Here is a 288358-nt window from a genome sequence, read left to right as displayed (position 1 = left end):
TACAACAGAGAGCTTTCACCAAGCAAATGAGTGCTCCAGCCAGTGTTTGTTGTGTGCTGGAACGATTTAAAAAGTTTTGAAATGACCTTACTATTGTAAAATATGTCTTGCCTTTGCCTCACAAACTTCTAATATAGCACTTTTTACTCCATGCAGTGCATTGGCTGACAGAGTTGTTTTGACTTTACTCTGCAGTTTGAACAGTGATGTAACAGGTCCTGACACTACATTAGTCATGATGCTGGAAACAAGGCACTGGCCAAGATGGGATGTGGGAAGAAAGAACCAAAGATTCTTCATCTGTCACTTCGCTTCACTATTAAACTCCATGCAACAACCAATGCCTAAGCACAACTGGAGTTTCCACCTCCTCTCCCCAGCACCAAGGTCTCCTATGAAGGACACAACGTGCTTCCCCAAGGTGATATATAGGCTGGTTTGATGTCCAGACCCTGCTGTGTAGGATGCTAATGGAGTAAACCCATGACTTGTGCATAATAACACATCACTTCCATGGTTCCTGAAACTCTATTGGTCAGATGATATAAAGGGCCAAATTCTGCTCTGTGACACCTGTGTCAATCAAAAATAATCCTATTAACTTCCCTGGAGTTACTCCAGATTTACACTGGTGTTACTGTAATTCTTTTCCTGAAAGCTGCAAACAGCTTCTCGTCATCCCTGGGAGGGAAGAAAGAGGGGAGAAATACTGCTAAAAAATCGGCCTCTGAAGGGCTTCAGAATACCAGGCTCCTTCCCTCTAAATGAGAGACAATCCCATAATATCCTTTAATTCCTTGCACCGTAAAATAAACTCCGACGAAGCAATGGAATCATAGGGCTTCTGTTTTGCTTTTTCTCTATCAGATCATTTGCTGAACTCAGGCATGCATGGAGAGCAGGGAGTTAGCCGGAGTCTTGGAGCCTACCAAGTCTGGGTGTTGTTTTCCCCTTCGTGGGCTTTTTTGAACTGTAAAAAGAACAGCAGCCCAAACCTATTAATGCAAATATTTAACATCTCCCATCCAGTAACAAATGACTGGGAGAACCAACCGCCTGGTCACCATTAACAAAGCAGGCCAGGGCAGAAAATAAATAGCAACAACTCCATAGGCTTTGTAGTCGGTTTCACTGAGGAACAAACGCTGAGTCGAGAGAGCAAACAACACCTGCTCAGAAGGAACTAAAAGCAAAGCGGCTGGCTAAACAAAGAGAGCGAAGCATGGCGGGCAGAGATTGTTTGTGCAGACATTAATCGGTGGGACGGGTCACCTGGGAGAGGCAGGAGGGAGCTGGCATTCATGTTTTCAAAAACCAGTGTGAATGTTGTGCTCCTGAAAGGGGCCAGGCTGAGACCCGTGGAGTCTAGTACGGGTGCAGCAGAGATGTGCTTGTGATTAAGGCACTGGAGTGGGACCCGGGAAATGTGGGTTCACGTACCGTCTCTGCGTGATCTTGGCCAAGGTGTCTGATCGCTCCATGCCCCGTTCATAAACTAGGGATAACAATCTTTCCTTCCACTGCCTTGTCTATTTAGATCATAAGTTCTCTGGAGCAGGGGCTGGTTCTCACTTTGTGCTATGCCTAGAAGAGTGCAGCCCTGATCTTGGTTGGGGCCGCTCGATTATACAGAGTACAAATCATATAATAGCAGCACGGGCGGCAGCAGGCCAAGCTCCCTTCACTCTGCCCTGACAATGGGCCTCAATCCCTGAGAGTGAGGTTACCCTAGACCATTTACAGGGTACCTCTACAGTGTGGGAGGTATTTCATTCGGTCCCACCTTTATTCTCAGTAAATCACTGAGGAACAAAAAAACCCTGTAAACTTATGGAAGAGGTGAATTCCTTCCATTGTAATCAGTGCCCCCTCCAGCCTGGCGCAGCAGAGAACTGCACCGCTTGTAGGAAAACAAACCTACTGCCCTGTATCCTAATGCTGCTGCCTTTCACAGGACCTGGGGGTGAGATTCTCGGGCAATGTACACTGAGAAAGAAGGGCAGAAGCATTCCCTGCAGAGAAAGAAGATGAGAGAGAGAGAGAGAGCACACAGAAAAGCAGTGGAGCATTCAGGCTCTGTGGGAGTGGATGGCTTAGTGATCGCCTTCCTTCACTGACATCTGCACTCCCCCTTGAGAAGTTGCTGCATGGTGATATGAGGCTGATTCCCCTACAAGTGGCTGAACAATACAGTTCCCACAGTATCCTCAGCCCCAGCAGGCTTGGGGAGCTGGAGGGCAGGTCTGAGAACCATGTGGTTCATGTGGTGTTGCAAACCACTAAACCACAAGGTCATTAGACTGGCCCCAGAGAAGGTTCAAGCATGACTAGTTTTAGGGACATTGTAGACTATCCGGAGGACCTCACAGCTGTGGGTGCCAATGAGGAAACAAGAGTCATGCTCTTTGAACTAGAAAGTAAGGGAAATGGTAACATATTTTAGCTGTTACAGCTAGACATATATGCGCATGCCAACGCACCCGTGGCCTGAGTTATCTGCTTTGGGTGGGTTTAGGGTTTTTTTTACTGATTCTTCAGAAAACAAAAGTCAGATTCACCAGGTGAAAATTATCCCACACCTTAAAGACAGCCACTTCTCTGTGAAATTGAAGATCTGGAGTCAGACAGAATCACCAGAGAATTTCACTTAATAAAAAAGGTAAGTTTCTAGTAGAGAAAAACTTGACAATGTGACTCTTAAAGCTAAAAACAGAAGGCAAATACCAGCACCCAACACAGGAGCATGGGAACTAGGGAGCTGGGGGTGTGGCAGCAACCCCTGGCTTGAGGTAATAATAGATACCGAATGCATAGTTTCCATCCTATACAGTGTTCTCAGTTTTGTTCCTTGGCCTTCAGCACCCCCACTATGCAAATTGTTCCAGCCCCCTGGCCCCATGTTTATTATATTTAAAATCTTGTACTTTTAAAGTCAACCTCATGATCTTGGGGGGACCCAGCGTTATCTTTCAAAGCTTGAAGTGGGCAAGGCTGATACATACAGTCAGGATAGTCGTAGTAACTTTGGGTTTGTATTATAGGGAACACAATTGGAATTTTATTTGTACTACTGCCAGGGAAGAATAAAGAAGCAACCCCCAGTAATTAATTACCAATATACCCAAGTCTCTCATCTCTTTCTCTGAGTAGGAACTCTTTCTACTACCTCTCTGTTTCTGTGTCTCTCTTGTAAATTCTTTACACAGTCAGAAACCTCCCTTCAGTGAGTGGAATATCATATCATTATTGCAAAGCAAGGAGTAACTTGGCACCTCTTCAAAGGAAGCTTTTATCAACTGCTTAGTGTTATGTGACAAACTGGGGAAGTAAGCCATTACTCTGATCCTTCCAGATCCTCCCAGCTCTACCTTGAGTCAACTTGTAAGAGAGAATTCTTGCCAGTATGATCAAAATGTGCCAGTATGCACCTTGTTTACAGTTGTACTGTATGTTGTGTGTTTTCCTGTACGTGATGGTAACAATGCACTCCCAGTGTATGTCAATAACGAAGTCCCATCTCAGATGGTGAGTGGCATATACCTGCCTTCTTAACCACTGACAATGTGAAAGGTGAACTCTAGCCTGTAAGAATAATCTCATTGGAGACACTGATGTGCTTAAAGTTAAACATGTACCTATAAAACCTGCTCCTATGTCAATAAAAATACTCTCATTGACTTCAGTGGGCTTTGGATCAGGCCATTAAATTATACACCCGTTAGGGCAGGGACCATATTCTCGCTATGTGTATATCAGTGTGGCAGCAATGGGATGCCAATCTCAGTTAGGGCCTCTAGCCACTGCTAGAGTACAACTAATAAATAGTAATCGAGAGAGAATCAGGAAAGTGAAAATTAGAACCAGGTGAAATTTGCGTTCTGTTTTTTGCCATTGCAGTTCATCTGATCTTTCCCCATCCCCCATATTCCCAATATGAACAAAATTCATCTTTTTGTATCTAGAAGTTGTGAAAAAGTGAGTTTTCACATATTCACAGTGACAATGATTTCTAGCTGAAATATAGGTGCCCTTCACTTTATTTTACTTGGGATTAACTGCATTTTTTTGTTCCAAAACAGATCTAGTTTCACGAGCAATAATATCTATTTTCGCTAAAATAGAGAAATGCACATACATATGTTGGTGAAATTTCCTGTGAAAATGGGCCTGGTTTTAAGTTGATCGGGAAATGGGAAATCTCTGAATTTCAAGTATAGTAGCTTTGCAATTTGTTGTTCATATTTTGCACAACTCCAGCAAAATCTGTAGAAGGAAGACAGTTTCTTTCCCCAACCATTTCCTGTCCCCTCCAGTACAGTCAGCCCTGTAATTCTCTGCCCATTGAACCACATATCCCCAGCTCCACATGCCTTTTCATCTTCTTTTTGCTGTTCCATTTTTTCCTGCGTTTTATTTGCACACGAGACGCTAAAAGAATCTAATTCACTCATGGAGAAAATCAAAATTATGATGTCAACTGAGCTGACTCATTCTTTGTGCATGATTTGTCTGTTATCTCTGAAGTCATTCACAGTGCTGAAGGTAACTGTAGGCCACAGACAAGCAGCTTGACTCTGAGCCATGACACCAAATGAGATGCAGCATTGCAGATGATTATACACAATCATTTGTCTATATGAGCATTTGCCAGGGGTGGCCAAACTTACTGGCCCTCTGAGCTGTATATTACAATCTTCAGAAGTTCAAGAGCCGGGGCACATCTGCCGGGGCTCGGGGCTTCAGTCCTGCGGCGGAATGGTGGGGCTAGGGGCTTCTGCCCTGCGGGGTCGGGGGTCTCGGGGCATCAGCCCCACAGGGCATGCCTGCCGGGGCTTAGGGCTTCAGTCCTGCTCCTGCCCTGACCCCCACCAGGTGCCTTCTGTAGGGCTAAAGCCCTGAGACCCCCCCCCCCCTTCCTGCTGGGCAGAAGCCCCAAGCCCCCCCAAACAGTCTGGTAGGTAGAAAATGGGAGGGGCATGGTGGGCTCCGAGAGCCACACTTTAACTCATGAGCTGCAGTTTGGCCACCCCTGGCCTATACTCATAAACAGCATGAGGCTGACGTGTACAGTCACTGTGATACACAGGAAATAGGGCTGCAAGAATATACATAGAAATAGGTTTTTCCGGGCCAGATCTTAGATACTACATTGAGGCAGATCCAGGTTAAATTCTTGTTTTGTTTTGCTCACCTTTTGGGTTGATGAAGCTCTTAGACTAAAGCCAGGCCTAATCTAGATGGAAGCTTTCTGAGAGACGAACTGGTTGCAGGTTTGTACATACCCTGGTTTCTGATAGCTTTGGTTGTGGGCCAGATGAAAGCAGGGACACAACAAAATGTGCATTGTATGAAGAGGTTCCTATTGAGGGATAACTCTGCCAGCGATGTCCCACTTGACTGAGCTATGTAAGCTTCTGAAGGCTCTTGCATAAGCTGTTCCCTAGCTTGTTCATCATGGAAGCCAGATAACATGAGGCATCCCCACCTGCTCCCAGCCAGAGCCATACACGCTGTGCTGGAGCATCCGCCTGTCTTGGTGCCTTAGCCTGATTGTTCGGGCTGTGGTGGACAACAATTTTTAATCCCTCTTTTCACACTGCTCAGTACAGCAGGAGGCGGAACATATGGTTTGTGTCCCCCCCCTCCCCCAGGACTCACAAACTGCTCTGTCCTCGCAGCTGCTCAGGGTTACTCTCCTATGCATCCAGGTCAGAGCGGTATGTGGGGATGATAGCTATAGTACGGTACAAAGGGGAGGGCCACATGGTGCCTGTCCCTCATGTGGGAATGCAGAGGGGAGGGGACAAAAACCCTCGCACCCCACAGAAGAGCCACAGGCAGTTATAAACTGAGAGCTCACAAACTCTTCTGCGCACTGCTCCAGTGAGTGTGGCAAGGAGTCCCCCCAGACACCAGCCTCTCTCAAGCACAACCTCTCCCTGAGTTCCCCTAGGGCAGTGCAGCTCCACACCAGGGGTCCTACAGGATGTGGCTAACTGGCACAATCTAGCTCATAATAATAGGCTGTAAACTCCTCTGGGCAGAGACTGTGGGGAGCAGCCCATCTATTCCCAGCACAGTGTGCAAGGTGCGGTAGGCAGATCTTTGGTCCACCAGGCACAGCTCAGCTGCAATTGACGATTGAGCCCAGGGTCTCACATGTCTGAACAATGCTTGACGGAAGCAATAAGGTCCCTTTGTACTTTTTGCAGCTACTCATCATCATAACATTCTCTCCTGGGACACTCGATGTCTTCCTGTTCCATTAAATCTCCATCGCATTGTCTGTTGATTGTCCTACAATGCTCCTTTCTCTGGGCCTGATCCTGCCCCTACTGAAATCAACAGGAGGTGTGCCACTGACTTCAGTGGGAGCAGGACCCCATTCTCGCACCTTCTTTCCTTCCACGCTACTTCCCCCCATCTCTTACAATAGCCGCCACTCTAATGCTGGACACCATCTGCTGAGTTTCACTTTGTCTCATCTCACCAACTGTCACTCCTCTTGATCCTGGGCATAATGCACTAACATTTTACATCAAAGGCCCCTAAAACATTAGCATTTGTAGACTAGCTGGGCTGGAGGAAAGGAGCCAAACAGTTGGCACTTAGTAAGCAACGAGCATTAATAAAAGCATTCGAGTGAGTTTAGTGCCTCATTAAAGTAATACTAACGAACTGCCTGTCTTCCAGAAGCATGAACTTTTAATTTGATGTAAGGGTTAATCTTTCCAATGAGGCAATATTAAGTTTTCTGGGCAATTTCATTGCGTGTAGGACCAATTCTGCAGTGGAGTTACTCTGGAATACACTGGTGTTACTGAGAGTAAAATGTGGCTTACAGCTTGCAATACCATAATACAAATGGCGCAGAAAATATCTACAGCCATATGTCATTATAACGGTAACGCGTTCAGCGCACTGTTTTCTAAACACCGGGCCCAGTTCGGATCTCACAACAAAGTAAAAGTGGCATCTTGAATAGTGTCTATTGTTAACTTCAGAACAGTCAGTCCTGATTTACACAGATTTAAATGAGAGCAAGATCAGATCCAACATTTTTAGATCCGCTACCAGTGTATTTATGATGGGTTGAACCCCGACTCTGGACCCAAGTGTCCTTAAATCCGGAGTGTTCAAACTCCAGCTCTTAATCCAGTTATCTCCAGCTAGCACATGGCCCCTGCCAGAGCCAGCCAGCATCAACTAGTGCAGCATCTAGGATGTTCTAACTGGGGCCAGGGCTACCATAGATCTGACCCCAGGATCAGCAAGCTTCTACCAGCTCCATTCATTGCAGTTCCCTTTTCAGCTGTGCCGGAAGGAGGTGCAGCCGGGAATCTGGGCCTGGAGTTTAATTGTAAAGATAGGCTGAAATAAAAGAAACTAAATCTCATGTTTCGCTGCTTAGGCTCATCACCTATAAGTTCAGGAAGGAAGAATTCCGATGTTCCTTTTGTGCTTGATCCAAAGCCCATTTCAATCAATGGACTCTCGTTGATGTCAGTCGTCTTAGGATCATGTGGCATGGATAGTATTTAAGCATCGTCCAGGTGCATGATGGGTTGGTTTAGGTGCTATTTATTTATAGGTGTTTGCCTTCCTTTCAAACATAAGGCTGAGGTAATGCTGGAGGCAGGACACCTGATCCCAGGGACCTCTGCTTTAATTTGGTACTTCAGTTCAACAGGAAATTTATAATCAGCTAGGCCCAATCCTGCAGGGTGCAGAGGACTCTCAATGTGAGAGTACACAGTAGGCCTGGGTCCTGCAATACAGATTAATCTGCAGCTACACAACAGGTAGATGTAACCGTTTAAACGGTCATCAGTTAAATTGCTCAATTTCTATTAAAAAAATGTCTTGACTCTGTTCCTGGGCAAATATGCAGCGTGGTTCCTCATTGTCACCAGTATTACCTTTGTTTATCGAATGTAAATGTCAAACGCATAACAGACAAGGTGCACAAAGAGAAAATCTCTTTATAGCGATGACTTATGGTTGGGCAAGCAGGCTGGGGCATGTCCATGAAGAGTGGGCTAGTGCTCTGTGTGTATTTGTTAATGCAGGGGAAATAAATGTGCCTGTCTGTTTAGAAAGAGCCAGAGTGTACTTAAAAACAAATAAATAAAAGGAACCAAACTTGATTGCAACATTCAGGAATGACATATTCTTGGCATGGAAACACAAAGCAACTGCCTCCCAGGTTTCGCTCTGACCTGCTTCACTCACATGTCATTTTACACCAGGGTACCTCTATTGACGCTGACGGAGCTACCCTGAGTCACACCTGTGCAAGGTCCCGATATTGCAAACCTTTATGCACGTGCTTCGCTTTACTACCAGAAGTCCCATTGTTGTCACAGTAGCAAAGCAAGGCATGTGTGTTTGCAGGGCTGAGACCTAAATGAGGCAAGTGGGGCTCCTAGTGCTCACAATGAAGGAAACATTTCACAAGGTGGGGACAGTTCGTAAATGGACCTGGACAAAATTTTTCAAAGGAAATATTTTTCATCAAAAAAGGCCTTTATTTAAAATCAGCGTTTTTACATTTTTTCAACAAAACTGGAAAATGAAAACATTTAGGGGTTGGGGAGGTTTTTTTGGAAGGGTATTTATCATTTTTTCCTCTCCCCCCCCCCCTTCTTTCCTCCCTCCCACCTCTTCTTCAGTGGCAAAATGGAAAAAGGCATCAAAAGGAAAACTGAAACACCAAAAACTGTGGGGGGGGGGGGGGGGGGGGGAGGGGGGGGGTTTTGCAACTGAAAATTATCTATACACAATTTCCTGACAAAAATTGAATAAATACAAATTTGATACTTTTTAAAATTTGTGGAACAAAATTGACTTTGAAAGTTTTCATGGACAACATTCTCCATTCTTGACCAGTTCTGTTTCTCATTCACTTCACTAAAATGGCTGGATGCCGACATCAGAAACAGGACCTTACCTTGTTCAGCCGGGGGATAAGAGACTTGAGTCTGAACCCAGCTGCCCTATTTGCTAGTGGAGTCTCCTGCTGCCCTTTCCTGGTGCTTGAAAGATAGTCACCACCCTTTGTGTGAAAACAATCAGCCCAAATGTTCAGTTTCCTCTGCAGAGAGCGCCTCCTCCGAGGAGAAGTCAGGGACGCGAAGGAGAACCAGGAGCTTGCCTGGGTGCCCCTCAGTGCTGGCTAGCCTCAGTTTTGTGCAGAGCTGATGCTGGTTTCTGTGTGAGTCCCATTCTTCCCCACAGGTGCTGGTTTGTAAATGATTCTGGCTTTGAATTTTGGGAGGGGGACAATTTAACCCCAGACTTTGAATGACACTTCAGCTGTGAAAGGTTCTTATGAAGCCCATGCAGGCCCTGCACAGCTCTTGTTGTCTTTCAGCATGATTTACAGAAGGTAAAAATTTTAGTATGGCATAAACTGGAAAAGGCTCTGAACCGAAACCCCAAACCCAGCACTATCACCCCCCCCCCCCCCCTCCACACACACACACACAAACTTCTGGTTCAAAGCCTGAATAGGAATTTTGCAGCTGGCCCTCACCTCTGTCCCAGGGCAGAACAAAATGCCCCAGGACTTTGGGGAGCTCTGGATCTGAATTGTGCAGCTCTGTCTAACTCAAGGACAAATGAGCCTGTGTAATGAGAGCAAGTAAACTTCCCTAGGCTGTGGTCTTATGGTGACCTCAGATGCTGCCATTACAAAAAACCAAACAAAACCAAACAAAAAAAAAACCACCCAGAAAAACCCCAGTGACTTGCCTGAGTGTAGTTCCGTTTCAACCCTCCAAGCTTTAGGAAACAGCAGGGGGACATCCTTAGTGTAAGTCTGCAGCTGCTTTGGGCTCCATCTGATTCAGACAGTTGCTGCAACAAGTCAAAAATAAGACAGAAGCACGACACTGAGGCCATTATGACAACATGAGCTCCCCAGGGCAGAGCAGTGAAACAAGCTTCTAAATATAGGGGGAAACGAGTTTTTTTTCAGTTAAAGGAAGTGGTGTCTATTATTAAAACATTGGACTCACTTCAGACCCTTCTTAAAACAATCCCCATCTTGCAAGGGGGCATCCTAAAAAGAGCTAAGCTGCCAGATGCAGATAGCAGCAGCAAAGACAGTTTGGCTTTTCAGACTGTGGACCGGATAGAAATCAGGTGCTAATGGCAGAATCCTGTTTGATTAGGGATGGGCCGGGCCTGGGCTCTGGATCTAAACGTCCCCCATTGCTGGGCTGTGATTGGACCTGGCATTTTGGACCATGTCTAGTGTCAATGCTACGTACAGAGGTCCTGATTTTCCAAAGGCTGGGGCCAGGCACAAAAATGTGAGAGCGAGCAAGGTAAAATGATAGCAGCTATTGAGCGAGGAGAGTTTCTGGTGTGGAGTCTGATCGCACCCCACTGTAATTCACAAGTAATTCCCCTATCATCAATGGGATTACATTGGTGTCAAACCAGCACTAGAGGAGAATCAGGTTCCTGGGCATGGATCCTGGCCCATGCTAGGGCCACTTTGCACCACCTTCTGCAAAAGAGCCTTGCCCAAGCTCTAAACATGCAGCGGAGTATTCCCCTCATAGGGGGGAATGGCTGGCTGGCATACAGCCAGCTCTGTGTCACCCCCCTCTGGCAAAGGAGGTCTGACAGGGCAGGTGAAGGCAAACCCCAGCCAGCATAATTACCCCTCCCTCAGAGGTTATTATGTTCTCCTAAGCTCTGGAGCAGCTGAGGATTGGGGCTTCTAGGTCCAAATGATATAGCTTTTGACGCCTCTGTAAAGAAGACACAGATATACCACAGTGGTGGCTCTCGTATTTGCCCACCCACGGATCAAAACTGTGCTCTCTCCGACTGACTTCAAACATGGTTGCTGCTAGCAGGGCTCTCTCGCTGTTGCCCTGTCTATAGGGATTGTTTACTCTGCGTACAATGTGAGCCAGACTTTGCGGCAGAATCTACCCCTCCTTAGGCTTTATACCATTGTTATAAGGTGGTTCTTGAGGGGGGGGAGAAACTAGAAAATTCTCCGGAGTGAGTCCTAGAACCCAGCTATCAACACCTGTGTCTGAACACACTTGGAGATAATAGAATGGTGGCTGCGGGGTGATGGCTGGAATGCTGGTACCATATGAAGCTAACCTATCTACACTGTTTGGGTTAATCCATCGCTACAAGGGAGCTATCTCGGAGGAGGATTAGAAGCCACGATGGCTAACGCTGGGATTTTCAGTGAGACTTGGGCACCTAATGCCCCTAGGCTACTTTGGAACTCTCAGTAAACTAAAGCACCCAGGGCTGTGATGTATTGTTTACACTAACACCCCTGATTGAAACCAGCAGTACAATGGTGGGAAATAGGAATGAAACTAGTGTAGACCTAGGGCAACATTTTCACAAGTGGCTGCATGCCTTAGGCACCTAACTCTTATTGAATGTCAATGGGATTTAGGTTCCGAAGTTCCTTTTGAAAATGGAACTTAGGCTCCTAAATCACTCTGGCACTTGTGAAAATTTTACCCCCAGCCTAATTTGTTGTGCTAGAGCGTCCCATGTAATGGCTATTTCTTTGCATTTCCTTCTTGATCTTGTTCTTTGAAACAGGAGCAAAATCCAGCAGAGTTAACAAACTTTGCAGTGTCCTTCCCATGGCACATCCCCTGTTGTTTAAAACTAACCTCCACTTCAAATCTTGGGAAGGTGTAAGCGGGGAGGTACATGCTGTAGAAAATATAGATGACTGACAAGAACACTGGCTCCAGTGCTGGAACTGCGGGGCTGTTTAAAAGAGAGTATTTCAATAAACCACAAAAATGAAGAAGTGACAAGGGGAAACGATGCATGACTTACAAACGGAAAACAATGGAGCGCTTACCGGAGGGACCTTCCTGCAGTTATTTAACATTTATGTTTGTTATTTATAGATGTAGCTATCAAATGCGGTTCTCAAACTGTGGGTCGGGACACCAGAGTGGGGCGCAACCTCATTTTAATGGGGTCGCCAGCGCTGGCGTTAGACTTGCTGGGGCTCAGGGCCGAAGGCCAAGCCCCACTACCCAGGTCCAAGGGCTTCAGCCCTGGGTGGTGGGGCGCAGGTTACAGGCCACCCCCCACTCCCCTCCCCTACATGGGGAGGTGGGGCTTTGCCACCCCATCCCCCCTCCCCCGCGTGGGGAGGTGGGGCTTAGGCAGGCTCAGCTTTCAGTCCCCCCTCCTGGGGTCGTGCAGTAATTTTCATTGTCAGAAGTGGGTTGAAGTGCGATGAAGTTTAAGAACCCCAATAAGCTGTAGAGCCACAATTCTGTGGGTTGACGCTGCACTGGAGGATAGCATGTCTGCTCCTGCAGCTGCATTGCATGCAGAACTTGCCTCAGGAAGAACTCCAAGGTGTGCTCAGAGCAGCTCCAAGGTGGCCCCCAAAGTTCTGCAGATGCCAGTGCAGAGCTGGCTGGAGGAGGACAATTCTCTTTTGCAGCAACTTTCAAGTTTTTGAGAGTTGTTTTCCTTCCATACTGGAACAAAAACAGATCATTTGGAACATTTTTATCCACATAGAATTGTGTCAAAATGTCTGTTTTCGGGTCAAAACCTGAGCTTTTTGATTCAGGAAGTGTGTGTGCTGGAGCCTAGGAGACCCAGGTTGTCTTTGCTGTGCGATTTGGAATGAAAAGTTCAGCTCCGAATCAGGTGGAGCAGGGATTTGAATGTGGGTCTCCCAAATCCCAGGCTAGCGCCCTATCCACCAGGCTCCAGAGAGTGAAAGGCTTGCTCAAAAACCATGCAGATGAAAATGTCATCAAAATCGGTACCTCTCCATGAAACAGCGTCAAAAATGGTCCAGCCAGCTCTAGTCCAGTATTTAAACCAGTGCCATGGTTGAAAATATTGGCCTTCTAGGTTGCGTGAGAAACTCAGCATTGCCCCGCCGCTCATAATTTCAGAGGTTCAATTCTACCTCTGGTCTTGGACCTGGATCTTACAGGGCTGACACTGCTGTGCAGTTGTAAAGTAGGAAGAAATCGGAGGTGATGAGTTACACAATTCTGTTCTGCCTTTCCAGGCAAATCCTAGAGCCCAGCTCAAAAAGAGCAGCTGATACCTCGAATGTCTTGGCCCGCAGTCCCAATAGAACACATTCAAAATGTGCAGAAATTTGGCTCCCCCCTCCAGTGGCTGACCAGAGTAACGGAGCCAATATGGTACTACCTGCAATGAAGGCAAACGTGCCCTGTGCTGAAAAATCCGGGACTTGCTATTTAAGCAGAGTCTATTTAGTAACGAAAGCAAAATGGTTTTTCCTTTTTACTGGGAAAAAATATATACATTCAAAGTAATAAAGGTGTTTAGCTGGCTTGAGGAAAAGCAACAGTCCTCTCTGTAAATCTATTAGGGGCTTGATTAGCTTTATTATTGAGCACCAGTCATAGCCCAGGATGCCATTGTGCTAGGAACCACAGTAAAAAGAGCTGTGCGGCTATGACTATGTGGGCAATCGGAGGGGCTAGCTGCCCTGTGTATGTACCTTCAGACAGGATTGTACTCAGGGTAGCTAGCCCATCCCACAGCACATGCAGTCATCACAACATTGCTATTTTTAGCACATAAGAATGGCCATACTGGGTCAGATCAATGCCAGTATCCTCTCTCGCGACAGTGGCCAATGCCAGGTGCTTCAGAGAGAATGACTAGAACAGGCAATCATGGAGTGATCCATCCCCTGTCGTCCAGTCCCAGAGCATGGAGTTGCATCCATGACCCTCTTGGCTAACAGCCATTGATGGACCTATTTTCCATGAATTTATCTAATTCTTTTGTGAACTCCATTATAGTTTTGGAGTCCCCAAGCAATGAGTTCCACAGGTTGACTGTGCGTTGTGTGAAGAAGTACTTCCTTACGTTTGTTTTAAACCTTCTGCCTATTTATTTCATTGTGTGACCCTTGGTTCTTGTGTTGTGTGAAGGAGTTAATAACACTTGCTTATTGACCTTCTCCACACCATTCATAATTTTATTGGCCTCTATCATATCTCCCTTCAGTTGTCTCTTTTCCAAACTGAACAGACCTAGTCTTTTTAATCTCTCTTCATATGGAGGCTGTTCTATACCCTTAATCATTTTTGTTATCCTCCTCTGTACCTTTTTTAATTCTAATATATCATTTTTTAGATGGGGCAACCAGAACTGCATGCAGTAGTCAAGTTGTGGGTGTATCATGGTTTTATATAGAAGGATTATGATATTAGGATATTAGGATATTTTCTGTTTTATCTATCCCTTTCTTAATCAGAGCTAGCACAGGTATGTCTACATGAGCTGGAAATTACATCTTCTGGCTACAATGTAGACATACCCACAGAACAAAACAAAAGCTTTCACCCTCTCCTGCTACCATCAATTAACAATAGAGCTAGTCCATATTTTTTTAATAATCGTTTGCATCAGCACTAGGGGGGAGGGGTTTAAATAAAAAAGAATTCATCAGTTTTTCCCCCACAAAATATTTGCAACCATTTTTATCAGAAATGAAAGAGTTGTTACAATTTTTAGTTCATCCCAAACTGGATTTTTTCATAAATGAACATTTTAATATCATTCTTAATAAAAACGTAGAGTACATAAAGTATGAAAAAAATGTAACCCACTCCCCTCCCCCCCAAAAATGTAAAATGCTGTGAAAGTTCAAACCCCACAAAAAACTTTTCCAGTCAGGTCTAGTTATCAATGAGCTGGCAGCCAGGATGGGAGAGAAGTCTGTACGTGACATGTTGGGATTGGATACAGAGCTGTAGCAGGAGCTGCAACAGTCAGTTAAGTAGGCCTGCTGTACCCTGCTAAAAAGTGAGGAAGGCTCATTTGTTATGCAAATGTCTACTTGCGCCTGGCATGTGCAGTGGAAAGCTCTTTGAATTATTTTAAGCAAAGGACAAAAGTTCTTTCCCCTCCCCTATCATCTTGGATCCTTGAACAAACAAAATAATAATAAAAAAAGAAAGCTCGAGCTGTGTGAACCATCTGAAAATGAAAAGCCCTCTGCTTTCCTGGCAAGAGTCTGTACAGCCAGAGATACACAAGCAGTTGAAAAATAGAACAATTAAAAAAATGTATTGGAGGTGGTCTGGGTTTCTTTTTTATAATGGCAGCACAAACTAATCATCCTTAGCTTTATCTCCAGGATTGTGCTGGGGCAGATCGGTGCTACTTTAAAGGGCTGTTCCAGTGCTAACAGGAAGACAGTCACTTCCTGACTGCACATGCACTGCATACCCACCTGAATGTTTCCCAGTTTGCTTCTTGTTTGAAATGAGGCTCTCAGGGCGATGGGGAGAGGTTAGTTTGGACGAATGAAAAGCACTGGACTAAATGTTCCAGCCTTGCAGCCTCACAGCTGCCAACTATCCACGTTTGCATGTTGCACCCACAAAGGGCCCATTTGCAAACATGCAGGACAGAAATTTGAGTGCCTGAGTTCCGTTCTTTTGTCCAGAAGCTCCCTTCTGCCCCAGTAAACTCCTGGTTTGAACATGCAGATGAGTGGTTTATGGGTGCCATGGTTGTACGTTGTTACTGCTATTCATATAGTGTGATGACGGTGCATGGCGGCTAAAACTGACGTCTTTCCCTTTTGGAACAGCTTACAAGGTGTGGGCCTGATCCCGCTCCCAATTAGACTCAAGAGCAGAGCTACAGCTGATTACAAAAGGACTCAAATAAATGAGGCAAAGTCATCATCGGAGGCTGCAGGTCAGTGGTAAGAACTCATCATTTCATCAGTGATGGTTTATATGACAAATGCCATAGCATGTTTACCAAGCAACCCGTTCCTCAAGCTGTATCCACACTAGCCCTTTCATCCACTGGGATGTCTAGACTTGGTTTGAGCAGTATTTCAGGGCATGGTGGTTAGAACAGCAGAAACGGCCCTGGATGGTCCAGTGTTCCCACCACTGAACCCATAAATTGCTGCAACGGTGGAGAACTAAGAAAATAAAGACCAACGTAGACACAGCCTGAGTGCTCTAGAGTCAATCCTAACTAGGGTGACCAGATGTCCCAATTTTATAGGGACAGTCCCGATTTTGGGGGCTTTTTCTTATATAGGCACCTATTATCCCCCATCCCCTGTCCCGATTTTTCACACTTGCTATCTGGTCACCCTAATCCTAACCCATTCTGCTGTTCCTCATGGCACATGTATGCAGCTCAGTTTATGTCTGTGTAATAGCCCCTCAGAAAGTCCTGTTCTCCTTCGAGAGGCGCTCTGCACATTCACACTCTTGGGACGCTGATGGTAGAGAGTATTTCAAAGACCTCTGGTTTCAAGCGAATAACCTTCATTCGGTTATCGGGGGGCATAGGAGGGAAAGATGGAAGAGCCTAGAATTCCCCTCAGGCTCAGCAAGGGTCCATAGGCTTTGAGTGACCTGTTTGATTTAAATATTACATGGTGTTTTCTGGTTTTCTCATCATCACCCAGCTTCCAACTGGGCTGCACCCGTTTTATTTGTACTTTGCACTTTGCTGCCTCGGCGTTGGCTGTGAAGTTTAGGACTGGATGAACTGGTTTGGAGGAAGTAGAGAAGGACGGTCTTATGATTCAGTCAGAGAACTCCAGGGCTCTGTTCTCAGTTCTGCTGCTGACTCGGGCAAGTTAGGGGTCAGCAGTAATGCCGTTCTTCATCTTCCACATCTTCACTTCCACATCTGCAAAACAGGAATAACAATATCCCCCTTGGAGATTCATTACAGCTAGACTCTGGTCACTCTTGCCTGGGTGAGCAAGGTGTGGGGAAGGGGCAGGATACAAAGAGACATAGCCACCCCTTAGAGCATGTCTTCATTGCAGAGTTAGCCCAGGCTCTTACCTGGGTGTTGTCCCTGTCCCCCTCCCGTCCATGCACAAATCTCTGTCACACAAGTTCAGTGGTGCTTTCAATCCAGGCCACCTGGCACTGCTGGGAGGTTGGGTTAAAGCCCGGGTGCTGCTTTCACTCAGGTGGGTAACCCACCCATTCACTTTGCAGTGAGGATGCAGGCTCAGTCACTCAAATGCTGATAGTCCTCCAGTGCCTTCCCACAATTCCCCCTGCATGCCCAGAAGGACAGATAAATTATCCCACCATTCACGGGGAAATACTCATCGAGCAGCTCAGCCTACTGCAGCACAAAGGACCACAGGATATGTCCCCAGACGTCCTAGTAGCACACGTGGAGGAGTGCAGCACCAGGGAGCACACGGTATCACGGGTAGGGCTTTGCTGTGTGGCTGCTCATGTCCAGGCTAGGCTCCCACCCGGGTGCTGAGCATCTGAGTTAACTCAGCAGTGAAGACATACCCTGCTCCTCCACCTGGCACGCTCAGCCCAGAGCCGGCTCTCAGGCTAGTTCAAGGTGTGGCAGTGGTAAAGGGTACAGCAATGGCTGCTCTCATGTGTGTTCTCCCCGGCATTCTGCCTACCTTTGCCCTTCCTTGGCCTAGGGGAGAGAGGCTGTCAGTCCTCAGCGTACTTCTGGCCTGACTGGAAGCCCGAAAGTCTACAATTCTCATGAGAGAGCATATTCCCTTGAGATTTCCTGCCCTATGCACTCCAGGGCATTTCAGAGTGGGGGCGGGGCTAAGCAGCTGTCCTTTTGGCCTGTTCTCCCAGCAGAGCTTGTGGAGTAATAATAAAATGGGGGGGAAATAATCTTTTAAATAGATATCTGCAATGGGGGACCAGGACTCCTTTTCCCTGTATTAACACTGTCCGAAGGCTCATTAATGAATTCAGCTTCACAACCCTCTGGGTGGTTGGTAAGAATTATTATTTCCATGTGCAAATGGAGGAAACAGAGGTACAGAGCTCCTGCTGTGAGTTGTGGCAAAAATCCCTGGGACAGATTCTTATCTCAATTACGCCAGCAGAACAGAGATCAGGATTTGGTTGCTGGGATGGTGTGAGGCTTAATTAATTAATGTTTGAGACCCTTGGCTGCAAGGTGCTTAGAAGTGCAAAGAACTATTCATTACTATTATTTAGATCACTATCTGGAGATGAGGTGGGAAATCAATCTCTCCTATCTTGGTGGTTAAGTGCAAAAACACCTTCCCAGCTTGTAGGCCACCAGGTAGGTAAAGTTAAGGCAAAAATGAGATTTTTCCCTGCCCATCCATTTAAGCCTCTTTTGTAGAAAGTGTTTCCCCTTCGTCAGATAAGCATCTTGTTTTTACAGCCACGCACCAAATGTGGATGTAGCAGGAATGGTCTTTATTAATGTCTTTGGCTGCACTCCCAAGTTAAATTTATGCTGTCATGAGCCAGCATCTCGCTAAATTCCCTTTGTACAGAGTTGCAGGCTAAAAGGGGAAAGCCTCACTTTTTCTATATGACGGGTGTTATACGCGTAGCCCTTTCTGGAAATTCCTGTGCCTCGTTTTCTCACAGTCCAGTCATGCCTCTCGGCGCTTGCACTGCATGTGCAGAACTACATAGGCAGCCCATTGAATCTCTGTGGGACAGCCACTGCCCAGCAGAATTCCACAGCTTTGCACAGTGGGGAGGAACATTAGGGGCTCTGCTTATTTTATTACAGATGTCCAATGGTGTAAATAAGGCCAGTCAGTCGGTGGAAACTATCCATGCCAGCCTCCCAGCCTTGATTAACAACCAAATTTGAACTGTGGTTTCTGCTCAACCAATTTATAACAAAGTGGCCTGTTTTACACTGTAAAATTGTACCGGGTCTGAAAGCTTATGTTAGTTGGCATGATGCTGAATTTAGTTTCTGCTGACCACAAACTTGTGCTCAACATCCATAATAATAATAATAACAATAATAATAAATTATTGATTATTACAGTAGTGCTGAACAGCCCCAATCATGGACCAGGACCCCACTGTGCTAGATGCTGTACAAACACATAACAAAAAGACCCCCCGCCCCAATGAGCTTACCATATGCCGACAGGGTAACATTTTGTGCTGCACACCAGGCCTGATTGCTGGTAGCAGCCTGCATGGATGGGCCAAACCTTGTCAAGATTAGAGCTGGTTGACATTTGCAAAAATTTCATCAACCTAGTTTATTTCTTGGATGGGGGAGGAGTTTCGGGTTTTTTAAATCACAACTTAAAAAAATTTCTCTTTTTTTAGTTTTTTGTCACCCTTTCAAAATTCCGAGAACTGAACCAGCTTTCGCCAAGCCCCGTTTTTAAAAGCATGTTCTAGTGTAGGCTAGAGCACCAGCTGGCCAAACCACCCTACAGCATGGCTCCGTGGGGAACATTTAAACACACTTCTTAAATGTGCCTGTGAGACAGGAATAGATGGAGCCTAAAACTCCCTTCAGAAGTAAAGAACTGGTAGTGTCAGCGCTGGCTGGATGGCTAGAACCGACTTGTCACTAAAACATCGGCCTAGGATGCACTGGCTGGTGTGAGGTACTGGCCATGTCTTTTGAAGCTGTTTCTAAATCACTAGTCCCAAAGCCAAGACCTAGAATAATGGAACTTTCAGGAACTTCACAGCACCAAAATTAGGGACTTTTCACTGTCCGGGCACAGCTGGAAATAAAGCAACAGCTTTGTCCATGTCTTTGCCAGAAACAATTCCTGAGTGTTCAGAGAGACCGAGGCTCAGATTCTCAACAGTATTTTAGGCTCCTCACTCCCATTGCTTAAAATATCTTCGAGGATCTAGGCCTGAGAGTCCCTTCCCTCCCATCCATCCATCCAGTGGAGTAACTGACTCTCGTTTGTTTGGTGAAAGCGATGGTCTCATGTCATGGCCCAGGAGAAGGACACCCTTGTCACATCCTACAGGCTCTGTATCTCAGGTCTCTTTAGAACAGATACAGCCTTTGGCTCACGGTTTAGATGAATTTCAGTGTCAGTGGGCTCCATCTCCATGCCACCCTGGGAGTGTAGACAGTGGGAAGAGGGGGTTCCAGCCCATGTTTCATGGGGAGGATGTGTCTATGGGCTGCAATTTCCCCCCCCCCCCCGAAAATATGCAACAGAGTGATTAGACAGAACAACTGGGCAAACCCATTGTGCTTACCTTAGGGGAGTTCCTTAGTAGTGAAATTCACCCGCTGGGTGCGGGACCCCTGCGAGGGGGAGTATCACAGGGTAGCTATGAGTAGACTAGGCCCAGCACTCCTGTGTCAGAGCAGGTTGGCCCAATTAAAGGGGGCCAGGCTACACCTGGGGTTAGCAAGGGCTGTCAGAGGGCAGGAGGCAGCGTTATCAGTACAGGCTGTGCCTGGGGAGTGGAGCCACGAAGGAGTGGCGCTAACACCTGTGTGTGTGTGGGGGGGGGGGCTGTAGCAAGAGGCCAGGTACCCAAGACCTGCTCTTCCAGAAGCATAACAGAACCAGCGGAGAGCAGAACTGGCTGACTAAGGGTGAGCTGTGTTTGTTTTGCTGATGTTTGGACAGAAAGCCCATTTAAAGGTGGCTTTGCGGGGGGGGGGACACAGAGTATGCCTGGAAGCTGGGCAGAAGCCCTGCCCCATGACACTGAGCGCTGCAGTATTTCTCACCATGATGAGGGCATGAGCAGCAGCCACCCAGAAGGGCCTACTAACGTCCTGTGTGCTAGGGAGTAGCACTTCATGCCAGCTCTGAATAGGAATGCATGTGGAGAGTGCCGGGGAGAGCACGGGGCTAGTGGTGGAGCTGCTGCCGCCTCTGCTGTGAAATGGGAAATGCTGCTACTTGCAGGGACAACGAGTAGCAAATAAGGAAGGGCACTGAGGGACTGGACTGCAGCCCCAGGGGTTACCTGTGAGTTGTTGCATGGATTTCATTTCCACAACCCCCTGGCAGGAGACCCACAGAAAGTCCAGCTATCTGGGCCTTGTACAGAATTGCAGAATATCTCCTTAGGACTCTTAAATGGGAGGTGGTATAATAACAACACAAGCTAGTTCTTATATGGTGCTTTTCATTGACAGATCACAACAGCAGTCAATCTCGTTATCCCCATTTTATGGAGGGGGGAAACTGAGGCACACAGAGGGTGATGCTCATAGGCAAACCACAAAGAGAGAGGTGTAGAACGCAGGTATACTGAGTTCCAGTCCAGTGCACTCTCAAGCTAGGCCACGGCGCCGCACATAATACGTAGCTCTTTGTGTTCAAGGATCACACACTTTTTGTTAACTAAAGAGGCAGAGAAGTATTATTATATGGCTGTTTTTATTTGATTATCTGACTATGACATATGAAGAAGCTGAGGGAATAACTGACCAGCCCAAGATCCCTCAACAAGTCAGTGGCAGAGTGGGGTCTAGCACCCCAGGATTTCTAATTCCCAGTTGTATGCTGTAACCACTAGACACATTCCCTGGCCTTTTGCATAATCGCTCAGCAGTGTTGTTTGTGTATGCTTTAAGAAGAGTCAGGACCAGCCCTAGGCACCAGCAAACCAAGCACGTGCTTGGGGCGGCACAATTCCAGGGGCGGCATTCCGGGCGCGCTCGGAGGTTGGTTTTTTTTTGTTGGTTTTTTCGCTTGGGGCGGCAAAAAGCCTAGAGCCGGCCCTGGGAAGAGTCTTAGAAAAGATCCTGCATAATAATACTTAAGGCAAATAAGAATGAAAAGACTCATTGCAGCTAATGTGAGATAATGGAAACAATGTGAAAATATTTTTCATTTTTATTAAAATAAATTCAAGAGATTGCTCTAATAACTGACAGAACAGTAAGCTCTTTCAGCCCATTGCAGCCAATGTGTCTGGTGTGATGCTACTGTGTACTGGGTGATGTTACCATTCACCACTATAATTCCCCCTCATTATTAATGCCTCCTATGGTACAGGTATGAAGCTGTAAGGCTGGTGTAATAAGCGAGTCCCAGTACATCAGTTTCAAAAATATGGAGTGCATTGTGTTAGTAATATACCAAGGTGCTGGGTGTAGCTTCCTCTGTTACAGGTAGAAGTTTGTCTACATCAGTGGTCACCAACTGGTCGATCCTAGAGGAACTCCCAGTCGATCGGGATCTCCAGCGGCACAGAGGGGCTGCCGCTAAGACAGGCTCCCTGGCTGCCCTGGCCCCATGCCACTCCTGGAAGCAGCCAGCGTGGCCCTGGAGATGAGGGAGCCAGGGGTCTCCCCCTGCGCACTGCTTCTGCCTGCAAGCACAGTCCCCGCAGCTCCCATTGGCTGGTAATGGGGAGCTGTGGCCAATGGGAGCTGCGGGGGTGGTGCTTGCAGAGAGGGCAGCGCGCGGAGCTATGTGCTGCCCACCCCACCCCAGAGGCCGCAGGGGCGTGTTGGCGCCTTCCGGGAGGGGTGTGGGGCAGGGGTTGGCAGGGAGCCTGCCTTAGCGGCAGCCACGCTACACCACCAACCGGGAGCCACTGGAGGTAAGTGCTGCCTGGCGGGAGGCCACACCCAATCCCCAGCCCTGAGCCCCCTCCCGGAGCCAGCACCCCAAACCCCCTCCTGCACTCCGAGCCCCAGCCTTGAGCCCCCTCCCAGAGCCAGCACCCCAAACCAGCTCTGAGCCCCCTCCCGGAGCCAACACCCCAAACCTCCTCCTGCACCCCAAACTCCAGTGCTGACCCCCTCCCAGAGCCAGCACCCCCTATCCCCTCCTGCACCCCAACACTCTGCCCCAGACCGGAGCCCCCTCCTGCACCCAAACTCCCTCCCAGAACTTGCACCCCTTACCCCTCCTCACCCCAACCCCCTGCCCCAGGCTCAGCCCAGAGCCCCTTCCCACACTGCAAACCCCTCGGCTCCAGCCCAGATTCCGCACCCCCTCCCGAACCCCAGCCCCCGCCCGGGGAAAGTGAGTGAGGGTGGGGGAGAGCGAGTGACGGAGAGAAGGGGGGATGGAGTGAGTGGGGTGGTGCTTTGGGGAAGGGGTTGGGTAGATCCGGCGTTGCCCTTAAACAGGGCCGGCGCTTCCATTTAGGCGACCTAGGTGTTCGCCTAGGGCACTAGGATTTGCGGGGGCGGCAATTCGGCGGCGGGGGGCTCCTCCCGCGCTCCGGGTCTTCGGCGGCAATTCTGCGGCGGGTCCTTCACTCGCTCCGGGACCCGCCGCCGAAGTGCCCCGAAGACCGGGAGCGCAGAAGGACCCCCCCGCCGCAGAATTGCCGACGACGACCGGGAGCGCGGAAGGACCCCTGCCTAGGGCGCCAAAAACCCTGGTGCCACTCCTGCCCTTAAATTCAAAAAGTAATCTTGGGCATAAAAAGGTTGGAGGCCACTGGTCTACATATTGCAATATAGAAGCTTTAAAGCCAGAATTTTCATAAGAGCCCATCACCTAGCTGAGAAACCCATGGAAGGATCCGATTTACAACAGGACTCATTGTGACTTATTCCCAGATTTTCAAAGCAGCTAATACCCAAAATGCTGAGTTCTTCAGAAGAAGATCTGCCCTCACTTGTGGGTGCTGAGGACTAGCCACACCTTTCTAGTTATTCTCAGGCTTTGCCCTCTCTGGGTTCAATTACAGTTGCTGTTTATATAGCAACATAAGCATAGCTGATGCTTCACAAATAGCTCTTCTGCCCTGAGTCGCTCACACAGTCTGTCCAGGCTCTGGTGGTTCCCGAGAAGTCTCTGGGAAATTATTTGTGTATATCCAGGGCTAGCTAAGCCAGCCCATGGCTATTTGTATCTTTACTTAAATGTGTTTTTCAGGATGTATAGTGCTAAAAATGACTGTCAGGAGACTGGCATGGGTCAGAAGCTCTATGTGCAGCTCTTGAAATACATTCTAATGATCACAGCAATGCTCCCTCACATTCAGAGAGGTGCAATCCTGTTGAAGTATCATTTGACACTGCCTGTAGTTATCAAAAGAGACACACACATTGATCTCTTCCCCCGTGTTCCCTCCCACAAGTCTGTCTCTCTGTTTCTGTCTCACATCATATAAATAGTGCAGCTAATGGTGGAGATTAAAGATAAAGTTTGTAGGGTGAGAATGGACTCCCAGACATTCATGAACATGAGTGACAGCACGTATCACATGGCAGACAAGTGGCTTTGGTATTTCATCCAAAGCCCACTGAGTCAAAGGGAGTCTGTCCACTGATTTCAATGGGCTTTAGAGCTGGCCCTTAGACGCAGAGCCCTTTGGGGACGGGATAACTTCAAACTAATTCCCAGACAAAGGCAGAAATATACATGGCCAGAAGTGGACCTGGGACCGACCCCTTGAGCTAGAGGTTTTATTCCCGAACACAGAAAAGCATGTCCTTGCTTGAGCTCACAGGCTATGTTAAAACATGACATGGTGTTCTGGCAGCCATGACATGGAATTAAACCCTTGTAAACCCTCTAGAGAAAGGACAAAGAAATGGCAATCATCAGCGAGGAGACTTAGGCCTTAAATTATTTACAGTCAAACTAAATCTAACTCTTTTGGATTTATGGTTCACATCCACATTAAGTACCAGGGGGTAGCTGTGTTAGTCTGTATCTGCAAAAACAACAAGGAGTCTGGTGGCACCTTAAAGACTAACAGATTTATTTGGGCATAAGCTTTCGTGGGTAAGCTACCCACGGCCCACGGAAGTGAGGTTTTTACCCACGACATCCACATTAGCAATCCCAGCAGCTAATGGAATGCAACCAGTATGAGCCACCGTTTCCCATTCACATGTTTCAGGCACAGAAGACTCATCTGGACACCAGCGCTGAAGTGCTTACTTGACATGAAGGCTTCAACCTAATCCAGCAAAGACTGAGTGAGTGATTTCTAAAGCCCCATGAAGGCTACAGGTGGGGAGAGCAGCAGTGTTCCAGGTACTAAACTGTCTCGACCAGTTTCTTAGCCATGTTCTTCACAGAGTTCTGCAGTGTCTACCAGACCCACAGACAATGCATTTGAAGTACATTACCACTCTGAAAAGTGACGGTGGAAAAAATGGCACCACCTTACTCGGCAGATCTGTTCCATTTGCTTCTTCAGGGTCACAGCCGCTGAAGCTAGTGCTGGCTAAGTCTCACACCTGCTAGCCCTGCAGAGCCAGCACAGATAAAACGCAGGATTCTATTCCATCTCATGCACCGTCAACACAAATGTTTGCCAAGTTCCAATCATCCAGACCTGTGTAAACCCAGCAAAGGCAACGGGACTGCACAGATATCACGAGACATCCTTTGAGGACAATGGGGGTGCACAGTTTGAACCTTTGGCATGGGTGATGGTGTGTGGGATGAAAGAAACCAGCCTGACTTTCAAAGAAACATTTTCTTACTTTAAACTGAGCACAATTGAAATAATAGAATATCAGGGTTGGAAGGGACCTCAGGAAGTCATGTAGTCCAACCCCCTGCTCAAAGCAGAACCAATCCCCAGACAAATTTTTACCCCAGTTCCCTAAGGACTGAACTTACAACCACCCTAGAGTTAGCAGGCCAATGCTCAAACCACTGAGCTATCCCTCTCCCAAGGAAGGACAGTGAGACATAGTGAGCATGGAGCATTTTTGCAAAGTCACCTTTCAGAGCGGCACTAGGCTTTATGCAAAACCAGAGTGCAAACACAGCGCTTCATTTGTACGCTCCTGGTTCAGTGACTAGCCTTATTATAGATATGAGCTGGCCGCTTCCAGTCGTCATTGGCGATATTTAAATGTCATAAATTCTGCTCGGGGCAAACCCCATCTGGAGTGCCCCACTCACTTCAGAGCACTGTCCCATCTTGTGAGTCAGTGGGGAGAGAGCAGTTTCAAAAGCCATTGCTTGAAACGAAGACCAGTTCAGTTAGAACCCCCTTTCTGAAGTTCACTGGAAAAAAGAATCTGATTCTGACCTCACGTTGTACTGGGGAAAATGAGGAGTAAATCTGCACAATACATCTGGTGAGAGACGAGGATCTGACCCTCTCCAATTGAAAATCTATTGTGTATTAGTTTATAACCCACCATAGGTAATATGAGTGTATGATTTTAATTACATCCTGGTGCCCGGTGCACCATCAAACCTGGTGCCCAATAATAGGACAGGGATTATTTGCTATGGGGCAGTGAGATGATATGAAGGCTAAAAGGAACTGCTTCCTGAAGCTGCCTTTATTTCTGGAAGGTGGCCACAGTGTTCAGGCTGTATCAGGCTGCTGTAAGTCCCCTACTCGCTAACGTGGAGAACAGAACTCAGGGTGCAGTCACAGCTGACGGTTCATCTGCATGCATTTTAAGCATGTAGTGTGAAAATGTCTTCGAGTACGTCTCCATGGCAGCCCTAGGTTTGAGCTGCAGTTTGTGTAGACGTACTCACACTAGCTGTACTGTAGCTCGCTCACTAAAAATAGCAGTGAGGGCGTCGTGCCTTGGGCTGCACCAGCAAGTACAGGCCTGGGGGCGGGGGAGGGGTAGATGGGGTTGTGCAACGCGCACTGAAGCCTGTGCTGCTATTTTTTATTGAGCAAGTCAGATTAAAGCTGGCGCTGGTACGTCTACATCAGCTGCCATTCATGCCCCCAGCCGCCGTATAGATGCACCATTGGTAGAAGGCAAAAGAGCTAGTGTCAAATGAGGAGTCAATTCATTTGAGGGGCTAGACAGATGAGAGGATCAATAAGGGGCCCAGAGCTCTAGATCATGAGATAATCATTAGCACCCACCTTAGCTTTATTCTATCAGTCACTAACCTCCCTCTGGAGGGACTTCCACACGTTATAGGATGAGCCCACTGGAGGGGCTGCATTGGGGAAACTTGCTGTGTGGTTAAGCAAAAGCTCCAGTGTTCAATGCTGATGATCTGGCTTTCTTTTTTGAATGCTAAACTCACTTTAATAAAGAGACATAATTCATGTTCACCATGACCCATACTTCCTGCGTCTTGCCCTGGCTGCAAGTAGTCATACAGAGGTTAATGCTGATGGCTTGGTCTCTGTTCTATTATGTTGGATAGAAATGTATTGTCTATAGATATGCATGGACAAGATTTTTTTTTAAAGCAACTAATGATTGTGGGTGCCTAAATATTTGGATGCCGAACTTTAGATACCATACAGGGACCAAATTTTCAGCCTGCGTCAAGCACTCACCCACTGGAAATCAAGCCGTTTTGCAATGTCTTAGGTCAGGCATCCCAAAAATTGAGGCACCTGATATATTGGCCACTGGACTGAATATCCTTGCTGCCAACAGGTGCAGACAGGTGGGAAAAGGAGGGCACCACTCCCCCACTCCTACTTCCCCCTCCAAAAAGCACATATGAAATGCTCAGTAGTTCTTCTTCTTTTGATGGCTAGTCAGGCCAGATTAGTGCGATTGGAAATGGAATACCAAGCCTTCCACCTGCAGCTCACCGATTGGAACAGGGGGCCTGGGGCAAAGCGGGGGAGCTGCAGCGCTTGTACTCACCCGGCGGCGGTCCGGGTCTTCGGCGGCATTTCGGTGGTGGGGGGCCCTTCAGTTGCTCCACATCCTCGGCAGCACTGAAGGACCTGCCGCCGCTGAAAAATGCCGAAGACCCGGACCACCCCTGGGCCAGGGCTCACGGGGCCCCTGTGGGGCCCGGGGCCTGGGGCAAATTGCCCCCACTTGTCCCCCCCCCGGGCGGCCATGGATTGGAATCCAGCCTGGGTTGGTAGTAACTGAATGTTGTCACAATCTGGTGGCAATACAGTGCCCCAGGCAGAACTGGTTTGGTGGCTTCACAATGGCTATCACCATGGTTTGTACTATTTGGCAGTGTCAGCAGAGAGGCCAAAGACTGAATGGGAACAGAGTCTGAACTACCTTCCTCATGTCTAGAGGTTGCCTCTGAAGGCTGAGGGAGAGGTGCCATGGAGAACAAGATGAAGTTTGTACTGGGTGCTGTACCCACTAGGTACTCTCACTTATTGTTTTTAAGCACTGGCAATATACTTGGAGCTTACGTGGCACAAAATGAAGGTCGCTCCTGCCCCAGAATGTGCACAGTCTCAAATTTACAAACCGAGAAGATGGACATTGGGAAGACCAGCGGCAGGAGGAACTTGGAGTGATGGATTCTGTGATTTGTTTCCATGTCTTTTGGGCATCAAGGCAGAAGTGAGTCCATAGACAGTGGCCTTGACGCTCCAGGGGTGCTAATGCAGCACTTTTCACCAACACTCAATATTAAAATCATTATTAGGTATCCATGAATCAGCAGGAAGTAACAACGAAGGAGCGCAATGGAAGGGTATCAAAACATACCAGACTTTGGGGGGTTAATTCAGTATGTCCACTTCTAATTATAGGAAGGAAATAAAGTCCAACGATTTTCATTCATTATGTGGAAGAGCTAAGCCCAGTTTAATCAGCCCCAGGTCTGTTCCATTGTCCTTTTCTGGGGTTGTTTCATCAAGCAGGTTTGGGTATAATGAAGATGTGACACACAGGAGTGCTGGCAAGGGAGACTGGTTGCATTTGCTTTTGGCTGGGGCCAGGAAGTAATGTCATGTGGCAGGGGTCAAGACTCCACTGACTCCAATGCTTTCTGTTACAGGGAGCTAAATGGTAGAATAAAAAGCGTCCCATCTTTTTTCCCTGATGCTCAGAACTTTGCTCAGCTGGCCTGGTCTTTAGGAAAATTTCTGCAGGTATGCAAACGAACCAGATGGCTCCACGGGCTCAGAATAGGCTCCGGCTGTCTTGTTGTTCGCATTCGAATGAAATGATTCTCTCTTGCACTGGAGGATTCAGACCGCAGATCCCAGTTTGCAGGTGCAGGGCGCGATTTTGCTGACTCAGCCTGGTTTCCAGACAGCGTGAGTATCCTCATCTCAATTCAGGACCATGAAAGGCTGGGAGGTTCTCTGAGGTAAGACAGAGCCAAAGGAAAGATCAGTATGGCCTGCAGGGAGAATTCCTCATCTACATACACAAGGGTACAAGGCATATGTGTGAAAGTCCTGTCTTGCCCCTGGAAGTGGAGGAGTGTTTGGGCACCTACATTGTGTTGGGTGTTGTGTCAGGAGTGGGGTGGGGTTGGGGGGGGTGTCCGGGTCTCACCTGCAGTTAGCATGTGAGAACTAAATCATTGTAACAGACTTCCCAGAATCAGCATCTCCACCCCTCTAGCATAAGGCAGTGCTCTGGGAATGACAGCACTGTGTGGGGAGAGGTACGCCGTGTGTAGGTACTGGCAGTCTCACAGCTGGAAAACAATCCAGCCTCCACTAACTAGATTTTGTGGGTGGTATCTGTGCCCTCTCACAGAAGGAGCCAAGCCCCCGGATATTAGTGAGCACCTGCCTGGCAGGTAACTTGCCGCTCTCTGCAGATAATGCTGAGAATTATTGTTTAATTGCAGGTTTGTGACCTTCGGTAAATACATGACAAAGTAAATGGAGCATCCCATACATGATAGCACCACCACTAGTAAGTGGGTCGGACTCCTATCTCATTGTTGACATGGTATAATTCTATTGTGACTAATGGAGTTAGTCCAGATTTGCACCAGAGTCTGGGCCAAGGAGTGCATTGACCTCAATGGAAGTACAATTGCAAAATAAAGACACTTTGAATGAAGGGCAATTCAAATTCTGGTATTACAAAAATCACGCTTTGACCAAAGTTCATCAAAATATGAGCTCTTTCCTCTTGAGTGGAAAGAAGGAAGAATCCCAGAGCCGATGAACTGTTTCACATGAACTGTGTGGAATGATACAGCTAAGGAACCTCAAGGAATATTCCACAGAGCTCCTCCTAAGGAGAATGTTTAGCATTTATATAGCATTCTGCTTTAACAAACAATAATTAGTGATCATAATGCTCTCATTTTTACACAGGGGAAACTGAGTCAGAAAGGTTGCCAAGAACATACCAAGAACATACAGCTGAAGTCATTAGGAGCTGTGGGAGCTCAGAACCTCTGAAAATCAGGCCCTAAGTATCTTACCTAAAACCACATCATGTAGATCCAGAATTAGCATTTGAGGCTTCCTGGCTCCCTGCTGCCGCCTAGAATTTTACATGACCTGGTGAGTTAGTTCTGTGTAACACACTGCAAAAGAGTGTCTGTGACACTTTCCAGAACCCAGGGCATGTGCTGACCGACCCTCCTCACAGCATTCCATGAGCTGAGGTTTTCCTTTACACCTATGTCCACATGCCGTACCCAACGGCCTGGCCTAATCTCTTGTCACACGTAGTTTTGCACAGCTGTTATATGATACCTCAGCGGTGGCTGCTCTAAGTAGCAAACGGACAGGGATTTTAAAGTCCAATTTAACTTTTGCTCTTTAGACTGTTTACTTGTGCCATTTCTTTCATGTTGGTCAATGACACTTAATGAGATCAGTTACATTTTTGTAACAGTAACTTTCAGGTTCTTAATGCTGCAATAATTGGGTTGCAGATTCTTCTGGCAAATATTTAGTTGTTTAAGAACAGTTGTTTCCATGGGCTTTTTGTTGTTGTTGTTGTTTTTTATTTTTTAATCATTAAAACATTTCTATGAGACCTAAGTTTTTAAAGTGGTCCCCCTCTTCTTTTCAAATACTGGGCCAAATTTGACACTTTTCCTTTAAATACAACTTATATGATTGTCAGAAAACTGTGGATGATTAGTTGTTTGGCTAATACAGGGCTTTGAGATACAAATTGCCAAGCTCTGCTAATTATTGTGATCACTTACAACTTCTGATTTTAAAAAAGCAAAAAACTAATAATTTGTTCAGTTGGCAGCAAAGGGGTTAAAAATATGCTGCTAATTCCAAGCAGCGAGGAGCTGGCCTTTCAAAGAGGGATGCTGGCTTCTTTCGTCCACATTCTTCTCAGCTGGCATCCAGCATCTGCAATGTAACTGATGGGACCAGCAAATCAGGCACCATTCACGCTAACATAAAGAAACTCCACCACTAAGAAAGGGCATGTGTGTGTTTGTGGAGGGCCGTGATTTTAACTTTTATGTAATGTAGCTTTTTACCATTGCTGAAAAGCTCTTTAAACAACAGGCCCTCTCCTTCCCTCCCCCGGCCCCCACGGCTCCCTGCCATTGGCTCGCTCTCATCTGGTATTCTCTGCTTTTGTTCTGTTTCAGTGGAATTGGCCAAATGACATTATGCAGTAGCCAAAACAGACACGGAAAACAGAATCCAGTGTTCTCTTTGGCACATGCCCACTCTGCAGTGCCTGAGGCTCCCAGGTACAAACACATTCTGTGTTCTGCCGTCTTCAGCAGCATGATAACACCCCTTTGGCCAAGTCTGGAGGAGGTAGGGGGGGAATGTGTGGTGTAGGGTAGGTAGTGTGTGGAGAAGTGGGGGAATGTGGGGGGGAAAAACAACCCACCAAACAGAGGCAGGGTTTTTGTCTTCAGAAGCTGCAGACGCAGGCATCATTCAGTGCTGTGCTGCTCGGCATACGTGACGCGCTGTGACATACCTGGCTCGGCACACTAATAATACTTTTTTTTTTTAATTGTAAAAATAAAATGTGGTCCCGCTAGGATGAGCCTTGTTATGCCCAAAGTTGTGCTGGGAGGGTGGCAGCATGTGGAAAATGTAACAACAGGGACACGAGCAAACACCACTAGCAGTAAGTTATTTTATGACTTATCTCACTACACTGGAAAGAAGCCACACTTCAGATCAGACCCTTTGAAGTCCATTGAGGTTTATCCATGGAAGTCTGGTGATGGGAGAGGTGGATTTTGTAACCATGGCTTTTTATCTCTGAGCTGCTGGGGGCTAGGAAGACACTTCTCCTTTGGGTACGCTAGTCCATAATTATAATTCTTCAGGGTAGGGAGGTTATACCTTCCTCTGAAGCATCTGCTACTGGCCACTGCTGGAGTCTGGATTCTAGGCTAAATAAACCATTATGGCCATCGCAACATATTGGCGTAAGCCAAGTCTCACAAGTAGTAGGTGAAACCACATGTCTCAGTCAAAATCACAGCTGAAGTTTTCCCGTGGGACTGACTGACCTGGGGACTGAGTCCCAACCAGAGCCTTGCGGTCCTTCAATTCTCCAAAAATCCAGATTCAGCTCAGCGATTTACTGACTGCGTGTCCTTGAGAAATGAGTTTCAACCTAGCGGGTGGATGTCCACATCACAACAAAACACAAAGCCGTTTTGTACTAACTGGCCTCCTAACTGGTAGTTTCAACAGAGAAGCCAAAGACCGTGTGGCAATTCTCTTGTTTATGGTGTCTGTCCCAGGTCGTAAAAAAAAATTCTGCTAATTTAAAGAGCTGTCTACTTCTTTAGATAATTCTTATGGTGTACACACATGCACTATGGGAGAGTAATGCATATAGATTACTAAATCATGAAGACATCTTGATTATACATGGGTATATTTCTTGTCTTACACTGAAAACGTATGTCATTTTACTCACTTCAACACCTGTTCTTTGCTTCTTCCCACCCGCTTGTCTGTATTTTCCACTGTTCTTGACTTCCTCTCTTTTTACTCATATTTGTGCATGATTTAGTTTTTCACATTTGCTGAATACTATCTCTCTTTTTGCATTGTACATACCGTTCATGGGGGTATGTCTACACTGCAAAAAAAAAAAAAAAAAGTGTGTTCTTGCCTCGGATTAGATCATTCAGCTTAAAATAGTAGTGATGACACAGCAGCTTGACTTTTAACTCAGGTTAGTGGCTTGACTGAAAGGCTGTTGGGCAGCTGCTAACCCAAGTTAAAAGCAGAAATGCTGTGTCTTCACTGGCATTTTAACATGAGTTTGCTAGCACAGGTTAGCACCCAAGTTAAGAACATACCTTTTATTTGCAGTGTAAATATACACTGGGGTATGATTGTAGTCACTAAAATGTATATTTTCTCTTTTAGAAAAATTAATACAACTTTTTTTTAATGGCCAAATATTCCCTTCACCCCATCTCCATCCCGTTGTACTACTTCCATTTAATCTTCACCCACTCGACTGCATGGTACATCAGAACATAAATGACAAACTCAGCTGAGATCTAGTGGATTGAGCAGGAGACAGGATATCCCTGAGCTATATCAGTGGTTTGCTGCATGACCTTCACCTCTCTGGATTGCTGCAAGTCACGTTTCCTCTCTGTGCTTCAGCTGCCCTACCTGTACAATGCTTGTAAAGCACTTTGTTAACCAGAGAAGAGCCTCACCACCACATAGGAAAACATTCATAGTACTAATTTCTGGCACATTCCTGCCCGTAGATCTCAAACTCCTCCTTTGCTCAGATTGCATGGAAGAGACAAGCCAACTAGAAGAAAAGTCCTCAACCCCTAAAGCGTGGCTCATTCCTCATTTCAGCAAAAGGAAAGCCCTGGTGTGATATTTTTCCAGGAGCTCTAACCAACCATTCAGCCTTCAACTATCTGAAGGGGGGTTTCAAAGAGGATGGAGATAGGCTGTTCTCAGTGGTGGCAGATGACAGAACAAGGAGCAATGGTCTCAAGTTGCAGTGGGGGAGGTCTAGGTTGGATATTAGGAAACACTATTTCACTAGGAGGGTGGTGAAGCACTGGAATGGGTTACCTAGGGAGGTGGTGGAATCTCCATCGTTAGAGGTTTTTAAGGCTGGGTTTGACAAAGCCCTGGCTGGGATGATTTAGTTGGGATTGGTCCTGCTTTGAGCAGAGGGTTGGACTAGATGACCTCCTGAGGTCTCTTCCAACCCTAATCTTGTATGATTCTGTGATTTCATATTCCCTTGCAAGGTTCCTCCTCCAGCAGAACTTGCTTAAATCCACTTGATCATTCTCATGGGGGCTTCTAGGGATTATCAATATCTGATCATGGAGGTAGGGAATGCTCTTGGTCTCTGCCCGACACTACTGGAGCCTTTTCTAATGTAACATGTTTAGGAAGCTGCAGTTTGGTGCATTTTAACACCGCAGTTTAATGATATAAAATAAAGATTTCCTCATTCGTAGCATTCACAATCTGCAGACCACAACACATTATGCTTTGCAGTGTCTCTGAGAGGCCCAAGTCACCTGGGAAGTCACTGATAGCAGAAAGGAATCCAGGAGTCCTGACGTCCAGCACTTGGAACCACCCAGCTCGCAAGCCCCACTAATATTGTATACATGCTGCTTAGGTTTCTCACCTATGAATTGTGTGTTCTGCTCCTGCAATGTCATCAAGGCTATGGTGACAGATGGGGTGGCTGAGTCCTTAGCAGTGTCACCCCGTGGAAACCCCTAATCCCTTTGTCCCACCCTTGAGGTTCAGCATTGCTCCAGCATATGGTTGATAGGAGATTTGGGGGAAGTACGATCACTACTGCCATGGCTTTATTTCCCAATCCATTAATCTGGTTTCATACTCTGTCTTGTTTTGTGGTTCCCTAGTTCCACCCACGCCCTAGAAACTGGAGCCTGACTCCACCTCACTGCCCTTGATCCCGGTATATACTGGGACACATGAGATCCAGGGGCTTTTAGCTTTCCTGGCTTTCATATCCCCGACCGTCTGCCCCTCCCTACCCCCAGCCCTCCCCGTAGCCCATTCTGCCATTGTTGACTCAGAGGGAAAAGCATGGAACCCACTTAAGGTCTTTTCTGGGATCATTCTCAGGGCTGTCCTAAGAATTGATCTGTAAGGATATGCAACCCATCCAACTCCCCCTGACTTTCCAAAGCCCTCCTATGTCACCTCTAATATGGCCAGGTAGGCACCACTGCTCTGCCCAATATTACTAAAGTCACCCCTTTCCTGAAGGGTTGGACTGCTTACAGCCAGCTAGCTGTATTGTGCTCCCACCTCGGTTCCACTGAGACTTTTCCCCCCACTTCTCCTGCCTAAGACTCCTGCTGCCGTGAGAGCAAGTTTACAAACAGGCCAGTCTGAAAGTATCTAAAAACATGCCATCCCCCTATGGCAGTAGAGGGTAATGTTTATTATCCGTGTCATCCTGTCAGCTGCTGGAGTCGAGATTAGGAAGCTGGTTCTTATCATCCTGGCAGCTCTACAACCCAGACCCAGCAGCCTTTCACTTTGCAGTTGGAAGAGCCTACGAGCGAGTAGGTTTGTGGTCTTTAAAGTTGCACCATGAGTAAATGGCAGTAGGGTGCTGTAGCTCACTTTTCCTCACTGCAGAAATGAGTAAGTGTCAGTTCTCTTTTTGTGACCAGATGGTGACTGAAGCACGTTTCATTTTTTAAAAATCAGCTTAGCATGCAACCCTTACCATGTACCAAGCCAGGACTCTGCCCTGTAACGACGCATGGCAGTCGATGCAGGAGCGAGGCAGCATGAAAGCATTTCTCTCTGGCATTTCATCTATTACACATCCCTACTGATAGCAGTTATGGTTGGAAGGAGGATGCTGTCCGTGTGACTCTGGAGTCCGAATTTTCAACAGTCTGCGGGGAGCTGCAGTGACTTAAACAAAGAAATTGTAAACCCTTAAAACTCTATGTTCATAGGCTGCAAATTACAAAACAAATCGTTTGCTGTTGTTTATTATTTGTCTTAGGCAGGGCTGGCTCCAGGTTTTTTGCCGCCCCAAGCCAAAAAAAAAAAAAAAAAACCCCTCCGAGAGTGCAACTGCCGAAGCACAAAAAAACAAAACAAAAAAACCCTTCCGGTTTTGTGCCGCCCCAGCATGTGCTTGGTGTACTGGTGCCTAGAGCCAGTCCTGGTCTTAGGGTACCACCAGAAGGTCTCCAACCATTGAGCTGGGTGCTGTCTGACCACATAATAAGAAACAGTCCCTGTCACAGAGAGCTAAACAAATGAGGTGCAAGAGGAAACTCAGGTGCTGCAGCCTGCCCAGGGTCACACAGCTACTCTGTGGCAGAACCCAGAATACACTCCAAGGTCCCTGAGTTCCAGTCCTCTCGACTCCGCTGCCAGTATTTTTATTGTATTATAATATTAAGTCCAGCCAGAACTTGGTCCTTTTTTTTTTTTTGCTTTAATTCAAAGCACTTTGCAAAATATACTTAACCCCCAAACTAACGTTGTGAATTATGGACTGTTTATAGTCCACCTTATCGATAGACCCATTCAACAGGTGAAAAAATTGAGGTCTTCAAAGAGCTGGAAGTGCATTGCCTATGTTCATATAGTGAGTCAGTGGCAAAGCGAGGCTGAGAACCCAGGAACTGTGACGCCCAAGAGTCAGCCCTGACTCCTCCTCACCGAGCATAGTGTGGTGGGACTCCAACCCTCCTGCATTTGTTGTGCAAAGTTATCTAAAACAAAGAAGCGAGCAGACAACACCTTTTGTCCTGAGCTGCTGTGCTTCGGCCAGCTTGGTTGACTCTTGGAAACCAGGATGCTATAGAAAGCCTCAGGGAGACTGTAGGCTGCTTGTACCCACAGCTACATTGGTAAAAGTCACTTTTTACAGCAGTGCAGCACGTCATTGCTAGCAGTTGTGCAAGAGCAGCTCTATCAGTGTAACTACCCTGGGTGCAAAAAAACCTCCAAAGTAGGCAGAGCCTGTCAGGGAGTTTGCAGTTTCTTTTATTTCAGAGCAGACAGGGGCCTCCTGGCAGCACGGACAGTGGCTGTTAATTATTTGGGCCCTAGTGGAACAATGCCGTCCATGTTCGTGCTGTAGTTCTTTCTAGGCAGGCGTTGCTGGACTCCTGCTTATTTGCAGAAGGCTTTGAAAAAGCAACCTGCTCACTCACCTGCTGCTCCTTCCATTCTTCCACAAAACCTGGGCTTAGCGCCTTGCTTTTTCCTCTGTGTCGCCCACAGAAATGCTGACTCCGGAAACAGAGCGCATAGGAAGCGTTACAGAAACGTGTAGTCATCACATCACTTTAAAGTCACATAATCAGTCTCTGGCCATTTGAAAGCCAGTGAGATCAACACATTTGTTCAGTCGGAATTTGGCATTTATTAGCTCATCAGTTATCATAAAAGCTATGGCTAGAATTTTCAGCAGGTCTAGGAACCTGCACCAACGGTGGGTACTGAGCACTTGAAAAATCTGGCTGTGCGCTTTTGAAAAATCTGGCTCTATGGCTCTCTATGGCAGTATATTGCAGCTGTTGTTAGTCACCCATTACTGATAACTTCTGGTTTGACCACAAGTGGCTTCACTATTCAGCAAGCATCTACCTCTTGGCCAAGTCCGGCAAACCTAAATGCACCAACATGATTTATATAGGTGGCTTCTCTCCTTCAAAATACTCTGCAAATGCAGCCACCGTATTTAAACAATTTTCATATGGGCTTTTTCCACGTGTGCTAACACTGTGCCTGTACAGAGTTCTCAGCAGGATTGGCACCTTCAGGCACGTTGCAGATAGCTGTTTATTGACAGGCCAGAGTATATGTTTCATGGGACCCAGCAAGATACATAGCCAAAGAACTGCCTACATATATATTATACCAATAGACCAAACTGAGTCCTTAGAGCAACTTTAGAAACTACCCTGGGTTTCTCACATCCAGAATGGTGACCTTTAGTGGCAAATCAGAGGTGACCAGTTTACTTCACTGAGAATTAACTGCCCTATAGGCTATGGGGAAAATGTTTAAATGTGCCTAAGCTTCATTTACAAAAGTGCTTTACAGTCAAATCTCACTGATGCGCTGAAGTGCCAAAGTCACTTTTGAAGACGGAATTCAGACGCTTGAAATTTTTATCCTCCTTTTTTTAAAATAGTTGTTATTTTTTTCATCAAGTGGTGTCCTACTTTTACACACACACGCTACCCTTTTTCCTCCCAACAATTGTGCTGTACTATGGGCTGTCACAGAACACCTTGCTGTTGAGGTTAGAAAGTTGGAAGCATTATGTAAAAAAACCTCCTGGAAGTATGTGGGTCTTAAACTGTTATTTAGTCTTGCAATGCGTGTTCATCCTTTGCTGTGTGCCACACCAGAGTGGCTGCATTTCAGGGCTGCTGGGACGGCGCTGTTTCATCATAGGTGTATGCAGTGCCTGGCACAGTGGAACTCTAATCCCTGATTGGGGCCTCTAGGTTTTACCCTCTCCTCCATAGCAATATTAAATAATAATAGTGAAGTGATGCTGTCCAATATATTGTATAGTGCTTAGGCTGAAAGGCATTATTATAAACATAAGCCACTGCATCATTACCATGGCAAGGCCAAATCTTCTTTAATACAGCTAGTCTGCCATGCCCATTTCAGTACGGTCAGCACTGTATAACACTATTATAGTGCTGCAAAGCCTTTGTAAGCACCGTTTGCTGCTTTTACTGTGGGCTAAGCACGAGAACAGAACTTGCTTCCATTTTGCCAAAAAAGGAACCTTCCAGGCTTGACCGTTTTCAACCTGCATGACTGAAACTATTCCCATGCTGACTACAGAGTATGGGCGCTCTACTCTTTGCTGTCTAGCGATGGCTGAATCCCTGCAAATCCAGCCCATCTGTATAATATTGTGAGCCTTCCTACACTTAATCTAACATACATATATAACCAAGCCCTGGCAGTACCTGAAGCCTGTTTACAACAGTGGCTAGAGCATGTGACGTTGATGAGCAACAGAAACTGAAATTACGGCATCACATGACGCTGTGGGAAATAAAAAGCAGCATAAATGATGAACGCTAAACTGGATTGTTGAGGGGGTGGATTTTAACACACTTGCGCATGTTTAAAACACGGGGTGCTACTCAAAAGTTCAGGCCTGACCTCAGCATTAATAAGGGTGGTTGGCTCTAGTTCATTTTTATGTGTGGTTTTAGTTTTCCCAATCTAAAATCACCTTTAAATAGTTTTGTGTTATTAGTGACTCAAGAATGGGAAAAAAAAATCTACCTAGCCCAGTAGCAAGTGATATCTATAAATATAGAGGTAAGGTTAAAATTTTGAAGTGGCGAAGGGCCAGCTTTTTTTTTTTAAAATATGTATGTTGATGCTATTGACCTCACTGGGAGTTAAGTGCCTATGGGCTTTGGAAAAATCCCTCTAAGCACCTATTACAATTTTAGTTGTCTAAGTATCATTAAAAATCTGTTCCTAGGCACTTAAGGGTTTCTTAAGATGAACAGTTAGTATGCAGCAGGATGGGTGTAAATCTACCTTGCATTAACTGTCCATATCGCCCCTGCTTAGGGTGACCATATTTTCCCAAAGGGAAAACGGGACACCCACAGGGCACCGCCTGAGCACACCCCCCCCTCCCATGTGGGGCTGGCCCAAGACCTCCCTGACTCCGGTTGGCACAAGGCTGGGCTGAGGTTCCCCCTCCCCCTGGACTGACCTCAGTCCCCTCCTCCCTTCCTCCCCACATGCGAGGTCGCCCAAGCCCGCCTGCCTACAAAGGGCCAGCCTGAGGTCCCCCTTCCCACTGGCGCCCAGGGACGGCCAAGCCCTGCTATGCCACACTAAAAGTGTCCTAATGCTAGCAACACCCACTAGGGCAGTTTTAGCATGCAGCAGTATGGTCTATATGAGGCGTTAGTGCACAGGTAGATTTCCATCCCAGCTTGTTGAGCACTAGTTGTTCATACGGTAAAGCACTGTCATACTGAAAGGCACCTGTGCCATTTAGGGGTTGGGGAAAATTTGACCTAAGTCTCTTTAACTTATTATTGAAATGTTAAGTTAAAGGTGTGTGTAAAAGAGCTTGAAAGCAGAGGCCAAACAGTAGTTTGTAAATGGCTGCTCATGATGGTTTAAGCGTGTCATTTTTATAAGGAATATTATTCTCCTATATCGATTGCAAAAACCGCAAAGAATTTTCACAGCAAAGCACAACTCCAAACCACCCTCCAACTGCTGGAAGCGACTGGCTCTTTTGCACTGGGTATTGAAGAATTGCCAGACTGCATTCTGCAGCACGTTATGGAAGGCAGGTTTTAATGTGGCACCAGCACAAACCAGAGCATTAGGCAAGACAGCGATCCCTCACTGAGGCCCAGGCTGACATCCACAGGCTACCAGGGCATAGCCCAAGAATGGGCGGCTGCCTCTTGTGAATATGTAGCTGATGTTCTTTAGTGTGAGGTGTGGCGCGTCAGGGTTAATGCAGAGCTGGTTTCTATATGTGGTTTGTATTGTTGGCTGTAGTTAGGACCCGGGTGACAAGCAGACCAAATGCCTGTGCCATGTGTCAGCAAAACGAGAGTGCACGTGAAACCTCAACACTGCGAGTCTCATTTATTCGGGGCTCAATGCCTTTTTGTTACCACTGATTTGTTTGTGACTCTGCCCTAAGTTTGGTTTCAGCCTGCAAGGCACAGAATGAATTGGACTATGCTTACTGTTTGCCAGTCGCCTGGACTGCCCCCCACCCCCACTGCACACACCAGCACTGTCCCTCTGCGCTCTGCAGTTTCAGACAAGCTTTTGCTCTCAGGGCCGTAGGAAGTGAGAAGGATGTTTGACACGGCTTGCTTAGCGCCTTTGTCCGAGAAATGATTACTTGCGCCCCATGCCTTGAGACTGTCTTCTGCATTTGAACTGGCATCGTTCTGCATCTGAATAGCAAAAGGAGTGGAGCAAAGAGGGTGAGGGGGAGTGCAGAATGAGAGACGTGCGCCTGGAAAGTCCCTGCATTCATTAAATCTTTGGCTGAAGGTATAATACTAATCTCTTTGAACCAACCCCTCTGCTTTGGCTTTTTCTTTTATCCATCCTGTGAATTGGTTGCAGCAATTTAAAGGCAAGTTACTTTTCAGGGGAATAGTGGCGAGAAAACTAATTGGGCTACATCCTGGGAGCCTTGCTCAGTCTACATTTCTATTGACTGCAGTGGGCGTTTAGGTTAAGAAGGGCCTGCTGTGGCTTTATTGCCCCGTTGCACATTCTAGTTTCATATTTATTTTAATCATCACTGGGTTGTCAAAAACCTTTCCTGTGCAGCAATGCAAAGAGAGCGCCACATACACTTCATATAAACCACATCCGGGACTCCATTGTGACGTGTAAGGGCTCCCCATAGAAACTGGGATGTGGAGGTTTTCCTTCACTCTGCTGCCATGAGAAACCACAACTCAACCAACCATTCACAGCTAAATAAGCCGCTCCATTGTTCACAGCTGGCTCCTACATAGCTCTGGCCTAACCTGGACTTTTCTTCTGAAAATTCCATCTGTGCATTATCGCAGGTGCGACTCCCAATGAGAACAATGGCAGGAGCTCTAGTGAACACAGGATTTTAACCATCCAACTGGTCAGGCTCCTGCATTTACAGCTGTGTGCACAATCATCATAACTGTGAGTGCAGGTTTGCGTGAAAATTAGGCACACAATTGGATGCACATTTCTAACAAGTGTGGGCCTCAATCTCCTTCCCACACTCTTTCTCCTTATCTGAGACAGACGCTTCCCTTTGCCAGAGCTACCCCTGCTCTAGTTCCTTTGAGTGCATAGATCTATTTTGATATTATTATTGGAGGTGGTGTTGTTACCAATAGACTCAAGCGCCAAATTCAGATCTTGAGCCAGATGCAAATGTCAAACACCCCCAGTTTGGGATCGGCTGTGTGGATTCAGCTCTCTGTAATAAAAGAAGGGTCGTTTGTGAAATTCAGATTTCCAATTCCTCCCCTCCTCCATGCTCCCTCTCCCCAAGGCCAATTACATCATTTGCGCCCATCCTCGTTGATTAGTATTGTAACCACTGGAAGAAAGGCTGAAAAGTTCCATGTCAATAAATAAAAAATAAAAGGTGGGTGAAGCTGGCATGAGAAGAGAGGTGTAATCCTCGCCTGCAGTGTTTCCCAGATAGGAGGGCTCAGCCCTTCAGCTCTGTTTTCAATAACAAGGCAGGCTTCCCCCGCCCCCCCCCCCCCGCCCCCTACCAAGTAATGCTCATATCATCATTCTAAACGTGTGTACTACAAGGATTTGAAAACTTGCACAGCCTAGATTACCATTTATAGTTGTTTATTATTCAGGTCACAGGAAGAACCAATTTCTATTGTATCACAGGAGGATTTTTTTTTTTTTTTTTAAGTTTAGGAAATTTTCCACCACCGCCGTAGCTGGCGAGCAGACACAGCACATCCATTTAAGTGCAAGTGCAGAGATAACAGCAGCCAGCCATTCTATCAGGCTGAACAGAAACTTTTCCAGGAACCATCTAGTAAAACACATGACTTCCCCCCCTCTACCCCCCCTTGACTATATCCTGATATATGGCAGCCATTCACTGGGCACCATGCAACAGAGTCAGTTGACTTTGTTATTCAACCTATTTTAGGGATGGTTTTTAATCCGGGCTTTTTTTTTATTTAAACAAGGGAATCTCTACGTTGGCAGGATTGAGGGAGGCACAAAGGACGGGAAAGCTAGTTCCAGCCAGAAAATGAAACAGATGGTGTTAGCATTCTTTGTATGTGTCATGGGGGTGAAAACATTACCATGCACTCAAGCCTAACGGGTAAACTGCAGCAAAAGCCCAGTTATCTCAGTTAATGTGCAAATAAATGCTCATCCTTTTCCCCTCTAGGCCTCACCCCTTTGGGCACTGGTCTCATAAGCTAAGCAAGGTTGGCTGTTCTCTGTGCTTGCCTGGGAGACGTCTGAGGAAGATTCATGGCGCTGTGGAAAATGAGATGAAGCTGCAGTAGGGGGGCACTCCTCTTCCCATGGAATCAATCTTGGACCCTGGTTCCAGTCAGATGAAAACAGGCACCATCTTGTGTTTTTCAATGAAATTGATAACCCAGGTCCTTGGCTCTTTGCACTCATCAAGGATCCCATGGTACTTAAGCTAGCATCCCACCCCCATTCATTCCATCTGGCCCTGATACTCTGATTCACTTCCTGCCCTAAACTATGTAAAGTTAAAATGCTATGGTGTTACACTTCTCAGCAGGCTCTGGTTGATCTGTGGGCAAAGCATTTTAGATAAAGACCAAACCTTCCACCTGCTTGTGCAAATATGGGTGGCTGCAGGCAAAAGGGATGCCTCCTTTTTCTGACGTAAGTGGTGGTATACCTCATCTACGGAGAAGTTAACGGGGTCCCAGAAAGGTTATGTGAACTCAAGAGACCTGACTCCCAGTTGCTTGTTCTAGTGGTAAGATTATAAACCACCTTACCCCAGCTGCTATTCCACATCTCTTCAGTCCCTTTGTCTAGGCTCTGGTCTTATGAAAGAAATTGCATCTATTTCTCTTGGGGTGACACCATGGGAGTCAAGGGCACTTAGCAGCTCCAGGACCTACTCAGTACCTCGCCCGATCAAGCCCCTAGCAACTAGAACACTGTGGGCAAATGGAACAAATTGGCTGATGTGGCTGCTGACTGATTTCACATTTAACTAACCACCACCATTGCTGACACTTCTCCACAGCACATCAGGGCTTCTCCCAAACCTCAGCCTGGTTTTCTTGGTCTCCCGAGTTCACAAGAGACCAGGGAATGGGTTAATGTGACTCTGCCCCTTTCTCTAGGGATTGCTAATACACCAGGGAGTGAGGAAAGCTATTCATTTAGTTGCAGCAGTCCTCTAAATGTTGCTAGGCTGATATGCAAACCCCAGGCCTCCAGCAGGAAACATTCAGTCTCCACAAGTGTCTGAACCCGATAAAACACGCTGGCCGGTGACTGTAGTGACTTCAGGCCACTGCCTTCACCAGGCAGTTTATCAAGAGCAGCAAATGTTTTAAAATGAGACTTAATGGCAGTAAACGGGTTGTTGGGTCAGCCCCCTTTGACCTCACATGTTAAATCGGGAGAGGTGCATCTTTCTTTAGTAAAGGAGAAACTCCAGTGGGATTTGAGTCTTGAGGGGGATGCCAGCCTACCGCTGGGAGAAATCTCATGAGAACAACTGAGCTCCCACAGTATGCAGCAGCTGGGACCGAAATATCATGAGACAAGCAGTGAGAGTTTGGTGCTGTTCAACCCAAAGCTTCGAACTGGCCTGGCCTCTAGGCCCCTGATCTGCTGCAAATACTGCACTGTTAGTCCTCCTCTCATACACACAGTGCACGTTACCACAGTCCACGAGCATGGTCTTATTTGAACTCCTGGATCGTTTTGTTGAATCCTAGGTTCAAAGAGTTTTTATGACTGAAAATTCCATCAGGTAATCCTGCCCCTCTCCCGCTCCCCTTAAAAGTCAGAGCTACAGCCATTTGTACCCACACGGCTCAAAGCTCACCCCTCTGAAGTCGCTAGTTCCTAGCCGTTTACACCAGGGATCTTTCATGTAAATTCTCAGGCATGTGACATTCTGACCTTGATCCTGGTGAGAAAGGAGAACTGCTAGGGGTCAAAGTGGGGAGGGAGCACAGAAAAAAAGGGTGCAGGAGGCCCTCCCTCTAACAGAGGGATCTAAGGGGCTTTTGGGGTCTAGCCTGTCACTGGGTGAGGGGAATGTTTTGTTCTCTTGATAAAGGCAAATACGCGGAAAAAAATCTTAGTGCAACCATCAAGTGTACTTTAATTCTCAGCATCCAGCAGCACTTGTCAACCCTGAGCATAAAGTAGGGCTCGTAAACTTCCCCAAGCAGCCTTGACCAAGTGGGGTAGCCCCTTAGCTCCACTTGAAAGTAGCCTCCACTGCAGCTTCTTCCTAGCATTGTCTTCTCCATGCACCCTCCACCCCTGCAGTCTTGTGGGCCCTCCCCATCCCCCATTTTAAAACTCCTATAGTACTTAGTGGTATGCCTCCAATTCCCATTAGTAAGCCAGCGTGCAAATACACACCTAGGATATTGCATCAGACTCCTCTCAGCGCTTTACAATGTCAAACAGCAGTTCAGTACCTGGTAAACAGATACACCCCCTGTCAGTCCTGCACACATTGCTCCTAGCTACTCTTGGATATGCTAGATGCCCTTGTTCATCTACAGCTGGAGCAGGCGAGCTTTAGTTGAACAGGCTACACAAAGTACAACTTGCCTCAGAGAGAGGAAGCTACTGTCCAGTTTCAGCCCTTAGTCATGAGCCCATTCAGATACATTGGTTCTAGGTTTCATCCCAAAGGACAGGGGAAGAGGGACAGTCATTCTTTTGGTGTGAAGCTTCCAAATGAGAGTTACATTAGAGACTGGGAATGTTCCAGGAGCTTGGCAGGTGTGTAGACTTTTCCTGTGCAGGACCCTGTAACAATCCAGAGGCTGAAACCTCTTATTCCTACATCAGCATTAGCAGATTGCCTTTTGAACCAGCCCCTCCAACGGAGGGATGGATCTAAGGGGGCTTTTGGGGTTCTAGCCTGGCACTGGATGAGGGAAATGTTTTATTGTCTTGATAAAGGCTAAACATTTCACTTTCCATTGTGTGGGTCACTACTCCGTTTCCACCTGGAAAGCTCTACAGGGTGGTTCATTGTTATTCCACCAAGCCACCGCTGGGTTTTCACAAACAGGGAGCTGGCAGCGTAGACAATTGTTTTGATGTGGCTTTTTCTAGAAATAAGCCTGGGGCAAAACTGATCTGGATCCAGCAATCTATTTCTATAATGGGCTGAATATTTATTGAAAGGGAGACATCTGGGTCAGTTTGCCCTTGTAACTATTGCTTCCTGTTTTGGGCACCTGTTAGGAAGTTGGAGGTAATGGGAAAAATCTCTTTTATTAAGCAAAAGGTACACTGTAGTACAGCTTTTTCATTCACAAATTAGTCTTCCTATTGGCTTCAGGGGGAGCTAGGTGAAGATCCTGGGGGAAGACAGACTACATTTAGCACTCCGCATACTGAATTCAAAGGAGCTTGGCTTTAGTGAAGAACAAGGAATGCTGACAAGAGGTGCAGGGAGAAAAAGAGGCACTTACACATCAACAGATTTGGGTTTTGTGACCACCAAAACCCTTGAACAAAAAAGGCTTGAGGGAGAAAAATATTGCTAAATAATCTGTTGCCCTTCTAGTATTTCTAAACTAGTGACTTCTCAGACCATGATCCTCCCCCCAGCGTAGAATCATATTGAGACAGTATTCATTGGGGTGCTGCGCTGTCACTACCACATAAAAGTCCTGGGGCAGCCAAGAACCTAATTACTTACACAAAAAAAGTTCTAATTTTATGCTTCTCTCCCCTGCCCCCTACCCTGAGTGAGCTGGAGCAATGCTGTATGAAATTTATCTGCAGCCTGAAACAACAGCAGTGACTAGAGTAAATCAATGTCTACTAGTCTAAAGGGGGTGTTTAGTCTGAAGCATAATAATAACAACCCTATAAATGTCAATATTGTTACCTATTTTACTGCTGAAAAGGTGTAGCAAAAACCATCCAGCTAGTCTAGGATAATGGGTGGGAGCTGGGATTGTGGGTAGAGTATCACCACTTCTTTTGCCCCTAACCTGACACTCCCACTAATGATTTTATGCATCAGAATCTTCTTAGCAGCAGCATGTGGTAGTGCTAAAACACAAGGATGGCTTAAGTCTTACTTTTTCAGTGACCAGCAATAGAAGAAAAAGTCAAGATAAGAAAAAAAAAAAAAAGTTCTTTGTAGATGTTTATAGAGGTGAAATAAAAGGAAAATTAAAACATGTTTAAATAGATTCATTTTATTTACTTTAAAAACAGTTTTTTTGAGGGTCAAAAGTTGAAAACCAAATTACTAAAGGAAATTCAAGGGGAAGATAAAATGGAACCATGTGGCCAACCTGAGGAAGGCTCAGGGCCCTAGAGCCACCTTGCCTGAGGGCACATACCAATCCCAGCGTGTCTGATTGAAGAGGCCCTCAGAAACCCAGCCCTTACACGAGACAGAATTTTGGATGGAATCAATTGTGCAAACTTCCATTAGAAGAAGTATGTGGTTTCTTTGCGATACCATGCAAACCCCCTCAGGACAATACTGATACTGCACTCCTTGTGAGTCTCCATTGCCTAGCACCTTGGTCATCATTTACATCAGCGTATTGTCGGCGAAAATGCTACCAGCTTAGAAAGGGAGCACTAAAGACCCACTTGACACTGGACTCAATGGACAACACAACCTACAGGGCAACTAAGGGCCAGGTGCCTTCCAGGCATGTGACTCCAATGGGAGTTGCTGGAAACTGTAGTTTGAATACAGAGAGGGGTCCAGGAGACTTGAAGGTGGCTCAGAACCGCTCAGGATCAAGTCCACAACAGCTGCAGGGTAAGGCCCAGTGTATCCAATTCAAGTCAATTTCATCTGTGTCTTTAATACCATATTTATTTGGCTGGAGCATACAACATAGTATTGAGTGTTTTTAAAAAAAAAAAAAAAAAGTTTATTGCTCCTCCTTGTAAAAATGCACTTATCCTATGTGGTCTGTTGTCTCTTTATTTGGCTGTTGTACCATAGGCATAAAAAGGTTACATTTACTCATTTGTTCAAATATGTAAAAAAAGATTTTAATCCATTCCTGACATTCTCCTAAACTTTGCCAGCCAACAGCCTGAAAACTCTGTCTAACTTTGACATAAATACTGTCCATTTCTCCATAAGTTGCAGCATTATAACAAAAGATCTATCATAGTAGACAATAGGTTCAGTATTCGAGGTGGGGGGGCTTTGTTTGATTTTTTTTGCATTTTAAAAATATACCTAAGTCTGAGATAATCTTAAGAGTAAGAATTACAATAAGAAAATATTACAGTGCGTTGACTAAAGGAATATTCTGCTTTCCTTAAAGCCAATATTCCCTTTTGCATGTTGAAGTGATTCAGCAATTACTTAGGAACTTTTACCTACGTACAATAATTTAGTAAAATGAGAATTAAACAAGGCAGATACTTACTACTATTCTTCTGTCTGCAATTCACAGCTCATGCGCATAAAATCGCAATAAATATTAAAAAATAGTTTTCTTCTTTTTTCTGTAAGGCATCTCTGAGTATTACAAAGTTTTTGTACAACCAAAAAATACGATTGCTTTTTATCCATGTTCTCCGAGTACCTTGTATACCTCAACAGTAAATGAGAGGATTGCAGATCTGATTTCGGGAGGGGAAGGGGAGTAGGAAACAACTGATGGATGGGGCAAGGGAGAAGGAGGGGGAGTGAGAAGATGACAGGTAATGGAAGCAGATCACTAAGTGTGCAAGAAATTGTAGTTTTCCTTTTAACATTTCAGTCAATTTAAGTCCATCTTCAAGACAATATTTGCCCTGATTGAAAGAAAACTTACCGGAAGTCCTTTTCCATGAGCGTAGTCAGACAGCAAGGGTTTAGGTTCGTCCTTAACACTATAAATAGCTTAGGTATTCGTATGCACCTAGTAAGGTTGGGTGGTTTTGTTTTCTGCTTTTTTCGTTTGTATCCTTCCACTGTAAAAAGATTGTCCTACATGGCGAACGCATGGGCAGGGCCCTTACTGCATTCGGTCAGGCTGCAGCTGTTGGGGCTGATACTGAACAAAAGCCGTGGTGTGCGCTGCCGGATTGCTAGCTGTGATGGGCTGCTGAACTGCGCTCGTGTAGCCGTATCCCACAAACCCAGCAGCAGGAGAGGCGGCGTAGGGGTACTGGTCGTAGGCAGCGGTGGTGTACTGGGAGTAGGCTTGGCTCGCAGAGGTGTAGTCTATGTAGGGAGATGTGATAGACTGCACGGGGGTGGGGATGACCACGCTAGGCTGAACGATAGCTTGAGGGTAAATATAGTGAGGGGTGAGCCTGTGGAGTCAAACAGATAGAAAGTCAGTCAGGTTCCCCCCACCAAAAATAAACTAAGTGCACTGATAACAGAAGTGCTGCCTGCCAACACCATCCAGGTGCTGGGGTGCCAGCGTAATTAAAAGGTGAGCACAATTAAAGAAAGGCAAATCCTGAAGGTTAGAAGTAGCACAAGGTGAAGCTTATACTGTGGGTACTTAGCTGATCCTTATCCTCCCTTATCTCTGCTCCTCTAATCTTGACTCATGCCCCTTCCGCTACAGTATCCTCCACTGAATCTTAATGACAGGGGGAAGAAACTGGGCTTGGAGTTCTCTAGGGAGAAAATCCCTCCTCTTCACTTAAATAGTTCTCGCCGGCTTCTCCCTGAAAAGGTCTTGGGACCTCTCTAATGTTTTCCGTCTGCCCCATCACCTTGCTTTCTCTCACTTCTCTGAACTTCCCCTCCACTGTGTTGCTGTCTCCTTCAGCAGCTCCTCCCCCTGGTGTCCTTAGAGCCATATTCTTGGTCACCACCTCCTCTCCCAGGGTGATCTCATCTACTCTCCTGGCCTCTACCCTCTCCTCTATGCTGGTGACTCACAAACCTTCTCCACCCAGTGAGTGCATCCGACTCCAGGATGGCATGCTGGCTTGTTGCCAACTCAAGTTAAAAACCACAGCCCAGCTTCAGCCTTCTGACTTCCTAATCCCTCTGCGCTTTCCCCACCACTGCACTTCCCAAGACACCATTAAAATGGCATGATCTCCTCTTCCTGGGGAATTCCTCTATAAACGGGGATGTGAGGCTATTCACCCCTAAGCCCCTATCAGGATGGTTTTATTACGCAAGGACTGATATCTCCAGGATATAATCAGAGTAAAGGGCTTCCAGGTTTAACATGCCAGCTTATCGTTTACAATATATTTACACTGGTGTTTCCACAATGCCAGGCTGCTTGGGCGAACAGCTACGTGGTGATTATTGTAAAACATGAAACGTAATTCTGTTTGCTTTCCTTTGAGTAATACTTCCCAGCAGTTACCATGTCAACAACCTGCTGCCCCCCCAAAAACAAGCTGGGACTTGCGTTATTTTCAGTATTTGTGACCTTTCTGCTGCTTCTCTTTCTGCTAATGGTGTACCTAACTGGATCGTCAAACAAAAGAGCACAGATGACAAAGAGGAGCTGCCTAGCTTTACACAGTGCTAACCTCCCTTGGAAAAACAGACTCCCTGCTGCGGGGAAAACCATTCCCTGGACTGGACTTAAGGCTCCATTTCATGATCAGTGCTGGGCCCCACTTACATAAGACAGCTAAGGTCTTCTACTGTGAATGGGAATCCAAACTTCAGAGTGAACCTCGTATCACCATCTAGCTGCCTACTCAACCAGCTCAGTCCCTATGTATTCACTCTGCACTTTCAATTGGATACTGTATTCTTCACTTCCTGTCCTAAATTGTGGTGCTGCTGTATACTGTTAAACAGCTGATCTGTCACATCCTGGACGTGGCTGTATTGCTAAGCAGAATTTAGTGATGCTCTCCTAAGACCCTTTGGGATGAAAATAATCTGAGATTATTCATACAGGAGCTCCTATTGGTGAGCTAAAAGCTGCTGACTACAAAGAAGCCAAAAAAAAAAAAAAAGCGGAAAATGCTGGGTCTCAAACTGTGGGCAAGACTGCGCAAACCTGAAAAGATATCTGAACATGCAAACTGAACTGGCCCACACAAGGGATGTAAGATGTCCAAGAATCTGCAGGTACAAGTGACGTTGGTCTAGACCAGTGGTCTCCCAAGTGCACAAGAGGACCCCAGGGGGTGCGCAAGAGGACCGGCTTTTTTTTTTTTTGGTTGCTTAGTCAGTTCAGGCAGGAGTCCGAGTGGCTTTTTTTGTTTGTTTTTGGTAGAGCTGGCGCGGCAGGGGGTGCATACTCAAAATATTTTACTGATAGGGGTGTGCGGTCAAAAAAGTTTGGAGACCACGGGTCTAGACAATTCCTGATTTTGCATGTAAAAACACTTCAGTGCACAAGATGGCTGCAGTTTCAGAGGCTGCTTGAGAAATTGTTGGCCCAGTGTATTTCTCTGCATGCCCAAAACTGTCTGCAGAAAAGATGACCCTTGAAAAAAAATAAAAGCCAAGATGAGTTTTTGTTACACCAAAAAACTGGCATTACACTAAACTTGTTACATGGAAATACCCTCTTCTGTTGCACCGACATATTTAAATAAGCCAATAAGGAGAACAAAAAAAACCCCACTAAGTCATTCAAAAAAAATGCAGTGTTTAAATTCTGCCAGAGAGATCTGGGGTAAAAATGTTCAGAAGTGCTTAAATGACTTAGGAGCATAAGTCCTATTTTCCAAAGTCTCCCATTGATCCAATTAAACTTAGGAGCCCAAGTACCTAAACCACTTTTAAAAATGGGACGGTCAAAAATGTTACCCTTGGCCAATAAGTCACTGAATCATCACAGTTAGAGGTGGAAAAGACCCATCAAACAATCTAACCCATTCTGCTGCGAGGACAGGACACAGTCCCCTGCAAGAAGATGTTTCATCAGGATTTGTGAACAACAATTCATTGGTTTGTGTCAGTTCCTCTGATCTTGCTTGTACTGGGCACTCTTCAGTACCCACTACACAGTTCTGTAACACCACTATACTGGAATCTATATAGAACAACTGGGATTGCTGTAAACTCTCCTCCTATCTAATTATTCAGTGCATGCTCCTGTTGGTCATTCTGACCATTAGAACATGGCAGAGCCTTTTCCATACCTGAGGCCCAGTTCAGGAATCTCCTGTAAGCAAGGGCTCATCTAAGCAGGGTTCTCAGGCTAACACTTCATTGTTTCCGAGCTAGATCCCTGGCTCAGAATGTGAACGGCTCATACCACCATTGCAGAGGCCCCCCAGCAACAGCTGCCTCAGGCGCTATAGTTATCAGCAAAGCAATTCAGAAACAGCACTACCCCTTGAAGAGAGCGGAGAGGCAGACTCGAGACTATTACCTCAAATCTCTGCAGGGCTAGGGACAGTCACAAATCCAGCGGTCAACCCACTCCTAGATCTACTGCATGAAGCAATAACCTCATGGCCTTTACGTCCATGAATGTCTTTATCCATATGGTGTCTCTAGAGGTCAGCACTCATCTAACCAAATAGAATAAAAGAAGAACTTGCTAGAAATTTCCTGTGGCCTTGGCTACACTGGCAATTCACAGCGCTGCACTTGCTGCGCTCGGGGTGTGAACTCCCCCCCCCCCCCCCCCCCCCCGAGTGCAGCGCTGTAAAGCGCCAGTGTAATCAGCGCCTGCAGCGCTGCACGCTCGCTCGCAGCACTGCAAGCTATTCCCTCGGAGAGGTGGAGTACTTGCAGCGCTGCGAGAGAGCTCTCACAGCGCTGGTGGCGCGACTACACTCGCGCTTCACAGCGCTGCCGCGGCAGTGCTGTGAATCCGCGAGTGCAGCCAGGGCCTGTGTCTTTTTGTTGGTTTTAATTCGGATCTGAATTAGGGTTAGGATGGAGTTTCAGGCTAAATCAGGGCTAAAGGCAAATCCACATACAATGGTGTTGAAATCTCACAAGCTCTTGCAAGGTTTCAGCTGTACCCAGCTCAGAACCAGGAACAAGGCCTTTTCTAGATCTGAACCTAATCTAGAACCATAAAGGTGGGTTCAGACTGGAAGATTTGAATCTAACCCAGAGGCAGGGTTCTGGTGCTGGCCCATCTCTGGGTTCAAAAAGTACTTTTTTAAATAGCTCTTTATATCAATATTAATCTTCCCCAAACCCCGTAAAGAATTAAACAGTTGCTCTCCCCTTTACTAGCCTGACAAAGTTAAAGAAGAGAGGGTCAGATCATCTCCCTAAATCTAACATTCTTCTATTGAGGAGTCCTCTTTAAAAAGTTTGCTTTCGAAGACGTGCTCCTTCCAGACGAGAGGGTGACCTGTAACCAACCCTCTTCCCTACCCATCCAAGTTATGGTCCATCTAATAAAATATTCCCAGTGTCTCTAGGGAAAGGGCTTGGTATGATTTTTTTTTTTTAATAAAGTGAATGCCTGTAAGTAATTGAATAATCCTAACTGTTACAAGTGCAACGAACAGTCCACACCAAACCCAACTCCCCCCACCCCCCAACAGGCCTTGTGTTTGCACTCACAATTCTGTGCACAGTCTTACCCACACATGCAAATTTACAAGTGCGCACCTAGAGGCTGTGGGTTGAGGCCCTTTTGAGCATTTGGCCATAAATATTCTCTTGTTAAAAACAGCTCTCCCAGGCACCTAGTAACTCACATGCAGAACTCTCGGCCAAGCTTCTGACATCTCCCACTGAGACCTAACTGTCCCCATTCCAACATATAAGCTCACTGAAAAGCATAAAGACGCGGAGTGGGATAGAAACCTTTGAAATGCCTTATGGATGTCTATGGGTGACATTTGTCCCCAGACATCAATTCTCTTTGCTGCATTCAGAACTAAACAGAGGTGCAGGAGAACAATCTTTCATACTGCAGAATTGCATGCTGTGTGTGTGTGCGCGCGTGTGTGTGCGCGCGCACACAACCTCCACATCTATTTCCTGGCCATTTGGCTGGATACACGTGCACTTTCCTAAGAGAAAGGGACCCAATCCTGCAAGGCATTGAGCCCACAACTCCCAATAACTTTGGTGGGAGCTGAAGGTGTTCAATATCTGGCAGGACTGGACTTAAAAACGCCCCACAAACCTCAAACAGCTTTATTTTCTCTGATCACTTAGCTACAGAACACTACAAACTTTTTTTTTAAAGTGTATTTCTTTAATTGTAGTTGACAAGATAAACTGGTCAATAAACAGATCGATGACACTAACTTTTGGATTATTTTCTTCCTCTTAGTATTTGCTTCTCTCAAATAGGACACTGTAGAACAAACAGTATTAAGACCCGAGTAGCATGTACTTCTGCACTTCATTTCCAAAGCCAAGCCCCAGCCCAGCACATGTACTAATGCATGCTAAACACCTTCTTTTATTATGTTCAAAAATCACACACAGCAACTCCAGGATCCAGTTCTATTTAAAGGGACCACTGGCAGTTTTTAATTGCAGCTAGACATTTCAATCAGGGTTATGCCAATTGGACTTTAATTGGCTGAGCAGACAGCAACTCATTTATTGATTAAAAACCACTTACAAACCCAGGTTAGGTCAGCTTTGATTACTAGCAACTACAAAGAAAACACAACAAAATCAAGTGCAACGTGATGAAGTTATCTGCTGGCTGGGCTTACTAGTCACAAGTGGTCTCAAGCTATATTTCCAGATTTTTAAGGAAGACTGTTCATAAGCCTTTTAAAGCTTTGCTGAACGCAATTTGCATTTGACGTCCATCTTTTCTGTAAGTAGCAACCATCCATGATCCTGGTAAAAATGGAACAAAAACTGTGTAGTTCATCAAAAGCCTTTTTGGATAATTTAATTACATTTTGAAGTGGTATTTTAAGATTCTTATTCTCCTGCTGTGGAATTCTGTCATCTGGGTATGTCAATTTAGTTTTGAAAAATATAGGTCAATCAGACTCTAGGGCCTCCCCAGAAGTTCTGAAAGCCAGAAGAGAACTTATCCAGAATACACCGTGTGATTACAAAATGTCAAGTGATCAGCAATTGTCATCACACATCAAAGTCATCCTGTGAATAGCAACAATACGAGATGCTTCAGAGTATTATGATTAATCATTGGTAGAGGCCACAAACACTTGGAGAACACAATGAACAACATGGTCAAACCTAAAATTAGAATCATTGGTGCCTGCTGGAGAGACTCAAGGGCTTTGCTTTGTGCCTTTGGCCAAAGGCAGCGTGAGATGGCTGGCGATCAGAATCAAGGCGCTAACCCAACGTTCCTAACTATGTGGCACGACGCCACACCTGCCCCAATAGCCAAAATTAAAAGACAATAAGAGAAACGGTTCTAGAGCCATCGGAGGAGGACACAGACTTAGCTTTTGATATTATATTTTGCAGAATAAAAATAACAGGATGAATATAGCTTGTTTGCAATTCAGTTCATGCTAGAAACACTTTATATATTTGAACATTTTAAGGCTGGCTTAAATGTAAGATACATTTGATTGGAAGCTGCATCTTTACTCTGTTCAATACATTCAAAACAGGCTTTAAAAACAAAAAACAACCCTATAGAGAATGTGCTGACTGGGTCATTTGGCCTTTATGAGGCTTACCTTTAAGAACTCCAGTTGCTGGATTCTCCCTGAGAGCACTTATAGTCACACCCACACACCCTGTTAGCATCGCTACTGTAGGATGCAGTGCTCAGAATACTGTAGGTTGGGTTTGTGTTAGGCAGCTAGCTGGTGGCGGCATTCTGAGGGTCATCCAGGAAGGAGGCAAGACAGCTAGGTGACTAGCCGCTCATGCTGCTAGGGAAGAGTGCCGACTACGTTGTGTGCTGCCCAGGACTCTCTCCCTTCCCAACAGCTCTCCACAACAGCAAGCAGGCAGGACTCTTCTAAACCCTCGCAGTCCCACTGCCACCAGCCACGCAGCAGGATTGCTACAGGGCCATTCGGTGTGCTGCACAGATTTAAGAGTAGAGGAGATGGGCTTAGGGGGAAGCAGCGAGGAAGATGGGTGGCTCTTTTGCTCCCACATCCTGCTCAGCTCTAGCTCCCAAAGAAGCCATGAAGTTGGCTTTGCTTGGTTGCTTTAGGAAGAGGGTAGCCCGACTGCTGTTTTTCACCATCCTCGCCCTTCTCGAGGAACAGCCTTGCCACACAGCCCTTTGTACACAGACCAGAAATACAAAGGTAGGCCATACAGTGGGCCTCCTGTTCGACCTTGACAACATCCCTATAAATAAGACAAATCCCTCATCCTGTGGGGGGGACAACAGTGCTGCCGAAGCATTGAAAGAATCAGCAGTATGTGCGAAGATCACGTCAGAGGCATGAGCCTGCTTTGGAGGTTTAGCACAAGTTGCCAAGTTGCCTATTGCTTGAGTACACCACGTACAGGGCACCTGGCAGCAAGATCAGCACATGAGTGATACTGGCCAAACAGCCTCCTTATTTCTTGAAGAAAAAGGAAAAACAAGGCCCTTGGTGTTTGCCAACAAGTGCAAGCGTAAGACATCTGACCACTGGAACTGGGTCTCTATTTTCATTCCGGCTGCTCAGCAGCTAAGAGACATGTTTAAAGGATAAAGCCCTTTGGGTTCAGTGCGTTGAAAGGTGCTAGTCTGAGCACCCTGCAGACTGAAGTCATTGTTCTAAACAGTACTGAAGGCTTCCCTGCCATCCCATACCCGTGCCATCTCCTGGCTCTGGGATGCCAATAGGCCTCATACTTTTAGTAGCAATAGATACCTCCACTGAGATCACCACACTGCACTAGGTGCTGTACGAATACCTAGCAAAGGACAGTCCCTGCTTTAAAAGTTTACAGCTTTTAAAGACTGTATAATTCCTATTGTACAAATGGAAGACCGAAATATAGGCCCTGGACCATCAAGCACTCATGTAAATGGGACTACTCCCAGGGTTAAAGTAAAGCATGTGTGCAAACATTTGCAGGATGGGGGCCTATGTGCCTCACTCAAGGCCACACAGGAAGACTGTTGGAGCTAGGAATTGAACTCACATATCAGGAGTCCTAGTTCAGTGGGACAAAATTGTCCCTCCTCTCCGACGTGGAGCTGGGAAAAAAACCCCACCATCTTCAGGGTGAAGCACAGTTCAGATATACTTTAGTCTCTGGTTTCTCTGTTGTGACGGCCAAGGATTTCCAACTTCAGTGGAGATTTTGTAGGCATCTGTCCACCAGGAATTCGACATTGACCAGCAACCTCATTCCACATAGGCCACCAGAACAATCTTCAGATGGTAACAACCAATTCGTCTCTACTGTCGTGGGTTGGATTGGAATCGGTGACCTGACACCACACTTCTGAACCCTCTAGTCTCCTACATAAAGCTTGTTAAAGTTAGCACTGAGAAAGGAAGTCTAGGACCGCTCTCTTACTTCAACGTCTTCTGTGCCACTAACTGGTTATTTTTGCCCTTTCCAAGTGAGATCCAAACAGAGATAGATATTCTACAAATGCTTCAACAATAATTCTCTCCTTACATGTATATGATTTGCCTTAGGTACCCTCTAGGCGGCCTTAAAGATTAGCAGGTGTTTCATTGCAACTCATTTGCCTTTAACAAAATCAAGGCGCATCTTAGGAAAACTCCCTTTGGTCTCCTCTTCTGTCTTACGCTCTTCCTCTTAGGTTCAGCAAGAAGATTTACACAGCAATCAAAGCAAGCTCAGCATGTCAGTAACTGTGTTTACTGCTTCCTTGTTGGGATTATGCTGTCAACACTCTGGGAGAAAACCAGGAAACATAAGAAAGGCTGTACTGGGTCAGACCAAAGGGCCATCTAGCCCAGTATCCTGTCTACCGACAATGGCCAATGCCAGGTGCCCCAGAGGGAGTGAACCTAACAGGCAATGATCAAGTGATCTCTCTCCTGCCATCCATCTCCATCCTCTGACAGACAGAGGCTAGGGACACCATTCCTTACCCGTCCTGGCTAATAGCCATTAATGGACTTAACCACCATGAATTTATCCAGTTCTCTTTTAAACTCTATTATAGTCCTCGCCTTCACAACCTTCTCAGGTAAGGAGTTCCACAAGTTGACTGTGCACTGCGTGAAGAAGAACTTCCTTTTATTTGTTTTAAATCTGCTGCCTATTAATTTCATTTGATGACCCCTAGTTCTTGTATTATGGGAATAAGTAAATAACTTTTCCTTATCCACTTTCTCCACATCACTCATGATTTTATATACCTCTATCGTATCCCCCCCCTTAGTCTCCTCTTTTCCAAGCTGAAGAGTCCTAGCCTCTTTAATCTCTCCTCATATGGGACCCGTTCCAAACCCTTAATCATTTTAGTTGCCCTTTTCTGAACCTTTTCTAGTGCCAGTATACCTTTTTTGAGATGAGGAGGCCACATCTGTACGCAGTATTCGAGATGAGGGCGTACCATCGATTTATATAAGGGCAATAATATATTCTCAGTCTTATTCTCTATCCCCTTTTTAATGATTCCTAGCATCCTGTTTGCTTTTTTGACTGCCTCTGCACACTGCATGGACATTTTCAGAGAACTATCCATGATGACTCCAAGATCTTTTTCCTGACTTCTTGTAGCTAAATTAGCCCCCATCATATTGTATGTATAGTCAGGGTTATTTTTTCCAATGTGCATTACTTTACATTTATCCACATTAAATTTTATTTGCCATTTTGTTGCCCAATCACTTAGTTTTGTGAGATCTTTTTGAAGTTCTTCACAGTCTGCTTTGGACTTAACTATCTTTAGCCGTTTAGTAAGGGCTACATGCCAGCATCACTGACTGGGATGGGGAGAGGAGTGGAAAACATGTACACAATAGGACCTGAGGCTATTACTACTAGCCACAGAAGTGGCACAAAAGGCTACCAAAACCACTGGAGAGAATGAGAAGTGGTTAAATCAAAGAGATCAATGATTTCCCACTTAACCTCATTTTGAAAGGCTAGGCAATTTAGGGGTGGGGGAACATTAAACCCATATGGCTCAGCAATATGTCATTACTTTATGAGGCTGACAAGATAACCAAGCTGTTGCATCTTGATGTTATGATGATGCAAAAAAACCACAACACCCGCTAGAAAATGGATTGTAGTAGAGGAGAAAAAACCCTCAGTAAGATCCAGGAAAACAGATCCCACAGAATGCAACAGGTGGAAAAAGAGACAGGAGACGCCACCCACACCTGCTCCCAGGATGTACAGCTAGTGCAGAGGTATGAAAGAGGTGACAAACACGTGGTGAGCACATCCCCTAACAAAGATCTAATCCTCCTCTCTCAGCTCAACCCACAATGTGAGATCAAAACCCAGTTGTGCCAGGCTGAACATGACCACAGCCTTATCCTCTACATCTTGCTTCCTCCACACCCAAGAAAACCCCCCAAAGAGACGCTCTAAAGGACAAGAAATAGTTCTGGACAAGCAGGCTTAAAAATACTCAAGCAACAGAGCTGAAGGAAACATCTCGACAAAACAAGAATCACATCACAGTGAAGACAAAGAAAAACTCTCAGACTTGGAAGTCTCACCATGAGATCTCAGGTATACAGCAATCTCTTGTCTTCCAATGTAACACAGATACAACAGAATATACTGATGGTAAAGAAATAATGTACTACTTTGTATATCTATATACCAAAGGAGTGCGAGTGCTAGAAACATTAAGTCTTAGAACACCCCATGAGGTAAATATTATCTTCAAATTACAGATAGGAAAACAGAAGCATAAAGAAGTCCACTTTCGGGTTCACAAGAATGCTGCCTTTTGCTGAATACTTCCAACCCTCCACTGCAACTGAAAGAAGGCCAGAGCCTGAAGAAGTCTCTTTAAATCCTCCTAAGACCCCCAGGTAGCGCTGGTTGGGGGGAAAAAGTTGCAAAATATTTAGAAGTATTGTTTCAGACGGGATCAAAATTGACCTTTTTAAATTTTGCATGTTTCCACCTTTAATCAAAAAGTCATCATTAACTTTTTTTTTAAATCAAAATCTTTAATTTACCAAAATGTTTTTGGTAAATTAAAGATTTTGATAAAACACTGTTTGAGTGGTTAGATTTTGGGAGGGAAGGCTGGGGATAAAAGGTTGTTGTTTTTTTTTGGTCCCAACAAAAGAGAGATGAAACTTCTCAAAAAAGTTAAATTACCCTTTTCCTCAAAATGTTTCAGAGAAAAAAAAAAAAGTTTACATTCAAAAGATTTTGGTCAGTTCTACTTCCAAACCTCCTTGACCTCAACTATCCAAGACAGTTCTTTCTTCCTGCTTCCAAAACCTATTGTGAAGGACCAGGTGGTGGAATGCCTCCCTTTGCACCATGTTTCCACCTATTCCAAAGCTCCCTGTCTGCATCTGTGCGTATAGTGAGTCTTGCGCAACTTGCATGCAAACACTGCCAAAGACGTAGAACAGGTGGAGGCTCAGTACATTTGTGTTTCAGGAGTGCTGGAACGTGTAAAGGCAGCTCCAGAGGGCTCGCTAGGGTCATCCAGGATCCAGCTGTCAGATTTGAGGGAGTGCGGAATGGATGGCTCAGGGGTTAACCATGCAGTCCTGAGCCTTTCATCTCTAGTTTAACAGATTAAATCCAGCCCAACTATGTAGTGATCAAAAAAGTCATTGCCAAGTCTGACGGCCTCTGGAAAAAACAAGTTCTTGATCTGAGTATAATTCAGGAGTGAAGAGCTGTCCTTGCTGCAAAAATCACTACCAGGGCTGCTAATTAGATAGCCCTATTGGTATCCTCAGCATGAATTTATTAGGGCTGCATTCATCACACTTTCAGTACCTGCTTTGAGCAAGTTTTCAGGGCACAATACTGAAGACACCCTGTGTGCCTTGCACCCAGTGTAAATACTACATCAGAATGGTTGCATCTTGCACCCACTTAGCCCAGGTGTAAGCCTCTACACAAGGTGGGAGGGCTCAGTTCTCCACTGCTAAAGACTGCCCTCACGCTGGCGAGAATCAAGAGTAATTCCACTGAAGCCATTACGTCAGTATGAGAGGAGACCAGCCCCTACTCTCACATTTAAGAGTGGGGGCAGAATTTATATTCTAGATTAGACTGACTCTTACAGTGACTTAGTGGAGTAGCTCAGAGTGTAGTGGAATAAAGAATTTGGCTCATGAAACAGGCCAGACACTGCCTTGTGCTTTGAGCAGTCATCTACCCCCGTGCAAAATAAGCACAAGATGCTATCAGATGAGAAGGGCAGTGTTTACGCATTCACTTTGCACTAGTGAAAGCAACCACACAAGATGCCGGGTAATGATGAATTGGGCCCAACAGAACGGAATGGTGCTCGAGTGCACTCTGAATCTTTGTTCCTTTCATACACAGGTCTCAGACAAAGTGGTAAAGCAGTACAGTGTAGGTGTGTATTTACAGGCATTCAGTTCAAGAGGAGCCTTTCTGACTGGCAGTTGTTTGGCCTGTGCGTCAGCCATGCTTGGGAATTAACAGCTGAAGCCACTTGGATTTGACTATTTCTTTGGAAATCTCCCAAAAAGCTTTCATGTTACTGGCACAGACAGACAACAGGTGCTGCGAGAGCCACCCCACAGGAGCCGCTTGTGACTGACAGAGCAGCCTGGGGTCTTGCAGCAGGGTGTTTTTTGATGAGTCGTACAACAGGAAGCCAGAGCATGGGGAGGCACCACAGTAAGGAATGTGTGTGACTTTTAAAACAGCAAAACCACAGAGAAGAGAAGAAAATTTCTTTTTATTTGCACCCCAATTGAACGGCATTAAGGATAACAACTACCAAGGGACTTTCTTCACTTCCTGGTTGTAGCAGCAGATTGTGAAAGAAACCGAAAAGATTTAACTCTTTCAAGGCAAAAGTGACAGCGGCCACACGCTGACCTGGAGCAAGCAGGCCCAACACAACTGGATGCGGTGTACTTTTTCCATTCACCTCTACCTTGTGTAGTCACTTACGGGAGTGCAAGCCAATCTGGTTTGGTAACATTTTACATCCACTTTGCATTGATATAAGCGACTTACACAAGGTGCAGGGCAATGGAGAATCAGGCTCAATAGCTGGCACCAGACCCACTTCGGACAGGTATTTTACTCAGTAGGCCACATCCTGCTGCATTAAACCACCTTTGTAATATTCCAACAGTGCAGAAAGCAGCCCTAAAGCCAGCTTACTCAGCCAAATAAAGATTCCCCCCCCCCCCACATAGAGGGCTCCATAGGTGGGGTAGAACATCTGTAGCAGTGCCTATGCCACACACTGCTGCTGACCAGAGCATGAGGCATGGCTAGGGATAGAGGATGTAGCCAGGGATTCCCTAGGCCCTGTTCTAGTTTATGCCAAATGATAGGCTGATGCACAGCAGCCCCTAGATCAGAGGGCCACAAAGGAGGACTTAAAGCCAGCTTTGCATACACCACACTGCAGCTGCCCCAAAGGTTTCTTGTCAAACAATCTACACAGTTGCCCCTCATTGCTTTTTATAAAGTCTCAGATGTTCTTGGGGAAAATTTTAAAGGGACACTATAGCAACAAAAACAGCTCCGATTGTTGCCTCACCACATGTTCTGATCATCTGGGTGCAATTTTATGTCTTCAAGTAATCATGCCCACAGATAACTGCAGACACAAATTCATGGAACTCAGACATCTAGCTTCCCGACTTTCCACAAACAAGATAGCCAATTGTGTCAATTCTATAAACTAAGCCTGTTAGTTGCAGGAACAATCGGTGGGTGCAAAATTGTGCCCATAAATTTAGAGTGCCTCTCAAAAATTAGGAAAATACTACTGTGCTTGTGTTATTGAAATCTTAGATTAGAATTTGGAGATTCAAAAAAAAAAAAAATCTAAGTTTGCTTTTCCCCTTTGTGTTGTTTATTTATTGATTAGCTTCGCTGCTTCAACAGAGTGAAGAGCACAGAAGCTGATTTAGTTTCACTTTCTGTTTTGTATGCACTAGCCTAATGCTGCAGCTGCATTTAGGTCCCCACCAGTGCCGGGAAAGGTTTAAATTTAAAGCTACCAAAAAGAATACCTTTCACGGTTATTTAGGGTTTTTAACCTGCATGAAAACACCTATTCATTTTAAGTTCAATAAGCTCCTGCCTCCCCCATCAGTCTGCATTTTGGGCCTTCGCTACTCAGCATGCTCTTCAGCAGGATTCTGAAGTTAGTTTTTTTTTTTTTTTTAAACTAGTTCATTGTGTAGCATTTAATAAATTATTCATTAACCACTTCATTGCTGTGTTCTGCGGCAGCATCTGAGATGCAGAGGACCGTAGCAGCAGTCTCTAAATCCCAGCATTCCATTATTGGAACATTAACACTTTAATAGGGATGTTTGTGAGTGGCACAGCATTGGAAGTGTGTTTTGCCCCTGTACCAAGTATGTAGGTAGCTTAGAAGCAGGTTACTTATTTAGGTAATATTTGTAAGTCACTGAATAGTAGACAAGCCAATTACCAAAGAGGGTGGGAGATGACTAAATTAAACTTAAAGTGAAAAACTGCGGCCTGATTCTATAAGCGTAATAGATCCAAAAATCCCACTGGCGTCAGATGAAGTTTTGGATGATCAAGAAATGCAGGATTGGACCCTAGACTGGCTTTTACTTTGCTGATTGCTTTGAAAGGACAAAATCAGAACGGACAGACTTTGTTGCTCAAATGAACACCTGACTTTGGAAACATAGTACAATTCATGGCACCAAGGTAAACTGTATGACTTTTTTGCCAATGCACGTTTCCTGTGATTAAATTATTGCCAGAATGCAGTGAAATTCTTGTTTACGGATGCTTGCAAATGAGATCTATAATCCCCTCCCTCTTCCTCCATCTCTTGGCAACTGATAAATAATTTGTAGTGCTCATTGTCATATGTACTAAATGTATCCCCGTTGGTTTTAATGATGAAACTGAGGCCTAAGAAATGGAACACTAACTGTAGATCACAATGAACACATTCAGTCTCACACTTCTTAATACGTGAAGCTAAAAGGAAGTTATAAAAACCTCTGCAAAAAAGAGCCTTTTGTTTGCCCCGCCTATATGGCTGAAATGGCTGTGCAGGGTGTCAGGGACAGAAATGACAAGAGAATGTTTGCATGAGTTAGGGCCTGATCCAAAGCCGACTGAAGTCAGTGGGAGCTTAGTTTGTTTCACTGCATTATTCTTCTCTTTACACTTCACATGGGGAGAGTCTTGTTGAGGGCAGTTTTTAAGATCCACATTAATTATGTGCTTGTGCACCCTTTAGAAAAGCCTCTAGCGTGCATGTGCCAGAAATACCAAGGTTACTAGTTGTCTCATCAGCTGAGAAAGCTGTTGTATTTCACATGCAAACAAAGCTTTAAAAAGACAAGACCAAAAAATACTGTCTACCTGAAACATTTCTGCTCTTCGCACCTCAGACGAAAGACTTCTTTTCACAACAGATGTTACTCCAGTCCTTCCAGCACAGACTTAACTATTTATGAAACCTAGCATGTTTTAACAATACACACTCAGCATATGGTGTGAGTACTATTATGGCAACACCGCCTCTTACATCCATACACTCGCTGGAAAGAGAATACCAAGGCAGTTGTGGGCCTATAGGTGTGAGGGGACAGGAATGAAAGAAGGAGACTATGAATTAAGGACAGGGAAGGAATGAAATATTGTTTAAATAAAAACGAGGTATATTGTCATATAAAGTTACAAAATGGCAGTGCTCAAGAACTTTAAGAAAATGGGTGCACTTTTTTGATGCTCTAAACAAAAACCCACTATCAAGATTCACTTTCTGAAATGATGTGAAAAAGAACGGCATCAATCATTAAACAGTTAAATGAAGGCAGTATGACAGTAGCTATTGTTCTCCTGAAGCACACTTGTATTTTCCAGAGCAGCTGCCAGATCCTATTAGATGTATAAAAAGGAGGACTTCTCGGACTGAGTCGGGATGGTATAAGCTATTGAAAACAGCAGACAAAAGCCCACTTTTACAGACTATTCAAGCCGTGTATAACATCTGTCCAGAATCAATTTTTGACCTAATGTTACTTTCATTAAGTATTAGACTTTGTTTCCAGTTCAGTTTGTCTCCCTGACTAAAATGGTACCCCAAATGTGATTCCATGGGAAACAAGATGGAGAGAGTAGATCTTGTGCAAAAAGCATGCTATGGAACATGTTATTTTCTTGACTGTTTTGACACCTTAAATAATATTATGACAAGAAAAATACATGCCACTTATTTGGATTCTTCTGCATTCTTTGAATTGCCAAAGAAGCAAGAAAACAGATTACAAAACAAACCTCTCGTGATTTATGAAGACTGATTTGCTGATGCTGAAAAGAGGATCTTTAGGAGTCATATGAAAACTGAAAATTAAAAAAAAAATAAAATGCTACACAAAACTTTTCCAATGCTTGCCTAAAAGAAAAAGTACTATGAAGTTGAATTACTGCTGCTGAAGCTGTATTCCTCTTTATGACTTAGAGTTCTCACACATTTTAAAAATGAGGAAGTTGATTCAAGCATTTGACTTCAAACTGACTGAAGTTAACTACATAAAAAAAAAAAAAAAAATACTTCCACTTACCCATATGGTCGCTGAATAAAGGCTGGATGTAGCTGCTGCACACCTATAGTAAAACCTGAAAAAGTATGGGGAAAGCATTAGTATTAAATAAAAGCATTCACTACAGTGTGTAGATATTATAATGCATACATGCACAACTACAAGTGTGTGTGTGAGTGAGAGAACATTTTAAACTCCCTAACAGAATATATTTAAAATAATTGTACCTCTAAAAAGTACTCATGTAACATGCACACAGATCAGACTGGAATTCTGAACACAGAAAACTCACTCATACAAAGAGACAAGCACTCATTTTCTACAACATGCAATCAACCCAAAGGTGGAGTGGTAGAAACAATTATACTATAGCAGTTGTAAGAAAAAGAATATAAATGCACTAGCTTCCAGGGACAATATCCTTATCCCAACTATGTGAGGCTGGGTGTATATACAGATACACACACGTAATTTTGGCATAGAAAGTTCAAGTAAGGAAACGAGGAGCAGAGAAAGCTGAATTACATAGTGCACTAAAGAGGCAAAACTGAGGGGCCAGTGTGGCTTTTCAGATCAATTACCAACACATTTCCCATTTTGCAAGGAAGGCTTCTTCGAACAGAGAGAGCTGAGAACTCACCAGTTTGAATACTCCTTGGTTTTGCTCCCAGATATGCCAGGTTCACATTTGCTTTTCTGCCATCAATGATGGGGTTGGGATCTTTGCACGCTCTCTCAGCTGCAGCTCTGTCTGCCATGGTCACCTGGAGTTAAGCACAACCTGTTTTGTAGCAATGGTTCTCCACAAAACCTACACTGAGTGGGGCTTGATGAAGTTGGCTTATTTTGGGTGAGGAGTTAAATTTGCTTTCTTGAAATCTCAGTTTGTGGGGGAGGGAGAAGACTCAGAGGGACAAGAATGGGTCCTGTGCACTCGGGTGAAAACAGAAAGCACCAACAAGTTTCTCTCCTGGGGATCTGCCAGCAATTTTTTTTCCACTCTAGCACACACAAGTTGGTAGAGTAACTTAACCCCTCCCACCCAACACTCCCTAAAGCAGAGGCTGCTCAAGGAAACTTGAAGCAAAGGACACACTCATGAATCATACAGAAGATGCAGAAATTGAGGCTGTACAGAATGTGCTTCACTGAAGCGCTCTAAAGAAACAAGCCAGCAACGCGTGGGGGAAGGGGTGTTGAAATGAACTACAGAACAGCCAGCACCGGAGGTTCTTATCCCAATGCTCTCAATCAAGGGCCTTTGTCTTGGGGGTGGGGGAGTTACTCTCTGCCTCACCCCCACACCCGAGCTCTCCTGTGTTCAGCAGTCTGTCCTGGAGGAAGAAAAACAGATCTGAGCGATGAAGAAGGGGAAACAACTTTCTAGCAGAGGGTGGCTCTGCACAGAAGAGACCTCCAAACCACCCAGCCCTGTGTAACCCCCACGCTAGCTAGTGCAAGAGCAGAGCAATGAAGGGGGAGGTCTTGCCCATGGAGAGCGTGGGGGGCATACAGAGAGATTCTCCCCTGCGTTAGAGAGAATCCAGGGGAAGAAAGGCCCGCAAGGAACCACCCTTGACAACTAGAGGAGGCTAATGGGATACAGTGGGGAGGGGAGGACGGTGTTTCCCTGGGGTAGGGGCTCTCTTCCCTGGGAGAGGGGGGAATCCCAGGCTCACACGCTCTTTACCCGACACAAAAGAAGTTACTATCACAACTCCCCCAGCTTCAGAGACCGGGCTCCTCTGGGACATGCCTGAGCCAGGCTACTAGGACCAACACGAGGAAGCGACCAGGGCACCAGCCCCGGCTAACGCCCGCCTTTCACTCCGCGCCCATCACCGCGGCACCTGCCTGGACTGGGGGGGGGGGGGGGGCGCACTTACAAAACCATATCCCCGGGATTTGCCCGTCTGCCGGTCGGTGATCACCACCGCTTCCTCGATGTCCCCGAACACCTCGAAGTACTTCCTCAGGGAGGAGTCGGTGGTGTGGTAGGGCAGCCCCCCGACGAAGATCTTGGTGAAGGTAGTGTCCTTCTGCACGGTGTGCATGGCGCTGCGGGCGCGGGGCGGCGGCCGCTGCAAAAAGCATCCAAAATGCCACGGGCGGCCGGGAGCAAACGGCTCAGGGGCTCAGAAGAGGCGTGAGACACCCTGGGCCGGGGTCGTCATCCTCCTCCTCACCACACGCAGCTGGGGGCAGAGGTAGGCGGGGCCGCCCCCACGCAGCAGCAGGCAGCGGTAGCAGCAGCTGTCGCTTTGTCCCCCATGCACCGGGAACCGCTGCCTGCGAAGAGCCCTGGCTCCAGCCCCTCTTGTGCAATGACCTCCCGCAGGGCGCCGGGGAACAGAAGCGGCCGCTGCCTGCCAGCCGCCGCGCCGGGCTTTGTACCATCCTCTCCCTCCGCCCCACAGCCGGGCTCCGGCCCCGCCTCCCCACGGGAGACAAACCCCGGAGGCGCAAAGGCCCCCGGGGCTTGTAGTTCCCACCCGCGGCGGGGAGGGTCGATTGGGGGCGGGGCGGGGAGCAGGGGCTGCCATGAAGCGGCCGCCGCTGAAATAACAACGCGAGGCAGGAGCGAAAGGGAACTGAGCGGGCTGCAAACCGCGCCGCGGCTGACATTAACCAAGGCCACCGAGCGTGTCAGCTGGAGAGAGGGACACATCTGTCTCCAGCCCGGTGGCCAGATAGCAAGTGTGAAAAATCGGGACAAGGGATGGGGGTAATGCCCAGATCAGACAAAGCCCCAAATATAGGGGGTGTCCCGATAAAATCGGGACATCTGGTCACCTCGCAGCTACTCCATTTTAGACACGCGTTCGGATGATGCATCATTTTGTCTCAACGTGTTTTGCCAAAGCGAGCTACTAATTGATTGCCTAGAGCTGTAACTGTAGCTAGAAAGAGACGGGGAGAAACTGGGAAATACTTATTTTTCCACGTCTTTGGATTTCGGCTAAATTTGGTTGTTTAGCTGAGACTGTGTGTGTGTGTGTGTGTGTGTGTGTGTGTGTGTGTGTGTGTGTGTGTGTGTGTGTGTGATGAGAGAGAGACTTTGTGTGTGTGTGTGTGACACATCCAAAAAAGCAAATAGAAAAGGGTAACCCTGTAATGGTTATTGTTAGTATATATATTATGGTGGTACCCAAATGCCCCATTTGGGCTTGAGGCCCCACTGTGCTAGGTGCTGTACAAATACAGAAAGGAAACAATCCCTGCTTCGAAGGGTTTACAGTCTAACCAGACAACGGATAGGGGATGGGATACAACATAAAAGAAAATAAACCCTTTCTGGCTTGCCAATTGCTAAATCTAGCTTCTTTCCTGGTTAATGCCATGCACTGGCTCAAAATCTCACAATATCTCTGTAGCTAGGGCTGTCTCCACTCCTCCAGCTAGAACTGCCTATGTAAGTGCAAGGGGAATATATATTTTCATGCACTGAAAAGGCCAAATAAATGGGCAGTGCTCTGCATCTCTTAATTTTTCTAATCTACTTCTAGATTGAGGTTTCCCCGGGAATCTAATGCACACATGGTTAGGGGCCTAGTACTCTTTGTATGTACCTTGGTACTTGAGTCTGGAGGCGCCTCCTGGAAGAGTCTTTAAAATTCCCACGAAAATCTCCCAAACGCCTGCTTCTTTTTGATGTAGACTACAAGTCCCAGCAGCCTCAGCGGGAGCCTTCTGCTGGGTGAAAGCTGCATGCAAATCAGCAGCAGGAGAGAGGCAAGCTGAATAGGGTGGAGTGAGAGGGCGAGGGGAGCAGGCAGCACTGAATTTGAGTAGGAAACATATGTTTGCAAAGCAAATGTTTGTGCCCAGGAGCCCGCCAGTAAAAGCCGCTTAAAACGAGGTGGTTTTTTTTTTTAAACTTTGCAGCAATCATGACTGCAAATGTTTAATCACTGGCACATTTTCAGGCACTCCGATAAATTAATCAAAGGGCTTGCGTGCCTTGCCTGGCTGGCTCACTTTGTGCTTTGGGGCTGCACTAGACCACAAAGGGGTGCTAGAAGGAGAAGGCTGGGACAACTTGTTCTCTTTTATCACCTAGTACAAGGGGCAGGCCTAAGGTTTTAGCTCAAGCGCTGGAAAAAACAAATATAAAGATGAGGAGCTGAGTGCCTTTATCAACCCCATTTCTAAACTGGCCCTTCTACATTGCACCTGTACAATTGGTGCATGTATGAACAGATGTTTGCATGTGCAAAGCAGGCATTTGAGGATGCAAACACAGAGCGTGCACATTAGGCACATGCACGTGTTTTTTGGGTACAGTTTAGGCACCCTGTATCTGAGTCTGAATGCTTCCTGTACCATCAGCTGTCACCTAGGGCACAAATGAGGCTCCACCATCCCTGTCTATCCTGGGTGGTTCTTTGCCTGTCTCCTATGTTCTTAAATCCCATAGGTTTTCCCGCTCTGAGTACTGTATGACAAAGGGATTCTTTTGGTTGGCCCATTTTTTGTGTGCCCTATAACTAAGGACAATTTGGGCAACACCACAAAGGAGACTGTGAGAGCCCACTCCTCTGGTGAGATTCAAGGCCTATCCAGAGATGGATTAGATGGTGAGGAAATCTGTTCTGCCTCCCTACTCAGGGATGCACTAAATGAGCCACTAGCAGTTCCTCCTCAGCTCACACACTTCTGGTTATGCCCTCAATCTTTTGTTTTTCAGATAAGCGATTTGACGTGTCTCTTTTAATGTATTGCTATTTTGTAAGGAGCACCTTCAATGTACATGAACGCAGAGGAATACATGGGTGCTACACTGCCCCAAGGACTGTGGTTACACTGCCATTTTTCTTAAAATCTCCCACAGCTGTAATTCCCCCTGTGCAGCACTGCAGATGACACAGCAGTTAAAACACTGGCAGCTGATCTACACTAGCACTTCCACCTCTGCTACCACAAATGGAGCTGCAAAGGTGGGAGATTTTAAAAGAAAAGCCAGAGCAGACAAGGTCAGGTGTGTAGAGTCTGAATTAGACAAACAGTACACAGTCTACATTAGGGCTCTTTCTCAAAGCGGGACAGACAGACAATGTTCTTTCGTTGGTGAGTTATTGTTAAAAGGCTTTGTCGGAAAAGTGTGTTTTAAGCGGGGGTTGACTTGAAGGGAAAATGATACTAGTCCTACTCTTCCATGTTCCGCCCACAAAATAAACTCCACCCACATAAGTTGCCAAAATGAGAGTGTTCACGGTAGATTGTGCAGATGTTTAAAATATGATAATATGAGTTCTCTGAGCTCCATTGGACTCCTTGAGATTGACTCTCCTTGGGTGAGACATTGGATATGCCCCTGGGCTTTGCTAGGCTCCTTTAGCTTGCTCCTTCATGATGGCAGAAAAGTAAGTGATGGCAGCTTCCAAACACAAGCCACTTGTGGCACCAAAAGGAGACATGACTCAGTGAATTATACGGTGCTGTGAATCTCCTTCTGCTTTCTTACATCAGCAGTGAAATAGTTAACAGTATTTACATTATCATCACTAGGCATCAGAGTTGACACTTCACATAGATCAGTGGCTCAAACTTTTTTTACTGGTGAGCCCTTTCACATAGCAACCCCCCCTATAAATTAAAAACACTTTTAAATATATTTAACACCATTATAAATGCTGGAGCAAAATGGGATTTGGGATGGAGGTCGACACCCTCCCTGTAATAACCTCGTGACCTCCTGAGGGGTCCCGACCCCCAATTTGAGAACCCCTGACATAGATGAATGGGGCAGTTCAAACCTCTCAGAGATAATGTTCCAGGCTCTCTGCAGACTCCCATAGGGTATGTCTACCCAGCAAATAAGATGTGTAATTCCCCATACACCAGCTAATTCTGCTCAGGCTAGCAGCTAAAAATAGCAGTGTGGCCTGACAGCTCTGCCTAGCTGCCCTGCCCAACCCCACAGGTATGTCCTTGGGTGGCATATATGTCTGCCTGTGTGGGACTTTACACCTCCCCGCTGCTGTGTAGACATACCCATAGCCATCTCTGCATCTCTTAGACCCGATTCACAGTTCTGAAGTTATCATCACAACCATGACAAACCAGAGACTTTGTTATTGTTGTTGTTGCTGCTCTTCTGAAATGAAAACTGACTGTGTGGAAAACAAAACCAGAATTTCAGCGCGCTGTCAGTATGCCATACTATTGCATACCAGCTGAACCCCAGCCCTGCTTTTAACAAAGAATTGAAAGAACAGAAAAGTGGGCATTAAACATAGCTATTGTTGCTAATCTGTAATACTGTTTCATCAATTAGATTCTTTTCCAAAATGTTACTTTCCTCCAGTGCACATAGAAGAGTAACTGGTCTCATTCTACATAGTACTTAAAAGTTAATTTGACAAGAAAAATCTATATCTGATTTTTTCCTATTATCATGGTGAAACATAAGAAAGTTGAAGAACTGGCAACACAGGACAAGTCATGTGGCCATTTTACTTTGATTTAGTGTTTTATACCCACATCTTCCCAAACATGTTCTTGACTCTGGTATGATAGTTCTTCAGCCATCCTCTTTTAGGAATCTGTCCTGCTGCTTACTTGATCATATTGCTTGTGGAAGTAAATGAAGCAAACAGAATTTACCTTTTGTGTGTATGGCTGGGAAGGAGAGGGTTCTGTACCAGGGCCCATTACAAGAGGTAGAAGTCTGTCCACAATAAAAAAAAACCTTCTTGGTCTGTCTTGCCTTTGTAGGATGAACACTTGGGAAAAACAGATTTGGACTAGAGTTTTCTAAAGATATTTTTCTTTTATAAAAGCCCCCAAACAAAAAGCCAGTTGTTTTAAGGCAATTTTTTTTTTGAAATCTGAACTCCACAGTTGTCCATTTATATGTTTGGTTGCATTGATTCTATTGCTCCACACATTATAGACTTCGTGAATGATTAAGGAGGAAGCAGTCCACCTTCCTGTTTCTCAAAGTGTCATATTCCCCTTCAAGGCCACATTGACTACAATGAGGCAGGATCAGGCCCCATCTTAATAGTGCTGGCTGAGTATCTCCCAGCATAACTGCATGAATGAGAAGCTCATGCCACTTTGCAATAAAGAGAGTCAATGTTTGAAAAATTGCATGCCTGATGTAATCTTGTGCTTTGTTTTGTGACATACATGTGTTGGTGGAGTCACAAGCCATTGCCTACCTTCCACAATGTATAGTGCAGACAGCCTGTGGTTGGTCACACATTTTCCCTGCTATATGACCAATTCTTAGTATTCCTAGGCCTAGAGTCTTCATGATCATTGATTCATACCACTGACACCTACCTTATTTCTGCCATTAGAGATGTGTGGGCTCCTTCTTGGATTACTAACGGCTAATTACAAAACTCATTGATTTCACTTACCCTCTTTCCCTAGTTCTTCATACTGCTCCAATTGATGGCAATAGCAAATCTCCACTTCATCTAAGTGGTGCAGGATCAGGCTCATAACAGATTCCCTGCTCCTGCACAAGAACAGATGGCTAATACGTCTACCCTCTTTTGAGAGCTAAACAAATGCTTACCCACGTCAGCCAGCAGGAAATGTGTGTAGAGAACAATATCACCTGCTTTCTCCACTGAGCACAAACACAGCAGCTCTATGACATGTCTGAACTCCAGTTCCTCTTTCTCCTTGCAGCCAGGCAGGCAGCACCAGTAGAGTACGTCCAGAACGGGAGAAAAAATATGGTGAACCTCTGTTTACTTTGACTTCCCAGTTACCTCGCAGAAGCGGTCTCAGCTGCTGGTGTGACCTGGCTGAGCCACGTCCCAGAACACAGGACTGTAGTAAGAGAACTGCGTTGCCCCATCATGTAGGTGTTACGACCCCAGCCAAAAGAGTCCTGACTACCAGTGATCATACCAGAGGGAACGAGTAAATATGGTGAAAATAAAGTGGGCGAGGCTACCGGTATGGGAGTTGAGAATGAGGGAGACAGACTAGTCAGAGCCCATTAGGGTGACTGGACTTCCTCCCAGTTCTAGGGCTGCTGAGGAAGGACCCCCCTGTGAGCTTTTCCAAGCAATTCCCCATCTCTCTCTGGTTTCTCCTTGGGAGAGGACTGTGAAGCATGTGCATACCATGAGTCTGATCCAACGGCCATTGAATGCCCTCCTTTCAGGGGGCTTTGGATCAGGCCCCATCACAAGGAACTGATTATTACTATTTTTAAAACTGAGCAGAGCTACTGTGGAGCGTTGACCTATTTCAGTTAATGCTGCTGCTTTCTGCCAGGCTCGAAGGGCTTTGCACTTGGATTTGCTATGGAGACCTTGCTTGTTGGTTACTGCAGCAACCTTGAATGGGACATCCCTTTTGGACGCTCTGTGGTTAAGTTAGTTATCCAAAGAATAAGAAATATACTGTGGGAATTGTTCAGCTTGTTAGTTTTACTAATGCTTAATCTGGATGCTGGCTACTGTCCAGGCTGAGAGTGGCAGGAGGGTTGAGACATCCTGGGGGGAAGTTGCACTGAATCACATTTGGTTTGCTTTGTAGGAGGAAATACATTCTCCAGCCCTTTCTCTTTCTCTTAGTTTTGGTGGCCTGAATGCATGGTGACCTTTGCTCATCTCTGTGCAGCTGCTACAACAGACCTGCTTTTATAATCCTTTGTGGGTCACTGTTAATGGAACATTCAAACAGAGGACCTCTCCCTTGCCCACGTGTGTTGCTTCAGTTGGAGTCTTTTGATGGGAACAGCTTAATCTTCTGAGTTATTTCAGAATTGGGAATTCCCAACAGACATTGCACAGTGCTTTGAAAATAGGTATTAGGCCAGATTCTGTATTCTCCAACACTCTCACATCTCCACGAAGCTAATTTGTTACAGCTTACTTTTACCTTCCACAGAATGTCGGTTGGCAGCAGAATGTGACTCTTAGGCCATTGATAACACTAGGAAAAGAGGTCATGGTTGATGCTGTTAGGTAAGCTCCCCACTAGAGTCTGTCATGACTAGCTATTTATTTATTTATTTATTTAAATTATTAATTATTATTATTTCCACTGTGCTAACAGGTAGGACCCCCAGTCATAGATTCCAGAGCCAGCAGGGACCATTCTGATACAGGTCAGACTAGATGATAACACAGGCCAGGGAACTTCCCCAAAATAATTCCTAGCGCAGCTTATCTTTTAGAAAACATCCCATCTTGATTTTAAAATGGTTAGTGATGGAGAATCCACCACGATCCTTGGTAAGTTGTTCCGATGGTTAATTAATGTCCTGGGTCATGTTCTAGGTGCTGGACAAACACAGAACAATGAGCATATAGTTTAATAGCTGTCTACACTACAGGCAAAGTCTTGGTAGTCGATGTGCTAGGCAGCATGGGGCCAATCACAATCTCTTGTCCTACCGTAGTTAAGGCCTCGCAGGGTATGTCTACACTGCTACTGGAAGCGTGCCTCCCAGCTTGGGTAGACAGACATGAGCTAGCTCCGCTCCAGCTAGCGCACTAATAATAGCAGTGTGGATGGGTCATAGTGGAGGTCATAGAGGACCACAAGCTAAAGATGAGTCAATAGTGTAACACTGTTGCAAAAAAAGCAAACATCATTCTGGGATGTATTCACAGGAGTGTTGTAAGCAGGACATGAGAAGTAATTCTTCTGCTCTACTCTGCGCTGATTAGGCCTTAACTGGAGTATTGTGTCCCGTTCTGGGCACCACATTCCAGGAAAGATGTGGACAAATTGGAGAATGTCCAGAGAAGAGCAACAAAAATGATTAAAAGTCGAAAACATGACCTATGAGGGAAGATTGAAAAAATTGTGTTTGTTTAGTCTGGAAAAGAGAAGACTGAGAGAGGCCTTTACAGTTTTCAAGTACATAAAAGGTTGTTACAAGAAGAAGTTAAAAAAATTGTTCTCCTTAACCTCTGATGATAGGAGAAGAAGAAATGGACTTAAATTGCAGCAAGAAGGTTTAGGCTGGACATTAATAAAAACTTCCTATCTGTCAGAGTGGTTAAGCAGTGGAATAAATTGCCTAGGGAGGTTGTGGAATCTCCATCATTGGAGGTTTTTAAAAGCAGGTTAGACAAACACCTGTCAGGGATGGTCTAGATCAGGGGCGGGCAAACTTTTTGGTCTGAGAGCCACATCAGGTTTCTTAAATTGTATGGAGGGCCGGTTAGGGGAGGGGGTCGTGGCCGGGCCCCCACCTCCTATCTGCCCCACCCCCGGGGACTCCTGCCCCATCCAACCCCCCCCCCCTGTTTCCTGATGGCCTCTCTGGGACCCCTGCCCCATCCACACACTCCGACTCCCTGTCCCCTGACTGCCCCCGGATCCCCGCCACCCCATCCAACCCCTCCTCTCATTCCTGACGGGCCCCCACAAGATCTCTGCCCCTTGCTGCCCCATCCAACCTCCCTCCTTCCTGACTGCCCCGAGACCTCTCCTGCCCCCATTCAACCCCGTTTCCCCCCCGACCACCATCCACCCCCCCGCTCCCGACCACCATCCCGAACTCCCCTGCCCTCTATCCACCCCCCTCCCTTGCTCCCTGCCCCCTTACCGTGCTGCCTGGAGCACCGGTGGCCGGCGGCACTACAGCTGCACCGCCCAGCTGGAGCCAGGCCATGCTGCCGCCGCCGCCGCCACCACCACCACCATGCAGCGCAGAGACCGGGTCAGGCTGGGCTCTGCAGCTGTGCTGCCCCAGGAGCTCGCAGCCCCACCGCCCAGAGCATTGCGCCAGCGGCGGAGCGAGCGAGCTGAGGCTGCAGGGGCAGGGGGACAGCAGGCCAGGGGCTAGCCTCCCAGGCCAGGAGCTTGGGGGCTGGGCAGGACGGTCCCATGGGCCAGATGTTGCCCGCAGGCCGTAGTTTGCCCACCCCTGGTCTAGATAATGCTTAGTCCTGCCGTGAGTGCTGGGGACTGGACTAGATGACCTCTCAAGGTCCCTTCCAGTTCTATAATTCTATGCTGAGGCATGGGCTATCAACCCGAGTACAGACCCAGGGGTTCAGGTGGGCTTGTACTCGGACGGCTACCCTGTGATGCCACTGGTGCTGCAACATCCCCACAGCTATTTTTAGCATGCTAGCTGAAGCAGAGCGAGTGCGTATCTGGCTACCTGGGCTGGGAGGCATGCCCTCTGTTGCAAACTCATTAAGATGTGCCAAGCCCAGCTCTTGTGACCACTTGTTAGACTACAGCAGTACTCTGCTTGCAGACCATTTAGAGCAGGTATTGCAAAGGATCCCCTGAGTTCAAACTGCAATGGCAGGTCATACAAAATGCTTCCACAGCAAGCCAGGCTCCTCTCACCAAAGCTCTCAGCCTGCCAAGGCCCAAATATTGGATGCAATGGATAATAAAGACCTTCAAAGAGGGGCACAAAAATTATACATACATAAAACTTAAAATGCTGCAGGATCAATGTAGTGTAAACAGCTTTTCATCTGAGTTCCATGATTGCTTATTTTTAATGATGTAAATAATTTTCATCAATAAAAAGTAAGGGGACATGAAATTTGTGTGGAATGTAGGTAACTTTGGGACTGACAGGAGTGACGTCCCTAGATAGGAAGGGCACACGGGAGGCATGCTTCTCAAACTGATACCCCATGAGCATGCCTGCATCAGTTTCCCAGGATGGTATGGGATGGGGGTGAGAACTGGAGTCTTCATCAGAATGGCTATTTCCCTTCTTGACCCCAAGATGGTCTGCAGAAAGTTTCTCATTTGTGCCAAGACCAGAGACACATTTTATTACACCTACTGACAATTATGTGCCCCAAATTAATACCCGTTTAGAGGAGAAATCACGGAGCTCATATTCACTTGAGCATTCCTGCCACAGAGACTGAATTGCAATGCATAGCTAGGAAACCTGGGTGGGGTCAAAATGTACAAGTGAAGTGCTGCTTCTTATATGAAGAAGCCATGCCACCTGGGCTCTTCCCACACCCCCAGCTGTCACTACAGAGAATCTGCATAACTAGGAGCTTTGTGCTTTGCTATTTATTGAACCCAGCACGTCCTGACAGCACCACAAAATAGCAGAGAATGCCATTTGTACTATTCCCACCCACCTAGTTCAGATCCCCCAGGGTTCATCAGACATCGGAATCTCATCCATGCCAGGAATTGAAGTCAGCTGAGTGGTAAATCCAGTTGTATGGTACCTTCAATTGCTAATGTTGGGTGGTGCTGTTTCAGAAGCTCCTCTTGTCGTGTCTGCCAGGAGAGATGGGTTGTGGATCAGGTTGGCACCATCACTGCTTCCTGCCAGCTTCTCATAGTCTGGGCTAAACTGCAGAGTGCTAGCTTGGTGCTTTCTCTCCCATATGCTCTTGCGTTGTGTGTGGGTGTCACAGATAATCTGCCCTGTGGGGCCTTGGTTGGAACTTTCCCAGGTGTGGCCAACAGATACCCGGTTTGCCAATGTGTCCTTGACCAAGATGGTGCGAGATGCTGAAAAGGGGCGGGTGGACTGTTCAGCGGTGTGCTCTGGGCTGGAAGGCGATGGGTTGACAAGATAGATGTAGACTTCGGCTCGCTGGACCAGTGGCAAGCTCTGGTGAAATTCAGTCCCAGGATGGTGCTCAGGACTTCTCTGATGATATGCCTGGGACACTGAGTGGTGGTAATCATTGTTGAGACAGGTTCTGGATTCTGGGGCGGGAGCCAGGACAGAGTACACTACCCGCTTAGGGCCTGGGAAGATTGGGCTGGGTATGAAGTGTGCCTCATTGACTTGGGGGTGAACGTGCACAGCAGAGCACTCTGAATGGAGGCCGATGGGTTCCTCTGTGTTTGGAACAGCAGATTGATGCAGGAAACTCTGCCGTTGCAGAGTTTCTCCTGCACTGTCAAGGCCGAGCTCTTTATCTCCAGTGACCCTCTGTGGGTTGTGTATGTAAATGCCCCAGTCAGCCAAGCTGCCTCTGGCCTTGACAACCTGCTTTGGGGAGCTGGTGCGAAAACGCACTGATGACACAGTGGATCCGGCCGGGCACACTGGCTGAGGACTGTCACTGTCTGAGTGACGGGAGCTGGACTGGCTCGCCCAGTCACGGTAACGTTGACCTAGGTTAGGCCGGTTGTTCGCCTGACGGTGTTGCTGCTGGTGCCCATACCAACTGGCTTTCTCATCATCAGTGTCTTGATGGGTTGGCCAAGAACCATGGTAACCTTTGCCCTTCTTGTGACCCTGGGGACAATGGCTTTTCAGCCCATTTAGGTTGTTCATGTTCACGGTTAACTTCAGAGGATCCAGAGTGCAGTGGAAGCGCAACACGGAGATATTTCTCTGGCCTTTGGTCAGCACCAGCTCCTTCCAACCGCTGGATTTCTTGCTGCAGGAAATGGCTGTTAGTGCCTTGATCCATCCGTATGCTTGAGAGGAATGAAGAGGAAGAATAAAAAATGAAGAAATGAATTAACAGAAGTACAGTGTCCATGTGGTGGCTAACCTATTATAGTAAATTCATGTAATCCCTGGCCAGACAATGTCTGGTTCCTTTCTTTCATCTTCCCCAGACCTGCCTGCACATTGACAATGGAAGAGACAGAGAGGGAAGGTAAAGGACAGAAACAGAAAGAGAGAAAGGAAAGGGGAGTGAAAGAGACACAGACAGGCTACATCTACACTAAAGGTTTTGTTCTCAAATTTCCCAGTGCTGCTAATCCTGGTGCAGCTCTGCTGGTGGTAGCAATGGTGAGTGGGAGCCCTAGTGTAGACAGGGTTCCTGTAGACACTAGCATTTAGAGCACTGTATCATCTAATAAGAACTGGCCAAAACCAGTTTAGAACAAACAAAATTGAACGTTTCCTCATCTTCCCCAATTTACCTTTGGTGGTGAAATAGTGGAAGATTCTCTTCAGAAACTGACACAGGTAAATCCAGATCTGAAAGAAGGGAAGAAGGAGAGAAAACCATGAGAATTTTCAAGATTTTGCAGCATTTCCCCATTTTGAACTGGGACAAAAAGTCAATCTCAAATTTTTTCACAAACCAAAAATCTGAAGAAAAAAAATTTGGTTCGGGTCAATCAAAACTTTTCATTTTGGTTTTGGCTTTTTTAAACTATAATTAAACTTATATTTTGAAATAAAAATAGAACTTTCCATTTAAAAACTGTCAGTTCATTGTAATCAACCCTTTCCTACAAACAGCTTCAGTTCCAATGAATTGGCATTTTTTGATGAAAAAACATTAGTTAAAAAATTCTTGACCTAGTTGTACCTGAACCACAAGTGTAAGAGCCTTCAAAAAATTTAGTATCCACTGAGCAAACTTGTAATGTAATCACACCTGAAATTGCAGGGCAAACTAGCTAGGAATTGCCCACCCATTCTTGTTGCAAAACAAAAAAACAAAACCCTCACAATCTTCAAGCTGCCTTGGCCCTAGTATCACATGGGGGATATTTGGGCAGTCATACCTCTGTGGACATTATTAACAGCAATAGAACAGAACTGTATTCCGAATAGGAATATATTAATATAATATATTATATGTGGAGATATACCTATCTCATAGAGCTGGAAGGGACCTTGAAAGGTCATCAAGTCCAGACCCCTGCCTTCACTAGCAGGACCAAGTACTGATTTTGCCCCAGATCCCTAAGTGGCCCCCTCAAGGATTGAACTCATAACCGAGATGTAATAGTGGATCAGACACCCATATCTATCCTGTATCCCACACCACTGCTCCACTCAATTCGATATTTCCTTCTCCCCCAACCTGCTATATTAAATCAGGCCACAGGTCCAAGTGGTCTAGAATCCCAGTTCCTGACATATCAGATCAGATCACTAGTCCAGCTAATTTGATCTCTCTCATCCAGAGTGACCAATGCCTTTAGAAGAAAGTGTTAAAATTCCTAATACAGCTAGCCAACCGTGGAATGCCATTCAGGGGGAGGAAATGCCCTTTAGCTCCCTGCTGCAGGAGATCAGCATAACAGCTCATTACCCTTCTCTCAGAGGGCATAACTACAAATGTTATTAGCCATAAAGTTATCTAGCCTCCTTTTTCAATACAACAAATGAACAGGGATCATTCACTGCAGAGGGGCAGTCAGCTGTGGGGTGGATTGTGGCAGCTGACCAGGGATGACCACTTTAGGATAGGAAATAAAGACTATATGCAATTGGGACTGAGAGAGGAGAGAATCAGCAGTCACTGAGACTGGAATTTGAGCAAGACACGATTAAACTCTTGTGTTTTACATAAATTGCCATATGATCTTAAAGGATCATAAGTGCTCAGAAGACCTTTTCTGTCTTATCCAGAAGGTTCAATCAGCACAGCACCACCTAGTGCCATATCAGGGCAGTAGATTAGTTGTGACCCAGGGAAGAATGCTCACACTGAGTCACCCACAGCAATCCATGCAGCACAGCTCCCCCTAGCACCAAGCTATCACTACGGAATGGCAAAAATGCCCAGTGAATCACCCACTGCAATACAGTGCCCCCTAACCTCACAATGTGGCAGTGGCATCAATACTGACTCAGAGGAGAGAATGCTCCCTAATTAGTAACCCACGCCACTCCCTCCAACACAGATCTGCTTACCACTCTGTTTTTAAGCCATGAGATAAGTACCCAGAGCATGGGATGAACCCCTAAAAATATTTTTCTTAATTCCAGTAGATAAATAAAATGCTTGGACATGGGTCAGTAATGATTCAGGAGAGGAGCACCTAGCTAGGGCCCTGTGGTTAGTAATGACTCAAAGAGAAATGTCATGGGCCTAATAGAAGAAGCAACCCTCCCCATCCACAACATTGCTTGCTTACCAGGAGTGCATTTTTGATGGCATTATCCAGTAAGGCAAGGAGCCCCAACAAGAGTAGGATGGTAGCTAGTACATTCTGGTAGGACTCACTGATGGAAAGGCAGCTATTGGGAATCTTCTCTCCTAGCAGAATCATAGTTAGAAAAAGAGTTGGCAGGGGTTAGTACACCATCTTTACTCTTGTCTTCCCAATGGTGCTGGTCATGGCAACAGCAGCACCAAAGAAAGGTGCCCAGGTAGTGAGGTGGATAAGCTAGACCAGACCATTGTGATGATGGACCTATGTCAGTCTTGGTTGTGACTCAGACTGTCATATGGACCAAGTATCTTAATAGCCTCTCAAGGACCCCAGGCCAACCAGGACTTAGTAGAAGGCTCCAATGAAACAGATTTTCTTAAGCAATTCTCTCTATTGATCCCTATATGTAATCGTTGTCTTTCTTATCTGCCATCTCTCCTTCATTTCTTTTATATTTCAAGAATTAGATATACAGAGATGTACATTATATTATGAAGCACTGTGCATATATAATTCGTGTATATCAAGTCCCTCTTTTGAATGAGCTAAACTGCTTTAGCTGCCCCAAGAAAGATCTGTATTTGTAGGTCTGGTTCAGATTTTGGGGTCTGAATTCTATCTTAACGTTCTGGAATTTATGTTGGAATGAAAAGATAATGGTTTGGTTCAAGTTTTGGTATGACAATTAGGGGATCTTATGCTTACACAGAAAGTTGCAGGTAGCTTTGTTGTCAGTGATGGTTTGTCAAATTTTGCGGCCAGAAGCTTAAGGATTTGAAAATAAGTTTGGGATGGAGAGTTGAGGGGGTTAACTGGCATTTGAGGGTTCAGATTTAGGGTCAAATTCTCTGGTAGTGTAATTCCACTGACTTCTCTGCAGATGTAACTGGTCAATTTAGCTCTCTGAGCCACATCTTATTTTACCCAAACTGCCTTGCTCTGCTCCCTAGCAGCTTTCCTAGTTTTCCTATTTTATATTAAAAGGAGGCTGTAAACTAACAGCCAAACATTTAGATTTTGTAACCCAAACTTTTATAAAACACTGAAAATAACATAAATGTTTCCACCTTAAAAAAAAACCCCAAGCCCAAAATAAAATCAACCCCAACACAAACAAACAAAAAAACAGTGGAAACAGTTACTTGAAGACAAGTTAACATTTCCATCCAGTGCTAGAAATTCTACCTCCACTGATTTTCATTATGTGAGCTGCGAAATATGCAGAATAAAGAAAGACAGAAATAATTGAGACATATTTTAGATTTTAAAAGCTCATGTTTAATAATTATTACATAACAGGTAAATAAATGCTTGTTTCCACCACATAATTTTTCTACTTATGTAGGCTTTGAAACTGTGCCCATAGTGATATCCAAGATGACAGAATGTCATCTTTGTACACACCAACTGTGAGAGAGGTTAGCAGAGTGGAGTGTATCCCTCTGTCCTACTGCAGATCAAAAGAGGAGCTGAAAAAGCATGGCGTCTCATTTCTAGATAAGCCCCATTTGTGCATAATCCAATCCAGGGCAATGCTATTGCTGTTTGCTCCAGCAAAGGGGAACTTAGCAGCCATTACAATAATGGAAGCTGCTACTGCACTTCCCCTGCCAAGATCAAAAAAATGAAGGAAGGTCAGTTGGTTGTAATGGTTTTGACTATCAGTTGCTAATAGCCTCCTGACATTAATGTGGGTCACCTTCCATATATGGATAAGCAAAGCAAAGGTTCTAAGCTCCTGGGGAATGAAGCCAAGGCACTTGGGAAACAGGATCAGTATAAAATAGCCACATTTAGAGTTAAACATTGCAGCACATCATGCACGTTATCGAATATATGGCTACAAGCATTACAGGTTATAGTGCACCGAAGCAGCTGCACTGACAGAGTAGGCCCAGCTCCAATAGGCAGTGGAGACCAATAATTAGAGCAGTGATACTCAGACCTTAGTGGTTCAGGAGCCAAATTAGCAACTAGAGTTACCCAAGAGCTACAGTAGTGTGAATTCATAGTAAATAAAACAATAGCACTATTCATATTTAAACAGTATGATGGGAAATATTTAGTTTTTATATATACATATTAGTTTCACAGCAAATAAGTTCATAACTTAGCCCAAGTTGATAACTGAATTGGTAATAACATAGTAAAAGCATCCTGACTGGTTACTAACTTTAATATAACATGCTGAAAAGAGCCAGAGGAGACACATTAAAGAGCTATTCACGGCTCCCGAGCCTCAGTCTGAGTATCACTGAATTAGAGCATAAAACTGGAAGACAGGATGCTACTTCCAACTTCATCACTGACTCCCAGCACCTTCAAGCAAGCCCCGATTTCTGTGCTTCAGTTTGCCCATGTGTAAATTGGAGATAATGCTATCTACCTATGGTAAATTACCCGGGGGTGTGGACTTGCTTGTAAAGCCCTATGAGTGCTAAGTATGATAAATACAATCATATTCAAAATAAGCCTAGAATATTTCCTAGCTGATGGCCACAGTAACGCCAAATGTTTACTCTGTATTGGTTGTATAAACAGATTTCTTTAAAACAGAAAAGAGATGCAATATTCATCAGTGTCAGCTTTCTAAAGGGAAAGGTGCTCCCCTCCTGACTAATTACTCCATGTATACATTCAGCTACAAGAGACACTTCAATAATTTAGTAGGAGTGGGCAGGTAACCTAGGAGCTTTTGTCTGGTTGACAGTCTCTCAAATCAGGTGAAACTTAATCTCTGGTTTGTATATGCAAGGAAGTGCTTTGGTGTAGTCCTGCATCAAACACCACGTAAGAACAGATAAAAGATAGAGGTAACTCTAGCTATAAGTAGGGAGAGATTACAGCTGCTTTGTATACATAAAGTACATATGAGTAAAGGTCCAGGATTCTGCTAGTTATAGTAATAGGAAAACGCTGAAGGTTGCCTGCAGAGGAAGAAATAATTGGGTTGGGGGATTTTTTGAGCTTCTCTTTTTACATCTTTATGATGTAAAAAGCCTGGCAAGTGTGCGTGTTTTGTTTTGTTTTACACATTGGAAATTCCTTCTTAAATTCTGCCTTTTTGGGGAGGGGTGGAGGGAGGGGAGAGAGAGAGACATTAGATTTTTATTTGGAAGAGAGTGATTGAGAGGGGAAATGGTGGGACCGTGACATCAGAGATGCCATATAAGTGAAACCTGATTAATAAAGAGTGGTTTCATGAATATTTTAAATTTGTATTTAACACAACCAGTTGAGAAACATGTGGGAGAAAACCAGCTTTGTTCAAAATTCAAACACCCTTCACCTTTAACTGAACATCCATTTTCTGGTAGTGCTGGAGGATGCTCTCATCTAGTCCAGTGTTTGTCAAACTCCTTAAAGGCCGGGGATCATTTTTCCCCTCCGAGCTTTGTGAGCCCTTTAGTATATGCTAAGTAATTGCAGTCACAGTTTTGCTCCCTCTATATAGGGGTTCAGGCTCTAATGGCCTTTTTTGGACAGCCATGAAGTGGCCTAAGTAAGCTCATTCCACTCCAAGATACTGACTAATTTGCAACAGGGGAAAATAAATCTTTTGGATAGAAAATAGAAGGCATCCTCCTCTGGGCATTTAAAACAAAAATACGTTCTCCTTTGGTGCAACCTAGTGCACTCCGAAGGCATAAAAATTAAATTACACTCCAGAAACGTCTTCAGGATCAAGAGCTAAAAGCCAACCCTGACAGGAATGATTTAACAGTATTTGGAGACAGGGATAGAACCCAAAAGATGCAGGAAAGTCACATACAAAGCCCAACTGTGGGAATATATAGGAAGTGCCACAGACTTGATCTTGAGAATCCTTTTTACTGGGATTGTTCCTTACTGTATATTATTCTCCAGTGCTTTGTCCTGGCCACTTTTATGATGCAAGTGACCCTCCGGAGGCTATTCACTACCACAGCCCCCTGAATAACACTTTCCCCCCTGATATTAATTCCATATATACCAGCAAGAGGTTTGGCACTTTAAAAAGAGCATGGGTTATCAATGTACTCTCAAAGCACCATTTAGATCAGGGGTTGGCAACCTGTGGCATGCAGCTCGCCAGGGTAAGCACCATGGAGATCCAGGCCAGTTTGTTTACCTGCCGTGTCCGCAGGTTCGGCCGATCGCGGCTCCCACTGGCTGCGGTTCGCTGTCCCAGGCCAATAGGGGCGGCGGGAAGCCGCAGCCAACACATCTCTCGCCCGCGCCGCTTCCCGCCGCCCCCATTAGCCTGGGACGGCGAACCACGGCCAGTGGGAGCAGTGATCGGCCGAACCTGCCGACGTGGCAGGTAAACAAACTGGCCTGGCCTGCCAGGGTGCTTACCCTGGTGAGCTGCATGCCAGAGGTTGCCGACCCCTGCACTACATAAAAGCCTGGGATAGGCAATAAATACTGAAACCAATTAAAACAGCAGCAAGAATGTAGTTACTCAAATTGAAATCTGGGCAAGACTGCAGGACTAAGGCCCCCCATCCTCTTCCTGCTTCCAGATTTGAATGAACAAAACATAAGCTTTATATTTCATTGGAAAGGAAAGCACCCTGTCCCATCCCACTATGCTGCAGGTCTGATTCTGTTTGGACTAAAAAGGATGTGTTATCACTTGGTGATTCACATTCACCACTTGCTGCAGGAGTCTGGTTTAAGAACATTTTCAGGACCATCATCCAGGCCCCCAAGTTATCTTGCACACCTAGCAAAGCCGACTTTTCCTTCTTCTGCTTAAATGTGTTCGTTCACAGCCTAAAGTGGTATAGCAACAGACTGTAATTAGTTGTTTATGAATTAATATATCTGCTTTTATGGAATGTAGCATATAAGTTTGTAAAGACCAAGCATGATCTTTATCTATTAAGAGTTGTCAAACTTTTATAGTGTTAGTATATAGCACTTAGAAGCATATTGCCTTGGCTGCTACAGCTCCTTACACGCAATAAAAATCCTGAAGGCCTCAAGTGCAGTTCTGGCTACTACATATTGTATAGAGTTGATCAGACAAAAAAAAAAAACCCTATTACTTTATTTACAAGAGAAAAAACAGGACTCTTCAAAGGCCTCAGCTTCATCCACTTCTGCATTAGAAATATAGCAGATACATATTTACACTTGTAATTTCCTACAGAAGCTTTAAGGTACAGTGGGGGTTTGTATATGACAGTCATCCATTACTCTATTTAAAGATTGCCTGGAAGACACCATCAATGGTGCCACCTTCTGGTATAAACAGAGATTTACAACAGCAAGTTTAAATTGAAGGAACTCTTCAGTTGAAGTACAGAACATTTATTCATCATAACATAACCAGTCAGAATTGGCAAAATATGTGCTCATCTCCATGGGGTAAATACTTTATGATGCAGCATTAACAATGGGGGTTCCCAAATGGATAGAAAGATTAGCTAGCTTCCTGGTTAAACACCAAAACAGTTCACTCTAAAATAAAGAAGAAGAAAGGATTTGTAATTTGTAAATTTTGAGAAAGTACATCTTATGAGACAAGTGAAATTTCAGCCATGGATTAAGTAAACAAAGCCATTGGTTCCCTCATCCTCAGCCATCACAAGCACCTTCCATCCCAACGGTTATATATCCAAAGGAAGTATCAATTATGTTGCGTTTGAGTAATCTGGAAGTAGGACTAATACAACAGACAATTAGAATAATAAATTGCCTTAGAAGAAAGAACAAGCAGATTTGTTATCTTCGTCTGGTTACATCCTTTTAGTCCATGAATTCAAAATAACTCAATCTGAGGCCCGGGTTCAGGAGAGCACATGATTCACTTTAAAAACATGTGCTTAAGTCTCACTGAAGTTGATGAGACTAATGCACATGCTTAAAGTGTTCTTCCTGAATTGAGATGGTTTCCTGAATCAGAGCCTAAAGTACTACATTTGTGATACAAAAAAATCAGTGCAAAACAATCATTTTTACTGGGACTTTAATATAAATCCAGGTCAAGATTAGTGTCAATCCTAGCACATTTGGAAAGAAGATTAGACAGAAAAACAGAGCATCATCTTAATGATAATCACATAATTAATCATATAATTAACAAGGTATGTTTGTTATAAAAAAAAATTCATGTTTGCCCCTTATAATAGAAAAAGCTGGGGAACCGGATGGTTGGAGATGGACTTTGTATCCCTTTACCATTTACATCTAGAGTTCTACTTCACATCCAGCAGCAAAAAAAGGACTTGTCTATCCCTCTCGTCTATTTTCCCTAAGATTTCTTATCGTTAGCACTAATTCAGCTCTACCAACAATACCAATACTGGGACAACAAAAATACACGAGGTGCAAATAGTTGTGGTCATTTTAAGCACCATGCAGTGTAGACTTTTTGAGCAGGAGTTGACAAAGAGCCTTAAAAAAAAGACAATGACTACCTGGGGCATTGTCTACACTCGCCTTCTTCCCATCACTGCCACTGCTGAATCTGAACCAATGCTAGTAATGGGGGAAATTTCAGCAAGAGCGTGTCTTATAGTAACAACTTTTTAAAAGAACTCTGCATAAGAAATGGCAGGTTTGGGACCCAAGATCGCTCAGTCCTAGTAATTTTTCCTTGTCAGGCAACTCTATGCAAAGTAGAGCTAGTCAGTTTTGTTTTCAAAACAGTAACAAATTTTTAAGATTTTTTTTTTCTTGTTAGAAGTGTTTGGGTCTCAGTGAAGTTTTCCTTTTTTGATTTAAAGACCAGAAATTCTCATGAGAAATTTAATTAGCATTTTTAGACCAGCTCTAATGCAAAGCTAAGAGGCACTGTTTCAGTTACTGTTCCTGGTAGTGAGTCATCATGCAGTGCAATCATAAACCCAAATGAGAATCAGATAAATATATCAGTCTGCATGTTTGATACCATTAACTTTGCCTCTGTATGACATACAGGAATATTTCTTCTGTTGTTCCACTCTAACAAGTCCTGCCATTCTAATCCCATGATTAGATAGGGGCACGCTGTATTACAGGACTATAAAAGCAAGATTAGACCCAATAATTACACAGGAGTGTCAATACTGGAAGTCTAATCTTTAAGGATGGCTCATGATGTCCTTTAAAATATCAAGACTATTACAAGTGGATTGGCTACATGCCACCCCCACCAAAATCAAACTTTATAAGATTTTTTTAAAAATACACTTTTGGCACACAACTGCACATGAAAAATACATGGACTAATTTGGACACAGATGCTATGATTTCACATTTAAATATATGTAGCTTCTCAGCTTCCATGTGCCTAATTACCACATTTGTGTGCACAAACATAGCCATTGCATATGGTAATTAGGCACAAATAAACACACAAAAGAGTAAGCAAATCTGGTCATGTTCTTATGCCAACTGTTTTAGTTTTCTAAACCTACTTTATTAATTAACATCCTTGAATGGCAAAAGTTCAATTCCCTAGCCTAGATAGTTGATCTGGTCGTTTTTGTAAAGGTTTTTCTCCACACACTCATATCACTTCCTTGGCTTGCTGATTAACAGAGTTGGTGTATGTTCCTAGATATATTTCTTCTGCTCTCCTTAGAATTTGAGCAATATAGTCATAAAAGTGAACTTAGAAATTTAAACTAGGTATGGATCTATAAAATTAATATACAACATATTTTATATATAAAAATACATATATGTTTAACTTTAGATACACCCCACTTACCTTATATATATATTTGCCAGAAATAAATGCCATAGTATGCGGTGAATGGCTAAGTTTCCATATGTAACACTGAGTTGTATGTGAATACCGTCTTCCTACATGTGTGAACTTGGATGGAATATGGATTCAGCTGATGATCCCACAGCACCTCAAGCCATAGTAACATATTGCCAAGGCATTTTTCTAGCCTTGGTAAACGGAAAGGTCAAGTTTGGATCCTGACTTTGTCCTCATAGTTGGATATATCCAGTATACCAAAGTGCACAGGAAAGCGATTGAAAATATTTCTTTCTAAACTTAACCTGAACAACCGTAAATGTGATAGCTTTAGTTCAAAAATATGTTTGAACCTTTGCTGATGGGCAGAAGACATGAATTCCTACAGGAATCAGTTTAACACATTAACATGCAGCTAAACTGCGAAGCAAAGGGAGTATCACTGTTGGTTCCACACACCATAATGAAAATATAACTTGGCCAAATTCAGCACTCACATAAGCAGTCACAATTCCATTTAAGCTAGTGGAGTTGCACCTGCTTAGCCAGTGACAAATTAATTTATTAAAATGTGGATATTTGAACAAGGAATCAGATTTTTAAACTTTTAACTAAAGACAGTACATTCAGCTTTCCCCCTCCCCCCAATGGTGCCAGTGGGAGTTGCACACACAGGTCAGAATAAAATTTTTTGCCATCAACTGTTACACTTAACCTTCATCCACATTCATGGGGTAATAATGTATCCCACAAGCACATATATTGCAATAACTCATGAACAAGTTGCCCTCCAACTATGCTGTTTTAGGAGACTCACCTACACACATGTACACAATTGAGCAAAAAAATTAATTTAGCATAAAAACATTTTTTCTATATTAAAAATATGTGGGGTACAAATGTACTCCAAATGTGTTGCATGGTTATCCTGTCTTTTTAGTAGTTTTATGTACATGTTTGCTTCAAGTGAGACTATCTTGTAGTGTAATAGTTAGCATTTGCTAACTGACAATGCATTGCACTAACAGCGGTGCTGCATATAGTTATCCTAAAGTAGAAGGTACTCCAGGGAGGTTTGTCCTTTCAAATCCTGGCTTGTTGGGTATCCCCAACACAAAGCAGAATGATGCTGGCTCTTTGCCTAACATTCTTGTGGGGAGTTTTTAATCTAGGTATCGTGGCCCTTCAAATACTGCAGACTCAGAGATTCTTGAGGGGACTTGGGTGTGTTGCACTATTCAAGACGGCAAATGAAGAGCACATATTCTGACCATATAAAAATGATCTGCAACTCTGAACGCAAGTTGTCATGAGATGACCACATATTAGGTGATAGTGCCTTTGTGCCAGATTGTGTTGACAGTTACTCTGAGAAGGAAGACCATATTTCCGTTGATTGTTTATCAAGTTAGTCTTCAGCCAATGAGGATCTTGTGTTCAGCCCTGGTACAAGATCGGATGAAATGTAGGGGGGGGGGAATACCTTCTTCACCAGTATTCAAGCTTACTGAAGATCTACTTAACAAAAATTTGACCTATGCTGGAACAATCCGATGAAACAAGATAGATATACCCAATGAGATGCATCCATATAGCAACAGAGAAAAATTGTCATCAGTGTTCGGGTTTGCTGGGCTACTCACCCTGGTTTCCTACGCTCCAAAGAAGGACAAGTCAGTAATGATGTATCAAGACAAGACTGTGGGAGGAGACAAAAAGAAACCCCACCTAATTCTCCACTACAATGACACTAAAAGTGGTGTTGATAATGTGGATCACCTTGCAAGAATGTACTCCTGCAGGTGCAAGATAAATAGGTGGCCAATGGTTCTTTTCTTCAACATGCTTGATATTGCTGGCATTGCAAGTTTCATCATTTGGGTCAGCAAGAGTCCTGCTTGGCAACACGCTTACCCAAGACAAAGAAGGTGCTTGTTCTTGTCAATCTAGAACAACTTGTAGATATGCATATAAAGAGAAGAATCCTTGATACCTGTCATCTCACCATGCCCATCAAAGCAACACTCTCATCCCTTGCCTCCTATAAAAAACCAGCTACCATGGGAGCACCTAGAAAACTCGACAATGGACACTGCCATATTTGTCCAAGGTCAGCTGACTAGAAGAGCCACAAGCAATGTGGGGAATGAATTTGTATGTGCTGACCACTCCACATCGATGCTGATATGTGAAAACTGCATATAGGCTTACACTTAATAAGACTCCTGCTAGTTCTTTCAATTTGCTAGCTAACTTTTTTTTTTTGGTTGCCTAAAACAATAAAGAATTGTTGTTAGTTTCTGAATGCATTTGGGGGACAAAGTCCCCCACAACACAGTTAATGTAATTTTTTTCTCAACATTGGATTAAGTTGACCTTTAGCCTGCTCAGTGCTTGTTGGCATTCATAATATTAATTCAACTGTAGAAACTGGAAATATGCTTAGCACAAAAGATTGCAATATTGTTTTTCTTTCAGAAAACATATGCAAATTTCAAAAATGACATTCAGCAAAATAAAAACTGCTCAAGCAAACAACCAGTCACTGCTAAAACAGTTGGAAATTCTCATCTCTATTACAAAAAGAATGAGAAACTACTCCATTCTCTGCATTTGAAAACTAAAACCAGACAAACATAGCAGTACAGGGTAGAAACCTATCTTGGGTAATTAAACATAATAAAGAGCACCTCTGAGAAATAGTGGCATATTGCATGATTATTCCTCAAACATGTAACTAACAGCTGTTAAATCAACACTGCAAACAGAGGAGCACCATAGAGCAAGAGATTTTGATGATAGCTTGTTTTTGGTACAAATGAATCATGCTGTCAGGTGGCTGGCTGTTGAGATATCAAGGAACTTGATTAATTCCATTAAACAAAAGACCTTTATATTTAATGAACTAAGAGGAGTAGCGTTGAGACAAAAACCACAGGAATGATTTATAATGAAATGACAAGTGGCAAATGAAGTAGATTTCCAACTCAGGACATTTTTTGTGCAACTGCATTTAGCTGTTGCGTTAGTTTTAGAAGAAAAACCTGAAATTGCAATGAAAGGCCAAGAAGCCACATTTGGAAATGTAGCACAAACATGCTGGCCTGATGCGTTCTGTCCATATTATTAAAGGAGCTTTAGAACTACTGAATACTCAAAAGCATTTAGTAAAAATTTTATTTTAAATGTAGCTATGAATCAGTAATCACAAGTATTACAATTATATTTTTACAGAGATTTTTACAATAAGACACATCTTTGTTTACATGCGGGCCCCATTTTTTTCCACAAATAATAATCAAAAGGAATAAGCAGTCAGCACAAGAAAGAAAACTTTGGCATGTGTACAACATTTAGTTAACAAAAATAAACGGTAGCAGATTTGAGTCAGAAAAAACTCACATAATTTTTGCTTAACTTCACAGCACTGTTTAGTCAGGGATGAAACCCACCTGCACTATAAACTATCCAGTATTAAAGTGATCAAACTTATTTCAGCCTGACAAAAATGTACTGGGGAAATTGGTGGCACACTGAGTTAAAAGAACAGCCTTTCAATTCTGGAGACATCTGGGTGATCAAACAGTTTAGGCCACAAGTGAAAATCAGTTTGGTGGTCACATCTTAACCATTAGCTGTCTGTCAATGCTACTGAACTATACCACTTGATGCAACTGGTGGTCTCTACTTAGGACTGGGATAAGGAAAGGCACTGCAAGTTAGGACTGAAGTGCACTGTTGGAGTACATGGAAAGAGAAAAGGGAAGTTTGCACAAGGCCTCTCTGTTCTACGTTGGGTCTTCGTCACATACATAAATACCAAATTAATCCAAACCCTGAGGAAAACCAAATTTGCAAAGCTTTCTTTCTGCTATAGACGCTAACGCTTCTATATTAAAATCAGAATGACCAGCCCCCTTTGAGACAAGTTATTCATAATTCCCCAAATAGTTAAAAGAAACAGTATCTGTACAATTTTTCCACAACTATTGTAAATGCACATATTTTATTGCAGTAACGGTAAAATATTGGCATAGACATATTTGCATTTCTAAACAGTAAAGTAATACCAGTCTTGAATTTAGAGATTTTACAGCAGTTACTGCAGAGGAATAGGTGTATGGTAAGTCATCCTGCAAATATCAGACACTCAAGTACACATCAGAATACATAATTTGAATGATGTTCTCCAGCAAGTCAGAATACACTTTGGTATTATTTATAGGGTTTCCTGCTAAATGTTAGCGATCCAAAATTGACAACTGCAAGGGAGTCCAGTGGCAGAAAAGTACTGCTGTAACACCAGTCAGAATTATACTCACTACTTCTTATTCCTGGGCTTTAACTCTTCTGCTGCATTACGCAGAAAAATGTAGTTTTTCTTTTGTGGATTATAAAATTCATGACCCTGAAAAAGAGAAAAAGTTAGCTATATTTATCTCATTCAAAGTATCAAACTAATCTTGAAATACAAGAAGCTGAACATTCCGTCAATTCGATTTAGTGAGACTTTACAATTTAAAAATATGGACTTTTAAAGATCAGACTTACTATGCAACCCAAGGGAAATATTGGTGGGTGTGCACTATAATTAGAAACAATTCACTATGCAAGGCAACTTTCAAAACAGGTCTTTTTTAAGCTTAGAGTGAGTGAACATTCCTTAAACTTTTGCTTTACATGCAAAATTCAAGTAGTTTGAGAGTTAAGGGAAGTAAAAAGATTGTTCTAGACAGGGAGAAGAATGAAGAGGGGACGTTATAAAGCAGGGGTGGCCAACCTGTGGCTCCAGAGCCACATGCGACTCCTTGTATAGGCACTGACTCCGGGGCTGGTGTCACAGGTACCAACTTTCCAATGTGCCGGAGGGTGCTCACTGCTCAACCCCTGGCTCTGCCCCCACTCCACCCCTTCCCCTGAGCCTGCTATGCCCTCACTCCTCCACCCCAAAGCCTCCTGCATGCCACAAAACAGTTGATCAGGAGATGTGGGGGGGAGGGGGGAGGCGCTGATTGGCGGGGCTGCCGGTGGGCGGGAGGCGCTAGGAGCGGGGGGAGCTAATCCGGGGGCTGTGGCTCTTTGGCAATGTACATTGGTAAATTCTGCCTCCTTCTCAGGCTCAGGTTGGCCACTCCTGTTATAAAGGTATTACAGCCTTATTGTACATAATGTCTTTTGAGCCAAACGAAAGAAGGACAAATTTTCATATAGTGAAGTGCAGGGTCCACACACAATTATACAATTATTTTTGTTCATCAATTGTGAATATAAATCTAGTATTCTGCGTGTGAAAATGAATAACTGTCAATACTTATTTGCATATACAAGTGCCCAGTGCGCACACCCATTGCAATAACATCATGAATAATTCATGTGTTAAAAGGCACATAAGACCTTAGGTCTCTGAAAATCTAGTTCTCTTTTTTGGCATCTGAATTTCCTTGGTTTTCTTTATTCAGACACTGTCATTAAAATTATGCATTGGGTTGTAATAGTTAAGTTATGGACTTCCATTCACTTGATAGAAAAATGGAATCTAGAAAGGAGACTTATTGCCTACCAACTCAAGTTTCACTACTAAATATCGGTTCATAATCTACAGATCTGAAAGACCAGTTAGTTCATATAAGCCATGTCCCATTCATGAAAGTAAAAGGCTTATATCTTGGACTGTAACAATAAAAGTAAAATTATAGTGTTTCCCATCCAGCAGGACCATAAAGCACATTAGTAAATTTAACTACATATAGAGATCACTTTATCTACAAATGAACTCCCGAGATGTGACATGCCACTGTTCAAGAATGAACAGCAAATCTCCAACAGTTTACAACAGGAAATGAAAGATACTTCATCAAATTTAAAGATATAATAGAAAAAATAATGCTACTGTAAACAACCTAGATTGGTTAGATTTCAACCTTCCTTTTTCAAACTACTAATTGTATTATCTCATGCTGCGATTCTATCAGGTCTCAATATCTTAGCACTGAGTGCACACTGGGAAGAAAGACCTTAAACCATCACAAAGGAGCTGCAGAAAGTGGTATTGGAAATTAAATACATGGCACTCACCTACTTGTTTAATAAAAGTAACCGTGTCCCAGCAAGCTTTTTAGCAGTGCTCTAGGTGTGCTCTTTGGAAGAGATGCAATATCAATTTTACTTATGGTATGATCCCAGGGTACTCTTCCCAGGAGTAGGTGTGTTTAGCATTCACATTTGGAACAATTTTCAAAAATCAGATAACTATGTTCAGCCTATATTCAGTTGGGTAAGATATTCTCTGTTTCTTGGCCTAAACAATTATGGACTTATTCTGCGCTATGTTTCATCTGAAAGGTGGCTAACGTGATCCCTAATCAACCTTTTCCCAATCTCCCAGGTGTATTTGGAAGACTTTATTAATACCTGTAAAGAACTTTGAGACTCTCAGATGAAAAGGACTATTGAAATATTGTCATCTTAATTCACAACCATTGATATGAAATTTAAATGTTAATCCTTCTTACCTTGGACCAGTCGTAACTGGAAGCATATGCAAAAATATTCCCATTGTGGTTAAAACAACAGGCAGATATTGGCTGGTCAAGCTGTTCTGATGTTTTTAGCTTTGTTCGTGCATCTTTATCCCAAAAGCTGAATCTACCATCAGATCCTACAGTTGCAAGGGTGCCATGGGCAGGATGAAATGCTATCCCATTTACCTGCAGTTATACAAACCATCACATAAAACAACCAACAATATAGACAAGATGGAGTTTCACAATGCATACACTGTACTCAGTGAGTGTAAATATATTATGTGCAGATTTACCTAATTTAAATTAAGACTAGTTGCATTTTAGTCTTGACAAAGAATTTTTTGCCAAAAATCATTTGTTCTTCCTGACCAGCTATAATTTAAATACAAGTTCCCATTAGAGAACACAGTAATTCCCTCGGTGTTGAACAGATTCTTAAGCAGAGGCTTAATGAGCAGTATGTTTTTCCATAAACAAAAGCATGGGTATAGAATTGTCCTAATAAGTCTTAATAGAAAGTCAGCCAAGTTGTGGGTCTTTTGGTTGTTTATAATGAAGAAGAGCAGAATACTTTGCATGCTCCTATTTTAATATTTGCATATGATAATTTTTCCTCTAAGCATAAGCAAAAGAACTCTTTAGGCATAAGAAAAGGTCAGAGAACAGAGAATTAATGGTAGATTTCATACAAAATTTTATATTATGTGTATGTAGCTTCTAATTGCACTACAAAAATGATGTAATGGTATGTGCTGAATACTTACAGCATAGATATCCTGAGGTGCTGATGTGTTCGTTCCATTGGAGCGATGACATTTAAAAGTGAAGTTATCTTTGGCTCTGAAAAAAAAAAAAAAAAAAAAAAAAAAAAGATATTCCTTCACATTTTCTTAATTTCAAAATGAATAAGATAATGCAGAGTGTTTTAAAAATCACACTTACGGATTTGGTGGGTTGATATAGTGAATTGCTACCCTTCCTTCAATACTTCCAAGGGCAAATCCAGTAGGTTTGTTCACTTTGTCTTTAAAAATAGCAACACAGCGATGCTAAATTTGAGAAAGATATAGAGCATTTTAGACAGCAGCTTAAGGGCCAGATTTTCTAAACATTGCCTCTCTATGGGGGCACAACTCACTGCATGTACTAACACTGCACAGAGAAAAGTACATACAGCATTAGAAAATGGGTCAAAGCCCCTGTGAAAATTTGGACCTGAATATCTACATTTCTGAATTCACTTGGGAATCAGCAGCAGACATTTCCTCAAAATGAACACAACAGTTTTCTTCCTTCACCAAGGAATTAAACATTCAAAAATCTTTTGCATATTAGGTGACATGACTGAATTTGAAAGATTTCTCAAAATTCCGTGTCCCAAAGTGTACATTAATATAGTGAGGAAAAATTACTAGATTCTAGCAAAATACCATCAATCCTGCCTCTCTGGAAGAATTACCCATTATACAATACAGCACTGTATTGCAGTCTTGTTAAGAACAAACAGGAAGAAGGGAGACTGACATTTTGGACCAAAATTAAAAACAATAAAAAAATTGAACTGTGAGCCTACTCCTGCAAGTCGTCCCCTCCATAGGTGCCAAAATGTGCATGCAGGATCTGTCCCATTAAGCTGAACTGTAAAGTTTTTAGTATGTAACTAAAATAGTTGTAAATATTCAGATATATTTCATTAAAATATTGTAATGCATAGTCTTTCACTGTTCCTTATTCCTATAAAGAAAGCCAGCCAAATTACTTCATGTGAAGTAAATCTTAATAAATTTCTTAATACCACATGTTTTCAAGAAACCTTTTTCAACTGAAGTCATCCACTTGGAAGGAGATATGTACAACAGAGTTGCAGAATATGCACCACATTGAAAGTCTAAGTGTACTCAGGGGCAGAAACTATACCGAGTGAAGAGAATGTAGTTTTAAAATATTTTTTTGATAAAGAATCTGAACTACCATTTTATGTGCTACATTAATAAACTTGTAATAAATAATAATTAATTATTTACCTGGTGTTTCAGTGGAGAGTCTATTCTTCTAAATTCAGAAGGCTGATTCTCTAACTGGTATACTATCAAACCCCTTTCTGCAGTGGCGACAACTGCCATGGGATGCACCTGAATGAGGATGAGAGGGACAGGTTGGAAGAGACTAGGCTATGTTAATTTCACAACAGAGAATTCTAACTCCTTCAAGTTACTTATTTCACCAAAACCCCTCAAAAAGTCAACTCAAAGGAGCAAGAGTGTTCGTTCTGGTAGAAGGTGACCCATAGACTGAAAATTTTATCTGCAGAATAGGTACAGCAAGGGCAATAGTAGCACAGGCTTCTTCCAACATGAAGCATAAATTCTGATATGGGCAAGGAAGTGAGGGCAGTTCAGTTTCAGTGTCAATTCTATTTTTGGCCCCTCTCCTCTTAATGCCAACAAGGCTACTAATAGTGCTTCATAGGAAGCGAATGTCTATCCACCAGGAAGTAGACTGAGACCAAACAGCCATCAAAGAGTAACTTTCATTTAATAGTAACCTGGGCTGGTTTCAGATGACCATGGGCTGTGAATCCATTAATCCTCTGAGTCATCTAATTCCCACAAATTTCATTTTTATGAAACAGGAGTTTATTGGCTTACCACATCAGCACAGTAGCATCTTTCAGGCAGTTGTAATGTCATCATAGGAGTTGGTGATCGTGTATCCCAGAACTAACGAAAAAAGAAAATCAATGGATTTAAAAGACTTGAAGAATTTCTTTTGCCATCAAATATACCATATAAGTACTAGGAAATATTGCAACTGATTACTTTAGCACAAATGAGCCTGGCCACATTTTCATTTCAAGTTGTTTAACCCCTGGGATAAAACACTCACTTTCTTAGGGCTAGAAATGATCACCAAAAAAAATGACCTCTGAATTTTAAATTAGTATATTTCAGCAATTTATAGCAAACATTTGCAGTTTTACATATATTAGCGTAGTATAAACCCATTTATCAGGTACAATTTTCATACCTTCAAAGTTTTATCCCAACTTCCTGTCATCACACAGCTATAGTTTGGTGCTTTAATCCAATGGACAGTCTTAACAGGGGCTTCATGCTGAAGGAAAACAACCAAGAACAATGCATATACATTTTTTTAAATAACAGCCTGTATCACTTTTTGGTTGTGTATAGCAAAAGAATGGTACAAAGGCAGGATATAAATGTTTATTAAATCATCACTACAACCAAAATTTGTATGCTTCACCACAACTAAACTATAAGAAAAGAGTGAACATTTTCACATATTTAATTTCACATATCGTAGAAACTTTACATTAAGCAACAGAAATAAGTGTTTCATATTAGAGTAAAAATGTGCATTGAAGTGGACTGTAGATAGAGTCTATTAACAGTCCACTTATGAAGTCAATACCCTCACGAAAAAGAACTCAACAATTACATGTAGGAAAACAGAGTTTACAATCTTAGTACTCATCCAAAAATCTATGTAAAAAAGATTGGAGAGTGGAACAAACTATCAGTGAATCAGAGCAAGAAAGCAGCACAAAGGACTGGGTAACTGAAACAAAGAAGGCAAAGTGGAGCCAAAATGGGGTGGAGAAGCAACACTGGGTAATGGAAGGAGGAATCAGTCTGCAGCTGGGTGCTACAGTAAGGCCATAAGGGAAGGGAAATCTCTTGGGGGGGCACTCAGGGCTTTTGCCTAAGATTTGCATTATCTAAGTCCCAGTAATCATCAGTTACCTCCACCTTAAAATTTAGCTAGCAATTTGACAGGCACTTTCCTCACACTATTCTTCATATAACAGCATCTAATTGGAAAATGTTGAGTGTTATTTTAAATTGGCTAGTAAAGATTCCTTTTTTTTCTTGAGGGAAAGAACTTGGGAGTTACTTACCTGTGCAATTTGTATGGCCTGGTTACTGTTGAGATCCCACATTTTGGCAGTTTTATCACAAGAGGCAGTAAATACTTTACTCCCGTCCTAAAAATGAGAGAAAAATCATTTAGTTTCATAATTTTAAAAGATGAAATATTAACTGCACCACAGTACATGTAATTTTATGTCTGTAATATCCAGTATCCATTAAAGAATTTCTGGGCCTGATTCTTCACTGCCTAGTACTTGTGCAGTCATTTAATAAAATAGGTATGTAAAATAATACTATTCTGAGAGTATTTGCATAGGAGTAAGTGACTATATTTGGTGCAATGTAACCTACTCCTGGGGGAATTCATGTCCCCCGCAGAAAAATGACTTTCTGACATGGAAGCAAAGGGAAGAAGCAAGAGCAGTCATGCACCACTCCCTAGCTGCACACAGGTACATTGTTTCAGGCACCTGGAGCAGCCAGTGGGAGAGGTAAATCACTGCAGGGCTGGGAACACCCCAGCCAGTGGCTCAGGACACCCCAGCCAGTGGCTCCTGCTCTGAGTTAGGATCAGCTGCTAGTCCCGGTTGGGCTGGAGGCAGGAGAGGACAGGACTTCCTCTTTCCCTGAATGGAGTGGCTGGGGCCGTGTCAGACCCACCCCCAGAAACCTCCCCAGCTGCAGGAAACTCAGCATCCTCCCCTGCTTCCTGCCCCCATCGCTCCTCAGCTGTGGGGGGAGCGGTGACCATACAGGGAGCTGCTCCCCATCTGCCCAAAACCCATGCATCCGGACCTCCCATACCCAGACACCCCCAAGTCTCACCCTGTACACCCAGAACCCTCTTAGCTCTCCATAACTGAACCGTTCCCCATTGAACCTCAACCCCTGCATCTGGAGCCCCCTGCACCCAGACCACCCCTCACTGAACTCCCTACACTCAAACTCCCACCCTGGTGAGCCCCACCCCTCTGCACCACCCTGAGGCCCCACATCGAGACCCACCCTCCTGCACCACCCTGAGCACCCACACCATTGATCCTGAACTAGCTGCACCCAGACCCCCACCCCACCATGCCCCACTCCCCCAGAACCCAGACCCCCCTGCTGAGACTCCCACACCCAGACCTCTCCGCTGAGCCCCAACCACTTTTACCTGGAAGGCCCTGCAGAATCCCATTGCCCCTGCACCTACAACCCCACCCCTCAATGAGCCTCTGTGCATCCAGATCCCCCCGACACCAAGACCCCCTACTGAGCTGCCTGCACCCAGATTGTCCCACACAGAATTCTCTCACCCCACACCTGGATCCCACCCATGCTGAGCCCAGCCACACTTGGCTCCTGCCTGGTTAAACCTGCCTACCCCACACCCGGTGTACCTGGCACAGAGGGACAGGGCCCCAGGGCATTTCTGGGGCAGGCCCAGGCCTTGTGCTGTGTAAGGGTTGGGTACAGCATCACCAATGAATCTGTGTCCCAGAGGTGGGGGGGCTGCATGTTGATCTCTCACATTCGTGCAGCCTGTGGCCTGTGCTCCCCACTGCAATGCTGGAGACTCTGCATTTATTTATTGACAAATAAAACTTGCAGAATACTGCAGAATTTTAAAATATTGTGCGCAGAATTTTGAATTTTTTGGCGCGGAATGCCCTCAGGAGTAAGTGTAATGGAGAATCAGGCCAATTGCCCACAAAACAATCATACAAAACAGCATTTTGCCTAATGTTAATTATCTGAATCACTATCTCAACTGTTATGTACTGTATATCACTACATTTATCTGAACTAACAAACACATTGGGACTGCTATCCAGCTGAGTAGAACATGTATTGCCCTGTTCTATTGCTTAACTGCAGTCCAAAATTCTACTTCAAACCTTTCTCCTAATTGTTTTCTACAGTCTTATAAATATGCAATGCTTCTTCTAATCAAACAGTGCACACACAAGAGAAGATGTCCCAAAAAACTGAGAAGCATCTTAGATCTCAAAAGAATGGCATTTTTTTATAAAAACAGATGATAGCGAACAATATGCCAATATTCCACTGTTTTCCTTTTTCCAATATTTACAAAATATTGTACAGAGGAATGTACTGATACTGGTATTTACTAACTTATGACAAGTGTTTTGATTGGTCAAATCATAACCATGTAGTTTCAAACTGCCACAATAGTCTACTCTTGTCTAAGGAAGTCTCACATATTAATTTAAACAAAACCCTAAAAGTAATTTTAAATTAAAATAGTACAAAATTTAAACTATGAATGGTAATGAAACAAAACAAATTTTGCAATTATGCTTAAAATTGTAATATTCTAGGGTGAAATTCACTCCAGTACACAAGACTTATGCAAGGCTTTTTGTACTATCACAAATTAATGAAAACTGACTAGCTATTAACAGCTTAAAACAACCTCCCGCCATTGCATCTGCACACCCAAGTAGTAGTCTAGTTTATTAAAACAAACCAACCATGGATTTAGATGACAAAAGTCTATGCTACAATCATAGGATGTATCTACATTTTAAGTCTGTGTGTGTTTTGAAACTAGAAATAAGGATATTTATTTTCTGGATAAAATCTATTTCCTTGAAAATACTTTTTGAAACAAAGGAACATACATCACTCCAACACACATCTAGCACAGGCCCTGTGTGCATCTGCTGAGCTTTCGGAATAGTTTGTCCATTATCTTGAACTTCCCAACACCGAACCTATGAGAAAAGATGCACATATCAATTTAGTAATATATTACTATTGTTTGAATACCAAGGAATGTGCTAGGTGTCTCTCAGAAACAAGGCACTGCCTCTGCCTTGAAGAACTTATCCTTACTTAACACACTGAATTTAGATGGAGGGGAAGAAGGGAAGAGGAAAGACAATAGTTACAATCATACAATTGCCACTCATAACCCTTTGCCTTTGATGTCAGCAACACGGAGCATTCCCTATATTTAGGGGTGTACATTTAACTATGGATATCTTATTATCCACGTAAGTGGATCATCCTTTTTCAAATTCTACCAAGCTTTTAGCTTAAACGATGTCTTGTGGCAACGAGTTTCCCAGATTAAGCCCTATGTAAAGGAATGTTTCCTATCAGTTTCTTTTACCTTTACAATTTCACTGAATATCCCATTGCTTTTGTATTATGAGAAAGGAAGGATAAATAGGAGCACCTATTAAGAATCCAAATGCTATAGAGATTCATGATTTTTTTTAATTACTGACAATGTTCTGGAAAATCATTAATTCCCTTCGCTCAATACTTGTTGTTTAATCTAAATTAACCTGGGAACTGCAAGATCTTTGATATTGGACTGAACTTTGTCTAGTCCAGGAGACCCCAATCTTTTAATAGTGTGAACTACATCTTAACAGGGAGATTGACTTGTAGACCATGTGGCCTCCCATTCATAATTGCACAGACCACCTCTCCTCCTACTGGAAATCAAATAGCACCCATACATAAACTACACCAACTTTTCACTTTGAAAATGAATATTAGGGAAGTATTTAGGCTGAGAGCCAGCACTGAGACTAACTCACTGTGGACCATTGGCTGTCCACATACCACAGTTTGGGAAACTGTGCATCTGCTGAAATTCCAACCTCTTACAACAATACTCTGAATCATAACCTATATCTGCATATCATACAACAACTGTATGAGGAACGGATATGGAGAGGAGGGGATTCTTTTTCTTCTGTATAGTGAAAGTAGCAGACAAATGTAACAAATACATGTGTTAGTCCTCTCTACAGATATACAAATTGGACTAGCTGTTATAAAGCACAGAATCAAGTAGTAAAAGTCATTTCCTTGAGCTGAAGTTTAAATGATATTGTCAGCTTGAAATGCTGTCAATTTCAACAAATTTATTAAAAGTAATTTTGGGTACTATGCCTGCTGCTTGCTGATTTTTATGTTTACAGAACCATATTTCTGGTTTTTAAAAGTTATTTTCTGTGCCCTAGAGCTATACAAAGACACAAAGAAAATAAGGAGAAAAAAACTGACTTTTCAGATGAAACAACAAAACTTGTTTTAGGCAAACTTCTGTCAATTAAATAAAGTAAGGAAAGGGGGAAAAGTGGCTCTTTTCCTCCAATCTTTAAACTACAGCAATCTTAGGCATAACTTGTAACAAGAGTAGGTAAGTATGTATCAAGCTAAAGAGATTTAAACTGTCCTTTTTACAGAGCATGCTCATTAAATACTTACATCATTTGCCCAGGATCCTGCAATAAGGAAGTTACCCGGCAATGCTAGTGGACTGAAAGCTAAACAACCAATGCTGTCATCAGGTGGAGATGTAACTTCAATATCCTGTAAAGACCAAAAAAATTACAAATATTCATACGTCATAGAACTTAATAATGTGTCTTCTAGTCATAGAGTAAATTAACAAAGTTCTGAGTTTTGCAAAATAGATAGTACGTGAAAAAATATTTAAAAGGCAACAATAATGAATCACAAGTGGTACTTTATTTATTTTGACAAATGTTGTTTAAATTATAATTTATAATAAACTAATAAGTTTACTGCTGATATAATAAGTAGGGAAGAAATCATTTGCATGTAGAATAGCGAGACTGTTATAGTACAATTTATTTCTTTTGTAGTTCACCATTATTCTTTGCCTTTAACTTCAAGGTCCTGTGGATCTAAGTTTGGCAAGTTTCCAAAAGACTGTACCTTTATAACACCTATAATCATCAGAATTATACACACAATCAAGGTAACTGTACACAAAACTGTACCAAACTTGTTCGAAAATCAGGCCCACTAAGTTCATTGAAATAACATGCTGTTCTATTAGATTGCTAGAATCCTCTAACCAGTCTAACGAACACAGAAATGCAATGGCAAAACCATTGCTTGATCCATGCTAGAAGTGTGCTTGTGAACTATTTTTCAATACTGCCATTGATAGCAGTTTCCTGACAGCGTACAGGGTATTATCACCATTCCTCATTGTAAGGCGTGTTAGCCAAGACTGTTATACAGACTATGCCCCTGCCTCATATAGTCCATAGCACCGTTTCTGGGTCAAATTCAATTGCAAACCATGTTAGGTTGTAACCATGTTTGACAACCGTCTCAAACAGTTACAAACCACAGTGTGGTTCGGGCCTAAATCTTCTTCCTTGGGAAATAAGAAGAGGGATATTCATAACTGCATTTGGTAACAAACCCTGAAACTTCTCAATACTTAGGAAGAATGAATTTGGGGAAAGAGAGAGAAAGTAAATAAATACATGCTCATGTTCACTCCTGATTCCTGGAAAGGAGATTGCCTGATACCCACTGTTTACATATAGGTTAATACAAGTACCTTCATGGGGTTGTGATTATCTGTTGCTGTATTTCCAAACATGCTGGTACCACCAGCTCCAAACCCTGAAGTTGATCCAAACAAACTCATCTTGGCCCTGCAAATGACAAGAATGCCCATTAAAAGCAACAGACCTTTACTTGGGGACATAGGAAGTGTTGTACTAGATCAGAGTGGTCCATCTAGTTCAGTATCCTTTCTCTAACAGCCAGTACCAGATGGTCTAGAGGAAGGTGGGGGGGAGAACAAACAACATAGTGGACAATTATAAAATAACCTGCTCACAAAATAAGTTTCTTCTTACCCCTGTCAGAGATTTAACTTTGTGTGTGTGTTTGTGTGCGCGCAAGTTTCTGCAATGTTTATTCAACGCAAGTGTTGGCCTTGGCCTCAGCCTCATTTTCCCCAGAAAATCTGATTTTGGAGGGTCAACAATTCCTTCAATGAGCAATAACCACAGTTCACCTTAATCTCATTGGGCTTGTGCAGAGACATAGCCAGAGAGCTTTGGAAAACATTGCTGCCTTTGTCTTTCTTATTATTTAATAACAGTATTTTTGCTCAACAGTAGTTGTGCTATGCAACACTCCAAACACCCTTTGGAAACAAAGAAGAAACTTCATAAATAAAAGCTATTACACTGGGGAAGGGTACACAGAGAGAGGGAAAAGGATACTTTCTAATCAGGTAGGACCATTTGGTGGGGGAGGGAGAAACTGTATAATAAACATTGACAGGTCAGCGGATGAGGGGTGTAAAATTAATTGTTTCAATGAGTTTACATGTCTGGGGAGCAGTTTACACTGAAGCAGGGAGCATTAGGAGGGGAAATAGGGGCTGTAGGGTGGGGAGGAAGGAGCAGTTGCTGACTGACAGGAGAGAGCTGGGGCAGTTGCTGGGGGATGGGGGCAGTGGCTACCTGACAGGAGAGAGCTCAGCTGGGGCAGTTGCTAGGGGACAGGAGAGAGCTGGGGCAGTTGCTGAGGGACAGGGCCCATTGCTGGGGGACAGAAGACACCTGGGGCAGTTGCTGGGGGGACAGGAAACACCTGGGGCAGTTGCTGGGGGATGGGGCCAGTTGCTGGGGGATGGAAGGGGGGCAGGTGACAGGAGAGAGCTGGGCCAGTTGCTGGGGGACAGGAGACACCTGGGCCAGTTGCTGGAGGATAGAGGCAGCGGCTGGCTGACAGGACAGAGCTGGGCCAGTTGCGTTGGAGGCAGGGGGCCAGGAAACACCTGGGGCAGTTGCGGGGGGACAGGAGAGAGCTGGGGCAGTTGCTGAGGGACAGGGCCCGTTGCTGGGGGACAGAAGACACCTGGGGCAGTTGCTGGGGGGAGGGGGGGGACAGGAGACACCTGGGCCGGTTGTTGGAGGATGGAGGCAGCGGCTGGCTGACAGGACAGAGCTGGGCCAGTTGCGGGGGGGGGGGGGGGGGGGGACAGGAGACACTTGGGCCAGTTGCGGGGGGAGGGGGGGGACAGGAGACACCTGGGCCGGTTGTTGGAGGATGGAGGCAGCGGCTGGCTGACAGGACAGAGCTGGGCCAGTTGCGGGGCGGGGGGGGGGGGGGGGACAGGAGACACTTGGGCCAGTTGCGGGGGGGGGACAGGAGACACCTGGGCCAGTTGCGGGGGGCAGCAGGGAGATGGGGCGCGGCCGCCGGGTGCCCATCGGGAGCTCTCCAGCGGAGAGCGGGCCAGGGGCGGACCCGGAGGGAAGGAAGGGGTGCTACTGCCAGGGAGGGAGGCGCTGAGAGGACACGGGAGCGGGAGTCTCCGGGGAGATGTTGGGCGCAGACACTGGACTCGGCCTGCCCCGGTGAGGGACACTCCGCACTTACCCAAGAGCCGGGCTACGAGCCTGCTTCTAAGGGAGCGTGAGGCGAGGAGGGCGGGACAGCACCACCGGCTCACACACGGCCGAGCCGGAACAGGCCGCTTTCCACTGCGCATGCGCTACCAGGGGCTGAGCTCACAGAGGGAAAAGGGGCGGGGCTGACTCGGAGCGCGGGAGTGCTGCCGGACGGGGGATAATGGGGCAGGAACGGGGTCATGTGACCAGGGCATTGCACACTTGTGCACGCGCCGGCCTATGGTGTTGCGGGTGGCAGAGCTGTGTTAGCAAGGCCCAGGGTGCATATTGCTTAGGGCCCGTGGGCAACTCTGCTATTTTTCCCCATCAAGAAGGAAAACTGTTATCCTGTAGTTAATTATTCATAACAACTTGAGGCAGGAGGCCCAAAGACAATAGGGTGGCACCAGAGAAAAAGGTGCATCTGATCACTTAAATTCTTTTGCCAAAAGGCTAAACAAACCTTTAAAGATTACATGGAAACATACTTAATGAGAACGTACTTACATAATTAACACCTTCTTAAGAAGAATAGACATGTAACCTTATACTATGTTGGGATGGTGGAATAGGACCAACCAAGTTGTGATGGTTATATCAAGCAATATAGGACAGGAAATGTCCCACATCAGTTACCAGCCGAGAAAAGTGGAATTTTAATGATCGTAAGAATTTATTACAGCTACTGATTAAACAAGACACCAGTGCATTAATTTTCCGGTCTAGGCTATTTTTGTAGCTAGACACTTGAAGTGATGCAAATGACAGAGTGCCACAGTGCAGCAGAACTAGGGTACTGTACAGTAGGTAGAAAAAAAAAGTGATTCTCTTTTAAATAAAAGAACAAGTGATATAGTCTACAGACTTTTTTCCTTGTCAGGTACTAATTTGATGTACTGTAGCTTAAATTGCAGTTCTATGAAAAGTAACTGTAGAAACAGCACGTTCTTATTCATAAATTCATGGATTCCAAGGCCAGAAGGGACCACTGTGATCCTTTAACCTGACCGCCTGTATAACATGGACCATAGAACTTCCACCTAAAAATTCCTAGATCATATCTTTTAGAAAAGCATCCAGTAGAGACAATCTCTCTGCATTCAGTTGTATATAATTACTTAACTTATTTTTTGTCACTTTTTATTCCTGTCAGCATTTTAGCACCAACAAAACTACCGTATATACTTGATCATAAGCCAGTTCGTTTATAAGCTGACCCCCCCAAGATGGATAAGTAAAAATGGAAAAAATTTATAACCCGTTCATAAACCGACTATAATTCAGGGGTCAGTAAACTTTGGCTCCCGGGCCATCAGGATAAGCCGCTGGTGGGCCAAGGTGGTTTGTTTACTCGCACGTCTGCAGGCACAGAGGTAAACCTAAGTAAACAAAGAGTCCTGGCGCACCAGCTGCTTACCCTGACGGGCCAGGACAGCAACTGGTGGGGAAATTTTTTTGGGGGGAGAAGCTGGGAGTCAGGGAAGTAACCCCTGTGACCAACCCCCACATGACCCCACCTCTAGCTGGGACCCCCACACTCTCCCTATCCCATCCCTTCCCATCTTATCTGGGGAGGGCCAGGGGAGGATGTCTCTGGCCTGGCTGGAGCTATTCCAGCAGGCTGGGCAGCACAGCCGCAGCCTGCTCCGGTGGTCCAGACCGGGTGGTGCAGCCGCAGCATGTTCCAGCGGGCTGGGCCGGGCAGCACGGCCGCAGCGTGCTCTGGTGGCGCGGTCACAGCCTGGTCTGGGGGGCGGGGCCAAGCGGCACGTCTGCAGCCGGCCAGCCCCGGAGCTGCAGCTGCTTCAGGGGCTGGGGGGAGAGCAGCGTGGCCAGAAGTGGAGAGACTCAGCCCCGCCTCTTCCCTTCTGGTTCTGCTGGTTGTGCTGCCTCTCCTTGCTCCCTCTGTTGGGGGGAGGGGCTGTCTGTGTCCCACCTCTCCCTCTGTATACCCGTTCAGAAGCCGACCCCCTTCTCTGGTGCTTCCCTCTTTTGCTAAAAAAATTCGGCTTATGAGCGAGTATATACGGTAAGTGGTCTATGGATTCTATTGTCCTATACATCATTAACAGAATTGTTTACTAAATTCTAATCAGTAAAAAAATGCTTGCTCACTTGTGGATTGCAATGGGGGTGTAGTAACTGAGGCATAATTTGGCCTGCAGAACCTTATTACTGTTGCGCAAGAATGAAAGAACCCATCTTGACTTTCTGATCTCAGCTTGGGTTTATGGAGTTAGCAGTTAGAATAGTCATCTCTTTTATCTGCAAGCTAAGCACATTTGTTATGGATTCATTTATGAGGAACATGAAATGCCATGTTTATAGTAACTTTTCAGAAGATTGTACCTTAAAAATATTACAGTAATTTAAATTACTTCCCTGTCTTCAAAAGTAAAACATATCAGAAGACACAGATTTAGTTTGATTGTGCTTTAAAGTAGACTGTGAATTAACTGACACAAATTTAAACAAATATAACTTTTTAATTTCTCCCCTCAAAATACATTTCAATATCTTTTTAAGGAGAATACTTTTACAGTTGGAATTATTGCTACAGTTATGTACAATAGCCACAAAATGGAAAGAAAAAATGGTATTTAAAATATGTTCATGTCCTTAAGGTACACTAGGGAAAAACAATCAAAATTGTAAAGAAATGAAACTATTGACATAATTAAAAAAAATGTAATAAGGAGCTGAGGCAAACCTCTACATCTCTTCACTGAATATGTAGAACAATTGCCAGAAATAATGCAATGTTATGCAATTTTTGTAAATAGTGGCTTATATTATAATAGCTCCAAAACAAATCCACATCAGGAAACAGTTGATCTACAAACAAATATTCAGATCCATCCACCAAATTGCAATTTGCTTGGTAGATACACCCTGGAAAGGTAATCTGATGAAAGAGAAGTCAAAGCTTGAATTTCAGCCTTCATTTTAGATGCTGCCATAATTTCCATCTGAAAAAGAAAAAATTGCAAATTAATGTACTGTTGAGAATGGCCTGACCCATAGGGTGATGTAATTAAATGTTTAAATTACATTAGATTTGCTTAATATTTATCATAAAGAGATGTGCTCTCTATTGTGCAGCACATAGCAAAATCATAGCAATTCATACAACAGGGCAGTGTAAACAGATGGGGAAAGCAAACAATATGTTTTCCCACTATGTAACCACTATATATTATATCTGCATGAACTGTGCTTTGTATTCTGAATTATGCAGACCAAGCCAGAGGTGGAGGTTAAGTAATTGTTCCACATGGCATGTTCCCTCTCTTCAAGAGATGTAATTTATTCTGTGATATTTAGAACTGTAGTAAACCCCCTCTAAAACATATGATCATCAGATGGCCAATGGGAGCAAAGCCTATCATGCTGCTAGTTCTTTGTTGGGGATGGAACTATGAGGCACATTGGTACAGAGACAGCCTGCATGGCTCTCAATCCTGACCACTCCAGGTGGAGTGCAGCAAAACCTTATTGGTTCTGCTATGTTCAGAGCTCACAATAGCCAGGAGGGATGGCATTGGGGTAGATAGGATTTGTTCTTTAGGGATTAAGAAACAGAAAACAATATAATTTCTTCATACTTCTTTTTTCCACATTGGTTGGCAAGCCACATAAGGTCTCTTCTGCATACTGGCGAGTTTATTTTGATCTTGTTTAGTAAGTGGAATCAATGCATCTTTGCGTATATTTAATCTGAAAAAATGGATAAAAGTTTTAGCCTAATTAATATTTTTTTTAAACTACATATCGTTTCCAACTTAAATTACGATTTCCAATCATCAAAATGCTCTATAAAAAAAACTATAAGTTTATTGAGAGCAGAATCAACAGTTAATTGTCTTTTCTTTTGTGGATTTAAATCAGACTTAATGTTACATATACTTTTTGTGATAGAATAGAGGGATAATTAGATTTCTTCTAGAAAATAACTAACCTTTCAATATCAGATGGAAGGAGACCAAGCCATCTTATAGCTGGAACTGTGAGATGATGGGCTTCAAAAGACATTGACTACAATATGAAATGTCATATATTATGTTCAGTGTCCCTTTAATTTGAATTATTTATGTTAATCTTTGAGAAAATATTTATGCTTTTTTTAGGACGGGGTCAAGTTTTGTAAAAATGAAGCTAACTCTGTTCACAAGCAGAACTCTTTATGAAACTCAGGCTTGTAGAAATTGGGACAATTGGCTGAAGTAGGTAAACCAAAACACAGGGAGTGAAAGGGGGGAAATTAAAATCCAGCTGGGGCCCCAGGGGGCCTGCACCCACTCCCAGAGAACTGTGCAGAGGACAGTCTGCCCCCCTTAGCCATGAGAGCTCGAGTAGAGCCAGTCAGAAACTCAAGTCAGCTGGAGCAGAGACAAGCAGCTATAGCATATATTTGGACAGGTGACCTGATAGTTTTTACTGTGGACATTTTCTCCCCTCTGCGGATTTTCTGTCCAATTCACTTCCCCCTCTCCGTCAGCGTGTCTTTGCCTAATTCTACTTGCCCTCCATACTTTTCCTCTCTCTCTTTCCTTCTTACCCCCACTCCTTGCAGTATAATGTACCCTCTCCTTTCTTTTCTCTCTGTGTTAGGTAACCCCTTCCCAACAAAACCTCTCAAAATTAATAAATAATAGTAAATATTAATAATAATAAATAATAAAAAATCTGGGAACATAACATGCTGTTTGCAAACTATCACATTGTTCACTCTGCTTATGTTATATCTCCTCCCTTCATTCTATATCGGTCTTGTCTATATAGACTGTAAGCTCTCTTTAGGGCAAGGACTGTGACTTACTATATGGACTACATTGCCTAGAACAGTGCAGCACAGATCTCACTTGGGGCCCCCTGACCACTACTGTACCACAAATAATACATAATAATAATATGGACAATTTTGTATAGCAGGCAAAACTTCACATTTTGTTAGATTTTAAAAAAATGAAAAATCTGCCATTTTCACACAATTTATTTTTGTTATGGCAAAAGCCAACTTTTTGCGACTGAAAAAAACTTGTTTAAAAAAAAAAGCACCCTCGGACCCAACGTTGTTTCTTAGTGTTAAAAAAAAAAGAAAACACCCATCCGAACTACACTTTAACAGTTTTCACATTCCAGCTCCAAGGCCGGATGATAAAATAATTAAGTAAACCTGAAGTGGAAAACAACTGTACTCACCACAGATCCATACTTGTAGATGCACATTATTTCTATACCTAATTTACAGAATACCAAATGTCACATATCTATTTGTCTACATTTTGGGCGTGATTCACCATTGTGTTAGTTTCATGCTTATGTAAGCCCATTTGAGTTACATTGGTGTAAAACTGGACTGATGAATCAGGCCCTTTATGTTTTACAATTAGCTTTACAGCATATTGTCATATACAATCAACATTTTTGATAATGTGACACTTACCTCAATATATTTAATATTTCATACCTGTTATGCTTAGGCATCATACAAAAGTAATGGACACCTGAATCTTGTTTTTTTACATATTATACCATGTCTGTCACAAAAAACCAGCATCTCTTACTTTGTCCTACGGCAACTTAATAGAATTCAACATTGATGGTTTAATCAATTATTCTAAATTTTCATACTTTTCATTTGACAGTCTTAATATTTTAATTATTTTATGTGCTAATTGTTCAGATAATTTATTAGCATTTTTCCTTTCACCGTCTGATAAAGGAACATTATCAGTGTTTTCAGATCTACAGTTTTACCTCTTAGGTCTGGTCTATGCTATCGGCCTCTATCGGTATAACTATGTCGCTCAGGAGTGTGAAAAATCCACACCCTTGAGCGACACAGTTATCCCAATCTAAACCCCTGGTGTAAACAGTGCTATGCCGGCAGAAGAGCTTCTCCCATCGACGTAGCTACTGCATCAGTGTAGAGCGTCTTCATTAAAGCACTACAGCGGCACAGCAGTGCAGCTGTGCTGATGCAGCATTTTAAGAGTAGACCTGCCCTTACTGTCCCCTTAAGAAACAACATTTTGATAACTGCCTCTCAGATAATATATTCCATTGTTGTTTGCAATGTTGTATCCATATTGGACCCAGAATCTGAGAGAGACAAGGTGGGTGAAGTAATATCTTTTATTGGATCAATTTCTGTTGGTGGAAGGGACAAGCTTTTAAGCTCTTCTTTAGGTCTGGAATACATAACCAGAGTCTCATAGCTCAATACAAGGTGGGACAGGTTGTTAACCATAAGGTGTTAACACATATTGCAAGAAGCCACTTAGGCCTGGTCTACACTGGGGGGATCGATCTAAGATACGCAACTTCAGCTACGAGAATAGCCTATCTTGGATCAAATTAAAATTACTTACTTTGCGTCCTCACGGCACGCTGCGGCTCCCCCCGACTTTGCTTCTGCCTCTCGCCGAGCTGGAGTTCAGCAGTCGACGGGAGAGCGATCGGGGATCAATTTATTGCGTCTACAGTACACGTGATAAATCGATCCCCGATAGATCGATCGCTACCCGATCCGGCGGGTAGTGTAGACGTACCCTTAGAGTGAAGTGGGCAATTAACACCTCTACAATCGTAGGACAAAAGAGGGTTAGTAGGTTACAGGGATCACCACAGATCCAATACTATCCCAGACACACCAAGAAATCCATTATCTACAGCCAGGCACTCAAATACCACAGAATATGCTCTGGGAAGAACATGTGGGATATACACCTTAACACACTTAAGATCACCTTCATCAAACAAGGACACTCCATCAGAGAAGTAGATCACATCATTGAATGGGCCACCCAAATACCCTGAGAGAACCTGCTTCAATACAGGAAAAGAACCTGCACCAACCACACACCCTTTGCTGTCACTTCCATCCCACACTGGAACCCATACAGGGTATCGTGAAACAATTACAACCCATACTTGATGTGGACCCCATCCTGAAAGAAATCTTTCCTGGACCCCAACTTCTATCCTTCAAACAACCCCCCAACCTTGCCAAGCTCATCATCAGAAGTAAACTCCCCACAGACCAGGAGACAACAACTCAAATTGGCACCACACCCTCCAGAACAAAAGATGCAAAACCTGCAGACGTATCTCCACCACTATAATGATCAATACCTGCCACAATACATCTTTCAAGATCTATGGGTTTTACACATGCCTATCACAACTTGTGGTGTACCTCATCCAGTGCATCAAATGCTCAGAAAACCATGATATGTGTGAAACCAGACAATCACTATGCTCTTGAATGAAAAATGATAAAAGACCAAAACAAAAACAAACCCATCACCCATGGGCAAATACTTTTCACAAAGCAATCACTCTATAGCTTACCTATCAGTCCTCATCCTCAAAGGCAACCTGCATAACACCTTCCAAAGGCAAGCATGGGAACTTAAATTTGTAACTCTGCTAGACACTAAAAATCATGGTCTCAACAGAGAATGGTTTTCCGGCTCATTACAACTATTTGTAACTACTAATCTGCCTTTGTCCTATAACTGTAGAGGTGTTAATAGATTTCTTACGTGTGTTAACTCTTAGGATATGTCTACACTGGAAACTTCAAAGCGCTGCCGTGGGAATGCTCCCGTGGCAGCGCTTTGAAGTGCGAATGTGGTCTCTCCCAGCGCTCCTGGTAATCCACCTCCATGAGGGGTTTAGCTCCGAGTGCTGGGAGCGTGGCTCCCAGCGCTTGGAGCCTGTCTACACTAGCGCTTCAAAGTGCTCAGACTTGCTGCACTCAGGGGGGTGATTTTTCACACCCCTGTGCCAGCAAGTTAGAGCGCTATAAAATGTAAGTGTAGACAAGCCCTTAGGCTTGGCAATCTGTTCCACCATATATTTATTTGTGAGACTCTGGTTATGATTTCCAGTCTTTAGGAAGAGTTCTGTGAAGCTCACAAGCTTATCTTTTCCACCAATAGAACTTAGTCCAATAAAAGATACAGTACTACTTCACCCACCTTGTCTTCCTCAGACAATAGTAAGAACCAACCAGCTCTCAAAAAGAAAGATATAACAGTTCAAATGAGCATCTCCTATTTTACAGTCAATGGATGAAATCCTGATGCCATTAAAGTCAATTGCAAATATGCCACTGAGTTCAGCAGGGCAAAGATTTCACCCATTGTCTGTGGGAATACATGAAAACTGTTCTATGTTCTTCCAAAACAGAATTATACAGCTATGCAGTCAGGCTATGTTAAAATACGATATATAGATGGCTAAGAAAAACTTTTTCTTACTAAATCATATTTTAAATTTAGATCATTCTCTAAACAGTCAACTGTCAGTCTCAAGCATGCTTAATATATTTGGTTCTTTATTGTCCTAAGGAATATTTACTGAATTTCCTTCACTACAGAATAAAACACTACTGTTCTAGTGTTTATTTTCTGTTATTTAACTAATGGCAGTCAGAACATTTTTAGTGAAATGAAATCCTGCCCATCTGATTTCCTTTCTGATTCAGTAAATCAGGTTTCAAGCTAAACTGGGTTGTTTAGAGTTCAGCATTTTTTGTTTTTCATCATAAACTAAGTTGCTCTGCTAATCATAACATTAATATATGACATTAAACACTGGCAAAATATTATTTAAATTATTCGATATTACTAAACATTTTAATGTCATGTTTTAATCAAATGTCTTTTTCACTGAAAGCACCGCTGAGAGAAAATTGACCTTAATTTACATTCCATCTTGTTTTTGGTTCAAGTTCCAGTTAATTATATTGTATTATTAATTGGTAATGGAGACTACTACTTAATTAAAATGCATATTAACAGCTACTAATTTATAGATTTTTAAAAATGGGATTCCATAACCACACCTAGTTCTGAGCAAAAGCCCAGTCAACATGGAGGGTGTCAAGCTCTTCTTCAATGTCTCAGTTTTTACCCGTCTTTCCATTGTACCTCATTTTAAGTTTTAACGATCAGCATTCTAACTATCCTTAGTCATAAATTCGTTAAACAAAGCTATACATTAGTTTAGAAAAAGTCACATTTCAAAGAGTAATTACAAAACTACACATCAAGAAGCATGTTCTGTAGTTGAATCATCAGCTTCTTAAAGCTTGCTTCCCACTCCAGCAACGAGTTACCTTCCACCAGCTCTCAGCTTCATTGCTTTTCCCCACATCATTGTCACAGAAATATGGAGACAGCAAAGATTCTGTCATCCATTAGGTCTGACTCTCCTGCCTCCCACATAATGGTGGGAGAAAGACTGTAGCGCCTATGATGGCAACTGGAATAATTCCTCATGCTCCATCCCCAATATTCTTTGCAAAACTGAAGAGGCAAAATGTCATTGTCCATGATGTCTCTATCAAAGTATAGTGAAAATTTAAAAGAGAAACAACAAAAACCATACACTTTCACCAGGAAAAAGTTATAAACTTGTGAATAAATCTATATTCAGGATTCAAATTTTAGCTGTAGAACACAGTAATATGCATTTTTATTTTACTTAAAACACATCATACTACTTTCTTAGGGCTAAATCCAGTACGCCTTAATTTGACAAAACTCCCATTAGAGTCAATGGGAATTTTGCATGAGTTGCGACTGGAGGATTGGACCTGCAGTACATAACTGTTTGTCTATTAGAAGAAAACAAAACTGTGACATTTTAAAATATTTCCTGTTTTTGCTTTTTCCAATGGGACAATATCCAAAGCACCATTATGAGATGAGTCATCATACTGGTAGCTCTAAGTGATCCTGCATTAAAAGGCACGCCCCTAATTTTAGACTAAAATTGGCTCTAACCAACATCAAGTTTGTAGTATTTAGCTTTCAGAATGGTAATTTACTGACATTACAAGTGTTGGATTATGAGGGTGGAGCTATAAAGAATGTTGGTTACCCTAAATCAAATTAAAAAAAAAAATCACGTTGAAATCATCTTGTACTATTTTTTTCATGTCTATTATTTTGCATTTGCCTCACATTTGGGCCTTGGCTGAGAAGTGTATGCATCACAGTATATATAAAGTTCTGCTGAGAGTATGTGGCTAGCTTTCCTCTAGTCCCAAATTGGGAAAAGGATGCAAAAAGCCCTATTCCATCCTCCCATACACCTGCCAAGGAGCAGCTATAGTCTAAGGGTGGACTATTCAAAAATGCCTAATGGCCAGATTTTCAAAGGTACTTAGGTGCTTAAAGACGCAGATAGGCACCTAATGGGCTTTTTAATAGCCCCAAGGCACTTAAGTTCCTTTGATATAAATGAGTTAGGCGCCTAGGCACTCTTGAAAATCCCACGAGGTGCCTATTTGCAACTTTAGGTGCACAAGTACCTTTAAAAATCTGATCCTAAGTGACTTTGACTCACAAGTTCTATGGAAAGTCCTTTCACTCCTTAGGCACAAGGTCCAGGATTGCCTAGAGCCAACAGCTGTGTTTGTCACCCCAGAGGGTGAGGAATGCCCCAGTTCTGCATTAAACAGTGGAGGAAGGCCAGCATAGATGTCACAGTACTCCTCAGTACTCCTGCAGGCATTCTGGTTGAGTTTAGAAATTTCTGCTTTGATGGGAACCTCCATTCACATACCCATAACATGAGCTCGGGTCTTAAAAGTCAAATAAATAAGGTTCTATTCTGCTGTTAGCATGCAATTACCATGTGGATCTGCATCCATGAGGGTGAAAATAGGAATATGACATGTATCCCACAACTTTCTGACTAGAAGTCTTGTGTTCAGATCTGGTACTCCTTTTCCCTAAGGGAAAATAAAATAAAATCATATGTTTTGGAATTAACTAAAACAAAGTCTGACTAGACACGTGCTTAGATATGTCATAAAAAACAGTAGGAACATTTGTCCTGCAGTTATTGTGTAGGGAGAAGATGGTTGCCCCTATTGTAGCTCCAAGAAAAGTTACAAAGCAGCATGGCACATGTCCTGTATGGGTACGTCTTCACTTACCGGAGGGTCCGGCGGCAGGCAATCGATGTTCTGGGATCGATTTATCGCGTCTGGTTAAGACGCGATAAATCGATCCTGGATCGATCTCGGAAGTGCTCGCCGTCGACGCCGGTACTCCAGCTCGCCGAGAGGAGTACACGGCATCGACGGGGGAGCCTGCCTGCCGCGTCTGGACCCGCGGTAAGTTCGGACTAAGGTACTTCGAATTCAGCTACGTTATTAACGTAGCTGAATTTGCGTACCTTAGTCCGAAGTGGGGGCTTAGTGGGGACCAGGCCTATGATAGGCACCCTGGGTATAGGAGAGGGAAGAACGGCGTAACAGGTATGCACACAGGCATAATCAGATGTCTGTATCAAGCCATGCTCACTATAAAAAAAACCTGTGCTTTTTTTCATATTAATGGCACAAAAAGAATATGTAAGGTGGCTGTAAATATGGGTGGACTTCACCTGGATTTGGGCACACATATATATATACTTCAAAAGTAGTATTGTGTGTGTTTCTGAGGGATGGGTGAGGTAAGCTACTTTCCTTACAGTAGCCAGAATTTTCCCCTTTGTTCTTTCATTACAAATCAAAAGAAACAAACAAAAAAACCCCTCAACAACAACCACTACGATCTGTTCCATTCGTGCTCCTCTACATTTAGGAAATCTTCACAATAATTTGATTTCAGGAGCTATTCTCTTTACTTGATTTGTGCAATCTCAAAAAACCCCTTAATCCATGGATTATTAATTTAACCAATTGTAATACCGTTTTTAAACACAGTATATCATGTCATATGTTGTTTACATGTTTTTTAAAAAATACTAAGTTACATATTCCACATTTCATTCTATTATATGGCAGAATTAAGAGTACTAATTACAACCTTATTTGAAACGTTTTTGGAAAAGAAGATTATAAAATGTGTATTTGTAAATATGTATAAGAACAGAAAATACCTTTCTGCCTTAAATATAATTCAGTTTTTCTCCATTTTTATGGTATTATTTTAATAAAAATGGAGGAAAATGTTGGAGTTAAACATTTCTTATTTTAATTTTAATATATTTGAAGCTATTTTTGGAAATCACCATACTGTTACTATATTATTAAAACTCTTAATTCTAGAGGTGGAATGTGAAATGTCAGATGCATACCGTAATCATTATGCATGGAGACAATTTATTGCAGAAGTCATCATCCAGGAGCCTCTGAAAAGTTGCATCTTTTTCTACAATCAGTATAAATTTTGCATCTGTGATCACATCTTTGATATTAAGGCTAGCTACATATAAAATGAAATCTGTGGCATTGTATTATATTAATCAACTACAAAATGAATGCTCTAATATACTTGTTTTCAAGCCAAAGGCAGTGCTCATAACTCAGTTTCAGAGCCAAGAAGTAGAGAAAAAAAATCATAAAAAACATTATTTAACTTGGAGTATTCTTTGTTTATACTTTTTTTTTAGTCTACAATTAGACTTCTTCCTTAAAGGATACTTCTAATTCCTTGAACATTAGATGGCACAACTGCCTAAAACAACAAAAATGAAATTAATAATTTTAAATAGAGAAAATGATGTATTTTAAAACAACGACATAAGGTAATGAAGGTCAAAATTACATCCTGAAACGACCATTCATCTTTTTATATACAGCATTGCTCTTGACACCGTCACTGCTTTATAGGCATATTCTATCCTATAAAGCCTGCTGTGAAGCAAGGATGTATAGGGATCCTACTACTACCATAAGGCATCTTTCAAAAATATATGATGCTACTTGCACGCAGGATCACCCATCACATGATCACTACATGGTGATGCAGCTCCCCATTTTCCTTTGCGTTTTAGCCAGGAAAAAACCACTGGGTGTGAGACTGCAAGTTTAAAGCAAGTTTAAAAATGTAATTGGATGCTTGTTAAAGATCTTTACAAAAGACCTTTAAACTCCAGCTTTTGATAACCTCTATTTGGAGTTTGTTTTATATTTCTAACTGTTTTGTAACAGATAATTTGAGATGGTAATGCTTACTTCACATCTCAGATTAGGATTTGGCTCAGTCTGGCAAACATATGGATGAAATAGCAGGAAATGAAAGAAGATCTTGGCAAAATAGTCTGTATATATTGACATGTGTGGTCTGTTTTAATTTCTTACTGCTGTATCATCTCAGGTGCCAATGTGGACCAACTCCATAAATAGAAATGTGAGGCCCTGTAGAGGAGCATGGATAATGGAGATCTTTAAAGTTCTGATTTAGATTAAAAACAAAGTACAGATAGATAAGGTTTTCTTTCCATTTTTAAATCATTCACTTGTGCTTAGAATAGAAACATTGTCCAGGGAATGATAGCGGAAGTCAGAAAATCAGTTTTATTTCCTGCTTTCTACTCACTAGCAGCATGACATTGGGCAAATCTGTCAGGCTTAGACTTTCAAAAGAACTCAGCTCCCATTTAAGGCAGTGCATCGATTTTCAAAATCTCAGCCCAACTATTGGTGTTGAGCATTTGAAAATCTGACTCTTAACTTCTCTTTACCTCAGTTTTCTCATCTGTATGAGGTTGATGACAGAACTCTTTCTGATGTCTGTAAGTGGGATGATTATAAATAGCTCTTTCTAATATGTGAGACCCTATTGTTATAAGCCATAATGTGGCGCAATACTTGGATACGAATGAGTTGAAGTCTTTTACTTACACTGATGGAAGTCACGAGTGCCTCCACTGAACTCAGTGGGTTTTTATTGGTGTAAAACTTGTGTAAGTGAGAAGAGAATCAGGTCCATGAATAAATTCCTGGCTCTGAATATATGGCTTTATTCACTGTATGTACTTTTACTAACACAGATCCTAGTGGCATGCCCATTGCAGTGAAAGGTGCACCCAGAGGACAGGGTCAGAGTACTGCAAAGGGATTGTTCTCCAACTCTGCCAGAAACGCACATGGTCAAAAATTGTGTGTGTTCATGTGCCCGGGACACTCAAATTCAGAGCATAACATAGACAGATCAATGTCATAGAGAGCCTCAACCACAAATTAAATGTCTTCCTCTGCAGAACTTCCAATATGGAAGGTAATCAGGACCAGCTCTAGGCACCAGCAAAGCAAGCACGTGGCAATTCCAGGGACGGCATTCCGGCCATTTTTCTTTCTTTTTTTTTTTTTGCCTGGACAGTTCTCGGAATTTGGGGCGGCAAATTTTTTGCTTGGGGAGGCAAAAAACCTAGTGCCGACCCTGAAGGTAATGTAAACATAGTTTGCTCTTCCCAAGAGGTAAGTGCTTCTGTTGATTCTATAGCTGACCCCCAAATTTACAATACATAAAGCGCACAGAAATTACATTCAAAAGTATATGGAGGCTTTGATCTTACAGTCCTTTCTCATGCAAAATTTTTGCTGCATTCCTTAAGAATTTTGAACGTATAACATTTGTAGGAAGTGGGCATTAGTAGTGAGAGTTTAAGTAATGTCTAAGTTTGCCACAGGCACAAATGTACATACATTAATAAATTAGGTCACAACAAATATAGGAAATCACACAATATAGGAAATCACACAAACTTGGACATAAAAATGTTAATATTAGTAATACATACTGTTGCACTGCATGTACAATTCACTTTCGTACCATCTTCCTCAGTATAACTTAAGTTACCAGCAATGCAACCTTTAGTTGTAGACAGCTGGGGGGAAAAAATAGCAGTAACTCAAGTTTTGTATAGTAAATTTTGTACATTGGATAGGAAAAGTTGAGTCAGCTACAAAAGACTTCTGACCAGAAATAAGCTGTTACTGATCATTATTATCATCATGAAGTACAGAGTTTTTTTTAGTTTATTCATCCTACATAACTTAACATATGCTATTAATTGTGTTTACAGAGAAAAAATGTTACAAATGTCAAGGCATGAAACAAATATAAAATCTGAAAGGATGCCATGTTCCTCTGTTAGATATGTTAAACCCTCATTTAGACCCCAAATCAGCAAACCACTCAAGCACAAATTACTGAATCAAGGCCTTAGATTGTAAGGCTGAAATCCTGGTTTAATTGAAGTCAATGGTAAAACTCCCATCAGCTTCAAAAGAGCCAGCATTTTACCTCAAGCGCTAGTACATCTGTGAGCGTTATAAAAATAATAAATAAAGAATGTATTTTATTTAACAAAATTACAATTTTTAATTTTTGCTACATACATACTTCCTACCAATCATTTTCTTACTTTTTCAGTTGTTCATATAATGCAATATATATGATTTAATAAATAATAATAATAATAACCATAAGCAACTACTTACTATATGTAGACTTCTCCTAGGTATCTTAAGCATGCAGGAAATGTCATTGACTATATTGTCCACAACACTCTGGCTACCAAATAGTAGTGTATCACTGTAATATATATCTCTATCAAGATAAAATATTGTATTTGTAAAAATAAACTAATTTTAATACAATACTGATTGAATCATAGGATTCTGAGATTGTAAAAGAACATTTTAATGACAGCATGAATAATTAAATCAGTTTCAAACATTTTACGTATAAAAATGTGTTATGATATTTGACAAGCTTAATAGCTAGGTTCTTTCTTTATCTATATAAAATTCTTAAAATATATTTTCGATTTGCAGTTAGAGAAATGCAGTCTATTACCTTTTGGTTGCATATGTATTGTTTTGCACCATCTTGTAGATCACAGATAATATTTTAAGAATTAGAGCTGGAAAATAAAATCATATTTTAAACTTAGCCAGTATAAAGCTATAGAATAAATAAACTAAATTATATTATACATGAAAACAATGGCATAGGAGCTTAGTTATTTTTTGCAAAGTAACCCGTTTATTTTTAACAATTTAACAGTTCTATCCCACATTTTCAAAACTGTGTTTGCAGAAATGTGTGTGCAACAGGGATTTCCCTACACCCTCCCCTGCCCCCCGCCCCGGGAGTGTGTGTACATCCCTCCTGGATTTCCCCAACACACAATCCCCCTGTGGTCAATTAGTTACATGCAGTGTTGCAAATGTAGTCATTGGTTGGAAATTTGAATTGAAATCGAAACAAAAATGCATGCTTTAAAAGCATATACAGTATATAATAAAATACTTGTACCTGAAAAAGCATAATAGGTTTGAAAAGTATGAACAAAGACTAGCTTCCTCACACGATTGTTGTTGTTTTTTCCGTTTTGGTGATGTTGGCCAACCTTATAATTTCAAATTATGATTTGTAAGCAAGGTCTGAATGAGCTCTCCTCCAGCCTAGGTGCTGCTTCAAGGAGAGAGAGCTGGGGGCGAGCCCTCTCTCCCCACTGTAGCCCTGGGGAGCCCCACTGCACCCCAAACCCCTCATCCCTAGCCCCACCCCAGAGCCCACACCCCCAGCCAGAGTCCTCACCCCTCCACATCCCAACCCTCTGCCCCAGCCCTGAGCCCCCTCCCACACTCCAAACCCCTCGGCCCACATCACCTCCATATTGGTGCACATAACAAAATTCATTCCATACATGGGTGGGAAAAAATTAGAGGGAACACTGTTCAGGACCAGACTGTATTTACATGCACACACCTACTCTGCCTAGGTATCCAGCAGATAGAGCTGTGTTGTCCAAGTGATCAATTTTGGCTGGTGTTGGGTTACTAATCACTTTAGTATTGAATGCGGGGATAATTAAATATTGTTATTGTATGAGGAAAGGGCAGCAGAACTGTGCTTAGCTTGTCCTGATGAGGGGGTCACCCTCAGTGCTTAATTTGTGCCAGGGCTTGCCCAGGCTGAGCCCTGGCACCTCTAGGCTTGGCAGTTAATAGCCCCGGTGCCTGTTGGCTTGTCACATCAGCAATGAATATAAAAAACTTACTTGAGCCCCAGAATCTTTTTCATTGCAAATTAAGCACTGGTCACCCTGAACTGACCTTGTTAAGCAGGGGTTAAGCAGGGGTTTGGATGCCAGATCCCAGTATGGGGAGAGAGAGAGAGAGTGGGAGACAGGTGTTTTGCTTCGTGGTGCAGCCACAGAAACTAATTTCTACTGTATCAATCAGAAAGGTTCTATATTAATTATTAACTATTTCCATGGCAATTAACGTTATAATTTAACAGAGATGGGAAAGACTGGGTTAGGACTGGGGCTTAGAAGATAGATCTGAGTTTTGTTTTATTTATATACTTCTAATGACACAAAGTATGTTTTATTTCTTCTACCGAATACTGCAGTATGATAAACAAACCTAAAACAAAAGACAAAACTAATAGAGAACTCTGTTGCTATATTTTTAGCTTACCAAATTTTGGTGCTGATTTGGGACAGTCACTTTTTATTTTTCTTGTGGTATAATGAGAGATCATCTGTAGACCTACAGAATCTTTAAACCTGACATTTTGTGAACAAATAAAATAAAAAAGCTGATGAAGGGAAAGTACAATTAGTTATTCTGTGCCAGGTAGTTCACACTAAGCCTGTATTCCTGCAGTGAGAACTGCTAGTGCAGTTTCCAAGACCCAGGCAGAACCCCATTAACGTCAGTGGGGTGGCTGAACCCATCTGGAAAGCCAGTGTTACTAGCTACCTGGGGATCCACTATGCTGTTTCTATACTATACCACCTCCTGGAACAATAAGGTGTTTATATTTCCATCCAAGTACTCCATATTACCAAAATACTAACAATATTTATTTTAGATGCCCTTGACAATTTTAGCAAAGTGCCTCAACTCCGTCTCTAACACTTTGTGGATCAAACATCTTATGTTCCCTATTGCCTCAAAAATGGATTCATCAAAATTTCTTTTCGTCAATTTCACAGTTGCAGGATTAACAGTCACAAGATTATTGAAAGGTACAACCAGAACAAAATTTTTCCTAGTGCCATTTCTTATTAGGTAAGAATGATTTCTATAATTATTATTGTTGTTATAGATAATTTTTGTTCTAAAGCACAATGTTCCCACAAGAGTTCTGCATGTATTTATCCTGTTTTTAATAACTGATCTTTTTAAAAGTATCAATATTAAAATTACAATAATAGTTTTTAATACACTAACATAACACTTCTCTATTTCTTTACTTGTCACATGTATTGCCTCATGCATCCTTTAGGTGGCAGAACACACCACACAGCCTGAGAATGTGCAGGGTGTCACAATGGACAAGCACACCTAAATAAATAAGAGAAAAACTGCATATCTGAAGAGATATTAGAGCAACAAGGTTTTTGTTCATTGTTATTTTGTAATATCAAAGCTAAATTGGAGTATTTTGACAAATGTTACAAGCATCATCTTCAAATCTGATGCAACATAGAATGATGACACTTTTCAAAACTATCAGACTTAGGGCGATGGTAGTAATAATTATTTTATTGAGTATAATAGCACCATAACTGTATATGGTGTTTTATAGACAATATGTATGAGAAAAACGAACAGCAATTAAAATCTTCTCTCAAATCCATTTTATTTGGCTTTTTATTTTGGAATGACTTTTTGCTCTTGGACTGCAACACTGCAGAGAGGCGTTCCTGCTTTTCAGTTGGATGCACCCTATAGTGTACCTACCCATTGTAAAATTCATGAAAAGGGAACAGAGGGCCCAAGACACTCTGTTAGGCTGACTTCATGCTGTATGTGAGAAGTGTTCCCTTTAGGGAGCAGTATGCTGAGCTCTGCAGGGAAATACTGAGAATAAGCTGTAAACACAGGCTTCAGAGTAGCAGCCGTGTATCCGCAAAAAGAACAGGAGTACTTGTGGCACCTTAGAGACTAACACTGTGGCTCTCAGAGACACTTGGGGTAAAGGAAGCTCCAACCTTGCATTATGTGAGAGCTCAAGCAGTGCTACCTGCTCTAGCAAAAGAATTCCCTATTGATTCTCCTCTCCGTGATTTTGCAATACTTTCCTTTTTGAAGGAGGTATAATTGGATAGTGGAAACTAATGGTACTACCATAGGGACCAGTACTACTTATTTTCAGACAGATATCCAACTGGATACCTACCGGTGTTTATAAGGCACATACTATGTATGGAGCTGTTCCCTAGTTCCACCCCTTCCTGCTCTGCAGAGCTCCAGCCCTGCAGGTTTGAAATGGAAAGGCTCCTAGGGAAAAGGGGAATATGCCCCACTGACTTTACTGCCACCCCACACATAGTGCCTTTGAAGCATTCTGCTCCTACTTATTTTTATTTGCTCTCTTCTAGGTTTCAGGGCAAAGTGGAATATAGGTGCCTTACTTAGGAACAACATCTCTGAGATTGGAATTTGGCCCATCATAAATAAGGATGTAATTATTTTTATTTAATTGCTAACACCTTATTTTAACACTATGGTATTCACTTTTTTTATTTGAACACTTTTTTTTCTTCCTATGTGATCTGATGGCATACAATATCTCATATTTGTTCTCTTAGCCTGGAATGTCAGAGCCCCTAACATTGCCAAAGATTGTTATACTATTTTAATTTTATTGCCATATAAGAAAAACATTTTTTGAAACTATCAGGATGTAAACCATTAAATCCACTGGACCATACAAAGCCCTTTGGTTAACTGAATATCTTTTGAGAGAAGTTTCTTATTCTCATTATATAAGAATTCCTTATATAATAATTTCCCCGCAAGTGCACTCAGAATAGAGCAACAAAGAAACAGTATGCAGGGGAGGAAAGACACTAAAATAAGAGGACAGAAAGGAGAGAGAATAGCAAAAAGGGTAGAAGCGTAAACATCACAAAGTAGATGAAAGAAGCAGAGCTTGAGATGAAGAGATAACATGAGGGAGAACAGAGAGAAGAAATTGAGAAAACAGAGAGAATGAATTGGAGAAATAGATCCAGCCTGAACCAGGTTTCTCAATCATATGCAACCCATTATCTGTTTTCTCTTCCCACCAGAAAAGGATAGTCTAATATCCTCTGTATGACCTTCTCCACTTTCTTCTCCTTTTACAGTGGTGTCACTCTCCCCTCCACATTGTGTTCCTCTGTTGTGGCCTCTAATGACTCTTTGTGCATAATGATTATTAAAGGTCACTTTTTAAAAAAAATAGCTTCTAAGGTTGGTTGCTTTTTGTTTTTTAACAAATAAAGTTATAGTCATAGGGTTTAAGATCAGAAGGGACCTCCTGAACATCACAGGCCCTAGCACTCAGCAAGCCACCCATGTTCCATGCTGCAGAGGAAAGTGAACTCCATCTCCCAAAGGTCACTGTCAATCTGACCTGAGTGAAAATTCTTCCCTGGCCCCACATATGGGTGGTGATCAATAAGATCTTGAGATGTGGGCAAGACCAGGAGCCAAGCACCTGTGAATTTCAGAACCACCTCACAGCATTGGTCTACATTAAGCAGTGTCCCAACTCCAGCTGTGGCAATTGCTGGTGCTTCAGAGGAAGAAGACAAACCAACACCCCAAAACCCAGAATACATTGAGGAAAAAATGTCATTCCTGACTCCTAGAGTTGATTGGCTGAAGCCATGAAGCATGAAGTCATTTATTGATTCTGTTGTACATGGGATTTCATAAGGTGGACTCATTTGAAAATATTTAATGAAGACAAATAACATCCATTTGTGGTATTTATAATAATCAAACACACATACTAGTAATACCTACTGTATATTTCCCCAATCTGATCTGTTAACCAAGGTGAGAACAGGTGCTTTGTTTCTGGCTAGACTTGTAACTATATCTTGTATAACATTTTCTATTGCTCCAAGGATCTCAGAACTGAAACAATGAATATTAATTAAAGTTTTGTATGATTAACCATAATTCACTGTCAATTCTTACCATTGATTCCCACCCCTAAAATCTACAACAAATATTTAAAATCTTACTTGTTACAATTTATGTATTGATTTTAAAGATGGATAACACCACATTCTCCCACTACTACTTTCCTGAACTTTGTCTTGCTTAGTTTCCCTAGAATCCTTGATTTGCCATTCCACATGCATGACTGAGTTGCACAAGTTAAAAATACATTTCCAACCACTCCTCATACCATCAGATTTTCAACCAGCTGAACTTTCAGACCAACTGGTTGGTTTGAGACAGATGATTAATGTTTTAGTTTAAATGATGTAATATTGGTTTTGGCTGTGATTTGGGTTAACTTGTTTTTAAATGCTGTAAATTGCAAAAATATTCAAGAGTACAAATAATTCCTGTTGTATCATATCACATTAACCTTTTGATCTGCTGCCCTGAACGAACTGTTGAGGTTTTAATTATATGAAGGATTTGGCTGAAAAGATGCACAGTGAAAAGGACAAAATCTATGTTTTTCACCTAAGCAGACAAACTAACCATGCAGCAAATCCCTTATAGCAAAATAAGAGGTTGGTCCAAGTGTTGTGACAGATGCCTTTTATTTTCATAAGCAATCTGATTCCAACCTCTGAACTGTCCTTAAAGTTACAAGTGCACAGTGTGCCAGTATAAAGCTTGGTAAGAACTAGAAAATGTATTAAATATATTTTAGCCCAATGTTCTACCTGCAACCCAATTTTGTCGCTGACTAAGGTCAAATAGCAACATAGTTGCAAAGTCAATAAAAATAAAAAGGCTTGATCATACAGCCCCTGCATAAGTTCACTTGCCATTATGAAGCAGCTGCATAATTGAGTCCCCTATCTCTTAACCTTCAGACATATACTCTACTACATAAAACTTAATGACTTCTAAAAAAGATTCTAATGAGTGCAGAGAAAATGGGCAAAAGGTGAAACACTGTAAAGTGTAGAGAAGGGGTAGAGTAAAATAGGAAAGCAAAGCTGAATAGGGCTATTATGCAAGTAAGATGTATACTCAAATACTATGGTGATGCGGGACATATAAATACTTAGGATAGAATGGTAGATAGATAGATAGATCATCCAAATTTTGGCATTGACATGTCTCTTATATTTACTTTTATCATTAGGCTCTTCTGACTCTATTTCTTTAGATACCATAGTTATCTTTTATGTTTCATATGCATCTCAAAGTTTGCCTCAGATCTGCACAACTCAAACTGTTTTGCCAGGTATCTTCCCATTTCTGTAATAAAATGCATGATCTGCTCTACACTGTCAAATGGAAGGTCCAAGCTTCATTTCCTGTCCTGATTTCTTGCTTTCTGGGCCATCAGAAGCTGGGAGGGCTGCAAAGTTCTACCAACTTACATATATTCTTTCCTCTGTTCCATCTCCTTTTCAAGAGATGAACTCAGTTTTAGTAAGCACACAGTGCTGGCCGACTATGCCTATTTAAAATGCACTTTGGGTTAATAATAATGAAATCTGGGCTAAGCCGTGCTAGGCACTATAGATCTTACATCAGGATACAGCCTGTTAGCTCATTTCTAACAGGTCACACATGAACATTTAGTAGTTTGGCATAGTACATGGAATGCACTTAAATAATTATGTCATAAAAGAAAAAACTGTTAAAGAATTAATCTTATAGCACTTTTAGCAAACAATGATATGTAGACAAGAGTAAAACTATTCTAAATGCAAATCTGCAGTTTATGAGACTAATAATTTTATAACTAACTTTTAATCTGAGTTTGTAGTTTAAACTGGGAATGAAGATAAATAAAAATATTTCATTTTATTTATCTTCATTCTCAATTTAAGCAATAGATTACAAATTATGGTTTTGAAAAAATTGCTATTAATCTCAATTATTTAGAGTAGGTATGTGGTTGCATATGTGAAACCTGATGTTGTGTGTGTGCTGTGACATTTCTGACAATGGGGGACTTTAGGTCACATCCTCCATACGGGGCTGGTATGGTTCCATCAGTACACTATATCTGTATAGTGGCACAGATACCTATTTTGCTCAAGCCAATGGGGTATTTTGGGGGGCATCAGCCTTTCACATTAGCATGAGTTATCAGGGCACTGTGTGCAATGGTGCAGGGACCTGTTTTTGCCTATGCTAATAGGCTTTGGGGAGGATTGTTATTTTCCACACTGGCATGAGTGAATTATAGCACCATGTATGTGCAGTGTCACAGCTACCCTTTTTGTCTGTGTCAATAGCATATTTTTAGAGGGGAACTTGTGTCTTGCCTTGACATGGAAGAACTGAGACGCTGTTTGTGTGTGCAATGGTGCAGGGACCTGCTACACCCACACCAGTGGAAGATTGTGTGAGCACCCTTTGAGACTTCACCCTGTCAAGATTTACCTAGTGATTTGGCAAATGTTATTGGAGGGGCCAGTTTCCGCAATTCTGGTCTCTTCTCTGGCTGCCTCCTTGATGGAACGAAGCAGGGAAATCCTGTGGTGATCCAATAAGGTGAATGCAGACCAGTCTGTCTCCCCAGGGAGGGACAAAGACATTCTGTAGAAGAGGTGAAACCCTCAGCAAAGGGATTAAAATGGGCTATTATGAGCATCAAACATCAACTTCCTACCCTCCCCAACCCAATAATAGGGGCAGCAAAGGGCCAGTCAGTGAGGAGGAGTAGGAGACTCCTGAAGAAGCAGCAGTGTGAGACCAATGGCTTTTGCCGCCCTTTTTGACTGACACCTTTTTTCCCGCCCTTTCTGGCTGACCAACGGCTTTTCCCGCCCTTTCTGACTGACCAATGACTTTTCCTGCCCTTACTGACTGGCACCTCTTTTCCCGCCCTTTCTGGCTGACCAACGGCTTTTCCCGCCCTTTCTGGCTGACCAATGACTTTTCCCACCCTCTCTGACTGACACCTCTGTTCCCGCCCTTTCTGGCTGACCAACGGCTTTTCCCGCCCTTTCAGACTGACACCACTTTCCCCGCCCTTTCTGACAGACCAATGGCTTTTCACACACCCTTAATGACTAATGACTTTCCCGAAAGCATGCACTGACTGAGCCTTGATTGCTCAATCTCGATCCCTACTAGCACAGTCAGGTGGCTAACAAGAGGCGAGGTGGACTTTTTAAACAGCATGATAATAGCTGCCATGTAGGAAGAGCACCACATGTGGAGGGAATAAGTGGCTCCTAGGCAGGGACAAAGGGTTGTATAGTGGCCCAGGTGTGCGCCTGCAAGCAAGGAGTGGGAGTGAAAGGTGTTCTAGGCTGAGGAAAAGAGTGAGGGGCTGCAGGGGCGCAAGGCTGGCAAAGGTGTTGAGAAGCCGAGAGGAAAGTTTAGGGGCAGGTACCCAGGTCTGTGCCAGGCAGCCTAAGTCTGTGTCTGACCAACGAAAGCTACCCAGAGGTATTAGAAGTACAAGGCAATGAAGAGTATCCATACCCTGTTTCCCAGACAGAGTACAACAAGCAGGAGAAGGGAAGGGGCTAGGAGAGGTCTTCAGATGGCTGGGTTATTAGAGAAGAGAAAAGGGGAAGTGCAAAGTACGGGGGACAAAGAGAGGATACTGAAAACTGCAGTGCAATATTTTACCAACCCCAAGTATTCAAAAAATCATGAGTCCCTCCCCCCCACCACTTAAAATGATTGGATTTTGAAAAATAATAAATGTTTTGTCTTTTTATTTGTCTTCTGTTTGAGACTTCAGTGTACACCCGAGTCATGTTTTCAAGTTTCTCTCTACAAACAGGAGGGCTAGAAACTTACTTTTTAAAAAACTGAAAACTGAGGTTCTGGATCACTGGATTCCACTGGAGAGCTTGGGCTTTTTGAAAAAAAAAAACACTAATTATTGCATGATAAAATCATGGGAGTTGGTGTGGGATATCCTTAGCCAGAGAGCATCTTGCAGTGTCACTCCAACTGGGATGCCAGGGTGCTGGAAGTGGGGAACTCTGTGCACTTGCAGGAATAAATACAATAGATTTAAGTTTTTATCATATTCAAGTGTTCCATACACTGTTTCTTCCTGTTAGTAAGACTTTTAGTTCTCTCTCTCTTTAAAAAACAAACAGCCTTTCTTTTCATGCCACCTTTAAAAAGAGATGTCCTGGCTTAAGAAGAACTTCTGAAAACCTAGGGTCTGCAACACTGCAAGTGCCAATTTCTGCTTTCACACTAGTGCAATCTGATCACAGTTCCCATTGAGCCCTATTGGTGTTGCATGAGTATGTTAGTAGCAATCTGTCCTCTGTTTCGTTAATAGTGGTTGTTGTGGCAAGATTATTCCTTTCTTTTGGGGAGGAGCCCAACTGCAGAAGAAAAAGCAAAGTTGGAGAATTTATTTTATGCTGTCTTCACCTTTACAGTTTTTGATATACCAAAGATTTTTGTATTGTCAACTCATAACAGCATCATAATAATTGTCAGGCTGAAAGTGGTGGTTTAGACACTTGGTTAGGGGGTAAGTTGGGGAATATGCATGTTGAAGATGTCTACATTTTTGGAAAAAATTTCCACTGTTACTAACACCAGTTTTGCTGCACTGTAGTTAGCAATGTTGTGGGCTGCCTAACATCTAACAGTGTTGTTTAGACTTGTCCTAGGAGGACTTGATGTCATGGTGCTTAAAAAGTTGGTAACCACTAGAAGCTGGTCTTCAGTGGCGTTCCCAGTGTTGCTACCATCAATGAACCCTTGCTCCCTATACTTGTTGGAGTAAGCAGCCCAAATCCAGCCTGGGTTGGTAGTAACAAATCCACAAACGTATTCATTCAAGGAAAACCTCAGGCTATGATAACATGAAAACAAAGTGCTGCAATTATCAGAGGCATACAAAAGAAGAGGGAATTAATAAATCCTTGAAATTCTCAGATCTTTAATCTTGACTCTTTGGCCTTTAGGTATCTTCAGATCACTCAGGAAATATTTATGCAAAACCCCCGTAGCTCTTTTCAGTAACTCCACGTCAAAATCAACAGTCGCAGAGTTTTGTTTGATATAGAACTGACAAAATTATACAATGCCCTTAGCAACAGATTTCAAATAAAACTGCATATGTGAACTTGCAGGGAGGTATTTTAATGACTTATTTCTTCCAGCAAAGCAGTAAACCTCCATTTAAAAAAGCATGACCAAATACTGAATGCCTCGTCCAGTGTTAGCTAAGTGTAAGCAGGAATTGAGAGCAATAAACAACAATAATAAAATAATAATGATAAATAATAAAAACCCTCTATGTCTCAATCTTTATTCAAAACAAACAAAAAGCCCACATAAAACTAGCATCCAGAAAATTATCAGTTAATCTACAAACACTGGGCTATTTCCTGAGGTCCTAATTCATTTTTTACTTGGCAAACTCTGCTAGATCTCAATAAAAAATGAGTTAGAGCCCCAAGTATTGACTCAATGTTTTCCACGTATATGAGATGAAAAAATGACTGAAAGAACAAATAACGATCCATTATATTAGCTGCTGAAATGGAAAGAGAAAGAGGGAGCAAAAGAGGCATACGTGACGCCATTGCCTTAACATTCGCTGTGTGTCTGTAAGCACATGAGCAGTAGAGGACACCACAGATGGCAGCATAAGAAAAACTAATTGCTTCAGGTTTTAACCTATAGCTGCACTAGTCCTTGACAAAACTGCACAAGGTAGATAATGAGATACATTTGTATTTGTCAGCACAATTAAAAAAATATCCTTGTGCCCAAAAGTTCCAAACATTAAGTTTTGTCTGTTTTTACAAATGTATGCTTTAGTTAAGGATATTTTTTAAAGGTCATTATACTGTAACATGGTCTATCAAATTTTAAAATCATTTCTGTAAATGACTGAAGAGACTTTTCTGGTTGGATTTGTGGGTCCAGTCAAAAGTCAAAAGTATTACATTAAATTAAAGTGCATATTTAGCTGAATGCCACATTTTTAACTGACCCCAGACCTACAAGTTATTCCTATATTAACAGCTGTATCAAGCAAAGTACTCCATAGACTAATATATCAAAGTATGTGGGCTTTACTTGCTTTTTTTCTGTTCATGGCATATTTTATCTGAAGACGATATTTTTTTTTTTTTGTATGATCAGTCTCTTTCCTACAGTGATTTTTCCATGATTGTGATGATACTCCTCACTCACTAACGAGGCCATAATTAATTACTTTAATGGACCAGTAGCCATAGTAGTGGCATTGAGAAATCAAGTCAGTTATTTTCAAACTGTGTGTGAAAATCAATTCTAAGTAATCAATCCTAGACAGAGGGAGAGGTCTATAAAATGTCATGCAGCAACGTACAAGCAAAACTGCTTGGCTTAGTTCTGCCATCCTTATATTCCCATGTACACTTATCACATTGGGAAACATATTGCCCTTGATCTCATAGAAGGGAGAACTCTTTTCGTCTGTGACAGCATGAAACCAGGTACAATGATAAATATGTGGGCCAGTTAGGAATGCTTAGTAGGTTGGTGGAAGCTGGCATACCAGTTGTTTCTGCTTAGTGATACTTTAAAAAACAACAACAACAAAACCAGAAAATTTCCACAGAAGTCATGTAAGAGCTTCCTGGGAGTGCAGCTAGTAAGTTTCCTTCTCTTTTCAGCTTCCTAAAATTATGATTTGGACAAAACTTGGAACATAGACCTTCTGCGTGAACTAGCAGATTTTACTGTGAACAAGTTAATGGAGGAGGGGAGCCAAATCCCTCACCTACCATTTACATGAACAAAGCCCAGGGAAATAGGAGATGAAAAGTCACGCATCGCTAACAGTTTACAAATGGTATATCCCTTTCTATTTGACATGATTTGATAAAAAAGAAAATCTAATACATGTTTTTATCTTACCTAACATCTGAGTGACAAACACCTGCAAGTCATTTAGTATCCAGTTAGCCAAGTCTATAATAGGAGGATTTTAGTTTCTGACCCTTTTCTTTGTCTTGAATCATTTAGCTATATATAAATTCTGACAGGTCTTGTCTTTTGTGGAAGGGAAGCTTGCATCTAATCTCTGTCACAGTGATTTTCAGAACTAACATTTCCTAATGCCTTTAGAGATGTTAATACTGTTTTTAGGGGGTGAGGGGAGGGAGGGCAAGAAGGGTAATGGAGAAAAAGCAAGACTGACAAAGTAGTATCAACAAAATGTTCCTTATCTCTTACAGTATGAATGTTGTGTACACTTTGTTTTGTTCACAATAAGTGAGCAGCAGGCAGGCAGAGAAGTAGGGAAAAGATCTTTATTGAGCATGCATAGAAGCACATATTATATGCTGAGAAATCAGTGCTCGCCCAGTATCACCCTTGCCACCAACTCCCATTCCTGAGCTCCAGGTGTCACAGCAAAATAGGGTACTCCTGAAACCTGACTCTTTCTTCAGGCCCACTCATCGTGCCACATACTTACATGTGTCACAGTTTTAAGGCAGAAAATTGTATTTGATCTATTTAGTATTCAGACTGTAGTGGCATTATTTCAACATGGGTGTATTGATATGTTAAAATACGTTAAAAGAACATTATTAAGGTTGCACAGTCAAGCATTCAAAAGATAGCCTTAATTCTGGTATTTCCTGTCTGAGAAACCTTAATTTGTCCCTTGGTGCATATGCATTATGATGCAGTCATTCACACCAACAAACACCCGCCTTCCACCACTCCGCCACCACCACCAAAAAGCAAACTGGAAAAAAAAAAATTCCATCATGTCACATCATATTGACACCCACATGGGTCACCACAAGGGTGGAACCTTTACATCCACCACACAGGTATCTGCTTCTTGAGCTAATGGAGAAACTGCCGGCAATAGTAGGCTGTCATCCTCTAAGTGGACCAGCTCTAGAGGGGGATGGAACACTTTGCCAGTGGGTTTCACAGATATTTGCTGACAGCAGAGGAAGGTGAGACTCAGGGTCTGGAGATGTTCCATTGCAGGCTCTAGATGGGAGTGTTTCCTAGTGGGCACAGATTCTTTTGCCCATTTCCCCATGTTACCCTGTCCCCCCTAACCTATTCCTGTCCCATCCCTCTCCCTTCTTTGCTCCTCATCTTCAGGGCCGGCTCCAGGCACCAGCCGACCAAACACATGCTTGGGGTGGCATCTTGTAAGGGGCAGCCAATCTTGGGGTGGCGGGGCGGCGCTCAGGGGGTTTTTGTTTGTTTGTTTTGTTTCGGCAGGACGGCGTTCGGGGTTTTTTTGGGGGGGGCGGGGCGGCACTTGGGGTTGGGGGTTTTTTTTGGTTCGGCGTGGCGGCACTCGGGAGGGGGGTTTGTTACGGTGGGGCGGCGCCCTTTTTTTTTGCTTGGGGCGGCAAAAAGTTAAAGCCAGCCCTGCTCATCTTGGTCACTTTCTCCTCAACTAGTCAGTCCCATTTCCACTCCACGGACTTCTCATCCCAGTTCCAGTTTGTTTACCTAGGCTGTCCTACTTTTACCCATCTGGACTCATCCTTCCAGTCCAAGTCTGCCCCAGCTCCCAGTGTCCTTGCCTAGCTACTGGGGCTAGCAGAGTGGGGTGGAGCATAGGAGAGAGAGGCTCCCTGCTTTCAGTTCTGGTGCCTAGAGCTGGCCCAACAGTGAAAGTCCTACTCAGCCCTGTGGTGGAGCATGCCCAGTGCAGATGGAATCCTTTGGAAATTTAGTTCCAAAACTCTCTACTGAGCATGTGCAAAGTATGATTTTTCAAAGGTTTTATAACCTGGACAAATGTAGGCAAATTTTCATGGAGATGGCACATCCCTGACACAAGGGCCACCCCCTGCCAAACTTCAAGTCTCTGATGCTAAGAATGGGGTGCTTCTCAAAGAAAACGTTGCAAGAATTTGTTAACATAGGCAAATGAATATTTTTCCTTTACCTCATTCTTGGAAATGGTGAACTATTTTAACTGAAAATTTCCTCAAAAAATCAGCCTGAAGCAGACATCTGGTATGAAAAATTTCTTCCCAAATGGTTAAAATTTGGCAAAGTTGTAAGCAACAAGGTCTTATAATGGGAAATGTTGGGTAACCTTAATAATAGGCAGTGCTATCAGCCTCAGCTATAATTACTACTTTTTTTTTAAAGACTATATTGTTGTGAGGGTTTAAAGAATACCAATAGAGTCAGCACTTCTAATAAATACTTCAAGTCTCCACGTCAGGGCTGGTGCACCCCATTAGGCGACCTAGGCGGTCACCTAGGGCACTACAATTTGGGGGGCGGCGACCGCGGCGGTATTTCAGCGGCGGGACCTTCCGCCGCCTCTGTGGGGGGTGGCATTTTGGGGCGGAACCTTCCACCGCCTAGGGCGGCAGAAAAGCTGGCGGCGCTCCTGCTCCACATTATGATGAAAGCACAGCAAAGAGTCTGTTTTGCAGTTGAACTGACATTTTTCTGACATGTAAATATGAAAAATGATCCAGATATCCTCTGGACAAGACACTAAATTGTGTCTTCTCCTACCTGTATGCTGGTTGCATTGATAAGCGTTAAAAAGCATATAACACTTGGATAATCCAAATGATGTGGCTAATGTTCATTCTCGCAGGTGCTGTTCAATAAATACCTGTATATTAGTTTAATAAATAATAAAATGGGCTCTGGCATCAAAGGGATTATGGATGAATTACAGGCAAGCAATCTCCCCCCCTCCTCACTAAATGGCTTCTACAGTTGTCTGCACAGTAAAGGCTGGATCCAAACCCCTTTAAATCAACAGTGGAAGTTTTTCAATAGCCTTTGAATCAGGCATTAAATGCTGTAAAAATATTCAGAATGTCTTTTATACCTTGTTCATGTCACAACTTGAATCTAATGATCAGTGATTGAGCCTATCCCCAACAACAGCTGCATCATTTTAGTCTGACTTCAAAACGTCTAAAATATTTTGCTCCTTTGCTATTCCTTATGTTGGCCAAATCCTAAAAAACATGCCAGCTCAAGTGTGATTTTTCTCTTTGAACCCACAGTGCCAGGTGCTGTGTATTATAGATTCTTTGGGCCAAAATCTGCTCTCAATTATGCTCATGCCACCCCACTGAAGTCATGGGTGTGACCCAATTGACAGTAACAGGTATAACTCAGGATGGAATTTAGATCCTGGTTATTAGTCACCTAATAATGCCTAGGGGAAGTGAAGTAAAAGGATGATGTAGCAGCCTACACTGACATTGGGCACTATGAGTCTTACAAATAATGAGCTAGGTGGGGCAGTTGATTAATAGACTAGCCTTTCATCCCTGGAAATCTAGACTCAAATCACTTTTATTCACCATTTAAAATGCATTTGGCAATTTTAGCCTAGTTTCTAATGTCAATTAGTCCACACTACAAAACCACACTACAAAACTGCTTTTGGACAAATGGCAAGCTTTGCTTAAAGAGTCCTAGGGCTGAAATAAAAGTGATGTAAAATAAAATATTAGGAGAGAGAGAGGGTGTGGGTGTGGGTTAGGGGAGGAGAGAAAACAACTTCATTCACATTTAAGAAGGAATTCATCCCAAAGCATGGTTAACCAATTTGTTTTGTAAATGTTCTGGTTCTAGTGAGTTGGTTAACATTAACAAGCTTTTAAAATTAATCTCTGATGGGTTTTCTACATTTCCCTGCTATGATGAATTCTAAGTTCCTTGAAACTTTTTCATAGACCTCTTGTGTGTGTGTAGGTCATTCTTCTTTGTGGGCTCAGAACAAACCCAGATGAGTCAGATGGATGTACTGTTGTGAGCCATCTTCCATATTTGAGCATGGAGGAAGATATAACTTTTACTTTTCATTTGGCAATGTGGACTGCTAATTAACTTGATTCGTGGCTCCGTGGATCTGTTTCCAAACAACTTTTTGGCTCCTGGATCTGGACTGGGCTCTGAAAGGTATCAAGCCAGAGAAGCCCAGAGGGCACCCTGCAGCCAAAAAGAGCATACAGCTCATAGCTATGGGAAGGTGTTAAATAAATATTCTGTAAATTAAATTACAGTACCAGGGCAGATAAAGGCAAATTACTAGTATATAGAACTCTCTTTAGCTGACCTCAGGTACCATCAGTCATCCAGAAGAGAGCTCAGCCCCATGTTAGGGCTTCAAAGGTTTGAATAAAATGTACTTACTATTCTCTCTAAGGACAAAGCGCTTTGGTCCAAGTTTGGAAGACTGTGGACTAAGTACTTGTCTACACAGGGAAATTGATGGGAATAGCTATTGTGGAATAAGGAATTCCACAATATTGTGGAATAAGGTATTCCACAATAATTCTCTATGTGTCTCCCTGTAAACACTCTAGTCTGGAATAAAAATAATTTTATTCAGGAATAATTTGTTTACGCACAAAGCACATTAATTGTTCCAGAATAAAGTGACTTTTATTCCATAACAGAGTGTCCATATGGGGAGCTGTTCTGGAATAGCTGTTGTGAAATAGCTTATTCTAATAGGTATTCAGTTTCCCATGTAGACAAGTGCATAGGGGCCATGTCTACACTAGGAAAAATATTTGTTTTTACAATGAAATAACTAACAGATGATAGCTAATACATTATAAAATCCTAGAGTAGGCAGGGAGGTAGTAGTCTTACCTTGACGTGTAGCTGGTCAAGGCCCTTTATTGAATTTACTAAAACAAGCTATAACAGTATAATGTACTGAAAGCAATTATATTGGTGCAAAGACCTTTATACTGGTGTGAACACCTTTATACCAGTATAGGTGTATTCACATTAGGAGGTTACATCAATTTAACTAAATATTTTTTCTAATGATTTAGTTAAATCAGTGCAAAAGCTGTGTGTTGACAATCCAGTAAAGAGAATAAGATTTGTAATGCAGCCTCTGACTGAAGGATCTCACATCTCAGCAGCCAGTCTCAGGATTACTTCACACAAGCTGTTAGGAATATGGTGTCAAATAAATACACGTTAATGCCATGTTGCTGCAAAAGCCTAACTTCTTCTGTGTTTGGTTGTTTAAAAGAGACACAAGATTTAACTGAATATGGTGTAACCTATGTTAAGACAAACCACATGGTCTAAGTAGTACTGTGTTGTATACAGTCTATAGTTATTTTGGAATAACTATCAACAGTTAACAGTTTGTAAACAGACAGATGCTTGGAAAATCAGGCAGAGTCAGTCAGTTCTTTGTAGCCTTACAGAAAATGAACCAGAAGCTGGCAACAAAAATGTGTTGTAATAAATTGATATATGCCATCAAAAATACCTCTTCCAGTATAAGAATATTCATTTGTGCCATAGGCAAAGTCGATAAGCAGTAGGTGGTTCTAGTGCCCACATCATGAATGCTTTCTTAAGAATCTGATAGCACACGTTAATTTATTATAAGTCATTCCCTTTGTTTTCTGCAGACATTCTTCTGTGTATCTTTAAAGCTTCCCTCATTTGTTTGTGCTGGAATGTTTCCAAATCTGGATCATTCCTTCACTGAAAGTTCTGAGTGTGCTTGGAATGCCAGACTGGGACCCTGGGATGGCAAAGAGAAGTCAGAAATAATTGGGGCAGTGATGGGATTGGTGAAAATGCTATATAATGCCACTATGTGCATTAGTTCTTAGATAATCATATATTCAGCACCCTCTCCAACTAATCAGACTGCAGCTTTTCTTCAAGTCACTTAATAAAGTTTGATTTCCCACCAAAAGGATAACAAACATCCCCATCAGCCAATCCAGATTCCCCTCTGTGGAGAGCTGGATGAGATGAGATCATGGTCTCAGCAAAATTATAGAACTCTCAGAAGTGAAGCAGGGAAGCGAATTCCTAACCCTCTCATTTTAACTTCAGGTTGCCTCATGTTAGTGATGTAACAAAAACAAATAATAGCCGTTGCCTACCAGTCATTATTACACTACATAAGTTGTTCCGTTTTATGAGACTGGAACAGGAAGGAATAGTTCATTTAAATTTAAATACAGTTTATTTTCTAGATTTCTGTTGCAGTCATACTATTAGTTTGTTGTTCTTCAAACTAGGTTTCTAAAAGCTTCTCCATAATTGAGTTAATAGGTCTTCATTCTCATTAAACAATATAGGTGGGAAACAAATTATGATTCTACAGCTCATTGCTGAAAGTGTTCAGTAGGCACTTCTGATTCCAACACATTACAAATTTAAAGCAGAGTGCTCTAGAAGATTGGTGAATTTTGAATGATGGTTTAATAATGGTGTAATAATTTATATAATTTATTTATATTCAAAATGTATGTAAATACTATTTGTATAGTATTTTTATCTGAATATCTTTAAGCACGCTGTAACAGTGAGGCACAGAGAAGCTAAGTGACTTGTGCTAAGAGCTGCACACAGGAAGCCATTTGAAGTACATAAAAACAACTCTCATAACAACTTTTCCAAAGTCACTCAGTGAGCCAATTTCAGAGCTAGAATAGAATCCAGCTCTCAACTCCCTTGTTCAGTGCTCTGTCCACTAGATCTTGATGCTTTCCATAATTCTTACTAAAAAAAGTATGATGAAGGGCCTAAATTGGAATCCAGCTCACAGTGGCTTGCTGCAGTATCTCTGTGTGCCTTTCTGAAGTTGAAACCCCTGATGTTCTACAACACATTAGCACCAGTTTCCACATTAAGGCTGCAAACACTTGTACATGGTTAACTTTATTACTGTGAATAGCCCCATTGACTTTAATGGGTCAATGTGGATGCAGTTATACCACTATAAAGGTGTCTAATACTGGTATACTTTATGGGAAAATTCTATACTGGTATTAACACCTTTAAACTGGCATAACCATCTCTACATTAGGGTGATAACACTATAACTATTTCAAAAAAATAGTTTAAAAAATAGTGTAAAAAAATCACACTCCTAACCAACATAGTTATACTGGTACCAAAACTATGTGCAGGCCATGCCTAAATGTCTGCATGATTAGCAACCAAGGTAAGAACATTTTTAATAGAGCTGCTCAGAAACTGGAATTTCCATTCTGGGAAAAATTATGACATTTTGAAAGTTGTTTTTGTCCCAAATCAGGATGAAAAATCAAAATCTTGAAATATTTCGTGGAATGGAAATTCCAAAATATTTGTATTTGGAAACACTGAAACACCTTTACCAAAACAAATGGTTTCATTTCAATAATGATGATATATTTCATTTAGATGTCAAAATCTTATAATACAGACAAAAGAAGGCGAGCTAATACCTTTTATTGGACCAACTTCTGTTGGTAGTAGGGGCAAGTTTTGAGCTTCACAGAGCTCTTCCTCAAAAAATATTATAATGTATGTCCAAATGAAATAAAACAAAGCAAGAAAGTCAAATCAAAATATTCTATTTTGATTTTGAATAATTTAGAAACTTTTCCTGTGAAAATTTTCTTGAAATTGACACATTCCCATATTCTTGTTTTTTTACAGTTTCATACATATGAAATTGCTGCATATGCACAAAGTTTATTTCTTCCTTCCAGGCAGAGATAATATTCCAGTATATCCCCTGTCTTTCAAAACTGCCTGCATTTCTTTTAAAAAACCTCTTTGGTGTAAAAAGAACAGGAGTACTTGTGGCACCTTAGAGACTAACATTCTCACACTTCTTATCAACCTGTCTGTACTGGGCTAGCTTGATTATCACTTCAAAAGTTTTTTTTCTCTTACTTAATTGGCCTCTCAGAGTTGGTAAGACAACTCCCACCTGTTCATGCTCTCTGTATGTGTGTATATATATCTCCTCAATATATGTTCCATTCTATATGCATCCGAAGAAGTGGGCTGTAGTCCACGAAAGCTTATGCTCTAATAAATTTGTTAGTCTCTAAGGTGCCACAAGTACTCCTGTTCTTTTTGCGGATACAGACTAACACGGCTGCTACTCTGAAACCTCTCTTTGGTGTAGGCTCCCTCTCTGAAACAAATATGCCTGCCTCCCCAAACTGCAGTGCTCTTATATATATATATATATATATATATATATATATATATATATATATATATATATATATATACACTGTATTTGATGAACTTTGTAAGAAGGCTGTGTCCTGCATGTTGACACAAATCATTATCCATGCTCTTCTCTGATCTCCTGCCATGGATCAAAATGGCAATATGTTCAGCACACCAACTTCTTTGTCTTTACATAATTTGTTTGCACCCAACTTCGGAACTTAATGAGTATCCTTCTCTCAAGATCCAATACCCATTCCTCTCCAGAACACCTGAAGGAAGGATTAGACTTGGTTAGGAAGACCTCCCAAAAGTATCAGTATTGAGTTACAGGTATGTACAGGAAAGCTGGAAGATAGATTAATCATACCCCTCCCCACCCCCCCCAAAAGCAAGCATGGCTAAGAATGTTATAAAGACTTGCAGAAAGACAAGGTGGGTGAGGTAATATATTTTATTAGCAACTTCATTACCTCATCCACCTTGTCTCTCTAATATCCTGGGAACAACATGGCTACAACTACACTACATAAAGACCTGCACATTGTGATGTGCTCAGAGGATTTTGGGTGCTAAACAGTGAAATAAAAAGAAAATATACATATAAATGAAAATAAATTAGTAACTAAGAGAGAGAGAGGGAGAAAGAGCATTTTACATGGTTTTTAAAAGCATTTTGAAACACTGAAAGCAATGTTATTAGTTACTATAAAAAAGTAAATGTTAGATTTACACATACACATAATAAAATAAAATGATAATTAGAATAATTCTGAGTAGTAAGAAAATTATACCACATCTTTTATCTGGAAGGTTTTTGAAGTGTTTTATAAACTTGGATCACTCATGCATCACTGAAATGCGGCCACCTCTGGCATGAAATGTGAAAGTAATTCCGCTCCAGTAACACTACACAACTGTTTCTTCGAAAAGGCAGTAAAGAACTATTCTGCGGGCATTAGAGCTTATAGAATCATGGGGCCAGATTGCCCCCTCCCATGGATAAAACTAATGGTTGCAGGGGCTAAGGGAGAGGAAAACTCTGAGGATCTCCTCACGGAGAGAAACTCTGTGGGAGAAATGGTGGGGCAAGGAGTACTGAGAGAGGAGGAGGGGCTTCACATATGCACAGTCACTTACAGGATTGGTGCCTAAGTCCTTTCATGTCACTGCTAGGCTGGAGGGAATCAGAAGAGGGTGAGGAGCAAAGGGGAAGGTGAAAAAATGAAGCAGGAGAAAAACCAAAGTAGGAGGACAAAGTCTAGAGATTGGCAGACAGAGAAGACGGGAAGCCTGAAATAAGGGAAGTGTTGAAATGTGTGAGAGGGACAATGAGCAATGAGTGTCCTATGCTGGACAGAGTAAAGTACTGTAGAGGACAGAGTATGGGGGGAAATGGTGATGTGCCTTTGTGTATGTGTGTTTTAAACTAGCCACTTTAGGCTGAGGACACAACCTTAAAATTCTTTGCATCTGAAGAAGTGAGGTTCTTACCCACGAAAGCTTATGCTCCCAATACTTCTGTTAGTCTCAAAGGTGCCACAGGACCCTCTGTTGCAACCTTAAAAATGTCACTCTCCTTTCCCCTCTATGCCTTTCTTCTCCTCCCTTCCCATTTTTTACTTTTTGTTTTCTTTTTTCTGTTCTTGCCTTATTTTTGGAAAGAAAGAACACGAGCAAGCAAGAAAGAAAATCAGTGGAGTCCATGTCTCAAAGATTCCAGGGCTTTCAAATTGCTTTCCAAGTCCTCCTTTTATTCTAGGAACATGTCTTTCTTGGGAGACCCTTGCCACATCTGCACTTCACTTAATTCCATGGGGTGGAGGGAATTAATACTGTTCCTACCAGCGTTGGCCAGAGAACGGAGGCCATAAGATGGTTTCGGTCACTGATTTTGTGTAATTTGAAAAAAAAATCAAGTATTTGAATGATGCCCAAAGTCAATATTTATGGGGGGGATGAAATTGGCAGGAGAGTTGAGCCTTTATTGCCATGTGAAAGAAAACTTCACATTTCATAAATTAAGTAGTGCTTGTCTCAGTAAAAGAGGAGCTTGCAGAACATATGTTCTGATTCTCCTTCCTTTCCTATTCATCTGACAGGGAAATTAAATACAAAATTCTATTTTTTCCCCCTACTTTGCAGCTCATGCAGTGTCATGTTGAAACCAATATTTAAACAAAGGGGAATCTTTGAGTTCTTTGAAAATAGGTGTTTGTTTAAATGTGATACCTGATATCTTTGTAATAAATATATTCAGCAATACATTGAAGTCATGCATGTTAGCCACCGGTAAAATAAATATGCTAAACTCATCAGAAGGAAAATATATTTGCATTCATTTCTCATTTACCTGAAGGCTTCAAAATATTAAAAAAAAATAAATCTAAAAATAATATTGCATCAAATATTATTTAACTTTTCTGGTAATGAATATAGAATCCAACCCTGCAAACATTATTTGGACCAAAACACCCATTGCTTTCAATCAGGCCCCAAACCCTTAAAGCCAGGTTGAGGATAATTGGCTGGAAATAAAATTGCCTAAAATCACAATGAAAATTGGACACAGATTTGGACTAGGAAGGACAGAGCTCATCTTGCTCTGCTCTAATCATTAGACATGCTGTCTTCTACATGCAGTATGTGATAGTCATCGTAAAAGGACTGTTTTGTGATATATGTATATTGATCTATGTTTTATGACATCATCCTAATGTTTGAACATTTATTTTCCTGGTATGGCATTCCTGGGAGTTCATCTCCAGATACTAAGGTAATCAGTTTCAGTCTGACCTAATGAAATACCTCTGTACTTTGTTGGAACATTAAAAGGACTAATATAACATTTCACAATCTGATGGCATGATTGAACATTTTAATCAAACCCCAAAAGGCCAGTTAACTAAATTGATATGCCATCATGGTCGTGCATAAAGTATCTACATTCCCCAGACAGAGATGATATAGAATTTAACAACACATTTGCTGTGTTTGCCTACCTCTCGTTTCTTTGTGTTCTTTGGTATCATTTCTAATTTAGGGCTAGATTGTAAATACAGTCTGGTGTGTAAAAGGGGAGGCATGTACCTGCACTGTCCCAGGCAGACCAGGGAGAGAATGATGACTCTTGGTTTGTGAATCTGGATCTATGTACTTATTCCATTGCTATTAGATTCAGGGACAACAAAGGAGGCTGGATTCCTCCAAAAAATTAAATGCACTGGAAAATGGCACTCTGTATGGGTCGAGCCCTGCAAAACCATACTTTCTGTCTCTGATTTTTTGTACCTGGGCCAGTCCCCCAGCTGAGTTGGGAACATCAGAACATAGGTATAGCCCTATTGGGTCAGTACTGAGGTCCATGTAATCCAATGTCCTGTCTCCAACGCTGGCCAGTACTAGATGTTTCAGAGTAAAGAATAAGAGCTCTGCAATGGGCAGTCATGGGATAATCTACCCCTCCCCCCCACCCACACATTAAGTCTCACCCTGAACTCTAATAGTAGGTCCTAAAGCACAAGGTTTAATGAGATGAGTTTCCTGTGCCTTTCTTAGAAGAGAGGAGTTTATGTATTAACTGTTCAGGGCAGCAAGGCAATGGGACTCAGAAACATGTTTCTGTTGAGACGGAGGAATAAGAGAAAAAATATAACTTTTATCCCTACAGTTTGCCCTCTGGCCACCTGGGGCTTCGTAGTCTTTTGTTCTCCTTTTCCCCCCCTCTTATTGCTCTCCATGCCAATTGCTATCCCAGAACAGTGAACAAGAAAGGAGGCACACAGAGAGATAGACAGGAGCAGGGGCACGACCGCTTAAGGGCCTAGGGCAAGGGAGAAGAGGATCTGTTGCCTGGGATCCATGGAAGATTGTTCTTTGAGGTAACGGGTAAGGCCTGGTCTACACCACAGGGTTATGTCAATGTAAGCTGCCTTGAGTTGACCTAGCTATGGAAGTTTCTTCACTTAAATCTGGCTCCCACTGACATAAATGCCTCTCTCCTCCGGTTTGGTAACACCACCTTCCTGAGCAATGTAGAGTCACAATCGATGTAATTAGGTTGATGCCGTGTCAGCGTAGACACAGCATTGCTTACATCGACTGTGACTGGCTTTCAGGAGCTGTCCCACAATGCCGCACACTAACAATACAATCGCTCCTGATGAGGTTGCACACTGCCAACACAAGGAGCCAAGTGTGCATGCACACAAGCAATTTTATAACTGGGATGGCTGTATGTCGACATAACTTAGGTTGACATAATAGTATAAGAGTGGATAGAGGGCTGGGAATGAAGTCCATATGAGGAAAAGAAGAGGTTGCTGTGCGGAGGGAACTAAGTCTTTCCCCCATCCACACACAGTTCAGCTCTGCCTCTGTACCAAGACTGGAAATCAGATTCTTAAATTCATTAAAATATGGACAGATATGGCCAAATTTTACCTTCATTTACTTCCTGTGCAATGCCATTAACTTCAGTGCATGGGATCTGAGGTGAGAATTTGGCCCCTAGGATGTTCAAACAAAGTAGAGAAATAAATAAGTAGATGTCTCATCATTTCACTTACACTGTCGGAGGGAACCTTTTTGCCCCAGCTTGAAAAATAGCTTGGGTATTATTAAGATGAAACAGATCATAGAGAATTTGAGCTATATGTAAATTTCTCTGGATATTTAATCACAGGGGAAGCAATGGAACAGATTTGCACAGCCTACTGGTTGATGACCTGCTCTGATAAAACTTGGCTGGATTGTAGAAGCCATTCAGAACCCATTCTTCTGGAATGTCTCATGGGCAGCTACTTGGAGGAGAGATGCAGTGACTTTATTAGAATTTAGTCCTCCACCTCATGAAGGATATAGCATTGGTACACAAGAAAATAATCTGAAATGGCCATTGAAACTTTATCTATTTATTTCAAACCTTGATTATTAAATTGGAACCAATCTCCAAAATATATCAGATTGGGATGGGGAAAATCTGTGGGAAATCCTGCCTAGGAATCCTACTATGTTCACAGACATGAAGTTTGGCTGTCCATCTTGTATAAGATAAAATGTTGGTTGGCACAGTGCTTGCTGTAAAAAAGCTTGAAGCCTGGGGCTTTGTGCCAGGCAATGACAAATTTAATTTATGGGATGGGTCTCTAGGGAATGCAGAAACCTCTTCTCCTAGAAACTGTTGCAGCAAAAACTCACTCATGCAGGCAATAATTTCTGCGGAAGTACTGTACTTTTATTTCTTATCTTATTATATTTGCTTTGGTGTCTTGTACTGTTTCACTCAAGCAAACTTATTTCCACATTTTTTGGTTATGAATCATTACAGGATAGAAACTGGCAGATGAATGTGTAATTGTAATTGAAATGGATATTTAAAATGCTAATGCTGTTTTTGTCCTGGGTCAGCATAGAAAGTGAGATGATACATCTTCATACATTTACCTGGCAAAAGAATTTTAAATCAATAAGATCTTAAAATCTTAATGAAAAAATAAAAGAGCTGCCCTTGCACAAGAGCTTTTAAGTGGGAAGACTGGGGATTTTTTTCCCATGTAAATTTTTTATTTGTTCTTTTTTTTAACAAGAGTAAATAAGAAGATGACTTGGGCACATACTAGGAAAATAATGCAAAAGATCCCCACATACAAATACAAAAAGGAGAGGAAAGTGCATTCTAGAAGTTTGTGCACAGAACTAGAAAACAAACACTCTTGAGGTATACCTATGGCTCAGATACTAAGGCTTTGTCTACACTGGAACCTGAACAACAAAACTTTTGCCGTTCAGAGGACGGGTGTGAAAAAACACCCACCTCGCCGAACAACAAAAGTTTTGCCGATGAAAAGCGTCGGTGTGAACAGTGCTTTGTCTGCAGGAGAGCCGCTCGTTGGGGGTGGAAGTTTTTTGTCGGTGGGAGAGCTCTCTCCCACAGACGAACAGCGGCTACACTACATGCCTTTTAGCAGCACGGCTGTAGCAGCACAGCTGTGTTGCTAAAAGGTGTGAAGTGTAGACCAGTGGTTCTCAAACTAGGGTCACCGCTTGTTCAGGGAAGGCCGCTGGCAGGCCGGGCCAGTTTGTTTACCTGCCGCGTCCACAGGTTCAGCCGATCACGGCTGCCACTGGCCGCGGTTCGCTGCTCCAGACCAATGGGGGCTTGCAGGAAGCGGCGCGGGCCGAGGGATGTGCTGGCCGCCCTTCCTGCAGCCCCCATTGGCCTGGAGCGGCGAACCGCGGCCAGTGGGAGCCACGATCGGCCGAACCTGCAGACACGGCAAGTAAACAAACCGGCCTGGCCTGCCAGGGGCTTTCCCTGAACAAGCGGCGGCCCTAGTTTGAGAACCACTGGTGTAGACATAGCCTTAGTCTCTGTGTTCAAACCTCTACATCTATAAAATGGAGATATTAATACTTTTATTAATCTTTATCTGGGAGGGCTGTTCTGAGCTTTAATTACTGAATATTTGCAAAACATATAGAAGATTATAAGTGCACTGCTAGTATTATCAATACTGCTGCGCCAAAAACCAACCAACTATTCAACCAGACAGTAAATTGTTGGTCCAGAAAAAAAGATCTGATTTCATAGATGGAAATAAATGTATTAACGTGAGCCATTTTTCTCACAAGTAGCATTTACCGGTTGAAGAAACGGGGAGCAACAATTATTAAATAAAATAAACATTACTAAAGAAAAAAGAAGCTACAATCTTGCCACTTTGCCATGGGTCGAAAAAGCAACTTCCAGGTACATCAAATACACAAATGTTTCACCTTTGTACAATGTCGAACCTCAGCTTACACCAGACATAAGTTCAGTTACGGAAATTTTGTTTAATAGGACTACAGAACTGGTTCTACAGAAGAATTATACTGTATGAGCCTATGAACTCCCTGCCTTTCCCAGAAGCTCTTGGTGCTTGGCTGATTCTTGAAGTGTGAAAAGAGTTCACAGAGAGGCAACGGGATTAGCCTTCCCTTCCCCCGCTTTGTTGAGGGAAAATAAAAGGGTTTGCCCATGACAAGCTCTGCTTAGAACACTTCAGGTTGAAACACAAAACAGACAAGCATAGACACACACACACACACACAAAGTTCACTAAGCTGCCATCTTATCAATTTAGGGGCCAGAAACTTCAAAACTGCTATATGCAACTATATCAAGTTCATTTAGGGCTTGATTGCACTGCCATTTAAATGAGTAGAAAGATTCCCTGTGACTTCAATGGGAGATGGATTGGGCCCTTAGTCCTTTCTGATTTTTAGTTTCCTGTGAAAAACTGACAGAGCAGTCATCATGACACCCCCACCCTCTCACCCCTGACACCATTGCCAGTTCCAGGTCACGCAAATTAACTTTTCACATAAACACACTTTTTCTTATTTGAAATGTCAAAGCCTCCTTAGTGGAAGGTTAAAGTCTGTCTAATGACAGAATCCCTTAGAGTGTTAATTAAACAGGACAATAATAATCCACCAATGATTTATAGTTAGATGGATTACTAGCCTATAGTGGTTGGTCTGATAGGCATTTATTGCCTACTTAACCATTTAAGTATAACAAAAAAAAATCATTATGGTACAAAAGGTGATGAATGTTTCTGCTAAAACAGTCCATTAAGATGATTCATTAACATTACAAAGAGGTCTGAGGCCTGTGTGCCACTTGGTGCCTGTAAAAGTCTGGGAAAGTGAGAGGCATTACCATAGGAAATGTTTTATGCTAAATGTGTGCTGATATAATCTAACACCCACTTTCTGTAGATAAGATCATCGCTTTTTACATTTTACATAACAAGGTCTATGGATGCTTTGTACTTTTCATTTTTTCAGCTAAAGCGCTTATCTTTCCAACAGAGAAACATTGAAGGAAAGGTATAATAAAATTTAAAATACTTAGGAATCCGTTTGCGTCTTGCAGCCTACTCTTTGAACTGGTGTCATCGGAATGTCAGATTGCTGGTTCCACCATTGAAGAATGAGAATGACAGTCATGAATTATGGTTAAGAAGGCCACAACTTTATTAAACACACATAAAATAAAGGTATCATAAACAGTCTTTTCAGGTCAAATAACAGCACAGAGTCTCAGGGCATAACAGTGAGGAAGAATACCATCTAGTCAGCTGAAATGATAGTGGGAGTTTAAGGATGCAAAATATTAGAATTTAAGTTGAAATTTGCCCAGGATTCCAGAGCTATGATATGTATACTTACAAAAAAAGCATTATGGGATATTTAATGGCCATGAGTGATCAGAACCTTGGTTTTATATTTCATCTAAAATACAGAACCACAAAGGGCACAACACCTCCTAACGCTATTAGTTAAAGAGTGACTTACAAGTGAAAACATCATAGATCACTGTAAATACACTTGGCATGGAACTCAGTATCACATTCAGCATCAATGGGAGCTGCAGGGGCGGCGCCTGCGGACAGGGCAGCACGCAGAACCACCTGGCCGCACCTCTGTGTAGGAGCTAGAGGGGGGACATGCCGCTGTTTCTGGGAGCTGCTTGAGGTAAGTGCTGCCCAGAGCCTGACCCCCTGACCCCCTCCCATGCCCCAATGCCCTGCTCCAGCCCTGATCCCCCTCCCACCCTCTGAACCCCTTGATCCCCGAGAGGAGTACCCTCCTGCACCCCCAACCCCTCATCCCCAGACCCACCCCAGAGCCCGCACCACCAGCCAGAGCCCTCCCACCCCCCAATTTTGTGAGCATTCATGGCCCGCCATACAATTTCCATACCCAGATGTGGCCCTAGGGCCAAAAAGTTTGCCCATCCCTGCTGTATAGTGTGTCTGTTTAAGAACTCCCTAGTTTAAGGGATTAAAATTAATACATGGCTTGCACCACACAAAATATACACAGGAAAACTAGAAAAATCACACATTTAGAAAGTATTTGATAAAAGAAAAGATGTTGAAAAAACCAAACAGTATAGTCAGTTATATTTTCATGTGGCCTCTAAACATGATCAAATAATTAAATTAAATATATTTTAGCTGACATTAAATACAGTTACAAAAGCATCTGTTCATTGTGTTCTGGATAAATTAATTCCCCCAAGCTGCTGTAGGTGGGTTCAGAGAGTAAGGTGTTTTAGCAATTTATCTGTCTGGAATTCCCAAGCAGAAACTCTTTGAAGTTGTAGCCAGCAAATTGCAGGCAGTTGTTGTCAACCATTTATCAGAAAACTTCACTGCAAACAGTACACTTTGAGTTCAGACTTTTGAAGAAACAGAGACAACGTGACATAATTTAATAGTATACAGTAGTATTAATACAATGCATAATTAGCATATTTCATCCTGAAACCCAGACCCCTCAGGAGCCATATAGACTGTGCGCGCGTGCACGCACACACACACACACACACACACATGTAAAACATGAAATTAATGGAACACAACAGTATTTAGCATATATCACAATAGTGAAAAACAGCAGTTTGCAACAAAGGCCCAATCAGTTCGATGATGTTCTATTTCAAAATTATCCCTTACATGAAAGTACTCTAGTATTCTTCAGTCATGGTCCAAAAATGCAGTTTACAATAGTTAGGTGCAAACAGGACTTTGCAACCAATTGGCTTTCCTGATTCCCATACTACTCCCCTATAATATTCCAAAATATAGCACGTAATAATATTTTCCATTGCCTGTCAGTTCTACTACAGCATTAACTGCTTTAAATCCCTGCAGTGGCTCTCCCTTGCTCACCATATCAAGTTCAATTTCTTGATTTTGCCTTCAAGGGCCTGCACAACTCAGCCCAACCCACATATCAGAGCTCATTTCATATTGTGTCCACATTGATCCCCTTAGCTTTGCTAACAATACCAGATTTACAGCCACTTTTACATCCTTTCACCACTAGTGTCTTTATGTCTTCTTCCACATTGCCCCCTCCAAGTGGAAAAAACTCCCAAACCCAGTATACCAGGCCTTCATCCTCCCCTCATTCAAATCCCTCCTAAAGACTCATCTCTTCCACAAAACATACACACACAAACCTTCCATTCTAACATTATATAAGAGGAGGTGTGGCCAGTGGATCCATGACTACTCAATCATTGCACTGTCAATCCTCTGACAACCCAATCATGTGAGCTTCCAAGGACTTCCTACCAGCTTCTGAGCACGCTCAGCTCTCACTAACCACAGTGGGAATTGAAGGTGGTCCACATCTTGTGGGAGGGATTAGTTCCTGGAGTTGAAATTATTTAGTTCCTGTCTCAGATATATATATATATAATGGCCAGGCCTATTGCTATTTCCTCTTTCATAGTCTCTTACTAGTTGTTTCCAGGAATACTTAATGTATGTACATACCCATGTTTTATTTATATAAGTTAGCAGTTACCCTAGTAAATCAGATGATAGAGTACACAAAACTCCAGACTCTTTCAGAAAAGCTTGGCAGCTCTACTGGCAAATTTAATCAGTGTCAGTCCAAAATCATCCAAATTATGGGCTTGTACTGTCTGACCTATCATCGCCTCCTAATTACATACAACCCGAGAAGCTCTGTAAATAGGTTTTTGTTTCAACGGCAGATCTTCTGTTCTATTGTTCAGACATATGCAGGACTTCGAAATAGAGAAGTGACCCGTCACAAAGTGATTTATAACCTCCATAACCCTTGTTTGAAAGCACACTGATTATGGAATTGACATCCATATGGAACATCCTACAAGAATATGTGTTTAGCCTTTTGTGGTTACATTCATCATCAGGTCTTGAATTTCTTCAGTTGTTAAATAGCAGAAACCTGGGAGCTCTGTTGCAAAATTTCCCCCAGCTCATTGGACTGTGAACATTATGCCCCAAGGGAGATTTTTATTCCAAAAGGAAAAGTGAGGATCTTTCTGAGTCTCCAAAATCTTCGCTCCCTTGGCACTAACACTTGCATCAACATGGCAGGTGGACTGCATACAGCTCCCCCATTGCTTATTTAGAATTTATACAGAATCTATTTTACAGTCCATCAGTTTAAACTAGATAAACAAACAAACATCTTGACATACCAAACATTTAGAACTCTTTACAGGATACTGTTTGAGGAAATTCATGTTTTTATATGTTTTTGGAGTACCTTAAACAATAAACAAAAACAACAGATTCTCTCTTGTGGTCAAACCACCAAAGCAGAGTGAAGTGCACTGACTCTCTGAGAGTTTCAGCCCCATGTTCTGCTCTGCTTGTCCTTTTGAAAGGGGTCTCAATGAGGTGCCTTGTTGAAACCTCCGCTGGTGCCACTGTTTATAGAGGGAATCATTAGGAACAGTTTAGTCAGAACAAAAGGGGGTTTGTTTCCATTGTTCTCCTTGCAGTTTGACATCTTAACTGAAAAATTATCTTAATTGTCTAACAATATATATTTGCCTATGGGGTTCAGACAATTGTAAAAGAGATTCTGGATGACTGCTGAAAAGAGATAATTTACAGTGCAAACCGAGTGCATGCTGAACACCATTTAGCTATCACAAATGTTTCCTACGAAAAAATCTGCAGGAAAATCCCCACCAGTAACTATAGCTTTGATCTCATGACTGTACGTGATTATTTTTCTGCATTTATGATTGCAGCATCCCCTAAAAGGCACACACTTTGTAAGATATTACTCTAATAGTAAGATAGTCTGCTTCTGTATTTTGATAAGTAGATAGCTTAGGTTAGATCCTCAGCTGGTATAAATCAGTGTAACTCGTTTACTTGAATGGAAATATGCCGATTTACATCAGTGGTAGATCTGGCCCCTTAACTTTACTTTAAAAGCCTCCAGCATAAGCCTGGTTGTTAATGGTTTTCTGCTGCTGAAACTCTAGGAGATTGCTTGATGCAGGCACTTGCGATGTGGCAAACCCCCTTCCTCAATCAGACAGGGAGCTGGAACGTTCCTTAAACCATGGAGAATTGGTCCCAAAGTGTAATTGTTTGTGTAATTCTGGAGGGGATTTTTGTGGCCAGAGCTTTGGCAAGTCAAATGAATTCTCAGCTTCAATCTCCTTCCACATCAGTTCACAGACTTTTATAGAAATCATTATATATAGGAAGAGAGTTTTTTAGAGACAGGATCAGAGTCAAAAATGCACATTACACCTCTTTAGCTCTCTAACCCCACACTGCACAAAAAGTTGGCAGCTCAGAATGTGTTGCCAATTAGAGTAGTTTTAATATGTATTCAAAATAAACTGTTAAAATAATTGTTTCTATAGAAATGAAACATAAATAAAACAGCAACAGAGGGTCCTGTGGCACCTTTAAGACTAACAGAAGAAGTCTTCCATTAGTCTTAAAGGTGCCACAGGACCCTCTGTTGCTTTTTACAGATTCAGACTAACACGGCTATCCCTCTGATACATAAATAAAACAGAAATTAATACTGAATTAAGATAACATTGCGGCCAAATTCTGGCTTTTGCTTACTCATATGCATGAGCAAGATAAGCCTCAATTAGAAGAGAAACTTTAGAGTACAACTGTTGCACCTAATCTCGCCTCCCCACAAACCCTCAAAGTCCACAACCTCCACAGTTCCCTAGCTCTAGTAACAGAGGGTTGTACAGTTCGGGGGCATGATCCATATGGTTTTGCTTACATACCCCAATTTTCCAGGCAACCTCCCCGCTCGGGTTACTAATGCTTGTGGCACAAGTAGTTTGTGCAGCAGCTGTGCAGGGGTTATGCAAGTACCAGTCAGAATAAAGGCACAAAATAATGGTTCTTTTGAGGTATTGTTTTGCACCAGCCTAAAGAGCAAAAGCGAAGGCATTCAATATTTGGCTGGTTGTATGTTGCATGTTAAAGTCAGTTATTGCTGTAAACTCCTGAGAACAAAGGTCAGATTTCAAAGGAAACCTGCACATAACTGACTGTAAAAATATGATAATTACTACATTTGCAGTAATTACAAAGTGTAAATGACTAAAAAGAATTTTTTTAAAAAATATAAAATGACTTCACTATAACTAAAAAGAGTAATTAACAATCAAACAGGAATCTTGACAGCCTGATGATGAAGAGTTAGGATGAAATGATTGCAGTTTATTATAGAAATGCATGATAAAGCAAGAGACTTTCAGAGTCAAATTGTCAAAGGGAGCACAACACAGACTAAAAGACTGCACTTACAATATGGCATATAACAGTGTTGCCTACACATTTTTTTCACAAGTGTGAACCTAAGGTTTTAGATGCACAGAGCATATTTTTGCCCATAAGGAAAATTTCCTGCATTATGCCAAAAAATTACCTCCAAAACAGTGTTCACACAATAATCTGAGAGTGCAAAATTAGAGAATAAATTGTAGACGCTTCTTTGGAAAATCTGGACCTCGAAGTGGTTGTATGGTAAATTGTGTTTAAAAATATATTATTGTGGTTAACTTATAAGAACCACAATAATATATTTTACTACGTGGGCTTGATCCTAAAATGGTCTATATCTAGTGTCTGGTGTAAATCAACAGTAACTCCAGGGAAGTCTATGGAGATTTAGACCAACTTTATAAATTGAGGGCTAAAATTTAGTTGCCTTATTCAAGCACTCGGCACTTCTCAGGATTCAGTCCCATGATACCATTTAAATTTTAGAATTCAAAGGTCCCTACTGTTCCAAAATTATTTCTTTTTAAAAATTATTACAAGGCTTTCCCACAGGAGTAACAGTCCCCTTCAAACCTGTGTGCACCGCTTCCATCACTGTATCTTCTCTGATCAGTAGAGCTCAGGGCAACGAGAACTATGGCTTAATTAATATAACGTGATTAGCTCAGTCCAGAACCAGATTAGTTCAAATTCTTAGAACAGTGCTAACGTGTGGCTTATCCATAATGTGATTACTTTCATGTTGAGGAATACATTTGCGATAATGGTGTTAAGGGGAATGAATAGAAACTTTGATAAGTATAATCCAATGTGGCGTAATGCAGTATTCAAGATGTTTATGTAATCTTATAAAAACAATACTGTTTTTTTTATTGTTAGAATCTGAATCACATGTATGGAGGGACCAGGAAAGGGAAACAGAGGATGTACAGAGTATCCTGCTGATACTATCAGCCAAGATTCCCAAAAGACATTTATTTTAGTAGACGCATTTGGAGGAAGAAAGAAAAGATGCTCAGTGTTTAGGAAGAGGAATTTGTTCCGGGCATAAGAGATGGAAAGGTGCAAAGCTTTCAGAATGGGGAAATGGGTAGGAAATAGAAATGGTTAGGAGGAGGGCATTGAGCTGTAAGGATGTAGAGCTTGAACTTGATTTAAAAAAATAGGAGGAAGGAAAATAATATATTTTGGGCCTGATCTTTAAACAAGTTAGGTGTGAAAATGTTTGCCTAATCTGAGTGTACAGTTACTTTATTTAGGGGAACTTTTCATGAAAATGACCAGAATGAGCCATTGGCAGGCATTTGCCCCATTTGCATTTATGATCATGGCAATAGTGCCAGGGCCGGCTCTAGGTTTTTTGCCGCCCTAAGCAAAGACATTTTTTGCTGCCCCCTACCCCAGCCTTGGGCTCCCTGCCCCACCCACACCCCCTGCCGCCCCAACCCTGGGTTCTCCCCCCGACCCCAGCCACACTCCCTGATGCCCCAGCCATGGGCTTCCCCCCACCAGTGCTGACTCCACCCGCTCCCCCCTCACCTGCAGCTGGTCCCCCCTCACCTCCAGCCGGTCTGGCGCTGGCACGGTTGGGGTAAGCAGCAGGACTCCCAGGACCTGGGAGGGCAGAGGGCAGAGCCGGGGGACTGCCTGGCAGAGGGCTGAGGAGCTGGGGCAGGGCAGCCCCAGAGGGAGCGGAGCCCCGGAGAGCGGGATGTAGATCCTGCATGGCAGCGCCCCAGGCACCGGTCCCCACTATGGCCCCGCTGCTGCTGCTGCTCCTGGCCGCCCTGCCGCAGTCCCTGGGTGGCTCAGGCTGCTTTGCCCAGCCCCGGCTGCGGCGCTGGGGGGCGGCCACCCTGCGGCACCCGCAGGCAGCTCTGTGTGCCCCGCGGGGTGGCCCCCAGCCTGAGTGTCCCACGCTCTGAGCCCGCCCGGCGATAAGGTGCGGGTGCTGCTCCCCGACGTGAACCACAGCGGCCCCAGGGCACCCCCCGTGCAGGATGCGCTGCTGCTGTCAAGGCCGGCTCTAGGCTTTTGCCACCTCAAGCACAAAGAAGGGGGGAAAAAAAAAAAAAGGCTGTCTGGAATGCCGCCCCTGAAAATGTGCCACCCCAAGCACGTGCTTGGTTTGCTGGTGCCTAGAGCCGGCCCTGAATAGTGCATGCAAACTAGGCACATGCAATTGCACGTGCATTTTGGGTGCTTAATTTTTTTTAAAATAGGGCCCTTTATTTCTAAAGTTGTCTCTTCCACCCATCAAGAGTGTGCAGTTGCCCGCACAAACAAAAAGAGCAGTAGCTAATACACGAAACAGATAAAAACGTTCAATTCATGATGAGACCAAAAAGTAGCTAATCTGGTAACATATGTAACCCTCAAGAAAGAGGCAATCGGTTGGAATTTTTTTATCTAAAGAAATGATCTGAAACAACAACTGCCAACATGCAGGTATTGCTTCATCATGAGCATTCAGCTCTCCCTCTCTAAGGAGGAGGAGGAGGAGAAAGGGAGAAGAGAGCCGTAAGAGGAAAAACTGGTTTCTTAATTGACCTGGGAAGAAGGAGGAGAAAGAGGATGATGATATGGACTGCCAATATTTCCAGCAATATGCCTACAGAGCTTGGGAGCTAGCTTGCAGGGAGCAGATGAAATGAGTTTAAACAGTATGCAATGTATGATGGGTGAAAAAGATGGAATCCATAATAATGATGGTACAGACTATAATCTATATAGATTGGTGAGTGTTTGGAACCCAAAACTGGATCCTAATATTGACGTTTGAGCCCATTTCAGTCTGTACAGAATTATCCTTTATTGAACATACTGGGACAAATTCTGCTCTTGTTTACAACCCATAACCCCACTGATGTCAATGAGGGATTAGGCATGTGATGTGAGAAGAATTCTCTAATAGATTCCCTTTCTTAACCCACACACATAAAGAATCCCCCTAGCATCATGTGCTACAGGTAAAGAAGCAGTGGCATGTGGACTATTAAATATATCTGTCATACATCTATTGTATTGTACTTACTAGTTTACAATCACAAATCAGACATTTTGGGAGGGTGTGCGGGGGAGAGGGTAGAGTGTGGAGGCACTACCCACAGCTGCTTCAAAGAAAGAGTTTGGTTCACTGATTCTTATAATAATCCCCTCTCATAAAAGCCCAATTGCTTGTCCACAACGTCATCTCACTACTTCATTCTTAATCTCTGCTATACCATGTACCTTGCTTTGCAATTTAGACAGGAAATGAAGAATAGGACCATAGAAGAAAGCAATACAATTATATAATTTAATTAATAAACTCATTAAATCATCTGATTTGTTCCCATGCAAGTGTAGCAGCATATACTTCCAATGTTCCCCACTCCTCAAGAAAGGACATATCCAATATTAAACTGATACACTTGCTTAGTCAAAAATAGGGAACCTAAACAGCTGAATATATAGGAAAAACAAAGAGAAATAAATGACCTCTTAGGCAACCCTAAAAACTCACCAAGTTTTAAAATTCATCTCCCATAAAAATGATAAACTAAGTCTCAGCAACCAGTTTCCTGGCAAAACACCTTCCAACTCCCAATATACAACTACTTTTCTTTCCTTCCCCAAAAAGAAAAAGTTAAAGGGACACTGTCAACTTGAAAAGTAGTCAGTTTCAAAAAGTGAGTTACAAGTAGTTTTAGATACTACACCCATTCTTGAGTCCCCTTTGACAATTTTGATGGTTTGACTATCATGTTTTCCTATTTTTAAGATGTTTTTCTTCCCCCTGTTGCTGAGTGAAAGATCCACACACAAACAAGATGGGAACCAACTGGCTATATAAGACAGTGGAAGTGACATGGTGCCGTCAAATGCACATAGGAAACAAAATAAAAAAAAACAAAAAAACACTTTGTCAAATCTATTTCAGTTATACACTTGGCAAGCATTTTCACACAGAAAGGGCCTGATTCTCAGAGGTGTTGTAGGTACTCAGCACTTCTTGGGATCAAGCCCAAGATTTGTATAAAAGTTGTTACACAAAATAAAATTGTGTATAGTATTGCAGGCAGTTGAAATCACAGAGCTAAGCCAAAGTGAAGGGACTCTGGAAGATCAGAAGCAAGAGACAAACTTGATGTAAATTACCTACTCCTTCCCACTGCTTGACAGCTGGTTGGTAGTGCTTCTCAGGGAGTGTAAAAGATTTTGAGAGCTCATTCTTGTTGCCTCCATTGGGGACCCAAAACTTTCATTGATTTAGGAGCTTTGAGAAGCAATATGGTCCAGAGGAAGGAGCACAGGGCTGGGAGCTAGGAATCTTAATTCTGGTTCTATCACTTACTCACTAGGTGGCCTTAGGGTGATTTACTTCAATTATATGCCTTAAGTTTCCTCTTCGATTCAGGCTATCCTCTTTTCATAGGCCTCTTATGAAAAATCGCTAGTTACTGCTTATATGATGCTTTAAATACACAGACCTATAGAAGTGTTTGTAGGTGAAGAAGGTGTTCAGGATCAAGTATTGAGACTTTCGAGTATGGTAGAATCATCAGGAAACATCAAAGGCATATGCTGTCAAAATTAGTGTGACTGACCCACTTTCTTCATTCCCCCTTCCTTCCCAAGACTGAATTTGAAAGTCAGCATATACTGTCAATTATTTTCACTCCTCTCTTTTCAAGTAACTGTTGGGAAGCAGTAGTTAAAGTTGGTGACTAACTCTTATTAATTTTTTTTATATCACAGTAGATCCCAAAGGGCCCAATCTTGGGCCCCAATGTGCTAGAGGCTGTACAGACAGGTAGTAAAAGACAGTTGCGACTCCCTGCTTTTAACACTTGATAATCCAGTTCAAGCCAAGATTCAACAAGAGAGTGTCACAAACAGTAGAATGGGAAGAGGTGACGTGAGAGTAGTAAGATAATATAGTGACATAACCTAGCAACATGCAGAAGCTGATGGTTCAAAATCTTTTAAATATTATTAATTGTTAGTATTTTAAAGTTTCTCTATCATCCCATAGTCCCCCAGTCTTCCTTGACACTTCCTTACTAACACCCCCCCCCCCCAGCTCCCCATCTACCTGTGGAAAAATTGACCCTGGTCTCTCTGCCTATTATATTTACATCATTAAATTTTAAATGTATGCATTTATTGTTTTCCCACTTCTGGACAGTGTTATTATATATATACAAATTCTCTCAAAATATCCCCCCCCCTTCCCTGTACATAAACCACCCCTTCCCCCTTGGGTGCTTTCTCTTTAATCATGCTTACATTAATTTAACTACTTAGAAATGGCTCACCCTTTCTTCTAATCCAGCAGCTTCCATAAACATCCTGAAAAGCAACCTGATCAGATGTTTCTGCTCTAGGCAGTAACATGGATTTTCTTTTCTAAGCAGTTTGGAGAGAGAGGGAGGGACAGGGGGAGAGAGAGAGAGTGTGTGTTGAGTTTTGCTGCCTGCTCCTCCCACAAGATACAACCTCCTGCTGCCTGTGCTGTCTGCAAAGCAGCATTTCAAACGTACTTAGACTTAGCCTGTGAGAAGTGAAGAGAAAGAGATCAGACCCTAAAGGAAGAGGGTGGAAAGTAACACTCAGGATTTATCTTTTCCATTTATCTCTTTCCTATCATATGGATTTTACAAACTACACAACCTCCCCCAGAGCCAGACTTTGATCATGAGAGCGCTGAAGCTGGATCTCCCCTGTCTACCCAAGTGATCAGAACTTTGAGGGGCAGGCACCAGCTGTCTTTAATGGTAAAGTATTTATTCCTGCTCCCCAGCCCACTGGATCTCTTTATCTCCCCTCCACAGGGAGCTGCGTGAAGGAGGAGAGGAGAGAGATGCATGTGGTGTGGCTCAGGCAGCCTGCCTCCTGGCTGCTGGTCCTGTGGGCTGCTGCTCCCTTCTGCATCCTGGCTGATTTCACCTTGGACAATGAGGTGCACTCGAGTTTCATCCACAGGAGGCTGCGAAGCCAGGAGCGCCGGGAGATTCAGCGGGAGATCCTCTCCATCCTGGGTTTGCCCCACCGGCCCCGGCCCCATCTGCACGGCAAGCAGAACTCTGCCCCCATGTTCATGCTGGATCTCTACAATGCCATGTCGGTGGAGGAGGAGACGGCAGGAGCCGCAGGGGAGGAGGGAGAGGGATTCTCCTACCCTTACAAGCCCATCTTCAGCACCCAAGGGCCACCCCTGGCCAGCCTACAGGACAGCAACTTCCTCACCGAGGCAGACATGGTTATGAGCTTCGTGAATCTGGGTGAGTCTCTAACCCCCGTCCCGGGGAGCTCTGGGATGAGACTTTTTTTTTTTTGCGGGGGAGGGTGTGCCTGAGATTGGGATTAGTGCCTGGGGGCGAGATGGGGCAGATCTCTCCTGTGGGCCAAGGGAGGACAAGAATCGGAGGGCACAAGTGTCTCTGATAGGGCCAAGTGTCTCTGATGGTGGGCACAGGTGGCAGGTGGCTCCGGTGGCAGGGCAGGGAAAATAAATAGCCCGAGGAAAAACTACTTTTTTATGTGATACGTAAATGGCAGTACTATTGAAATTCAGCTGGGCAGGGCTCAGGCCCTAGTTCACATCATTAGGATTTTTACAAGCTCATGTATTGTGTTGAATCAGCTCTCACCCCGCGTGCCGAATTCTTCCTCCTACCCCTGCCACTGGTTATTTTGCCTGTCCCAGAGGTGGGGTTCTCCGGTGCGGGTCTTTACAAGAATCACGAGCGGCTCTGGCCTGCATATTGAACCTCCAAGGAAGATGGGAAACCAGCACAAGACCACGAGCTGCCGCGTAGTTCAAAGCCCTGGGTTTAGAGTCATGTAAACGATCACAATGGCACTCGAGCGGCTGTAAATGGATGGAGTCCAGTGGAGCAGGGAAGACAGCATTAACTAAACAGAAAGGGCCAAGCTGCTGAGAGTCTGTTTTCTCCATTGGCTGAGAGGGATTCCGTGGTAAATCCTTCTTTACTCCTGCGGCTCCTTCTATTGACCGCAGTTCTAGGCAGCTAATTTGCCTTCTTTCACAAGCACATGTCTGTGGATGGGTTTATGCAAATGACGTGAAAGTTGTCACCTTTGAATGCAGCTCGCTAGGCCCCTAATTGGATGCCATGGTCCAAGCTGAGTTCTCTTTGTCTGCTGTAGAGTGTAGGGCCTTTTGGACTAACTGGTCAGGATTTGAGTAAAAGGCTGTCATGGCCAGCATTCTATTTTAAATATATAATTATAGGTCGGAGTTTGCTGTATCCAGTTTTAGCACTCATTACGTGTGGCTCTGAAACCACCAAATGTACAGATTGGGTGCCTACAATTTCAAGACCAAATCTGAACCGTAGTTTCAAAACAGGATCAACTCAAACGTTGCCTTAATGAGATGCAAGAGGGATACACCTGATGCATAAAAATAATAAACTGGTACAGATTGCAAGCACCCTTATCTTTAATACTGTAAAAAATCCATCATTGTCTAGGACTTAAGGGTTGGCACTATGGTTCACACCATCGCCACCTAGAACTTCCTGGTGGCAACAGAAACTGAACCATAATCCTTCTTCTGGCACTTAACCTAAAGGAGATTCACTAGTAGCAGTATAAGCTCTATGCCACACAGTTGAATAGTTATGATTATATACAGTTACCATTCCATTGCAATCTTGGTGATACCTGAAGATGGAGTATTCTATGCTAGACTTCCAGTTTCCATGAGTCACACATCCATATTAAATACCATGAGCCTCACAGGAGGGCTCTATGAGCTACATTTGGCCAGGGTCTACACTTTTCTGAAAGTGATAATAGGTTCCATTTAGAATTATAATGCTTGTCTAATCTCTTTCAGATATTTAAACCAATCATCAATAATACCTTCTAAAATCCAAAATTACAGTTGGTGGTTAAATATTAGAGTTTAAAGATAAGAGATCACGTTAACACTGTGCTTGCTGGTACCTTAGTTTTAAGTATAAAGTACAGTCTAAGGCTGAGAATGCCGGGACACTCAATAAGCTCTAACAGAAAACAAAAGATGCTGAAATAATGAAACTAAAATTCACACTTTTCTTTTTATATTGTAAAAGGAGGATTTTGTGAAAGGGATAAATAATTAATATGAGTCAACTCCAGATAAAGAAACATTTATCTCCAGGGGAATAATCATATCCTTTATAAAAAGCAAAGTTATTTCCAATGTAGCTTTCATAAGTACAGCTCTAGGAACCCAGTCTCATACTCATTATGTAAGGAAAGATCATCTTTGAAGTCCATGGCAGTTTTGTATAAAACATATTAAGGTTCAGGCCCTAAAGTAGATTATATTGCACACAAACATTTTAGCCCAAAGTGTGATTATAGTGAAATTAGTCAACATATTATACAATATAGAACAATTTTTGGATAGCTCTTGTTCTATAGGAGTATCACGGAACACAGAGTGATTGCATATATGTAAACAGAAGTTACAAAATGTAACCCTAAGATTATTATGCACTCCATCACAATTCTTGGCTTTTGTAGTTAGTTTAGAAAGCATTCAAGTATTCTTCAAGCAAAATGATCCATTATAGTTTTATTTAATTGCTGTCAGGATGGCCAGTCATTAGTCAGAAGGTAGGCAATAGTCAATGGTTTTATATAGACAGGTGGAATTATTACCAACAAGGCACTTTTGAGAGGTTTATCTGTACTGTTTTGTTCCCCTGTCAACAGTGCATGCCAGGACAAGTTTAAAAAGGACATAGATCTGCAATAGCTTTCTTCATCACTGTGCACACCTTTCATCCCATTATAGTCATCGTTCTTTCATCTGTATCGGACAAAGCCTGGCTTGTTTATGGACTTTTTAATGAATCAGACTAGCTCCTAACTCACATTTATAGTCAAACACAACACCTGCTCTAGTATGAACAGTTTTCTATGGCATACAGTGAAAATTAGATCTATTGTAGACTGGTTTTCTTTTTAAGCTTTCTACAATGATTCCATTTAAATCAGAGCTGAATTGCTAAATGCAGTCAGTATTAAACTGTGTCCTAGTTTTGTAAGAGATACTCTGTGGGCATTGTATTTCACAGGTAGGTTTTTATTACATTCGAAAGCCAGCACAATGAGGAAGTGTCACAGCATAATAAAATGTGCATCTTAGTAATGAGGGAAGTGAGAGTAAGTAGAGAAGTCATTACTAAATCTAAGCTTCAGTAAACAAGCTATGTTATTGCAGATCTGTGTGACTTCCAGAAGGTTAGTCTACTGATATACTTTCTCTCTTTGAACATGTTTCTTCATCCATCTAGAAAGACAGTTTTTGTTGGGCTTAAAAGGCTTTACATATGATAATAAATTACAAGATATGAAAGAGGAGATAAATTTATTGACTTCTGTGGAGTTAAATCAGGGCTGAATTTGCTCAAAGAGTTTACATTTGACCTTAGTGGTTAGGAATCAGAATACAGGTGCTTTATTTCAAGGGTAGCTTGAAACAAACTAAGTTTATATTGAGCAAGTAGCATTATTATAATAGCTTGCTAATTAACTAGATATAGCACTAGATCCAGTTAACTCATGGGCCAGTTTCTGTTCTCAGTTACACCAGTACTGAGATGGATGAGGAATGGGGCTGTGTCAGGAATAGGCTTGGATGTAAACAAAAGCAGAATTAGGCCACATAGGTCTGAATACCTAATTCAAATAAATAATGACCAGGCTTATAAGGGTATTACTATAAATTTTATTCCTCTGGATTTCATTTAAAAGAAAAAGTGTTCTCTTGCACAACCTTAATTTTAAAATTCATAAACAGCAACTAACGAGAAAACATCTAGGTTGCAGAGAGCTTTTTTTCTAAAAAATAATTGGATTGTCTTTATGTTAATAGGCTTGACTTGGTAAATAGTTCTTCCTTGACTTTTTTTTTTTTTTTAAAGACCCAGCATGAGTGATGTGCAATCAGTTAATTTGTCTCATAGCTGATTATAAAATGGATAAAATTGTTTAATCCTTGAAAAAATGAGTTTAAAAAAAACCAGAAAATTAGTCATTCTTGGAAGAAGCGTGTGAAAGTGGCTTTTGTTAATGTAAATCAAGAAGCTGAAGAGCCCCTAAGTTTCATTTTATTTCATACCATCTGGCTATCCTTTTTGTTGACAAGTGTTTGGCATAGAGAACCATCTCTTTGCCCTTTAATAACAGGCTTTAACACTGTAGGGTATTAGAAAAAGATTCTAGAACAGTTAAAAAATTTCCTCTGGGGAATACTTTATAAAGTGAGCACGGGCTGCAGGCATTTGCAGCTGTAACCTGGCTTGTGTTAAAATTTGGAAGGGGCTGCCTTGCATTCCAGCTCACTACAGGCCTTCACTGGTGTACAGCCAAAGGTTAATATAGATGTCACACGGTTTTGCTTTAGAGAGTCTTAGATATAAGAGTACGTGTACAGCTGTGTTTTTAGTAACCCTTTCATAATCACTTCTTTTAAACCTCATTTTCCTGCTTATATAAATCAAAGATTTTCAAGGATATTTGACCTGGATTTGAACTTTTGATCTTCACGTATCTCCCACTTGAAACAAAGCAGATTATATCTTGGCCCTGAATGTCTGCTCATGATCAGATGATTTGGCCCATATATTAGGCCAAACCATCAGATTCCCCCTTCCCCTCCACCACTGCCCTCTAGTCCTGTTACAGTTCTCAAGCCTGAACAGATATGACCTGTGATAGTTTCAGACAGTATGGATCCACCAATGCTTAGGTGGCGTGGAATTAGCTTATGGGGAAAAGTTTGTAGCAAACGACAAAAATAATGAAATATTGTGTCTATGTAGCAAGGAGCTATCCAGTATTCTTGGAATGTACAGACCAATCCTACAGGAAAACACTGAATTTCATTCTCGCTTCCTTATCTGTAAAATGGGAAATGAGACTAGGAGTTAGTTACCTGCCTCACACAGGAGTTGCGCAGACTGGCTCATTATTTAGGGTACAGACTGTAGCTGACCCTGTGAAGGGGGTAGGAAAGGGAACATGAAGGCCTCTCATTCCCTTGTACTTCTGTGCAGGACATAGTCCCAGTCCCAATCCTTCCTCTTCCAATGGCTACATTGGCAAGCAGGCCTGGATAGGACTGGAGGGCTGGTCCATTCTGTCTGCTTCTTGTCAAAGGATGTAACTTTGGCCACAGCGGCATACTCTCTTCATTGCTCCCAGGCATATTATCCCTGGAAGCTGAAGCCCTTAACAGGACCTGTAGTTTAAAACAGTTTAAAACAGCCACAATGTAAGGTAAGGTAATTTGAAGAAAACAAGCCCTTAGGACCAGATCTTGCAATCCCACAGTGAGAGGTGTTTCCCCCCCACCCCACCCCCAAGTAACGACTACAGTGCCTCACTTTATAGAAGTGGTAAACACTGTATTATTAACCATTGGTTTAGGACAGGGGTCGGCAACTTTTCAGAAGTGGTGTGCGGAGTCTTCATTTATTCACTCTAATTTAAGGTTTCGCGTGCCAGTCGTACATTTTAACATTTTTAGAAGGTCTCTTTCTATAAGTCTATAATATATAACTAAACTATTGTATGTAAAGTAAATAAGGTTTTTAAAATGTTTAAGAAGCTTCATTTAAAATTAAATTAAAATGCAGAGCTCCCCGGACCGGTGGCCAGGACCCAGGCAGTGTGAGTGCCACTGAAAATCAGCTTGCGTGCCGCCGTTGGCACGCGTGCCATAGGTTGCCTACCCCTGGTTTAGGATATGCTACCCCTCTCTTAAAACCCTCCCTTTTGCTTGTGTGAGAATTGTCTCTACCATTGTCTCTTCAGACTAAGTTTAACAGCCTGTTGGCATACATCATGAAAATCAATCTTTAAGTTTTCTTTTGTCAGTAAGTTTGTGTACAGTTTGGAACACTTTTGTGGGTGGGGAAGGTTGCACGAGTGGTTGGAAACATTAATTAAAAAAAAAAAAAGATTAACTATTAAAGCCTAGTCAGGGCTGTCGACAGGCTTCTTTTAAATAGGACATTGCTATGCTTTAGTTTAATACATTCTGGCAGTGTCACTGGGGTTAAGGCTAATACAAGGATGTGTGGATCCTGTCATGTTATTGTCAGGAGGAATGTGGGGATTAGGTTTAAAAGTGGCAGAGGGTGAGCGGTGCAGCTGTGTACACTTATTATAAAAGATTTAAGTCCCACTGGTAAAATCAATATATTAAATTGCAAGAGCCTCTGTTTTTAGTTAAGTTAAATCAAATATGTTGGTAGTGCTAATATGGTTTCTATCCTTGGACCAAGTGAAGAAATGCTAATATTTGTGTAGAAACTGCTAATATGTGGTTAAAATGTAACACATTTAGTTTTACATATCTAAGTTATTCTAAGTTGATGAATACCAGAGAAACACTGAGATGATGGATGAAGTCATCTGAGTGACTGACTAAGTTAAGGAAATATTAATAGTGGCCAGATAGAGAGGTTACCTGATGATATACAGCACTAGGAGGACATAGTATTTTTAATTCCCTTCCAAATACAGTCAACTTCTTCCAAGCCAGAGTCAAAATATTCAGTTAGATAAATATATATATTTTAAGTTATGAATTGTAAAAAGTATCACCTTTTAAAAGAAATTAGTGGCCTGTATGTTTAAAAGTTAGTTTCAGAACTAAGATTCTGATCTTGTAAACATCTGAAGTCAGTGGGACTACTCAATAGGACAACTCACATGGATAAAGTTAATGACAAGCATAAATGTTTATATGATTGGGGCCTAGGAGCAGATTTTTGGCTAGATCTTCAGCCATGTAAATTGGCGTAGCTCCATTGGATCTGCCCCCCTTACTTTAGATTTACATTGGTGTAAATGAGTGTAACTACATTAAACTCACTCCAGATTTACACCAGGATAACTGAATTCTGAATCTGGTCAAGTGTCCCTATACAGAAATAATCAGCAAGCAGTATTTTATTTTCGGGCTTCAAATAGTTTTCTTTCCTAATCTTAGAAAGTAGTTGTTTAGAGAAAAGGTTTCCCTTACTGCAAATAATCAAAACACGAACCAGATCCTATTAGTCACTGCTTATCATGATTATTTGAATCCAGGTTGTTGAACTACCATTGAATTCCTGTCTTTGTAACAAGCAGAATTTAACAAATATTTTGTTTGACAAAAATGTGATATATCTTAATACAAGACATGTTTCATATGGAGAACCCTCAGTGATGAAAGATTACTGGTATCAAAATATCTGAACCTCAGCACAAATAAACAATATGGTTTAAAGATTGTAGAGCCAAATTATCTGTTGGCATAACTCCATTGAAGTCAATAGAGTTATGCCATCCGATTATCTGCCACCTAGATTTTTTTTGTATAAATATAAAAACAAGAGGCTTTATGATTTTGTCAATATCTTTCAAAAATAATACATATCATGACATATTTATGAAAATTCAGGTGCTTATTTTTGAAGTCCATACTCTCATGAATAGAGCTTCAGGACTGTATTCAGGATGTGATGCTGATCTGACTTACATTGGTGTAAAAATCAGTGAAACTCCATTAATTTAAGTAGAGTTACTCCAGATTTGCACTGAAATCAGAATCAGGTCTGTTGGCTTCTACAAGAATTCCTGTGAGTAAGAATACAGAATTGGGCCCCAGAGTAACATTCTCATTCTTTTAAACATTTGTGTTAGCTACATGTTGAGTGCAGTGAAAATCCGTTAGAGATCCAGATTGAGTGGATTGAATTAATGGCAACTCTGAGACTACAAGTTTTAGTGTAATTGCTTTATTGTTTTGCAACCAAGATGCTTACAATCTAGTTCCTGTGCAAACATATTTAACGTGTGTTAATATGTCTCAAAACCAGACCCTCTCCGCAAAATTCTGCTTTTCATTAATTGACATCAGTAGCATGGTACAGTATTTCAAAGTGCTGGCCAAATATAAACTGTGTTTCTAATTTCCTTACTTTCCTGTGTTTGGAATGCCAATGTTAATTTGTTCCCATGGAAGAGTGAGAGCTGCCAACCACAGTTTTATATAAATGGCTTTACAGTGCAGAGCTGCCAAAATTAAATGATACTTAGGAATTTTCATGACATTTTGTACTGTGTGTGTGTGTGTGTGTGTGTGTGTGTGTGCGCGCGCGTGCGTGAGAGAGAGATGTATGGGTTGTTGAACAATAGCAACCGATCATTGGGAGAAATGTTTGAAGTGATTTATATTTTGTTTAGCTATCAGTTAACGTTCCTTCTCACTTAGGATCCAGTTTTTCTTTCTGTCAAATGTTATACAGCATATTACTTGTGCGCCAAAGATAACCCTTACATAGTGAATTTCGCTGATAGCTATCAAGAGTGATTTTGTGGATGCAATTATTCCCAGCATGCTTTTATTTATTGGCAGCTTAAAACTGACATTTTTGTTATCTGATCATTATGATACAGATTCTGTCACCTGTACTTGCAATAATAATACCTTACTCCTTGAGTAGCCCCATTTATTTCTCTGAGACTAGCCAGTGAGGTACTGCTCAGCATGAATAAGGATGACAGAATTTGGCTGTATATTTATATTGTCAATTTGATTTAAAATACCAAGAAATATAGGAGTACATAAACCAAATTATTTTCTTAAAAATAAATTAAATCAGAGGTACTCATATTTACTTTAACAACATGTGTTGTCTCTTACACAAAAGAGAGACATAATTTTGATTTAATGCATCTATTTTATTTTAAATTTAACATGATAAAAACAGAGGGGTTTTTTTTTTCTTTCCAGGAAGGTATTCAAGAAGTACAAACTGTCCATGTTTCAGTACACTTCTGTTAATGAGTGCTATGTTTTTGAATCTCACAAATTTCCCATTTTATTGGAACAGGTGCAGTGTTTTACCATCTGTGCCAGTGTTGCATTATACCAACAAACAAAGTGTTGTTTTGGTTCAGTGGATTTAAAAGTCTCCTGAGAATAAAGAAATGAAAGAGAAAGAATTTAGAAAGTGCCTAGTGAAAGAAAGGCACTTCAAGTAATGTGCTTTGTCACTCAAGTCTTCTCATAAATTACCTTCAACTATTTCCAAACTGTCTGAAAAATTTATCCATAGAGTATTAAGTTTCTGTTGCATCTCTGAGGTCACATGTTATTCTTTACCATCTTTATCTTCCTGGAACTGCTTCCAAGTTAGATTCTTTTGTTGTCACGTTGAATTAAATTTTATGCTGAGTAAAAACTCTGCCTTGTTTTGAAAATAGAAGAGCTGTGAATTTTCAATGTTCAGATTTTGAGTTTTGCTGATTCTGCCCTTTTAAAGATGATACAAATATTCCTCAAAGTTTGTAAAAGCTCATTTTGCAATTAGATCAACAAGCTCATACTTAGCTTATGGCTAAAACAACAACCACCACCACCCTTTTCTAGGTTCATCTTGAAAGTGTTTAGTCAGTGTGTCTGGAAAGGCTTACAGTTAAAGTGCCTGAAGGGTGGGGATGAGATATTTCAGCATGCAGCCAGTACTATCAGGTCCACCTGGCCTGGGAAACTATGCAGGCTTTGTAGTAGAGAAAATCCTTTTACTTATATCTTCATGGGAAGCTCTTAAAAACCATACACTGCCATCCTCTGTTTTTAAAATTAGCATGATCCTCATTTGACTATGTTCCTAATGAGGGAACAACTTCACATAGACCAAGCCAATTATCATTCCAGGGGTTGTTTTAAAAAAAAAAACAAAGTTGTCTGCCCATGCATGATTGCTTTCAAGTAGGAAAAAAGTTTCCTTTCTTTAGCCTTGGTCTTAACAGATTTTTAAATCAGATTCTGCTCTGAATTACACCTCCATGCAACCCTGTCAATGTAATCAGGCCAAGATCCTCAGTTCAACTGGAATAGCTCCATTGAAGGCAATGGAGTCAAAACAGTTGACAACAGCTGAGTATCTGGCACAGCACCTTCATCATGTTTGATGGGGTTGTAAGTCAGGGCATGATTTAACTCCATGAATGCAGCCATTGGGCTAAATTCTGCCTCCAGTTATCGCATCTTCTTGGAGTCAGTGGGATTGTGCACATCCTAACATTTTACCAACTTGTGGTCTCTACAGCTCAGTGGCAGTGAAGTAAATAAATAAAGGACCTAGAAGAAGTACCAAAAATACTTGTAAAATAACACAGCATCAATATTTGTGAGTAGTAATTTAAGTTAAGAGGTAAATTTATTTTACTTGGGGCCTAATTCATGCCTGAAACTCCAATTGACAATGGGAGCTTTGCTTCCGAGTAGGGATGCAAGATCTGGTCTATCATTTTAATAGCACTATATAAGAGCTAAAAATTATAAATAATTCATTCTGTTTCTTACAACTTATTAGGATTTGAATGATTATTTTAACATGTTTTTTTTTCTTAGCATATGTCTATTATCTATACAATCCCAAATGGCAAATATTCATAACTAGCACGAATTGATCACCCGTAACCATTATGCTGGCATGCAGGAAGCTAACAAAACAAAACAAAAAAAACCCCAACCAGTTTTCAAGAAGTTTAAAACTAATTGCTGGTACCATTCAAAAGACTCTGAACATTTCAGTCTTGCTACTTTTATTTATTTATTTATTACTATGCAATAATTATAACTCTATGGGGACTCTCTAGAGATTAATAAAGAATACTGTCCATCACTTTTCCTGAACCTTGTGTGGTGCTATAAACATTCTGCTGGGTTTAAGTTCCCCTTTCTGAACATAGACTTAAAAATTCAGCAATTGTTAAGAGAACGGAGGGTTTTTGTTGTTGTTTTAAGAAAAAATGTAACGTTAGCCTCACAGTCTGTTAGCTACATGAAGCAATAAATGTTTATTTGAAACCGGGAAAATCCAGGGCTGCTGGTGGTTGGTTGTTTCCTTCTAGAGGAAACAATAAACGTGCCCACTTGTATTTTAACTGCTTTACCACTAGGCCCCCTAATGACACAAATATACTTGCACTAAGCTTCAGTAAGGAATAGCTGAAAATAATCACTATTGATCTCACCATCCTTGACAGTGGAAAGAGAAGCTTTTGACTAAACAGCCATTTAATTCTAGGACAGGGTCACTAGAAGATCAAGATTTTTCCATACTTGGGCCCAAGTGGAATCTCTTATCCTACATGGTGAAACAGTCTGCCTACTGAGACAGGTGAAAAAGGGATGCTAATCACACATACGGTCAGATCCTGTTCCCATTTAAGTGAAGGGGATTTTGGTAACTGACTACAATAACTCTTTCAACACAGTAGCATGCATTATAATAAAAACTGCAAGAATTTTAGACTACATGACCCACAGAAGCCAGTCAATGATTGTGCCACATTAAGGCCAACCCAAGGAATGAAGAATCAGGCATGTATTAAAGAATCCAGAATCAAAAATACTCCAGCAGGCCCAAATCTCTTTTAGGTATCAGTAGCCTTTGTTTTGCTGATAAATCCATTTCACTATAAATGACGTAGTATACATGACTGCATTATTTAAGTCAGTGTGTCCAAAGTTTTTGTGATTCCCCTCCCCCCCCCCCTTCTGTAGTGATAATTGGCAGTTAAAGTCCTAAGGCAAAGTAGTACAGCACTTGAATGTGACATGTTGGCAATAGACCAAACTGGTGGAGAATGCTTTGTGTTCTGGTCCTATGAGGGACACTTAACTCCCCTTGTGCGTAAATCCCATGGCCTTATTCGTGCACTGTTTTGAATAATGCAACACAATAGAGTGTGAATTATGTTGCATTCATACATTCATTTCATTCATTCATTCACTCATATCAAATTGACTTGGGGAAACTAGAGTACTACAGCAGCTAATCTCATACAAAAGTACTGCAATCAAAAAAAAATTATTTGAAAAAAATTGCTATTTGTTAAGGATTGACTCCAGGAGACCACTTTGGTCTAATGTTAGTGAGAGCCTCTATCTCCTATATTATGTTAAACTGCTAGCAAATATGTCTCTCCCTATTCCCAGATGACCTTAGTAATGGAGAGTAGGCCAAAAAAAATCTGAACTCTAAAGGACACATGGCCTAAAAGTATTTCTGAAGTAAAACCCCCAAAATGGCCCTGAGCGTGGGAAACCACCATCATTCCATACACAATGCCCCAGAAGACTTATGCATATGTTTGTATTCTTAATTCACCCATCTCAAAATTCCTGAGCGCATATACTAAATAGCACATAATTCATTGCTCTTTGTCAATGAAAATAATTAATCTTTATTTTAGCTTCCCCTCCCACAAAGGAATAAGCTGTATGAATATGCCCAGGTACCATCTCAGGCAAAAGTCTGAGAGAATACATGGGTCTTAGACTGAATAGTGAAGATCTGCTGACTCTTCAGCTCCCAAACTTTCAAATCCAGAAAGCTGTGAGCAGGAGCAGCCCAGTTGATCTGAATTGGCTTGGTGGCACACAAGAAGAGTGGGGTCTCAAAATAAAATGTGAAATGGGTCACTGAGCACTACTTGCAGTAGTGAAAGAGGCTGACCCCTCTGGCTGGAATAACTAAGATGAAATTCTGCTCTCAAAACAGCATTTTTAAGATCTTTTGTGCATAATGCATCACGGTATCCAGTATTCTACATTTGATCCCAACAGAGAAATCGCAGAGAAATATGCAGTAGAACTCCACAGTATGGGTCCAAAAGAAGATCTTTACTCTTACTGAGCTTTCACCTCCAGGGTAGCTATACCTTTCCCCTGAATAGTTTGCAATCCCCCTGGCACAGCAAGGACTGTAATCTTCCAGAGACTGCTTGACCTAGAAAGGTGCAGATATTTGTTGCTGCACAGAGAGGCTCAAAAGGTCTAATCTATTACTGTATCATAGCATAACTCAGAATGTATACATTCCAAGCTGTAAATTCTATTGATTACAATCAAGGGCTGAGATTCGCATCAGTCACATATCTGATCTCTCCTGCTTATTTTGTAATGTCACAGGAACTACATTCTCAACAACACAGGAATTTGGGATCCAAGCTAGGAAACCTGTATGATTTAAAACCTGGCAAACTGATTCTTGGATTTTTTTTTTGTATAACCATAACCCATCAAAAGGTACCAATCCTGCAAATCCTCAGTGCTTGGATGCCCTCTGTGCTCGCATGCCCTCTGTGCTCCTCCCAAAAGGTTTGTGGGGTTGGGCCCAAGATTTAGTATAATGTTGGGTATACTCCAATTGCAATGACAATAAAACATTTAAGGAGGAATTAGATCTGTGTTATTTATCTGGGCAGGTGTTCGGAAGATGAAAGGAAAACATACGAAAATGAAATTAAACATTTCAACATAAAGAGGTCTATTTCCACACAATTCTCCAATACAGTACTTAGTCAATATCAGTGCAGAAATGGGCATATTCCATTGACAGAAATGAGGCATATGAAGGTTCCATCAACTCTCTTTTAAGGCTTGCCAATAGATATACAAAATATATATGTGTGCTTTTAAAAGACTTTTATTTTGAACTCATGATGTGAATCTATGGTATTAAAGAAAGCAGAACAATCCTTTATTTAGCTGCACCTGCACCTTAATGCCTAATGAGTTTAGTCTGATGGAATCCAGACCTCAGGAAGGATTATAAATTCTCATTTGATTTCATTTACTTCTAAAATACCTTAAACCAGCTGTACCAGTCCAGAATCCAGTCCTCCTTTCTATACCAGTTTTGCAAATGTTTTTGCTTGCTGTACTAGGTAACTTTATGCTATATAATAATATACACATAGTAATAAGGAACAGAAGGCTGTTTGAAAAAAAATAATCTACTTCTAGTGGAAAGATAATTAGAGGTATATGAGCTTGAAAACCACTACCTTGTGAGTAAAGTTTTTTTTTTTTAAATTTCTTCATGCTCAGCAAGAAGAATGGAAAAGAAATTAAAAAATCATAGGTCTGAAAACAATGTTCTCTCCGGTTGGTCCAATAGTAAAATACAGAAGGGAGAGATGGTCCCAAGGCATAGTGTTCTTTCAAGTGTAATGATCCCAAGTTGCCATGAGTTTATGTTTTAGTATTTGTCAGTAGCAAAATATCTAATAGTTGCAAACTTTAGTGGCTAGAAGCTTTATACGCTCTAATGGAGAATGACCACTTTCCTTACGTGGCAAATGGTACATTCAAACAGGTCATTCTCTTTTGTATACTGTAAACACAGCAGTAAACTTGAGCAGCACCTTCGCAAAGACTGCTAGGTCAGGCTAGTTAGCTTGAACAATATCTAACCATCCAATGAATTTGCAACTTTTGGACTTTGTCCCAACTTAGCTATTACAACAGGGCAACGCAGCTTAATGACATTCCATCAGACAGGCAATGAACACATTGCAGAGAACCGTGATCGCATTGCAATGCTTGGGTTTCTGACGGTATAGCAAGGGGAGTGGTCTCAGCGATCCCTCAGTTCCTTCCAGCTACTGAAGGTGAGTGGTTGAAAAGTACACTTGCCCTCCTGAAAATTTTGGAAGCTTGTGACACAGGCATCTTGACTCCACACGTGTGAATGGGCAGAAGCTCCTCTTGAAGGATTCCAGTTAGTAACCTTCATTTTCATGGGACTTGATTTCAGGATTTCATAAACCTTCCAGAAATTTCAATGCCATATTTTCATAATTCCTACTGTCTCCCTGGTTTGTTAAAGGGGGAACAATTTAATGAATTAGCATACACTCAGAAGCAGAGGTGCTTCATATATAAGTTGAAGATCTTGAGTTCAGTCCCCAGCTTGAGGCATTCTTCAACTGTACAAACTCCTACACCATTTTCTTTCCTCTGCCATCCTAATGTTAATGTTCAAAAACTCCTGGGTAACATGTGGGATGACAGGATGTGGTGGTTTCCAGTATCATCTGATCTCATCACTTCCTGTTGCCGCAGCAGTTCTAGGAAGCCAGGTGGTTCAACACCATTCTTATGAAATCAGACAGGTAAGACTAGGTTTGCCATTTCAAGCCTAATGGGTGAATATGAGAAAGGGCACAAACGCTTTGTTTTAATATCAGTCTCCAGTCTATGCATCCTTGTTTGCTGGAGTTCAACTCCATTTGGGAAGAATTTGCTGCTGCTCTAGACATAATTAAACCCATCTTCCCTCAGCCCTCCCTTTTCGTACATGTACAATGACACCATTGTTCAGAGTCCTGCAGCACATATGCTGACATTAAAGTGTTTAATCTTGTAGTACAGTATTCCATTATTTCTTGGACATCTGTACATAATAGAAATAGTCTGTTTTAAGGGATTTGTTGACAAAGAAATGGCTAATGCTGATGCATGTGCAGACTGAAAACATCTTTCCCAATTCCATCCGGCAGTAGGGAGGTTGCTTCTTTCCAGTCCTGAAGCCTAGTACAGATGTGATATGCACCATTGCCATTAGCAATCTTGAATTTATAACAAGGAGTCAGTGTTTTGGAAGACTTTTGGAAGCTCCCTGCTTGGTTGTCAGCTAGGTGATGTTATTGGCAACACTATTTTTATGATGAAAAGTTGAAAAAATGAAGTTATGGTTAAGGGCAAAACATTAACTCCAGAGGTTTGTTTCCCTGTAGCACAAATACTGAACTTCATGAGTTCACAGCAATAAGTGCTAAGTACTTCTCAACCTCCTGTTTCTAAATGGTGACTCTTGGGGCTGGAAATCAGGACTTGGGGGAAAGGGTCTGTTTGTTCCAATCTTATTTTATGCTATTGAGTTACACCAGTAAGTGAGAGCTGAATCAGGCCCCTGGTTTCTATGCTCATCTGTGCCACTGATTTACTGTACGATTTCAGATAAGTCACTTACCCTCTCTGTACCTCACTTTATCCATCTGTATAATGGATGTAACAATAACGACTTTCCTCAAAGGGGTATTATGATGCTTAATTGTTGCAATACATTTTGAGATTCTAAGATGAGAGCACAAATTATTAGTCTTAAAATGGTTCCATTCCATAGAGTAATTGGGTACTGGCAAATGATGAGCTCAGCACACACCCTTCTGCAAAGGGCAGTATTGCACTGTCCCGGAGGGAGCATCAGGAGAGAACATGCCTCAGGAGTCACAATCACTTTCTGTGACTAGTCAGTTTGCACAGGGGTTGTTCTCTTCATTAAGACGGTGCTCTGCTGTAGTGCTGGCCACCCTAGCCCAGGGGTTAATGCAGAAGGGGCACATGACAGCACTCCTCCTACTTCTTTTTAGGTGCTATGCTCTCCCAGAAGGTGCGGGCACTACTGTTATGATCTGCCCTGTGCATGCTGCTCAAGGAGGAAGGGAGGCTCCTTGTGGAAACCCTCTCTCCTTGCTCACTCATGCAAGGGCAAATCAGAGCCAGGCCATGGAAAAAGGAGCTGAGGACTGATTTGACAGCATCCTCCAAATATTGTATTAGCACGGTTATAAAAAAGAAAGACATTTCACATCAATTATTCACAATCTAGGGCATTTTGTCTACTCAGTTTCCAGAATTCCCAATGTAGGGTATTTCTTTAACTGCTGTTCCAGCTCCCTAATCTCAGTATGTTAATCTTTTAGCCAAGAGGACTGAATGAATTAAAACCAATCACAGATCCAAATTCTTGCCACTGTAAATTTACCACAACAGCCCTGTAATTCTTGCTGTAAAGCTCCGTGTAGAGGGAACCATGTGCCTTTAGTAGACTGTGGCTTGGAATATGATGATTGCAATCCCCTTTATACTCTCTCTTCTGCTTAGATGAATATAGGGACTGATTCAGCACTCCTTGCTCAGCCAAGATTCCCATTGGCTTCATTGGAAGTTTTGGGTATGCAAAGAATAACGAATCTGGCCCACAGTTTGCTTTCTTCAACCTTAGATCTCACTAACTTAAAGAGAAGGGGCCAACATTTTTAAAAGTGACTAGTGATTTTGGGTGCCCAGGTTGAGATACTTTAAAAGGATTCTGATTTCCAGAAAGAACACCCAACTTCTAAAAATCAGGCCCCGTGAAGGTCTCAAGTTGAGCATTCGGAAACTGAGGCACCCAAACCAATCACTTTTGAAAATGCAAGCCTCTGATCTTTTTTTAAAATGAACTTAATGCAAGAAAGATTCTGCTAAGTTCACAGTATTTTGTTGATTAGATTTTTTTGATATTAAAATTTTGGAAGTGTGCAAAAAATTGTGCATGCAAAAATCAAATAGATGTATTGATGTATGCAAAATTATCTGATTGCATGTGCAGTTAGCTAGTTTGTGCCCTCAGTCACCCTAAATGCTTGCACAGATAAGGCAGGCAAATATGTACCAAAATGGTCTGAAAATCTTAGCTATAGTGATCACCTAAGAAACAATTTCTATTTCTCATAGATCTAAAAGAAAAAATTTCTCCTTCCCATTTCAATCTATACTACTTCTGTCCGCGGAGTCAACGGCCATAGGCATACATGGTATATGAAAAGATATTAAGCAAGATGTTTGATGCCAAGATGTGGCAGATTTTTTCATTGGCCTTTGTCTGAATCCCTGGTGGGTTTCACAGGCAACTGGGTTGACGACTTTGGAGCTGAGACTATTACATGTCTTATAAGCTGCTGGTGGGGTGGTGGTGTCTTTTGGAATCTATTTTCCTTTGACTTATCTTTCAGCCTCAGGAATTCAGGACCTTTAATCTATTTGAGATTAAAGTCCTTCACAAATCCCTCATGGCCTTTTTTGGGATAAAAGAAGTTACAGGCATTCTACTGCACATTCCTTTTGCCACTTTGTTTTTTTTTTTTTAAACTTTGTGAATTGGAAACAAGCAACACTCTAATTTTTCCATATAATAGAAAGTCATCATTATATTTAGAGATCAGTAAGAGTTTAGAGACTTTAATAAAATGCCTTATACAAAAATAATAAACAAATTTTCTAGCGATAATTTTGTCATGTATGTTTAAATATTCAAAATATTTTCCAAATGCACCATGAAAACATTCCAGGAAGATTAAAGTATGGATTTACCAACCCATGCAAAAAATCTGCTCACCCATTCTTTACCACTACTACTACTAATAATTATAATAATACCTAGCTCTGACATAACACTTTACATTGATGATTATGATAAACTCATACATTTTACTTGTGCATAAAAATTACTTTCCTTAGGTGAGCAGAATTTAGCAGTGCTGAATTAGGGTCTGATTCAAAGCTATGGAAGTTAATGGAAAGACTCCAGTCGGCTCCAATGGGCTTGGAATCAGACCCTTAATGCCTTTGAATGCCTTTTTTTTTTTTTTTTTTAAGTTCATATGAATTGTTGCAAAATTATTCCTCTGATTCATGGTACCTTTAACTTACATATTGAACTTGTCAACACTACAGTTGAAATAGTGCTATCCTGTTTGTCCTAGCAGGGTTTTAGCACAGTTTCCTTCTGCTAAATAACTTATATGCTATGGCTGTGTCCACACTTAAAACTCTGGCCTACTTGACATCAGGTATCAAGCATGGATCCCCATCGTCCGTATAATCAAACAAGTTGTCCTGCTGATGGCAGAGTCAACAGAGTTCAGTTTCCATTGTAACAAAGCATGATTGGGTATAACAGGGTGACCGTGCTTTGTGACAACTAGTTTTGAGCATGGTTGGCTCTGTCTAGATGAGTGGGACAGTCATTTTTCACATGGGTGAATGCGGTCAAAGGGAGCAGTGTTTTGAAACATGAAGTCAAACACGGCAGATTTTTAAGTGTTCATACCACGTAGAAGGATGGAATCTATAGCACCGTTGTAAGAAAAAAAAAAAATCTCTCTACACACTAATCAAGAAAACTGTGTTCAATCTCTGCTAACATGTTTGTTAATGCTGAGGTGAAGAAAGGAGTGAAGTCTGCTATTTTCTCCTCTTAACTTAGGCCATGATCCTGCAAACATGTATCAGACTTGCTCTTTTCTTCTCCTCATGTAATTGGGCCATTGTATGTCCTCTTGAACACAGAAAAAAAATGGCTTCCAATGAGAGAGAGCAGTGCATGAGCTAAATAGCTTCTCTGACCTTGTTGAGAGACAGAGCTATAGAGGAAGTACAACTTTGAAAGTTTTATATAGATAATTAATAAAACAAATGTTGATGTCTTGTTTATCCCTTCCCTGCCTTCAATTCTGACATTATTATAGCTGATGATGTTCTTGTGAGCTGCTTGAGTTACAGCATAGGCTCTAGTTCTAATGATTTTCAAGACAGTAAACACTAAAATCGGATCAGAATCAAAATAGAGGGAAAAAAAGATATAATGGTAATTACAATGGTGTGATTTTTAACTGTGATTTCAAAGGAGCCTAAAAGAGTTAGGCACTCAGTTCCTTTGGAATTCAGTGGGAATTGGTATGCTTAATCCCAGCCTTAATGTCCTATAGCTAGAAAACCTCTAGGCCTGGAAACAAGTTAAGATTCCTAGCTTTCCAATGAGGTACATTTTATCCTAGACACTGGGAGATATCAGACATTAAAATGTGGCCATTGGTTTCTCAGTCTAGACCTGCTTATTTAGCTTGAGGTGTAACACCTAGAGTTCTGAATGTTTGATCAGGGTTATTTTCAAGCTCTGTTAAAATGAATGTATTTTGGTGTTACGAGTGTTATGTCTAAAGCGGGGTTGGGCAAACTATGTCGCGGGGGCCGCATCCGGCCCTTCAGAGGTTTTAATGCGGCCCTCGAGCTCCTGCCGGGGAGCAGGGTCTGGGGCTTGCCCTGCTCTGGCGCTCCAGCCAATGAGCAGAGTTGGGGGCTTGCCCCGCTCCATGCATGCCATGGCTCCCGGAAGCAGCAGCATGTCCCCCTTCCAGCTCCTATGTGGAGGGGCAGCCAGGGGCTCCCCACGCCGCCCCCGCAGCTCCCATTGGCTGCTGCTTCTAGGAGCTGCTTGAGGTAAGCGCCACCTGAAGTCTGCACCCCAGGCCCCCTCCCACGCCCCAAACCCCTGCCCTAGCCCTGATCCTTGTCCTGCCCTCCGAACCCCTCGGTCCCAGCCCAGAGCACCCTCCTGCACCCCAGAGCCCGCATCCCCAGCTGGAGCCCACACCCCAACCCTCTTCCGCACCCTGAATTCCTCATTTATGGCCCCACCCTAAAAGAGCTCGCACCCCCAGCCGGAGCCCTCATCCCTCCCGCAATTGCCATGGATTCTTTAGTATTCCTATCTTCAGTATTCCCATACATTTGGATCAGGTGCTCAGTCACCATTACGACTGAACAGAACTATCCAGTGTGTTTTCTTTTAACTGTTCACTATCATTTCATGTTATGCCACATTGCCTCACCTTGCATCACTGCAATGCAGCAACATAGCAGGTCTGAAGGAACATAAATCATCAAGACTTCACAGAGAACACAGGCCCTTTCTATACTGGCTAGTCAGACAAGCTTTTATTCAAATTGTTGATAGAAAATGAGGCCAGATTTTCAAACAAACTAGATTTACTTCTGTGTTTCCAACCAAGGCCCGACTAGGAGCATCATTTGCTATGGGACAAGGGGGGGAGGGGGGAGAGTTTCTGGCCACCCCCCAACTTTTCATATGCTCCACTTTTTATCCCCAGACATTGCAGAATAGAACATAATCACAATAACGATTGATATGCGGAGACAACTTTGCCACTCCCCGTCACCCTCAATTTTTTCTGAAATTATGCCCCTGGGACCCCCATATTTACCTGCTACTATGACAACTCGGCCTGCTGCTCTGTTCTGCTCCCCCCCGCCCCAAACACTTAAAAACTTGTGTCCTGCTCCTTCTGTCATGACCCACTGCTCATTGCTGCTAGGATTTCATCTGTTCCTCAGCATCTCCTTTCCCACTCCGACAAAGGCACATGTCAAAGGAGTAAAGAATTGCTAGAAGCTCATCACCTAATGTTGCTGCCATGAACTTGCAACATGTGTATTCTTGAAGTAATTACAAGACAGGCACATGGGGTTCTTATTAGCCCACCCGTTCAACTGACTGTGGATGAGTGGATTTTGAGCCCTACATTTAACCAACTCTCTCACTTGCACACACATTTTACATAAACTGAGTATACGCACATGCAAATGGAGAGAGAGTTGCATTTGTATATGCAGTTACCTGAATGTAATGAATAATTTTGTGCACAATTTTGCCAAGCTTACTGTGCACTTAACTTGTTTTAAAATCTGGTCCCAAATGTATGTAATGGCAAGTCATACTGGATGGTTTTCTTTTTTAAAGGCAGATAGTTACTAGGGTACATTCTCACATTTACTTTTATGTGTGTTGTGTCCTCTTCTTATTTTATGTCCTCTATTTGACCCAGAGCAGGTGCAGCAGGGAGTGTGGCAATGCCAACTTCCTCTCATACTGCCCTGCCAATGTGTCGTGGCAGTTTCATCATCTGCGTCTCTGCTGAGGTTTCCAACAAGGGGGCCAACAGTTACGATTGGGCACTTGTCCATTAGGAAGTGGACTGAGAGCATCAGCTAAACAGCGGTTGGATAGTAATGATTTTCACTCACAACTGACCTCGGATGAATGTGAACTCTAAATCTGTAGGGGAAAGCCTGTATTTCATTCATTATATATCCCACAAATTTCCATAGACACGGTAGGCCACCATGACTTCCAAGAGAGTCACTGAAATATATAATGGCTCATGAACCCCTTTGATTAAATCCCCTCAGAATGACTCAGAGGTTCTCATCATGGTCTGTTGTGTCAGCAGGGATCACTGACATTTTTATGGGCCTAAAAGAGAAACTACAGTCACATTCAGAGAGCTATCACAATTCTATTGTCTCACTGTAACAGTGAACACCTTTCAAATAGAATCAGATTATTTTTTCTTTCTTATTGAAAATACCTCCAGCTAACACTTCTCAGGCAATTAATCAGAAACAGCCATATTGCAGTATTGTCAAAGGTCTAACTAACACCCACCAAAAATAGGAAATTCAAAACTCTCCTGCTCACCTCATGCTGTTGTGCTTAAGGTATTGCTGGGGTCTAACAAACAGTGCCTGCTCTTCTATACTGTACCATATGTGCACAAATATCAAAGCACAGCAGCATGAATTAAGGATAGGATTTCAGCCTTCATTATGAAGTATCTTGCTCTTATGAGAACAAGGTCAAACCCTTAGAATTATTTTAGCATAGATTTTGGTGTTTAATTATGTAATAAGATTTACTGCAGTCATCTAACAGATGTTGATTCAGGGTCAGTGTTTCTCATAAATTAGTTCTGAAAGGATTTGTTACTTCTGGGTCAGCAAATACATCCAGAGTGCAAAGGAAAAGAGGGAAAACAAACACTGAGTTGAAGGGTTTCTTGGGATTCTTTCTTCAGTTACATATCCACATATTTTCATGGTTTTAATGACTATATAGCCATAGGAATGTTTCTCTTAACACTAGAGATGGCTCAAACCAAAACCCTATATCCAAACATCCCCAAAGTCTGGGAAAGTTCAAAGTTTGGGGATCTTAACTTCATGACTCTGGGCCATTGATTTTTCATAGTAGTGGGATGTAATTATCATACGACTCAACAATGGAGCTTACTGAAATGCGTGCTTTAGTTGCAGTCATAAGAATTTTCCTTTTCATATGTACCCAGTGGGTCAGGCATCAAACAGCAATTTTTGCATCCAAATGTAGGGTACGAGATGTCCCAGGCTTTGAACAGCTGTGTGCCTCAAACATTCAGGACAAGCTTGCTCTGGCCAGAGAAAGTAAGTAGCCCGCTGCTCACTGTGTGAGAGATCACTCTGACCCCCAAACCCAATTCACAGAGGATAGTTGTTTGTTATAGCCCCTAGCTACAGATCCTGGCTCTTTAGCTCAAGTTGAAGAGGCCAATGCTTTCAGATCCAGACTCTCCAATTCACTCTCTGAAGTGTTGGCTAAGATGGTGACCATCACACATGTATATTCAAAAGGTGCATATGTGAGATGTATAGCACTCATACTTAAAAACACCTATTGCCTCTTCCTTTGAAAATTCATCCATAAGTGTTTTTGAGAGTAGGTATATCTGTATATCCTGCTGTTGGAACTCTCTGAAAGACACCCTACCACCAGTGAGGTTATCCAGAAATATAATTAAAAACACCCAATATAATATCAGTGACTCAATAGTTGTGGGTACAGGATTCATTCTGTTCTAACATCTCTCTCTCTCTCTCTCACACTCCTTTTTTTTTTTTAAACTCCCTTATAATTTATGCACAGATAAATTCCTTTGGGGCTCAAATGATACTCTGCCAGTTTAACAGTGAACTTTATTTTGCTGGGAATAGTTTCGAGGAAACCAGACAAGGCATTTTTAATAATCTTGTACTTAGCACTCATGTGGCACTTTTCATCTTCAAAGAGTTTTAGATCGTTAATGAATTCTCACACCACACCCCGTGTTCAGATATAGGGAGACTAAGTGACCTATATAAGGCTACATTGGGCGTCAGCAGCAGAGATAGGATTAGAATGAGTGGTTTTGGAGCAATAACTGTGTTCATTCAATGCACGCTTAGAATGCCCAACATGCTAAAGCATTTACTAAAATTGATTGCCTCTGTCTTGGAGAGGTTAGCGGGAGTGAGGGGTAGATACATAAAAGCCTGCATTAAGATGAATCCCAATTATTACTGTCAACTGTAATGGTGTGGCCCTTTAAGGCTACCATACAGCCGTAAATTGAGAACCACAAAATAGTTAGTAGATATAACGTATGAGTTGAAGAGGAATGTAAAGCCAACTGTAAAATAGTATTGGACCCACTTCTGTGGATGTGGTTGGATTTACTATTTGATTCCACAAGACTATCTACAGTCCATTCCACTGCAAAGGAGTGCCTCACTGGTGCTTCATCAGTAACTGTAATATTATTAAACATATGTACAATATAGCAGTGTAAATTTAAATAGCACTTTATACACTGATGAATGGATCTCTCACTTTGGTGTAAATCAGGAATAATTCAGTTGAAGTCAATAGATTTACATCAGTGTAAAAACTGCTGTCAGGAAAGAATCTGGCCCATTAAAAAAAAGACCATCATTGCTAAGAAAATCTTAAAGTTAAATTACCTGAGTTGTGCGTTTAGAAGCAATGAGGTCTAGTGGACAGAGCACTGGACTAATACCTAGGAGACCCTGGTTCTAATCTCAGCTCTCCCACTGACATGCTCTGTGAGCTTTGGCAAGTGACTTCATCTCCTTGTGCCTGTTTCATAGAATATCAGGGTTGGACGGGACCTCAGGAGATCATCTAATCCAATCCCCTGCTCAAAACAGGACCAATCCCCAGACATATTTTTGCCCCAGATCCCTAAACGGCCCCCTCAAAGATTGAGCTCCCAACCATGGGTTTAGCAGGCCAATGCTCAAACCACTGAGCTATCCCTCCCCCTTTCCCCAACCTTTGGCTGTCTTGTCTATTTAGATGTAAGTTCTTCAGAATACGGAGTGCCTCTTACCCTGTTTGAAGTGGAGCCCTTCTCTCAGTCAGAACCTCTAGACATCACCATACTACAAATAATAAATATTTGCCATTACTATTGCTATATCAGACACAGTGTACATTGTAAGGGATTAGCAGCTGTGGTCCTATGTACGATGTACCAAGTTGGACCTAAGTTCTGCAGAAAGGATCCTGCTTTTATTCTCTAGTGGCGCGTTCTTCAGCAGCCCCAAGTACAGGAAAAGAAAAGAAAAGAAAAAAGACTTTTAGTGCATGAATTGTGAAAATTAATGATAAAATAGGCACACTGCACACATTTTGAAATTAAATTCACTTTATGCTGCCCTCACATATTCAGTCTGCAATGTGCCACACATTACAAACCCCTAATTGCAATGTAAGAGCTGCTGCAAGGAAGCTAAAAGTTTTGACAGTGAAGTAGTGTGAAATGGGGCATTTGACATCCAGGATGGCTGGGAGGTAATTTGCATTATTGGCACTCCAGAGGCAGAGGTTTTACCACAGGGAAGGGGCCAGGTCTCCTCTTTTCCTCCCCTTTGCTGGCTGAGATGGAGGTGACTTAAAAGACTTGTTGGGGGGAGAAGCCTGAAATCTTTCAGAGTTAACACCCTGATGATGAATTTGATGCTTTACACATCTCAAAGCTATTGTCACAGGGTGTCAATTTGCAGACTTAAGAAGGCACTCAAATTGAAGGGTTTTTGTCACAGCCTTTAAGGGCTAGAATTGATTACAAATGAAAGCTTAAGACATTGTGGAACAGAATTCAGTAACTTCATTGATTCCATAACAAATTCTACTGGCACAGAACATTGGGTACTAGCAGGAGAAAGGTTGTAAGAACTGGAACATCTTCTGCTGGGATTTCCAGAAGTACTCAGTTCTGGTCTGACTCTGTTCCCATTGTTTCAACAGTCAGTGCTTCTGAAAAATCCCACCCTTCACTTTTAGATCCTTCACACTGCAGCTTGTACATTGGTAGTGGCAAATGCCCAGAAAGAGTTATCAAGCAGCGCTCTGCCAAAAATCATTACAAGACAAAAGTCAGCATCACTCAATGCACTGCCTGATGACAACTGTTTCAGAGACAATGCAATCACTAGTTTCATATTGCACGTGTACTAAAACTAGTAAGAAATTTGACAGCAGAATGCAGTGAGGGAGTCAAATATTCATGCCGTCCTCTGATGGGGCTACTTGCAAGCTACTTGATAGAGAAACTAAACAAAAGCTGGTGGCTAATAGGCTGTTTTTCTGTTTCAGTGGAGCATGACAGAGAGTTCCACCATCAACGCTATCACCATCGGGAGTTCAGGTTTGATCTCTCCAGAATCCCAGAGGGGGAAGCAGTGACTGCTGCCGAGTTCAGGATATATAAGGATTACATCCGAGAACGGTTTGATAATGAAACATTCCAGATAAGTGTCTACCAGGTACTGCAGGAGCACCCAGGAAGGTGAGTGACTGGAAAAGAGCAGACTGAGTATATTGTATAACTGTCAGTGAAAATACAGGGCTAGGTTCTACTGCTCCTAGTTAATATAGGGTTGCCAACTTTCTAATTGTACAAAACCGAACACCTTGCCCCTCCCTCTGCCCCACCCCTTCCCCAAGGCCTTGCCCCCCCACTCACTGCAGCCCACCTCCTTCCATCGCTCACTCTCCCCCACCCTCACTCATTTTCACTGGGCAGAGCCAGGGGACTGGAGTGTGGGAAGGGGTAAGGGCTCCAGCCGGGGGTGTGGGCTCCGGGATGAGGCCAGAAATGAGGGGCTCAGGGTGCAGGAGAGGGCTCATGGCTGGGGTTGAAAGTTCGGGTGTGGGAGGGGGTGAGGGGTCTGGGAGGGAATTAGGGTGCGGGAGGGGGTTCCAACCTGGGGTAGGGGGTTCGGGGTACGGGTTTAGACTGGGCGGCGCTTACCTCAGGTGGCTCCTGGTTGGCGGCACAGCAGGCCTAAGGCAGGATCCCTGCCTGCCCTGGCTCTGCACTGCTCCTGGAAGCTGCCAGCATGTCCAGCCCCGTGGCTAGAGGCAAGGCCAGGCGGCTCTACGCGGAGCTTGCTGCCTGCACCCCGCCCCCGCAGCTCCCATTGGCAGCGGTTCACGGCCACTTCTGGGGAGCTGTGCAGCAGAGCCAGGGGCCTGCCTTAGCCCCTCAGCGCCGCTGACTGGACTTTAAACGGCCTGGTCAGCGGTGCTGACTGGAGCTGCCAGGGTCCCTTTTCGACCGGGTATTCTGGTCAAAAACCAGATGCCTAGTAACCCTAAATTAATACCAGTGTAAATCCAGATTCAGTGAAGTAACTCTGGATTAATATAGTGAGGTAACCATGAGCAGAATTTGGTTCCTTTAGGAAGTAAGTAAGTATAGTTTGTTCCATTTTAGAGATTGGAAGTGCCAGAGCTTCAGAAAAAGTATATTTATATAATTTTATAGTTTGGTTTAGAGATCATTCATTATGCTTGAATGCCAACAAATCTTAATGGTCTACAGCCTGACACCACTCAGTACTCTGTTAATCCTTTGATTGCCATGTGTGGTACCTACTCAGAGGTTATAAAGCTTCCTGTGGTGACATTAATTGCAGTGTGAAAATTCGGTAGAATGTAAGTACAGCATATCCCTTCAGGAAGTTTTTGCCATGTCTGGACTGTCTACTAGCCATGGAGCAGTAAAGCAGAGATGGGAGAGAGGCACTGCATGTATGTGTCTGTACTGGGAGGGGAAGGTTGGAGGAGAGAAATTGGATCATAGACAAAGTATTGTAAAATTTTAGAAAGAACTGCCCTCTTCCTCCTGCTGCTTATGGATTCTGGGGTGGCAAAAACCACATCTGAATACTTCCTCTCTAACCCTAGGGTCTCTTATTTACTAATCTTTATTACAAGAGTCATTTGAGATCCCTAATTAACACAGACAGATGACACCATGCTCTTCATATCAACTGATTGGTTTTGTGTGCACAAAACTAGAAAATGAGCTATTTAATCCATATCAAGCAATTATTAATTTGCGCCATGCTCCCTGACAAATTCTTCAGGAAACTTGAACAAGAACACGTTTAATTTTCTCATCTGTTTTTAGTCCCAATTAATCAGCAACCTCAAAACCATTTATCGGTAACACTTAGTCAGATGCATTTGCACATGTCTCTTTTACACATGAATCCCATTGACAGTAGCAAAATCCTTCCTGCAGTTATGCACATAAAGTACTTCACAAATATTGGTCAGAAAGTTATTCTCCACAACTACTTAACATGTACCAATAACATTACATGTACCTGAAATAGAGCTATTACACAGCCAAACAACAGATCTCAAAACAAGATGAACAAAAAAATAGTCCAATGAGAATGCTTGCTTTGTATTTAACTATTTATTGCAGATGGTCAAAAATTCAGGGGAAAATAAAACAAATAAATTTGCTGTCTAAGTAAATGTTCATTTCAAATTTATTCTACACACAGAAGTTCTTTCAAATTCTTGCTTGCAATGTACAAACCAAAAAGTTGGAGGATATGTTGCCCCAATTCTGGTTACCCTACTCAGTCACACAAGGCTTGAAGAATGGCATCTCCAAAGGTTCTTTGCGACTAACTTTGCAGAGGGGTGTAACTAGACGTGACCATGTGAATTGGGGATGGTTCACATGTACATGCATTTACCCATATGCAGCTAGTTGGACTGAGCAATGGTTCTTGCAAACCATCCCTTGCACAAGTTATTCTTACTCCTATAAGCAAAGTACATGAGAGAGTGGATGCACTGCCTATATATGAATCCATTAGGTAGGGAAGACGTGTTTGGGAAGAAAATTATCAGGGGGTAGCAGTGTTAGTCTGTATCTACAAAAACAACAAGGAGTCTGGTGGCACCTTAAAGACTAACAGATTTATTTGGGCATAATCTTTCGTGGGTAAAAACCTCACTTCTTCAGATGCATAGAATGAAAGCTAGATGAACTTGTGATTAGCACATACCACTACTGCAATACATAAGCTACAATACATAAGATGAGCAGGCACACTGGGGTACCCACTCTCTCCAGGGGTTTTGTGAGGATTAAGGGTGATGATCAATGGCTAAACTCAGTCCAGGTGAAAGTGGGTGCATCTCCATGGAAGTCAATAGAACATGCCTACTTAGAACTGGATGGAAATTGGCTTTAGATGTTTCGAAAAGCACTGTTTTGTACATCTTTTTGGAGGCAGATTTGTAAGTACAGAACATGTACGCATCTGAGCTGGAAATTCTACATTCCATGTCCCATTTTCTCATGCTGCTCACAGGGCTGATGATCTGCAGCTTGGGCTTTCTCTTTTATCTCCTGTTTCAACAAGATCAGCTTTTTTTAGCCACAGTCGATACGCATGGAGGACATGTGACTGACATGGGTAGCTGCGAGATCTGTTTTTCTAGCTGAACATCTGGCTCTTTAGCTAGTATTTACAAGGGCTCCATAAAAATCTTTGGGATACTTGAGACATAGGCAGCCGTGGATCTTGAACTGTCTGTTTCTGCTGGAGAGCATTTCCTGTTGACTTTTCTTGAGTAGAGGTGGCCAAAAAAACCACAAATATTTTCACAAAAATTGGTGAAAATGTTCTCTGCTTTGCATTGAAATTATATTTCAGCTAAAGTTTTCCAACCAGCTCTGTTTATGACCCTCCAATCAGATTAAAGCTGTATAAACAGTCCAGGCTATCAGGTTATTGTGTCTCGGGGCAGGTGGAGAGAGAAAGCAAACTCTCTCCAATGTTGACCTATAAACACACCTTTTTTCCTTGGTTGTTTGTTTCCGTCCTTCTAACCAGGTTAGAGGACTATACCAGTCTAATGTAATTAGCATTAAAAAAACCCTAAGAAAATCTAGACATATAAGCAAAGGTTCTTTTACTGAGAGCACAACAAGTACAGTGTCCTTTTAAAGTTAAATGCAAAGATGAACTGGCCTTTTTCTCTTCTAATACTGCTGGAGTCTCCATAGTGCCAACTTGACCATTACATAAGGATGTGAGTGTGAATGAGAAGGGCCATCTAACAGCAGATTCTCCAGGATTGTTCCTCTTATGACTTGCCTCACGTTTACCAGTGCACAGGAACTCACCTCCGTACTATATAGAATCTACAGCAGTTCTCAACCTGTGGCTCGCGGGCCGCTTGCGGCCCAATCAGCACAGAGCTGTGTCCCATGTGACATCCTCAGGGCCATAGAGGTACTATTGGATGCAGCCCACATAACACATTGTGAGCCACATATAGGTTGAGAACCATTGGCCTACAGCATCCTGTCACCTTTCTAATACAGTGGAATGACACCAGTTCAATGATCAAAGAAGCCTCCACAGCTGCAGAAACAGGATTTACCCCAAAGACCTGGGTTGAGGCCCCATAAACATTTCTCCTTTGAAGAGTACTGTATGTATGCCAAAGGCTTGGTTTTCATCTATGACCCAACATCCATTTTTATGGATGCAGTTTTTCACCCACAATGCAGATTAATCATAAGAATGGCATTACTGGGTTGGACCAATGTTTCATCTAGCCCAGAATCCCATCTTCTGACAGTGGCCAATGTCAGATACTTCAGAGGGAATGAACAGAACAGGGCAATTATTGAGTGATCCATCCCCTTTCGTTCTGTGCCAGCATCTGGCAGTCAGAGACTTAAGGACACCCAGAGCGTGGGTAAATACTAGTAGTTGAGCAATTAATTACTTGCTTTGTAAGCTCAGATAGGTTGATAGTTATCTAGTTAGTAATATTTGTACTTTTACTTCATTGTGGGTGCAAAATAAAGGCACAGTTCTTTCTGGCCACACATATCTGCACCCACAAACTAGAACCCATATCTGAAATTCTGGGCCTCCGTAATATTATTAACTTTGAATGTACTATACACTGTATAATGTGCATAAAGCAACCATATCAGTGAAAATGAGATCACAGCTATATTCTTTGAATCAAGGCTGGATGCCTTTCTGGAAGTTATGCTTTAGCCAAACATAAGTTATGATTTAGTAAAACACAAGTTATTGGGCTCAAGACAGAGGTAACTGGGTGAAATTTAATGACCTGTGATATACAGGAGGTCAGATTGGATGATCTAATGGTCCCTTCTGGCCTTAAACTCTATGAATCTAATAATTCATTGCAAGTTGCAGTTTCAATGTTGGCACAATTCCCTCTACAAAAGTATATAAAATGTTCTTCAGTCTCAAAACATCAGGCACTACCCTGAAGCAATGTCTTGAATTTCATAAACACTGTGAAAGCAGTTGACCCTTTGACTGATATAACAATGTCTCACAGTTTCCTTGGGCATAATTTAGTGTCCAGTGATTCGTGTCCAACTCCCATTTGGTCTTCATGGTTCACTCACCTAAGAACTTGGGAAGGAGTTTTGCAAATGCAAGAAATTGGATCAAGTAACATGCCGTGCAGCATGACCTAAAGTCCCGATTTCTGGTTGCACAAACAATGCTAGTGGAAACTAAAGTTTACAACCAGGGTATCCCTGATTGTACAAGCACAGTTCTAGCTCTTTGTCGGCATCAAAGGAAAACATAGTAACTCCTTTCATCTCTGAGTGCTAGAGAGTATGCACCGGTAAAACGCATAAGAGTGAATAAGAGGTGCCCAAGATAGTTTATTATAGAAACTAAAATGGGAAATGTTTTCATATAAAGCCACTCTCCCAAATAAATTGGGGTCAAGACTGAATCAGCAAATAAGGCTCAAGAGGAGGATCTCAGTCCACTTGTAAACCCATGACTAATCTTGGTGTCACTTAGCCAGGTAAGGCTCATCAGAGGCATTTGACTAGTTGCAGGAAACATTTTGCGTATCAGAGAGGTTCCTACGCAGCCAAACAATGCACTAATGAAAAAGTGATCCACAAACTCCATTGGTGAACAGCAAATTCTGCATTTAAAACATTAGCTTTTTATACAGTATTTTCCCTGCACTATTCCTACTGTGTGTCTGGAAAATACGTTGTGCCTCTCCACAACAAGATAACTGCTGCCAAAGTTTAAGTTGCGTTTTTGGAACCCAGATTTTGTGATATCCATATCACTTTCATAAACACTGAATGCAAAAGGAGCTATCCCTTAGCAGTAGGTTAGATAAAATTGGAACCTGCTGAAATCTGAACTGGAACTTTTTCTGAGGCACTAAGAAGTTTGGCAAGCTGGGTAAAAAACAACTAACCACTACCCCCCCCCCCCCCACACCCTTTTCATTTTTTGTGCATTTCTGCACTTGCTGACTCAGGCTGAGTCTACCTGGCTGAAACACCAGGAAAGGCTGGAAAGTCGTATCAGAAAAAAGGTCTCTTTGCAATATTGCTATGTGATTTGCAGCCTAGCTCTCTAGCCTCAGGAAATACATTTAAGCATACATATTTTGGTAGCATGTCTAGTGGGCAGAGCGCGAGTCAGGAGACTGAGGTTTCAGTCCTGACTCTGTTGCTGACTCACCAGCTGAACTGTATTTAGTCATTTAACTTACCTGTACCTCATTTCCCCCTTCATACAATGGGCTTAACAACCTGTTTTACAGGGAAATTGGAAGGCTTGATCCATATTTGTGACGTGATCTGAAGATGCTACAGAATTGCAAGGCTTTGTTATTGTACTATTTGAATTCCCGCTTATCTCCAAGGCCATTAGATCTGTGGTGGGACATTCTCTGGACGATCAGTTAAAGACTGGAAAATGTAATACTAGAGCTGTCGCACAGTATTATCACTGGTGCTCTTCAGACAAGCCAGCTTTTGCTCAAAACCTATTGGTGCTGTGTGCAGCAGTATTTGTTTGCCCTTGCTTGGAGTCTGTTACTGTCAGAAGATGTTCAGGTGAGTGGTCAGGACCCCTAGATCACCAAAGGGACCGAATTTCAGCCAGTTACACCGGTCACCTTTGGCCTCACACCGTACTGAAAGCTAACGCCACTCCTTGTTTCCTTCCTGCTCCCTCTTCCACTTGTCCATTCAGCCTCTTGTCCATTCTTTTGTTCAATTTGGAAATGCTCATTAGTGTTCATTAACATGCATCTTGAAAGTAACTATGACGAAGAAAGACAGGGATGGGGGGAGGTTGAAAGGAGGCAAAGAAAGAGGCAGTATTGAGTATAATTTAGGGCTATCCCTATATTTTATAGCATTTGACTCTATAATTGTAAGATTTTTATATAGTATTCAGCCTTGCTATTGCAGTGCTGCCAACTCACCATTTCACTGAGAGTCTCTCAACCATTCATGTTCTTCTCAGAGTCCCAGCTCACAGAACCAAGTGATTATGTGACAGTATGAGCTTTCATTTTATTCAAAAATAAGTTCCTAACATTCATGCTTGCTGAGAAAAGCTGGAAAACATGGCCTAAGTGTACCCTAAAAGTTCAAAAGAAAGAAGAAGAAAAAAACCCAAACTTGCTATTTAAAATAAATAAATGATTTTTTAAGCCAGTCTCATGATCTTTGAATTCTTGGCATTGGCAATACTGATGACACGTATCCAAGAGGTAACATTTTTAGATAGTTGCCTGTGACCCAAGAGACTAATTCCTTTGCTGCGTTTGTTTAGGTGTTGAAGACACCAATATCAAGAGCAACGTGAAAGCTTGAGGAAAAGGGAGAATGCATTGTCTGGTGGTTAGAAAATGGGAATGAGTCATGTTCTGAGGTGTGTTCACTGCACCATTGCGATTTTTCTGTATGACCTGTTGCAAGCAACATTGGCAATCGCTTTGAGCAGTCAAAACATAATAAGGGTGGGAGTTGCCTTTGTGCCTTTGAAAATCTTCTCCTAAGTTACTTGCCAGAGTGGGGGAATCTCGGTTACAGTTTTAGGTGAAGTACTTTGAAGAGACATACCGTTTGGTGCATTCCAAAGGCAAGCAGAATCCAACATTATTCACATATATTGTATTTAATAGCAACATATTGGCAATTGAATTTCTCATTAATAATAATACTTTAAAATGAAATGTGCTTGTTTCCTTTGTTTTTCTTACACTTGTCTTCTCACTCCACTTTCTGCTTCTTTTCTATTTGATCATAGACCATGGTATATTTTTTCTGCCTGTTACCTTTTTCCTTCCCTCAGCCATGTGAGCTCTATCCTGATATTGTGCTCTCTCCCTATTTCCCTATATTTTTGTCTCCCACTTTCCCCTCCAATCTCACTCCTGCCCATCTTCTTCTTTTCTCTTCTAATGTACCCCTCAATCTCTCACCTATCCATCCATCTGCACCTAAGTCACTCACAGTCCTCCCACATCCTCATCCATTTGTTCACCAACATCTACCCCTCCTCAGATGTACCTATTCTTCTAGTGCCTCATATAGGGCTCCTCACTCTTACAGCAACATGCAGCAGGAGGAGGCAATTGTGCTAGTCAGCACAAGCAGGCCCTAAAGTCCAGAAAATGACAGACCTACTAAGGGAATTTCCTGGACTACCAGGCAACCATCCAGGTCTTAGGGCAAGTCACCTGCAGCCAGATTTTCAAGAGTGCTTTCTCATTTTGGATGCCTCAGCTTTCTGGTGTCCAGCCTGAGATGCCTTAAAATGGCCCAGTTTTCTGCAAGTGCTGAGCTTCCACTCTCTCAGAACTAGGCCCCTCAGCATGGTAGCACCTAAAGTCACTAGTCACTTGCCAGCTACAGGTCCTGTGTTTTAGAGTTGCTATGTGCTTGCCACTCCCATTGACTTCATTTGGAGTTGTGGGTGTTCAGAATCTCTGAAGAAAAAAAAATATCTAGTCCGTAACTCTGGCCTCAAGTTTCAAAAAGATGAATTGGGGCACAGATCCTACTTTCCGATCTTTGGGGGGGGGGGGGGTTGTAAGGCCCTTTTAAACTCTCAGATAAGCATAGCTGTAGCAGTGCAGAGAACATGAGCAATTTCTTTCAGTCCTGACTGTAGAAGCTTAGTTCACAACATTGCGAGAGTATTCTAGAGTTGTTTATAGTTAGTAGACAAGGTTTCAGGAGATGGCACTCAAGAATATGTAGCAGAATTACTGGGGTTTGCAGGACTGATAAAACTTTTAGTGTTCAGCCAATGGTTACCTCTATGCAGCTCTTAATGCGTGAACTGTGGAGCTGAGGTTACATTGAACTGGTGCTAAATCATGTGATAACACTTCCGGTTGGAGTATGTTAAGTAAAGCCCCCACCCCCGAAAGGAAAGGGCAAGTTCAGGAAGCACACAGAATTGGTGTCTCAGAGTGCAAACTGTTAATGCTTGCTGTGATGCAGAGTGAAACCGCTTCTGTATTTTAATATACCTGTAACTTGTCTAACGATTGTGTTTAAAGAGCTTGCCTTGCCGTCTGCTAGTTGCTGCTCTGATTTTATTTTGCTGTGTGTCTTTGGTAAGCAGGCCATTTTATTTAAAGGGCAGTTCTTTTAAAAAGAACAAGAGGTTTCTTTTAATTAGAACAAGCTCTGCACTCTTGAGCCCGGATAGTCCGCTTGCAACACTATTCAGGTTTGCAACCCATTTTTCTCCATTGGTCGCAGGCTAGAATGAAAAGCACTAACCCATTAATACTGTGAACCTCTCCAGAGAATATTTGACACAAGCCCTTTTTGGGTCTCAGCGTTCCAATTGTGTGTGGGAAGGACAATTCCCTTCAGCATGTCCCTTTGATCTCTCTTACTGAGGATTTCCCCTCCAGGCCTATTGTTTGCACATTGCTGTAACTACAGGCAAACAAATACTTTAGACAATTTCCCAGACTGACTCACCCCTGCACTTGATGCGTCATGTTGTCTGGTTACCCTGATTGCATCACATCAGCATGGGAAGCTTAAAGGCTGGTTTTTCTGAGTAATAATATTGCAGGACAGCAGTAACTTATTATTATTGCCATTATCTTCAACCTGCAACCCACAAAAGAGAAAAATCAAGCAAGCTACATAGCTATTAAGTAAACCATTTGTGAATCATAGGCTGGAGGCAGGAGGCGTTGTTAAATCACGCGGTGTGTTAACATAAAAGCCTTGTACCTCTGGAACCTTAGAATCAGTATTGGCCTACGTCACAAGTGAACACAAGTGTAGCGTTCTATCATCGGTGTTTCCTGTGGACAGAGCCGGTGCTTCCATTTAGGCGACTAGGGCACCAGGATTGGGGGGGGCAGCATTTTGCCAACCTTGGTGACAATTCGGCGGTGGGGGGTCCTTCCGCGCTCTGAGTCTTCGGCGGCATTCTGCAGCGGGTCCTTCATTTCATAGAATCATAGAATATCAGAGTTGGAAGGGACCTCAAGAGGTCATCTAGTCCAACCCCCTGCTCAAAGCAGGACCAATTCCCAGCTAAATCATCCCAGCCAGGGCTTTGTCAAGCCGGGCCTTAAAAACCTCCAAGGAAGGAGACTCCACCACCTCCCTAGGTAACGCATTCCAGTGTTTCACCACCCTCCTAGTGAAATAGTTTTTCCTGATATCCAACCTGGACCTCCCCCACTGCAACTTGAGACCATTGCTCCTTGTTCTGTCGTCTGCCACCACTGAGAACAGCCGAGCTCCATCCTCTCTGGAACCCCCCTTCAGGTAGTTGAAGGCTGCTATCAAATCCCCCCTCATTCTTCTCTTCTGGAGACTAAACAATCCCAGTTCCCTCAGCCTCTCCTCATAAGTCATGTGCTCCAGACCCCTAATCATTTGCTCCGGGACCCGGCGCTGAAGTGCCCCGAAGACAGGAAGGACTCCCCTGCCACAGAATTGCCCGCCGACCGGGAGCGCAGAAGGACCCCCGCTTAGGGTGCCAAAAACCCTGGCGCCGCTCCTGCCTGTGGAACATGTTGTGTCTTAACTTTGATATTACTTACACCCTAAGGCAGTCTCACATTTGTGTAATTGATTTACACATATTGTGATCCCCTCTACACAGGCAAGAAACAGCTTTGTAGCACAGTCCCCCAACAAGTTAGATTGTGATGTACGGACGGAGCCTAAAGCCTGGATTTTCCATAAGCAAAAACGTTGTTTAAAAGAACAAAAGGTTGTTTAGGTGACATCTTCCCAATTCCCCTCCCCTACCCCTTGCCAGCCCTCAAGGGCAAGGAAATGCCAAGTTATGAGATAGATCCGAACTGCACCCAATACCTACAAGCAGCACACGTCCATGGGGAGCAAAAGACTCTGCATCTTCACAAGGAATTTCCTTCTGCCTCCCGCTGATAAGATCTCCCTCACATATAATATGTAATATTAGTGAAAGCCTCAGCAACATTTGTAAATATTCCACATTAGCACATGCAGAGGTTAAGAGTGTTGTGTGTTTGTGGGGGGGAAATATGAAATTGTACTTCCATAGGCATTTGGTGATGTGGTCATTTGTCCTTCCGGACTGGAATTGGATATTTAATTTCATATAAGCTACTAAACAGCTATGAGGTAGTAAGTACAGGCACTTCTATTATTCACACCAGTGACTTAGATTAAAGCTATTATTGTATAGCTTGACCGATCTAGGTTGGAAGGAGAGCCATGTGGTCAAGACACTGGAACGGGACTCAAGTGAATGAGGTTCAATTTCCTGCTCTGCGAGACTCTTATCTGGGGCAAGTCATTGCATTTTTTGATGCCTCAGTTTCCCAACTGTAAAACATGAAGGATAATATTATTTTCCTACCACACAGTGGCAAAATTCATATACTTTTTTGAGGCTTTGGGGGCCATATAAATCCTCTCATTTTAGATTTTTGTATCACATGATGTTCCAGGCAAACAAGGGGCCCTGAGTGAACTAAAGACATTAAAAAAACTTTGTACTGACAAGTCTATAAAACAGATTAATCTGGCCCTCCCCAGGCTTATGGGACACAATAAAAGAACTTTCCTTATCCCTTTACAAGGTTTTTCTATACTCAAAAAGCTATAGTTACTCTCCAACATCTGCACATTGCAAAATATGAAAGAATCTCCTACAGGGCTTGTCCAGACACCACCTTGCTGTCTCCATCTTTCTTGTAAAGAAAGACTTTCCTTTTGGAGGTAGCTAAACCATAACCCAATTTTCTTGTTATCATCCAAGTTACTTCTTTGCATTGGCTTCTGATGAAAGAGATCATTCCTTTTTAGAACCTTTGTAATCCTTGTAATTTACCAGATTTTCAATTGCAGCTCATCTCAGTGGTAAATTGTTGAAGACCCAGAATGATTACCACAGCCCCATCTGAGACCTTGAAGTATTCTCCGATTCTGATTAGTTTTGATTTTTTGTTCTCAATTTCTGGTCCAAAATAATCAGAGTGTGTCTGTTTATTTAGCTTTTAAACAATAGATTGAAAGGAGGTAGTGGTGCGTTGTGATCCTTATTCAATTGTATGTAGCCTCAACAGAGCAGATTTTTAAAGACTTTATATACGTTAGTGTTTGCAAAAGGCACACAACCATGCTCCAATTTGCTTGCACCATTGCCATGATTATTTCCAACATGGAAATATTATGCATGGAAAAGGATAATTAGGTGTATTTGCATGCCTAATTACCAAGTTTCATATGCAAACACAATAACTGTTCACATATTTGCCTGGAAAACATTTTTAAAATTACAATAGTAGGATTAGCTGTAATAGTACAGCAATATGTACGCTCCAAACCACATTAATGCTACTTTAATCCATCCTCCCATTGTTCAGGAAAAAAGGCAGTTAGGTTGGCATTGTCTATCTGTGACATAACTTGTGTATTGTGATAAAGGCTACCAATTGTGTTGCTTAAAGTACTAACTTGAATGGCTATTTACATTAAGTTATTTCCATCTGAAAATCCAAGTAACTGTTTCTTTTTTCCTTCAGGGATTCAGATTTGTTCCTACTTGACACTCGAATAATCTGGGCTGCAGAGGAAGGTTGGCTGGTGTTTGATATTACAGCAACCAGTAATCACTGGGTGGTAAACCCACAACACAATCTCGGCCTGCAGCTATCAGTTGAGAGTATAGATGGTAAGTTTCAGAGAGTAAATGTCATCAAAAAGTCTCAATTTTGGCTGTAGGAATCCAGTCAGGATTAGTCTGAATGCAACCAGTAGTCATTCATCTGAGTGGGATTTCTCAAGATTGTCTTGAATTTTCTTAAGCTGCAGATATTGGAAAAGTATTACAAAATTACAGTATTAGCCCATCACGCTAGATTTGAACATATCTAAATAATCACCACCTGATTTCAAGACAGTCATACATCTGTGTCCGAATCCAGTAAAAGCATAAGCACATACTTAGCTTTAAGCATCTCAAAAGAAACTATTAAGAAGCTCAAAGTTAAGCATCTGCTTTAGTGGATCTGAGCCCTAATTTGCACACAACATTTACCATGATTTGTGCAATCTAGTAACTATGCACGTGACTAATATGCACATATATTTACTTTATTTGTACTTGAAGTCCTGCAAAACTACACATAAAAATTGGCCATTCTTTTGGCTCAACCAAACTTATAAATACTCTGGCCCTAGTGGTTCACTGTTTAAAATTGATTGGGTTTTCTTTTTCTTTTCTCCCCATCCCCCCCACAATTTAGTAAATACTTTTTCCAATGGTGTCTCTATGGGTGGGGAAGGAAATGTCAGGAAAGTCTTAATTGCTGAGTTTCTCCAATTATATTACATTAGAAAGTGAGAAAAAAAACTGTACAGGCTAAATCCTCAGCTGATGGATCTAGTCCATGTTTTCTCTTTAACACTAGGTAGGAATCATTAAGGCATGGCCTCCTTCCCCACCCACAGAGACACCATTGTCCTCTTCCATTCAGCAAATGATTTTCTCCCTCTCTCCCTAGCTGCAACAGTCCCAAACTGGAGCATCTGAAATGCTGGTCATGGTGACTGTAGCAAGCACTCAAGTGAATCAAAGGAAGTTATTCGGCACACATCTTCCTCCCTGGTCCTCTCTATGCGGCTCCTCCCTACCCAGGCCTTTTTTCCTGGGCTCTGTGCTGTCTCTTTTCCGCCTCCTCTCCCTCCCCGCAACACATCTCTAGATTTGCATGTCTAGTCTGCTGAGAAGAAAATGCTTTCACATAAACAGTCCAATCAGTTTTTAACAGTGAAACGTGAGGAATGGCTTGACACACTATGTACTCCAAGTTCTTCAGCCAGCTTGTGATGCAAGCCCATGAGAGTTAGAAATGGGGTGTGAGTATCAGAGATACAAAACTGGTCTGACCTTGGATCTGATCTAATATGGCAACGTCTTTGTTCATTTGGTACAATTGACTGTGACCTCCTTCTCAATCAGCTTTCATAGTTAGCTTGAGTCTCAAAAATCTTTGCTCTCTATGAACAGGGAGAATTAATCCAACCAGAAATTTAAAAGATTTCAATTGCTTAAGTTACCATGAATGCCTGTGATACTAGAAAATACAAGCCCTGTATCCTGGGGCAGAATGGATCACTTTGTCTTTATCTTCTGATTATGTTGCTAGGTGCTTAGCCGTTGCAGTCTAGAAATATTTTCCGGGCTCTCTGTGTATTCCATTTGGAGTAAATCATGGCTATAGGAAGTAATAAAACCTTGGTAGAGTGAGCATACAAGGGAGTATTAGGACTTACATAAGTTGTGACTGTGTAAGCAGTAAGTCTGAATATAGTATAACTAAATTATTTACAGTAACAACTTATTGCCTTAAACACTAGAAATGTGCCTAGCATTTTATAAACAGATATTATGCACTTAGGCCTATGGAATAAACAGCAGATAAGATCATAGCAGCTGCAGTAAGGGAACAGATGATTAGGACATCTTGCCCAGACTTTCAGAATCCTGAATGCAAAAGAGTGCCACAACTGTGCATGCATTTATGGTAATTGCTCAGACAAAGCAGGTAGGAAGACAGTTAGAACTGCACCCTTATACAAACCTGTCAGAGAAAAAGCTTGGGGAGAGTATTTTCAAAGGCCTAGAATGACAATGTAGGGGCCTAACTCCCATCAACTTTCAATGAGAGTTAGACACCTAAATGCCAGTTGTGTTTTTGAAAAATCTCTCCCTTAGTTTACAAATAGGCTTGTTTTTGGTTTAAACACACACACACACAAAGTAACTCCAGGACTGAATCTGGCTGCTGGCATTTTAAAAATTAAACCTATAAGTGGCACAAATCTTCGCAGTCTCACTTCACCAGAATTCAAGCAAACATTTTCTTCCATTTTGAGCTGCAAGGGTAAGTCCCACCAAGCCCAAGTTTAATTTGGGGTTCAAACAAACTGTGCACTCCTAGCAAAGCTGCAGTTTCACCTGGTTGTCATGTCACAATTCTGAAGACTAGCAAACATAGCATGACTTTGATGCAAAACTATAGATTTTTGAAGTAGCAAACCTTTCAGTGGATATGGCCTGAGTTTAAAGTGTGTAATGAAACTGAAAACCTGGCAAGTTTTGTCTAGAATTTGTACCAGTTATTTTGTGTGAGTCTCTCTATACTTGAATAAAATGCAACCAGGATAGAAGGGAAGAGTCAAAGGTACTGTCCAGATAGAAAGATACAAAACAGATGAGTTCATTTATCTGCTCTTCATATTCCTTTACTACCATTCCAGATAAGTCCATCAACAATAGCAACTTGTGGGGAATTAAAGGATGTTTGTTTACGCTTAGAAAGTTGGGATAAGCTCAAACAACAAGCTAGAGAAACACTAACATGATTCATTAGCCTTAGGCATCCTGTCACCCTAAACTTTGAAATGCTTCACGCCCTCATAATACAAGGAACAACAGTTGACTATTTAGGTTTACTTAGCCTATTACTTATTGCTTCATACCCCTTTTTTCCCCTCAGTTTTTTTTTTTTAAAGTAGCTTCTTAAAGACAAATAGTCTGCATTCTCGGATTTGAGAGTACAGCTCTATTTTGTGTTAGATAAGTACATAATGGGTTAATTAGGAATAGACAGATATCTTAAACATCTTTTTCCTTGAAATCTGGTCCCTGGCTGTAGGTGGAGGTTGAAATACTTAGTTCTAGTCACTTAAGTGTGTGTGTAGGGGGGGAGGGGGTTCTCCCCACAAGTTTAATGAATGAGGAACACAATAGCTCTCTGGTATGGGTCTTACTCAGAACATTTTAAATTTTTTTTTTTAAATAGGGCATAAAGCAAAAAAGTTGTACTCAGAGAGAGAGAGATTTGCTACAGCAAAAGTAACTTTCTTTCTGTCATCAAAAAACTCAAGCCTCTCCCTAAATTGATGCATTGGCCAAATTCTGCTCTCCGTTACCCTCATGTAAACCCATCGAATCAACTAGGAGTGATCTAGGGCAGTGGTTCTCAACCTATTTACCATTGTGGGCCGCATATGCAGCCCACAATGTGTTATGTGGGCCGCATCCAGTACTAGGTGTATGGCCCTGAGGATGTCACATGGGCCACAGCTCCGTGCTGATAGGGCCACAAGCGGCCTGCGGGCCAGAGGTTGAGAACCACTGATCTAGGGTCACTACCTGCAAGCTGCTGAGGTTCTTGTTAGTGAGATGATACAACTAAAAATAAATTTAGTCTCTCAAAACCATGGCCTTTTTAAATGGCAGTGCAATCAGAAAAAGTTTCATGCTGATAATGGAGGGTGGGAGGGAAATCAATACCGTACTAGATGAATTCTGACTCATTTTTGGCTAAACTTGTTCTTGAAAAATGGAATAAGGCCCTGATCCAGAAAAGCATATGTGTAGCTTTTAAGACCACGAATAGTTCCAGGTACTTCAGTAGGACTACTTATGTACTTAGAGCTACACACATGCTTAAGTGTTTTTTGGGAGCAGCCTAGCTGTGTAAAATAGACTATGTGGCCAAATTTACAGGGCCTAAACGGAGGATGAAAATGATACAGTCAGGTGGAGATGCTCATGCCCACCAAAACACACACCTTTGCATATGTAAATAGGTATTTATATGAATCAGCACATTTCACTGATGAACAATATACAATTTAGGCCTCATTCATGGAAAGCTTGACCCAGTGTCTTATCCTTAGGAGATAAATTTTGCTTAATCCCATTTAGCATATCTACAGGTCTAAACCTATTGCCTCCCCACATAGGGAACCCTAAGGGGTTGTAGCCAGGAGGTCATGGCTTAGTTGCCAAGCTGTCATGCTCATATAAAAAACAAACAAACAACACTTTATGATTCTCTGTGCAAATGCCACGTACACCAGCTTTGCACAGGGAAAGAATTTGTCCTTTTGTGTTGTGAATTATTTAAGACAAATTAAGAGTGAGAGAAGCAAATGTAAATTGGCCATTGTTAGCCTTGAGCTATGATCATGGGCAATTCTTTTCCATCTTAATATTTGTATGCACTCAAAAAGCTGCTAAACATGAAGGGATGAAAAGATCTAATAGAGACCGTGGTTCTTGAGATATTGGTGTGGGCCATTCCCTTGTTCCGGAACAAATGCCTTGAAAACCGTAGTTATGGAAATGAATCTTAGAAAACGAGGTTCTTTTGTTGCCTTTTTTTTCATATTGCACTTAGAAATCAGAGGACCAAAGGACTCAGTGGATTGCTAATGGAAATACAGATCCTTTCACTTCCACAATGCCAGTGCCAATGTGGTTCAGCTTGTGACTGAGGGCTTGTCTATACTTAGTGCGGTGAAGCTGTACTGGTGCAGCTGTGTCACTGCTGCACTTAGTAAAGCCGCTACCTACGCTGACGGAGAGCTTCTCCCATCAGCATAACTACCCCACCTCCCCGCGAGGCAATAGCTATATCGACAGGAATAATGTAGACCAGGCTAAAACTAGCATCAGCTGTTCTTCGACTTACTTGGCAAGTCCTAGTTCAGTTCCTAACAAACATCACAAAATCCACTATCAACACTGGTGTGACTGATCATCACTACCAGAGTCCTAAGGTTGGTTGGTTATAGAGACTGAGGAGGTCTCCAGAAATGGTCCCTTCACAACACAATTGAGACACAGTGGAGTAGGGGGGGGTCTGGGGGCAAATCTGTACAGCCACTATCCATGCCTTATCTTTGGCCTAGTCTTCACTTACCGGCTGGTCCCGCGGCACGCCATCGATGTTCTGTGATCGATTTATCGCGTCTGGTTAAGACGCGATAAATCGATCCCGGATCGATCCCGGAAGTGCTCACAGTCGGAGCTGGTACTCCAGCTCGCTGAGAGGAGTACGTGGCGTCGACGGGGGGAGACTTCCTGCCGCGTCTGGACCGCGGTAAGTCCGGACTAAGGTACTTCGAATTCAGCTACGTTATTAACGTAGCTGAATTTGCGTACCTTAGTCCGAAGTCCGGACTAAGTGGGGACCAGGCCTTTGTAAACAGTTGACTTCAGTCTCCTGGACTATCAATCAGGCATCTTTGTCCAAAACTAAAGTTAATTTAAAAATCCTGCATCAGAAAAGGAATGAGCAATAATCATAATGTATCTATAACCAGGTTACTAATTCAGTACTGCTTTTGTGTGTGACAGATGTGGCAATAAATAAAATGTTGCTAAATATCTGAACTATTTGTTACTTTCAAATGCAATATATCTGGAACTGTGTCAACATTTAATACAAGGCATTTTTATTTTAAGTTAATAACCTTCCAATGGGAATTTAGTGTTCCTATGGGCTAAGTTTTATGGTTCCTTTTATGGGATCACTTCAAGTTATAGGTTGGTGAACTTAAAGAAACCCCTCTAAAGAATGCAGGAAAATCGAATGCAAAGCTGATTTAGGGTAAAATAATTATTTGTAGGAGCATTTTATTTAACTTTTACATTCAAATATAAAATGAAGTTAGTTGTACTGAGATATTCCTTTCAAAAGTGGATTTGCTTGTTAATTTTAGGCCCACTCCATCAGTTGATCCAGGCATATGGGCCTCAATGGGAATTTTATATGTGGGACATAGGCCAGTTGTCTAATCACGTTGTCTTCAATATTGCTGGTGGAAATGGAAAGTTATAGCAATTCCTCTTACGGGCTAATTGTGTTGTTGATATTTCTGTTAAGGTCAAAGCATCAATCCCAAACTGGCTGGTCTTATTGGAAGACATGGCCCACAAAATAAGCAGCCTTTCACGGTAGCATTCTTCAAAGCCACAGAAGTGCATCTCCGCAGTATTCGTTCCACGGGAGGCAAACAAAGGAGCCAGAATCGATCGAAAACACCAAAAAACCAGGAAGCCTTTCGGGTGTCTAACATTGCAGGTACAGTGAAGGCTGCGAAGTCAATTTTTCTGGGTACTGGATAATTCTGTATTGTTTTGTAGAGACTAGAATGAAACAATATTGTGCTCAAGCAATATGCTCTCTTTTTCTCTTGTAAATTCAGCATCATCCAAATGTTTGTCTGTCAGTGGCTTAAAGACTAGAATGTTTTTTTTTTTTTAACTAAATGTTTCTTGGAAAAATGCTGATTGGTCATAACCAAATTTTTTTTGTAGGAAAAGGTCAGTTTTCACAAATTTCTTGACTCAAACTATTTTTGAAATAGGCTAGTTATAGTAAAAATAAAACAAACAAACCATGGTCAAAATACAATATGATGGGGGCTAATTTAGCTACAACAAATCAGGAAAAAGATCTTGGAGTCATTGTAGATAGTTCTCTAAAGACGTCCACGCAGTGTGCAGAGGTGGTCAAAAAAGCAAACAGGATGTTAGGAATCATTAAAAAGGGGATAGAGAATAAGATGGAGACTATCTTATTAACCTTATATAAATCGATGGTATGCCCACATCTTGAATACTGCGTTCAGATGTGGTCTCCTCATCTCAAAAAAGATATACTGGCATTAGAAAAGGTTCAGAGAAGGGCAACTAAAATGATTAGGGGTTTGGAACAGGTCCCATATGAGGAGAGATTAAATAGGCTAGGACTTTTCAGCTTGGAAAAGAGGCGACTAAGGGAGGATATGATAGAGGTATATAAAATCATGAGTGATAGAGAAAGTAGATAACTTTTTCTTACTTACTTATTCCCATAATATAAGAACTAGGGGCCACCAAATGAAATTAATGGGCAGCAAGTTTAAAACAAATAAAAGGAAGTTCTTCTTCACATAGCGCACAGTCAACTTGTGGAACTCCTTGCTTGAGGAGGTTGTGAAGGCTAGGACTATAAGAGCATTTAAAAGAGAACTGAATAAATTCATGGAGGTTAAGTCCATTAATGGCTATTAGCCAGGATGGGTAAGGAGTGGTGTCCCTAGCCTCGGTTTGTTTGTCAGAGGGTGGAGATGGATGGCAGGAGTGAGATCACTTGATCGTTACCTGTTAGGTCTACTCCCTCTGGGGCACCTGGCATTGGCCACTGTCGGTAGACAGGATACTGGGCTGGACGGACCTTTGATCTGACCCAGTACGGCTGTTCTTATGTTCTTAATAGAAACAATGTTTCAACTGACCTGAACCGAATTTTAGATTTTCAAAATTTTGAGATTAAATATTAATTTGGCCAGAGAAAGTCAATTAAAGTGGAACAAATATGGATGAAAAGTCCATCTCACTCTATAGCCCAGTGGTTACGATACTCACCTAAGAGATGGCAGATCCCCGTTTAAATCCTTTCCCAACAGGCAAAGAGGGAACATCAACCAGGGGGTCTCCCGCCTCCCAGGTGAGTGCTCAACCACTGGGCTACAGGGAGGTCCCCTCCTTCCCTGGCTGTTTTATGTAGATCTTGGCAGCCTCTGCGCACACCTACCACACTGGGCCACAAATGCTAGTTGTAGAAGAATGCCCATGTGCCCCTGGTTTGTGAATCCCTCTGGGGCTTGAGGGGAAGACAGGTGTCTGGACCCCAGGTTGGCAGCTGTAGCATGTGTGCTCAGGAGCAGAAACATAGGCACCTAGGGAACTTTTAATGCAAAAGCTTAGGTGGCGAGTGAGCTTATGCCCCGACAGCATTAGGCAGCAGCTGAGTAAGAGTTTTGAGAATTGCAATGGCACCTGAAAATGGGACTTATATGTCTAAGTCTGGGGATGAGGTACCTAAGTACCCTTGTGGATCCCTGCCCAATGGGTCAACAGTCAGAACTTGTGATGCATCGGATAATAGATTCCAGCTCATTCTCCCATGATTCTATTGCTTTTGCAGGACTAACAGGTCAGCAGCAGACAGTACTCAAAGAAAATACAGAGATGTTAAGAGGGTGCCACTCTTTAGACTCACTTTACTATTCTTATTCCCTATAGGTTTGAATACCAAGCTTATCACTGTGTATGTGAGAGTGCCTTCCTGGGTCTCTCGCTGCGTTCTCTTGCCATACAGTAAAGGCATGATGAAAATAGATTCTGTTTTGCAAACTAGCCCTGAAAAAAAAATTCCCAGGGCTTTCTTGGCTTTGCGTAGAAACCAGATGAGCATTTTATATTTATTGAATCCAGCCATTTTTTTTTTTTTTACTATTAAAATACAAGAAACTGAAACAGCTAAAAGAAAGTGACAAGTGCTGTAAAGCAGTGCATGGCTCCAGAACGGGAGTCACACCACATTCCCCATCGCAATGCTGCCAAAGGTGTCCATGCTGGGGAGCTTCAGACTTTGAGGGATTAATCTTAACGGGCCTTGCTTTCAGCTGAAAATTGCACTGAAACATCCAGTTGGACAACACAATCTCACTTGATGGTTTCAATTTTTTTCACCCCTACACCCTCCCCCGCCCCCAGAAAACAGCAGCAGTGATCAGCGGCAAGCCTGCAAGAAACACGAACTTTATGTCAGTTTCAGAGATCTTGGCTGGCAGGTAAGGTTTCTGTGCTCAGGCTTAAGAGAGACATGATGCCTTTTCAATCATTTGTCATTTACAAGTAACGTTCACTCATGGAACGCATTTTTAGCCTCTGATTGTGTGTGTAAATGTCTGTGCTTACAAGAATGGGTGTGCATTCACACACGTTAATTCACTGCCCTTTGCATACACAAAAGGGGTGTTTGCCTGTGTATTGGCACAACTGATTGCATGCACAAAAGGGGATGTGCAAATTGGAGGCTAGTTTAAGAGTGACTGAAAATTTGATAATCCCCACAGCTTTATGGCGAATTTTAAATTCAGAGCATTACTTTCTGGCCCTATAAACTCCTTCTGTAGTTTCAACTGGACACAGTGTTCTTCACTTTCTACTGAATAATTCCTTTAGACACTGGTAAACAGCTCCTACGTTTCACACTGGAGGTAGCTGCCTTCCAATAGTGGATGAAGTGATCCTTCTGCTATACACAAAGTATTCTCTTTGTAAAGTGCTGTGGGATCCTTCAAGATAAATAGGTGCTGCAGACAGGTTAAGAATTGATCATATTAGAGCAGCTGGTTTAACAGGAGACTTTTTCATGATTTTTTGACTGCCTGCATGTATTTGAATTGATTGAATAGTGTACAATGAAATTAAATCCATCTTTTCTCCATGATTTAACATCAATTTAATCCAGGACTGGATAATTGCTCCAGAAGGCTATGCTGCATATTACTGTGAAGGAGAATGTGCCTTCCCATTGAACTCCTACATGAATGCTACAAACCATGCTATTGTACAGACACTGGTAGGTGCAATTTAAGTTGAATAAGGAAGGCTGTTAACTATGATCAATACTTCACTGGAATAATTTTGTGCAAGCAAAACCCTCAGAACTAGCCAGAGAAGGAAGGTCTGTGTTAGCTCATAATGCCTTCAGCATCTGGCTAAACAGGTCTAGCGGAATGGCCTGAATTAATAGTTGGCCTGGAAGTAATCTCTTTGTTGCAAGCATTAACATGCTCCATGCGTGTAGAGGGGCCCTAGATGTAAACACAAATGGCACAGTCCCACTGCTCCGGAGGGGAACAGTAGGAATGGAGGGCCCCCCAAGTAGGGGGGAGGGGATCAGCCTCCCTTGCACAAAATTCCCTGAAGATCCATTGCATACAACTGCAGGGAGTGGATTAGGGAGGGGCCTCTAGAGCTGTAACAATACAGAATAGCCCTACTTCTGCTTTCTTTCCCATATGGATGGAGAGTAGAGTGGGGTGGAGGATTCCTTGATCTCCCAAGTATAGTCCAGTTAGTGGGCGTGATTGCCTATTCCCAACAAAGTGCATGAAGGACCTGCTCTAAAGCCCATTGAAGCCAAGGGAGTCTTTTTCCATGGCCTTCAGTGGGCTTTGGACCAGGTCCCAAGAGTAGATGAAGGGGAATAGCTGCAGGATCTTAACTCTTCCCGATTTAAACTGGCAAATAAACAGTGCCATCAAGTATCACAACCCTAGATAACTTCCACTGGTTGGAACAAATGAGAGCTTCACCACTCTTCCCTAGCTGCGTAGCTACAAGACTCCTGGAGTCTAACTGGCTGGAAATGCAATTGAAACTAGAGTTTTGCTTTTTTTTTTTTTTTTTTTTAAATTGTTATAATTTAATTTGCCCAAGTTTTTTTTGCAAGGGGAACATTCAGACAAGTTAAAAATGTGCAGAGTTCCCCATCACTTCCCCTTCCCCCCATCCAGTTCTAGTTGAAACTCATCTCCAAGACCCTACAAAAGGCTGAGCTTGATTCAAGTTTGGGGTCAGAGCTATTTTAAAACTAATCAGTTTTCCCAAATGTATTGGTGATAGGCTCTTCTGCCCCCACTCCCTTACGACTGCCGTTTATCCTCTCCAGCACAGGGTTGCAGCAATACGGAAGAAGCATGCACTAAAGGCTTTCCTATATCCAGTGCTCGACTATTCGCTGGACATAGAAAGGACTTCAGTGACTAGGCTTGTCAGCTGACTAGATTTCATCAGCACCACCCTTCCAAGGAAAAAAAACCAAGAGGCAGCAGATCTTCCCGATTTAGGCATGCCCAAGTGTGCCTGTGAATTTCACCTTGTGTGCGTACAATGAGGTATTTGTGTACACAAGTCAGTGTGCCAAAAGCACACATGCAAGTTGGAAGGTTTGCCCAAAAAGAGGGGGGGGAAAAATAATCTTAACATTGTTTCCTTTCCCCTCCCCCAGGTTCACTTTATAAACCCAGAGACTGTGCCGAAGCCATGCTGTGCTCCTACACAACTCAATGCCATCTCAGTGCTCTATTTTGATGACAGCTCCAATGTTATCTTGAAAAAATACAGGAACATGGTGGTACGGGCATGTGGCTGCCATTAGGTTTGCAGGAAGGGGGAAAAAGAAGTGGCTGTAAAGAGCGTTTTTATATGGATTTGCAAAGAGATTTAAGTCTCCTGCATTGAACTGCCTTTAAAAAAAAAAAAAGTTTGTAGGGACCATGCTTCTGAAGGTGCACAATTAACAGGAGATAGTGGAACAAATTCTGGATTCCAAGTGGCATTTGAGTCAAGTTTGTTTTAGCTTATTATAGACACGTTTCTGCAAACCGGTGAAAAGTGAAACAAGCCAGAGGAACCATTTAAAATCAAGCCCGTCCAAAATAATTGCTCTTACTTCTGCAAATGAGCCTTTCAGAAGATGGCTAACTCACCAGTGCTGATTGTGAACATCTTTTTTAAACAAATCCATCCAGGGTGAGAATCTGGTGTGTTTATGCACAAAGTAATAAACATTTGTGGTTCCTGTAATAACTTGTTCACAATAAAATGTGCCTGGAAAAAAGATATATTTTGTTAAAGAATTACCTCCAACCCTTACTTTATCCAGTTTCATAATCAGGAGAAAAAGACTAAGTACATGCACTTCCAGTATTAAATTTTGCACTAGCAAAAAGTATCTGGATTGACTCAAATTAAAAAGGACAAGTAAGTCTAGAAATGTCTTTTGGAATTGGAAGAATTGAAGAAAATAACTCCAAAGAACAAGATTATCTTGATATAGATTTTCTATATCAGGGATAATATCTATTTCAACTACCAACAAGAATTTGCATTTAGTATGGACTAAAACAGCTAAAAGCAAAATTTAAATAATAGCGAATAAAGCCCCAAAACAGTTTTGTAACCCAGCTTGGACATCTCAAACACTTACAAGGTTATGAAAGGAAGTTCAAAATCCTGCTCCCATAGGCAAAATACCCATTGATTTCAATGGGTGCAGATCAGGGCCCTGGAATTTTGCAAGTCTGTAGGCTTGATCCTGTGAGGAGATGAAAGCCAAGGATGGTGCTGAACGAACACCCAGCACTATGCAGGATCAAGTCCTTAATAGGGAAAAGAAACCATGACATTTGTAAGTCTGGTTCCCTGGGTCTGTATTTTCTGGGTGACTCCTATCTTACTGTCAGTTTCATCTGTAGTAAGAAAACTGCTTGGCTCCATGAATAAATAACTGCTCTTTTATTTTTTAAATCCCAGTTGAAATCCAGACCGGATGCTTTCCTCTTTTTAAAAGGAAAAACACACAGCAAAAAACAAAAACAAACCAGCCAAAAAGCTCGATACGAAATGAATTGGAGCTTGTTTCTTTGGACCCAAGTCTAATTCCATTGTAGTAGATCTGAGTTTTACCACTGGATTTCCAATAGCAGCAGGATTAGGCTGTTGAGGAATAGGAGGAGTCTCATGGGTCTTGGATCAGGCCCTTGAACACCAGTCAGCATTACCAAATGCATCACACTTCTCTACAATGGGAATCAAGAGTCTGACTTGGCTCTAACCCTTGTTACACCAGATTTAACTGAAATCAGAATCTGGCCCAATATTTACGACGTCACGTTCCAAAATGGTGGCTGAAATATTCTTTCAGCCTTTTCTGAGACGTCCTTAGATGAACTGTCAAAGAGAAATGGTTAGGCTGCAACTGCCTCAGTGTGTCCATTTGTTTTAAAGGAGAGATGCATAAAGGCCTACAAATCATAAATGCCACTCAATGTTGTATGTATATCAGCCACCAACGCAACATATTCTAGATGTCTGTGAACCTTGTGCAGGGAGTTAAGGTGCTACCAATAAAGTTAAGTTTGGATGGTCCGAGCTGATTATTTTTTAATGTAGTCAAGGTTGAGTTTGCCACTACTGCCCCAAAGTACTGGTATATTACAGTTCAGTCCTGACTACCCTCTCTCTCTGTACTGGATCCATATATTATATATATCCTGTGGTGGTTTTTTGTTTGTTTGTTTTTTTTAAACATGACTACAGGATCTCTGTTGCTAGGCTAGACATCAATTCCATTGTTTTGTACATTTTTATGTAAATAATTGTCACAAAAGTGGGAAAAAATTATTTATTTCCATCTCTGAATTCCTTTTCAATCACGCATTCAGGAAATTGATTCTCATCTCTTCTAAACACATTTGTTTCCTTATTTAAGAAAATATTTATTAACAGTTGGCAAAATACATGTACACATTTCTGGTTCTTTTCATAGAGCAGTTGTTAGAAGCATTTTGTACAAACTAGTTGAATAAATCATTGTGACTTTACAAAAGATATTCCAACAACTTTGTGTATGTGTGATTATTCCCACTAAATCTAAAGGGTATTTTGTTGCGAGTAATATTTCATGGTGCGTGTCAGCTATTCTGCAACAGTGCTTCCATGTCCACTAGTTTCTGTGCATTGGCATCATGGGCACATGGTCAAAATCTGCTGCAGCTGCCAAAGTATAAATACAGTAGAGGGGAAAACAAAAATATGAATATATTTTGCAGGCTGCATTGCAAAGATCCATGATTGAATTATAGTGCAGCTGTCAGCAGCTGTTTCAAAGAAGCAGGGGGTAAATTAGTTCTGTTTACTGCTAACATAGTTCAGAGTTTAGTCATCCCAATAAAATTATAGAGGCACAAGAAAGGGAAAAAAAAAAACCCATCAGCCAAGAAACTGACATTTTCTAATTGAGATTGTTTTAGCATATTTCAGAGATGCTGCTAGCATGAGGTTTCCTACTATTGATACCACACTGCATTGCAATGGAGGTTACTGGGTTCTTGTTTACTTTGAACTATGTGCAGCATGATGCCAGCTTATCTAAATACCTTTGCTGGCCTGTTGGATGAAATCACTAAGATCTTGAAATAAACGACCATCTTCCAAAGAGTCTCACGTGGATACAGACACAAAAAGTGGAACCCCTCAATGTTTAAGGGCCTGATCCAAAGCTCAGTGAAAGGACTCCTTTGGACTTCAGTGGGCTTTGGAGCGGGCCTAAATACCCAGAGCGTATTTAGAAAGAGGTTCTTCATTTTCTTTCCTTAGTTCACAATATGGGGCTGATTCTTTTCATTTACAACTAGTGTAAAGGAGAATCTGACCCTACTAGAAGTTCTGCCATTGGCTTCATTGAGAGAAGGATCCAGCCTATATGTTTAAATGCTACTTTTCTTCAGCATTGCCACACACACACACACAAACACACAGCAGGATTTCTCAAACTTCATTGCACTGTGACCCACTTCTGCTAACAAAATTACTGCATGTCCCCAGGAGGGGGACCGAAGCTTGAGCCCACCCAAGCCCTGTTACCCCAGGGAAAGGGGGCCGAAGCCTGAAGGCAGTTTGGCTTGGCCCTGGGCAGTTTGGCTTGGGCCCCAGGCCGTCTAACACCAGTTTTGGTGACCCCATTAAAACAGGGTCATGACCCACTTTGGGGTCCCGACCCACGGTTTGAGAACCGCTGACATATTAGATATGCTCAGCAGCTGCAACCCCTGTCTGGAAGCCAAAAATCCACTTCTCAGTTTGTTAGCCTCCCATCAGTCCACAGTGCTACTGCAGCTTTGTCTCTGAACCTACTGTTTTGGAAAGGGAATTCTTGACACAAATATGAATGTTACCATAAACTGGCATTGGCCATAAAACCCCACTGAGCACAGGCTTCAGAGTTGTTGGATTTGTCTGATTAATGACATTATAAAGCACATTTAGAACATTATTCTAAATGTCAGTTATTGTAAGTTCATTTCTGACTGAGCTTCCGGGGTGTTATTTTTCGCTTCATGAAGATTCATTAGTTCTGCTCCATTATAGTCAGTCATTGTGCTTAGGCTGGTAAGATGCTACAATCCTTACTCAGGTAACATCCCTGTTGCTGCCAAGGATTTCAGAATTTCATCCAGAGTTCTCCATTTCACTCTTTTCAGCTTTGCCTGCAATTGGAAGAGACACTTTTGGATGGAAGAAAGCCAGAAATACTCTGCTTTTGAGTCAGCGATTTGCATCCACAGTATGTTCGTCCAACTACTTCTATTGACAACTTCCATTGTTGCCATGGACACATTAGTCTCTCTATATTAGCTATTCCTCTTGGAGAGAAAGTCAGCCCAATTAAGCAGAAAGAAGCCTGTTTGAAGTTTTTATTTATCAGGTAATGACTGACAAGAGCTTGAGGCAACAACTATGGGAACTTAACACTATGGCCATTCATTACCAGGGTACAAAGAGAACCACAAGTGGGTCATGATGATTGCTTTAAGAGTTGAGTTTTATTTAAAGAAAAAAAATAACTTATCTACTGCTAAAAAATGTGTGCTATTTCCACTCCCCTACTCTACTTATGCTCGTCAGCTGACACCTAAATAACCTCAGAGATTTTAAAGAATAGAACATGAAGGTTTATTTCAATACACACATTATCTTATGTTCTGTCATTTGCATTCCTTTATTTGTTGCTGGGTCTCTTATTTGCTGACAGTAAGTGTGAGGTGGTTTAGAATTTTAAAGTTTGAGTATTGGTACCTTGCTATCTTAATGCAGACATTAGAATCAATAACATTAATGAGATCCTATCTAATGAATGTCCCTTCTTTCACTGAGGACCATAATATGGTCACATGTTTAAGGAAGTAAAATACAGAGACTAGATGGAGGATTATCAGTTAGGGCAGAATTTATCTTAAAAAAAAAAAAATGAACCCAAGCCCTCTTTCCTACTAACTTTTAAATAAGTGCTTAATTTTGCTCACAAGTGGTTCCACGGAAGCCAATGGCAATATTCATATGAGCAGAGTTACACGCTTAGTTGCTTGAAGGATTAGGTCCTTTGTTATTGTCAATTGGTTTGCTCAAATCAACCTGGTCCCAGAAGAGTCAGCTTGGGTGTCTATATGGAATGCATTTACTGCTGGATTGGATGAGGTGGAGTTTGGGGGCTTGACTGTATATCACTGTGTGTGTGTACTGCCATATAATCAGAAACATGCCCTTCTCCATTTCCAATCTGGGAAGTAAAGTGATTGCAGAAGCAGTCGCACCACTGTTCAGTGTTAATAGGCTCTCCATAGCTTAGATACAACATGAATGCTGGACTAATGGTCTTATTTTAGGCAACTCTTAAAGGAAGTGGGGATTGTGGGAGCATTAACGCATCAGTCATATTTGGTTTTGTCAGCACTTAGTTAAATCAAGCCCTGACTGTTGGGTTTCTGTTACCTTTTTAGTCCAGCACATGCAACTTCTATAGTCAGCCTAACTGTGAAAGGGAATATGATGGTGTAGGGCCTGAAGGCATTTGTTTGTTTGGAGTTCACGTTTTTTCCCCTTTTTAAAAAGGGGAGAAAACATGGTGCTGGTGATAGCTTCAGAGCAGGGAGTATCAACATACAGCAGATGACAAAGTGGTATGAACTTTAACCCGATTAATGAAGGCAAACGGTTCAATGCTGGTGGATTTATTCCTATATTATTTGCCACCAATGTCTCAGATCATGAGCTCTTCTGAAAAATCCAGCAGCTTAGTTTGGTGCCTGATTGGTAGTAGAGTTCTCTTGCAGATGTTGGTCCCACTGACTAGATCAGGGATCCGCAACCTTTGGCACGCAGTTCACCAGGGTAAGCACCCTGGCTGGCCGGGCCAGTTTGTTTACCTGCCACGTTCGCAGGTTCGGCCAATCGCGGCTCCCATTGGCCGCGGTTTGCCGCTCCAGGCCAATGGAGGCGGCGGGAAGCTGCACGGGCCAAGGGATGTGCCGGCCACCCTTCCTGCAGCCCCCATTGGCCTGGAGCAGTGAACCGCGGCCAGTGGGAGCCACGATTGGCCGAACCTGTGGACGGGGCAGGTAAACAAACTGGCCCGGCCAGCCAGGGTGCTTACCCTGGTGAACTGCGTGCCAAAGGTTGCGGATCCCTGGACTAGATTGACTTTAACAGCTGGTTTTCCTAACAGCAAGGCTGTTTTATTTCTGAAATAAAAAAAAAAATTCAGTTGCACCACTAATTCCAGGTAGAGCCTATCAGCAGTTTTGGTTTCACACTACTATTGAGAAGTCAACTGTAAAAGCTGGTGCAGTACTATACACACATACCATGCACAGAACATGTAACTATAAATACTGGTAGGGAGCCTGGTCTACACAGCCTCAGGCAGGGGGTGATGTGGAGAAGTAGATGAGACTGCATCAGCACAAACGCTCAGAGAGCTTGAGGTGGTGGTGGGGGATGCACTCTCCCGTCCGTGACAATGGTACAGATCTACCTCAGGTACTTCTTTAGCCCTCATTAACTGTAGTACCTAAGTGCCTCACAATCTTTAACAGAGTTTATCCTCACAAACCCTTGAGGTAGGGCACTGCTATTATGCCCCCTTTCAGAGGCACAGAGAGGGTAAATGACTTGTTCAAGATAACACAGTTCTCTCCTCCTGGTGCACAGCTTCTGCTCCTCAAGCCAGTGTAAAGGAGGGGGCAGCAGGTTATCTCCACAAGAACTGCATGGTGTGGAGGTTGTTTGCCAGTGTAGGGGATACATTCAGGGTACATCTACACTGCAAACAAAAAACGAGACACCATGGCCCAGGTCAACAGACTTCAGCTCATGGGGCTCACGCTATGGCACTAAAAGGTAGTGTAGATGTTCAGGCTCAGGCTGAAGCTGGCTCCAAGACCTTCCCCCCCTCACCAGGCTCCAGCCCCCAGGCTCCAGCCTGAGCCCAAATGTCTACTCCATTTTTAGCCCCGTGGCATGATCTTGAGTCAGTTGACTCCACAACCCTCCACCCTTTCACAATCCCATTGCAGGGCTCATTAGCTTTTACAGTTTCCTCTCTGCTCCTTGATGGCTGCTGGACAGGAGTGCCACCAGCTTTTCTGGTGCCCCTAGGCGGCGGAAGGTCCCGCCCCTGAAATACCGCCGCAGTCACCGCCCCCCAAATTGTAGTGCCCTAGGCGACCGCCTAGGTCGCCTAATGGGTTGCGCCGGCCCTGCTGCTGGATACGAACCTTAATATGCTCCAGGGAGTGCAAGCAACTCTGAGCCATGTGGCACCAAGCTTCCAAATGCTTCAATACAAGAGCAGCTATGGCCAAGCATAGCTGTCGATAGAGATACTGGGCCTTGAGACAGTGCAAAGACCACTGGTGGGTTGTAAGCGGTGAAGGAGACTCATGGGGTTAGTGTAGGGTCATCAAGATGAGGGGGGGGAAAATAGAATGGAGCTATTGGAGGGTCAAGGAGAAGATCAGGGAGGGAGTTTCAAAGAGCCAGGCATGCATCCAGCTCTCTTGGTGCTTATCTAAAGCAAAGTCAACTTCCAAACCTTTTGATGTTTGTTTGCCCAGCACTAATTTCACGTTCATCTCCGCGTGACACTGCCCAGGAGTTTTCCAGCTCCTAGGGTGCTGTGGCAAGTCCTAACCACTGCTGTGGTTTGAGTACACTTGTAGCCATGCTGCTTTTAAAAATGTGGCGGCTTGACCACTTACCCAGAGAGCAGGCGAGCCAGACCGTTCGCTTTCTTTGGAAAACCACATAACCGCTTAGCGTAGCCTTGGATGGAATCTACCCTTCTGCATATTTACTTCGTGTTTGTGTACAGAGCAGAACTGCTTGATTTGGGGGGGGGGGGGGGTTAACACCACTAACCTTGGTGAGGTTCTGGACTTGTTATACAGGTACAAAACCCATTACAGTCAATAGTAGTTGCCCCCCCCACCCCGAAATGGACACATCCATAGATTCACCTGTACATACAGATGCATGCAAACCCACACCAGTACTGACAACTCTTCTGCTTGTATTGAGAGTCTTGCAATATTTGAGGTCTTCCTTAAAGCCCCAACTCCTGCAGTCAGCTGATTAAGTGAGGATCTGAGGTTTTGTTTCAGTTTGCGTTTACCCTTCAGGACTCCTAGAAGGATCAGGAACAATGCTGTATGCAAGATCACCAGGAAGTGAGCCTGTTGGTGCCTAAAATTGCCCTTTCCCATATATGGATTCAGAATTACAAGAGCCTTCAATTAAGTCTTATTGCCTTACTGGAATAACTAATGAACAAGTAATTGGAACAGGGGGACTGGACCAAGGGTCTCCCATCTCAGAGGTGGGTGTCCTAATGACAGGACTAGAGTCATTCCTATTCTCTCCCTCTGTCCAAATGACTATTTTAATATCTAACCACAGTGGAACAGTCCCATGGCCAGCAACAGGCTATGTAGCCCCATGGTTAGGACATCCACCTGTGAGTTGGGACACCCTGGGTCCACTCCAGCCCCCTGCTCCAATCGCTCTCATTTATTTACAGTGCAACCGGAGGGACTGAAGGAGTCCAACATCAGAATGTCCCATAACTCAATGGTTAGAGCACTCAGCTGAGATGTGGCAAATCCCTGTTCAAATTCTTTCACCTCACATCTGGCAGAGAGGAGGGGGAACTGAACCAGGGTTTCCCTCATCCTAGGTGAGTGCTCTAACCACTGGACTAACAAGTATAAGATGAGCACTGCCACCAAACACCTTCCCCCCCTCCTCCTATTTTGTGTGGAGGAGGCTAAAAACTCCTTAGGCACCTAAGCCATCTGATTTCAGGCAGTTTGTGGATCCCTAGTGGAGCTAGGTGCCTTTCTGCAGCCCAGGCTTAGGCACCTATCTCTGAGAGAGGGGGGGCAGGGTTTAGCCCTCACCCCTCTCCTCAACATCTTCCTTGGCTAGCTTAGGAAGCTCCTCACCCAACGTGCTGGCTTTTGTGGATCATGTTCAAAGATGCCTCTTTCTCCCCATTCGTTGTATAGGGAACCTTGGCATCTAACTCAGGCTTTGTGGATTGCAGTGTCCTTCCTGTGATTTTCTAGGTGCCATGACACTCAGCATTGCATAAATCCCTTTGTGGATCCCACCCTAAGTGATTTGCCCATGGTCACAAAGGAAGTCTGTGGCAGAGGCAGGCATAGACCCCCAGATCTGCTAAATCCCAGGCCACTCCCTTACCTACAAGGCCATCCTTCACATCAGACACACTGACTGAATCTCTTCTCCTACTGTAACATCACAAGCCCTTTCCCCACATGAAGAAACCTTTGAGATTCCACATTACTAAATCAATAACTGATTAAATTGCAGTTTTTCCCAGTTCAAACAGAAGGGGGGGGGGGGAAGATTCCTTGATTTTTTGCATCAGTAATTGTTAATCCCATACTTTAAATCCATGACTACGGTGTCTGCCTTAAGTGCTTCTTTCAGTCCACTTTGGTTGTAATCAAAGCAAACAGAAGACCAGATCGTCACCACTTTTACACTGGGTTAATTTTGGTGATGTTAATGGATTAGCTCCTAATTTACCTTGGTGCACATGATATCTGGAGCGTGAAGCTGCTATCTTTTGAAAATTGAATAAGGACTTGTCACATTCAATATGAAGTGGCTTGTGAATCTAGAAAGCTGGCCCATTTTTGCCTACAATCCAGCACAGTTGTGGGCCTACTGTTGTAGGCTTGCACGTATGGAGTCAGTCCTCTGTATTGCTATGTTCCCTATCTTTCAGAGAAGATTGCTAACCCCGCACCCTGCCCTCCAATCTTCCTTAACATACACGTGGCAGAATGAACCATCCTGTATCCTTTTTGCAGGGATTGACATTGGTCCAGTCTCCACAGGTTTGCTTGTAAGTTCAGTCTCCTCCAGAAAGAACCCCTCTCTCCACAAGACACCCACAGCTGCCCTCTCCAGGACTTAAACTTCATAGTCTCCAGATGAGGATGGTGCTCTGATATCCCCCACCTCTGTCTGTGTTTCTGAGCTTTGGGGGGAAAAAAACAGGCCCACAACGCTCAGAGCAATAAATGAGTCATTTAGGGAGGGGAATTTTCTTCTTGTTCTCCTGAAGAAACGAGTCCAGTGATTTCTCTGGAGAGAACTAACTAGTTCAGGTAACAGACCAGGCTAATTTCTGAGATTTTTACCCTTCCGATCCTTTCATTTTCTTAACCCATTTACTTGATTGCATTTACATAAAGAGAGGTACCATCAGAAAACACTTGTGGTGACGGGAGTGGAATTTCTCGGTCGAGTTTATTTTAAGCGATGCATTTAGAATATCTAGATAGCCACAGAGCTATATATAGATATGGCTAAATTACAGAAAGAGCCCCTATACTTCTGAAAACCACAATGCCACAAGGACAGATTATATGAATTATGGTCATTACTGAAATTGCTAGCTAAAGAAGAAACAGCCAGACACCATACAGTGCCCTAGCAGTTTGACTGTAGGAACCACTATAATTACACAAAGTATTTTAAACCGGGCCAGTACAAACAAGACCTGGAAATGGAAAATACCATGCTAGTCATTACGTCTGAAGATTAATGGCAGACATGGAAGTGCACTGAATCAGTTACTCATGCCCAAGCCGTGGGTATGAAGTCATGTTCATCACCTTTGACTACCTTGGACTACCAGCAAAAAAAGCTATTTCCATAGTATCTCCCACAATACATTGTGCTTTCAGCTGACATTTTTTGGGCAGTCTTTCCAACTCAACTGCATCACTAGCAGAGATGCACTGTATCCTTGACTGAGAAACAGAAGTGGCACTAACTTCATGAGCTTCAAGAAAGGTACAACATGCAAAGACAACAATAGAGACCATGTCACACAGTTCTTAGCCGGGAGTTTCCACCTTTCTGACAATCTGCATGGAACAGCCCATTATGAGTTAGAGATTCAGTGGTAAGAGGGCTCCCATAGGCCTTGGTGGTTTGGCCCAGAATGGCCCTCAGTGGTCCTTTTTATAGCTGCTTGGAATTTTTCATGCAGAAGTTTTCCAGATCCAAAACTAATTTCACAGACAGAATTTTTCATGGGAATAGGGCAATTTCCTCAAAATTTGAAATTCTAATTTCAAATAATAATAAAAAAAGCTTGTGTTGACAGTGTGAAATGTGTTCCAAAGGGTCAATCTGAAATGAAATTGCTTGTTCTGAAGCTTCCTCTCAGCAAAGAACACTTTCCCCCCCTAAGGTTTCATTCAACATTTCTCCATAGGAAAAAATTCAGTTTCCTGACCAGCTCCACCTCTCTGTGCCTTTCCCCTGGTATATGGCGCTTCACCTCACAGCCCTTCTCCAGGGCAGGCATTAGTTGCCTCCGTCAGAGTCATTCACTTACGGTTTTTAATTGCCTTGAAGAGTCTATCTAGTCTGCAAAATTGGATTAACAGTCACAAGAGAAAGCCTGTTTCTTGTGATATTTTAACCCAAGGCCCTGATCCTGCAAGTTGATCATGAGAGGTCAGAACAGAGACATCAGATTGTAGGGTCACAGCCCCAGTTAGATACAGGAGCCTCAGAAATTCATCCAGGATACCCTGCTGCTGGTTAGGTGAAGGTGCCATGAGAACATCTGTCCTCACAATGTTTCATCACTTGTCTTCCTGGTTTCAGTCTTGTAACACCATTCCTGCTGTAATTTACAGTAACAGCCTAAAGCCAGGGTGGCCAACCTGTGGCTCCGGAGCCACATGCAGCTCTTCAGAAGTTAATATGCGGCTCCTTGTCTAGGCACCGACTCCGGGGCTGGAGCTACAGGTGTTAACTTTCTAATGGGCTAGGGGGTGCTTACTGCTCAACCCCTGGCTCTGCCACAGGCCCTGCCCCCACTCCACCCCTTCCCACCCCGTCCCCTGAGTCTGCCATGCCTTTGCTCCTCCCTCTCCGCCCCCAGAGCCTCTTGCACACCACAAAACACTGGAGGGAGGGGAAGGCGCTGGGAGGGGGGGGCTGCTGACATATTACTGTGGCTCTTTGGCAATGTACATTGGTAAATTCTGGCTCCTTTTCAAGCTCAGGTTGGCCACCCCTGGCCTAAAGCATTGTAACTTCTACTTAGCTCTACTGTGATGTTTTAGGCAGTTATTTTAAAATACTGTCGCTTTTTTAAAGAATGGGAGCATGTAGTATAAAGCTTACCTCTCCAACATCAGGTGCAGAACCATCCCTCAGCTTCTTCCTACTCGGTCTCAGCTTCACAGAGTCTTTCCCAGCATGGTAGGATGATTCAGGTGGATAATTTTAGCGGTTTGGCCCTCCAGATAGAGGGAAAGTCCTTCCACTTCCAGGGTAAATAAAGTCCAACACAGTAAATCTTTGTCCCTCAACAAAGCACAGCCTTCATCCCTCAGCACAGGGCTCCACTGATCAACCTCTGCCCGCCACAGGATAAGCCATTCAGTAATAATTTGTTCCTCAGTGCATGACTCCAAGTTCTTCAGTACAGTCCTCTGTTCAGGGTCCCAACCTTCATCCCCAGCTGGCAGGGATTTACAACAGTGCTTTGCCCCTCATTCACTGGTGACTATCAGCTCACTTCCTCCAGGTGGCACAGCTGACGCATAAGGGAGCCCATGCCCTAGCCCCAAGGAGAAAACTGATGAAACAGCCATCCACACCCACCTCCAGATTCCCATTCTCTGCACTTTTTGCCAGGGCTACTTCCTACATTGCCTTGCCAGCCAGCAGGCATATATCCCAGGCCTTACATGTTGCCTTCCAAGTTCCCTCTCAGCAAGGAACACCACCAGGCCTAGCCCAGACACCAGCCTCTGTAGAGCTTCCTGTCTTCCCAGGCTATCTTTCCAGCTCCCTCACTGCAAGATATCACCAACAGTCCTTACCCAGCTACTAGAAAACTACCATCACTGTTATCTCCTTCTGCTACTAAGCCTACCAGGATCTGCATTTTATCATGTTTACCTCTTCCCAGCAGGCTTTGCTCCTAGCCCTTAGTCATGTGATCTGGAGGGAGTGGGAGAAATCAGGCACAGATCTAAACTGGGAATTGAACCTGAGTCACAGCTTCACAGAATATCAGGGTTGGAAGGGACCTCAGGAGGTCATCTAGTCTAAACCCCTACTCAAAGGGGGACCAATCCTTAGACAGATTTTTGACCCAGATCCCTAAATGTCCCCCTCAAGGATTGAACTCACAACGCTGGGTTTAGCAGGCCAATGCTCAAACCACTGAGCTAGCCCTTCCAGGTACAGCTTGCCCCCTGACAGGGTGGTGAGTACTATTAAGTGCACAGCAGTGCAATAATTTATATCATGGTAAAGAAATGCTAGCTGAGATTTGAACCTCAAAAATCATAGGAATGTCAGATTGGAAGGGACCTTGCTAGGTCATCTAGTCCAATACGCTGCACTGAGGTAGGACTAAGTATGATCTAGATAATCCCTGACAGGTGTTTGGCTAACCTGTTCTTAAAAACCACCAATGAAGGAGATTCCACAACCTCCCTAGGTAATTTGTTCCAATGCTTAACTACCCTGACAGGAAGTTTTTCCTCAGGTCTAACCTAAATCTCCCTTGCTGTAATTTAAGCCAATTAGTCCTTATCCTGTCCTCAGTGGTTAAGAGAAGCAATTTATCATCTTCCTCTTTATAACAACCTTTTACATAATTGAAGACTGTTATTATGTCCTCCCTCAGTCTTCTTTTCTTCAGACTAAACAAACCCATTTTTTCCCCCTCAGAGGTCATGTTTTCTAGACCTTTAATCGTTTTTGTTGCTCTCCTATGGACTTTCTCCAATTTGTCCACACAGAACTGGACACAATACTCCAGTTGAGGCCTTATCAGTACTGAATAGAGTGGAAGAATTATTTCTTGTGTCTTTCTTACAACACTCCTGCTAATGCTTCTGTTCAGGTTTGGATCAGTTCATATTTGGAAAAAGCAATAAAATTGAGGCCCTGACCAACTCATTAAAGAGGTCACCAGGTTTCTGCAAGAATAGGGATGTCAGCCGCAGTGTTCTGGCTAAATTCTGCTTGCGGTAATTAGAGTTTCCCAACTTAAAATTAACTCTGTAGTTTTAGTTGGATGTAGTTTCTTTTTTACTCCCCGTCCTACATTACTGTGCACTGTTGAATAGTTGGTGCCAGAGTTTCAGAGTTTAAGCATGTAGTTGCATATACAATTGCACACCTGGTTGTGTATGCTTAATTTGCAACAATTGAGTGAATGGAGATTTCAGCCATTTGCATTCATCTCTGTGTTAATTTTATGTGGAATTGCACATGCTTTTCAACAGGCACAATTGCATACCTAAGCTTCTGAAAATCTGGCCCTTGTTGTAATTCATCTTCACTGTCGGTGCATTCAGTGATGGCGGCAATAATTCCTCTTTGTATGGTTAGTAATACGTTTGGGATACTTTTTACTAAAAGACACTAGGTAAATGAGCCACTGTTATTCCATGAGAATTGGTTTGCCTGCCACTAGTAAAGGCAAATCTTACAATCCCTTTGCTGACCTATGATCAGGATTGTTCTTGAGATATTCACCTGCCAAGTTTTCTGATAAGTGCTAAGGTCCAAACCTGCAAGGAGAGCAGTGGGACTAATCACATGGTTAAACATCATGTTAAGTGTTTGTAGGATTGGGGCCTCACCTTGGAAAGCTGGAGCTAACACTAGTCACACTGTCCTTTTCTTTCATATTCTCGGAAAATATGATTGTGGGCTGCATTATCTTTCACCCACTTCTATATCAGCCTACTGTGTGCTTCCTCATTTTCCTTTAGAGCTATAGCTTGTATGATTAGGGTTACTTTGATGAGGTCTTTGTCATTTTTGCATCTGGATTCCACATTTAGGAGTTCAGTACTTTGAGGTCTAGGGGGATAGAGTATCAGTTGTATTTTGGTTATGAACTGCTTAACTATTTGTTCACCATGTTTCCCAGTGCCTATCTTATGATGCACTATGGATTTTCTTCTGGTTTACTCCTAGGTAGAGCAGCTTTTCCAGAGTCTGAAGCTGCTTTTTATTTTTTAAATTATAGTTTGGGGAGTATAAAGACTGCGTGAAAATCCCAGATGCCCCTTCCGCAGATAACGAATACAATAGAAAGAGTGTTTCCAATGCTCTTATACAAATTGCTGTTGTACCAAGCAACACCTCACCTGAATCCAATAGGTTAAGCAAGAAGACATGACAAGAGGGAAGACTTGGGTTCTGGTCTTGACTTTTTCACTGATGCACTGTATGGGCAAGACACATTGCCTCCCTGTGCTTCAGTTTCTCCTCTGTAAAATGAAGGTAACAATACTTTCCCATTTCACAAGGAGGTTGAGAGGCTATGCTATTTAATTAATGTTTTTAAGCCCTTCGGGTTTATCTGATGAAAGATGCTATTGTAAGTGCAAAAGCATTAGTACTGCGTGTAGTAAGTCAGAACATGCAGTTATTGGACACTATTGTTGTGAGTATGAAATTGCTGAACCCAAAGCATTGTAAGCCATTTAAGAAGGAAAGACTAACATCCAATAAGCCAGGAGCCTGGTGAGAAATAATTACAGCCATCTGGTGAGTAATTAGCCAGGAGGTCCAGGGTCAAGTGTCTCTAGGCACTGGTGCTGGAACTGGGGGTGCTGCTGCACCCCCTGGCTTGAACTGGTTTCCATTATATACGGGGTTTACAGTTTGGTCCAATGGCTCTCAGCACTCCCATTATACAAATTGTTCCAGCACCCCTGTCTGTAGGTCCTGATTCTTACAGTTATCTCACAGTGATAACCTCACTCCCTGGAATATGTCACATAAACAGTGGCATTTGGAAGGAAAAAATCAGACAAGCTCAAAAATTCCAAACCATTTGGCTGCAGTCCCATAATCCCACTGGTCCTCAGTAGCCAATGAGGACGCTTTCTCTTTTATTTAAAGTGTTATATTGAGTAATTGCTCTCTCCAGATATTTGAAATGTGTCACATTCTGTACCCTGGCAAGCTCAGTCGAGAGTGCTTTCTTAATGTAGAGATAGCCATTAGGTGACGGCTCTTCTCATTTTTATTAGTTTTATTGAAAAGGGAGCTGGTACAGTGGTCGTGCTCAATCAACATTTGCCAACAGTTACCATGCTGTGGTGTCAGAGCCACTGCAATGATTTGTAGTCTAAGAATGGGGGAATATATGTTATCTTAGAGAACACTGGGTAAGTAAACATTAATGAATAGCAGCTTTTTAAACGGTGACCACAATAGACTTGATCTTCATTTACCGTAGGGTCTTTTTATGCTGCCAAATTGGTGTAAAGGGGCCATAGCATAAATGATAATAAGACCCTTTATGATCATTCAAATTGGTGCAACCCCATAGTATGGAGAACGGCTATGCTGACTGAGCGGGTGAGATTTCCTTGTTGAATGTGTCTTTTCAGGGCAATGGTTGTAGGGTTTGTATCTATATCATGGCATGTATAAATATTAAACAAATGTGGAAATTTCACCTATGCTACCTTTGGGCTTGTAGTGGGGCCAGTCCTTATTAGTTTAGTAACCCACATGTAAGATGGAATTCTAATGCTGCTTTATGCCTGGGACACAATGAACCAAATTCAGCCCTGAACTAAGCAGATGTGCTAACAGACAGTGTCCAAATCCCACTCCTAACACAGCACACAAGTGGATATTGTCCAAACTTCTCCTTTCCCCCCTTTTTCAGGGATCTGCCTTTATTCTTAATTCAAGTAACAAATCCTAAAACTGGAAACAAACTCAATCCTTAGCTTCCAAACTCCATTTGGACCTGCTTATCCTGAGATGGTCTTGTCCCTTCTTTTAACTCCTTCTTGCCTCAGAGAGACACTTAGCCTTTTACGTTCTTGAGTGGAGCTCATGGAGTGGAGACATAGGGAGGAGTACAGCTATTCTGCTGTTACACCCAGTGGCGGCTCCAGGCACCAGTGCAGCAAGCGCGTGCCTGGGGTGGCAAGCCGCGGGTGGCGGCCTGCCAGTCGCTGTGAGGGCAGCAGTCAGGCGGACTTCGGCGGCATGCCTGCAGGAGGTCCACCGGTCCCGTGGTTTTGGCGGCAGTTCAGCGGCGGGTACACCGAAGCTGCAGGACCGACAGATCACCTGCAGAAACGCCGCCAAATCCACATGATCGCGGACTGCCCACAGGCATGCTGCCGAAGGCCGCCTGACTGCCGTGCTTGGGGCAGCAAAAACCATAGAGCCACCCCTGGTTACACCCCAGTTAAAGTTCCTTCAGCCTCTAGCAAGATCAACTTCCCTTGAAAACCTTGGGTGTAGCTCTCACTTATGCCAGGGTAGAATTTAGCCCACGCATTGCTAGCAATATATGTTTTATCTGGAGCTTAGTGAAATGCGGCTTTTTTGCTGAGTGGAATTTGGGGAGTGGCAAATTACAGTTGGCTGATTTTTATTTTTTTTTAAACATTTGTTTCCATGAAAAATGGTTTTCTGACCAAAATGAACTTGTTCAATTTTGTCAACATTTTCTGATTTTTTTTTTCAATGAAAAAAATGGAAATGGAAAATGCTTCAGTAAAAATGTTCAGTTTTCTGCAAAAATGTATTTTTTTTTTTGTTTTTTCAACAATAGTTTTAACCAAAAATAGTTTAAAAAAATAAATAAGGATTTTAGGTTTGTTTTTGTAATCAGAAACAAAAATTTTCAAGAGAAATTTTGGAAAAAATACCCGATTTTTGTTTTTCCAAAATGTCCTGCTGAAATCTAATTTACATTTTTTCTACCAGCTTGCCATAAAATACACCATAAAGATCCACCACTTCTTCAGGCTTCAGGTGCTTGGTTTGAACATAAGAAAATGATAGCAAAAAATAGCAAGGTGGAGAAGTGGATGGGGGTCAGGTCCTGTGGATACATTAGTAGGGAGGCTGTCTTTACACATTTTATCAAAAATGTTACCCCATGTTTGGTTCAATTTGGGGATGGGAGAAAGTTCTAGCTGGGTCTTAAACTGATTTGAATGGTTTGGCCTGATTTATCCATTTATATAAACCATCAGGTGTGGCTAGGGCAAAGAAATTGAAAATGGAGGGTATGGAAGCTGAGAAGCCAGTTGTTGCTGTAAGATGCAACTTGGACTGTGATTTACTCAAAGTGCCTGAAGCCCTGCACAAGATGTACTGAGTATCCGGAAAATTTAAGAACAAGGAGATCTAATAGACTGTTGAATAGGCTCCCAGGACTAGATGACCTAACAGGACTTTTCCATCTCTCCTTTCCATCATTCTGTGATACTGATCTGGAATGGACCTACATGATCTAGGGTAGTTCCCTACTACCCCAGAATGTTACTAAATTCCTATTTGTCCAAAAATTTTGACAATGCTTTGAAACTTGTCTTGTTTTCTCTAATTCCATCCAGGAAACATTCATATTAGTACCAGCAGATACTGCCCACACACAGATCCAAAAAATTAGAGGGTACTGCAAAAATGAGTGTTTCCAGTGGTCAGATTAGCTGCGGATGGAAGTAATTCAAGATGCATTAAAATCTAACAGATTGTGATTGTCCAGGGGCATTATCTTGCAATACAGCACTTCACTTTAGTTCTTCAGAGATATTTCTTGGAATCTTTTCAATCACTCTTCTGCTTAAAATATGTGCCAACTTTCAGACATTTCCATCCCATGTCAAAAGAGAATGAACTAAACGTTCGTCAACAGCCTGTGGCAATGTCTTGATGGAGAAAGCTGAAGTCATTTCTTAATGCCATTACTTATTAACTATCATTATTGTGTAAATGTTGAGAGAGTGCAAGAGAGCAAAGATCTGCTCTTAATTATTATGAACCTGGGTTTCCCACTGGCCAGCAGTTAAATCTACCGAGTTGCCCCATTCCTTTAAACATACAGAACCCTGGCTTCATCCAGTCTTGTCAAAGTTCTAGTAAGTATTACTGTGCCCTCTTAACTCACCATCAGCTTTCCTAGTTAGTTGGTCAGTTATATTTTCTATTTAAAAATAAGTTCTTTCTCCCCCTCCTGCAATCTGGTTATAATTACTGGTTACTGCCACCCGCAGACTGATAAACTTATAACAGCTGCACTGCAGGAAATCACCTCCAATTCAACCCTGATGTTGTATGGATGTCTTTAGTTAACGTAAATAGGCTTTTAACATTCATTTTTGTTTTTGTGCAAAACACCTATCATTAATTTTGACTTGAGAGATCAAACAGTTAACAATGTGTTGATCCTCACTTACTTTCAAGTGATGTATTGTATCATTTCTGAGAGTTATGAGGGGTTGATACTTTCTTTTACTAATGCATCAAAGTTGATAAGTGAGCGGGGTAAACCGCGTCCTGGGAAAGGAAGCCATTAACAGCTATACTCTGAAGATTCTGAGGGCCACGTTGCATCATAGATCTTGGGTTTATTGAATGTGAACTTTTTTTTTTAACCAAAGGAAATGAGTTTCTATAATCCTCTGCTTTGAGCTACATCATCAGTGGGGTAATGAAAAATGACCTACGCCATTAGATAGCACACTGCTTTACACAACATCGATCTTCACAAGACTGAATGCAATTTAATTTATGCTTTTTCTTTTCCTTAATGTTGAACTGCAGGCATCCACAATGAATTTATTTATCACAAATCTACAAGGCACTAGGACAGAATGGGCACAGAGGGGGGAAAAGCTCTAGTTTAACTTGGCATAGTAAGAAAGCAATCCCAGAGAAAATGACCAACATTCAAATCAGGGAGAGCAGAACATTTTTATAAGGAAGATCTTGAAATGGTGGTTTCATACATACATTGCAAGCAAGGCAAATAGGTTCCAAGAACAAGGCATTTGCTTCCTTGAAAACTTTTTTTCTTTTGGGGTGGTGGGGGGAAAGAATTTGTATGTGAGTTGGGCATGTTGAGTGATTTATGGGACCATTAAACATACACTAAATCAATCTCTATTAGGGGGGCAAAAAAGCAATGTACTAAAAAAAGGCCCCCAAGCTAAATTTCTGAACCCAAGGTCTGACATTGCAAGGCAAATGGCCCTTGGTACTTTGGGGGATGTAATGTGAACTCAGTCAATTTGGATATGATCGTTTTTAACGTTCCATGAATCTAGCAAAATGTGTATCCAATTAACTACCACAAACGGACCTTATTTATAAAATAATACTTATGCGGTCAGGTTGCACTTTTCCCAGTCATTTCTGCACCCAGTTCAGGTTGCAGATTTTGTGTGTGTGTGTGTGTGTGTGTGTGTGTGTGTGTGTGTGTGTGTGTGTGTGTGTGTGTGTGTGTGTGTGTGAGAGAGAGAGAGAGAGAGAAAGAGAGAGAGATTAAATGAAGACAAACATCAGTTTTACACTAGCCTGTATTGGCACATTACAGAAGGTTTAGGTAGTAGGATTGCGAAAACTAAATACTTTCTATGCCCATTATTACAGCGTTTTCCTGGGAGCTAGGTCCACCAAGTAACTCTTCTTTTAACTTGCCATATTCTGACATAGGAGCTTTCCCTTTAATTAGGGTTGCTCTCTAAGTGCAGACACAAGTGATGCAAAGTATGCACTGGCAAGTCATAATTTCTTAATGCTGCTTTGGATCTGAAGAACATTGTAACTGGTATGGAATTGTCCTTTTGCCTACAACACCACAAGCATTCTCCTTTGAAAAATTGTCTGATGCATTTAAAGGAAAGATGCATAATTTATACAACTGCTTTCTCTTTCCTTTGCTAGTTCATTTTAAAGCCATGTACTGGGAGGTCCTTCTCGAGTGCAGCCAGAAAGAAGTTTTATGAGCTGCAGGCCTGCATGCTTGATGCCTTGCCTATGCAAATGAGGATGAAATTCACAAGGAAAGAGGCCAACTGCATTTTATTAACAGAGCTATTTTCTTCTTGTCATGGTAAGCATTGGAAACACTGTGGCAAGAAAATTGTAAAACAACAGTTTGTTACAGCACATTATCCCAGCTATGGGTGTGTGACTGACATTGATAACTTCCGTTAACTTTAACACCAATGGGCAGGTGTGGGGGCAGCCTGACAGCTGGTGGAGAAATGAGAACATTTCTGCAGAATGTGTTGCAAACTCAAGAGAATTTTACATCCCACCACATTTGGTAACTGCCTTTTTCATTTTCCAAATATTCTGCAGAATAAGTTACAAAAAATAATATTTCAATTTCAAAAATAAAATAAGAATCAGAATCATTGTTCTGATTTCAAAACAGTTCTGAAATCTGCCGATTTCATAATTGAAAAAAAAATCCATTTTCAAAACAGAAGTGGAAATGCTGCTGCAAACATTTAAAAAATCCTGGTCCCACTGATGTCACCCTCCAGTGGTGGTGATGGGAAAGGAAGGAGAGAGGGGAAATAGATTATATTAGAAAGCACAGATAGAATAGATAGGTTAGCTGAAATGAGGCAAGGGTCAGATGGCATTAGCCCAGTGAAAAACTTTAAAACACGTGTGGAGTTTTGCCTTCATGAATGTTCATTAAACCCCACCAAGCGGAGGAGGGGACACCCCAGAGTTCTAAGCCCCCTGACTCATGCAGTAGAATGTTCATATTAAAAGAGACATGGAAAGAAACAGACATTAAATGCTGGAGGAGCGGGTGACTCTTCTCTGGCTTCCCGAGTAAAGCCTCTTCCTCACCAAAAGGAAACCATGGGAAAACCCTGCAGGAGAGCCTTGCATAGAAAATGGCCAATTCACCTGCAGTCATCTGTGGTAGGTGTTTGGGATGAAGAAGCTTTGTATGGAATAGTGGCAAGTGCATGACACTTTGAAACAGAAAGCACAGTTTTGATTCCCTCCAATGCATGGTTGGGGTCCAAGCAGAGGAACAGGATTTTGGGGACAAGTGAGGGTAAAGGAGAAGGAAAATGTCTGGGGTTGAATGAATGTGAATTCTGCATTCTCCTTTCCCCCTCAGGAAAATTTGGCCTCTGAGGGGCAGGGTTGGGATTCTTTAGTCAGGGCAGAACATGCAGAAATGAGTCCTGAAGTCCAGAATGGGAGAATGGTTTCAAGAATGGGAATCCCAGGAGGGGGCACAGTGGGGAATGGTGTTCCACTGCAGGACTGGTATGTGTAGAGGGATGAAGGCCAACCATGAAGGAGCTTTTAGCTACTCCAGTCCCAGCATCTCCTAGCAGGAGGTGCTGTAGGGAATGGTGCAGAAGAGCCAGCCATGGAGAAGCTCTGAGCTACTTGTGCCAGCCACTCTCAGCAGGAGGTTGTAGGGCAGTGGAAGAAATTTGAGGAGGTTTGACAGCATGAGGCTCAGGGGAATCCTCAGACTGTTTTTGTTTTGTTTTGTGGGGTTGTTTTTTTAAAAAAGGGGTGTGTTACATGCAGGGGAGGTTTGAATGCACATAACTCCCAGTTTGGGAGACTTGGCAGGAACTTAGGGAGGTTGCAGAGAAAGGGGTTTCAGTAGTTAAGGCAAGAGGAGAGAGAGCCTGTAGGAGGATTTGAGCAGAGGTAGATACATTACGTCCACTGGTTTCCCCATATCCACAGAGCCAGTTATCTCATCATAGAAGGCAATCAGGTTGGTCAGGCATGGCTTGCCCTTGGTGAATCCATGTTGACTGTTTCTGATTACTTTCCTCTCCTCCAAGTGCTTCAAAATGGTTTCCTTGAGGACCTACTCCATGATTTTTCCAGGGACTGAGGTGAGGCTGACTGGTCTGTAGTTCCCCAGGTTCTCCTCCTTCCCTTTTTAAAAGATGGGCACTATATTTGCCTTTTTCCAGTCATCCAGGACCTCCCCCGATTGCCACGAGTTTTCAAAAATAATGGCCAATGGCTCTGAAATCACATCAGCCAACTCCCTCAGCTCCCTCGGATGCATTAGATCTGGACCGAGGGACTTGTGCATGTCCAGCTTTTCTAAATAGCCCTTAACCTGTTCTTTCACCACTGAATGCTGCTCACCTCCTCCCCATACTGTGTTGCCCAGGACAGCAGTGTGGAAGCTGACCTTGTCTGTGAAGACCGAGGCAAAAAAAGCATTGAGTACTTCATCTTTTTCCACCTCTGTCATTAGGTTGCCTCCCCCATTCGTTAAGGGTTCCACACTTTCCCTGACCTTAGGCCAGGTTGTTCCACTGGACAACAGCACATGCATGTCTACATATTAGGGGTGCAGTTGGCTTTCCTCTATAAAAAAATCATAACTGGGTGTCTCTCTCTGGTCTCAGCCAGTCTCCCACCAAATCCGGACTGCCTTTGAGACAGGTGAGAGAGCTGCCTGTACCAACACCAGGGGAAATGCTTCACAATGCATCCCAGATATCTGAAGCAATGGAAAGAAGAGACAGGGAAGAAGTACCCTATCCAGTGTAACAGGCCTTCCACTCACCTGTTTTCATGGCCCTGCCTCTTATGTAAATGACTCCATGGTGACAGCTTGACCAACAGAATCTAATCAGCATCTGGAGAGAATCACTGTGCTCCCTCATTCTCTCTTTAGGATGGTGCTGAGACAGAAACCTCTGCCCTCACATGGCAGGATCCTGTTGAGGGGCACTGCGGCCCACGCCCTGCCAACTGGATCCAGGTGGTAGGACCAGAGGTGAAAGTAACCCGGTATGCCCCAGGCCCTTTAACTTGCCGCCGGAGCACCGCTGCCGCTACCCCAGCGCTCCAGGGACGATTTAAAGGGCCAGGAGTGGTAGCGGCAGCCGGAGCCCCTGGCCCTTTAAATCACCACCCGAGCCCACGGCTGCTGCTGCTACCCCGGGGCTCCGGCAGCGCGGCTCAGGTGGCGATTTAAAGGGCCCAGGGCTCCCACTGCCGCTACCCTCCGGGGCCATTTAAATTGCCACCTCAGCCCTGCTGCTGGAGCCCTGGGGTAGCGGCGGCGGGGCTCTGGCAGTGATTTAAAGGGCCAGGGGCTCCCAGCTGCCGCTACTGCAGCAGAGCCCCGGGCCCTTTAAAGCTCTGCCAGAGGCCGGGGCCCCTTCCGAGGGTGATTTAAAGGGCCTGGGGCTCTGCTGCGGTAGCAGCGGCTGGAGCCCCAGGCCCTTTAAATCACCCTCGGAGCTCCCAGCCTCTGCAGCTGCTGCTACCACAGCCCAAGCCCTGGGCCCTTTAAATCCTGATTTAAAGTGCCTGGGATTTAAAGGCCCCGCCTCTTCTGGTTGAGTCCCCACCCCCTCCTAAGGACTCCGGAGTACCGGTAAGTCCTTTAAATTACTTTCACCTCTGGGTGGGACCTACCTATGCAGGTTGTGAGGTGGTACCATCAGAAGCTGCATACCATGGTATCTACGCCCTCTTTCACTTCACAATGCTGGAGGATGAAGTGCTGCTGATGACAAATTACAGGATACATGAGTATCTGTGGGAAAAATACAGCAGGTCAGTGAAGGAGCAGACATTCTAGCAGTGGGGCAGGAGGCCAGTCTGGGAGCATGAGGAGAAATGGGTGAAAGTTTTCAGCTGAAATTTTTGCAAATTTATGTCAGTTTTCCCAAATGATTCATGTCATACCCCATATGCCTAAAAAAAAAAAAAAAAAAAAATCTGAAAAAAATCAAAATATTTCCATCTTTCAATTTGAAACACCTGTTCATTGCAATATTTCCTTTAATTTTATTTTCAAAAATTTACATTTTTTCCAAAACATTCCTAAACAAAACATTTAATTTAACCCAATGTTTTCTTCACTTTTTGATATTCCAAAAATTGCATTTTCAGTCTAACCCAAAACAATTTTTTTCTGACATTTTGAAATTGCCAATGACCCAAAAAAATCTGTGAGGGAAAGTCTTGCTGTCAATGCCCTTGGGCAATAGAATGAGTCTCCAACTCTGCTCAGACGCACGACGGAGCCTGATCTTACAGCTAAATTATCATTGATTGCAGGAGTAAGATCTGTGGCCTGGGCCCATAGAGTCTGAATCCAAGCACAGGGGGTGGGATTCTGGTCATAAGGACGCTGGGGTGTGAAACATGCTGTGCTCAGTTATTGGGAACTTGACTACTGGTTTTTATGGCCCTCTGGTGTAGCTCCTGTGGCACCCAAGAGCTGGGAGCGTGAATTCTATTACTACTATCCTGGCCTGTAGATCACGCTGCAGTCAGAGACTTGGTATATGAATCCTATAGCTAGTGCTCTAGTGGCAGACCCATTCTCATGCATCAGCATCATGCTTGGATGAAGAAGCAGCTTTGCTGAGACACATGTTGGGGAACAAGTGCTGTCAGAGACCATAGCCTGGGCATCCCTCCAGCACGGGCTCTGTGGGCCTCAGAATGCCAAAGACTCTGATGGTCTGCTGGATGAACTTTGACCCACACCCTTGGCTCAGCAGGGCTCTGAGTTTTGCCAGGGGAGCTATTTCTCAGTGGATGCCACTGATGCTCACACCTTCACAGCTGCAAGCAAGGGTGGAGCGCGCTATGTGTTCCTGGCTAACGTCTTGGTGGGTGAGTCAGTGTGTGGGAAGGAACACTACCGTCAGGCAGGCCCCAGAACAAGATCCTGGCAGGCCGCACTACGACTCGTGCCACAATGGGAAACCCTGTTCCCAACCCAAAAGCCATCTGAGCAGCTACGTGATCTTCCACAGCTGCCAGTGCTATCCATATTTCCAGATCTGCTACAAAATGCTCTCGGATCCTGTGAGGCTGGATAGCTGACGGCACTGGGAGGAGTGGCCAGGTCATACATAAGAGAAACCGTGTCCAGTTCATAGCAGCTTTGCTAATCAGAGCTCCGGCCCCTGGGGAGTGTCTGCTTTCTGTCTTCCAATCTTCACACCACTGTAAAATACTCCTGACATCCCAGGTATATGCACCAAATGTGTGCGTCCCCTGTTCTGTTGCATGCAAAAACCATCCCAGCTCATTCACAGAGAATCCCGTCCTCCACTCCTCTTCTCCTCCATTCTTATTGTTGCTTCCACTGGCATCATGGGTGGACCCCTGTAGAATCCCGCAAGGGTGGGCCCCCAAACTCAGGTAGATGCTGTTCCCTTAGACAGTCAGAAGGGGGCACTGTTCAGTAAGAAGTGTCATCCATCCCTCTTTCCTGATCTCTCATGCGTTTTGAGGAACATGATGAAATTTCCATTTGTGGCACCAAATGCTACTCTTATAAAATATTATTCTTCCCTCCTCATCTCTACATCCTTTCTCACTCTGCGTAATATGTTTATGCCTAGATCTTTGACAGGGGATGTTATTAGAGCTCCTGTTGTTTGTTACGTTGATTATTGAGTCAAATTTTACAGATCCATTTACTGCTGTTCTTTGTTCCCTCTTTTGCTATGCTTACTTCGATTCAAATTCATTTGCAATTATTGTTATTCTGATCCTTGCTCATCTGGACAATTTTCTGGCCTTTAATATAATTATGAAATGGGCTGAAAGAATGAGTGTCTTTATTATCCAGGACCAATTAATTTGATCCTCCATTAAATCTACTCAAATCCTTGCACACAAAGAATTTCCATTTAAAAACAACAGCTCACGTGATTCACTAGCCTGGTGCAAGGGACATATTTCCATTCTCCAACCTTTGCTAGCCTCCTGATTCACCTTCCTGTCTAAAACTGACCCTCACCCCATCTTGCTTTCCCTTGTCACACTGCCACTGGAGACCATGCCCAAGCCCAAACCTGCATTGCATATGGGCCACCTTACCTCTGATCTCCAAACTGCCCCTGCCTGGCCTATGTCAGAAACCCGCCCTGAGTCCCAACCTCTGCCTCTCCTGCCCCCTCTCTGTCATAACCAACCCTAAACCCTATCATGAAATGTCAGTTAATCAAAGTTCTATGCATCAGGACATTATACAATTTACCCTTTTAAAAATAAAGTCTCCTTCTTTAAATTTCCCACCTGGGCAGGATTCTCACTTGGGGGATTTGCGTTCCCCAGTGTGTGAGACAGAACTACACAAACTCTAAGGATTTTGCTCCCTAAGGACACTAGTAGCTGGCTGAGAAGACAGACAGACACTTTGTGCCTCTGCTTCATTTCTGTATATTCTAGTAGCCTATAAACCTAACAGGCAAAGTTGAGGGGAACCATAAACACCTTTTGGGTCACAGTAAGGGGAGCGCCTTAGATTTGGCTGTGTCATTAAAAGCTTCAGGGAGTGCCACTAAGATAGCTCTGTAAAAACAGATACAATATTCACTCTGACCTGAACTTTCATGAAAACTGTCCCAAAAAAGCCATTTTGTAAAGGGAAAAAATTGATTTCCGTAGAGAGAGAGAGACTGTTATACCTTCCATGGGCAGAGGAATTAGAAGAGTGTGTAAACTCTGAACCTGTCCTATTTGGCAGTGGCTAACTGCTATTATGTATATTGAAGCAGATCGTGTAGCTAGCTACCTATGGTTTTTCAAACTGCTGCTTCCTGCAACCCAACAAGCTTCAGAAATGAAGCTTCAGTGGGGCACTGAATTGAACTGAAACTCTGAGCCATTGGCCCTTTTCCCATCCTGATGCTATCCATCACCTCCTAATCTTCCAATCCAGGATCTAACTGAACTCTTTCTATGGACCTGATTCTGCCACCTTCGCTCACATTCATTAGCATTTTACTTTAGGTGTCGACTCATTGAAATTAGTGGGACTGTCTGTGCAGTAAGGGCCTACCCACTGTAAGGATGGCAGATTCTGGCTCTGTATTTTTGTGTAACACCACAGAATGAAGGGATGAATGTAATAGACTCCTTAGGGTTACATTGTGCAACCCTTCCTCATACTCAGTGGAAATGCTTGTGTGAGATAATGCCCAGCAGCCTGAGTGAAGGCTGCACACTTTGCTCCATAGTGAGTCCTCTAAGTTGAATGAGCATTAAAGATAACCGAAAAGGAGATGCTTATTTGAAGACTGTTTTTTGTTCATGAGGGGCTGAATCTAAAACTCTGGGTTCATTCACCCAAGCTTTGGTGACATTCTGAGCCAGATCTGATCTACTTTTCTTGCTTTAGCTCATCTCTGGTTTTGGTCACTTCCCCCCACTGCTCCAACTCCAAGTAGCCCAGTCTAGAGTATCCAAAATTTGCCATTGACAATCCCATATGTTTTCACTCCAGCATACATTTTTCTTGTTTCCTCTTTTGTAGCTGAGAAATAACACCCTTCCACTCCCCACCAACAAAATAAAAAATCCACCTGGGAGGTAGAATGCTCTTTCTAATTTCATTGACAGTGCTGGTGATATATAGGGTAATTTTATCTTAACAACCTGTAACAAAGGATAAGACAGTAGTTGTCTTACATTCCAGACAGTAGGAGATGTTTACTCATTCTCCCAGCAGACTCTCTCATCATTCATCTCGACTTTATTAGGATGCCAGGAAACAGTAAACCTATAATTTAAGAAATGTATCACACAGGGAAGTTTTTTTTTGTTTGGTAAATAAAAGGTAGCTGGAGATCTGAGATAAATTCTCTCTCTCTCTCTTTTTTTCCCCCCCAGCTAACTTCTCCCCCACCCCATGGTGAATTAAAAACTCCCCAAGGTGTGAAATAACAGGCAGATGTAGCTGGCCACCTCCACTGAGGCCAGAATGTGCTCTGCTAATATCTGAATTTAGTCAACCACATTACTCTTTCTTTAGCGTTTCAGTTCATACTGATCTGGCACCTGGTTAAACTCGTCGTAAATCCATCACAGTTCATTTCTGGCTACTGTCGTGCTGCTCTGTCGGTTACATTGAACATAACGAGGTGGCATGTCCCAAACATGTTTGCTTTTCTTGCCGTGGCAAAAGAGAATGTCCATTGTGACTGCGGAGACCTCTGGTTTTACTCTTTTTAACAATCGCTAATGAAGGACACCTGATCCAGTTTTTTTCCTACCTCTCTTTTTCCCCCTGAGATGAGTGAAGTAAAAAGAAAAAAAAAGGTGATTTATCAATATTTTTGTTGGTGGTTTGGTCTTTGGATCTTTTCCCAACTGAAGGCCAAGTTAGGAAACTGGCAGGACCCAGAGCCACACTTAACCAATATAAAATGGAGCACATTGCAGCCACCCTCATCTTAAAACATAGAGCAGCCACTCATTAAAAGTACAGTTCTTAGCCTCCAGTACTTCATCTGGAGCAGTGGTTCCCAAACTTTAACAACCTGTGAACCCCTTTCACTAAAATGTCAGGTCTTGCGAACCCCCTCCTAAAAATGAATATTTCTAGGGATTTTCTCCTTTACCTGAGTATAAATTATAAAAGCAGTGATCTTGGAAATATAAAATTTGTTTTTATGACATGCTTATTACACACTATTTATTATTAAGTGTCCCTGGCCTCTGTTTGCCAGAAGCTGGGAATGAGCGACAGGGGATGGATCACTTGATGATTACCTGTTCTGTTCATTCCCTCTGGGGCACCTGGCATTGGCCACTGTCGGAAGACAGGACACTGGGCTAGATGGACCCTTGGTCTGACCCAGTAGGGCCGTTCTTATGTTCGTATTTATCATTACAGTATTTTTATTACATTATGAAAATGGCAACACTCTTTCGAGATCCCACTTTCGTAGCGTGTATCACTTTGAATAAACCTATTAGAAGACAAATGTTTCCTATGTTTCATCAAGGAGTATCAGATGTGAAACAGCATGAAAGTATTTAAGAAGCCAACTCAAAGAGTTCCTCCTACACAAGCATTCAGGTCTTGAGCAGTCCAGGCAAACAACGCATGTTACAATAAAGCTTAAACTTGTTCGTCATAATAATTTTAAAAACAATACTAGCTCCCTATTTAATTTTAAAAACAGCAAAAAATATCCACCTCCCTTTCCATTTCTTATAAGGAGTCTTGAAGTTTAAATCTCCTCAGTGTGATAGGTATGCTTGCTTTGATCTGCTTAGCTCTTGGAAGTCCAGGGGCTACAGGCTGCTGACCCTGTGCTGCGCGGGGTTCAAATTTTTTTCCGAGAACCCCCTGCAATATTTCGCGAACCCCCCGGGGTTCACGAACCCCAGTTTGGGAACCACTGGTCTGGACCAAAGCAAAGACCATGGGAGCACTGTATGCTAGCAGGGGTTGTTTGTGTGGGCTGCACCTCCGTATTAAAGAGCAGGGTGGCCAGGGTTTAAAACTCGACAGGCAGCATTAGACTCACAGGCAAGGGATCAGCCTTTTGTACAGTTTTATTTCCAATATGGTGCAATTATTTCCATTATTCCTGCAAATCAATTAGATGTGCATGTCCTGTCTTTTGATTGCTAACCTATCCCCTCTGCACAAGGGATCATTTTGTGACTGGCCTCATGCAGGGAGGGTAGAAAGCTCCTTGCATTCATCCAAAACTCTTGAGCACCCAGTCAAGAAAAGCTCCTAGAGCAGCAATGATATAAAGGCATTTTTCTGCATTGTATGAATATTGCCCTCAGTTTTTACCTACAACCTAAACAGTCACCCAGCACTTTTGTTTAGCACAGAGCTAGGCAAACTGCCCATGGGCCTCAGGCCAAATTGAAAACTGAATTTTGATTTGATCTTGTTCATTTTCTGTGAACATTCCAATGCTTGAGCTTTGGTGAAAATACTGGTGAAAAGTGAATTTTGAGCGTGAATTCTCTACTCTTCCCTGGCAGCAAATTTCAAATTGTTCATTTCAGTGTTTCTCAGCCTTGTTAGGTTGGCGATTTCTTATTCAAAGTCAAAAATGTTCTTGAGTCCCTGCCTTACCTTTATGATAAAAGTAAAAAATGTCTCGGATAACGATGATACCGTATGCAATTTGTATGTGTGTTTTGAGACATTGACAGAGTATTAGACTGCCTGGGGAGTGAGATTTTCAATGCCTCATGAGCCCAGTGGGGGTCACAGCCTGACAGTTGAGAAACACTGGACTATTTGGTTTGTAAAACCAAGAATCATTTGCTGATGAAAATCACAATTCCATTTCAAATAATGGGTATGTCTGAAAATTTCACAATCGGTTTGTGACCATTTCTCCTTTTCCCACTCTCCCTTTCCCTCCCTTGTTCCCAGCCAAAGAGGCTCAGACACATTTTCCCTTGGCTGGAAATGGTTGATCTTGGAATTGCAGCAAGCTCTACCTCCTCCGGGTGCTGCCTGCCGAAGCCTGTTCCCAGAGCAGCATGTCATTTCAAACAGTGTAGCGTTGTCTGATATTGTTTCCTCTCCTACGCCTGAAGCATCTTGATCAACAAGTAGCTCTTTCGTCTGCCCCTCCCACAAGGCAGCCTAATTAATAATATGACATTAATCTATAGCAGGATGGACCAGAATTTTGGTGACTTTGGAACAGTGGAGAAGGCACAATATTGTTTCTCTTGTTTACATACAGAGACCTTGGTAACTGGATTTTGAGACACAATTGTGCCTGCAGTTACGGTGATTGTGTATGCTAACTAGGGAGTTCTGCACACAAGTGTGTCTATTTAGATAATCGCACATGGAACTACTGGATTTGTGCATACAGTTGTATTGCCATTGTTTTTGAGTCGTTTGCATCTAGATTCAACTTCTTATCTAAGGATCTCAGAGTGCTGCATAAATACTTATTAACTGAAGCTCACAACAATCCCGAGAGGTAGGTGTTATATTGCACAATTTTATAGATGTGGATACTGAGGGACAAGCTGTTAGACTAAGTAGGCCAACACACCACTGAAGTCAATGGAAGTGTGGCCACTTAGACCAGTGGCCAATTAGATCCAGCAAATTTGAGGACTGCCTTTTCAAAAGGCTGGTCTCCCTAATTTGCACTCACAAATCTGAGTACCGTACTTACATCTCCGCCTGCCCGAATGTGCGTGCAAATCTGGTGGGCAAAAGGACAAATACTCAGATACATATGCAGATCATTTATTCATTTATTGTAGATGCAAAAGTGCAGATCCAAATTGTGCCACACTAAAAAGTAGTTTAAGTGCCTAACACCCATTGAGATTTTATACTATTTTTGTCTCTCAAAATCTCCTTCCCCATCTACAGCACCAACAGTACAAATGCAGAACCATGTATGAATCCCACTGAACCGGCAATGTTACTATGGTTTAGTTTTTTAACATAATGTCTGAATTGTGCAGAAGAAATTGTTATTCAACTTCCTGTCACTATTTTGTTCCTGCCAGCTCTACATTTCTGTCAACTTCAAGTATCTTCAGACTTACAACAACATGACCTTGTGGGTTAGTACATGACCGCTGGTGTCAGCAGAACTGGGTTCCATTCCTGTCTCTGTCACAGATTTGTAGTGTGACCTTGGACAATTCAGTTAACTCCTCTGTCCCCAAGTCTGAATGCCTATAAAAAGAGTTTAATAATAAATACCTTCCCTACAGGGATGCTGCGATGCCTTTTTGCAGTTTGAGGTCCTCAGATGAAAAGTAGCTATAAGAAAGAAAAGTAGCATTAATATCTGTCACTGATAGAGCCCTTGAATCACACCAGAGAGATAAGTAAGTAGAGTATTATTATGGGAAAGCGAGGCATAGAGCAGTGAAGTGATTTGCCCAAGGCTGAGGAAATAGCGAGGGTCAGAATGGGGATTTAAATTCAGTTAAGCCCATGCTCAGACCATCGACTCTTTCTGCAAAATTCCCAGCTTAATTTTCACTCTCCTGAAGTTCAGAATAATTTGGATAGAAACTCCAGAGATGGATGTGAGCTCCTGGCTGCCTATCTGAATTGAAGCTCCAAACCTGGGGAGGTTGAGCCACTCCTAAACTCCCCAATGCCCAAATGGAGTCTAAGAGAAAGAACCTACTTCAATAGACAAGAGAGAATTCTAGGGCTTGTTTATTAGTCCTAACCAGGGTTCACATCCTTCTTTCCCTTTCCCTTTAGATGTGTCATGTAGTCCAGGATAACAACAAACTATGCACAACCTAAGTGCAAGGCTTTAAGAGAACAAAAGCAAATTGAAAGTGGCAAGCACATTTAGAGCTTCTGCTTCCCTAGCAAGCTTCACCTAAGCCTTTATACGCCTGTTTACATAGCTCTACATGAATGCCTGGCTTTGATTTGAGGGCAAGCTTCTCCATAAACCCACAAATATCTGAATTTAACCTTCACCTTTCCTCTTTAACCTTCACTCCTGCCCTTTCCTTCATGCGTGGTGACATTCTCACAGCCCTATAATAAAATGTGCGCTACTGAGAGTGAACTGGAATTTGAATGTGGACGCCAGAGGAGTGATTTGTGGTGTTGCTATTACACTGGGTCCTCCTGTATATAATGTATATAATGCTTTCTGAAATCAGATCCCCACATCATATCCAACCCCCAGATCTGTGCACACCCAGCTATTGGGTAGCTAAGCGGAACCTGAAAGTTACAGCCGGGACCAGCTCTGTAATGAATTGAACCACATGCCTAAATTCCAACAACCAAGTTTGGATCCAGAACTGAACTTTCCAGCTTGGATTGTTTATATGGCTAAGACTCCCTCATGCTTTCAGTTTCTAACCTCAGGCATCTCCTTCCCTGACAGCTATCCCTTGTCCTTTAACATAAACACTGTCCCTAATATGGTTCTGGCAGGATTTCCCTGACCAAATATGACAAGGATTTCTTTCCTCTAAGAATCATGTAATAAAGTCATGCTATAGACTCTGTGGGTTTTTCTAGAGCCTCATTTGGCCGTCATGGTTCTCAGAAAAAGTCCCATACACAGTACTCTTTTTGGGGGGAGGGGGAACAGGGAATGATAATTGGACTCCAAGAAACACACTTTTCAACATTAAGGGTCACATTCTCAATCCCAGCGCCACCCCGGCCTTGGTTTCAACGGAGCTATGTCGATTTATACCAGCCGCAGAAATGGCCTGTCAATTCCAACTCTTTGCTATGATTCTACAAGGCCCGAGCCCTGTCCAGTCCCCGCCATTCCATGACTGGCCTTTTTCTCTAGGAGGGATACAGTCTGTTTGAACTGACCTTCTGCCATAGACTGCCAGTGGGTCAACCAATAAATGACTTCCAGTGCCATCACTGTGGGGATTCGTCTCCCCATCAAACATCCATGTTGTCCCCTCAAGCTAATGTTCAGCATCCCCTTAGCACAGCAGGCACAGCCTGAAAGGAACCAGCCATTGGCTTTGGATCTTCATCAAAGGAACATTTCTGCTTGAAGTTGTGCTGCAATCTCCCCACCCTGCAAACTTCAGCCAGGAGCGTGGCTTTCTCTGGTATGCATCTGACAGCTGCCACGGCAGCTGTACAGCCTGCCCAGGCTTACCATACTCTAACATTTGGCCAAGTGGTTTTGACGCTTCACGCCGTAAGGCAGCGCTCCCAAAGAGCGTGGTCTGTCATCCTCCAAGCAGTCATTAAAACTAAGGTTGAACTTGAGGTCATATTGCGCCACAAACCTTTGAAGAGCTCCTTTGCATGTTAGAGACCAGCAAATCAAAGGGCCAATGATATTAAATTTGTAGTAGGCCAAATTCATACTTGCTGTAACTCCACCTATTCCAGTGGAGTTAAAGCAGAGATGAATTTGGTCTGCTCTCTGATTATTAAAGATGGGCAAAATCCTCTCACCTAATTTTGGACCTAGCTGAACACAGAAGCTCAAAAATTTGGCTCAAGCTTAGGGGGAAAATGAAGAGAGAGAGAGAGAAAAAAAATCTAATGACAAACTAGATACAGACCCTGTCACTTGTACTAGCCTAGTATGCAGGGGCTCTTTGATCTTAGTATTGGCCCTTTGGCAAAAACAACATTTTTTTAAACTGCATCATCCTTAGAAAAAAAGAAAAGCATGGCTTTAAATTACAGGAGAAGAGAGAGTTGTGAGCTCAGAGTAGTGAGATCTGCAAACCCAGGAGAGATTTCCCAAGGTTCCACAAAGCTTCAAACTTCACAAGGTTTGCCCAACCCCTTCTTATGACAAGCTTCTATTTTCTATGGTACCTTGCAGGATAATTTCATATGGAGTATTTGATCTGGTTAGTGGTTACCATAAACTCTAATTAGAGATGGGGCAAAACCAGAACTGAGGCCCTCCTCCTAGCCCCCAACTTTAGAGATAGTTGCATTGTAATTAAGATTTTAATAGTTCTGTCTCAATTACAAATTATTGGTCTTGATAATGTTTGCTTCCATAGTAGAGAAGAATAATTCCCTCCACTGCAGGGTGAAATTCTACAGTATGTGTTATGTGGGTCAGATTAGATGATCTAATAGTTCCTCCAAGCCTCCTAGAATCCAAACTCTGTGGCTTAGACCTGTCTCCATAATGTGTGCTGGGAATGCAGCACTTTGGGTCCATCTCTAGGCTTTGTGCATTTCAGAGCTGTTAATTATTTTAGATATGGTTAATTCCCTTTACATTTCTTTTACCAAAGCTAAATTTACCCCACTCTTTCTATTGCACTTCCTTCACCAATATAATTAGTTTAAAATGACCACTAACAAGGTGCTGCTCTCAATCATAACCACTAACTCTGCCTGCTCATTTCTGAAGCTTTCCTTCTTTCCATAGGTCTACCTTGTTACTGAGCATATGTTAACCTCGTACATATCCCTACTTTCTAGCATCAGCCATATTGCTATCAGTCAGTCTCGCCTTCTTTCTATCCTCAGCAATCTCTGGCCTCATGATGATAGCTACCCCATTCATTTTTTTCCCTTTAGACTGAAAAGTTTTAAATCCATCTTTCAAGATTTTACTTTTGCCTCCACACCACCTAGTTGCCTGCAGACATGGCATACAGATTTTCCTTCTAGCTATTGGCTCAACCACCTCTCCTGACCTACCTGTAAGTAAACCTATGTTCCAGGTTACAATTCCCAAGTCTTTACCAATTTGTTGCTGTTGCCCAAAAGACTACCCGGAATGCAGTATGTTCTAAATGGCTCAAGTGCAAAAAATCCACGATATACAAAGAATTTGGGAGCTAAGTAGGCCACTGGAGCTGTCCCACTTTGCTGCCCCTGTAGCAGTTTTCATTTGGTGTTTACCCTCTCCTAAGTCCGTTCCCATCAAAAGCTTCCATGGTTGATCCATCTGAATTTGAGAGCCATTTCCTGCTCTCAGGAAGCTGCCCAGTTAACCATTCACACTTTTGGGGGTTGATCGCTCATACTGGCAAACACTCAGCCCCCATATTCGTATTTGCCTCTGTCAGTCAGCATTACCACCCTCTATCATGTGGACGTTACGGTTGGGATTTTCCCTTCATGGGAGCTGAGGCCATAGTGGCATTACTCAAACTCCTCCAGTACTTTTAGGAGCAACATCCTGTTAAGTCAGCTTCTTAAAGTCCTTGAGAGGGTTTTGGAGGCTAGGCTGAGGTGCAAACTGGAGGAAAATATAGGAGAGGAGCAACATGGCTGTAGAAAGGGAAGGAGTACTATAGGTGCAATACTTGCAGTGAGACAAAAGTCTTAATGAAGATGATGAATGGAGGGTGTAATTGCTATGTAGTATTTACCGATTTTGAGAAAGCTGCTGACATAATTCTATGGGCGTTTGTGTTTGGCATATGGAAGGGGGACTGTAGGAAATGGAGATGATAAAGGAGCTGTATTGAGGGTCAAGAGCTAAGGTGGCAACAATACATTGAATTTTGAGGTGACCATGAGATTGAGACAATGTGGTGTGCTGAGTCCACTTCTTTTCATCCTAGTTATGGGGTTAGTTTGTAAAAGAACCAAGCCTGTGGAGACACAGAGAAAACTAATGGATGCTGATGGTCTGGCCCTTTTGGCTGACAGCAAAGATGAATTGCCGATATCAGAGTGGGCATCTGTGTCTGAAGATCATGGTTGAAGGTAAACACAAAAAACCTGAAGTTATGCAAGTAGATCAGGTGAAAGAAGAGCTATTGATTAAAATATCAGGAAAGAAGCTGAATCAGAAGAAATGTGTGTATTTGGGAAATACGCTTAGTGCCATCAGAGAGAAATCTGGAGAACTGGAAAGAACTACTCAATGTGCATGAGCAGCAGTGAAAAAGGTGACCAGAGTACCATGGGATTGGCAATTAAATAAAATACCGAAAGGAAAAGGGTATACTTTGTATGTTTGTCCCTGCCTACTCTGTGGTTTGGAAACAATGGGCCATATGGAGAGGGAGGAAAAGAAGATACAGGTAAGTAGAAAATAATATACTGAGGAGAATGGCAGGCGAGCGGAGGGTAGACAGATTGTGCATGGAAGAAATAAGGGGGAAGACGAACTTGGGACTTTCAGTGATAGGCTGGAGAGCATACATTTGAAGTGGGCTGGACCTATGATAAGAATGGGAGAAGAACGAACAGCAAAGAAAGCACAGGAGGAAGAAGACAACAAGAAAGGACATGCAAGACCCAGGATACCATGGAAAGACTCGGTTAAGAGAAGTCTGAAGAGAAAAGCATTGGAACACCAAGAGCTACAAACCCATGCCATGACCCGGAAATCATGGCAAAGAATGAGGGGCACCTCCAACTCAATGTAAACAGGAAAAGTTGAGAAGTGAAGTGAATGGTTAACTCCCTGTGTATACCAGATGAAGCCCATTCCAGTTACCCAAAGTCATTCCCAGCTTATGTCTATTTGGAGGCCAATGTAAAATGAGTTGGTCAATTTCAGTTTGGTTCTCTGCATCCACATCACAAAAGCTAAACTATAAGTTGCCCCCCAAGTAGGGAATCTCAGCAGAAGGGCCACAGAGACTGAATTCCTGTCTCACCACTACAGATAAGGACTCAGGCATATTGTCAGGACTCGATACGGGGCAGCTTGCTCCACTGCAGTCCAGTTTTGTGGATAGGAGACTTCCTTCTCCAGAGCAGTCACTCTGTTACCTTTCACCAGCACCACGCTCACTGAAGAATCTCAGGCATTTCTTTGAAAATCATCAGGTTGCACACAACGACAGACAGCTTATCCTGGTAAACAGTGCTGTCCAGCCGCTGAGTGTCTTAACACTTCCACCACAAACCCTAATTATAAGGGGATTACTGCTGTGCTAGAAAAGTGGCTGTTTTCCTAAATTAAACAGTATTATTATCTATCTTCTCTGATGGATGTGTGTGCAGAGAGCGGAGTGTGGGCATTTTCTCACATGGAAGCCACATTTACCTTTTCTCTTATCTACCCACACAGCTACTATTTCATTAGGACAATGGGCCAGGACCAGATCATCAGGCTGTATCTGTCATTGATATTCTACGTTATGATTACAAAGTGAAGTCTTTATTATTCACAGAGCTCATGATAACCAGCCTTGCACTGGTTACATTGCAGAGCCTTGAAACAACTGGGGAAAATGGAGTTTCACTATAAACTTGACTCAGGAGGATGGGTGCTTATGAGCACAGTTAAGTCCTGCTGAGGTCAATGCTTAACATCAAGCATATGCTCAAGTGCTTTTCAGAATCAGTTACATGTCATGGACCTACTTTTCTAACTGACCTGTGATTTTTGTACCTGGATATAAATTGCAGGTGCATTTCATAGCACTTGGGCAGCTAAGTACCCAACTTTGCCCACAAAGTAGGCACTAAGACATCTGAGGGATATAAAAGGCACCCATAATAATTTACAGGTGAAGAGATGCAGGAGTAAAATCACAGGCCATTTCTGAAAATCAGGCTACCCCACCATGTGCAGTTTTCCATATTTATAGTATTGGATCCAGTTTTACAAACCTTCTATCGCACTTACTTATGTGAGGCCTTGTGTACACTGGCAAGTTTCTGCACAGTAAAGCAGCTTTCTGCGCTGCAAATCCCGAGGTGTACACAGCAAAGCCACTTAGTGCGCAGTTGCAGCACTGTAAAAAAACCACCCTGACGAGAGGCATACAGCTTTCTGCACCGTGGCTACAGTGCCGCAGTGCCAGTGTAGACACCCTGGTTGATTACAGTGCTGCGATTGGCCTCCGGGAGGTGTCCCACAATGCCTGTTCTCGCCTCTCTGGTCATCGGTTTGAACTCTACTGCCCTGCCCTCAGGTGAACAACCATGAGCCCCACCCCTTAAATTCCTTGGGAATTTTGAAAGTCCCCTTCCTGTTTGCTCGGTGACACGTGCAGTGGTCTCAGCGCATCTTTCCAGGTGACTGTTCCTGCTCCATGCACCAGGCGATCCCTTGCTTGGAGCAATCCCGAGCTACTGGACCTCATCAGCATTTGAGGAGAGGAGGCTGTCCCAGTCCCAGCTGCGCTTCAGCTGTAGGAATTATGATACCCACGGACAGATTTCATGATGCATGACAGAAAGGGGCCATGACCAGAACACGCTATTGCGCAGGCAGCTGACAGTGTGAACACGCAACAGTGGTTTCCCTTCAGCGCTCTCTGAGTGGCGCTGTAACTGCCGGCGCTGTAACTCGGCCAGTGTAGACGTACCCTGAGTAACTCCATTTATCTCATTAAGACCTTTTGCATAGTATTAACCAATGTGATAAAGGATGCATAATCAAAGCCATCATTGTTATTCATGTGGGGTAGATGTGGGGCATGAGACTCAAATCCAAGTAACAAGAGGAAGGAAAAGCAAATCATTACAGCTAATAAGCTTCCTGCCCCTAGAGATAACATGTAAAAGAGACTGACAACAACTATACTTCTTGACACTCTAGGAAGACACACTGCACCAGCACAGAAAACTTGGAACAGATATGAGCCCGTTCCTACAATCCTCGCAGTCCTGCCAAAACAGGAGATCTCAGGGAAAGTGACAAAACTGCACTCAGAGAATCTAAGAAGCCCAGAAATGTGTGATAAACAGATCCCGATGCCACCACAATGTATTGTTTGTCATCATGGGCTTTTATCACCGCGACGTATGCTCCTGGATTTCCTCCACTAGTCGGCAGCTCTCCAGCCTGGGACATTTAACAAGGGGAGCATTTTTATTCCCCCGTTGGAAAGGATATTAGCCTTCTTTTTTTATCTGACAGGAAATATCTCTTTAAAAGTATATGATGCCACCTAAACCTGAGACATGCTGCAGGTTCCTCTGAGTAATCTAACCGATGTTGGGCCTTCCTGTTGGCAAGATATGTCTCACTTAGCATTTGCCAACAACAAAAAAGTCCCTGAATAATCCAGGATTTACTGCTGCAGAGACTTCTGGTATCACCTTTCTCCCCTTTTATAGCTCAGCAATAATCTTAAATTCGGCTGAAAACAAAGAGCTGCCTGTTGACAGCTAACCCTAAAAGACTGAGCTTTGTGTGAAACTAAAAAAAAAGCTCAACCCCCAAACCTGTCATTGAACAGTTTTGGCAGGAAACACAAAAAAATTTGGCTAATTTTTGCTAGTATATTTCAGCCCAGTTAAGAGCCGCATTGAATGTTTCCTTCTTTGCACTGGCCCATGTTCACACGAAGGGGATATTCCAGAAAACAATAGATAATTTAAATTTAAAAAGTGCCACAGAAGGTATTTATCTGAGCTCTTTTCAAAGCCAGGGGCAGGGAGTTGAAACCTGAAGCTCAGGGACCTTGACAACATAGTTGGATTCACTCAGTAAGCGCATTGGTCAGGGGGTGGGGGAAGGGAACACAGCTATGGGACAAAGGGTCAGATGCTGGAGAAAAGGCTTTCATTTCCTCCATGCAGGGATCATCCAACAAGTCAGCAGTGAAATGAGGCTCTGACAGCAATAAAATAATGCTCATAACTACACAGCAAAAGTGTCCTGTAATAACCCACATTTAAAAATCCTGCATTGTACCTTGCTAGATGCTAGTTTGGATGTGCTCTGTTAAAATGAGCAGCCTGGATTATTTCAAAGCCACACCTATGGTTTGAAGGCCGAGGCCTGCAAGCGATTGACTTTGCTACTGCTGTCGATGGGAGCTGAGGGGTCTTAGTGCTCTGGGGGATCCGGACCTTGGATTGCAATTTGTACAGGGTCAAATCCTACTCTCGTTTACACCAGTGTAATCTAACATCCTGACCTCAGTGGAGTAACTCTGCATTAACAGCAGTGCACACTAAAATTCTTAAAAGATGCCTGCCACTTTCTGCCTGTGCCCGGCTGCTCCGTTAAAAAGCGCTGCCACCAGATATTAGTGCAATGATAGGCAAGCATCTGGAGACAGGTGGTGGAGGGGTGACAGACTTTTACAGTCCCCAGTTTCAGATTTTCCACAGAGTATTTCATCAGGCTCTAGCACCAGTTGAAACACGTTTCCTGAACTCTCCAGATACCTCCAAACAAATGTGTGTGCAGAGAGCCAGCTGTGTGGGTCAGGTGGTCTGTCACATTACCTCTGGGTATATCTATATTGCATTCCCATGGTGTGACTGCAGACCCAAGTTAGCTTTAATCTAGCTAGCTCGGGTCCCAGAACAGGGAAGCTGCAGTAGCCTGGGTTTCAGCATAGGCCGGTCCAGGAGGCTTTGTACAGCCTGCACTGATGCTTATGCGGACATGGCTTCACTGCTCAGCTCAGGTATGTCTGCTCAAACTGTAAGCACACCCAGTGATTGCCGAATAGACATATCCACAGTTTCTTAAAGCCCCTACTTCCATCAGCTGAGTTTTGGAAGGAATCATACAGATCTATGGGACTTGACACTCACTTCTACTTCCCACACTGAGCAGCATTTCAAAAGGCTGGCTGGCCGCCTCCCTGTGCACTACTGTCAGCATTTGCACCCACTGAACCCATTTGTGCGGCTTGCTTGCTGGCAACAGTAGGCTAAACTTGTAACTCTTGTGCATGCAGACACATACGTGGGAATGCCATTTTGTGTACATAGATATGAAAATGTATCCACAAAAAGCACACTCTTTGGTCTGTACTGTTTAACACTATAATGGAACCACTTGTTGCTTTAAATGGCAAGCTCTTTGAGATCCAGGCCTGGACCTTATTCTGTTATGCTGTTTACATTTACAGTACCACGTACAAAATATCCACACCTTTTGCTATTACACAAAAAGTGCTACATGACCTTGGTTGTGGTGCGTATTCCAGAATGCACCACAGAGCTAAATTTTGCAACCAGAGAATTGAACAGAAGAGGTTGGTTGGCCAATATGGCTAGAACACACAACCAGGACCAGGACACATGGGATCTATCCCAGGCTGTGACGATGCATTAGTCAATGTATTTCAGCTGTTTGAGATCTTCACATGGAAGGTATAAAGAGGGGGAAATTATTAGCATTTTAAGTAATAAATAGAGATAGGCCTGAGTGACAAGTTCAGATCCAGACTAAAAGTAACCCAGTGTTTGTAGCTGTTCAGACCTTGGGTTTCATTCAGATCAATCTCTATTGTTACATTTTATATAATAGCAGAGGAGAGAGTAAATCTAATGTGTTGAAGATGCTTATGTTTTCTATACAAAAAAACAACCTTTATTTTCTATTAGAGACCACTCAAATAATAAAAGTCACCATGAAAGAGCATAGCGTGTGTATTTCCTGTAGAACAAGCTGCATTCAACAGCCTCTCAAATGAGCTGTCTACAGAATCTTCCAATAGAAAGGTGCAGTACACAGAAAACAAGTCAAAACAGATATAAGCTACCTACACCACTAAGGAAGGTCCTTCTATCTTTTCCTTCAGGTTTCCATCAGTTACTAATTGGCTTATTTCTTACTATAAAGATAAAATACGAGGGAAATGGAAATGGGAACTGAACTGTATTACAGATGCTGAGAATCTGGCAGAATTGCTCCAGTGGATAAATTTTCACTCAGTGGATGGAAGAGGGCTCCCACTCAATTAGTATCAAGTATGTACGTGTAGCAAGGAAAGGCATAGTCTTTCAAATAGACTGGGAACCTCCCACCTAGAAAAACGCTCTGTGTAATCAGCCTCTTGGATACCAGAGAAACTTACAAACATGTTCTAGGATGACCTCAAACTTCTTTTGATGCTTAGAACTCAATTCTGCAATCAATACCCCGGATGGCTTGTGAAACAAAATAAGAGGGACGATCAGACTTTTATTGTCAGCCTTTCTACTTACCGCAAACTTCAGGACATAGGTTTACAATCTGTGCCTCTTTGATATATGACACATGTTGCAGTGTGTGTACTTACTCACTAAAATTGTTCTGGTTTGTCCTTGTTTTTTTCTTGTCTGTGTTTGTTTTCTGTCTCTATATATGTGCTAATCTCTACTGGCATTTTTTAAACAGACAAACTGTTCCTCCCTCCCCAGCTCCCCCAAATGTATTTTCAGTATATGTTTTTTTATCGGTATTTCACAATGAACAGCATTAATATTTACAGCTGAAATAATGTTCTTTGCATCATAACTAAATACTTATTTCATTAGAGCCTGTGAGTGTGAGACAGAGCAAGCAAGCAGGCTTATGTTATTCCATGGCTATGCAGTACTACGCTCACTACCCTGTTACTTCCAATTTTAACTAGCAATGGGAAAATAAAAATAACTATTAAGCAATTTTATAGCTACGTTCATCTAAGTATTGCAAAACACTGTGTAAATATTAGATTATAAACTCATTGGAGCAGGGTTTATGTCTTTAATAACATTCAATCAATAATCACAATAACTACATTAACTCTTACAACAACCCCATGAAGAAGGGAAGACTTAATATCCTCATGGTAAAGATAAGAATGCGACCAGATTCTCATTTGGTGTAAATCAGCATCGTTCTGTGAGATATGTCAGTTTCAACTGAGATTCTGGCTCACATATGATAAGAGACTTGGCCAAGTCTACACAAACTGACAGAACCAGGAAGGGAAGTTAAGTTCTGTTAAGTTCCATTTGTGTGCATATTTCCTCAATTGATCTGAACACTAGGTTTCACCAAGAATCAGAAATCTGGCTGCTTATCCAAGCTGTCTGAATTTCTCTTAGAGAGACAGCATGTGAGGTAATATCTTTTAGTGGACCAACTTCTGTTGGTGAACCTTCTGTAGCTTGAAAGCTTGCCTTTTTCACTGACAGAATTTGGTTCAATAACATATTACTTCACCTACCTTGTCTCTCTAATATCCTGGGACCATCACAGCTACAACTACATTGCAAACAACAATGGACTTCTCTTGAGATTTGCAGTGCTTCCTGCTTCCAGCTGGCATGGAATTGGGAAGTGCACAGGTAACACAAGTGACTTAGCATGGAGAATTCTAGAAATGAGCCTGAAGTAAAACCCCAGGTCTAAACACCCTGAACTTTGAAGAAATATGGATGCAGATCCAAGCTTCATGGATTGACCATACCTCTTTAATGACCCCCCAAACCTCAGACTTTGGGGAAGTCCAGATGCAGATCCTAATCCAGGTCTGAACCACGAAGCTTGGGCCTATCTCTGGCAGGTTTTCAGAGCTTGTGGGATGGAGCTTTGCATGGCTCTAAGCTCTTCAGAGCAGGGACTGTCTGTTACGTCTACACAGTGCTCAGCACTAGGACTGAGTGAATAATTGATTTTTCAGTTCACCTACAAAACCAAAGCAAAAAACAAACAAGAATTAAAAAAAAAAATCAGCAAAATTTAAAACGTATTTGTTAAAAAATTTTAAGAACACAGTGTTTTATTTGATCTGAAACAAAACATTACATTTCCAGACATTTTAACAAAAGCCAAGGAAATGAAGGCCTAGATTAAAAAAAACATGGAAGGAGGTGGGTATTTGCTCTGCCCCCACGCCCTTTTGATCCAGTAGACTGGGGGAGTTAGGGCATTCACCAGCTATAGAATCATTGGGACTCTCTTTCTCTCTCTCTGGCCCAATGGCTATTCAAGTATTTCATACAAAATGGAACAGCTTCAACAGGCGAGATTGAGAGACTCCCCAGCCCAGAAATCTCAATAGGCAGCAGGTTAGATCACTTACCTGGAAGAGGAGAGACGTAGGTTCAAGTTGCTACTCCAGAGTCATGATCTGACCTTTGGTCTCCCACATTCCAGGTGAGTGCCCAACCACGGGGCTGTTGGCACCTAAGTTTCCTTGTGAATCTAGCCTCTCCCTTTTTTTTTTTTTAAACCAAAACTATTTGATGAATTTGTGCTGAATTCATGAACAGTTTTGGCTGACCCCAAACTACATTTTTTGGCTAATAAACTATTTCACCCATTTTTACTCAGGATCTTAGCTAGGCTTTTAGGCACCGCTGAAATAAATAACTGTCATAATGGTTCTTTGCCACATGCCCGTATTCAGAGTTCATAGCTGCTGCTGCAAATTAAATTGGGGACACAAAGTGGAGGGTAAGGAGGGAAGAAAGGACAGAGGATGGTGCAGAGTGGGAAGACTTCTGGATCACAACTCCCCCAGACATGGAAATGCTTTGATGGTGAGTGGGGACCCTTTCCACTAGCTGGTGCCCCAGATGTTTTCAGAAGCTTTTAAAAAGAGAGCGAGAGACTGCTGTGGAGACGTCTTTGAAGAAGGAGCCAGAGTGATAGGGGAATGCACTCCCTCTGTGTCATTTCGGGATTTAATAAGAGCGGCCAGAAGCTTTGAGGGTATTTTATCTCCTCAAGTGGATAATAGCCCTCAGAAGTTTTAGAGGGACATCTCTCAAGCTCTTCTAATAAAAATAACATGTCAATGCACTTTTTTGTGGTGTTTTAGAAGGGGAGCAGGAAGGAAAAGCCTACTGAGATTGGGGCAATTGTTGGGTTACGTGTTAATTACGTATTCTCCCCTGCTGTGGGTACACCTAGATGAAACAGAAATCAGCCTTCCCTCCCCCACTCCCACAAAGAGCACCAAATCCATGGACTATAGACAGTAGACTCTATAAATCCCTGACCACACCCTCACACCTGGGGAGCCATGACTCCATTAGCTACCAGATCGGATCACCCCATGTGCTTTTTGTGGGTCTTCACCACCTCAGCCTCGGTCTCCTTTTAAAAGAAATACGCATTAAAAGAACAGGTCAGTTTGAAAGGAGATGACCAGTTTAAAGCATATTAGTTGCCCCAGAATAGGTCATACATAAATAAACCTGGTGCTAGTGCCTCAGGTGCAGAATGGGAAAGATAAGGGACTTAGCAAGAAAGGAGCAGCCAGGCTGCTGAAGAAGTGATGACTGTGATGCTAATGACCTGCTGATAGCCCTGATCTTGCTAACAAAAGACAGAATGGAATGCAGCCCTAGGCACCGGGAAGCATAATAGAAGCCATGGACGTTGCCCACTCCTGTTATTATTTCATTCTGTCTTTAAAACATGTTAAGGTTCTTATTTAAAATTATTACATTAGATAGAGAGGTTAGGTTTTCAATCAATTTAGGCCGGCAACCGTGTGAGTAATTTGCATGTGCATTTACTGCAATAACGTGCATGAATCACTGAATGGATAAAGTGTCCACTTAGCTACTTCTGTGTACAATTAGCTGATCTGCATGCACTGTCATGACAAATGTGCATGCAAATTAATCATGCAGTTATGTGCACATAGCGTGTGACCAGCTTGCTTGAGAACCTACATAAGAACGGCCATACTGGGTCAGACTAAAGGTCCATCTAGCCCAGTATCCTGTCTTCCGACAGTGGCCAATGCCAGGTGCCCCAGAGGGCATGAACTGGTAATCATCAAGTGATCCATTCTCTGTAGCTCATTCCCAGCTTCTGGCAAACAGAGGCTAGGGACACCATCCCTGCCCATCCTGGCTAATAGCCATTGATTAAGGTGACCAGATGAGAGGAACAAAATATCTGGACACCGGGGGGGTCCGCCGGCGGAGCCAAACAAACTCAAAAAAACTAGTGCTGCCGGCGGAGCAAAAAACAAAACAAAACAAAAGCCGAGTGCTGCCGGTGGAGCGAAATATCAGGACAAATTGCGTCCCGACCAGAGATTGGTCGGGACGCAGGACAAACATCCATGAATTTATCTAGTTCTTTTTTGAACCCTGGCCCAGAACTTAGCCCTCTACTTTCCTTATTCAAGCAAAACTTCTATGACTTCAGTGACAGATCTGTCTGAATAACAACTTCAGGGTTTGGCTCAATTGCAGTAAAAACTAAATAGGCTTTTTCATGTTGTATTATCCAAAGTTTCCTTTCATTTTGCTTCCTGTTTCAAAATAAAATTTTGCCATTGTAATTTTACAAATAAAAAAGAAGTTACATTTTCCCCTTTCAAGCAGAATTCCAGTTTCATAGCATGTCAGTGAAAGACCAGTATTAGAACTCAGGAGATCTTGGCTTCTAGGGTAAGTACTGTTTGTCCCTAAGAGTTTGTCTACCAGGGGACAATCACAAAAATTTAATATGCATTAATTAAAGGTGTGAATTTAACATGGAGTAGTTGAACCACATTAAACCTCTGTATGGACGCTATCATTCAGAGTTAGATTACGTCTACACTATAAAGATGGGTTGACCTATGTTAGGTTGACTCACAGCCACCATATTAATTACAGTGGAGGCTGATGTCCACACTACCCTCCTTCTGTTGGCGCTTCCACTGACTGAAGAGGTGCAGTGTGGGGGACTGAAAGCCAGGGCCCTCCTCCCCCCAGCATGTTTCCGGCTCGCTCAGTCACAGTCCCCGGCAGGCTACGATGGAGCGGGGGTCGAATACCACTCGGGAAATCAGGAAGTCGGTGTCTATAGACTAAGGGACCAAGATAGAGCCTAGCAAGAATAAAGAGAGACAAAACCTGGCCCACTAAGACATCTGAACTTGGCCTGATTGTTATTTAAAAATGAAGCTTATTTTGTGGTAGAGCAAGGATCATCTGTATCCTCAGCTCTTCTCCATCGGCTAGTGTGAAGATCTGATGGAATGCGTGCCCATATCCTGCTGCTGGAGGGAGATCTAGATGACAAGGAACAAAGGAGACCCACAGTCCTCCTTTTTCTCTATGCTCGCATCTGTAAAATAGGGAAAGCAGTATTTACTCCCCTTTGAAAGCACTTTCCTTAATCTTCCACACTAATTCCCATTTTATTTTTCAATAAGGCAAGCAGGCACAAATTGCTTAGCAAACAAGTCCCCTAGACTTCTTTTTGATGTCTCTTTAAATCTCTTCTCCATACCTGTAGATACTGTGAACTTTTCAGAAGTTAACTTTGTTTGCCTGATTACAGGAGCCACAGCAAGTAAGTGATAACCTAAAATTTTATACTATGTGCTTAGTAAAGCTGGTTGGGAACTGGAATTTCCTTTATGTGGGAAATTCTGACTTTTTTAGGAAAAAAAACCCAAATTGGAATAAAAAACCAAAATGCCAAAATTTCATATGAAATGAAAATAATAATAATAAAAAAAACACCTGCTTTGGGACCCTCAAAATGTTTCATTTCAATAACGTGAAATTGTTTTGTTTCAGTAAATGGATTCATATGCTAAGGTCAGAAGTGACCACTGTGATCACCTACATCTGATGTCATAACACAGGCCACAGGACTTGCCTGAATTTGAATCCATTTGAACTAGAACATATTTTTTAGAAAAATATTCGATCTTGATATTAACCTTGCCAGTGATGGAGAATCCACCATAACCCTTAATAAATTGTTCCAGTGGTTAGTTTCCCCTTATGGTCAAAATTTTGTGCCTTGTTTCCAGTCTGAATTTGTCTACCTTCAGCTTCCAGCCACTGGATCGTCCCCCACAAAATGTTTTGATTTTGACAAAAACTGCATTTTTGGTTGGAAAACCTTCCACTGAAAATTTTTCCACCCGCTCTAATGTTTAGTTAAAGCACAACCCTAAAACCTCTTTAGGTACTGCTGTCATGACACACACCTATCCTCAGTTAGCTCTAGGTTAGATCTGATGTCTACATTCTACGCTGTCTTGATATTTTCACTATGCTCATCACTGTAATTTCTGAGCACTTGCAATGGGAAAGCAGGTGTTTGGTTCTAGTACCTGAATGTTGGGTGAAAGAAGAGCCTATCACCTCGATCCTTTATTAAAATAGTCTCATAAAACATTAATTGAAAACTGTAGATCAGACCCTTAACAGTCCAGTCCCTTGGCAGTAAAATAGACTATAGTCAATGGAGCGACATTGATTTACACCAGTTGACGATCTGCCCCTATATATTTTCCACTTCAACATTACTTTAAGCATTCCTGTGAAGATCCCTACTTTCCCACAAAACAGACTTTCCTTATAAATAACTATGTGGACATGTTCAGATGTCTTCGTTGGTTTCTTTCTAGTCCAGTGAAATACAAGAACCTGGATTCTTTCATTCTCAGATCATTCTCATTCCTTCGCTTATTCACTTTACTCCATCAATGTCCTAGAGCTGCTTTCTGATACATTGGAGGTGAGCTTGCTGACCTCTGCTGGCAGAGAGAAGATCGGCCCTTACTGATATCATTGCGTTCTCTAGGGAGCCAAATCAATGACAGATACATCACTTTTTTCCATTTAACTGTTGCTGACATTTTTTAAAGAACAAAATGATGCCGGAACAAACAAGATAAATAAACAAACACTAGACAAAATGCCAATCACTTCTTACATAGTTTCAGCATCTCCACCCTGAGTTCCAATACTGGGTTCTGTTACTCCCTCATGAAGAATAATCATCATTCATAAGGTGGTTGAGTTTTTTTAAGTTGGGAAAAATCTGTTAAATGATCTGGCCCATAAGCACAAAGTCAGAATTCACATCATTTATTTCTCAACTAGGCATTCACAGCTGGATTCTCGTCTCTTAAACCAGTGCGGCACGTTGATTTCAGTATATGATTTACACCAGAATAAAGAATTCAGGATCAAGGCAAGAGTTTGAAGATCATGGTGCCAGAAGAATTATTTTGGTTAGTTCCATGTCTCCCAAAGAGCAAAGGGCCTTATCCTACAAAGACTTACATTCTAACTGAATAGACATAAAATACTCCTGCACAAAGACTCACATATGTATCTAGTACTACAGATTGTGGGCAGTTGCACCACTCCTAGTGAGCATTCCATCGCTGAGCTTAAGACTGTAACTTCACTCTAATAGTCTCATTAAGGTGGCCCCCTATTGCTTTTCTTACAAACTGAGAAACTGGGATTTCCAAGAGGCTTTTTATTAATGGGCATAAGATATCCTGAGAAATGAGAGGCAACATTGGTATGTGATCAATAAAATATACTGTAATTGCGATGTGTAATGATGAATGAAGACTGATTCAGAAAGCAACTAGAACAGAGTGAGCCTCTGGTGTTTTGAATGGAATGGGTCCAAGTTCTTGTTCTAAGTAAAAATGTCAAAGACTCAGGTATAAAGCCAGCTTGGATTTAGTTGTGCATTTTGGAAGCCTCCTAAGCTAGGACGTGGGAGGGAGCAGAAAGTGTGAGAAAGAACAAATGAGAGGATCCCATGTAAGTGAAGTGAGAAAAGGAGAAAACCTGGGTGCAGAGAAACAGAGAGATCAAGGCCAGTATCGCCATGGAATTCAAAGCCAGGAGACCCTTCCAGCCCTGCCGATTCCTGGTTTTGGGGCAGGCATGACAACTTGTGCAGGAGTATTTTCTGTCTATTTCAGTTAGAATAAAACCTGCCTTTATTGTGCACTGAGTAATTTCCCTTTACAGATAAGGAACTAGCTCCTCAGTCAATGTCAATGGAGGTAGGCCGTACACTACCAGCTGAAGATTTGGCCCATTGTTTTCCACAACAATCCAGCACAACACTTCTGCCTTAGAGAAAAGTTGTGACAAACTTGAGTCTTCTAGTAAAACATTGGAATTTCAACACCAGATTTGCCACTCTTTGTCCAATTTTTTAAGACACTGTCACTTTTCAAATGTTACCATCATTCCAAGATGACTTATTGAAATAGTATAGTTAAAAATAAATACAAACGTGTGATTTAAATTATTGGGGCAGAGCAGATGGTCAACAAGAACAATGAACAGTTCAGCAGCTGGCAAGCGGTGCTTCTTAAAGTTAAATCAAGAACCTTTTTTAGAACATGGGCTTAGTTGCATTTCTTGCAATACCGACAAACACAAGATGGACTAGAAGAGAAATACACACATGTTGACGGAAGCCTGCAATAACAACATTTCCTATTATATAACACCATTTATCCGGATCGATCCTAAACTGTTTGACAAATTATATACATATAACAACACAGAAATGCAGTTACATTTGGGATGGGGGCCATTAGAGAGCCACATGGTAGTCTATACATTATTAGGTAGGGAAGGGGAAATTTGGCCACAAATAGGGACGAACCCCCCATTCTTAAGAAAATCGCCTTAAGGTCATTAATGGCTGATACTCGGGTCCTCTGCCCACACTTCAAAGGTACAAACATGTCCATCCACAAGTTAAAGATTCTAACATCTGCAGGTGCACAAGAATTTGCACAACAAATCATCATAAGGCAACAAAGTAAAGTAAGGTGGGGGCAAAGCCTACCAGCAGTAGTGGGACAGAAGAGGGAAGAATACAGAATCTGCGTTAATCCAGGTCTATTAAATGTTCATGGTTCAACCCACTTAGCACCCTATTCACTTAGCCCATCATGGACGTCCAATCATCTCTGAGGTGGAGTTGTTTAACAGCAGTACCATGGGGGCAAGTTAGGGCAGGATTTTTTTCTTATTTTAAGTTTATAACGCCAAATCCTATTTCAGAATTCCTCAGATAGCTTCAGGAAAGAACCTGGATAAGAAATGCCAGATCTATAATAAAAATAAAAATAAAATAAAGTAATGTGGGATTTCAGTTCTGCCCATATTGACTGTGTACATGTCACTTTGCGATGTGATGCAGAAATAAAGTTTCTAGACACCATTAATGACTGCTTCTTGGAGCAGCTAGTCCTGGAACCCACAAGGGGAGAGGCAATTCTTAAGATAGCTCAGCTACTTAGCCAAGCACATTTGATAGGGTCCTTACAATAATTTTTTCCAGCTTTTTCTGTTAGGCAGCACAAGGCAGGTCTGTGACATTTCTATATCAACAAACACCACTGGAGTCGAGACTATTAGTCAATTTCTTAACTGGAACGGAATGATGGGTTCCAGTCATACTATGCACTGATGTTAGGTTGAATTTGGTAGATACTGGGTATCATGCAAAAGAGAAGCATTAGACTAAACCACTGGGGTAAAACGGCTGGCTACTTTTAAAATGTGGTTGTTTCATCAAAAAAAGAAAAAAAATATACATCAGTATCTGCAGAATTCCCTTGTACTTCCCCATATGTACAATAGGAAATACCTTGAATACTTCAAATACTGAGCTGCTGGTCTCATTAGTTTTCTAGCAGAAAGATGTCAACATGTTTATGCTTGTTGCCACTCTTATTGGCATTTCAACATGGAGGCATGGGCTGACTGAGCAGGGGAAGTGTAGTCCCCTGGCATCTAGGGGGCAAAGCTAAAGCACATTGGAAAGCTAGATACAAAAGCAATTGATGGTATCCATATATGCTTTGAAGGGAGGAGTCTGTTTCAGGGGCTGTCCCTCTGGCACTGTTCAGGAGCACCTCATTAAAATGCATATTATTAAAACATTAAGCTGGTGGCCTAAATTTTCAAGTTATTTTTGGGTGCCCAACTTGGGACACCTTAAAGCAGCCTGATTTTCCTGGGCCAGGTGACACAGCATTTTCTGAAAATCAGGCCTTTGTAAGGTATTGCAAGTTGGGCACCCAGAATCATTAGTCACGTAGGACCATTTAGGCCAGTGGTTCACAAACTTTTATACTGGTGACTCCTTTCTCACAGCAAACAGCTGAGTGTGACCCTCCATATACATTAAAAACTTTAAAAAAAAAAAATATTTGACACTATTATAAATGCTGGAGGTGATGCGGGGTTTGGGGTGGAGGCTGACAGCTCGCAACCCCCATGTATAGCCTCATCACCCTCTGAGGGGTCATGACCCCCAGTTTGAGAACCCCTGATTTAGGCTGCTCTATTTATAATGTGCTTCATGGACTATTGAAGGGCTTTTTCACAAAACAGCCTCTTGGGAATCAGATCAACAGGCTGCTCACAGTTGTAATATTAACAGAATATTGTTTCTCAGGCAGAACAGATGAGTCAGTAGTTAGGCTCTGATCTGGCAAAGACGTATGCACCTGCTTAGCTTTATGCACTGTGAGTAGTCCCAGTGATTTAAGTGGAACTAGTTGTAGCAAGTAAAGCACATGCAAAAGTCTCTTTCCTTACTCCCATTGATTTAGGTGAGTGTTTTGCCACTGAATTTAATGGCAGCAAGATCAGAACAAAATCTGTATAAACTTGGGACCTGATCTTGCAATTAGGTCCATGTGAGCATAACCCTGGGACGAGACCCAATAAAGTCAGTGCAGGGCTCAGTTAGGATTAGGGCTCAGTCTAATGAAAGATTCCAAATGACCCATTTTATTTTGGTTATTGAAAACAAACCATAGGCGCAGTGTAATAATTAAAATGTAATTTTCTTCACTGGGCAATACTGTGGGAGGAAACTGTTGAGGAATAAGGAGAAACAAATCAGGAAAATCCAAGGATTTTCTTTTTCTGACAATTGCATGCAGGGGGAGCTCATGCTTCATTGTCAAAGTTTGTTCCTTAGTTCTCTTTTAATCATCAGAACTCAGCATATGAAGTGCCACACTGTTTGAGGTTAATTCCTAACATTAAAGCATGCCCCGTTTTTGTCAATAGAAGTAATGTCATCTATTGCTATTGCTCACATAATATTGGCCAGTTACAAGGAGAAACTACAAATGACTGCATGTATGTGAGGAGCAGACATGGGCCATCTTATGGCAGGTCTGTGTCATATGATCAATCCCCACATTAGTATGATGTGTATTACAGTAGCACCTAGAGGCTCAGTTCAGATTGTGGCCCCAATGTGTTAGGTTCTGAAGAAACACAGAGTAAAAGAAAGAACCTTGGTTATTAGTATGGTTTATTAGCATATAGAATGCAATTATCTGTTTGTCAAATGTTCTGTGACAGATTTTACACAGTGCTAGCTGGCTCTCCATACTCTAACCATCCTCTTCAAAGGGTCAGTAGAGATTTCACAGGAGTCTAAATTGCAGTGGGTCATCTACCTTTTTTGTTTGCTTGTTTCATATTTCAGAATAAAATGAAAAGCAATTTCAAAAGGCAAAGCAATTTGAACAATAATTCCACAAAAAGGAAGGAACATCCCTCATGTTAACTCTGGCTCCTGGCCACCTCAGCTGGGACTATAACAGGATGTTCTGCATTCTCTCCCAAACAATAATTCCTTTCACCTCCTTACATGTGTAGGCTGGTTAGCTCGGTCTCTGAAAGTAACATGGCGCTGTTCACTCAAGAACTATTCAGTATTGGAAGAGTGTATCAAGTAAAATTTATACCCACTCTTAAAAAGTTACACTACTAGAGAGATTAAGAGAGAGATTTCCTTTGGAAGAACAAAAAGCTACAACCCTGACCTAGCATCTCCCAAATATTAATACGCATCAGTTGCTAAAATATACATAACTGATGAACATGTAATAAACAAGGAGTTTCAGTTACAAAATTCTCTCTCACGCAGGATTTTTAATTTTATTTTATTGCCTTCATCTAGCAAAAGTACATTGGCTGCCACTGCAATGTCACCCTTTGCAACACTTAACATGCAGTGCAGTCTGAGATATCGGATAGAGTATTGGTCTGAAACTGAATAGGACATAACTGCAGTATCTCACTGTAGGATAATGCTTGATAAATGTTCACTCTTTCCTGGTGACCATCTCATCAGAGACATCGTGAGCCATATTCTGCTTCCACTCATCTGGGTAATACTACTGCCTTCAATGGAATGGCCTGGACTGGAGAATGGATCTGGTTCTACACTGGCCAGTCAGGAAATGAACTTTTCCCACATCCACACAACAAGGAATTCCCTTGCTCTGCTCATTTCCTACTCTGACTGCAGAAACCTCCTCATCACCACCTTCCCGCATTCCCATCTGCACCCTTCAGTCTAACCAAAACCCAGCCACCAAGATAGTCTTCCTTCCTTACCACTCTCACTTGGTCTTCCCTCTTCATCGATCTCTGCACTGGCTTTCCTTATTTACATATTAAGTTCAAGGTACTCCTCATTTTACTTCTTCTCCTGACGACTCCCCTCTTGTCTTCTTCCCCCATTCCATACATCACCCTGTTTTCACATTGCCCCAATTGCTTAGAATAACTGTCCTATCAATGTATCAAAGCTTCCTCTGTCTCCTTCAAAAAACATCTGAATACTGCACAATAGTAAAGAAAAGACCCACATACAAACATGCTGGATTCAATGAACCACATTTTGTTCTCATTTGCATCCATGGAAGTCAACAGGACGGCATGTGTGTAACTGAGAGCAGAATTTGGCCCTCAACTCCCAAGAGCCAACGTTAGAATGGAATGAGGAGAAAAGCCCAAGAAACCAAATCCAGTGCTAACATGAAGTTGCAGGCCTAATCCTGTGAGGCATATCAGATGATCGGAAGCAAAGGGAAGCTGTGCAAAGCTGGTCACATTCTTGTCGCTGCTGTTAATATTAGTGGGCAGTTTAATAAGGTGTGTGGTTGGGTGTATCAATTTTAGTCAAATTATGTTTTTGGCTGTGAAAGATGCCATATGAAAAGGATTACTGTAATTACATGAACCTGTGTGAGTAATGGTATATGGCTCAGCAATCCAACTTTTCGGGATGCAGCTTTACTGAAGATACACAGATAGGTAAGTATTTAAAAAGCAGCTACTAATTTGGGGCACCTCAGGCTTTGATTGCCCGACCTGAGACACCTTACAGATGCTCAGCTTTCAGAGGGTGTTGTTCTTGCATGTCATTTTACGATTTTTATTCAGTGACTTTCTATGTCTAAAACAGCATCTTTTGCTATGATATTGGTATGAGTTGGGTTAAACCTTATTGAAACTGGTGGGCGTAATAGCCACCCTGCATTCAGCATGAATGCAAGATAAATTAAGCTCCTTCATGGAGCCAGATAGCTGAAAGGATAGGAGCCTCCACCCCAAACACAGACAAGTCACTGCCCAAAACAAAGGCAGTATAAGGCCACTGAGGGATCTGAAGTATGTGGGCGGAGGGGTTTATGATTGGTATAGATTGGTGGGGTTGAGTTTGTCTGTGTGAGTGTGAAAAGCAGTGGAAAGAACCACCACAGAAGGAGAGAGAGAGAAATGGCAGAAAGCCAAGGACATAGCCAGAACAAGAACTGCAAATATGGCCCTGAGAAAAGCCCAGGGAGTGAGTTTTGGGCTAAACACTGGTTGGAAAAGGGCTTTCAACTGTGAGCAAAGAAACTGTCTCCTACTAGACCAGGGGTTCTCAAACTGTGGGTTGGGACCCCTCAGTGGGTCACAGGGTCTTACATGGGGAGTCACGAGCTGTCAGCCTCCACCCCAAATCCTGCTTTGCCTCCAGCATGTATAATGGTGTTAAATATATAAAACGTGTTTTTAATTTATAAGAAGGGGTCGCACTCAGAGGCTTTCTATGTGAAAGGGGTCACGAGTACAAAAATTTGAGAACCACCATGCTAGACCCTGAAAGTTGGTTAACAGCTTGGCTAAAAAGGGATAAATTAAGCCTTGATTCAGTTATAGTACTTAAGCACATGCTTAATGTTAAGCGCCTGTGTAGCCCCCTGTCCTTGACTTCAATGGGACAACTTATGTGATTAAAATTAGGCAGGTGTTGAGTACCATGCTGAATCGGGGCCTTATTTACCAGTTATGTGATAGATTCCCAAACCCAACTTCCCAGAAAACACTCTGCAGTTTTAGAATCGAAAATTACCTCAACAATAATTTGGGGGCACTGCTGCTCAACTCTGGGTCCGTTTTGACAATCATTGGTAACCTGTTGTAAGAGCTTCCTTCCAGTTTTAGAAGCACCGTCCAAATCTGTGCTTTCTGCCTCTTCTTTCTCTTCCTGTGTCTGAAGTGACCTAAAACTCCTCCTTCAAACCCACTGATTTATGCAGTGTCACCAGAAGTCCATTCTGTGACTGTATAATCCAGGCCATGAGAGAGGGAGATGCTGTGAAGTGACATTTGATGGCACAGCAAGTGTTTCATCTAGCAGCTAGGGAACTGCTGGGCCTGTCAGACTCCAGCACCCTGAATAAGGCATTCTCTTTACAAAAAAGTCCTGCCTTTTCCCTACCAAAAAGGACACTTCACCGTCTGACAGTGTTCCATTACTAATCTCCATGCTTCCCGTGCACTATCTTTAATCATTGTATTGTATCGAATTTAGCTAGTAAGCTCTCCCAGGCTGGCACTGGGCACATTGATGCTGCTAAGTAAATAGCAGACAATATGATTATGTATTAAAATACTCCCAAGGGCCACAACAAGAAAGAAAGAAAAAAAGAAAGAAAGGATTTGGGCTAGATCCCAGGTTCACATCTCCCCTCTGCCTGAAGGAGAGAAGGGATTTGAACAGGAGTCTGCCTCCTTTCATATGAGTGCCCTGTTCACTGGGCTATGGGATATTCTGATGTGGGGGGAGAAGGGGGCCTCCCTCAGTCTCTCCTGCTGAAGCTGTTTCACTGTGGATAAATAATTAAAAAGTCATTTGAGCCAGAAGGAGACAAGCATGAAAATGACTCCATAGCCTGGTGGTTAGAGCACTCACCCTGGATGTGGGAGACCCAGAATCCAGTTCTCCTGCTCCAGTGACTAAGTATTTATCCACAGTGAAACAGCTACAACAGGTGTGGTAGAAGGACACTCAGAATATTGCATAGCATAGTGGTGAGGGCACTCTCCTAGAGGGGATAGACCCCTGTTCAAATCCCTTCTCCTCATCAGGCAGAAGGGGTACTTGAATGAGGGGTCTCCCAAATTGCATGCCAGGTGAATGCTCCAACCAGTGGGGTAAAAGTTATTAGGGATCTCCTTTGCCCTCACACCTCCTCCCTCAGCTGCTTTGTGGGACCCAGTCTGGCAGGCAACCTCTGAGCATACCTACTGGATCAGGCCATGCATGCAAGTTAGACAGCTGAATTCCAATCTTCCTGTCATAGACTGGGAAATGGGTGGTCATACCTAATGGTCAGAGCAGTGATGAGAAGCCAGGAACCGGAGAGCAGCAGTGGAGACAGTCAGGAACTGAGGCAAGGGTCAGAGCTGGGGTCAATAGCCAGGGGTCGGGCATAGAAGCAGGGCTCTGTAACAAGGCGGGATGGCAGAACCAGGCAGGGTTCAGGAGTCTGGCGAGAAGGCAGGGTCTGATGTAGTAGGCTGCCAGCCAGAGATTCACCTGGTTGCTCAGACAACTTCCTGTGCCTCCTTCTGGCTTAAATAGTGAGCTGCTCCAATTGGGAGCTTCGTGGGCAGTGCTTGTGGTGAGCTAGGGTCCATCAGCCCACACTCCCTGCTGGTACCAGTATTCTGCCAGGTAGCAACTGTGATCTGAGGATTGTCTAGGGAGCTGCAGACCTGGGATCCCTCACACTTCCCCTGATTCATGAATCACTCTGGGGCTTAGGCAGGAGATAGGTGTCCGGATGCCTAGGGAGGTAGCAGAATGCTCCAGGCAGTAACACAGGTGCCTAGGGAATTATTTACTGCAAAAACATATGCAAGTTTAGGTGCCTACAGAGTTCAGCAGGAGTTTAGCGAATCACAGTTAAGCCTAAAACTGGGACTTAGGCAGCTAAATCTGGCATTTGGGCCCCTAAGTACTCCTCTGAATCTAGGCCTTTGCCTCCTTAAATCTTTCTGTAAAGTGTCACATCTACTTACAGCACTGGGGCATAACTCAGCTAACTACGGGGCACACGCCAATGGGCTGATGAAAGTAAGTGGGAAGGCAATGCCAGATTTGCCCCTCCATGATATTTATGATAGCCTGTTGGGTTCCAGAAAAGTAATGGCAAGGCTGATGCTCCTTGGATTTCCATTGTGCATAATTTCACTCAATATCTTGTGACTCTTTCTGCATATAAAGGGAAGGGAGAACTCATTAATGTAAAATCTGTCCCCCAAATTTGCCACTATTGAATTTGACAGGATGGCTCCTGAGCTGCCCTTCTTGAAATATAGGAAAAACTTACCTGGAAGTGAATAGGCGTATTGAGTACCTGAGGGAAATGGAGAGGGCCCTATGGGGTAGTCATTTGAAAGGCACTTAGACCCCACAGTGAAGCAGGATCGCCAACCCAAAATGTTCGAAAACCATGGGTCAGGTACTGCAAAATCATGAGGTTCTCTTAAAAATAAAATCTCATTATTTTTAAGTAATAATTTGCTTTCTGGTTTTTGAGCCTTAAGGGTACATTCAGGTCATACTTTCAAGCTTTTCTCTACAACCATGAGGGCTGGAAACTTTATTTATTTATTACAAAAATGGAGGCTGAGATTTCACATGAAATCGCTAGATTCCAAGACCTGGGGTTTTAGTAAAACATCAACTATGAAGAGACTGCTGATAAAAATCACAAGAATTGGCAACACCAGCGAGGAGCAGGATATTAGCTAACTATGCATCACAACAATTCCTTTGTATTCAAATTAAAATAGCTTAATTAGTTCATGATGGCTAGGCCCTACCTCTAATAGTCATGGATCTCTGCACTTCTGTTTGAATAGTGCTGAAGTGCTATGAGAAAGTCCAGCCAGATAAATGCGGCACATGAACTTATTTGCATGCCCCCAAACCTGAAATTTTGTGCACAAATAGCAACTGTGCATGCAAATTAAACAATTAGCTACCAAACTACCTGATTTTCACATTTGTGCATACATTGGACATAACTGAACATGAAAAATTGTCCAGGCAAATTTATAGACCTGGCTGAGGTCCCATGATCTGTCTTCTGACCTCATCTTCAGAACAAAAACGTATGTGCAGTGAACATGCAATTGCTGCAACTGTGTTTGCCATCACCATAAATGTACATGAAAATAACCAGATGCCTATTCAAGTTTTACATTTGTGTCACAGGACAGATGTTGACTAGCACTTGAAAAGAATGGTAACAATAATGGGCAACGAGGGACTGAGTAACAACTGACCAATTATTATATGTGACATCGTGCAGCAGAAACAGCAATTGTCTGCTTAGACACTTATTGCTATGGGACATTGCCATACTTCAAATTGGCCATACTAATACTACTACTAACAACGACCACCACCTAAGCAATGACGTAAGTGGGATTTAAACCAAGTGCCATTTCTACTGGGATTCACTGTACAAATTTGACAAGTGAGATGCAATACCTTAAATCTGGTTCTTGTTACTTCTCTGAGCCTAACATGGTTTCCATGCAGCGGCTAAAACAGAACAAGTTAGAGCTGAAGATTTATCTTAAGTAAATAATTGATGCAATTCGTAACTTACAAAATACAGTACAGTATGAGCTGTTTCACTTTCTTGCTCCCTAGTGCAATCTCCTAATTATTAGTGTAGATTTTTTTTTAATTAGAGCTGCTAGTTATGGCCCTAGTCCACGGGAAATCTTCCTTAAACTTCCTATTTAGATCTAAGATAATAATAATGAGCCTCACAAAGTGTCTCTGTAGTCATTTCAGTCCTAGCTGTGGGGAGAGCATAGGACTGGCAGTCAGGAATTCCTGAATTCCAATCATGATTCTGCTAATATTTTGCCATATTGCCTTAAGCAAATCATTAGGCCACATCTATCAAAAGTGGTCCCTGCTTCTGCGTTCTCCAGGTTGGTGAAATCCTGGTCCCACTGAAATAAATTAAACATTTGCTATTGACTTTAATGGAATCAGGGTTTACCCACTGGGGTCTAATTTTCAGATGTTCTGAGCGCCCACAAATCTCCATGGATGCTCCCCGCCCCGGATAAACATGTTCAAGGTGTCTCGAGTCAGGCTGCTGGAATCAGAAGAAGTATTTGAAAATTGATCTTTAATCTCACTCAGCATCAATTTTTCCATCTAAAAATTCACCTGCCCCTGCTGTGAGGGTTAGTATTTGTAAAGAGCTTTGAACGTGTAAAGTTAATATTGTTATTAGATTTAAAATAACCACAACTGGTTGCAATTTATCAAAATATTCTTTTGATTTTAAAAAATGTATATATATATACATATGTATATATGGTTTTGTAATATATATATATATATATTGTTTTGCAAAACCAAAATTGTTTACAGAATAATTTTCATTTTGGTCAAAGTTTTGAATTTTTAATGAAAACTTTTATAATTTTTCATTTAGTCTTGGTAGGAAATATCCCATTTGGTCTCACTTTTAACACTCCCTCCGGCTCCCTGCCCCTTTTCCCTACTCTGCACATACTCAAAAACAGTTTAAGGGATTTTCCTAAAACTCCTAACAAATATTCACTGCTGGGCTAGGACCAAGCCCAGAAAGCTTCAAATCATAATAAGTTTTTAGAATGTTATGAAAAAAGAGGGTTATGATGCAAGTCATGTTGTACCTTCATATCACTCACTGCCAACTGATATCATCAAATTGATCAGCAGAGAATGCTGCGTTAGCAAACGGCTAAATCCATTTTTCCTGATCTCGGAAAACAAGTATATCACCTACACAGTGTACTGGGTAATAGCTACTATCATTAGATACTCTGAACTGGGGGGTAAGGAAATTACCTGACACAGTCAGTGTGACAATGATTTAACTTGTAATCAGATATAGAGAAAAGGGCCCCCCCCCCACCCCACCCCCCGGACCAAAGGACCTGTAATGTGACATCAGAATAGCAAATGAGCACCTGAAAGATTAGGTCTAAGCACCCCGACAGCTCCACAGAGAAACTTTACAATGTATCACCCAGTCCCTTTCCAGCATCCAAGACCTTGCGGCAAACAGGATCCGTTTAAGGAGAAAATAAAAGACATGAAACATCAAACATCTCTTTGCCTCTGACAATTAATGGAGAAGAAAAGCTCATAATCAGTTGCAGATTTGTCTCTGTTTAGCTAGCGTGACTCCACTCAATTATCACACTGTAGTCTAGAGTTTAGTTCTCTTCTTTCTCTTACATGAGTGAGATAGGGCGGGGGGAGGGGGAGGAGGAGATACAGCAGAGAGGTCAAAGGTGACACAGGGAGGTCACCAAGGGCATTTGCACAATCAATAATAAAAACCATCATAGAAACAAAGTAAGGACACATTGAGACCCTAACAATGCATCTGAATAATTCATATGGGATGCTCATACAGTAAATGCTCTTGCACTAAACCTATCTTGCAGGAGACCTGAGTATAAACAATTGGGGCCAGATTCCAATTGGAAGGAGGAACAGGTACAGGGAGCCCTTTCAAAACCGTTGTAAATATCTACAGAAGCAGCTGGTGCTTGTGCTCCCTGAGTGCAAGATACAGATTGTTGTCCTAGCAGAAGTATTAGCCCCTTCACGGAGGGGGTGCATAACCATAACACTGCCCCCTCTTCTTGTACCAGCTTACAGGGAAGACCAGCACTGTGGGAAGCACTTGCCTCCTCCTTTTTGAAGGTGTAGCATTTGCTGTATTTAAGCCTGAACCCAGAGGCATACTGCCTTCCTCTCTCCTCAGGGGAAATTCTTCCTGCAACTACCTCCCCAGCAACCCTTAAAGCTGCAATGCCTTTAGAAGTACAATGCAACCCGTAAGGAAAATCTTAAAATTATGGTCAGAGAAAGTTAAATTGCACCAGTTCTCCTCCCGCTAATTAGCAAAACAATTCTTCCCCTCTCCCCCACAGCCTCATTGCACTTCCCTGCTAACATTTCACAGCAGAGAGGTCAAGTGAAGGCTTGCATCAATCAGCCCATACTCTTTTACCCTGGAATGTAAAATGGATTGTAGTAGATTAATAAGCATGGTCAGTAATAATTACAGCTCACACACTTGTCCAAAGAAATGAATTAAGCACTGCTATACAGCTAAATATTTTTAAGTGAGTTTGTTTGCTTACTTGCCATGTCCCCAAATTAACGGATCTGAAACGGGGCACCCAGGCACTCCTGCGCGTGATGAGGTTTTTGCTGTACTTACGGCCGCTTTGGATCTGAGCATGAAGTGTGATGAAGTCAATGGGAATAGAGGGTGCTAAGCCCCTTACAGGACAGATTCTAATAAGCCATTGCTGAATCCTGGCCGAAGTGAAATAGCTCAGGTGTATTCTGTGCACTCTAAAGTCCTAGCCATCCACTCAGTGTACGTGTTGGATTTTCGGTCCCCAGAAACCTAGCCTTTAAACATAAGCATGCAGATGTGCTAATCCTTTAGGACAGCACATGCATAAAAGTAAGTGTTTATATAAATGATCCCTCTCACTTCAGACCCAATTTAATCATCAAAGAGGAAAAAACACATTTTGTTTGGTCTTTTACTAGTAAAAAATGGCTGGTATTTAATAAGCCCTGGAGCCAGCTCTCAGTAGGACAAGTTTTTTATGGGCCAGAGGCACCTACCATACGCTTCCCTTCTGCGTACAACCACTGACCTGTGTCCAGCTGATTTGAATTTATTTCCTAAAGCTGATGCTTCATCCATTTAAATCAAAACAAAGAGAGAAACGTGGCATTTCTAGACCGCAGTTCTTGGTGTCACTACACATTACTGATAATTCAGGAATGTTACAGAACATCTCAAGTTTAAAGTGCTTTCATGGTTCCAAAGGAGAACTAAAACAGATGGGATTTCAAGGTGACCTTTTGACCTCCGAAACATTGTTGACCCACATTATAGTTCAACAAAGTTACTCTTGGATTCATATTACATTTTGGGAAAAACAAGAGGGTTATAATTAGAACTGGGACATATTCTTCAGAGGCCGTTAGAATGGCTCCTTGGCCGTTGTAGAAGCTGGTTAGAAAATAACATGGATGTATCAATTCCTACAGAAAATCTCTGTGTGTCAAAGTTTTCTTGTTGGGTGCTCAATGTTTGGACACAGCACATATTCTCTGTTATATTTGTGATAAAAGTAAAAGCATTTCTGGGAAAAGCATAAAATTCAGCATCAGATTGTACAGCGATCAAGGTCTGGTACGAAAAAGAACAGGTCCAGGTTTAAAACTCTTCTTTTTGTAGTGCAGGCCTGGCATTAGAAGAAATTTCAGAAATAGTTGTATCAAAATGTTGATGTGTTTCACCCCAGAAGTGGCTGCATTTCAGTAGTGGGTGAAGTGATTCCTGTATTAAGACTCTGATCCCTCAGTGGAATCCAGACAGACAGAACTTTCACCCGGAGTCCCATTAAAGTTAATTGAGCTCCATGCAGGATGAGTGATCTGATTTTGTGGATCCAATCGGATTGGGACCATATGCTGCTAAGCGCTTTGGCACCCTATTGAAAGATAAAAAACTTCTCTGTCAATGAGCTATTATTTAAAAATTCCAGCTGTGCCTTCCCAGTGTATTTTAGTATGGGTTAATGTTTGCAAGAGCGGTGAAGATGTGCAGTGTTCCAGAAATGCTAAGACGAGACCAGCGCAATAGTTAAACTGAAAAGCAAAACCCCTTGAAAACAGGGTTCATTACATTTCATTATGACCTCAAACATTCATTTATATAGAACATGTTGCTAAAATATTGGATTTTTTATTTGAAAGTGGGCTTTCCATCAAAACTATGAAAAAAAAATCTCATGCATATCAAGATCTAGCACCAGCCATTTTATCTACCTCTTACGCAGAAGTGCAATTTAGGAAAGGTTTATGATACCCCAGGAAAGTAAAATTTTCAATTTCATGGCGTATTTACAAAATGTGGTCATAATTCCAAAGCGCTTGCTAAATTCTCTTGAAGTCCTTCACCACCAACAGTATAACCTTAATGATCCACTTATCTCCCCTCCCTCCCACACAAACAAAATCCAAACATTGTCATATCTTCCAAAGGTATGTTAGGTATGTTTAAAGTGACCATGATCACCCCAAACCTCAAATTATCCAAATATGTCTCTGGGGTGTCCCCCAATGATTGTCTAACTGTGGAGTTTGTATTGCATGACCTTAACCCTAGTCAATCTGTTCCCATTTTCCTTTCACTAAGGGCTTGATCTTTCACTATAGAAGTTAATGAGAACTTTGCCCCTGTGTGAACTGATCACAGAATGAGACCATGATGGTAGAAGTCTCACTCCTATCCCAGCCTCTCTGTGAGGTGTAGCAAACAATGCAGTGGTTGGGCATTTGGTACATGATGGGGAATTTCCCAATGTGTCACGCTAGGATTATTTGATGCTGAACAAGTATGAGCCTATTACCAGGTCACACTCTCCAGTAACTGAAATAGGATGAAGTTTTGGTGGTTTGCCAACATTTAGTGTTGCATAATATTAGTTATATATTTGACAGATTATACAATATGATAAAAAAGCTGCAGCATTTTAATGTGTTTTGTCAACTCAATTACCCTTCTCACATTGTGCAATGCAAGTTCTGCGCTAGACTTTGCTTTTTTACAGCACCTTTCATCAAAGGATTTCAAAGAACATTAAGTAAGTTTCTAAGCTTCCTTGTGTGTCATATAGTCCCTTCCTTACTAGATGATGAAACTGTGGCAGAGAGAGGTTAAGTAACTTGTCCAGAGACAGACACACAGTGAAAGAATAGCAAAAATGGGATTAGAACCCAGGTGTCCCGCCGCCTAGGCCCTCATCCTAAGTAATAGGCATCTGTGAACATGACTTTGAGTGGTAGAACAACACGATTCAAGCTGTATGACAAAAACCCATAGGACTGACTCTGCTTACTAACGTGTAGTAGTAAATTTTTATGCTTTTGCATTATTACAGTCTAGAATATCATACAAACAGCTTTGCTCCAAAGCTGCCAGTAAATGGGGGTAGCCTGTAGAGGTTACAAAGAGAAGATCCACAGATGCTGGTCATCCTAAATATGTGCAGCCACTTCCTCCCACTATTGGAGGCAAGGCCATGTGACCTAGTGGTAGAGTAATTAGCGTGGGACTCAGGAAACATAGATTCTATTCATGGCTATCTGAGTGACGTTAGGCAACATGTGCTGTATGTCTCAGTTTCCCCATCTGTTAAATAGGAATAATTATATGGACCTCCTTTGTAAAGTGCTTTGAAATCTACTCATGAAAAGTCCTAAGAGCTAGGTATTATTATTATTTTAAATGACCTTACTTACAAATCTCTTGTTTTAATAGATTCAAAAATTTCATTTTTCTTGCATTCAGCACCCCAGATTTTAGGTTTGGGAGCTGAATTTAGGCTCAAGAGTGTCCAAAGAGCTCCCAAGCTATGAAGAAAAGCTGATGCACTTATTCAGCACAAGACAGTGGTGGGAGCCACACATATGTCTTCCTAATAGAAACAGATGGACCTCTATTATTATGCCCTCAAGGGATGAGATGTTCATGCATATTCAAGTTATTCTCCTAACTCATCACACATTCCAGCAATCCCATTCAGATCCATGTAGTAACAATTACAATGTGGCTGCTGTAGTCTTGGCAGATAATTTGAACCAGGGACTGGGTCACCTACATGGAGTGGGGTAAATTTCTGGTAACAAGCAGTGAGGTTTTTTAGCACTCACTTCTGCTTATGAATAATGGGCCACTTCTTCAGCTGCTGTAATTGACGTCATTCCACTGAAGTCGATGAAGCCATGCCAACATACAGCAAGTGAGGATCTCACCCAACACTTTTAAAATAAACATGTGTTTTGTTCACTTTATTCCCATGAATATTTTACACTATTACAGGGTATGGATAAAGACCAGACCTGGTCTGACTGCTCCTTTACATCAAATGGAAACAGCACCATCTCCCAGCTCTTTTCATTCTTAGCCATAAATGGCACCCGGATGGAAAGTATCTGGCTAAAGACAAATCCTGGGCAAGGCTGATGTGATGCTGCTGGGGTGAAGGGAAACACTTGAAAGAACTCTAACTCCACCTCACGCCATCACCTTGAGGAATCCTGTCTTCCCTCATGCAGAGACAATGAATGTCAGCCCCAAACCCTTAACGCTGGAGACGTCTGCACAAACTTCATCCCAACTAAATGGAGAGATTGATTCTTGCTTCTAACTAGAGACTGAAATCCTTTAAATGCTTGTGATTTCCTTTGATGGAAATCAAATTGACCCTGCTTTGGTGGTAAAATGTGTGGGAGTTATGCTTGACTCCACTTTATCCTCTAAAAAGCATATAAAACTCTTAAGATGTCCTTTTATCGTCTGAAGGACATTGGTAGGCTGCCTTCCTTCCTGCTCCACCGCCCCTCTGCTCCTGAATGGGTTATCCATGGTTTTTACTACTTCAAGGCTGGATTACCGTAATTCATGATTTGTTGTGATCACCTGATAATTTTTCTTTAAACAGAAGCTTCAGGCTGATCAGCATGTGCCCTCCCAAGCCCCTTGTTTATTAAAAAACAGGCCTGACCATCTTTAGAGCAACTACCATCAAACAAATTTGGTTTGCGAATGCTTGATGGACCTATAGCATGAGTTATGAGGCTCAGATTCCAAATACCTGTCACGCTCCTTCTGGCTCGGGGCTCCTCAGATCAAGGCACTGAGGCTATATATTGAGGTCCACGAGTCCCATCTTCATAATTGAGATCAATACTTTATAAATACAGCGTGGATTAAAGTCCTGATCCAACGTGCACTGGACTTGGTGTAAAACTCTGGATGAATTCTTTGGGGAGAGGTTTCAGTGGTAGCCATGTTAGTCTGTATCAGCAAAAAAACCCGAGGAGTCCTTGTGGCACCTAAGAGACTAACACATTTATTTGGGCATAAGCTTTCGTGGGCTAGAACCCAGATCATCTGATGTATGAAGTAAAAAATATTCAATTCTGTCCACATATCTATTCAAGGGACACCATCATAGGACCTAACCACATCAGTCACACCATCAGAGGCTCGTTCACCTGCACATCTACCAATGTGATATATGCCATCATGTGCCAGCAATGCCCCTCTGCCATGTACATTTGCATAGAGACTGTCCGGTTTGGCCAAAGAATAAATGACACAAATCTGACATCAGGAATCATAACATTCAAAAACCAGTAGGAGAACACTTCAATCTCCCTGGACACTCAATAACAGATCTAAAAGTGGCAATTCTTCTACAACAAAACTTCAAAAACAGACTCCAACGTGAAGCTGCAGAACTGGAATTAATTTGCAAACTAGATACCATCAGATTAGGCCTGAAAAAAAAAATACATATATATATATGTGTGTGTGTGTGTGTGTGTGTGTGTGTGTGTGTGTGTGTGTGTGTGTGAGAGAGAGAGACTTAACTAACATCTGGTGTGGTACAGGTACGTTCACAAGTGGTCATGTACTTTGGATTAATCAGTTTTGTCCAAGTATCATTGGGATTACATCACTGAAATGACAGACTGTGGGACTCTCTAGCATTGGAGGTTAGGTTAAGTGTATATGGGCTAGATTCACAAAGGTACTTAACGCACCTAAATCTCAGTTTTGGCTCCACTGCGATCCACAAAACTCCTGCTGAACCCTGCAGGCATCTAAACTCACTCATCACCTAAATTTCCAGAGAAAAAGTTCCCTGAGCACCTATGTTTCTGTCTCTGGCCATGCACACTGCTGCTTCCCAGTAGGTGTCCAGACACCTATCTCTTGCCTAAGTCCCAAAGTGATTCATGAACTGGGGAGAACAGGCAGTTGTCCACGTAGGTCAGGGTTCCCCAATGCAGTACCCACAGGCGCCATGGTGCCCGCTGGGGCGTCCAAGTGTGCCCACGTACTGGCCGGCGGACTAGCATCCGCCGAAATGCCGCCGATTTTCAGCGGCGACACCTCTGGATGACGCCGCTTGTCGGCGGCATTTCAGCGGATGCTCCACGTTCCTCCGTGGCTCATCATCTGGCGCCTGCCAGATGAAAAAGGTTGGGGACCACTGACCTAGGTCATATGGACAGCCTGATCTGGCAGGCATGCTCAGTTGTGCACTGGATGCCTCTCAGGGTCCAATTAAAAATCTGTCTGGAGGAGGCAGCCACCACTTTATAACTTTAGCCCAGTGGTTACAGCACTCATTTGGGATGTGGGAGACTCAGGTTGGTTTGCCCTTTCTGCCAGAGGGGGAGAAAGAATTTGAACAGGGGTCTCTCACCTCTCAGGAGAGCACCAGGATCAGAATCTGCAGCTTGCTGTGAATGGTAGGAACAGAGCCAGCTCTAGGTTTTTTGCCGTCCCCCCCCCAACCCTGGGCTCCCCCCCCCGCCCACACCCCCTGCTGCCCCAGCTCTGGCCCCCACCTGCACTCCCCTGCTGCCCCAGCCCTGGGCTCTCCCCCCACCCGCAACTCCTGCCGCCCCAGCCCTGGGCTCTTCCCCCGCACCCCCTGCCGCCCCAGCTCTGGCCCCCACCTGTACCCTCCTGCCGCCCCAGCCCTGGGCTCTCCCCCAAAGAAGGAATTGGGGGGACTAAATGGACGGTGCACCTCTCTATCTGAAGCCTAGCAAGGGAGGTATGTATCCCACTAGAATTTAAAATGAAAAGTAAGGGAGGGGAGGCTCTGGACCTGGGCAGCTTTAGATACAGTACCAGGATTTCCAGTTCTGAGCCATGGAAGCAGAAATTGACTTTTCCTCTCCAGATATAGCTAATATTCAGAAAGGGAATCTAGCACCTGCTTTCCAGATTTGAACACCTCAAAATTCAGGAGTGCTCAAGCTCAGTTTGGGCAGCTGTTACTTCATTTCCCCCAAATCAAATATCTGATCCACTGTAACTTGCTGTAGAAAAAGTAGAATAAATTGAGCAAGAAATGCTTCCCAGTGGTTATTAGGACTGGAATTGCTATTTTCAACAGCCATTGCTTTTTTTTTTAAGTTTTAGTTTTATTTGCTTAAAAGGAAGCCCGTGATAGTGCATTCCCCATAGAAACAAAGAATGGAACAAAAGAATAATAAAGGTACCTCAACTTTTCCTCATTTATGTAGGACAGTCTTATAATGTGCATCCAGATATCCTCCGGTCACACACGCTGAAAATTGTTCCACTTTACTGCAGTTCTGTAACCATATGGGAACCAGTCCTGTCTGTGTTCTGTGCACATCCAAAATTCCTGCTGAATGACCCGCTCTGGGAGCGAGTTACCAGTGACCCAGGGCTGGGGCAGCAGGAGGGTGCAGTTGGGAGGGGGAGAGCCCAGGGCTGGGGTGGGGGGCAGCAAAAAACCTAGAGCCGGCCCTGAACTTCACACCCCTCTCATCGGCATGTCCCAGGGTTGCCATAAGTGGCTCCACACCTAGCGTGCTGCTGGCTTTTGTGGATCACGTCTAAGGTGCCTATCACTCCCCATTCATTGTACAGGGAGTTTTGGTGCCTAACTCAGGATTTGTGCATCGCAATGGTGTTCCCTATGATTTTCACCTAACAGCAATGCCTACGTCCCTTCATGGTTCCAGGCCTTAGTGCTTAGATAGCACAGAGAGGAGCACAAGAGAAATCCACAGATTAGGTAAAAATAATACTTAGCCCTTGCATTAGATTTCTCACAGAGAAATAAGGCAGATGATAATCACTGGGTTTGATTCTCTCCTGCACCTGAGCTCTATTTGATGCGGAGAATGGGGGTCAGGGAGACAGTTCCAATTCCCTGCCTCGACAAGAGCTCTAATTTGCCCCATTGACAGTGTCCTTAATGGACACTGCAGAGCATGGGCACAGAATACGTATGTTTCTGCCAGATGGGAACTCCCCTCTGACAGGGGTATTTGCTGCTATCCAGTTTCCATCCCCTTTCCACCTCCTCTCTATACTGCAATCACAGGGTGCAAGTGTAGCAAGCCTTAAGCTAGCTAGCCTGGGTACTGTAACTTCATTGTGAGGTAACCATATGAGTAATTACCCATTGTTCTGGGCAGGCTTGTACAAGCTGTGGTGAAGTGCGCATTGCTGTGGCTTCACTGCTCCAGGACCTGAGTTGGCTAGATTCAAGCTAGCTCAGGTATGTCTACTGGATCTGCAATCACACTCCTTGATTGCAATATAAACATACCGTAAGTGGTACAAAGGGGCCAGACCCGATTAGAGAATCTGGCCCAAAGCATTCATTGCTGAGGTTGAATCCGCTTCCCATTTTGAGTCCAATTTTCAAGCCCCTTGAATTTCTGTGAAATTATGACAAAGAGACATAATTCACACATGGCTTTCCCTTAAAACTCAGGCTTCTGGCCCACTTACAACTCATCTGCACATCACACCAAGTTTTGTCTCAGGTTCAGGATTGTAATGAATTTTGCCAGGTTTCAGTTTTTATCATAAAAGGTTTGCAAAGCTTTAAGTTCAATGAAGAAGAAGATGCAAACCAGTTCCACTCCTAATATAAGGATGGATCAATAATCAGAGAAATACATTTTTCCATCTTAAACTACTGCATTTTGGTTAAATGGTACAAATCTGCTTCTGATTAATAACTACGCATGAAAGAGGAGGAAAAGCATTTTACGATCTATGCCACTGGGATGAAGTATTACTACTGTCACAAAGGATGTCACATTATTTCAGCAAGATGGCTTCTGACATCAGAAATGCCTCTCTCAACACCTTTATTTTATCAATGTAATTCACAATTGTTCTATACTGTAATTAATACAAAGCAAGAACAAAACAGCTCTGCAATCTCACCAATGAGAGGACTGTAATCCAAAATCACATTAGCATAGCAATATTTAGGAGCATCCTACAACATGGTGGTTCTCAAACAATTGTTGGTTGGCTACTTATGGGCTGCAGAGCATTTCCAGAAGGTTTGCAAAGGAGCTTCTGTCATAATAGTGAGGTATCCGTGAGACTTCATTATATCTGTAGCCCTTTTTTGACCAATTAAATTCACAAACAACCCCCTTGCTGCAGCCTCTGTGGCACCTTCATGTCTTTATTCAGCATTCCCTTTGCATACATTCAACCATGACCAAACTGCAGAGGAAATCAACATTGAAGAGCCAAATACACAGGAGTGCTGGATGTTATGTCCTGCGCTCTTGCAACATCATTCTGCAACATCACCAGGAGAGGTTAGAGCAATTGGGGCTGAGGACAAAGACAGGAGATTCAAAACTAATAATAAGAGTAAAATTCTAAATAGCACAGATAAAACATGGTAGGACATATCCGAGCATCTACTTATATCACAGTATACCCAGTTTATTTACACCCTGTCTTCATAATTCTGACAATATGATTTTTCCATACAACCAGGCACTATAACTGGTGTGGACTTGGGGGTGGGCATCCACAATCAGGTTAAGTGGCCTACAATACAATGCTCTAGCATCATCAACTAAACACCAAGGAAACTCCACCAAGGAATTTGCAGATAATTCATCTTCTATACATAGGTTCTTCCCTTAGCATAAATCAAAGAATTCTATTGGTAACAAAGTACATTAACCATGAGAAAAGAGCTAACACAATGGCTAACAAGAAATGTCTTTTATCACATGGCACATCTTTGGGAACATTGCATTGATCCCTCTGGATGCTACCATGTACTTTTCGACTCTCCAGAATTCATTTGCTTTGTGACATTATTCCAGACAACAAATTAACACTCCTGAAAGCGTTTAGTGATCAAAGCTTTCCCTTCACAAGTTTCTTAATAACAAGAACATGCCAGAGCTGTCTGGCTCCAGTTGGAAAAACAGTTTAGATGACACTTGAAGCTACTGTGGGAAGATGAGGAAGTTGGAGGAGTCCAATGTAAGTTGGTTTGAGAGCAGCAGAGCTCTTCTTTTTTGAATGACAACATTTGAAATGAAACGAACATTTTCATTTAGTTTAAGCTCTTCAAATATAAGTAATGACAGCCTGGATTAGAATTGATCAAAACACTGACATGTTCCTGTGAAAAAATTCACAGTGTTTTTGTGGCAAAAGTAATAAAGGGAAAGTAAGTGTTTGTGCAAAGTTCTTTACATTCTCCCTTCCTCTCCCATTTTATCTCCTTCCTTTTACCTTTTCCCACCATATATTTCATTCAAGATTCATTCATGGGGGAAAATGTCCAGGTTCTGAGCTGCTCTGCTCCAGATGTTATTACCTATAGTTGTTACCTATATGATGTTATTACCTATAGTTGTTGTTTTACTGCCTTCTAGTGGTGAGGGTTCAGAAACAAGTAGGGTGAGCTTTTTTAGCAAAACACAAACAAAAAAACAGTAAACCAACCAAATCAAAAAACACAGTTAAGGGAGTTAGGTACCCATCTTCCATTGACTTTTCAATCAGAATTGGGAGTAAAACTTTCAAAAGCACCTAAATGCCTTAGAAACCTAAGTGCCGTTGACTTTCAATGAGGGTGCTAAGGTTTAGATTCAAAAAGGCATTGTGATGCTCAGCAAATGGGGAGAGATTTTAGAATTGCAATCCATAAAGCTAGCACACTAGACGGGCAGTCCATTAAGCCAGCCTATGGGAGATGGAGTATTTATGCTAAGCCCCGCCCTTTTGAGATAGGCTCCTAAATCCCGGCTACAGGGAGGTGCCGAGCTCTGCTAGTGATCCACAAACCAGGGAAACATAGGTGCTCCTCCACCTAAATTGCATGTGGGGCCCAATCTGGTAGGGATATGCCACACAAAACAGCTGGAGGAGGAGAACTTCTCTTATAATCTTTAGCCTAGTGGTTAGTGTACTCACCCAGGATTCAGGAGATCCCAGTTCAAGTCCCCCACTCTGCCTGATGAGGAGAAGGGACCTGAATAGGGCACTTCCACCTTTGAGGTGAGTGCTCTAACTACTGGGGTATGGAATATGCTGATGTGGCGCTCCCTCAAGCTGTCCCACTGAAGTTGTTCCACTTTAATTGAATAATTAAATATTAATTGGTGATTGAGAGTTACAATGACTATAGCCTAGTGGTTAGGACACTCACCTGAGCAGTGTTCAAATCCCTTCCCCCATCAGGTGTGAGAGGGACTTGAATTGGGGGTTTCCCACATAACAGGTCAGTACCCTAATCATTGGGCTAACTATTAAAAGGGAGGATGAGGGCCTATCTTCCTCCAATTCATGGATTGCACTGGGGCTTGCGCACGAGATAGGCACCCAGACACCTGGAGCGAGGCAGCAATATGCATGCATAGGCTACATCTACACTACAGGGGGGAGTCGATTTAAGATACGCAAATTCAGCTACGTGAATAGCGTAGCTGAATTCGACATATCGCAGCCGACTTACCCCGCTGTGAGGACCGCGGCAAAATCGACCTCCGCGGCTTCTTGTCGACGGCGCTTACTCCCACCTCCGCTGGTGGAGAAAGAGCGTCGATTAGGGGATCGATTGTCGCGTCCCGACGGGACGTGATAAATCGATCCCCGAGAGGTCGATTTCTACCCGCCGATTCAGGCGGGTAGTGTAGACCTAGCCATAGAGGCGGAAATATAGCACCGAGTGAATGTAGGTGCCTATAGTGTTAGGTGACAGTTGAGGAGGAGTTTTGTGGAGCACAGTGGAGCCCAAAAACGGGACTTCGGTGCCTAAGTACCTTTGTGGATCCCATCCTAAGTCACTTGAACACCCATAACAACAATTGCAACAGTGCCTAACTTCGCTAGGCACTACAGAAAATTCCACCCTTAATGAAGATGGCTGACTAAACAGAAGTCTCTGCACTCATGTCATAAATATTTCAAAACATGCCAGTTGAGTCAGCGAAGTGTGTGGTTGCCTCTTATTGTACATGCATTTACAGAAAACCTCACAGCGTGTTGCCACTTGGAATTACTTGTGAGCAAGACAAATGACAAAAATTTGGTTTTTTTTTTTTAAACATTTTGATACATTGCAAAGTGGTTTTTCTTTTAATTTTACACCACATCGTTTGAGATGACATCAAACAACATAATTTGTCATGACAAGATATATAAAAAAAATTAAAGAGGGATTAAAAGAAAATCCAGTTTTGAGAGTCAGCTGGTTGGAAAAGGCTGTAATTTAAAGCAGAAAGGCCTGGGTTGGATTATTCTGACAAATTGAAAGGAGGCAAAAATTTGCCACATGTTTGTGAGGAGGATATGAAAGTGAGGGGATGCAGCGTTTTCTGGTGAGCGAGTACTAGAAGCCAAGAGATTCTAAACCCAGCTCTGCTAATAGGTCTAATTAATGGAGAAGGCCCAGCTACATTAAAAGCTATCTGAATAGTTACACTTCTCTGGGACAATGCAGTTCACAAAGCTAATGAGAATAGGGGACAAAACATTCTTGACTGAGGGGATCTGGTTATGTAACAAACTCCCAGAAGAGATTAGGCAAATCCAGAGCTTGATCTTTTTAAGGAAATGTACAAAATTTTCCTCTTGGAAAAAGCATTTCCACTACAGCAAAAATGACACTCAGTGTGATAACATTGACTCCCCCTCTACCTACTCCCCGCCCCACCACAGAAATACAAACGGTAACACGAACAAATCAACCAACCTACCAAAACTACACCAAGCAGAGTTTTTACCCCAAAAAGGAAGAAGTCCAAGAGATTCTATTATGCCCACTAGGGACTTTGCTATTGATTTACCACAGAAGGCACTCAGATACTGTGGTGATCGTATAAAACCCTAAGACACACAAACTGTGTGGATGACAAGACTTATTTACCCTCCTCAGAGGAGGACCATGGGGATTAGAGCAAATGTTTGTAGAGACCTTTGAAAAGAGTGCTATTGTTAAAAATACCAGCACACCTCTCGTTTAAATAATGAAGATAATGAAACTAAAATAATGATATTTTAGGTTACTGCAGCTCCTTTCATCCCGAATTTCTTCATTAACAATAAAAACAAAAGATCACTGAAGTATAGCCATAGTTTAGCAAACAACTGGCACTCAGCAGCACACGGCACCATGTAGAACGTGAAGGGGGAATTTTGGGACAGGACACAAGAACAAGCCCTTAATCTTACATGGGAATTTTAAGGGCCAAATTTTCAAAATAGCATCTTCCTTATACAAGCACAATCTATGACTTTCTGCAGGCAGAAATCTGGGTACTTGCACCTTAAACTACTGATTTGAAGTACAAATCAGGTACAGTGGTCAGAGATGCAATGATTCTGATGTACACCCATCAAATTTTGTGGGATCAAGTTTTGCCTGTCAAAAAGGGAGGGTTTTTTAAAATGTACCCTACATGTCCACATGGAGCCGACAGAACTTCCATTTCTAAGGACTCACTTGAGAGCCATCCATACAGCGTTCATGGTAGTTGATTTACTTTTTTCAGGTGGATAGAGGAATAAACCCAGCCTGCCAGGATTTTAACCTTAGTTCCGGAGAGTCTGTGTATGCCAGTCTTAAAACCTAGACCCACCTATGCTTCAGGTCAAGGAATGTATAATTTTGAGACGGACTCATGGACAAATTCCACTTGGAGATATTCAGGATTTCCAAATGGATATTGGCTTTTGGCCTGTGTATGTTGCAGGACAATTTTGTTTCCACCAATCCTTGCCATCTCAACTCGCATTACACCATGTTATGTTTTGCCTGAATTTAGGCCAGGTTTTTAAAAGCACAACTTTGTGGCCAAAGCCAGTCGTTTATATAAACGAGCTACACTCATTTAATAATCTAGCCTTTGGCCTCATGAAATGATACATCAGAACAAAACACATGAGAAAATGGAGCCCCAGTTAACACACCGACTGCAAATTGATGCTCTTGGTTCATGGTAACTGCTTTCAATCTGGGTGTTGCATATTGGATTATATTCCTCATGATTCAAAAGACAGAACGAACTGGGAAGAGGCTGTGGAGCCTACAGAAAGACACATAATCCTACTCAGCACCAGCCACTCATAGTAACTTTATATCAAGGGCTAGTAATTATCGTCAAGGAGAACAATAGAAACTAAGTGTAATTAGAAGTCTGGTTGTGATTAAAGATGAGTCAAACTGGTTTGGAATATGAACATAGAACTGTTTGGAAGTCCATTAACTACATAAAATGGATATAGATGTAAGGAGGGATTTTCAAAAGCACTCAGCTCTGGACTAAGTCTGCTCTCAGTGAAGTCAATGGAGTTTTATTGTTAGGTTTAATGGGAGCAGAGGAGAATTTTGAAAATCCTGCCCATATGGTTCATTTCGGAGATAACTCTGCTGCCATTTCTTTGCTGTCACTTTCCAGTGACCCTCTGTTACCAAGGTGGCTCTGCTACATAAGGGATAGTGTCAGGATCTGGGGGTTGTCCAGGGAGTGTTCACCCCTTATACGCAGTAAGCATATATATGTGGGGCAGGGACGTAGGATCCACTGCTGTGAAGATCTTCCAGTCTTCTTCCCCGTGGCAGGGCAGAATAGATGAAGGCTGAAGTAACCTCCATGTAATGGCACCATAGTCTGGAGGGAGGATTCATCTCAAGCATTCATCTTCTGCATGCTGCTTAGACTAGGAGCTGAAGTGAGGATTTGACCATTAACGTTTGTGCTAATACAGCTCTGTGGTACTTCCTGGAATAATATAGCAATCTGGGCTCAATGCATGGCAGAGATAGCTCATTTCAAACATTTTGTTGCAGTTTAACATCACAGGGGATTTGTATTAGGGCTACATCTGAGAGATGGCTAGGAAACATCAGCAAGTGGTCACTACTTTCTGTCTCCCACAGATGATATAGAACCTGCAATCAAACCATCCCTGGCTTTCTTTTGCCAAACTAAAACCTGACTGATAAGATTTTGTAAAAACCAAAGCAAGACCTCTTTAGCCCCTTTCTAGAGATGGTTTTATCACGCAACAATACTCACAAAGAATTGGTTACAAATAAGTTGGAAGCCATCATTTGTGCATGGTTCCGGAAAACATCTAGTTTGTGACAAAAGACATGAGGAGAAGAAGACGACAATGGAAGGTACCATGAAATACAAAACTTGGCGGACAAAAACTTTTTGTTAGCAGACATTGATCATGTGAATTACTTTTATCATGATGGAGCCTCAGGTGGACTCTTGCTTGGAAAAATAACTGATTTAAAAAAAATAAAAGTTAAATGGATTCATTGGTGGTGAAATGTTTAATAATGGGCCTAATAATGAAAGACTTTTATTCCCACAGAAGAGGTAAAGCACAGGCAGTAGGGATACAAGTTTATCTATCTTACCGTATGTGAAACTCTGTATTAACCTGTATTAACACTCTACACACTACTGTAATGATCTTTGTACAAAATATGTCTTGTGAGGTATCATTTTGCCCGATGTATGTAAAAGATGTGTGTTAAGAGCTATGATTATATGCTGGAATTATGACAAAAGTGTGTGTAAACCAGATATGTCCAGGAAGCTATTAAACCAGCTTATCATAAACAAAGGAATGCGTGTTTACCTCAATTTACACATAAGCAGTAGACTGGACCATCAAGACAGCAAGGGAGGAGATGGCAGGAAACAGAACTATTTGCATTTCAGAAAATAGAAGTGGGGAAAGAAAGAACATAGAGCTTCCTTCACCATCAGGCTCTGTGACACCTTCCTCACTGCTTAAATAAACTTTACTTTGTAGGGTAAACCTCTGAAGAATCCATTTCAAAGGTGTGCTGGTCTATAAAGACAAAGGTTCTGAACCTCTAGTGATAAGCAATTTAATCAACTGAGTGTATACCAGGTTACTATATTATAAAAGTGTATCTAGTGAAGTCTTTTCTGAAAGCTAATGACACTCTGGTGATTAATGTCTTTGTGAAATGTCTATAGTAAACCTATATGAGGAAATATGGAAACTAAATGATATTGTATTTTAAAGTCTATGGCAAGACAGAGAGAAACAGTTTCCCGCCAAGACAGGAGAGAAGGCAGCTATTTACTTGTTTCCTATGTAAATTAAGGATGGTGGAATCAAAACAATGGGAGCCTCATT

At 42.6% G+C, this 288358-nt stretch overlaps 4 protein-coding genes and 1 long non-coding RNA gene across 30 annotated transcripts; 1 reads left to right on the top strand and 4 right to left on the bottom strand.

The window, feature by feature from the left end:
* Positions 1–14488: 14488 nt before the first annotated feature.
* On the bottom strand, positions 14489–66953 carry RBM38 (RNA binding motif protein 38). Of its 18 annotated transcripts, none has more exons than XR_010592296.1 (7): positions 66419–66953; positions 65173–65296; positions 64554–64608; positions 47480–48353; positions 35053–35246; positions 27825–28727; positions 14489–16689 (listed from the first exon to the last, which is right to left on the bottom strand). XR_010592296.1 is itself a non-coding variant. In XM_042858378.2 (4 exons), the coding sequence occupies exons 1-4, from the start codon at positions 66584–66586 to the stop codon at positions 16644–16646; spliced, it is 393 nt and encodes a 130-aa protein (XP_042714312.1). In that variant the 5' UTR covers positions 66587–66953; the 3' UTR covers positions 14489–16643. The 18 variants fall into 18 exon arrangements, 4 of the variants coding, with proteins under 4 accessions (XP_042714312.1, XP_042714313.2, XP_005305894.1 ...); XR_010592293.1 differs by lacking the exon at positions 14489–16689 and adding an exon at positions 41213–41301 and having other exon boundaries at positions 24441–28727; XR_010592295.1 differs by lacking the exon at positions 14489–16689 and adding an exon at positions 24441–27141 and having other exon boundaries at positions 27307–28727.
* Positions 66954–91164: 24211 nt separating this feature from the next.
* Positions 91165–105750, bottom strand: RAE1 (ribonucleic acid export 1). 2 transcript variants are annotated; one of them, XM_005305838.5, is made up of 12 exons: positions 105611–105750; positions 103770–103866; positions 102656–102760; positions 101050–101142; positions 98449–98535; positions 97557–97643; positions 97178–97249; positions 96554–96661; positions 95472–95578; positions 95294–95369; positions 94518–94712; positions 91165–92413 (listed from the first exon to the last, which is right to left on the bottom strand). In XM_005305838.5, the coding sequence occupies exons 2-12, from the start codon at positions 103857–103859 to the stop codon at positions 92327–92329; spliced, it is 1107 nt and encodes a 368-aa protein (XP_005305895.1). In that variant the 5' UTR covers positions 103860–103866; positions 105611–105750; the 3' UTR covers positions 91165–92326. The 2 variants fall into 2 exon arrangements, with proteins under 2 accessions (XP_005305895.1, XP_042714311.1); XM_042858377.2 differs by lacking the exons at positions 103770–103866; positions 105611–105750 and adding an exon at positions 103904–103988.
* Positions 105751–107370: 1620 nt separating this feature from the next.
* SPO11 (SPO11 initiator of meiotic double strand breaks) lies at positions 107371–159847 on the bottom strand. 5 transcript variants are annotated; one of them, XM_065566033.1, is made up of 12 exons: positions 159699–159847; positions 128768–128923; positions 121239–121305; positions 120881–120989; positions 120178–120264; positions 118076–118109; positions 117730–117839; positions 116275–116374; positions 110824–110861; positions 109580–109656; positions 109227–109338; positions 107371–108590 (listed from the first exon to the last, which is right to left on the bottom strand). In XM_065566033.1, exons 1-12 carry the CDS (start codon positions 159775–159777, stop codon positions 108471–108473), a joined length of 1089 nt encoding a protein of 362 aa, XP_065422105.1. In that variant the 5' UTR covers positions 159778–159847; the 3' UTR covers positions 107371–108470. The 5 variants fall into 5 exon arrangements, with proteins under 5 accessions (XP_065422105.1, XP_023959086.3, XP_065422107.1 ...); XM_024103318.3 differs by lacking the exons at positions 128768–128923; positions 159699–159847 and adding an exon at positions 122873–123191 and having other exon boundaries at positions 107374–108590; XM_065566035.1 differs by lacking the exon at positions 128768–128923 and having other exon boundaries at positions 107376–108590.
* On the top strand, positions 159843–214371 carry BMP7 (bone morphogenetic protein 7). Of its 4 annotated transcripts, none has more exons than XM_005305839.5 (7): positions 159843–160664; positions 186138–186330; positions 198693–198841; positions 204855–205052; positions 207515–207591; positions 208275–208385; positions 209820–212214. In XM_005305839.5, the coding sequence occupies exons 1-7, from the start codon at positions 160244–160246 to the stop codon at positions 209967–209969; spliced, it is 1299 nt and encodes a 432-aa protein (XP_005305896.1). In that variant the 5' UTR covers positions 159843–160243; the 3' UTR covers positions 209970–212214. The 4 variants fall into 4 exon arrangements, with proteins under 4 accessions (XP_005305896.1, XP_065422104.1, XP_005305897.1 ...); XM_065566032.1 differs by having other exon boundaries at positions 159902–160664; positions 209481–212214; XM_005305840.5 differs by lacking the exon at positions 209820–212214 and adding an exon at positions 213856–214371 and having other exon boundaries at positions 159903–160664.
* LOC135975356 (uncharacterized) lies at positions 211127–223119 on the bottom strand. The gene is made up of 2 exons (XR_010592289.1): positions 221891–223119; positions 211127–213861 (listed from the first exon to the last, which is right to left on the bottom strand). It is a non-coding gene; the product is annotated as an uncharacterized LOC135975356 (long non-coding RNA).
* Between the last annotated feature and the right edge of the window lie 65239 nt (positions 223120–288358).

This window comes from Chrysemys picta, chromosome 13 (genome assembly GCF_011386835.1).
Source record: "Chrysemys picta bellii isolate R12L10 chromosome 13, ASM1138683v2, whole genome shotgun sequence".
Lineage (NCBI taxonomy): Eukaryota > Metazoa > Chordata > Testudines > Emydidae > Chrysemys > Chrysemys picta.
The sequence above is the reverse complement of the archived record's forward strand: the minus strand, read 5'-3'. Positions and strand labels throughout refer to the sequence as shown.

Excerpts from the sequence above, each read along its gene's own strand:
- RAE1 (XM_005305838.5), bottom strand. The coding sequence starts at position 103,859 with ATGAGTTTGTTTGGATCAACTTCAGGGTTTGGAGCTGGTGGTACCAGC. Across the intron at positions 96,662-97,177 it reads GATGCTACTGTGCTGATGTG|GTGCATCCCATGGCAGTTGT; the intron begins GTAAGCCAATAA and ends ATCCTCATTCAG. Across the intron at positions 94,713-95,293 it reads CACCTCAGGATATCTATGCT|GTAAATGGGATAGCATTTCA; the intron begins GTAAGTATTCAG and ends GTATAACTGCAG.
- RBM38 (XM_005305837.5), bottom strand. The coding sequence starts at position 66,586 with ATGCACACCGTGCAGAAGGACACTACCTTCACCAAGATCTTCGTCGGG. Across the intron at positions 65,297-66,418 it reads AATCCCGGGGATATGGTTTT|GTGACCATGGCAGACAGAGC; the intron begins GTAAGTGCGCCC and ends GCTTAACTCCAG. Across the intron at positions 64,609-65,172 it reads ACCAAGGAGTATTCAAACTG|GTTTTACTATAGGTGTGCAG; the intron begins GTGAGTTCTCAG and ends ATACTTTTTCAG.
- BMP7 (XM_005305839.5), top strand. The coding sequence starts at position 160,244 with ATGCATGTGGTGTGGCTCAGGCAGCCTGCCTCCTGGCTGCTGGTCCTG. Across the intron at positions 186,331-198,692 it reads CTGCAGGAGCACCCAGGAAG|GGATTCAGATTTGTTCCTAC; the intron begins GTGAGTGACTGG and ends TTTTTCCTTCAG. Across the intron at positions 208,386-209,819 it reads ATGCTATTGTACAGACACTG|GTTCACTTTATAAACCCAGA; the intron begins GTAGGTGCAATT and ends CCCCTCCCCCAG.
- SPO11 (XM_065566033.1), bottom strand. The coding sequence starts at position 159,777 with ATGTTACTGCCTAGAGCAGAAACATCTGATCAGGTTGCTTTTCAGGAT. Across the intron at positions 110,862-116,274 it reads CATGGATGCAGATCCACATG|GTATAGAAATAATGTGCATC; the intron begins GTAATTGCATGC and ends TCTGTAAATTAG. Across the intron at positions 108,591-109,226 it reads AACCAATGTGGAAAAAAGAA|ATGGAAATTATGGCAGCATC; the intron begins GTATGAAGAAAT and ends TTTCTTTTTCAG.